Source organism: Pleurodeles waltl, chromosome 3_1 (assembly GCF_031143425.1).
Source record: "Pleurodeles waltl isolate 20211129_DDA chromosome 3_1, aPleWal1.hap1.20221129, whole genome shotgun sequence".
NCBI lineage: Eukaryota > Metazoa > Chordata > Amphibia > Caudata > Salamandridae > Pleurodeles > Pleurodeles waltl.
Window position 1 is genome coordinate 1,803,204,861 of NC_090440.1, and position 288,358 is coordinate 1,803,493,218.

A 288,358-nucleotide genomic window follows, 5' to 3' on the forward strand; every position below is an offset into this window, starting at 1 on the left:
CCTACTGCTCGACCACACTACCACAAAAATAGAGCATTAGTATTATCTATTTTTACCACTATTTTACCTCTAAGGGGAACCCTTGGACTCTGTGCATGCTATTCCTTACTTTGAAATAGCACATACAGAGCCAACTTCCTACATTGGTGGATCAGCGGTGGGGTACAAGACTTTGCATTTGCTGGACTACTCAGCCAATACCTGATCACACGACAAATTCCAAAATTGTCATTAGAAATTGATTTTTGCAATTTGAAAAGTTTTCTAAATTCTTAAAAGACCTGCTAGGGCCTTGTGTTAGATCCTGTTTAGCATTTCTTTTAGAGTTTAAAAGTTTGTAAAAGTTTGAATTAGATTCTAGAACCAGTTGTAGATTCTTAAAAAGTATTCCAACTTTTAGAAGCAAAATGTCTAGCACAGATGTGACTGTGGTGGAACTCGACACCACACCTTACCTCCATCTTAAGATGAGGGAGCTAAGGTCACTCTGTAAAATAAAGAAAATAACAATGGGCCCCAAACCTACCAAAATACAGCTCCAGGAGCTTTTGGCAGAGTTTGAAAAGGCCAACCCCTCTGAGGGTGGCAACTCAGAGGAAGAGGATAGTGACTTGGAGGAAAATTCCCCCCTACCAGTCCTATCTAGGGAGAACAGGGTCTCTCAAACCCTGACTCCAAAAATAATAGTCAGAGATGCTGGTTCCCTCACAGGAGAGACCAACACCTCTGAAATCACTGAGGATAACTCCAGTGAAGAGGACATCCAGTTAGCCAGGATGGCCAAAAGATTGGCTTTGGAAAGACAGATCCTAGCCATAGAGAGGGAAAGACAAGAGATGGGCCTAGGACCCATCAATGGTGGCAGCAACATAAATAGGGTCAGAGATTCTCCTGACATGTTGAAAATCCCTAAAGGGATTGTAACTAAATATGAAGATGGTGATGACATCACCAAATGGTTCACAGCTTTTGAGAGGGCTTGTGTAACCAGAAAAGTGAACAGATCTCACTGGGGTGCTCTCCTTTGGGAAATGTTCACAGGAAAGTGTAGGGATAGACTCCTCACACTCTCTGGAAAAGATGCAGAATCTTATGACCTCATGAAGGGTACCCTGATTGAGGGCTTTGGATTCTCCACTGAGGAGTATAGGATTAGATTCAGGGGGGCTCAAAAATCCTCGAGCCAGACCTGGGTTGACTTTGTAGACTACTCAGTAAAAACACTAGATGGTTGGATTCAAGGCAGTGGTGTAAGTAATTATGATGGGCTGTACAATTTATTTGTGAAAGAACACCTGTTAAGTAATTGTTTCAATGATAAACTGCATCAGCATCTGGTAGACCTCGGACCAATTTCTCCCCAAGAATTGGGAAAGAAGGCGGACCATTGGGTCAAGACTAGGGTGTCCAAAACTTCCACAGGGGGTGACCAAAAGAAAGGGGTCACAAAACCTCCCCAGGGGAAAGGTGGTGAGACAGCCAAAAATAAAAATAGTCAAGAGTCTTCTAAAGGCCCCCAAAAACCTGCACAGGAGGGTGGGCCCAGAGCCTCTTCACAAAACAATCCTGGGTACAAGGGTAAAAACTTTGATCCCAAAAAGGCCTGGTGTCGAAACTGTAGTCAGTCTGGACACCAAACTGGAGACAAGGCCTGTCCCAAGAAAAGTTCCACTCCAAACTCCAATCCAGGTAACACTGGAATGGCTAGTCTCCAAGTGGGATCAACAGTGTGCCCAGAGCAAATCAGGGTCCACACTGAAGCTACTCTAGTCTCTGAGGGTGGGGTGGATTTAGCCACACTAGCTGCCTGGCCCCCTAACATGCAAAAATACAGGCAGCAGCTCTTTATTAATGGGACAAGTGTAGAGGGCCTGAGGGATACAGGTGCCAGTGTCACCATGGTGACAGAGAAACTGGTTTCCCCTGGCCAATACCTGACTGGAAAAACTTATACAGTCACCAATGCTGACAATCAAACTAAAGCACATCCCATGGCAATGGTAACTTTAGAATGGGGAGGGGTCAATGGCCTGAAACAGGTGGTGGTCTCCTCAAACATCCCAGTAGACTGTCTGCTTGGAAATGACCTGGAGTCCTCAGCATGGGCTGAGGTAGAGCTAAAAACCCATGCAGCCATGCTGGGTATCCCTGAACTGGTGTGTGTAAAAACAAGAGCACAATGCAAGGCACAGGGTGAAAAAGTAGAGCTGGAGTCTGGAAAAATGGCCCAGCCTACCAAGAGAAAAGGAAAGTCAGTTGGGAAACCAACTGCAACACAGTCAGAAAAAGAGAACCTCTCTTCTCAGGAAGAAGTTCTGCCCTCTGAGGGAACTGAGCCTTTGGAACTTGAACCTTATCAGGTTGAGCTCTTAGGCCCAGGGGGACCCTCAAGGGAGGAGCTGTGTAAGGGACAAGAAACCTGTCCCTCTCTTGAAGGCCTTAGGCAGCAAGCTGCTGAAGAGTCCAAGGGCAAGAAAAATGGAACACATAGGGTCTATTGGGAAGATGGACTCCTGTACACTGAGGCCAGACACCCCAAACCTGGTGCCACTAGGAGAGTGGTAGTGCCTCAGTCGTTCAGAGAGTTTATTCTGACCTTAGCCCATGATATTCCCCTTGCTGGGCATTTGGGACAAACCAAGACGTGGGAGAGGTTAGTCAACCACTTCTACTGGCCCAATATGTCCCAGAAGGTTAAGGAGTTTTGCCTCTCCTGCCCCACCTGTCAATCCAGTGGTAAGACAGGTGGGCACCCAAAGGCCCCCCTCATTCCACTTCCAGTGGTGGGGGTCCCCTTTGAAAGAGTGGGTGTGGACATAGTTGGTCCACTGGAACCTCCCACAGCCTCAGGAAACATGTACATCCTAGTAGTAGTGGATCATGCTACTAGGTATCCTGAAGCTATTCCCCTTAGGTCGACTACTGCCCCTGCAGTAGCCAAGGCCCTCATTGGTATCTTTACCAGAGTGGGTTTCCCTAAGGAGGTGGTGTCTGACAGAGGTACCAACTTCATGTCAGCATACCTAAAACACATGTGGAATGAGTGTGGAGTGACTTACAAATTCACTACACCATACCATCCACAAACTAATGGCTTAGTTGAGAGATTCAACAAGACATTAAAAGGCATGATCATGGGGCTCCCAGAAAAACTCAAAAGGAGATAGGATGTCCTCTTGCCATGTCTGCTTTTTGCTTACAGAGAGGTGCCACAGAAGGGAGTAGGATTCTCACCCTTTGAACTTCTGTTTGGCCACCCTGTAAGGGGACCACTTGCTCTTGTTAAAGAAGGCTGGGAGAGACCTCTTCATGAGCCTAAACAAGACATAGTGGACTATGTACTTGGCCTTCGCTCTAGAATGGCAGAGTACATGGAAAAGGCAACCAAAAACCTTGAGGCCAGCCAACAGCTCCAGAAGTTTTGGTATGACCAAAAGGCTGCACTGGTTGAGTTCCAAACAGGGCAGAAAGTCTGGGTTCTGGAGCCTGTGGCTCCCAGGGCACTCCAGGACAAATGGAGTGGCCCTTACCCAGTGCTAGAAAGGAAGAGTCAGGTCACCTACCTGGTGGACCTGGGCACAAGCAGGAGCCCCAAGAGGGTGATCCATGTGAACCGCCTTAAGCTCTTCCATGACAGGGCTGATGTAAATCTGTTGATGGTAACAGATGAGGATCAGGAGGCAGAGAGTGAACCTCTCCCTGATCTTCTGTCATCAGACCCAAAAGATGGCTCAGTGGATGGAGTGATCTACTCAGACACCCTCTCTGGCCAACAGCAAGCTGATTGTAGGAGAGTCCTACAACAGTTTCCTGAACTCTTCTCCTTAACCCCTGGTCAGACACACCTGTGTACCCATGATGTGGACACAGGAGACAGCATGCCTGTCAAAAACAAAATCTTTAGACAATCTGACCATGTTAAGGAAAGCATCAAGGTGGAAGTCCACAAGATGCTGGAATTGGGAGTAATTGAGCGCTCTGACAGCCCCTGGGCTAGCCCAGTGGTCTTAGTCCCCAAACCTCACACCAAAGATGGAAAGAAAGAGATGAGGTTTTGTGTGGACTACAGAGGGCTCAATTCTGTCACCAAGACAGATGCTCATCCAATTCCTAGAGCTGATGAGCTCATAGATAAATTAGGTGCTGCCAAATTCTTAAGTACCTTTGACTTGACAGCAGGGTACTGGCAAATAAAAATGGCACCTGGAGCAAAAGAGAAAACAGCATTCTCCACACCTGATGGGCATTATCAGTTTACTGTTATGCCCTTTGGTTTAAAGAATGCCCCTGCCACCTTCCAAAGGTTGGTGAATCAAGTCCTTGCTGGCTTGGAGTCCTTTAGCACAGCTTATCTTGATGATATTGCTGTCTTTAGCTCCACCTGGCAGGATCACCTGGTCCACCTGAAGAAGGTTTTGAAGGCTCTGCAATCTGCAGGCCTCTCTATCAAGGCATCCAAATGCCAGATAGGGCAGGGAACTGTGGTTTACTTGGGACACCTTGTAGGTGGAGGCCAAGTTCAGCCACTCCAACCCAAGATCCAGACTATTCTGGACTGGGTAGCTCCAAAAACCCAGACTCAAGTCAGGGCATTCCTTGGCTTGACTGGGTATTACAGGAGGTTTGTGAAGGGATATGGATCCATTGTGACAGCCCTCACTGAACTCACCTCCAAGAAAATGCCCAAGAAAGTGAACTGGACTGTGGAATGCCAACAGGCCTTTGACACCCTGAAACAAGCAATGTGCTCAGCACCAGTTCTAAAAGCTCCAGATTATTCTAAGCAGTTCATTGTGCAGACTGATGCCTCTGAACATGGGATAGGGGCAGTTTTGTCCCAAACAAATGATGATGGCCTTGACCAGCCTGTTGCTTTCATTAGCAGGAGGTTACTCCCCAGGGAGCAGCGTTGGAGTGCCATTGAGAGGGAGGCCTTTGCTGTGGTTTGGTCCCTGAAGAAGCTGAGACCATACCTCTTTGGGACTCACTTCCTAGTTCAAACTGACCACAGACCTCTCAAATGGCTGATGCAAATGAAAGGTGAAAATCCTAAACTGTTGAGGTGGTTCATCTCCCTACAGGGAATGGACTTTATAGTGGAACACAGACCTGGGACTGCCCATGCCAATGCAGATGGCCTTTCCAGGTTCTTCCACTTAGAAAATGAAGACTCTCTTGGGAAAGGTTGGTCTCATCCTCTTTCGTTTGGGGGGGGGTTGTGTAAGGAAATGCCTCCTTGGCATGGTTGCCCCCTGACTTTTTGCCTTTGCTGATGCTATGTTTACAATTGAAAGTGTGCTGAGGCCTGCTAACCAGGCCCCAGCACCAGTGTTCTTTCCCTAACCTGTACTTTTGTATCCACAATTGGCAGACCCTGGCATCCAGATAAGTCCCTTGTAACTGGTACTTCTAGTACCAAGGGCCCTGATGCCAAGGAAGGTCTCTAAGGGCTGCAGCATGTCTTATGCCACCCTGGAGACCTCTCACTCAGCACAGACACACTGCTTGCCAGCTTGTGTGTGCTAGTGAGAACAAAACGAGTAAGTCGACATGGCACTCCCCTCAGGGTGCCATGCCAGCCTCTCACTGCCTATGCAAGTATAGGTCAGTCACCCCTCTAGCAGGCCTTACAGCCCTAAGGCAGGGTGCACTATACCATAGGTGAGGGTACCAGTGCATGAGCACTGTGCCCCTACAGTGTCTAAACAAAACCTTAGACATTGTAAGTGCAGGGTAGCCATAAGAGTATATGGTCTGGGAGTCTGTTTTGCACGAACTCCACAGCACCATAATGGCTACACTGAAAACTGGGAAGTTTGGTATCAAACTTCTCAGCACAATAAATGCACACTGATGCCAGTGTACATTTTATTGCAAAATACACCCCAGAGGGCACCTTAGAGGTGCCCCCTGAAACTTAACCGACTGTCTGTGTAGGCTGACTAGTTCCAGCAGCCTGCCACACTAGAGACATGTTGCTGACCCCATGGGGAGAGTGCCTTTGTCACTCTGAGGCCAGTAACAAAGCCTGCACTGGGTGGAGATGCTAACACCTCCCCCAGGCAGGAGCTGTAACACCTGGCGGTGAGCCTCAAAGGCTCACCCCTTTGTCACAGCCCAGCAGGGCACTCCAGCTTAGTGGAGTTGCCCGCCCCCTCCGGCCACGGCCCCCACTTTTGGCGGCAAGGCTGGAGGGAACAAAGAAAGCAACAAGGAGGAGTCACCTGCCAGTCAGGACAGCCCCTAAGGTGTCCTGAGCTGAAGTGACTCTAACTTTTAGAAATCCTCCATCTTGCAGATGGAGGATTCCCCCAATAGGGTTAGGATTGTGACCCCCTCCCCTTGGGAGGAGGCACAAAGAGGGTGTACCCACCCTCAGGGCTAGTAGCCATTGGCTACTAACCCCCCAGACCTAAACACGCCCTTAAATTTAGTATTTAAGGGCTACCCTGAACCCTAGAAAATGAGATTCCTGCAAACTACAAGAAGAAGGACTGCCTAGCTGAAAACCCCTGCAGAGGAAGACCAGAAGACGACAACTGCCTTGGCTCCAGAAACTCACCGGCCTGTCTCCTGCCTTCCAAAGAACTCTGCTCCAGCGACGCCTTCCAAGGGACCAGCGACCTCTGAATCCTCTGAGGACTGCCCTGCTTCGAAAAAGACAAGAAACTCCCGAGGACAGCGGACCTGCTCCAAAAAGACTGCAACTTTGTTTCAAGGAGCAGCTTTAAAGACCCTGCAATCTCCCCGCAAGAAGCGTGAGACTTGCAACACTGCACCCGGCGACCCCGACTCGGCTGGTGGAGAACCAACACCTCAGGGAGGACCCCCGGACTACTCTCCGACTGTGAGTACCAAAACCTGTCCCCCCTGAACCCCCACAGCGCCGCCTGCAGAGGGAATCCCGAGGCTTCCCCTGACCGCGACTCTCTGAAACCTAAGTCCCGACGCCTGGAAAAGACCCTGCACCCGCAGCCCCCAGGACCTGAAGGACCGGACTTTCACTGTAGGAGTGACCCCCAGGAGTCCCTCTCCCTTGCCCAAGTGGAGGTTTCCCTGAGGAAGCCCCCCCTTACCTGCCTGCAGCGCTGAAGAGATCCGTTGATCTCTCATAGACTAACATTGCAAACCCGACGCTTGTTTCTACACTGCACCCGGCCGCCCCCGCGCTGCTGAGGGTGAAATTTCTGTGTGGGCTTGTGTCCCCCCCGGTGCCCTACAAAACCCCCCTGGTCTGCCCTCCGAAGACGCGGGTACTTACCTGCAAGCAGACCGGAAAGGGGGCACCCCCTTCTCTCCATTCTAGCCTATGCGTTTTGGGCACCACTTTGAACTCTGCACCTGACCGGCCCTGAGCTGCTGGTGTGGTGACTTTGGGGTTGCTCTGAACCCCCAACGGTGGGCTACCTTGGACCAAGAACTGAACCCTGTAAGTGTCTTACTTACCTGGTAAAACTAACAAAAACTTACCTCCCCCAGGAACTGTGAAAATTGCACTGTGTCCACTTTTAAAGTACCTATTTGTCAATAACTTGAAAAGTATACATGCAATTGAAATGATTCAAAGTTCCTTATGTACTTACCTGCAATACCTTTCAAACAAGATATTACATGTTAAATTTGAACCTGTGGTTCTTAAAATAAACTAAGAAAAGATATTTTTCTATAACAAAACCTATTGGCTGGATTTGTCTCTGAGTGTGTGTACCTCATTTATTGTCTATGTGTATGTACAACAAATGCTTAACACTACTCCTTGGATAAGCCTACTGCTCGACCACACTACCACAAAAATAGAGCATTAGTATTATCTATTTTTACCACTATTTTACCTCTAAGGGGAACCCTTGGACTCTGTGCATGCTATTCCTTACTTTGAAATAGCACATACAGAGCCAACTTCCTACAGCATACTAGACCACCCTTATAATTCCCTGGTATATGGTACCTAGGTACCCAGGGTATTGGGGCTCCAGGAGATCCATATGGGTTGCATCATTTATTTTGCTACCCATAGGGAGCTCAGACAAACCTTTACACAGGACTGCCATTGAAGCCTAAGTTCAATAACGCACACATTTTTTTCAGAGCCAATTTCATTGCACTTAAGTAACTTATAAGTCACCTATATGTCTAACCTTCACTTGCTGAAGGTTAGGTGCAAAGTTACTAAGTGTGAGGGCACCCTTGCACTAGCAGAGGTGCCCCCAAATAGTTCACGGCTATATCCCCGGACTTTTTGATTGCGGGGACACCATTACACGCGTGCACTAGATATAGGTCAATACCTATATGTAGCTTCACCATGGTAACTCTGAATATGGCCATGTAACAGGTCTAAGATCATGGAATTGTCCCCCTCCTCCAAATCTGGTATTGGGGAGCCAATTCCATGCATCCTACGGGCTCCACTATGGACCAAAACCAGCTCTCTATGGTTTTCTCTGCAGCTACAGCTGCTGCCACCCCACAGACAGGGTTCTGCCCTACTGGGGTCTAGGAAGCCCGTCCCAGGAAGGCAGAACAAGGCATTTCCTCTGAGAGCAGGGTGTTACACCCTCTCTCTTTGGAAATAGGTGTTGAAGGCTGGGGAGGGGTAGCCTCTCCCAGCCTCTGGAAATGCTTTGAAGGGCACAGATGGTGTCCTCCTTGCATAAGCCAGTCTACACCAGTTTAGGGAACCCCCAGTCCCTTCTCTGGCACGAAACTGGACAAAGGAAAGGGGAGTGACCACTCCCCTGTCCATCACAACCCCAGGGGTGGTGCCCAGAGCTCCTCCAGTGTGTCTCAGACCTCTGCCATCTTGTTTCCAGAAGTACAAGGGCACTCTGGAGGCCTCTGAGTGGCCAGTGCCAGCAGGTGACATCAGAGACCCCTCCTGATAGATGCATACCTGACTAGGTAGCCCATCCTCCTCTGAAGGCTATTTAGGGTCTCTCCAGAGGGCTTTTCCTCAGATTACGACTTGCAAAAATTCATCAGGGTTCCTCTGCACTTCTCTCTTCAAGTTCTGCCAAGGATCGACCGCTGACTGCTCCAGGACACCTGCAAAACTGCAACAAAGTAGCCAGAAGACTACCAGCGGCATTTTAGCACCTAATCCTTATGGCTTTCTCGACTGTTTCCTGGTGGTGCATGCTCTGGGGGCTGCCTGTCTTCACCCTGCACTGGAAGTCATGAAGAAATCTCACCGTGAGTCGACAGAATCTTCCCTCTGCTCCAGCAGGCACCAAATTTCAGCGTCACTGGTACCCTGGGTCTCCTCTCATCCTGACGAGCATGGCCCCTGCAACACAGGTGGTGGACTCAAGTGACCCAGAATGTCCAGTGGCCCAACTGTCCGAATTTGGAGGAGGTAAGTCCTTGCCTCCCCTCCCTAGACAGTGATACTGTGCTCTGCGTGATCTGCAGCTACAAGGGCTTCTGTGCACATTTCCCCAAAATCCTGCATGCACAGCCAAGCCTAGGTCCCAGCACTCCATCCTGCGATGCTTAGCTCCCTAAGTTGACCTCCGGTGTCGTGGGACCTCTCTTTGCAGTGTTGAGATAACCACTGTGTTCAGTCGTCTTGAACCCGTGTTGAAGGACTTCTGCGGGTGCTTCCTTCCTGTGCATGGGCTCTCTACATTTCTGAGGCCCCTTTTGTCTCATCTCCCAACATCCTGGTCCCTCTGGGCCCGGGTAGAACCCTTTTTCTCCAACCATGACTCTTGAAGCTAGCAAGGCCTGTTCGCAGTATTTTGCCAAGGAAACAACTCTGCATCCTCCAGCCAGCCGTGGGACATCTTCTGCACAAAGAAGAACTTCCTACCTCCTGTCGTTGTTGCAAATCCTGCATCTTCTTCCAACTGGAGGCAGCCATTTTGCACCTTCATCCGGGGTTTAGTGGGCTCCTGCCCCCCCCCCCCCCCGGAAACTTTAGCGACTCTTAGACTTAGTCCCTTTCCTTTGCAGGTCTTCAGGTCCAGAAATCCGTTTTCTGTGCTTTGCAGTCCGTTGTGGTCCTTGAAAAATCCTTTATCGCAACTTTAGTGTGTTTCTTTCCATGGTTTGGGGTGGGGTCTCCTTTACACTCTTAGGGCCACATGTACGTTCGTTTGGTTTTGCGACTCGCAAATTGCGAGTCAGAGTGACTCGCAATTTACGAGCCACAAAACCTTATGCACAACAGTGTCCATGACACTGTTAGTAATTCGCAAGTGCCCTCCTCATGAATATTCATGAGGTGGGTCGCAATTTGCAACCCCCTTGAGAATGGCGGCCCTCACAGGGATGGTGGCCTGCTGTGGACAGCAGACCACCATGTCTGTGACTGCTTTTCAATAAAGCAGTTTTTTTTTGTAATGCAGCCCGTTTTCCATAAAGGAAAACGAGATGCATTACAAAAACAAAACATGAAATGTTTTTGTTTCATTTTTTGAGAGCAAGCAGCGGTCCTTCCGACCACTGCCTGCTCTCCTGCTCTGAAAAAAAAATTCAGTGACATTCACAACGGGGAAGGGGTCCCATGGGGACCCCTTCCCTTTTGCGAATGGGTTAGCACCCATTTGAAATCGTGCTAACTACGATTGTTTTGCGACCACGTTCGCGGTCACAAAACAATCCTACATTGCACTGCGAGTCGCAATTAGGAAGGGAACACCCCTTCCTAATTGCGAGACGCCCACCCCGTTTTGCGATTCGGTAACTAGGTTACTGAATCGCAAAACGGGGTTTGTGCATCGCGATGTGCTTTTTGCACGTCGGAAACAGCCAAATTTGCTGTTTGCAACGTGCAAAAATGTTAGTACATGTGGTCCTTAGTGTTTTCTTACACTCTCAGCGACCCTCTACACACTACACTAGCCTACGGGTTCATTTGTGGTTCGCATTCCACTATCTTAGTATATGGTTTGTTTTACCCCTAGGCCTATTGCATCCTATTGTGTTTTACAGTGTTTGCACTATTTCCTGACTGTTTTACTTACCTGATTTGGTTAGTTGTGTATATTTTGTGAATGTTACTTACCTCCTAAGGAAGCATATCCTCTGAGATATTTTTGGCGCATTGTCACTAAAATAAAGTACCTTTATTTTTTAGTAACTATGAGTATTGTCTTTCTTATGATATAGTACCTATATGATATAAGTGGTATTGCATGAGCTATGCATGTATCCTAGTTCAGCCTTGGCTGCTCTGCTATCGCTATCTCTATCAGCCTAATCTGCTGGAACACTACTGCACTCTACAAATAAGGGATAACTGGACCTGGCACAAGTTGTAAGTACCATTGGTACCCACTGCAAGCCAGGCCAGCCTCCTACATAGGTGGTGCAGCTGTGGGATAAGTACTTGTAACTGCTTTACCACTTTGTCATTGGTGCTTTTCTCAAGAAATTCGTATTCTAAATACTTAAAAATATACACAAGTAAACTTACCAGTCTTACTTTCACTCTATAAAGTTTCTAAAAATGAATTTTCTTTAAAAGTTTTAAAAACGTTTTCTCTTACCCCTACCCTCTTCCTTTTTATCATGTCTGTGGTAGAGGCCACTCCTAAAGTTGTGAAGAAAACTTATGACAAACTTAAAAGTTTGAGGTGTCTCTGTATAGAAAGAAGTTTTGGGATTGGTAAGAACCCTACTAAGGATCTTCTTCTTAACCTTCTCCTTGAAAGTGACCAGAGTCAGACTGGTCAAACCCAGGATCAGGAGGTAGAAGAGGGTGTACCCAGATAGATTCAGGGGAGGGTCCTGAGAACTCTGGGGAGGGTACTTCCAAAGACCTTTCACTCAACAGGCCATCTAGTGAAGCTGGTAGTGGTAGGGGGTCACACAGCAGTAGGGCACCTTTCACTCCTAAAACCTAGGTCACTAGGGTTCAGGTAGTTAGAGAAAGGTCCACTTCTGCACATTCTCACATTACCTCTGTATCAGAGACTTCCCAAACCCCCCACCCTCAGGACAACACCCTAGACAGGGAACCCAGAAATCTGAGGTTGGAAGAGGCCAGACTGAGGCTAAGGCAGCAACAGTTTGCCTTAGACAGTGAATCCCTAGATGTAGAGAGCGAAAGACAGAATTTGCGGTTAGTTCCCCATGGTGGCAGCAACAGCGGTAATCTTGATAGTCATCCTGTTAGAGAAACAGATTCAAGAAACCTGCACAGGATTGTCCCCCCTTACAAGGAGGGGGATGACATAAACAAGTGGTTTTCTGCACTTGAGAGGGCCTGTATGGTACAGATGGTCCCTCAAAGGCAGTGGGCTGATATATTGTGGCTATTTTTCACTGGCAAAGGTAGGGACAGACTCCTTATTGTCAGGGAGAGTGATGCCAAAAATTACAGAGTTTTCAAAGATGCACTCTTAGATGGATTTGGCTTAACCACTAAACAATACAGGATAAAGTTCAGAGATACCAGAAAAGAGTCATCTCAAGACTGGACAGATTTTGTAGACTGTTCAGTGAAGGCCTTGAAGGAATGGTTACATGGCAGTAAGGTGACTTACTATGAAAGCCTGTATAATCAAATTTTGAGAGAGCATATCTTGAATAATTGTGTATCAGACTTGTTGCATCAGTACTTGGTAGACTCATATCTGACCTCTCCCCAAGAATTGGGAAAGAAGGCAGACACTTGCTGAAGGCAAGGTGCAAAGTTACTAAGTGTGAGGGCACCCTTGCACTAGCAAAGGTGCCCCCACATAGTTCAGGGCCATTTCCCCAGACTTTGTGATTGCGGGGACACCAATACACGCGTGCACTACATATAGGTCAATACCTATATGTAGCTTAACAATGGTAACTCCGAATATGGCCATGTAACATGTCTAAGATAATGGAATTGTCCCCCCATTCCAAATCCGGTATTGGGGAGCCAATTCCATGCATCCAGGGGGCTCCACTATGGACCCCAGTACTGTCAAACCAGCTCTCTGGGGTTTTCTCTGCAGCTACAGCTACTGCCAACCCACAGACAGGGTTCTGCCCTCCTGGGGTCTAGGCAGCCCAGTCCTAGGAAGGCAGAACAAAGCATTTCCTCTGAGAGAAGAGTGTTACACCCTCTCTCTTTGGAAATATTTGTTAAAGGCTGGGGGGTAGGCTCTGGAAATGCTTTGAAGGGTGTAGATAGTGCCCTCCTTGCATAAGCCAGTCTACACGGGTTTAGGGAACCCCCAGTCCCTGCTCTGGCATGAAACTGGACAAAGGAAAGGGGAGTGACCACTCCCCTGTCCATCACCACCCCAAGGGTGGTGCCCAGAGCTCCTCCAGTGTGTCTCGGACCTCTGCCGTCTTGTTTCTAGAGGTGTGGGGGCACTCTGGAGGCCTCTGAGTGGCCAGTGCCAGCAGGTGATGTCAGAGAACCCTCCTGATAGGTGCATACCTGACTAGATAGCCAATCTTCCCCTGAGGGCTATTTAGGGTCTCTCCAGTGGGCTTTTCCTCAGATTACGCCTTGCAAAAATTCATCAGGGTTCCTCTGCACTTCTCTCTTCGACTTCTGCCAAGGATCGACCGCTGACTGCTCCAGGACGCCTGCAAAACTGCAACAAAGTAGACAGAAGACTACCAGCGACATTGTAGCGCCTAATCCTGCTGGCTTTCTCGACTGTTTCCTAGTGGTGCATGCTCTGGGGGCTGCCTGCATTCACCCTGCACTGGAAGCCACAAAGAAATCTCCAGTGGGTCGACGGAATCTTCCCCCTGCTCCAGCAGAAACCAAAATTCAAGGTCCCCTCTAATCCTGATGAGCTTGGCCCCTGGAACACAGGTGGTAGACTCAAGTGACCGAGACTGTCCAGTAATCCAATTGTCCAAATTTGGAGGAGGTAAGTCCTTGCCTCCCCTCCCCAGACAGTAATCATGTGCACTGCATGATCTGCAGCTAAAAGGGCTTCTGTGCACATTTCTAAGAAATCCAGCATGCACAGCTGAGCCTAGGTCCCCTGCACTCCGTCCTGCGATGCTCAGCTCCCTCAGTTGACCTCCGTTGTCGTGGGACCTCACTTTGCACTGTTGAGACCACTGCCATGTTCAGTCTTCTTAAACCCATTTTAAAGGACTTATGCTGGTGCTTCCTTCCTGTGTGTGGGCTCTCTTCTTTGCTGAGGGGCCCCTTTGTCTCCTCTCCCAAGTGGCGACATCCTGGTCCTTTCTGCGCGCAGGCAGCATCCTTTTTCTCCAACCATGACTCTTGCAGCTAGCAAGGCTTTTTTGCAGTATTTTGCCAAGGAACCATCTCTGCATCCTCCAGCCAGCCGTGGGACATCCTCTGCACAAAGAAGAACTTCCTACCTCCTTTCGTTGTTACAAAACCTGCAGCTTCTTTCAAATCGAGGTAGCCGTTTTGCACCTTTATCCGGGGTTTAGTGGGCTCCTGCCCCCCCCGGACACTTTAGCGACTCTTGAACTTGGTCCCCTTCCTTTGCAGGTCTTCAGGTCCAGGAATCCATCTTCAGTGCTTTGCAGTCTGTTGTGGTCCTTGCAAAATCCTTTATCACAACTTCAGTGTGCTTCTGGGGAAATAGTAGTACTGTACTCCTACTTTCCAGGGTCTTGAGGTGGGGTCTCCTTTTTACCCTTAGTGTTTTCTTACACTCCCAGTGACCCTCTACACACTACACTAGCCTAGGGGTCCAATCGTGGTTCGCATTCCACTTTCTTAGTATATGGTTTGTGTTGCCCCTCTGTCCTTTGCATCCTATTGTGTTTTACAGTGTTTGCACTATTTTCTCACTGTTTTACTTACCTGATTTGGTTAATTGTGTATGTTTTGTGTATGTTACTTGCCTTCTAAGGGAGAATAGTAGATATTTATGCACATTGTCACTAAAATAAAGTACCTTTATTTTTAGTAACTATGAGTATTGTCTATCTTATGATATAGTACCTATATGATACAAGTGGTATTGCCTGAGCTTTGCATGTCTCCTAGTTCACCCCTGGCTGCTCTGCTATAGCTACCTCTATCAGCCTAAGGTGCTAGAACACTACTACACTCTACTAATAAGGGATAACTGGACCTGCCACAAGGTGTAAGTATCATTGGTACCCACTACAAGCCAGGCCAGCCTCCTTCAAGCGTGTGGTGAAATGTTTACCGCGGTGCAGGCTGTGCGTCGTTTCTGGCAAGCTGTGAGTCGAATTTCGCCATACAAGGAGTCCTTGTTGTAGAGATGAAGCCTTTTTGGTCCTGAGACTTCATGGGACAGGAGGCAAGCTCCATCCAAGCCCTTGGAGAGCACTTCTTCACCACAGCCAGGGAGCAGCAAGGCAGCAGGGCAACATCAAGGCAGAAGTCCTTCACAGAAAGCAGACAGGTGAGTCCTTTGAGCATCCAGGCAGTTCTTCTTGGCAGCATGCAGGTTCTGGTTCAAATTTCTTCTCCAGGAAGTGTCCGAAAGGTAGAGTGTCTACCTCAGAAGTGTCTGAGTTGGTAGGGGCAGAGGCCCTGTTTCAATACACAAATGTGACTTTGAAGTGGGGGAGACTTGAAAGAGTAGCTTATAAGTGCACAAGGTCCCCTTTCAGTTCCATCATGTATGCCAGGGTCCCAGTAGAGGATGTGGCAGTCCTTTGTGTGAAGGCAGGCTACTGTCCTTTGACATGCAAGTGTCATGCCCTCCGCCCTCCCAGCCCAGGAAGACCCATTCAAAATGCAGATGTATGCAAATGAGGCTGAGTATCCTGTGTTTGGGGTGTGTCTGAGTGAATGCACAATGAGCTGTCAAATAAACCCAGCCAGACATGGATTGTAAGGCACAGAAAGATGTTTGTGCAGAGAAATGCTCACTTTCTAAAAGTGGCATTTCTAAAATAGTAATATTAAATCCAACTTCACCAGTCAGCAGGATTTTGTATTACCATTCTGGCCATACTAAATATGACCTTTCTACTCCTTTCAGATCAGCAGCTACCACTTAAACAATGTATGAGTGCAGGCCCAATGTTAGCCTATGAAGGTAGCAGGCCTCATAGTAGTGTAAAAATGAAATTAGGAGTTTTACACTACCACAACTTGTAAACTACACAGGTACATGTCCTGCCTTTTGCCTACACAGCACCCTGCCCTATGGGTTACCTATGGCATACCTTAGGGGTGTCTTATATGTAGAAGAAGGGGAGTTTTAGGCTTGGCTAGTACTTTTAAATGCCAAGTTGAATTGCCAGTAAAACTGCACACACAGGCCTTGCAATGGCAGGCCTGAGACAAGGCTAAGGGGCTACTTAAGTGGGTGGCACAGTCAGTGCTGGAGGCCCACTATTAACATTTAATCTACTGGCCCTGGGCACATATAGTGCACTCTTCTAGGGACTTATAAGTAAATTGAATAGCCCAATTGGGCATGATCCAATGTTACCATGTTTAAAGGGAGAGAGCATATAAACTTTAGCACTGGTTAGCAGTGGTAAAGTGCGCAGAGTCTTAAAACCAAAAAATGGGATGTGTCCACGTTGTGTTTTGGGGCATTTCCTGTCGCGGGCGCTAGGCTTACCCACACAAATGAGGTCAGAAAAAGAGAAGGAGGAAGGCAAAAGGTTTGGGAGTGACACTGCAGAAAGATCATTTCCAACACAGGTGAAAGTGAGGTAACTCCGCCGATGTTGGGCATCGGAGCAGAAGGGGGTCTTGCACTGCCATTCAATTACTCAGTTGATAATATGGGGCTCTATGGAGTACAGTGACCAATGGGGATCTGTGCTGGCAGTGACGGTGCACACCGCAGCAGACTTGACTGCCATTTTCTCTCTGAGTCCTCCATTGTTTCCTGACCTTCAACAGGAGAACACCTACACTGCGTGTGCTGCTGTGACCTGTGTCTTTAACCTACCATGGCCCATGTGGCCCGGGAAAGGGTCCCTGCCTTCACTTCAGAGGAGCTGGAGCAATTGGTGGATGGGTCCAACCCCAGTATGGACTGCTATATGGGCCTCCAGAGCAACAGGTGAGTACACCTTGGGCACAATGCATGTGTGAAGGATGCATGGAGATGTGTGTGCAAGCGTCGTGTCATCGGGGAGGATGTCTGTGGTGGTGCACATGGTGTGCACCGGCCGATGTATGTGCCAATGGTGACGGGAACGGGATTGGTGGGCCATATGTGTGACAGGCTGGATTGTATGTGGTAATGGTGTCCTCCTGTCTGTATTACCTCTTCAGGTCAGCACCCATCAGAAGAACGCATTAGGGTGTGCCATTGCCAAGGGCTTGCGGACCCTGGGGACTATGGCAGGTGGAACACCCACTGTTGGAAACAGTGGGAGGACCTGAGACACTGGGCACAGAGGACTGCGAAGGCCCTGCTGGGGATGACCTCCAATGAGGAAGGGGTGCCTGTCGGATCCTGACCCCCCCTTGAGGGAATCACAGCAGTCACAAGGGGGTGAGTACAGTGGGCATTATTACAATAATTGGCAGGTGGCATGGGATCTGGGTGGTGGATGCGAGTTAGTGGGTGCCCCTAAGGCCAGGCCAGACATTGCAGCGTGATCCAGCTCAAGGGTAATGGGTATATGGAAAATGCAGGTAACCCAGCTTGTTAGCATTCCTTGTCAGTCAGGGCTTTGTGGGTACCAGGAGGGGTGCAGTTAGCTGTGTGTGGCCCTCATCTTACTGGGGCATCTAGCCAAATCACTGGCAGTGCAATGCATAGTGCTCAAGCCTGATCCCTGTGTGTGACTGTGCTGTGAATGCCAACTGTGGTGTTGATGCAGTGATTGACCCAGTGTTTCATTTTTCTCTCTCCTCCACTATTTTCTTCTGTCATCCTGTCCATTTGTGCATTAGCATCATCCGGTGGAGGAGCAGGGGCACTGGCGACAGAGGGAGCTGCTTCCCACAGAACCCAGGAGGGAGAGTCCTCCGACGCTGAGGGAACCAGTGGGTCAGAGGGCGAGGGGAGCACCACGGCGGAGACAGGAGGTGACAAAACAGACTCAGATACCCCCTCTATTTCTGGAGAGCATTCACAGTGGATTGGCGGCCCAACAGAGATGGATTCTAGCTCTGGCCTCCTCTTTGATGGCAGCCGTTGTCCCTGTTCCTACCATCCCCCCAACTACTACTTCCCAGTCCCCTCAATCCCAACCCATCCCATGCATGCATACAGACAAGGCAACACCCAAGAGTGGCACAGTCAAACACAGGCACCACACTTCATCCCACAAGCACTCTCGCAAAAAACAGACAGTTGCAGACACAACCACATCCACTGCCTTCACTGCCTCACCCTCTTCCTCCTCTTCCACCTCCCTCACAATCTCGTCCACACTCACACCTTCATGCACTGCATCAACATCCACCACCAGCATCAACATACCAAGCAGCACACACACCTCACTAGCAGACACCTCCACAACATCCATGCACGCATCCCCTGCGTCCTCTCCCACCCTGTCTGTCCCCTCCTCCTAAAGGACACAAACGCAAGCACTCACACATCCAACAGTCATCCTTTTTACATCATCACACTGCCCATGCACCTGCACCCAAATCCGGCAGACACACACCTCCTACAACCACTCCCTCAACCTGTACTGGTGGCAAGTCATTGAAGAATACCACTCCCCCAGTCGAGAAGGTTAAGGATCCCACACCTCCTGCCATGAAGGGGAAGGAGCCTGCACCTCCTGCCATGAAGAGGAAGAAGCCGTCGACTCCTGCCCGGAAGACGAAGGAACATGCACAACCTGCCATAAAGGGGAAGAAGCCCTCAACCGCTGCCAGGAATGGAAAGGATCCAACGCCTCCTGCCTTGAAGGGGAAGAAACCGTTGACTCCAGCAGAGGCTGTGAGGGTGGCACCACTACCATTGATCACGGGGCCCCCACCGCCAGCTGAGGAAGTGCATCCCTCACCTCCATCAGAGGCTGCCGGGGAGGCACCTTCTCCTGCCACCACTGTTCAGCCCTCATCTCCAGCAGAAGCTGCCCAGAAGGCACCTCCATCTCCTACCTCAGTTCGGCCCTCACCTCCAGCAGAGGCTGCCCAGGAGGCACCTTCACCTGCTGACACTGTGTAACCCTCACCTCCAGATGACACAGTGCAGCCATCACCACCAGTGTAAGCCATGTAGGCCACCATCCAGGGACTGCTGTACAAGGGCCCCCCTCCAGGAGCAGTGGACATGTTCCACACCTCAGAGATCATGACCTTGCACTCCCAGGACAGATAAATGGGCATGGAGCCCCCTCCAGAACCAGTGGGAAAGTCACCCACTCCAGAGACTGTGGCCTTGCACTCCCCAGGAGAGAGTAATGGGCATTGAGCCCTCCCCCAGAACCAGTGGGAAAGTCACCCACCTGAGAGACTGTGGTCTTTTTCTCCCCAGCACAGAGTAATGGGCATGGAGCATCCTCCAGAACCAGTGGGCTTGTTCCCATATTCGGCTGAGGTGCCCCCCACCTCCATCCCCCTGAGGTGCCTGCCCACTTGCAAACTGATGCTACTGCAGAGTTCTATTCAGATGAAGTCAGGGTCCGAGTTGGGTCTTGGACTGTGCCCTGTGGCCATGTGGGCCCTTAGTACATTGGACTGGGCATTGGCCCTTTGTGTACATTTGGACATATCTGTTTCTCGTACAATTGTTTTATTTGGTAGCTGTTTATATCAATACATTCTCATTACTGCATTCTTGTTGTCCTTGCATTATTCTGCTGTGTATAGTGTGCCATTGTTTTTCGCCTGCAGCTGGTTGTGTGTATGGTGTGTGTACTCACCATCATCGTCTTCGTCAGTGTTGGTGTTACAGATGGAGCATGACGTAGATGAGCATCAGGAAGACTTGCAGTTCCGGTTCCATGGCGGCGTTGTTCTTCCCTGTGTCTCCAATGGTGAGTCTTTGCTCTTCTGTGCAGTGTTTCCGCCAGGCTTTTGATGGCGTTGGTACCGCCCCGAAATCCTGGCGGATTGCAGGGTCAAAATATGGTGGGCTGTACTTTGTCTTCCGCCTGGCTGTTGTTGGCTACCGCCCTGGTCAGTATTGTTAACACCCTGGCCGTTGGTGTGGTACATTGGCTGTCTATGGTAGTTTTCTCTGCCATGGACATAATTTGACAGTATTACCGCCAGTTTATCACTCACCGTGAGGGTCATAATAAGGGCAATAGTTTTATATTTGTTTAATGCAACCCTTTAAAATTCCAAATTATGATTGATACTTTGTTTAATTTTTTTTATGGAACAAAACATCTCATAGAATTGCTTTAATAAAACTGAACATTTCTAAGATTGAGGGTGGAGTTAGGTTTCTTGATTTATAAGTTCTACTACTCTTCTTTTGTTATGAGACAAGCATGTGTGTTGCCTGGTCGGTGTGATGATTTTCTATTCCCTGACTTCTCTGTTAAGGAATTTGTTCACATGTTTAATTGACACCTTCTTCAAAAAAGTCATATATTAAACTATACTACTGCATTAATCACTTTTTTCAGATAAATAAGCTTTTATTTTTTTCCTATTTTCTAGAGTAACAAATTCTTTAAAATGTTTAAGAAATAATTTTTTGGGAAAAATAGGAAAGAAACTGGCATTTCTTCGGTGTGTTATACATGGAATTTGACATTTAATATATCGTTAAAAAAAATTGTATATATTTACCTATTGCCTGATGTGTTTTTGACAGATTTTTTATTACGAGCATCCCTTTCTGATTATTCATCTGAGTCAGTATTACACTTTCTTTTCTATTATAATTTCTGCAAACCTTCAGAATTTATTTTGAAGTGACTAGGGCTGTTAGGAGTTACCAGACTCTACCTCAACCAAATTTGCTAAATAGGAATAAATGTTCATTAGAGTTGTTATGGGAACAAGATCTTCAAATTGAGCTTCATTCACAGACTTGGAAAACGATTTGGCGTCAGGTCTTTAAAACTCAATCTCTCCTATTCACTTTCACTAGATTATGTTTTGCTCTAGTATTTATTTTGACGTTTGATAACACAGTCCCAAATATTGTTGGTCCTGTAAAAGCGTAGAAGGTACTAAGCTTTACATATAATTTCTTTGTCAATCTGCTAATGCATTTTGAAAAGAAATATGATCAAAATATTCCAACATCTTTCATACTGATATAAGGTGTTCCTTTGAAAATATTTGTTTAGGTTCCTTATCAGCCTATAACTGTGTTTCCTATGAAATTGCAGAAAACACAACCAGAAGGATGTATGAATGTAAGTCCCTCCCTTTGCAATCACTCACCCATTAAATGTGAGTGCATTACATGGAAGTTCTATATCCTTTCAAGGAAAAACGAGCAAACGGTCAGGGGAATCCAGAAGGGGAGTGACTATGAGATGTAGGTTTTCAGGTCCTGTCTTCTGGAGGGTAGCCAACCCAGTCTCCACAATATTATAGTTTTCTAATTGGTCTTTTTGAGCCAATGATTCTATGGACCTCAAATTCTACATGATCATCGACAATTAATGGTGGTGGAGGGGGTTTAAGGTCAGAAGCAGGATGGAAAGGCTTCAAAAGGGAGGTGTGAAACAGATGATATATCATAAATTCTTTAGACAGGTCTAGTTTCCTGGCTACTGGGTTAATGAGATTGGAGATTGCTTAAGGGTCAATGTAACAAGGCTGCAATTTACATGGCCCAATTAATAGTAAAGTTCTTTGTAAACCACACCCGGTCTCCAATAGCATATAATAGAGCTGGACATCATTGTCAATCTGCCTGTGCTTTCATCTGCAATTCTGAGTTTGCTACAGTCCAGAGTTTTCCAATACTTTCATATTATGTGTTTACTGTTGGAATAGTTGTTAGTTCTAGAGGAACTAACTTTTAAGTGAAATTCAAATGAAAAGTAAGGAGAGACTTTAGTCATTAAATAGGTGTTGTTGTTTTATACAAACTCTGCTAGAGGTAAAGCCTGCACCCAATCAGTGGTACATGTGCTTGACAAACAGCATAGGTGCTGCTGTAGTGTTTGAATGGTGTGTTCTGTTCAACCATCGGTTTGGGGATGATAAGCAGAGGATAAACAGTAATTTATCTCGAAAGCAGAAAACAAATGCCTGGTCAGAACTTGGACGTGAACTGCACACTGTGGTCTGAAAAAAGCACAGTACATAACCCATGTAGACAAATGATATGGTTAATGAAGACTTCAGCTAGTTCTTTTGCAGTGGTCAACTATTTTAGTGAAATAAAAAGAGCCATCTGTGCCAACAGGTCTACAACCACTAAAATAGCGGTCAGACCATACACTTAAGGCATATCAGTAATGAAATCCATACTGATAAAGAGTCAGGTGGTAGGTGGAATGTTTAGCGTCTGTAATAGGCTGTTGTGTGAGGAATGTGAAGTCTTTTGACAGGCACAGATGGAACATGTTTGAACAAAGGATTGTACATCCATTGCTGCGCCTTGTCAACAAACCCAGCTGATATGCATCTGTTTTTTCCTTTTCTTTGTCTGGATGGCATAATAAAGGAGCAGAATGCCACCAGTGTAACACCTTTTGTTTCAATTGAGGGGTAGTTTTCCTGTATGATAATGGAACATATATTTTATGCTGTTAATGGAATCTGGGGTTCAAGGTCTAAATAAGTAACCCAGAGAAAGGTGTGGTTTATCAACCCTGCTATTGCGTTGTCCAATAATCTTTCCTGTGTGATGATAAAAGTCTGCGTCTATGTCTTTGGTGGGAACATGTTCCCTATATCAAGACAAGAAAGGGTATCCGACTTCCCCTGTTTTACCCAAGTCGATAGATGATTACAAAATCGTGTTCACTAAAAATAAAATAAAAGAACCCATCTCATCGGACGAGGAGTAAGTGCACGAGCAGATTTAAAAGACTGTAAGTCCAAAGTACCAAATCAATATAATTTGAGTACATGGTAATAGTATGCCCTGAACCCAAAAGGTAATGCCTCCTTTCCTGAAATGCCAGCTTAAGAGTTAATGATTCCTGCCCAGCAATGGTGGCAGTACTTTTTTGTAATGGAAAGAAATTGGATGCATTTTACCTGATGACACATTTGTTTGGGACAAGACCCTACCAACATCATTTTGGGAAGCATCAGCCTTGAAAAAGTAGGATTGTGAAGGGCCAGCCTGTTTCAAAATGGGTCTGTTGGAAAGTGCTCTTTGAGAAACAAAAAGGCATTCTCCACATCTTTAGACCAGTCAATGTGTGTTCCTTTGCATAATAATTGTCGATAAAAAATTGCAAAACCAAGAAATAATAGCACTTGTTTAAGAGAAATAGGCTGGGCTACTACAGAATAACCTCAATTTTCTTGGTATCCACATGAATACAAGATGGAAAGAGAATGAATACAAGAGAATCCACTTGTGTACTATGAAAAACTCTTCTGTCTAATTTGGTAAACAAGTGATGCTTTCGTAGACATTGCAATACTTGTTGAACAGGGATTACATGTTGTTCTTCAGATTGGTAAAAGATCAAGAAATCATTGATGTACACAATGACAAACAAATCCAAATATTCCTTCAATATGTCATTAATAAAAAATTTGAAGGCCGGCAGAATATTAATAATCCAAAAGGTATTACGCAATATTCAAACCAACCATACTTGGTACAAAAGGCAGTCTTCAATTCAACTCCTTTTTGAATCTGGATTAAGAGATAGGCTCCTCTAAGATCCAGTTTAGAATATACAGTGGAATTCTTCACCTGATCAAGTAGTGTTGAAATGAGTGGTAATGGATACCTATTCTTCGCAGTGGCCTTGTTCAGAATTCTGTAATTGACACTGCCCCACAATTTTCCATTCTTTTAAGGACAAAAAACGGGGGAATTGAAGAGAATGAATGATGGATGAACCTACAGGCTAATTATTCAGCAATATATTCCCTCAAATGCTGTCTGTTTGTTTTGGTTAGAGCACACATAGGACTAGTAAGCAATTCTGTTCCCAGAAGTAAATCTATCCTACAATCAAAGCTATGATGAAGAGGTACTATTGTAGCTTTAGCTTTATCAAAAACACCACTGAATTTAAAGTATTGGACAGGAAAAACCAAACTTTCTGTTGCAGCAGAAATGGCACAAAAAAGCATAGTTTTTCACTCTGCTGCTTTTTTATATCAATGCAATAGACAAAAACTTGAGTCTAGGGTCACAGTACACGAAAGCCAATCAATATGAGGATTATGTTGTTGGAACGAGGGAACCCCAATAGTGGCCCCAAATATAGGCTTGTCAATTAAATCAAAACAAATGGTTTTTGACTTACCATTATCACAAATCCTAATTATATCATTAGAATGGTACGTAATGTGTTTGGAGGAAAGCTTGGATCCATCTACTGCTCTAACAGTCTCAAGGTGTTTCTTTGTGAGGAAGACACACCCATTATCCTGGCCAGTGTTAGGTCCAAAAAAATACCTATAGCTTAGGATCCAATAAAATTGGCAAGCTTTTTCATTGTTGATTAGCGATCACTAGTATAACGTTAATAGTGAAGTGTTTGTGAATGTGTCCCTTTGCATTAGTTAAGCAATGTAAGATCACATTGAATGGAACACTCTGAAGGTCAATCCCTTTTCCCTCCAAGAATTTTATTTTTCTGGCAGAAAACTATGGGGGTCATTCCAACCCTGGCGGTCGGTGATAAAGCAGCGGCCAACCCGCCAACAGGCAGGCGGTCAAAAAAATGGAATTCTGACCCTGGCGGGAACCGCCAACACAGCCAGCCACTTTAACACTTCGACCGCCACGGCGGAACACACAAACAGCACGGCGGTCACCGGCAACAGGCAGGCGGCAGACAATGTACCGCCCACCCTATCACAACTCACCAATCCGCCACCTTTTCCGGGGCGGGAGCCCCGCTGATAAAAACACGGCGGAAACAGACTACGAACGGGAAAACGCTCACCTCTACACACTCCACGAGGAAGGAGGACAGCATGGAACCCGAATTAAACATCCTACCAGCTATTGTCTACCTGCTCATCTACCACGAGTACGAACGCCGGCGCATTCGACAACGGTGAGTACTGCACCCACGACACAGGGGAGGGGGGAGGAGGAAAGCTCACGGGCACACACATACGCCATACACCCATTCCCCCACCCCAAATACCTACACCCCAATGCAGAGCAACAAGTCAGAGTGACACCCCCCAAACCCACCGGAATAATGCAAAGACACAAGTAAAATGATCTATCAAATATATGTATAAATAGCTCCTTTGAAGTTATGGGAAATATGCAATATGAAAGATACAAAATAAGGAATGAACATAGTTAAAAATATAAACATAGGCAATAAGTCCTGCCCATTCTGTCAAAGTTCCATAGTCCGTGGGCCAATGTGCACAAACACATGGGCAAAGCCCACACAGGAGACCAGATACCATTGGAGAGAACACTGCTGGGGCATCAGATGATAAAACTACAGGCACCTCAGGGGGAAGGAGGGGGGCACCTCAGCCACATGAGTCCACGACGCCAGATCCACGAGGGGCCTCCATGCCCACTGTCCCATCCTGGGGAGTGCAAAGCCACAGTCTCACAAGTCTCTACAGTGGGTGGCTTGCCCACTGTGCCATCCTGGGGAGTGCAAAGCGACAGTCTCTCAAGTCTCTACAGTGTGTGGCTTGCCCACTGTTCCATCCTGGGAAGTGCCAAGCCACAGTCCATCAGATGGATTACTGACTCCACTGTTAATGGAGGAGGCATGGTGCCCAGAGTGCTTCCTGAAGCCCTGCTCGACACAGAACCGGCACTGTCAATGGGCCAGCGGTGCTTGAGACGGCGTTGCCCAGTGCAGCGGTGCTTGACAGGAAGGGCCCAGCGGAGCGGTGCTTGACAGGAAGGGCCCAGCGGAGCGGTGCTTGAGATGAAGGGCCCAGCGGTGCGGGCCTTGACAGGAAGGGCCCAGCGGTGCGGGCCTTGACAGGAAGGGCCCAGCGGAGCAGTGCTTGACAGGAAGGGCCCAGCGGAGCGGTGCTTGAGATGGCGGTGCCCAGCGGAGAGGTGCTTGAGACGACGGTGCCCAGCGGAGCGGTGCTTGACAGGAAGGGCCCAGCAGAGCGGTGCTTGAGATGAAGGGCCCAGCGGAGCGGGCCTTGACAGGAAGGGCCCAGCGGAGCGGTGCTTGAGATGAAGGGCCCAGCGGAGCAGGCCTTGACAGGAAGGGCCCAGCGGAGCGGTGCTTGACAGGAAGGGCCCAGCTGAGCGGTGCTTGAGATGAAGGGCCCAGCGGAGCGGTGCTTGACAGGAAGGGCCCAGCGGAGCGGGCCTTGACAGGAAGGGCCCAGCAGAGCGATGGTTGAGATGAAGGGCCTAGCGGAGCGGTGCTTGACAGGAAGGGCCCAACGGAGCGGTGCTTGACAGGAAGGGCCCAGCGGAGCGGGCCTTGACAGGAAGGGCCCAGCGGAGCGGTGCTTGACAGGAAGGGCCCAGCGGAGCGGGCCTTGACAGGAAGGGCCCAGCAGAGCGATGGTTGAGATGAAGGGCCTAGCGGAGCGGTGCTTGACAGGAAGGGCCCAACGGAGCGGTGCTTGACAGGAAGGGCCCAGCGGAGCGGGCCTTGACAGGAAGGGCCCAGCGGAGCGGTGCTTGACAGGAAGGGCCCAGCGGAGCGGTGCCTGACAGGAAGGGCCCAGCGGAGCGGTGCTTGAGATGAAGGGCCCAGCGGAGCGGGCCTTGACAGGAAGGGCCCAGAGGAGCGGTGCTTGACAGGAAGGGCCCAGCGGAGCGGTGCTTGAGACAGCAGTGCCCAGCGGAGCGGTGCTTGACAGGAAGGGCCCAGCGGAGCGGTGCTTGAGATGAAGGGCCCAGCGGAGCGGTGCTTGACAGGAAGGTCCCAGCGGAGCGGTGCTTGAGATGGCGGTGCCCAGCGGAGAGGTGCTTGAGACGACGGTGCCCAGCGGAGCGGTGCTTGACAGGAAGGGCCCAGCAGAGCGGTGCTTGAGATGAAGGGCCCAGCGGAGCGGGCCTTGACAGGAAGGGCCCAGCGGAGCGGTGCTTGAGATGAAGGGCCCAGCGGAGCAGGCCTTGACAGGAAGGTCCCAGCGGAGCGGTGCTTGACAGGAAGGGCCCAGCGGAGCGGTGCTTGAGATGAAGGGCCCAGCGGAGAGGTGCTTGACAGGAAGGGCCCAGCGGAGCGGGCCTTGACAGGAAGGGCCCAGCGGAGCGGTGGTTGAGATGAAGGGCCCAGCGGAGCGGTGCTTGACAGGAAGGGCCCAGCGGAACGGTGCTTGACAGGAAGGGCCCAGCGGAGCGGTGCCTGACAGGAAGGGCCCAGCGGAGCGGTGCTTGAGATGAAGGGCCCAGCGGAGCGGGCCTTGACAGGAAGGGCCCAGTGGAGCGGTGCTTGACAGGAAGGGCCCAGCGGAGCGGTGCTTGAGACAGCAGTGCCCAGCGGATCGGTGCTTGAGACGGCGTTGCCCAGCGGAGCGGTGCTTGACAGGAAGGGCCCAGCGGAGCGGTGCTTGAGATGAAGGGCCCAGTGGAGCGGGCCTTGACAGGAAGGTCCCAGCGGAGCAGTGCTTGACAGGAAGGGCCCAGCAGAGCGGTGCTTGACAGGAAGGGCCCAGCGGAGCGGTGCTTGAGATGAAGGGCCCAGCGGAGCGGTGCTTGACAGGAAGGGCCCAGCGGAGCGGGCCTTGACAGGAAGGGCCCAGCGGAGCGGTACTTGAGATGAAGGGCCCAGGGGAGCGGTGCATGACAGGAAGGGCCCAGCGGAGCGGTGCTTGACAGGAAGGTCCCAGCGGAGCGGGCCTTGACAGGAAGGGTCCAGCGGAGCGGTGCTTGACAAGAAGTTCCCAACGGAGCGGTGCTTAACAGGAAGGGCCCAGCGGAGCGGTGCTTGACAGGAAGGGCCCAGTGGAGCGGTGCTTGAGACGGCGTTGCCCAGCGCAGCGGTGCTTGAGACGGCGGTGCCCAGCGGAGCGGTGCTTGAGACGGCGTTGCCCAGCGGAACGGTGCTTGACAGGAAGGGCCCAGTGGAGCGGGCCTTGACAGGAAGGGCCCAGCAGAGCGGTGCTTGAGATGAAGGGCCCAGCGGAGCGGTTCATGTCACGGCAGGCCCCTGTTCAGCGGTGCTTCTCACAGCGGGGCCCTGTTCAGCGGTTCTTCTCACGGCGGGGTCCTGTTCAGCTGTGCTTCTCACGGTGGGGCCCTGTTCAGCGGTTCTTGTCACGGCGGGCCCCTGTCCAGCGGTGCTTCTCATGGCGGGGCCCTGTTCAGCGGTTCTTGTCACGGCGGGCCCCTGTCCAGCGGTGCTTCTCACGGCGGGGTCCTGTTCAGCGGTTCTTGTCATGGCAGGGCCCTGCTCAGCGGTGCTTCTCACGGCGGGGCCCTGTTCTGCGGTGCTTCTCCTGTGTTTCTAGGGAGCCAGACCTGGCCAAGACTTCTCGCTCAGTCGCCATCCGACCTTGCGGTCGCGGGGCCCTCCTGTGATGGAGTCCTGGGCCCGTGGGTGTCGTCCGTCACAACCGGAATGGGGCTGGTGGGGCCCTCCTGGGCAGCTCGCCTGCTGCCTGACTTCTCCGCCCTGCTGCCCTTGTCCTCCTTCGCTGAAGCTCTGTGGCCCTTGCCTCCCTTTGATGATGTGGCAGGTGACGGGGCAAGGCTACTGTCCTTGGTGGCAGCCGTCTCAGGCTTGACGCGCCGGCCCTTAGTTTTTTTTGTCCTCTTCCCAGGGGGTGGGCTGGCTGTCCCCTTGCTGCTGGCCGATGTTCCTGCCCTAGGAGCTGGTGGACTCCAATAGCCCTGCACTATGGTCATAGTAGATGCAGGGCTGGTGGTGGCTGAGGTGCTTTTTTGACTCTTACCACATGGAGGGGGTGGGTCAGTGATTGGAACGAGCTCAAGGTTGGAAAGGAAAAGCACTTGGGAAGGACAGGGACGGGTAGGTGTAGTGGGTATGGGAGTGGAGGAAGAGGATGTGGTTGTAGGAGAGTCAAGTGTGCTGTCTTTGGGTGCAGGTGCTTGTGACGGAGGCTGTCGTGAGGTGGATGGCTGTTGGGTGGGTGGCTGCCTGCGTTTGTGTGGTTTGGAAGAGGGGGTGACAGACACACTGGGAGAGGACACAGGGGACGTGTAAATGGCAGTGGGGGTGGTGACTGCATGTGTGCGGACTGTAATGGAGGGTGTGCTGGTGATGGAAGTACTGGCTGATGGTGGTGTGCATGCAGGTGTGAGTGGAGACGTCACAGGGAGGGAGGAGGGAGATGAGGAGGTGGGGGACACAGAGGTGGTAGTGACTGTTGGCATGTCTGCATCTGGATGTTGCTTGGGTGAATGCTTGTGGGATCTGTGGTGCTTATGTCTGGATGAGCTGCCCTTGGGTGTAGAGGTGTGTGCAGGCTGGTCTGATGGTGTGGATGGGATAGGCAAAGGAACAGGAGACTGGGACTGGGTGGAGGGAGTCAGAAGAGGGAGGCTGAAGACAGGGACAATGGCTGCCGTCAGTGCTGAGGCCAGAGCGTTGAACGATCGCTGATGGGCAGCCTGACCCGAATGAATGCCCTCCAGGTATGCATTGCTCCGATGCACCTCCCTTTCCACACCCTGGATGGCATTCAAAAGGGTAGACTGCCCAACAATGAGCGTCCGCAGGAGGTCAATGACCTCCTCACTGAGGGCAGCAGGGGTAACTGGGGAAGGGCCTGAGGTGCCTGGGGCGAAGGAGATGCCCGCCTTCCTGGCTGAGCGGGCACGGGCGAACGTTGAGGGGCTGCTTGGAGGGCGGGGCTGGTGCGCTGGGTGGCGGCTGTACCTGTTGTGGCGGTGGGCACGGATGTTGCCGCCACCGCAAGGGAGCTCCCTTCCGAGGACGTGTCGGTGTCGCTGACGTCTCCACGGGTCCCCGTTGTGGAGCTCCACTCGCCCTCCGTCTCACTGGTGTACTTGGAGTCTGTTGCATGGCCCTCCGGGGCCATGTGAGATGCAGCTCCCTCGTGCGCCGATGCCACTTCTCCTCCGCCTGATGATGCTATTGCACACATGAACAGGAAGACAAAGAAAATGGGGGGGAGAAATGAAAACAGGTTGAGTGCATGGATTGGCAACACCGTTGTCGGAGAGGAGGGACACAGAAGCCCCCTGCACTAGGCCGCGCAATCGGGGTACACTACTCAGTTATTGTGACTAGTCCTACAGGTCTATGGACGACAAATACACACATGGGTGAGGCCGGACCATGGATAGCTGTACTTGGCACCCTACAGAGGTGGCGGCACAGGGCCATGGCTAACAGAGGGGCCTAGCCTACAGAATGCGCCCTGGCCTAGAGATAGCCACAGCCCTCCTCCCCCACCCAGACACCTTCACAGCGCGCAAAGATAGCATAATGTGATGATCCCCACCCCCTTGTGTCTGCTGTGATGTCCTCATGCGCCCATCCAAATCGGGGTAGGCCACCGCCAGGATCCGGGACATCAGGGGGGTCAATTGGCGGCTGGCACCCCTCCTACGTTGGGAGGCCATCCCCAGCAGAGACTCGGCGGTCTTTCTGGTCCCGCGGTGGATGTCCTCCCACCTCTTTCGGCAGTGGGTGCCCCGTCTGTTGTGGACCCCCAGGGCCCGGACGTCCTTGGCGATGGCACGCCAAATGTCGATCTTCTGATGGGCGCTGACCTATGTGACATGTACAGGGTGGTAAAGGAAATCTCATCACTTTTCTGCCTGGTCAATGTGAGTGGCCCCCCCCTCCCCAACCTTGCCATGTGGCACATGCTTTCATCTTTCGTGTGTTGCATTCCTCATTCGCTCCCCTCCCCACCATCTTACATACACCCCACTCAACACAGGCATAGCCCATTCAACGTGCACCCTGTGTACTAACCTGTTGGTCTGGAGGACCGTAGAGTAGCGCATACTGGGGGAGTACCCCATCAACAAGTTTCTCCAAATCTTCAGAAGTGAAGGCAGGGGCCCTTTCCCCAGTCGCAGCAGCCATTGTATCTCCCAGACCGTGGTCACAGCAGCACTTGCAGTATCGGTCCTCTCCTGTGGATGATCAGGTCTCGAGTGATTAATCAGATAGAAAATGGCGGTCACGCCCGCGGCGGTGCGTACCGCCGCGGTGCGTACCGCGACCGCAGGCGCACATCCTCATTGGCTACTGAAACCCATAGGGTGCAATGTTAACCAATGCGGCTTAGCACCGCGGTCTTCGACCGCCTACCGCCACGGTGTGCCACGCCAGCGCATTGACCTCTTATCCCACTGTCACACTTCACAGGTCAGGCAGCCGCCATTTCAAGGGCCCACATGGCTGAATTTCTACTGCGTCACACAGGCCTAGGCCTTGCATTGCCACTTATACAAGCCTTTCAATGCATAGCGATTCGTGTACTGTGCAAGCTGTGTGAACGAACCTGTGGGTTGCTTGACTCTGTGCTCCATGTTGTCCTTCCTAGGCACCGTCCGCTGGGACTTTGCGAGGAAAAGGATGAATCCTCCCGTGTACCGACCGCTGGTGGACCTGTCGACAATGGAAGAACGACATATCATACTTACATACAGGCTTGACAGAGCAACTATACATGAACTATGTGCCCAGCTGGAGCCAGACCTGATGTCCCCCATCCGCCAACCCACAGGGATTCCCCCTCTGGTGCAGGTTCTGTCAGTACTCCATTTTTTGGCAAGTGGGTCTTTTCAGACAACAGTGGCCATATCATCTGGGATGTCTCAGCCTATGTTTTCTAAGGTTTTGTCCAGAGTGTTGTCTGCCCTGATGAAATACATGCGGAGCTACATTATTTTCCCTGAGGTGGGCGATTTGGCTACAGTGAAGGGTGATTTCTATGCCCTTGGACATATCCCCAACATCATTGGTGCCATTGATGGGACCCATGTGGCTTTGGTTCCCCCCAAAGAAAGTGAGCAGGTGTACAGAAACAGAAAAAGTTATCATTCGATGAATGTCCAGGTGGTCTGCTTGGCTGACCAGTACATCTCCCATGTAAATGCCAAGTTCCCTGGGTCAGTGCATGACGCGCATGTCATGCGAAATAGCAGCATCCCTTATGTGATGGAACAGCTACAGAGACACCGTGTGTGGCTAATTGGTGACTCTGGTTACCCCAACCTGTCGTGGCTACTGACCCCAGTGAGGAATCCCCGGACCAGGGCAGAGGAACGGTACAATGAGGCCCATGGGCGAACTGTTAGGATCATAGAAAGGACCTTCGGGGTCCTGAAGGCCAGGTTTAGGTGCCTGCATATGACAGGGGGATCCCTCATGTACTCACCAAAGAAGGTGTGCCATATCATCGTGGCCTGCTGTATGCTTCACAATCTTGCTTTGCGACGCCAGGTGCCATTTCTGCAGGAGGATGGTCCAGATGGTGGTGTTGTAGCAGCTGTGGAGCCTGTGGAGAGTGAAGAGGAGGAAGACGACGGGGACGACACGGACAACAGGGATACAGTCATACAACAATATTTTCAGTAGCACACAGGTAAGAATCACCCCCGCCATTTTACATTTACTTAAGGCCTCATGCGTCTCCACTGTCTGTGTTTCCCCCAGTTCCTGTTAACTGATTTGTGACTTTCCCTTCCCTTTTCAGAGCTGTATGACCCACTGCATGACTTCTGCTTTGTTTGCCCATGGACTAAAGCTTATTGAAATTGGTATGTTGTCATCGCAAAGTAACTTGACATTATTGCACCGTTATGTGTAATACCTTTGTTGAATACAAGCAGACTCCTGTTATTTTAAGTGCAATAAGTGATTTATTTTAAGTGCTATATATAGGTACATGATTGTAAAACGGTGATGGGTGGGGGTGGAGTAATGTCCATGGCAGAGTCCAGTTCTCAGTCGCACAGGTGCATTGTCCATATGCCTGTGGAAGGATGGAGCAGGGGCAGTTAAAGGTTGGACAGGGTGACAATGTGGGACAGTGGGATGACATCAGGGGATATCTTAGGCTGGCGGGGGTCTTGCAATCCTACTCTGTCTTCTTGTGAGATCTCAGGTTCCGCTTGCGGGGTGGTTCTTCTTCTGCAGGAGGTGGGGTTCTGGTGGCCTGTTGCTGTGTGGGGGCCTCCTGTCCACTAGCGCCGGCAGAGGTGGTAGGCTGTTCCTGGCCTGGGCTAGTGACAAGGGGGTGGTGACTATCTGGTTAAGGGCCACGACGATGGTCCCCATTGCGGAACCAATGTTCCTCAGTTCCTCTCTGAACCCCATGTACCGTTCCTCCTGCAGTGCCTGGATCTCCTGGAACCTGGCCAGTACCGTCGCCATCGTCTCCTGGGAGTGGTGATAAGCTCCCATGATGGAGGAGAGGGCCTCTTGGAGAGTCGGTTCCCTGGGCCTGTCCCCCCCCTGTCGCACAGCAGCCCTCCCAGTTCCCCTGTGTTCCTGGGCCTCTGTCCCCTGGACGGTGTGCCCACTACCACTGCCCCCAGGTCCCTGTTGTTGTTGGGGTGGTGGGTCAACCTGGGTGCCCTGTAGTGGTGGACACACTGCTGATCGACGTGTCCTGGAGACAGAGGCATGGGCCGCTGGGTGGGAGCTGTGCTGGTGTTCCCAGAGGGGGTTGGGTCTGGTGTAGCCTGTGTCTGTCTGTGGGGAACCGACTGTCCAGAGGTCCCCGATGGGCCGGGCTGGTCATCTGGGTCCAGGGAGACAGAGCTGCTGTCATCGCTGGGGCCTCTTCTGGGGGTGGGATGGACATCTCTGGACCCTCCGTGGCGGTGTGGTGGCGTTCGGGTCCTGCAGGGGTATAAAGGTATGGTTATTGCTTCTGTGTGTGGCATTTCGTGTGATGGGTGGGTGTCCGTGTACCCAAGTGTAGGCATTCCCTTGTGGGGGCTTTTGTGAGGGTGGCTTGTGGGGGTGATGTGGGGGTGCAGTGGGCATGCTTTGGTGATGGGTGTCCATGCTTTGTGGTCGCATGCAGGGCTTGGTGTTGGGATGGGTGGGTTGTGATGGTGAGCCATTTGCAAGGAGTTGGTGTGAGGGGGGTGGGGGTGAGGGTGGGGGTATGATTTGGCATGCAGGTGGGGTAGGGGTGGGAAGCAGTAGTGAAGATTTGACTTACCAGAGTCCATTCCTCCGCCTACTCCTGCGAGGCCCTCAGGATGCAGGATGTGCAAGACTTCCTCCTCCCATGCTGTAAATTCTGGTGGAGTAGGTGGGGGTCCGCCGCCAGTCTTCTGCACTGCAATGTTGTGCCTTGATACCATGGAACGCACCTTCCCCCGTAGGTCGTTCCAGCGCTTCCTTATGTCATCCCGATTGCGTGGATGCTATCCCACCGCGTTGACCCTGTCCACTATCCTTTGCCATAGCTCCATCTTCCTGGCAATTGTGTTGTGCTGCACCTGTGCCCCGAAGAGCTGGGGCTCTACACGGACTATTTCCTCCACCATGACCCTGAGTTCTGCGTCAGTGAACCTGGGGTGTCTTTGGGGTGCCATGGGGTGGTGTGGATGAGGTGTGGGGTGGCGTTTGTGGTGATGAGTGTGGTGCGTGTGGTGGTGTGTGGTGTTTGGTGCGTGGAAGTAGTCTGGGTGATGGTGTTGTGTGCCTCCGTGTTGTGGGATTGTCTATTCTGGGTTCTCTCTCTAGCCTTCGTCAATAATTTTGGGTCGTAGGGGTTTGTGGGTGATGTGGGTGTGTGTTTTATATTGTGTTGGGTGTGTGGGAGTGGTGTTAGTATGTGTATCAGGTGTGTGTGTTTCAAATTGACCAATGTGGCTGAGTTTTCTATGTGTGTGTGTATTTTTACCGCGGCGGTGTGTACCGCCAATGGAATACCGAGTTTGAAAGAGCGCCGCGTGGATTTGTGGGTCGTAATGGTATGGGCGTATTTCTGTTAGCGTGACGGTGGAGGTTTGGTTACCGCCATTTTTTCGCTGACCTTTGGTGTGGCGGATTTTTGTGGATGTTGGGTTTTTGGCGGTTTGCAAGTTGCGGGTCAGAATGACCGTGGCGGTTTACCGCGGCGGTGTTCTGGCGGTCTTCTGACTGGCGGTAAGCGCCTTTTACTGCCGAGGTCAGAATGATCCCCTATGTGTGCCCCAAAGGATTGACAAAGCTACCAACTTCATATGGCTTTTAGGCTTCATAGGTCAATCCTTGGAGTAATGAACCCCCTTTCCCACACTACAAATATACATTTTCGTGGCCTCTTCTCTCTTTTCCATCATAGGACAGGAGACCATTGTCATCCTTAATCTGCATGGGTTACCTAGTATCTGGAGTACTTTTTTGTTGGTTTTCCATACTTTACACCAAAAAAAGAGGCAGAAGTTTTCTAGCCTTCTTGACTTCCTTTCTCTCAATCCGTGGTCGAGTCTGACTACCAAATCAATATAATTTGAGAAAGGACATTTTCAAGATCATCATGTAACCCTTCACAAAACAGAGATGTTCTCTTTTTCTCAGGCCAATGGGTTATTGTAACTAATCTATTAAAGTTAGTTACACAAGACAAAAGGTTGCTTGAACCCTGTTTCAAATTACGCAACTCAGTGTCACTTGCCAGCATGAAGTCGTGTTTAGCAAATAAACCGTACATTTTCTCCTCAAGCAATAGAAAGTTATATTATCACTTTCAACCAGAGGAACAGCCCAAAAGGCTGCATTGCCTACTAAATAAGAGATGATGAATGCTACTGTTATAGCATCATCAGGGAAGGAAGTGCGGAGCAAAACACTGTAAGTACCACTGATTCATAAAGACACTGTACTTTTGAACTATCACCATTGAAATGTCCAAAGACTACTAATAGCACTTGACTAGGAGTCATCACAGTGAGATTAACTGGCTGTGTTCCTGCTGTACTGGAAGTAGATGTTACCCGGGGCCAACAGATGTCCCAATTGAATGTGTGAAGTTTGCATTTTGGGAATCGTTCCCGGGGTCCTTTCCCCAAAGATCCCCCTTAGGTTTAAACCATGATAACTCTACCTTCAAGTATTGAACCACATTTTTTCATAGTGGCCAGGGCTCTAGCTAATTCTGCCATTGTTGGGGTAGGGGAGATTTCAGGTGAGTCTCCAAAAGGATCTGCATCTCTGCATTCACTTGCGCGCATTAAGGTGTGTTTATCAAATAAACAGTGCATTTCCTCTTTAAACAATGGAAAGTAACAGAAAATAGGATCATCACTTTCAACCAAAGGAACAGCCCAAGATGCTGTATTGCTTACTAAATAAGAGAAGATGAAGGCTGCTTTTTCAGCATCATGAGGGAAGGAAGTGGATTAGCAAAAACTGTAAATGGCACTAATTCAAAAAAGACATTGTACTTTTGAAGTATCACCATTAACGTTTTCAGGAACTACTAATGTCACTGGAGTCATAACAGTGAGATTGACTGGCTGTGATCCTGCTGTACTGGAAGCAGATGTTACCCCAAAAGGGGCTAACAAATATCCCAGTTGAATAAATGAAGTTTGCATTTTGGGAATCATTCCTGGGGCCTTTTCTTGAGGATCCCCCTTAGGTTTAAACCATGCAAACTCTGCCTTCAGGTGTTGATTCTCAGTTTTTAAAGATTGAACCACATTTTTAATAGCGGTCAAGGCTCTAGCTAATTCTTCCATGGTGGGGGTAGGGGAGACATCAGCAGAGTCTCCAAAAGGAATTGCATCTCTGGGCTCTCTAGGCTGAATTTAACCTTGTTGATCCATCTTCGCCCTGGCAGATATACATTTTGTGGGTTTGGCTTTCTGTCAAATGTACACTCACCTTCCACCTGGAATATGTAAGAGCAAAGATATCCCTCCCAATATCTCCTAGGAACAACCCCTTGCACTGAAGAAGTAGGTGTCGGTAGATTATCCCCAAGGGTAACAGGGAGTAGGTAAAAGGAGAAGGAAGGTATTGGAAAAGGCCCTTTTTACAGGGTCACCATCAAAATTTTGCCTTCCTCCTCTTACTTTTCTGGCATTGTTTTCATTGGCTGTAAGACTCTGTGCTCTTTACCAGTGCTAATATGCATGTGGTCTCTACTAACATATGGTAACATTGGTGTATCCACATTTGGCATATTTAAATTACTTGTAAGTCTCTATAAAATGCATCATATGTGTCCAGGGCCTGTAAACTAAATGCTACTATTGGGCCTGCAGCACTGATCATGCCACCCACTACAGAAGCCTTTCAAACATGACTCAGGCCTGTCAATATATAGCCTGTCCATGCAGTTTTAAACTGCCATTTTGACCCGGCAAGTGTGCCCACTTGCCAGGCCCAACCCTTCCTTTTTGTTACATATAAGTACCCCTAAAGTAGGCCCTAGTTAGTACCAATGGCAGGGTACAATGTATTTAAAAATGTGGACATGAACTTATAAGTTCAACATGTCCTGGTAGTGAAAAACTATAAAATTAGTTTTTCCTTACTGCAAGTCCTATCTCTCCCATAGGTTGACATTGGGGTTACCTTGGGGTAACCTCTAATTAGGAAAATATAGAAAGTTGGAGTTTGGTGTCTGTCAATTCACAATTTAAAAATCACAACTTATGGTGAAGTCAGATTTTAAATTGTAAGTTTGAAAATGTAACTTTTAAAAAGTTGGCATTTTCTTACTTTAACCATTCTGTGTGGCTATGAATACACACTTGTGTTGGTGACAGCTGGGCTTTGTGCATTCCCTCTAGACAGTCACACACAATAGGAGCTTAGGTGTGGCTTAATGGTTCTTGATTTGCCATTAACTGGCTAGATGGGGCAGAGCTTAGCAGTGTCTCACTTACACCTGAATAGGGTTGTGCCTCTCCCCCACACAAAGGGCTGCATAACCCCCTTGTTACAGGGCTGCAGCATTGAGCTGCTACCAGGAAGGAGCCGCGGCTGTGAACGTGCCACCTCCCCAGTCCCCCAGGGGGACAACATAAAGGCCATGACTCTGAAGTCCAAAGCAGTGTTGGTATCAACGGGAGAGACACTGGAGAGATGAAAGATGAAGCAGGAGAGGAACACAATGCAACAATGTGACTGGAGGCCACCGGCGGCAGAGAAGACATCGGGAAGCCTGTGATGACACCTGAGAATAGAAGGACCAGAGCGAAGGGATGAACGCATAGGGAAAAGAGATGCAAAGTGTCCTGGAGCGAGAGAGGCGGATGAACAGCTCACGCTACCAGCCACATTCCAGGGGGGATGTGGCTGAGCAAGGTACGTTCCTTATTTAGGAGAGGTCATTATCGAAAAAAGACACATGCCTGCTGTGAGAGTGGGGAAGGGGAGGAGAAGGATACCCATTGGGGCCACAGAGAAAGGGGACACAATACTACACTGCACCCAAGAGGTATTGAGACATGGGGAGCACAGTGAGACTGATATTGTGCACTGGGAATCACTCATCACCATCCCTCGTCCCTCACAGGCACTGTACCTCGACCCCTACCCTAAAGGATTAAACACTTATCTGATCCCTTCTTGTACTGTTTTGTCCGAAATACAAGGGCATCCCAAAGACCACTAGCCACTCCACCTGGAAAACAGAAGACTAAATAGTGTAAGAAAAATTGAACCTTTAGGTGAACAATGAGACAAAAGCAATTGTAATTGATAAAGTAACATCTAAAGAGGAAAATAGTGTTCAATAAAGACGAGTGTGAACCCTAAAACAATACGCGTCAAGTTATGTCTTAATGAAGAGAAGCCCTATAGCCAGACGGCCATCCACAGTGGTGTCAGAAGTGGAATAGAACTATATGAAATAGACCATGGAAAACCTAATTACCTTGAATGATGTTGTGAGCCAGTTGTCAGAAGGGCAAAGGCATTTACTACTGGTTATGGAGGAGCAGGTCAGTACCTCGCAGAGGGAGAGAGAACAATTGCAAGAAGCATTGAAGTCACAATCCACACTGATTGCCAACAACCAACTAGTACACGAGACGGTAATTCAAAAATTGACAGAGACTATTGCTAGCTCCAAGACCCATCCAAATGGACCCAGTTCCGTACCAAATGTGTGAAGACCTGGACTCTTTTTTTGTTAATGTTGAGAAAGTGGCCACTTCTGCCACATGGCCATAGGAAGGTGGGTTCAGTACATACCCCTCTTACTGACCGGAGAGTTGCAGACAGCTTATTAAGCCTCTAATCCAGGAGGAGATCCACTCTATGCTTAGATAAGGAATGCATTTCTAGAAAGGCTTGGGTTTGATAGGGAACATTACTTTTTCAAATTTAGAAAAGACAAATGGATGTCCCATGTAAATCCCAGAGCCCTGTTCTACAAAATACAGGATATTGATTTGAAATGGTTAAAACCCAATTACTTTACTAAGGGAGAAGTAGTCAACCAGATATTGTTAGAGCAGTTCTTAGAAGCACTTCTGGGGGCTACCAGAATGTAGATCATACGAGAACCGTCTCAAAAGCCATTGGCTTGGCTTGTGCTTATCATCACTCGAAAGAGTCTCAACGGGGTTACCCCTTGAGGGTCACCCTTATCCCTACCAAGTGTAAAATCCAGTATAAGGACAAAATCCACAACTAGAAGCTTTTTATACCCTCAAAAATGTCCCCGACCTTCAGGGAGAGAGCTGGGACAAATTACCCGGTTTTACAACTGAACAGAGTGGTGCCACATAGCTCAGAATTGTCCTCAAACACTACAAACTCACAAACCTATGGAAGAGGGTCTTTCAAAAGGGAGGGTCTGTTGTACATCTGACTATTGGTCTCATTATGCTATAAAGATGCAAATAAATACTAAGTGGGATAAGGCACTAGTGGACTCAGGGTCTACACATTCTGTCATAAATGCTGATTTGGTTTCCCCGGAACACTGGAGGGAGGGCGAAAAAGCAGCCATAACCTGCGTGCATGGAAGTCACAATCCACACTGATTGCCAACAACCAACTAGTACACGAGACGGTAATTCAAAAATTGACAGAGACTATTGCTAGCTCCAAGACCCATCCAAATGGACCCAGTTCCGTACCAAATGTGTGAAGACCTGGACTCTTTTTTTGTTAATGTTGAGAAAGTGGCCACTTCTGCCACCTGGCCATAGGAAGGTGGGTTCAGTACATACCCCTCTTACTGACCGGAGAGTTGCAGACAGCTTATTAAGCCTCTAATCCAGGAGGAGATCCACTCTATGCTTAGATGAGGAATGCATTTCTAGAAAGGCTTGGGTTTGATAGGGAACATTACCTTTTCAAATTTAGAAAAGACAAATGGATGTCCCATGTAAATCCCAGAGCCCTGTTCTACAAAATACAGGATATTGATTTGAAATGGTTAAAACCCAATTACTTTACTAAGGGAGAAGTAGTCAACCAGATATTGTTAGAGCAGTTCTTAGAAGCACTTCCGGGGGCTACCAGAATGTAGATCATACGAGAACCGTCTCAAAAGCCATTGGCTTGGCTTGTGCTTATCATCACTCGAAAGAGTCTCAACGGGGTTACCCCTTGAGGGTCACCCTTATCCCTACCAAGTGTAAAATCCAGTATAAGGACAAAATCCACAACTAGAAGCTTTTTATACCCTCAAAAATGTCCCCGACCTTCAGGGAGAGAGCTGGGACAAATTACCCGGTTTTACAACTGAACAGAGTGGTGCCACATAGCTCAGAATTGTCCTCAAACACTACAAACTAACAAACCTATGGAAGAGGGTCTTTCAAAAGGGAGGGTCTGTTGTACATCTGACTATTGGTCTCATTATGCTACAAAGATGCAAATAAATACTAAGGCCCATATTTATACTTTTTTACGCTAAACTGCGCTAACGCAGTTTAGCGTCAAAAAATTTAGCGCCGTCTAACGCCATTCCGAAGCGCCATGCGGGCGCCGTATTTATGGAATGGCGTTAGCCGGCGCAAGCAGACCGGCGCTGCCTGGTGTGCGTGGAAAAAAACCACGTAGACCAGGCAGCGCCGGCGTAGGGGGAAAATGGCGCTAGGGCGTCTTAAAATGGCGCAAGTCGGGTTGACGCTAAAAAATCGTCTTAACCCGATTTGTGCCATTTTTTCGACGCCCAGACGCCATTTAAATGACTCCTGTCTTAGTAAAGACAGGAGTCATGCCCCCTTGCCCAATGGCCATGCCCAGGGGATTTCTGTCCCCTGGGCATGGTCATTGGGCATAGTGGCATGTAGGGGGGCACAAATAAGGCCCCCCTATGCCACCCAAAAAAAATTGAAAAATATAAAAATTTATACTTACGTGAACTTACCTGAATGTCCCTGGGGTGGGTCCCTCCATCCTTGGGTGTCCTCCTGGGGTGGGCAGGGGTGGCAGGGGGGGTCCCTGGGGGCAGGGGAGGGCACCTGTGGGCACATTTTGAGCCCACAGGCCCCTTAACGCCTACCCTGACCCAGGCGTTAAAAAGTGGCGCAAATGCGGGGTTTTTTGACCCGCCACCTCCCGGGCGTGATTTTTGCCCGGGAGTATAAATACGACACATTTGCGTCGCCGTCATTTTTTTAGATGGGAACGCCTTCCTTGCATCTCATTAACGCAAGGAAGGCGTTCACGCTAAAAAATGACGCTCTTTGCCCATACTTTGGCGCTAGACGCGTCTAACGCCAAAGTATAAATATGGCGTTAGTTTTGCGCCGAATTTGCGTCGAAAAAAACGACGCTAATTCGGCGCAAATGGAGTATAAATACGGGCCTAAGTGGGGTAAGGCACTAGTAGACTCAGGGTCTATACATTCTGTCATAAATGCTGATTTGGTTTCCCCGGAACACTGGAGGGAGGGCGAAAAAGCAGCCATAACCTGCGTGCATGGAGAAACCAGGGAATATCCTGTTGCTCAATGGGAAATTGATTGTAGGGGATATAAAGAACTCCTAAGGGAAGGTGGCATTCCTCACCTCATGGAAGACTTTGACCTGTGTATTGACTATTCTGATTTTTCCTTACTACTACAAAAGCTGTCTTCATCAGAAGATACTCAAGCATGGCTGTTAAAATCTTCTTTCCAGGCTGAAAAAGTTGCAGGAGATAAGCCAAAACTAAAGCTGGGTTGCTGAGAAAAAAAAGAGAAAAAGAAAACACAGATCCCCACGATAAATCAAGCTAATGTTTTTTTTCTCTCTCTCCCATAGCAACCCTTGACGAGGAAAACCCTGGAAATTGTAGAGCATGTCAGAGGGAAGACCCACAATTTAAGCATGCATGGGCCCAGGTCATTTCCAACCCTCCCAACAAGGTAGGAGTCTTCTTCGCTGTACAGCAGGGACTACTGTATAGAAATGCCAAAGCACAGGATACGTACGCACCAAAGTGGTGGTCCCCGGTCCTTACCGGACTCAGATCCTGCACTTGGCTCACAGTCAGACAGGAGTGGGACATTATGGCAGGGAAAAGACTGAAGAGTACTTCCTGGTCCATTTTTATTGGCCAGGGGTGTATTCTGACGTACGGAAATATTGTGCCTCTTGTACCCGGTGTCAATTGGCTAAACCCCATACACTCCCTAAAGCACCATTACAACCTATTCCTAAAATAAATGTACCCTTTTCACAAATAGGCATGGATTTAGCTGGACCCTTGGTAACCTCCTCAAAAGGGTACCAGTACATCTTGGTACTTGTTGACTATGCCACACGGTACCCCAAGGCAATTCCCCTAAAAAGCATGACTACTAGAACGGTGGCTCACGCTATGATTAAGTTCTTTTCGAGGGTTGGGTTCCATAAGGAACTGCTAACAGACCAAGGCACTCCATTTATGTCTAAACTCATGGTACAGATCTGCCACCTACTGAATATAAAACACCTATACACTTCAGTCTACCATCCACTGATCAATGGTTTGGTAGAGAGATACAATAGAACCATCAAAACCCTATTGAAAAATACCATTTTGGATGCTGGGCAGGATTGGGATAGAACCCCCCCCCTGGTCCTCTGTGCTTTACACACTTATGTACAATCCTTGACTGGCCGTAGTCCTTTTGAATTAGTATTCGGTAGACAACAGAGAACACTGCTGGACATGAAAGTGGAACAGTGTGAGGAAGAAGTGGAAGAGGGGAATGATCTACTAGAATATACCCATAACTTGAAGGACAAGCTACTCACCCTGTAGGGAGAGGTCCACAAACACATGACAAAAAGTCAAGACCAACAAAAATGTTGCTATGATCGAAACAGAAAGTTAAGAATCTCACTGGTAGGCAGTAAAGTACTTATACTCCCTCCCACATCCGACAACAAACTCCTAACCAGGTGGTAAGATCCCTATACTGTCGCTGAACAGATCACTTCTGTCACTTGTAGGATATGAATTTCACATACACAAAGAGATGGACAAATATTCCATATCAATCTATTGAAAGATAGGAAAGAGACAGAAAGAACCTCTGCTGAGGCACAACCCATCTTGTTTATCACAAATACAAAGCCCCTGGACATTCAGTTAACCCATCCCTACCAGTGAGGAAGAGTTAGAAAGCAAACCCTCTATAGTGCAGAACTGGACAGAAAATCAATGCAACCAGATTACAGGTTTACTGGAGCAAAACCAAGATGTATTTTCTCTTATACAGTAATGGACTTTCCTCATTCAACATGCCATTCATGCAGAACCAGGCAAGGTCATTAGGCTACAACCGTAAAGGATACCTGAACCTTGCCGGGTGTCAATAGAATGAGAAGTAAACAAAATGCTAGAAGTGAATACTCTTGAGTCTTTCAAAAGTCCATGGTGTTCACCCATAGTACTGGTACAGTCTAATGCGTCTGTTAGGTTTTGCATAGACCTTGGTCATCTCAATTCTATTTCTAAATTCAGTGCATATTCTATGCCCCGTGTGGATAAGCTTAAAGAACTACTCAGAACAGCACAATATCGCATTACATCATGTTGTAACTTAATAGCGATTAGATTAAGCATTACCAGAAGACATCTTGTATTTAGCAACTATTGTGAACATTTTGCGGAAACCATTTTGTATTCATGGCAGCCATTTTCTCTGCCACATGCTGCCATGTGCTCACCATGTGATCTGTCCTACCTTTCTGTTAAGTACTCTTGAAAATCTGCCTAGTGACAAGTTATATTTAGCATCTCCCACTTTCGCACATGCCCAGTAAGATCTGCAGCTGTTAGTAATCAGTAACAGATAGTAATGTTTCAACTAGTCCTTGAAACTGTTAGCCCCTCCTACCTGTCGACTGTGCATTTCCACATGACCTTACATGTATGCAAGTCTTGCTTCTATAATTGTACCACCTCCTTTTAGCCCCTGCGTGGGTATAAAAGGACCATGCTCTCTCAGTTCAGTGTGCTACTTCAAACATTACCGAAGGGTGCTGTTTGAACTGTAGTACCACCTCATGAGGTTTAATAAACTTTTGTCTTTTATTTCAGTTTCTGTGCCAACTTCTTCCTATGTGGTCTGAGGACTTTGTGCAGAGAAGGGTGAACCCCTTGCACTAGGAGGCCTTGCTGAGGCTTACTTCAACAATCAGACCTCATGAAAGGACACTGGCAGATACCACTGTCAGAGAAATATAGGGAAAATGGCTTTCTCCATTCCTTCTGGTATGTATCAGTTGAAGCCACTTAAACCAGAGGGCCCCTGACCCACTACAGTGACCCCTCTGGGGATAAAATCAATAAACATACAATGGGCTACCCTGTTTAAATCAAAACAAGCATTAGATAAATATCATTTTATATTGAATTGGGTTAAATACCTCTCGAGCCTGGATGTTTATCTTACAGTATCTTCTTAATTGAAACATCCAAAATATTAATTTGTTTTTATATTTAAAAATCATTTCTTCCTATACATTATAGCAAAATCATACTCCATAACAAGAAACAAAAGCAAGCCCCCCCCCACATAAAAACCACCACAAATATACCTCAACATACCACCATTTATACCTCATTCAAACCCAGGCATCCACATGCAATTAACATCAAAAACCTTCCTTGAATTCAAGGTTAAAAATCAAATATATATCCAAATATAACAACCACTATGATATAATCAGTTCATAAATTTTCCCTTAAATCCTATATATGGGTCATGGATTTCAATCTACTGCTCTCCTAGTAGTCTTTAATCATATACAGAAAAATCAGGTATCATTAGTTTAATAGTCCATTACGTCCTATGGATAATTATTAGACATGAGACTAAATATCAACCCGATAAAGCATGATTTCATCCAAGCAGATTGGATACGTCAATGCGTGTTTCAGTGTCTCTCCTTCCAAGGGAACCTCCTTCCTCAATGCACATCCTATTCCAAACCTTCATGGGGGGACAATTCTTTAAATGACTTGTAAATATAACGCTCTTCATGATCTGATCAATAGGTCTGAGATATCTTTCTTAGTAATCTAAAACAAAAACAAAAACATATATGTGGAGGGCTCGTGAGGACCATTGATAAAGGGTAACTTTTTCCTAATAAATCACAGGATCATAGGTGCAGCAGATTCCCACACCTCGAGATATTCATGCACCACCGTGTGTTTGTGGAGTAGATGTCACTGCAAACGAAGTGAATGACAGAATAGCCCATGCCCATAATAATCAGGTGGTGAATTATACATCCTTCTTAAACTTCATCACCCTTATAGTCACTGCTAGCCAGATACGATCTATAATTAGCATGTTAACCTCTTTTGAGCTCTCATTTCTACAAAGAAGCTATAGTTGAAAGGTTTAAGTGGCACAATAGCAAACTGCAGTAAACCAATTCTTAAACCGCTGACTTCACCACCACACTCTTTGTTCACATCTCTGGGTAAAGCATATATATGCAGAAAATAGTGGGTCTGTAAATAATAGCATGATAGAATTAAAGTTCGAAGGAAGCATAAACATAATAAAAAAATGAAACATAGATCAGATGGATACATTTTATGATGGGCCAGACTACATAGTCATAATATTATAGCATTAACTCAGAAATGGTGAATGATGAAATTAAACTTCCAAAGATGCATAAACAGAGTGACGATGTACGACATAACTCAAATGGATAGATGAACAACACGCAAGACTACATTGTCTACATATGTTTTGATTAACACAGGGTGCCCCATTATTGTATGCATATTGACTATATCAGTTCAAGGTAATGCCTTTCGGGCCACATGGTGCACCAGCAACCTTCCAAAAGCTAATGGATTTCCTCTTACAGAAACACAAATGTCATGCAGCTGCATACCTTGATGATATGGTGATTTTCCATCCTTCTTGGGATCCCATTTAGACCACCCAAGGAAGGTTCTAGCTTCCTTCAGGGAAGCCAGATTGACAGCCAACCCTGAAAAATGCCAAGAAACTCCATCCAATATTTAGGGTATAACATTACAAATGGTACCGTAAGACCGGAAGTAGAGAAGTTAAGACCTATACTGGATCTCCCCTGTCCCACCAAGAAAGGAGATCCGATCCTTTTTGGGACTGATTGGATACTATAGATGTTTCATCCCACAGCTTGCAGACATGGATGCCCCTCTTACCAATTTATTGAAGACTACATGCTCCAACAAGATACCAATCCTAACTCCACAGGAACAGGAGAGTTTTGATTATCATAAAACAATCCTGTATACTTATCCTGTTCTGAAATTACTGGTCCTCTCACAACCTGACGAGTACAACCATCCACACCCAGTGGTGTATACTAGCCGTAAACTGCTACCTTGTGAAGCACGACACCCCACTATTCAGAAGGAATGTTAGTGCATCAAATGGGCAATTGAGGTCCTTCAGTATTGCTCACTGGGCCAGACCTTTACTCAACTGATTGATCATGCCATCTCTAACATGACTTTCATGTAATAGGGACACTAATTCCAGGATCTTACGACAGTTTTTGGCTCTTCAGCCTTTCTCTTTTCAGATCCTGCACATCCCTGGGGAACGGCAAACCAGAGCTGACTTTCTGTCTTGCATGCCTATTTCCTCATGGCCCAACCTGCCATGCCTGGATGGGGAGCAGTGATACAGGTCTGCCGCAGTGAGCCGCTGTCAGGAAGGAGCCTTGGCCGCAAATGGGCCGCCACCCCGATCCACCAGGGGGACAACAAAAAGGCAGTCACCGGCTAAACAAAGCAGTGTTGGTATCGATGGGAGAGACACCGGAGAGAAAGAGGATGGAGCAGGACAGGAGCAAAGTGCGATGACGTGACTGGAGGCCACCGGTGGTGGGGAAGACATTGTGAAGCCTGCAACTATTCTGGAGAAGAGAAAGAACGGTGCGAAGGGAGGAACACGTAGGAAGAAGAGAGGTAAAAAGTCCTGGAGCCAGAGAGATGGACAAACAGCTCATTCTACCAGCCACGTTCCAGGAGAGACATGGCTCAACAAGGTACGGTCCTTATTTGGGAGAGGTTGTTAAGGGAAAAGACACAGGTGTGCTTTGAGAGTGGGGAGGGGGAAGAGAATAAGAATATAACACTGCACCCAAGAGGTATTGAGACATGGGGAGCACAATGAGACTAGACCATGTAAGGAAGATAGGACCTTGAGACAAACCACAAGACAAAAGCAACTGTGGATAAAGTAACCTCTAAAGAGGAAAATAGTGTTCAGTAAAGATGAGTGTGAACCCTAAAACGTTACAAGTTATTTCTTAATGAAGAGAACCTCATAGCCACATAGCCGTCCCCATCCCAGTAGAGTGTCTGGGGCCAGGGAAGGAAAGGCAGGAACCTTGTGATCCTCAAATGTCTCTCTGACATCTCCCCCACTTGAAAGGCTCATTTGGGTATAAGTGATGGACCCCTAAACCCCAACAAATCAGAATTCTACTAGATTCAAGGATATTCTTCCAGGAAGAAGGACTGCTGTGCTGCTAGAAGGGACTGCCACTCTGCAGCTGCATTGCTGTGTCCTATGCTGTAGGACAGTCTGTTACTTTGTTACTTGCTTTGCTGTGTTGGCCTGTTGCATGATGCTTCTTGCCTAGAATGAGAAGGACTGGACCTATTCTCTACATCCTTGAACTCAAGATTCTGTAAGGGCATATTGGGTTGCCCAATACTCTCCACAGTCTCAGGAACATCAAAGACTACAGGCAACTCTCCTAGTGCTGCTGGACTAAGTATTGGGCTCTGCAGCTAATTTCTGCAAAAACAGATGCATTGTGCCCTCAACACTGAAGCTTTGCTCCATCAAAGGTATTATTTCAGAAGACCTTGCATGGGTCCTGTTGCTGCCCTACCTTCAATCGCGGTCACCCTGAAGTTTGGGTTTGTACTGGTCCCTTGTGATCTCAAATAAACTTTTGACCGCTAGTGGCTTCTAACCCTTTCACATTTATTTCCTTAAAAATTCATATCTCAACTTTCACGCATTGGACTTTTTATCTTGATTCACTTCTAAACTAATGTATTTCACTGTATCACTGTGATTACCCTTTAAACTAATACTTTACACATTGCCTCTTAAGTTAAACCTGACTGTTCTGTGCCAAGCTACTAAAGGTTAAGCACAGGTTAATGTAGGGTGTATATCTGATTTAACCTGACTAGGATTGTGGTCCCTACTTGGACAGGGAGCATATCACTGTCAAGTAGAGACCCAGTTTCGAACAGAAGACAGAAACTCCTGCACTGACACCTCAGTTGTCCAGCATCTCAGTCTGAAGACCCAGTCTCCCTGTCACTGTGGATGCTGTGAAATTATAGAAAACACAATCAGTATCCTGATTGAAATGCATGGATCATGATGTATGAGTTTAAGTCTCGTCCCTCTTTTCAATCTCTCTTCCATTAAATGAGAATGTATTAACTGGAAGTCCTTTATCTATATAAAGGTTTGAATCACCATTTTGTAGTGTCCATTATTAATTGTCTTTAATAGGTTGAGCAGTTTGTGCAGTAAAGTTTCTTGGGTCAAATGCTCAGTGCACTGACCTAATTGATGATAATTTTGTTGTTTTCTGTCAGAAATGGGGTCTTTGGTTGGCAGTCACATTACCCCCTGTCTAAGCAAGGAGCATCACTCTAGTCAGGGCAAGTCACACACAATCCAAATTATCCTGTGCCCACCCTCTGGTAGCTTGGCACTGAGCAGTTAGGCTTAACTTAGAAGCAATGTGTAAAGTATTTGTGCAATAAATCATGCAATAACACGGTATAATCACCACAAAAATACACCACACGGGTTTTGAGAAATACACGTTGAAGTATCACTTTAGAAAATGATAAAAAGAGTCTTAAGTTCTTAAAGGCAATAAGTCTCTCTTGCAAGCAAAAAGTACCTGGTTTGCGTCTAAATTATCCACAAGGGACCGCAGAGGAGGAGATGTGTGGAAAACGGGGAGGTGTGTGTCAGTTTCTCTGGGTGCATACAGACAAGGCGCTGATATTTTTCACGCAGCCATGGCCTGGCGTCAATTTCCAGTGCTCTGACTTGGATCCTTTCTGGTGCGCTGACTTGGATCCTTTACTGGTTGCAGGGTATTTGGAGGCCCCGGGGATGATGCTGAGAAATCCTGGGCATGCAGGACGAAGTCACAGGAGCTGCATCGATCCCGTGGGCGATGCAGGGAAATTTCTGGTGCACGGCAGGTGCTGTGTCGATTCTTCTCGCAGCAAGTCAGGCTGTGTCATTCCAACTCGGCTATGCGTAGATCCAATAGGCCGTGTGTCGAAGTTCCAGTCATAACGCTGGTGCTGCGTCGATCTCCACTCAGGGAGCTGGACTGCATTGTTCCGGTTCGACATGCATTGATTTTATCACTGCGATGCAGGCTGTGTGTCATTTCTGGCAGGCTGTGCATCAAAATTTCACCACACAAGGAGTTCTTTGCAGAGATGAAGTCTTTTTGGCACTGAGACTTTAGAAAACAGGTGCCAAGCTCAATCCAAGCCCTTGGAGAGCACTTTTGAGCAGAGTCAGATGGCAGCAAGGCAGCAGGGCAATAGCAGGGCAACAGTCCTTTGCAGAAAAGCAGTCAGGTGAGTCCTTTGGGCATCCAGGCAGGTCTTATTGACAGCTCGGAGGTTCAGTTCCAGAAGTTTCTTCATCAGTGTTCTCTTGTCCAGAAGTGTCTGCTTTGGTAGGGTCAGAGGCCCTGTTTAAAAACCGAAATGTGCTGTTGAAGTGGTGGAGACTTCAAAGAGTGGCTTAGAAGTGCACCAGGTCTCCTTTCAGTTTCATCCTGTCTGCCAGTGTCTGAGTAGGGGGTTTGGCAGTCCATTGTGTGAGGGCAGGCCACTATTCTTTCAAATGTAAGTGGCAGGTCATTCCCCCTCCCAGCCCAGGAAGACCCATTCAGTATGCACATGTGTGCAGGTGTGACTGAGCATCCTGTGTTTTGGGTTATCTGAGTGAAAAGCAAAAGGGAGCTGTCAAGTAACCTAGCCAGCCGTGGATTGTAAGGCACAGAAGGATTTATTGCAGAGAAATGCTCACTTTCTAAAAGGGACATTTCTAAAATAGTAATATTAAATCCAACTTCACCAGTCAGCAGGATTTTGTATTACCATATGACGTCCTTTCAGATCAGAATCTACCACTCAAACAGGAGGGCAGCCCTAATGTTAGCCTATGAACGGAGCAGGCCTCACACCAGTCTAAAATGAGTTTAGGAGTTCTACACTACCAGGGCATATAAACTACACAGGTATATGTCCTGCCTTTTAACTACATAGCACCCTGCCCCATGAGATACCTAGGGCCTACCTTAGGTGTGACGTATATGTAGAAAAAGGGGAGTTTAAGGCTTGCCAAGTACTATTAAAAAAGCCAAGCCGAAGTGGCAGTGAAACTGCACACACAGGCCTTGCAATGGCAGGCCTGAGGCATGGTTAAGGGGCTGTTTATGTGAGTGGCACAATCATGCTGCAGGTTCACCAGTAGCATTTAATCTTCAGGCCCTGGGCACATGTAGTGCACTTTACTGGGGACTTACAAGTAGATTAAATAAGCCAATTGGGTATGAAGCAATCTCACCAGGTTTTAAGAGAGAGAGCATATGCCCTTTAGCACAGGTTAGCAGTGATAAAGTGTGCAGAGTCCTAAAACCAGCAAAAACAGTGTCCAAAAAGTACAGGGAGGCAGGCAAAAAGTTAGGGGTGACCACTCTGAGGCTGTCAGGTCTAACATTTTCCCTTTGTTGTAGATGCTGCCCAAGATCCAAAGGAACAGTGCTGGGGATAAGAAGATCAGAGTAAAGTAGAGCAAGAAGAGGAGGCAACCAGGCACTGCAAAACGTGAGGAACTCCAGATATATATTGGTTTGTAGAGAGTCATTATATGCAAGGGACATATTCAGCCAAGAGCTAGGAAACATGAGGGACTCCAGGAGGGAGCTGACACCTGTAGGGATCACAAGCATAAAGATCTGGGCTTAACACAGGTAGGTACCTTTAGTTATGTAGAGCAATTCTAAAATGACAAGGATGCTGTGAGTAGGGCCAACAGAGTAAGGAGTGGACTGTAAAATATGCAAATAAGTGTAGAAAACAAGATGCGTAGAGTGGAGCCAGCATGAGAAGGGTGGCGCTTCCAAAAGATGCAGGTAAGTCAAGGAAAACAGATGATTAGGCAAGAAAATGGCATATAGAGAATTGCTGACAGCAAGATGATTAGTCAAGCACGGCTTCTAACTTGCACACTGCTTTTGAATCTGCTACATCCGAGATGGATGCTGGCTCACACGACTATGCGATCTCTTGAAACTCACATGTGAACTCAGGACTCAAGTAGTCCTTCTCACATGCTTGTGCCATGGCCTACATACAACACATGTGTAGGTTGGGCAAGTTCTAACAGAACCATAATGAGGCGCCATATAGTGCAGTGCTCCTATTTCCTCAAAGCCTTGGCCAAGGTAGTGGCCACTAAAACAGGAACCTTTGCTGAAAGGATCATGTTTAACACACCCCCACCATGCGTTTGAAAGTGCCAAGCCCAAGATTCTTGAAGCCTAATAGATCATGCCATGATGGATCCATTGAGTGAATCTTAGAACATGAAATTAGAGAATTGCCAAGAAGATGTGGTACTGTCTGAAACTACCTGGAGTGCTAGACCATGAAGGTGGAAGCCTAGGGATTCTGCACCATGATCATTCCAGTCATCCAAGAAGTTCTAACAATAATTACGACTGCCCACTGGGTACCCAGAAAGAAACTGGCCGTAGTAAATAGGAATTATTGTAAAAGAAATCCAGGAAAGTGAAGAGATCGTAAGGCAGATGATCTATTGACTTGGCCAAAGCATAGGCAACAAAAGATTTCTAGTATTTCACATAACTGTGTATGGTTGATGTGTTCCTGGAATGTTGAAAGGCCAGAACCACGTTTACCAACAGCCTCTGATGCTCTAGTCCTAGCTTTTAGCAGAAAAACCATCACTTTAATTATCCAGAGGGACAAACATAGAAGATGCTGCCCAAAATGGGATTAAGTCATTGACAAAAAATACTCTGTGACCCAGTTCAGGATGCTCTGAAGACTATCATGGATGAGGATGCTTGGTCAGCTACTATGAAGTTCCAGGTGACTGCTTACTTTGGTAATGCCCCCCACTTAATCTTTGACATAGTTCTTCTGTACAGCCAAAACTCCATCTTTCTCTGCCCTCTCAAATATTAGGTAGGAAAAGCTTCTGTTGTTTATAACTGACATTCTCCTTATATCTCAGAACTGTTTTATTCTGAATTACTTCTTTTAAAAAAATATGTATGTATGTATGTGTACTCTAAACCTAACCAAACGGCAACAGTGTGTTATATAGGGTCAAAACTTAAACTCAACAAGTAATTATAGAGGTAGCTGAATTCTGGGAGCAGAGGTATCCTGTTCATGCATTGGGGTGTATTGTTCTTTAACCCCTTGCATGTGTAGGACAAGTCTGACCTGTCCATGCACACAGTGGATGTGTGTGCAGCATGGCTCCGAGCTGCCCTGGAACACGAGGCAAGAAATCACTCTGGTGCTGGCACTAGAGAGATTTTCTCAAACTGAAAATAGCCTCAGGAGCCAGGAAAGAGTTTCCCAAACTTCTGAGGCTATTTTGATTAACGTCATTGAAATGCTGATCATCATGCATGGCGTGCGGAAGTAATTTCAATGAAAATGAAAGTGAAATTTGCCAATTTGCTCCCCTCACTTTCACTGCATCAGTGCTCAGGAGGCTATCTCAGCCCTCTGAGCACAGATTCAGAAGGGAAAGGTATGACTGGAAATGGGGGATGGTCCCTTTTCAGTGGTACCATTTCGTAGTGGATCCCTGCTTGGGGAATGCCACAGGAAAACGATTCCGCAAGCAGGAATGCACAAAGTAGACATCAGGGAGGGGGAAAAGCCTCTTGGGCAAGGGTGTGTGCTCCCTTCCACAAAATTTAAAGTATATAGCCTTTCTGCCCCCCCAGGGGTAGATGGGAGAAATTACCCCCATCTGTCTGCCCTGGAGGCAGAAATCTCACTCAACACTACAGCTTATTTTTCTTTCTTTTTTATTTGTAGTTGTGGTGTAGTGGTGGTGGTTGCCAGTATGGGCATGGCCATGCCCCTACCCACTCAAAAATTAGAAAACTGCTTTATTGTCCCCTCAGGGGCATACGAGGCAAACACTTCCACCTGTTCCCCCTGGAAGCTGAAAGCCCCATAGAAACCGGGGAATATGTTTTATTTTTTATTTCAACCCAATGTACTTTCCTGAAAGATCCTAAACATTGGTTGTGGCAGTTTTCTGTAAATCAGCAGGGAGAACTTTTACTGAAAAAACTGGAAAGAAACTAATCAACGGAGCTTCCACATTCTCTAGCTCATCAAAACTGACTAAAGGAAAATTTCTGGTCATCACTAGCTCATTATTAACAGTAAGTATTGGGTCTTCCTCATCATCACTGTTTGTCTGAATTGTAATGCTCTTGTCTGAACAAGTAATTGAGCATCTTGTTTTGCACAACAAATCCCTTCCCAATAAGGACCCAGGACTTGAATCACAGACCACAAATTTGTGCAAACCTCTGAAATTGCCAATTTTAATCAAAACAGGTTCTGTACCTGGGTTCGACAAATATTGATTTGCAACTCCCACAATCTGGACTGTGATCCCTGATAAAGGTAGATCTGGAACTTCTGCAGATCTCACTGTTGAACGTGTACCTCTTGTGTCAACCAGAAATGAGACTTTGTGATCATTCACCTTTCCTTTAACATAAGGACCTTTCTGATCTACTTCTAACAAAGCATTCATCCTCATCCAAGCTCTCAGACACCCAAACATCATTTATACAGACTCCGCAATACCTCATGGCAAAGGATGCAATTGAGAGTGTGAAACCATTGATAGGAGAATTTGTGGAGAGAGGAATTTTAAAAGAAGTGTTGAGCAGCCCGTGTAATTCACCAATAATAGGTCTGCAAAATCCCTGTGGAAATATTCGACTTGTACAAGATTTGACAAAAATAAATGACTTAGTGGTTGTTCATGTGTTGCCCAATAGTGCCAAATCCAACTGTGATTATGCTTGAGATCCCATGTGATGCTGAATGGTTCACTGCAGTGGAATTATGTCAGGCATTCTTTGCAATGCCTCTTCATGAGGACAGCAGATATATCTGTTGTATTAAGTTCCTAGGCAGGGTCTACTGTTGGTGTAGAATTCACAACAGATTTCAGAGTCACTATCAAGTTTCAACCAGATCTTAAAGAATTATTTAGAGTCTTTGGTGATGCCTTATTATTCAATATTGGTGCAATACATTGACGTTCTGCTGATTGCTTCCAGAAAAAGAGAAGGGTGTAAATATGATGTGATTGCATTGTTGAACTTTCTGGGAGATAATGGTCATAAAGTGTCCCCGGCTAAATTGCAATACTGTCAAAAAGAAGTGAAATACTTGGGTCATTTGATTGAGAAAGGAACTAGGAAATTCTCCAGAGAGATGGTTGCAACTATTTTGCAAATGCCAGTACCAGTTACTCAGAAAGATGTGAGAATGTTTTTTTCAGGAATGGTGTGCTACTGCCACCGATGGATCCCACATTTTTCAGTTCTCTCAAAACATTTACAGAAGCTGACACATAAGGATGTTTCTGATCTTTTGGTACTGGATGAAGCCTGTATGAAAGCAATTTCTGATCTGAAAGAGAGTTTGTGTCAAGCTCCAGCTTTGGGTATGCCTGATTACACAAAACCCTTTCTGTTTTTTGTCATCAACGAGATGCATGTTCCTTGTTTGTCTAGACTCAAACCCATTGTGGTGTGAATCACCACTAGCCACTAGGGATCCGGTCGCAGCAGCCTTACCAGGTTGTTTGCGATCCTTTGCAGCAGCTAAACAAAGCCTCGCTCAGAGTGAAAGTTTGTTGATGGGCCATCCCCTTACCATAATGGTTCCTCATTCAATTGAAATTTTGCTTTCTCAGTCTAAAACCCAGTATCTGACAAACTCTAGGCTGACTAGATATGAGACCTCCATCCTAGGATCTCTTAACGTAACAATTAAGAGATGTACAGTGCTTAACTAAGCAACTTTTCTCCCAAATGAAAATGCTAATATTGATAAAATGGATGACACTGAACATGACAGCCTGGAAATTACAGAATTGTGCACAAAATACAGAACCGATATAAGAGATACTTGTCTTGAAGAGAATGACCAAATTATCTTTGTTGATGGTTTCTGCCTGAGAGATAATGATGGCACATTGAGAGCAGGATGCACAGTATGTACCATCACTAGTATAATGGAAGCTTCATGACTTTGAGGAGTGTTTTCTTCACAAGTGGTAGAATTAGTGGCTCTTACTAGAGCATTCCACATTTCAACTCAAATGAAAGTTGCAATTTACAAAGACAATCAATATGGATTTGGCATTTTGCAAAACTTTGGCCAATTTTGGTCACAGAGAGGTTTTCTGACCTCTTCTGGCTCACCAATAAGAAATAATAAAAGAATAAATGAGTTGTGCAAGCGTTTCAAATGCCTGAAAAGATTGCTGTGGTGAAATGTAGTGCACATCAGAGATCACAGGATTACGTGTCAAGGGGTAATGCATATGCAGATCAAGTTGCAAAATTTAGTGCCTTGAATGACATATCTTTCAGAGAAAAATGGGAATTGTTGCCTGAAAATGATGAGATTTATACAAATTATACAATACCCATTATTAACACTCTTCAATATAATGCTTCAAAGGATGAGCTCAGGAACTGGTTAAAAATGAAATGTGTCCAAAGGGACGATGATGTTTGGGTCATGGGAGAAAGGAAGGTAGTACTGGCCAACAGTCTACTGACTCTGATGGCCAGTTATTATCATGGTCAGGCACATGTGGGGAGAGATGCCATGGTCAGGACAGCGAATTTGGTTCAATCTAAAATTTAGATAGGTTGCCGAAGCAATTTACCACAGGTGCATTATCTGCCAGCAGATGAATGTGGGCAAAGGAACAGTGGTCAATATGGGAAATATTGGCATGGCTGGAGGACCATTCAGCAGGATGCAAATGGATTTCATTGAGATGCTTACATGTGCTGGTTTGAAATATGTGTTGGTGATCGTATTACTGCTTAGGGAATTAATTGCACGTTTCGGTTTCCCGGTCTCTTTAGAATTAGAAGGGGAAGCCACTTCAACAATGAAGTGATTACGTTGCTATGTTCAGCCTTAAATATTGAGCAGAAACTTAATTGTAGTTACCACCCAGAAGCCTCAGGACTTGTAGAACAGCTGAATGGTACTTTGAAATCAAGATTGGCAAAAATGTGTGCAACCACAAATCTGAAATGGCCAGATGCTTTACCGTTGGTTCTAATATCGATGAGAAGCATTCCAGATAAGAAAACAAGATTTTTGCCCAATGAAATCCTCATGGGAAGGGCCATTGAGATTGCCAAATACACCTAAAAATGCTCTTGTGAACATTACAGATGATATGGTATTGGGCTACTGCAAAGGTCTAGCTGATGTGGTTCACTCTTTCTCCCATCAGGTGGAAGCTACCACACTACACCATCCCAAGATTAAAGACACAACCTGAAAGCAGGTGACTGGGTTGTGATTCAAAAACATGTGAGAAAATTGTGTTTGGATCCTCAGTGGAAAGGTCCATAACAGGTGGTATTAATCACTATCATGGCTGTGAAGTGTGCTGGACTTACGAACTGGATTCACGCAAGCAACACTCAAAAGGTGAACAATCCAACAGAACAAGAAGAGGAACTGTTGAGACTACCAGCACCTAAATGTTTTCCAGGGCAAGGAAGAAGAAGAAGCAAGCTGGAGACAGTGCCCGAGCATCCTCCAGTCGACTTGCCCACTCCTGTGATGGATGAAGTGGAAGGTATCCTGGAAGATGAGGATGAGGCATCTTCAAATGGGACAGTAAGAGAGAGAAACTGTCCTGGACCTGGGAGAACCTGTTCAGACTGAACCTGTTCAGAGGAGGGTGCACTCAGAAGCAATTGGTCTTGGAGACCAGACTGAACAAGCGACTGTCCCTGGGAGAAAGGGTGTTGAGGCAGATCTAAGCCAAAATGGTTTGACTCCTCCTAAACCTGTTGCAGGAATGTCAATGGAGAAGAATTTGTGTCCAATTCTGAAAAGAACATTTACAAGAAAACCTCTGAAAGGCGACAACTGGCCAGAGACAAAATGAAAGAAAAAGAAGATAAATCTGGTGTCAGCAATTCAGGAAGAAGTCGATACCACCAGAAGAGAAGATCTGAGTAATGGTGATTCAAGTGATGGTCAAAGATTGAAAAGGAAGAGAGTTGCCAATCAAAGATTCTCCGGTCCTGAGTGGGCATATGCAACTACCAACGAGTGACAAGAAGGTATTTTGGATTTTTTTTTTAACCAAGACATTCCAGGTCCATATTTGGGCACATGAAAAAAGTCAATGGAAACATCATTTGGAAAATCGTGCATTTGAAAATAAAAGAAAGAGATTCTGTTGAACTTTATCTAAAAAGACTCTGATAACATGATTTGACAAGCTGCTACCCGATTTTTGACAAGCTTCTAAACCTTTGACAACTTACCTGATTTTTGACAAAGAAAGGTCCTGAAAGTGTGAATGAAGCTGTCAATATTTTCTTGAGAAAAAAATAAAAAAATAAGGAGGGATAGAAGATTGAAGATTTTGAAGATTAATTTTGAAGATTATTTGTTGTCTTTTTGTTTTTTTTGAAGTTTTTGATTTTTGCTGCATAGCCATATTCTTGTATTTGCTTTTACTTTTTGATTCTTTACACGGTATAATTAACATTAATAATTATCTTTAATGTAATCATACTTATGGTTTAATATATTAAGCGGGTCATTCCGACCCTGGCGGTCGGTGGCCGCCAGGGCCACCGACCACGGGAGCACCGCCAACAGGCTGGCGGTGCTCCTACGAGCATTCTGACCGCGGCGGTTTAGCCGCGGTCAGACGCGGAAAGCCAGCGGTCTCCCGCTGACTTTCCGCCGCTCGTAGGAATCCTCCATGGCTGCGGAGCGCGCTCCGCAGCCATGGAGGATTCCGACTCCCCCTCCCGCCATCCAGTTCCTGGCGGTTCTCCCGCCGGGAACTGGATGGCGGGAGGGGGAGTCGCGGGGCCCCTGGGGGCCCCTGCCGTGCCCATGCCTATGGCATGGGCACGGCAGGGGCCCCCGTAAGAGGGCCCCTAAAAGTATTTCAGTGTCTGCAAAGCAGACACTGAAATACGCGACGGGTGCAACTGCACCCGTCGCACCTTCCCACTCCGCCGGCTCTATTACGAGCCGGCGTCATCGTGGGAAGGGAGTTTTCCCCTGGGCTGGCGGGCGGTCTTGCGAAGACCGCCCGCCAGCCCAGGGGAAAACTCGGAATACCCTCCGCGGTCTTTCGACCGCGGAGCGGTATTTCGGAGGGGGGAAGTCTGGCGGGCGGCCTCCGCCGCCCGTCAGACTCAGAATTAGGGCCTAAATGTTTTAACATTGAAATTAACGTGAACCACATAATGTGCCTACTTGATTAGCCACCACCATATGTAAGGCCCGTATATGCCCTTTCATAAATAATGTATTATTGCTGTGCTGAGAGTCCTGTTTGTTTAGAAAGCATTTCTCTGTCAAATTAATGGCTGAATAACATGAGTTTTTTATTGTGTAACTGCTGGGCCTCAAGCGGAGCAAAGCCACAGCGAGAAGTTATATTCTTTTCTGAGTTTACATTGCCTGTTCTTTTTTGAACTAATGATCTATTGGTTTAGTGAATCTTATAGTCCAAATTCTAAACCATCCCCCTTTCCGTGCCCCCTGTCCTGATGCTGATGCTGCTGACCCCCTGATGAAGCTGTGCTCTTTGCTGTTTCCTTAAGGATAGGTACTATGAAAACACTGTGCATTATTATTTGTCTTTTGTTTTTCAGGTACCAACTGCTGCTGTTTTGATAGCGCCATAGCTAGATGTTTTCTAAGTTAGTGTTACTAAAATGTTTGCATGAAGCCCAACATGCCAATGTTAATCTGAAGTTAGTGAGGTGTTACCTAATCACCCATGACTCAATGCTATTCTGTTGCTGAACAATTTTATGCCATTTCTCTTGCTCAGATATTGTTGTTATTACTTTGTGTGTTCTCTGTTAAAATCATTGTGATTGTAGCTCTGTATAAAATTGATATTCTTTAGGTGATTTGGACAACCTGTGTTATTCCTTTACATGTACCATGTGGCTTTGACTCTAAATTTTGTGACCTTAACATTGTTTATATAGGGAATAAGCATTTTAATTGATAATCGAACGGTGTGGTTATTCATGACCATATAGGTCATGGTGCATTCTTTTCTGACTCACTAATGTATTGTGTTTGATATTGTTGTGTTAAGTCTTAAATATTAACAGTATATATCTAAAGGAAAATAAAAGGTTAATTGACCTTAGAGATGTGTCCGCTTTCTAGTTATCATACCTATAGGTAAACCAAGGTGCGCTCTCACACTAGCATGGGCCTGGCCATGCCCCAACCCCTCAAAAATGAGGAAACCGTCTTTCTGCTCCCATGTGGAATAAAGAATTTCATTCCAATGGCAAGCAAGGGTATAGTTTGTGAGTTGATTTAACAAACAGCTGCACTTTTTGGGCTGCCACCTAGAAAAGCCTGTCAGACCCAGACAGTTCTGAAAACTAGATATCTCAGGAAGACCAGGTGGTGTGCTTCACATGCATCCTACCCCATTTCTATACCCACAATGCCCTGCAACATCAAATGTTGACTAAATAGACACATTGTGCCTCACATTTCTGCGATGGAAATGTCTGGAATCCCATCCAGAATTGCCCCATTTGTGCCAATGAAAATGTGCCACTTGTTTGGTTGGGCATCGTCCTGTGACAGAAACTGATCAAACCAATGTCAATAGGAGTCCCATGGCTAGGGCTCCCATTGCCAATTGTTTGATCCGTTCCTGTCACTGGCACTAAGCCCAGCCACACAAGAGTCACAGCATTTTTGTCAGCACAAATGGGGAAATTCAAGGTGGAAGGAATTTGTGGATTCCTGCAGATTCTAATTTCCATCACAGAAATATAGGGTAAATGCATGATTTCAAGCAGAATTTGAGGCCTGTAGGCCAATATGGTTTCAAAACTCCTCATGGGACCAATCCAAGTCACCTCATCCTGGACTCCCCCTGGTGTCTAAATGTAAAAAAAATTAAAATGCCCAGGGTTACGAGGTTTTCCCAGGTGCCAGATGAGCTAGGGCCCAGAAACCACAGCTAACCACTTTGCAAAAAACAGGTCAGTTTTGAGTGGAAAAATGAATGTAATGTATCCAATTAGAATTTTTGGCTTATTTTTGTCTTGCAGGCACTAGGCATACCCACACACAAGACTTAGGGGAAAACTGAGTGAAAGGAACTAGATAGACATGTGGAGTTTGGAGTCTCTGAGCTCACAATTTAAAAATATATCTTTTATATTTTAAGATTGTGTGTTTGAAAATGCCACCTTTATAAAGTGAGCATTTTCTTGCTTAAACCATTCTGTGACTCTGCCTGTTTCTGGATTCCCTGTCTGGGTCAGGTTGACAGTTGGCAAATTTGCACCTCTCTCTAGACAGTGACACAAAGGGAGCTGGGGTGTAACCTTCATATCCTGATGAGCCATCTGTGTTAGGAGGCAGGGGAGGAGTGGTCACTCACACCTGAAAGGGCTGTGCCTGCCCTCACACAATGCAGTCTCCAACTCCAGGCAGGATTTCACAAGAGAGACTTTTCTATGAAGTAAGCCTACTTCAAAGGGCAAAATGGGTATAAGAAGGGCACCCAAAACCACAGACTTTAGATCACTTCTGGAAATCAAGAGTTACCTCTGCCTGGAGAAGAGATGAAGAGCTGAGGAGAAGTGCTGCCCTGCCTGTGACTGTGCTTTGTGGAGCTATCCTGCAGTTGCTGCTCGTGCCTTGTGAAAGGGGACAAAGACTGGACTTTGTTGTGTATTCCTGCTTGTGAAGAAATCTCCAAGGGCTTGTCCTCAGCTTGCCTCCTGTTGTTGAGTTGTTGAAGTCTCATGACCATCACAGACTTCCCCTGCCAGCACCCAGGCTCTCTGCTGAGACTCCTGCCCTGACAAGTGGTGACCTATCCCGTTCCTGACAGGTGAAGCTGTCAGACCAAGATTGAAAATCCACGCACAGACCACTGTGTGGGGAAATTTCCGATGCAAACTCTAAGACACGACCAAAGAAACGACCCGCCACCGGCTCTGCGGCTGAAATTGATGCACCGCCTGCAGTGCAGCTGGAAGATCGACGCACCCGGCTGGAGAAACGACAACCGCATCACTAACGGAGGTTGGTAATATCGCAACCCACACAGCGCAGTTTTGCTAAAGCTGTGCGGCAGGATATGCAACGCAATTCTTGCTGGGTGTGGAAAATGATGCAACGCCTGTCCAGACCCGAGTGTTGCTCGGATCGATGCATGGCTCTACAGCGGAGAGGAAAAACAACATCCGCTGACCAGACCAGAGAAGGTGAAACAACGCGCGATCTAGCTTGCGAGTGAGAAATCAACGCACTGCTTACCTTTTTCGATGCACACTCACTGATTCTACCCTGGTACTTTTCAATGCTAACAATTAATCATTAATAACTTGACTTGTGTATTTTGGATTTTTGTCCTTTTGGTCTTGTTTTGTTTAGATAAATATTTCCTATTTTTCTAAACCTGTGTTGTGTCATTTTGTAGTGTTTTCATTTAATTACTGTGCGTGTTGGTACAAATACTTTACACCTAAACTCTGGAGTTAAGCATGCCTGCTTGTGCCAAGCTACCAAGGGGGTGAGCGGGGTTAACTGGGGGTGATTCTCCTTTACCCTGACTAGGGTGAGGGTCTTTGCTTGGTCGAGGGTAACCTGACTGCCAACCAAAGACCCCATGTCTAACACAAGGGATTATGTGCAAAACAACATGGGGAGAGTCATGCAAGTCACTCCATTCTGTATTTCCATCGAAGCTGAGCTAGGGCCCAAAAAACACAGCTACCCCCTTTGAAAGCAACAGGTCATTTTTTTCCTGGAGAAATTTGATGTATTAATGGTATGTTTTGGATTGTTTCCTGTCGCGGGCTCTAAGCTTACCCACACAAATGAGGCACAATTTTTTATCTAGAGACTTAGGGGAACACAAAATAGTAGAACAAGTGTTATTACCAATTATATTTGTCTGCATTTGTACCTTACAAATGTAAGAAAATGTGTAATGAATACATTTTTAGAAATATTATCTAATTCACATACTGGTATGGTATCCCACAAATGCAGAGATCTGCAAATAATCATTATTTCTAAACTCCATATCTTGTGCCCATTTCAGAAATATATAGGTCTGTATGATAACTGAGTTTTATTCACATGCCCCTTTCACCGCCAGTGCATCACTTTTTATATCAGGAAAAGTGACGCACCGCTGGTAGAAGGGGCTTGTAATTAAGCCTTCTATTTTTCTCTATTACCATATGAGTTGCTCTGTGCCAGGTACACAATTAAAAACCATTGCAAGGTGCAGCTGTGGTACTGGCTCTGGGTACCTCAAGTTTTTGTAAACCCCATAAACCCTGTATATCCACACAACCAGAAGGATCTTGCAGCCATTACGGTGAGAAATTACAAATGAAAACATTGTCAGAAATGCTCATTTATTCCTACTAATTTTCAATATTTTATGTTTCAAAACTTCGTTTCTGTGGTAAAATCTTAAAGGATCTACAAACATGACTCCTTGCTGAATACTGAATGCTGTCTAGTTTTTCAGAAATGTATTGCTTTCTAGAATCCACCATGGGTTTCACACCTGTTTCCAGTACAAACTGAAAGGAGGTTGAAAGCAGAAAAATAGGAGAAATTGGCTTTTTCGCAGTAAAATGCCAAAACTGCGTTAAAAAACATGGTTTTCTGAATCAAGTCTGACTGATCCTGTAAGCTGGGCAGATAGTGAGTTTAGCACCATAAACCTTTCATTGATGTCCTTTGCAGGGAAACACAGACACTTTCTTCTGCAGCACATTTTTCCCATTTCCCCTTCAAAAATCACATTTAGCTATATTTTGCCCAATTGTTCAGTCCCCTCCATGGGACTGCATATCTGTTAAATTCCTAGGATTTTAGAGTAAAAGGATACAAATTTGGCACGGACAAAAGGTTATGGAGGCTTAAACCCAAACTACTCCAAACAGCCAACAAAAGCTTAGCACTGTCGAAGGCCAAGCAGCAAAGGGGATAAAGAGGTGCTTCTTTGACTCGTTCCTAATTTGTGCAGTCTTGGGATGGTCCTGATGAATATGTATGTTGTCACAGATCTACAGTGCATAGGTGAAAAAGGCCTACTGCTTATTTGTTTGCATTTTTAAACTTGCTAGTGTCCAGTCTGATTGTGACCTTGCAGCTGATGTGTCAAGAGGCATCAGAGATTAAGTGGGTGCTGGTTGTGATGTTTTGTAAATGATGCAACTGATTTTAAAGGTATAGCAGGCCAACAAAGGAAGCAAATGCAGTCCCGTCAGGATGTGGGTGATATAATTAAATTACCTCAAGCTGTGGATGACCTGTGCAGAAGCATATAGGATGCCCTTGAGTAGGGCCCAATGTGGAGTTTGGAAGGCTGTAACAGGAGCTGTTTGACTTTTTTTTACAAGGAAGAGTTGGTACCAAGTTATCATTGTTTTTCTAGAAATGTATCCCTTGAGGGTGAAGTTGGCTTGCCGGGTGAATCCAAGTGACTTGGTATTTGGTGTTAGTTGGGGTTTGAAGACATCAGGTTTATGTCACTGAGCACAATGTGTACCTATTCTTACTTGTTGGATAAAAGGAAATCTGTCTTATTGGGTTTGAGCTTCAGGTAGATACTGAACATCCTTGTTTGGATAAGATGCTGGCAGTGTTTGAGGTATTGAATGTCTGAGCAGAGGACACTTTCAATTAGAGTTGTTTACCCACAGCATATTAGACAATTTTGATAAAAGCCCTAAAGCGCTTCTACAGAAGTTGCAGATGATGGGGGATAATATGAAACCATGAGGAGCTCCACAGTTGATGGGAATTTTTGATGTTCTAGAGGTGCTCATGTGACAAACTAGTTTTGGTTGGAAAGGGAGGATGAGAACTAGTGAAGGATATAACTAGCTAATCCTTTCAATACTCTAGCAAGTGAAAGTGTGAGGGTTGATTGTGTTGAAGGTAGCTGAGAGGACCAACAATATTTGGAGACTGGTATCATCTTCAACAATAGTCAGGTAGTCATCATTTATGATGTGTAAGTAGCGGTCTCCAGAATGTAGCTTGATCTGAAACCAGGTTGGTAGTCATGCAGGAGATGGTTTACATTAATGTGCTGATCGTTGACTGCCTGCTTTTTCAATGATCTTGCCAACAAATGGTAGGTAAGTGATGATCCACTAGTTGTCAAGGCCATCACGGTCTGGTGCAGATTGTAGCTTCATTCCAATACCTATGATTTCAGATTACTACCTGCATCTGCACCATATTGTTCCCATTACACAGCCTCATATCATGTCAAGTATAGTGCTTTCATTTTCTCTGCTGACATATGCCATTACACTTGCTCCTTTTTTGAAGCATAAACAATCATTGGTTGGCAACTTTAAAACAAGAACAGGATAATCTGCCTAAAAGCAAGCAGCATTTACCCTTCTGTCTGGGATTGCTAATTAAAAGTTGCAAGAACACAAACCTTCAGAAAGCAATCCAATTGCTATGTTGTCATGCATTTTCTTTGTACCTGTCTTCTTTGAAAGGAGCAACATTTTTACTGTAGGTTTCTCGAGGATGCATGATGTTTACTAATAGCATTCATGATGTGGCAGGTTACTGTCTACAACTAAAAAGATGCCCATTTCTGGATGATGGTCTTGAGGCTGTTCCCTGGAAACGCTGTGTACTAATTTCATGCTGCTGAGAGCAACCACTTTGCTGAACATCAACAAGCACATATAAAGATATCTAAGCTATGACCTGAAAACATCCTTGTACTTGGACGGAGGGTTTGAAAGGTCTGAACGGAGAATCTCTGCCTTCCAACTGTGCAACTCCAGAGACCTAAAAGTTAAATCATAATTCCCAATCGTATGCTCTGTGTTGTAATATATTTTTCTTGTACACCCACATAGTGCACACGTTAACTCCATGCATTCCCTGCCCTAAATGTGTAACAAAATGTGAATGTTGTAGATTTTGAAGAGGTTGATAGATTGAGGATTCCCAAATTTCATAGTCAAACTAGGACTGAATGGTAGGGGAGTTACCTAGTTGTAAATCATGGTCATTTTAACTTCACAGAGAGTGCAATATACATGCTGTTGGTCTGCTTCTTATGACAGACAGCAATACCTGTGGCAGTGAATGGCACTTTGACAAAGGCCTTAGACACAGAGTCATAGGCAAAATATTGTCTGGTTCTTTACGTTGATTTTGTAGAATGGTGTAATCCTTTGACAGAGTTTCACTGGGGCACAATGGAATTTGAAAGGGGCATAGGCATTTTTTTATTTGTTTTCATTTTTAGTGATTGTTTAGTATTGATTTATACATATCCTAAAAATATATATCACAGAAAATAACAAAGGTTACGAGGATGTTACAGTTAGGCAACAGAATTAAATTCACTTAAAAAACTAAAGGTTACAGGGACATTATAGTTCTGAATTTACTTGCACAAAACCAGATTAATCAGATGTTTTAGTTACAATTATCTCAAGTAACTATAACTCGTGACCTAAGGTAACTAATTCTCGTGCCCCCGTCATGCACAGTTTTTTTTTCAATAATATGATTTCTAATGTTTCACTGATATTTTATTGACATTAGAAAAGTTGTTATGAGTGCTGTAATATCTGGAATAATTAGCAGTGCATAGCAAAGGCGCAAGTTATTGTTATCTTAGGCCGCGAGTTATGGTTACTTGAAATAACTCTAACTATAGCTGCTGGATTTCTCTGGTTTTGTGTGATTAAATTCAGAACCTAACTATAATGTCTCTGTAACCTTCATTTTTTTAAAGTAAATTTCTATGGGGGTTATTCTAACTTTGGAGGAGTGTTAATCCATCCCAAAAGTGTCGGTAAAGTGACGGATATACCACCAGCCGTATTACGAGTTCCATAGGATATAATGGACTCGTAATACGGCTGGTGGTAAATCCGTCACTTTTCCGTCACTTTTGGGACGGATTAACACCTCCTCCAAAGTTAGAATAACCCCCTATGTTTTCATAAAAAATTCTATAGCCTTCTGTTGCCTAACTATAGCATCACTGTAACCTTTGTTTTTTTCATTGAATTTCAATTTCTTTTAACGTAAAGTTATTTTCATTAGTATATGTTAATCTAACCACTGCCGGGCATGGGGTTGGTGGACCGCCCTGGCCTATAGCCAGGCTCTCCAGCCAACCTCCATTTACCCACTCAACCCTGTGCTGCACACAGTATTTGGCTGTGCACACTGGGGGGTGGTCGCAGAGCCTGGCCACCCCAGTCCCTGCGGAAAACTCTCCTAACCTTCAGCTGTGCGTGGTGTGGCATGGGTTGGCCACCCCCAGTCCCTGTGGACAACCCCCTCACCACCTAAACCCTATGCACAGCGTTTGCCCTTGTTTTGGTGAGAGCTGTTCACAGTGCCTCTCTCTCTGGGTGTGAGAGTAAGTGTGGGAGGGTCTATGTGGGTGTGAGAATGGGTTTAAGAGGGAGCACTTTTTACTGGTTAGTTAGTAAGTGTTACCTTATTGGGCATTGGATGAGTGGCCCCCTGGCTTCTCTCAGCCCTGGGACCCCATCCCCCAGGCCATGGAATTCATTAAATGGAGGAGGGGGCATATGGCCCCTCCTCCTGTGCTGATTTTGGCCCCAGGGACTACATCCCCAGGACCAGCCTTGTAAATATTGTTTTGGGGGAGGGGACTGCGTGTCCGCCCCTCGCTGGGACGAATTTGGCCCTAGAGATGCAATCCCCCTGCATGCAATGAGAATTATGCCCCGGGGAGGTGGCGGTCCCCGGGAATGCAGTAAGCGATAAGAGTGTGCCCCCTTCTTTTATTTTAACATGCTCCCTGGACAGGGCCCAACCAGGGGTTTCATTAAAACAACCATGACAGACCTTTCTTGTTTCTTTAACATTTTAACAACAGATTCATGAGCCCATTGTAAATCTGCGGTAACATTTTTATAAAAAAAATGCTTTTTTGTCCTGGAGGGGTCCCTTTGGGACCCCAGCACCAGAGCTAGGGGGTCAGGTGTCCCTACCCTGGCCCCTTTTCAGATTTTGTATCTTTTTTTTCTGGGACTCAGCTGAAGTCAAGTCCTAAGATGGCTACCAATCAGATGGCAGTACGAGATCAGGATGGTTCACAAAACCTTTGCATCCCTATATATACAAATTTGTTTTTTCTTTAATTTCTAAACAACTACTGAACAGACTTATACCAAAAAACAAAAGGAAACTTTCTGGACCAAGAGCTACCTTTCTACCAAATTTACTGTAAACCCGTTTAGTGGTTCGGCCGCAGTTGCTTTTCAAAATCCCATTGGAAAATGATTGGGGAAAAAGTGTTCTGGGTCCCCTCTTTTTCTCAGCCCCCGTTTGATGGATCACCACAAAACTTTCCAGACGCAGCTGAAGCGAGTGTCATATTTTTTGTGAAAAATGTTACGAGGATTCGTCACCCAGTGACAATAATATACTGATATAGACAAGTAAAAGACTGCTTTTCCATTAAAACTAGGTTTTTAGCTATAACTACGTAGTGGCCACTGCCACAAACATGCATATATATATAATTATTTATACATATATATATATACAATTTTATATATATATATATATGTATATGTATAGCTATCTAATGACGTACATGTATATAAATATGTATATATAAATATATATATTTATATATATATATATATATATATATATATATATATATATATATCTATATATATATATAGTACCATAATAAAAAAAGGCAGTGAAATTTGCCAGGCATAGTTCAGCTCAACACCATTGACTGCTTATGACCTCACATATTACATCACTCATTGACATATTTAATTACATCATTGCTAACATCCCTGATGGTGGTAAACTCACAGGACTGCAAACCTGTATTTTTTTAAAATGTTTTGTTTTTCGGCCCTGAAGGGCTAGAGGGTTCAGTGCATCTCTACCCTGTCCCTTCTATGCTTCTTATGACATTTTCAGAGCAGGGTACCAAGTCCGAGAGTCCTGCAATGCTAGCTGCAACTTGCTGAGTGCTCACTCCAAATAAAGCACCTTCAGCTAATCAGAGGTCTTGAATATTTGAATTTCAACCTGACTGTCAATATAGCTATGCTCTTGGAACCTTAATTTCTTGAAAACTACTCACTAGATTTACATACAATAAATTACAGATTGCATGCTTTCTGGGTAAAGATCTAGCTTTCTACGACATGTGATTTAATTCCATTCAGTAGTTTTGGCTGTAATGTTGTCTAAAATTCACTATGGAAATTGCATGGAGAAAAAATGTTTAGGGACCACCTCCTTTTTCTCAGTCTCTGTTTGATGGATTATCCTGAAACTTTCCAGGATAGAGCTGAAGTGGATGTTTTTTTTAAAGAAACAAAACATGATCTTCAAATGAAAACTTTAACCTATCTATAACTACTCAGTGTTGGCAGCCACTGTGTATTCAAAGAATTCTAGGTCCCACTCACACAACCTTGGAACTGATTTTTACTAATTCTAATGTATTGTATTGTGAGTTACCTCTTTCTCATATCATAAAACTTTATGTCGGCATCCAGTGCCATAAAAGTCACATAGCACCACGATAAATAATAAATTAAAGTTCATAAAATAAATTTGGCTAAAATAATTTAAAAAACTAATAATGCACAAAATGCAGTACAATAAAAGAGGAATATGGCACAACACAATTCCGAGGTACAGTATTGGGGCAGAAGTATACATGTAAGACTGCAGGGACATAGAGCTAGGCAGTCTTAGTCAATTTCTTTCTAATGTGCCACAGTCCTCTGAGAAATTTGGCAACTGCAATGGCAATGGGCAGACTGGAGTCTGATTTTGAGATTCTCGTGGCTGCAGCGTAATCTCGGGTCACAAGCCGTTTGCAGGTTGGCGTGAGCCATTTCCTTTGTATGGGAGTGTGGGATGGGCATGCAAAGAGGACATGGGCAGTTGACTCCTGGTGCAGGTTGCAGAAGGGGCATAACGTGTTGCTAAGGGCCTTATTCGGACATCTGCTGGTAAAGGTTTTGAGAGGGAGGGGACCAAATCTGAATTGCATGTAGAGCTTCCTATCGGTCCAATCTGGAATGCTGTCCAGGTAAGGTTCTAGCAACCAGCTAGACTTGAAGTCCAGAAACTCACTAGTTAGTTGCCCTAATGAGAGTGAGCAAGATATAGGTGGTCATTATAAACATGGCGGTAAACACTGCACCGCCAGCGGTGGCGGTAACTACCACCAACAAGCTGGCGGTCTGGTCCGCCAAATAATGAAGCACATGAAAAACAAGTAGCGGTCCATCCACACACTACCATCTTTGTAGTCCCGAAGAGGACGGAGGAGGCCGCCCACAGGCCGCCCACCAAATAATGAAACACCAGACCACCAGCAGTTCAGGGACGGGAACCACCACCAGACAAAGCATGGCGGAAACGAACAATATAAAAGGAAACACTCACTGGAGGCACACGGAAAACGCTGACGCATGCATGGAGCGAGAGTTGGAAATAATGCCAGTGCTACTCCTTGCCATATTCCTCCAGGACCATGACCAATGAAGACGGTAAGTTCTGCAGCCTAGTACATATGGGAAGAAAGGGCACAGTTTCACAATGCAACGCACTCCCAAATCCTCCCCATCCCAAGCCATACATACCAAAACAAGATGTACTTACCAGACACAAGGCAACAAAGACCTGCACCAAAGGTACACACATGTGCACACCACACCCCCAGAGTGAAACACTGAACAACGTCACTATATTGTGCTAACAGCACTACTGGGCACTGAAATTTTATTAGAATGAAAAAAACAGTATTGTCCTAATAAGGCCATTGGCCAGTCGATTTGAAAGTCCCTGAAGGGCCAATAGAGGCCAAACTTGACTCCTACGTGTGCAAAGGGTACTCCACTTGAAAGGAGCATCAGTGGGCAGCCAGGCACCTCAGGGAACAGGGGTTTGGGGTGGCGGGTGTGGGGACTTAGGTCTGGAAGGGGAGGTTGACACACTGGGGGAAGTGGACATTGTTGTGTGTGAGTTTGTATGTTGGGTGTGTTCATGCCTCTGGTGGGAAGTGTGGTGCTTGTGTTTTTCAGTGTGCTTCTTGTGTGTTGATCTGTTTCCATGGCTGTCTGTATGTGTGCTTGGGATGGGTTAAGGGAGTGGGGTGATGGAAGGGATAGAGGTGGTGGGAGGGGGAACGGAAAGACCAGGGACACTGGCTGCAATCAAAGAGGAGGCCAGAGCCTGAAAAGATCTCTGTAGGCCAGACATGGTACAGTGAATGCCTTCCAGGTATGCATTGCATTGCTGCTTCTGGGATGTTAGCCCATGGATGGCATTCACAATGGTTCTCAGGAGGTCAATAGCTTCCTCCGATAGGGCAGCAGGGCTGATCGGGTCAGGGGATGAGGTGCCTGGGGTGAAGGAGACACAACTGGGAGGGCAGTGACGGTATGGGGGTGGCGGAAGATGGCAAAGAATGGGTGGACCCGGTAGGGTCCACCACCACCAGGGAGCTGACATCGGAGGAGGTATTAGAGTCTCTACCTCCATTGGTAGTTGCCTCCCCTGTGGTACTCCTCTCGCCCTCCAACCCACTGGTCCCCTTTGCGTGAGACATATGATTTGAGTGCATAGGTGTATTTATTCAAGGGAAAAATATACATAAGTGTTGGGACAGTGAAAGGGAGTGGGCACATGGTGAAAATAGATACTCAGCTGTTGGTAGCACTTGGTTTGGGTCCATGTGGCCATTTGAAGATGGTGTGGTGGCAGTGGCATGTCAATAGGTAGCTCAGTGGCACACAAGGGAGACAGTTCAGGGCAGAGTCACTTCCTGGTGCTGGTCTTGGTCTTGGCTGGTGTTTCAGTGGCATATCTGGGTCTGAGAGCACATTTGCGAAGGTGCGGCTGGCGTGCAGCGTTAGGGGTGCTGGATTCCTGTGTGTCCTCTGGCAGTGCCACCACTCCAGTAGTTGCTGCTGATGTAAGAGGCAGGGCAGTGACTTGCTAGTGGTCGGGGCTTGCAGGTGGGTGGGGGACTCAGGCTGGCTGTGGTGCTGGTGCTACAGCACCCCTGAAATGGAGGCCATGGTGACATTGAGCTGTTTACATTGCTCCATGGCCTCCTTTTGGTGTGCTATCTGAAGCCTATGATTCTGCTCCAGAGTGGCCAGGATCCGGCCCATCCTGTCCTGGGTATGGTGATATCCTCCCAGGACCTCAGATATCACCTCCTGGGCTGCAGCATCCATCCTTTGGCCACCCCCCTGGGCCACTGATGGCCTCCCACTGGCCCTAGCCCCCTGTGCCTGTGTCCCCTGCACAGGTCTGGAAATCCTACTTGCAGCAGGCCCTTCATCATCCTGCCTGTTGGTGGGTGGAGACTCTGGCCTCTGTACATGTGGGCCACCAGTCGGTGACCAGGAGACACTGGTGTGGGGTCATTTGGCCAGAGCTGATGATGGTGGCTAGGTTGTAGGGGTGTCAGTGGTATCCTGGGTGGGGCTTCTGGAGGGTGGCAGTCCAGGAATGTTTGGTGGACCAGGGAGTTCCTCTATTTCCAGACATCCCTCTGCATTCTCCTAAGTGGGGCCTCTGTCTTCAGGTGGAGGGCTGACACGCATTGATGTCTCCATCCGGGTGGCATGGATGGTGATGCCTGTGTGTAGGGGAATAGACAGGTGGGTGTCAGGTACTTTATCAGCAATTGCTGCACTGCTCTGCACTATTTGATGGTTAAATTCCCCTGTCGTGGCATGCAAGGTCCCTTTGTGTACTTTTAGTTGCATTTTATGGGGTGGGTGGAGGTGCATTGTGGGTGCTGCAGTGACACTGGGATTCCATGCAGGGTTAGGTTACTGTGCACAGGGGGCTGGATGGAGATCTCTTTGTGGGATTGTGGGCATGCAGGGAGCTTGCATGTGGGTGTTGTGGACTGGGTAGGGGATGGGCCCCTGGTGGTAGTGAGACGGATAGGGTGATACATGCATTACAGGTGGGGTGACTGATAAGGTATTGTAGTTGACTTACCCAAGTCCAGTCCTCCAGTCAGTCCGGTGAGGCCCTCCGGGTGCAGGATAGCCAGGACCTTCTCCTTCCAGTCGGTGTATTCAGGGGAAGTAACCTTTGACCCTGCTTCCGCAGGGAGGTCGCTCTCCGCTCCGCCTCCGCGCCACCTCCTTTCCCGATTCCTTCACTCTATTTCCCCGCTGCAGCGTCACCTGCGGCCCCTCCCCTCTCCCCCCTCGTTCTCACCGATCCTTTAGCCAGTTTCCCACCGCTGCATCACCCACGGCCCTTCCCTCCTCCCCCCTCGTTCTCACCGCTCCTTTAGCCAGTTTCCTGCTGCTGCGTCCCCTGCGTCCCCTCCCCTTCCCCCCTCGTTCTCACCGCTCCTTTAGCCAGTTTTCCGCCGCTGCCTCCCCTGCGGACCCTCCCCCCAGCTCTCCCATTGGACAGGCCCTCCCGCCTCCCAGCTGCCACTCCCACTCTCCCATCCTCTTATGGCAGCCGCGCCTAGTGCCACCCCCCCTGGTCCGCGAGACCCCTGCACCTCCAGACGCCGCTACACGGCCGACCAACTCAACGCTCTCAACCCCGGCCGCACCACAGCATGCTCCCAGTCCTCACCAAGGAACACCAACGGACCCTTTGCATGCCGCACCTGCAGATTCACCTGCGACAGAACAACGAAACCGACATAAACCGAAACTAACCACCTCCACTGCATACGCCTCAACACACGCTCTGCACGCAAGCTTGCCATCTAGCTCTGGGACCTGCTCGACTCCACCGCCCCAGACGTAACCTTCCTGACCGAAACCTGGTGGAACGACTCCTCGGCGCCCGACATCGCAATAGCCATCCTGGACGGCTACAAGATCATCCGTAGGGACCGCATAAACAGAATCGGAGGAGGCATAGCCATCGCCCACAAATCCTCCCTCAAAGTCGACACCCACACCAACGACTCGCTCAAGACCGCCAAACACCTACACTTCTGCATCCACACCGACCCCAACACCACTCAGAGGAACGCTCATCTACAGACCCCCGGACCATGAGCACCATTCAGCGAATCCCTCGCCGACCTCACCAGCACCCACGCACTCACCTCAACGGATTACATCCTCCTCAGGGACCTAAATTTCCACCTGGAGAACAACAACGACACCAACTCCACTTCTCTGATTGCCAACCTCGCCAACCACGGCCTCAGACAACTCGTCAACACACCAACCCACATCGCCCGCTATACGCTTGATCCCATCTTCTCCTCAAGTGCCCACGTCACCTTCAACCATACCACTGTACTCCACTGGACCGACCACCACTGCATCCACTTCACCTACAAAAATCATGCGGAGCACCATCGCACCCAACAACCACCCCGCCGATGCTGGAGCAAAGTTACGGAAGACCAGCTCACCAACGCCCTCGTCCAGAACCCACTCCCCGACTCCACCGACCCAGACATCGCCACCAACAACCTCACCCTGTGGATCAATGACTGCGCCAACACCCTCGCGCCACTCAAAAAACCCACCGGCAACCAAACCAGAAGAAAAGCCACATGGTTCACCGACGAGCTCCTAAATTCCAAACGCGACTGTCGGACGCTTAAAAAGGAATGGCTTCTCAAAAGCACACCTAACAGCCTCACAGCCCACAAGGACGCCACCCGCAAGCACCACCAACTCATCAGACAAGCCAAACGATCCCACTTCAAAGACTTCCTGGACAACAACGCACACAACAGCAAAGAGCTCTTCAGCATCGTGAAAGAACTCTGCAACCCCAGCGCCAACATCAACGACATCCATCCATCCGAAGAACTCTGCAACGCACTGTCCACCTTCTTCCACCGGAAGATCATCGACATCCACAACAGTTCTGACGCCACTCCCACGCCAGACCCCACCCCCGAACACTCCACCTGTACAAACCACCTGACCTCCTGGACCAACGTGAACGACACAGAGACACGCAAGATCATGAACTCCATCCACTCAGGATCTCTGTCAGACCCCTGGCCCCACCCCGTATACAACAAAGCCAACTCAACCATCGCCCCCCAACTACGGAAGGTCATCAACATCTCCTTCGACATTCCCAGAAAAATGGAAACACGCCGAAATCCGCGCCCTCCTCAAGAAGCCCAAAGCAGACCCCAACGACCTCAAGAACTTCCGACCCATCTCCCTGCTCCCCTACCCAGCAAAGGTGATGGAAAAAATCGTCAACACACAACTAACCAGCCACCTCAAAGACAACAGCATCCTAGACCCCTCCCAGTCCGGCTTCAGACGAAACCACAACACCGAAACCGCCCTTCTCGCCGCCACAGATGACATCAGACGCCAAATGGACAATGGCAAAACATCAGCCCTCATCCTCCTGGACCTATCTGCTGCCTTCGACACAGTCTGCCACCGCAGCCTGGAATCACGCCTCCACAAAACCGGAATTCAGGAAAAGCCCTCGACTTGATCGTCTCATTCCTCTCCGGCAGACCCCAGAGAGTCCGCCTCCCCCCTTCCGCTCCGAAGCCACCGACATCATCTGCTGCGTCCCCAAGGGCTCATCCCTCAGCCCAACGCTGTTCAACATCTACATGGCCCCCCTCGCACAAGTGGCCCGACAACACAACCTCAACATTCTCACCTACGCCGATGACACCCAGCTCATTCTCTCACTCACCAAAGACCCGCGCACTGCCAAAACCAACCTCCACGAGGGAATGAAATCCATCGCCAAATGGATGAGAAACAGCTGTCTGAAACTGAACTCGGACAAGACGGAGGTCCTCATCCTCGGATCCACCCCCTCCGCCTGGGACGACTCCTGGTGGCCCACCGCACTAGGAACCCCACCGACACTGACCGACCACGCTCGCAACCTGGGCGTCATCCTCGACTCCTCCCTCACCTTGACTAAACAGGTCAACGCAGTTTCCTCCTCCTGCTACAACAAACTCCGCATGCTCCGCAGAATCTACAAATGGATCCCGACAGAAACAAGAAGAACAGTGACACAGGCCCTCGTCAATAGCAAGCTGGACTATGGCAACGCACTCTACACAGGCATCCCAGCAAAAGACCTACTTCGCCTCCAATGCATCCAAAACGCCTCCGCCCGACTGATCCTCAACGTACCCAGCCACAGCCACATCTCCCACCACCTGAGAAACCTTCACTGTCTCCCCGTGGACAAAAGGATCACTTTCAAGCTTCTTACCCACACTCACAAAGCGCTCCACAACACCGGACCAGCCTACCTAAACAACAGACTCAGCTTCTACACCCCCACCCGTCATCTCCGCTCTTCTGGCCTCGCCCTCGCCGTCATCCCCCGCATCCAAAGAAAGACCTCCGGCAGCAGATCCTTCTCATACCTCGCTGCCAAAACCTGGAACACCCTCCCCACCAATCTCCGACAGACTCAAGACCTACTCACCTTCAGAAGACTCCTCAAGACCTGGCTCTTCGACCAGTAACTCCTGCTCCCCCCCCAGCGCCTTGACACACTCACGGGTACGTAGTGCGCTTTATAAATCCATTGATTGATTGATTGATTGATTGGGACCACCACCAGTCTTCTGTACGCGATGTTGTGCCTGGATGCCATTGACTGAACCTTCCTGCGCAGGTCGTTCCATCTCTTCCAGATGTCATCCCCTGTGTGTGTATGGTTTCCCACTGCGTTGACCTTCTTGACAATCTGCTGCCAAAGCTCCATCTTCCTGGCCACGGGTGTCTGGTGCACCTGTGCCCCGAATAGTTGTGGCTCGACCATGAGTATTTCGTCCACCATGGTCCTTAGCTCCCTGTCTGTGAAGGGGGGATGCTTAGGGGGTGCATGGTGTGTGTTGTAGGTGTATTAGTGAGAGTGCTGTTGTGTGGTTGTGTGGGTGGCTTATGATGATGTTTGGGGTATGTATGTGCTTTGGTAGTGTATTTGTGTGTGTGACTTGTGTGATGTTGGGTTCAGTGTATGCGTGTTGTGTTGTCAATATCAGTCGTGCTATTGGCGATGCAATGTGGGGAGTGTATGTGAGTGTTTTATAGTGTTGTGGATGTGTGTCAGGTGTGTGGGATTCAGACTTGCCAATGTGTGCATTTGTTGTTGGTGGGTCCCATTACTGGCCTTGGTGTTCCGTACCGCCTATGGTCATTCGGCATTCACTATCCGCCAAGCTGATATGTGCATCATTATTTGGTGGGCGGAGGATTTGTCTGCATGGCAGTGGCTGGGTGGGGTGTACTGCCTTTCCGCCGTCGTATGCCCTGGCGGTGGGTGGAGGTTGCAGGATGTTTGGAGGTTTAACTTTTTGGCATCATTATTCGGCGGTGTGCAGTCCACCACCACTGGCGTTCTTCTGTTCACTGTCGCCCTGGCGGATGACTGTGATTACCGCCAAATTCATACTGATGGCCATAGACTGGGTTACCCACTCCCAGTAGCAGGGCTTCACTCTTTTTTTGGTCGGTGGTGGCCCTGTGTGTGAAGAGTTCCATGAGTCTCCCATCCCAATGGAAATCAATGCTGACTTACCTGAATGGATCCACCAGATCTTATTGGAGGTATCTAAAGAACAAACTTCCCTAAATGCGGTGGTATAGAAGGAAAGTTTGGGAGTTGCCATGATTCTCCTCCAAAATAACAGTGGTATAGGGCGACTATGGCAGCTAGTGGTTTATTGGCCACATCCAAGTGCAAAGGAAGAAGCAGGGTACTCGGGGCAGGAAGGTGAGCTTTCTCATGAACATATCCTCAATACGGGTGAGCTCTTTTACATCCTCAAAGCCCCAGAGTGTGGCCCCGTAAAGTACTGCACTAACAAACTTCACATTATAAATCCGGAGAGCAGCAGCTATTGATGCATGGTGCTCCCTTAGAAGGATGCCCACTAGCTGGCTGCATTTTAATGATGTGGAAGTGATATGGGCTGTCAAGAACATTGAATCTGATAGTTTGATCCCCAGGTATTTGAAGTTGTTAATTAGTTCTAATTTAGATCTACCTAGGGAAATGTTCCCCGTATATATCCTGTGAGGGTTAATGACCATGAACTTGGTTTTAGAGGTGTTTATTTCTGAGCCTCTCTTGGAGCAGAAATCATCAAATCGATTCAGCAAGGATTGGAGGCCCATCAGGGTTTTGGATAGTATCATGGTGTCATCTGCTAACGAAAGTGTAGAGATCTTTTCATTGTCTAAGGCTGGCGCATCAGAGGGCTGAAAGATGAGGTGTTCGATGACCTGATTGAAATAAAGGAAGAAGAGATTTGGAGCTAGTACACAGCCCTGCCAAACGCCCTTGACTACTTTGATCGGATCAGTGAGATCGCCCTGGTTCCCCTCAATGTATTTTTGCATAGTTCGCCTGGTGTAGTCGAATTGTTGTGGTCAGGAGTCCTGGGGGCGTACCCATCTCATTGAGGACCTCCCAGGGTTTACCTCTAGGGACCAGATTGAATGCAGCTTTAAGGTCTATGAAGGCTATGTAGAGACTCCCCTTCCCTATCACAACAAACTTCCAATATTAAAGCAGACACCTGAACACCTGATCTATGGTGCTTGTTTTGGACCCGAAGCTAGCCCGCAATGGCGATAGGATGCCATTCTCAGAAATTCAATCTTGGATTTTTGATAGTAGGGCATGACAAAATACCTTTTGCACTGTATTGATAAGGCTTGTGGGCCTATAGTTGGTGGGTAGGGACCTATCGCCTTTCTTGTAAATGGGTATTACCACGGCACCTCTCCAGAAATCAGAAATGGGGGATCCCCTAACAATTGCATTGGATCAGAGAAGGATGTACTCAGCCCATTTGTCGGTGTTATGAAGAAAAATGTCACCAGGAATGCCATCGGGGCCAGAGACGTTCAGTCAAACTATGTTGTTTCCTTCATCTCGGACATCTCCAAGTTGAACAAACCATCCCCGTGGGTGGTATTCGGCTTAGGTGGAAGTAAAGGGACAGAGATGGATGCGAATTGGCTTTCGACATTATAGAGAGAGTTGACATGTTGAAACCAGTCTTGGGGCAGGATATTATTGCCAGTTGCAGGGATTCCCTTTTGGTTTCTTTAGCTTACCATAAGCCAAATCGATCTGGAATCCCTGTGTTCACATGCAACCTTCAAGAGTCTCCATCTTTCCTCTTCTCAGTCCTTCCTGGCCTTGTTCTGCATCTGCTTGTACAGGTTCCGCAGAGTCCTACCTCGGACGACATCCATTGTTTGATTGCAATGGTTAGCTTTGTTCGTACCATCCAGCAGTCTCGATTGCACTAGTTACCTCCCTCTTGGGGAGGAGCACTACCGGTGTTGTGGGCAGCTGGCAAAGGTAATAGCTGTTCCAATCTTTTCAAAAACTCGATATGTACATCAATTAGAGAGGAACAGTTTCCCACATCTTCTGCCATCGCGGATATCAATGCTACGCAATGTGTCAGGTTTAAATCGATGGAAGAGAGAATGTAGTCTCGCAGGATCACCTTGCTCTATCTAGGTCACCGTCTGCTGTTCTCAGCCTGGACCACCTCAGCTACTTTGGCAGTGGTTGTTTCATTGGGCGTCCTACCCCAATGTGGCTCTAAACTAAGACAGAGTTTAATGTGGTCACTGTCCATGTGGGTCTGGACTACCATATCATCTACCAAGTGCCCATCAATATATAGTCGATGCAGCTCTTCCCCTGTGTGCCAGTGAACGTGTTGGCCGCACGCTTATCAGATTTGGGGGCATATTTATACTCTGTTTGCGCCGGAATTGCGTCGTTTTTTTTAACGCAATTCCGACGCAAAACTAACTCCATATTTATACTTTGGCGTTAGACGCGTCTAGCGCCAAAGTCCATGGAGTTTGCGTCATTTTTTAGCGTGGACACCTACTTTGCGTTAATGATATGCAAGGTAGGCGTTCCCATCTAAAAAATTTACTCCGAGGCATGTGCGCTGTATTAACACTCCCGGGCAAAATTCACGCCCGGGAGTGGGCGGGTCAAAAAAAATGACGTCCGGCCGCTTTTGCGCTGTTTTTTAGCACCTGGTCAGGGCAGGCGTTAAGGGACCTGTGGGCTCGGAAGGAGCCCAGAGGTGCCCTCCCAAGCCCCCAGGGACACCCCCTGCCACCCTTGCCCACCCCAGGAGGACACCCAAGGCTGGAGGGACCCATCCCAGGGACATTAAGGTAAGTTCAGGTAATTTTTTTTTGTAATTGTTTTGTGGCATAGGGGGGCCTGATTTGTGCCCCCCTACATGCCACTATGCCCAATGACCATGCCCAGGGGACATAAGTCCCCTGGGCATGGCCATTGGGCAAGGGGGCATGACTCCTGTCTTTGCTAAGACAGGAGTCATATCAATGGGGGTTGGGAGTCGAAAAAAATGGCGCAAATCGGGTTGAGGCGAAAAATTTGCCTCAGCCTGACTTGCCCCATTTTTTGGCGCCCACGCTCCATATCCCCCTACGCCGGCGCTGCCTGGTGTACGTCATTTTTTTCACGCACACCAGGCAGCGCCGGCGGCTAACGCCGGCTAACGTCATTGAATAAATTCGGCGCCCGCATGGCGCTTCAGAATGGCGTTAGCCGGCGCTAATTTTTTTGACGCAAAACTGCGTTAGTGCAGTTTTGCGTCAAAAAGTATAAATATGGCCCCTGGTTCTTCCATTTACAGCCCTCAGGCCTTGGCAGAGGGTCAAAGGCATTTAGTTGCAGGGTGGCCAAGTGCCACTTCTTGATAGGGGGAAGCTCCAGACTAGGTATGTGCCATATGTTATCTTCTTCCCTGAAATCACCCACTTGATGCAGAATGAGGGGTTCAAAGGTGGTATTGAACTCCCCTACTACAATGAGGTTATGTTTGGAGGGTCTTTCACACAAGTGGGTCTCTAGAGACTGCAAGGTGATGGAGTGGTAGGGTCCCTTTGGCCCCTTGTCATAGATGTTGAAAATATCAGTGACAGTGGACCCTGTTCCCTTGAGACTGATACCAAGAATGTCAGGGCAGTCGGTGGGTATCAGATTTACTATGCACTATAGTACGATTTTCACCCATATTAGGAGGCCCCCCATAGACTGTCCGCCTTGCTGGGAACGGCGGGCATGTGGTAAGCTGCATAGTCAGGTTTGTGGGCAGGTTCGATTAGCCAGGTCTCCTGAAAGATACATATGTCATAGTGGTCAATAAAGGTGAGGCAAAGGGAGTTTGAATTTGATACCTGCCACATTCCAGGAGACAATCTTTACTTTCCAACTAGTGGTCATGGAGTTAGATGATTGGAGAGGGTTTACCTGGATATCAAGGGTTGCTGGTGCAACGACATTGAGGGAAGCGGTGGGGACCATCCTATTTCTCTGGTTGGGGATGTCTGCTCGGTGGCTGATGGTGCGGGGACAATTATTAGAGTTTATGCTGCTATCAGGTCTAGCGTAGGCAGCCTGCGTCTCGGGCTCTGTTGGTCATTCTATCTTGGAACAGACAGTGGCATGATCTAAAGCCACTTGGGAGGGTGGCACACAAAATGGGGTGGGTGACTCGAGTTTGAACTGTATAGTGGACCCGTCAGGGGGGGTTAGTTCTTTCGTCTAGGGCTACTAAGGCATAGGCTAGCTGCCCATTTTCTAGAAGAAGCTCGATGTATTCAGACGGTGAGATCAGAGACCTGTGCCGTCTGCCCCTAAGAATATTTTTCCTAATTACTGAGAGACATCCTCTACTGTTTTTAATCCAGTGGGTGACTTTGTTAATCAAGGAGTCTTCCCCTGCCCTCCCCCCTAAGAATTAAATCTAGGCATGTTGGTCATAAAGATTTTCTGAGGAGGGAGAGTGGTAGTCTTTGGAACATGTGTACTGCCAAAATGACAACCCTCCCCTAATGTGAGAGGTGTGAAGTTGAAACTTTTGTTCTGGGGGTTGAAGGAAGGAGATTCAATTTGCACACCTGCTGGTGTAGGGGGACCCAATATACGAGCTCCGACCGAAGTCCTAGAGATGGTGTCCTCAAGTGGTAAACCTGGGTGGCCTCCATGATGTTTTGTATGATGGGGCATGGTGGAAACTGATGGTGCTAGAGCGACGATGTTGGTCAGAACTGGGGTGGCAGCGCTTTCCCTGGCTATTCTCCCTCTCTCTTCCATAAGATGCCCCACTGTAACCACAAGGTTCCCTATCATTCAATTAAGGGCTGCTATTTCTGACCTAAGTGTTTGCATACAAACCATTATTTGGGGAGGGAGAGGATGACTGGTTATTTGCGAAACCATCTGCACTAGCCTGGGCAGGTGGAGCTGCGTGATCCTGAGTTGTGGGTGGGTCCGAGGGACATGATAGCGGAAGAAAGTGATTGGTATAGGGGATGGGCGAGGAAGATAAATTGCTGAGTCATGAAGGGAGCCAGAGCTAGGAACTGAGTCTGCAGGATTATGGAGCGCTGTGCTGGTCTTAGTCCTATTCTGAACCCTTGCTTTGTTAAACATATTAGATATGCTTTCCTGCTTGCTGGTCAGTGGCTGGATTGCAGGATACGGTTTGGGACTCAATGGTTGGTCTGCACTGGATGGTTGGCTAATATTTCCCAGCAATAAGCTAGGAGGTCATCAATGCGGTCAAGTACTTTGTAGCAGCCCCAATTTCTGGAGTTTTTCTTGTGCTTTTTCCCCCAACCCCATCCCCGCCCTCAGTCGCTTTTCGTTTACCCATTTCTGTGGCGATGTATTGGGATGGGACACGGGGCCTGGGAGGGTATTTGGTGGAGGACCAGAGGGGGGACAAAACTATTTGGGGTGGCTGAAAAAGAGAGCCAGACTCAGGGGGGGGGGGGGGTGGCCCTGCCCAGCCTCAGTTGGTCACGGACAGGCACAGATGGGTCTGCCCTTGGCACGTGGTTTGCTCGGGCGTGGCATGCACGCGTTCCATGCTGCGGTATCCCCCCTCATGCTTTATAGTGCTTGTTGGATCTAGCAAGTGGAAGCAGGTGATGCGCAAGATAACTACCTCTTGGAGCCACAAAGCACTCTGGGATATGTAGTCCCTCTGGTCTTGGTTAGTGCATCCCACGCTGTGGTATGCTCCTCACGCTTTATAGCGCTTGTTGTATGTGGCAAGTGGGAGCAGGTGATGCACAAGATAGCCGCCTCCTGGGGCCACATAGCAGTCTGGGATATGTAGTCCCTCTGGTCCCGCAATGCATTATGTCCCCTCACACTTTACAGTGCTCGTTGGATTTGGCAAGTGGGAGCAGGTGCCACAAAGTGTCTGGGATATGTAGCTCCTCGATCCCAGTTAGCGCGTACCTCTTTCTCTTACTTGGACTGACCATACCTTGATATATTTCCAGATTTCTAATCTGCAGAAGCCTGATCAGAGAAAATCTGGCACCAAAGGTGTCACAAGACATTGTCATAGCATCTCTCTGAACTCCTTTTGTGCAGTTTTTTTATTTTCCCATAGCAAGACCAATACTTCACACAGACCTTTTTCACCATGGTATACCACAGAGCCTAAAGTAGAAAAACAAGCCTGTAAGAAGCTATAGAGGCACAAGTGTCGGACTCATGTTCTGGATGATAAAGTTGCTTTTAAGGATGCACTCTCTTTAGATCACTGGAATATCAAAGAGGTGCATAAAAAGTACATTGGTATGCAAATTGATGAGGTGGGTAATTCTTCTAAAGAGTTGTTTAAAACTCTCAAGAATTTTATCCATCCTGCTGCTGCACCCAGCCACTTTAGGCCACGCAGGAATTATGGGATTGCTTTGCAGATTACTTCAAGGATAAGATCAAGCTAATTTATTAAAACTTCATCCGTCAGCCACGCCAGCCCATTGCTGAGTTAATATGTAGTTCCTCTTTTAATTCCAGTGTCTACATCCTGGAAAGGTTTCACACTTTTACACTGGAACAAATACAGCATATGTACCGAAAAGAGACAAAACAGGTCCCCAATGGACCTTTGTCTGCCCAGAACTGAAGCTCTATTGGCTAGCAATATTGTCCTGGTGATAACATCACTATTCAATCTATCTATTGAGACAGGGAGAAATTCCTTAGCCTGGAAATTGGCACAGACTCTACCTATCTAAAAGTAGACCAATGTGGATCCATTGATTCTCTCGAACAATAGAGCCATCTATTACTTCCTCTTCTGGGTAAGCTGCTGGATGGTCTATAATTAAAAACAATTGAATGATTATCATGAAGTAAATAAGATCTTGGATCCTTCTTAATCTGGTTTCAGAGCTGAGCTCAGCACAGAATACATCTTGGTTGCCTTGACTGACATCATCAGGTGCTCGCTGGATGTAGACATCCCAGCCGCGCTTGCGCTCCTAGACCTATCCGGAGTTTTTAATACTATGCCACATGACAAGTTACTTCAAAGATTAAATTAGATTAGACTTTCTTGGCTTTCTTTGGCTTGGTTCCAGGATTTCCTGAAAGACAAATTGCAGGTCGTCTTTCTGGGTGCTTTCAAATCCAGGCCTAGATTGATCGATAAAGGCGTACCTCAAGGTTCATGTTTGAGCCCTATGTTATTTAACATTTATGTGGCATCCCCGGCCAAAGTCATCAAAACATTTGGGTGTGATTGCCTCTTGTAAGTGGACAACACACAGTTGGTCGTCTCCTTCGATAAGGATATTGACAAAGTGCAAGATCCCTTCTCTGGTGGAATGAAATATATTGCTGGATGGATGTCAGTTAACTTTCTTCAGCTAAATCCAGGGAAAACAGAGATCATTCTGTTCAGGAAAGCCCAACAACTGTGGACTCCAGATTTGTGGCTGATGGCGATAGCAAGGCCCATGCTCCTAGCAAGCTACTGAAAAACCTTGGAGTTATGGTAGATCAGGAACTCACAGTGCAACAACAGGTCCTATCTGTTGCAGGTACTTGTTTTTACATGTTACATTTATTGAAAAAAGCTCTTCCATTCTTTCCTTTTACAGCCAGAAAGACTCTGGTACAGCCTCTTACTGTGAGCCGATTGGAGAATGCAATACTTGCCTTTGGTAATGAGTCAATAATGTCCAAACTACAGGATGTGCAAAACATGGCTACACAGCTGATCCGTAATCAGCGCCCTAGGACAACCTCCATTCCTCTTTACATTGGCTGCTGGTAAACAAAAAAATAGAACTTAAAATATGCTACTTAACTCACAAAGCCCTTAAGTGAAAAGGTCCTAGGTACCTCAGTCAGATGTCATCTTCCCACTAAGAATTAGCGTACCACTGACTAAGTGCTACTGGCTGTTCCCTGCATACGTCGACCTAGATGTGGTGGAAGAGCCTTTTCCTACTTGGCTCCCACTGTTTGTAACAAACTGACATTCTCTGTCCATACCTGCCCTGACTACAGCAAATTAAAGGAACTACTAAAAATGGCCCTGTTCTAGTGTTTGCCGCTCAGCTACTTCAGATTGACTTGTTACTGAGATACCCTGGTTGGGATGATTCAAGCCTATATATATATATATATATATATATATATATATATATATATAGATAGATGTATATATATTATCTAGTGGTGGTTCTCACTAGAAAGTTATAGTTAAGACCATGTTTCCATTTTTTTCCTTGACTATACCTTTGGCACCGTTTGACGAATCTTCATGACATTTTCCAAAAGAAATAGTTGTGCGCGGTGATCTGTCAAGTTGGGGCCGAGAAAAAGGGGGGTCAATAAAGTTGCATTTCCCATGTTAAATCTCATAGGAACATGACTACAGCCCAAACCACTGATTTGAATTACACCAAATTTGGTAGAAAGCTAGCTTTCAGTACTCAGATTGTGCTTTCGATTTTTGGTGTAAATCCAGTCAGCAGGTTTTGAGAAATTAAAGGGAAAATAAATGTGTATATCTCGGGCCAGGGATCTTCCCTGACAACTTCACGAATAATGACAAGCTCATGCATGGAAATGCAGAGCTCTGATTGACTGCCAACACTTCAACCAGGAATGGTTGGCTGCCATCTTTGGACTCAGCTTCAAATAAAGGCAGTGCACAGCTTGGGTTTGGGTGGATAGTGGGAGTTGGCCGCAACATCTGGCTGCAGGCCAGGCCCTGTGGCCAACCCCTGCTGTGCATTGCCAAAGGCTGTGTGCAGCATGGAGTTGGCTTGTTATAGGGGTTGGCTGTAGGAGCTGGTCGCATGTGTGGCAACAGTTGGGTTAACGTATAGTAATGAAAATTAGTTTACTTTAAAAAAACATGGAAATTCACTGAAAAACCCAAAGGATATACGGACGTTATAATTAGGAAAGAGAATAAAAAAAACATAGAAATTCACTTAAAAAAACAAAGGTTACAGGGACGTTATAGTTACATTCTGAATTTACTCGTACAAAACCATAAAAATTCAGCAGTTCTAGTTTGTTATCCCAAGTAACTATACCTCAAGCCCTATGGTAATGATAACTCATGCCCTCATCATGCACTGTTAATTACCCCACAAATTATGGCACTCATGATATCTTTGATAACATCATTGATAATATCAATGTAATATTTGCAATAATAGTTACCATAGGGCATTAGGGCCTCAAGGCCTCCCCCACGATCCCTGACCATTTTTTTAATTTTATTTTATTATATGACCTTTATGGCCTATCTGGCTCCGTGGGTGGAACCTCAAGGCCTCAACCACAGTCCCATTGCTCCAGCAAGCAGGCAGCTGCTTGTAACAGCTGCTTGTAACACCAGCTTCCTGGTCATATGAGCAATGCTTTGATCTCTGTTCCCTGCACGCATACCTGTGTGCAGGGAACAGAGATGAAACCTCTGGGTTCTGACATCAGGACCTGTTTTACAGGTCCCACTGTCAGAAAGCAGGGAACAGAGATGAAACCTGTATTGCATGTATAAACATTCTTTGTGCCATAGTATTTTAGTTTGGAGGAGACCCATATTTGGTACAATCCTTACTTTGTTAGCATGCTTTCCAATTTTTACAACAAAAAAACCCTCCCATTTTCTGTGTTCTTTTTCTACTTTGAGTTTGGGACATTACCAAACTGTTACTCAATTTGTCACTTAACAACCTACTTCTGCGGAAGGTGATTTGTGGTGTATTGTGTATAGCTTTATATATATATGGTCATCTGTCTTCAGGATACCCCAGTATTTGGTAAATATTTGGCGTATCCGAGAAGCCTGCCATGAAAAATCAGTAATAAATCTGATTTTTTGTTCACTTTCCAAGGGTTTTTTAGGGTAGAGTAACGAGGACCTTTCTACAGTGTCTATTCTATTACTCCCTGTTGCACAATATTATGATTGTATCCTCTTTCCTCAAATCTTTCAAACATAATTTCTTTTTCATGATCATAATCCCCCCTAGTGCTACAAATTCTTCTACTCCTCAAGACCTCACCATATGGGATACTATTGATCAATTTTGACGGATGTGCACTTGTCGCGTGCAGTAAACTATTACCTGCAGTTTGTTTTCAATGTAATCTAGTGTTGATCTTATTCTCAATATATACTTCTACATCCAAAAATTCAATTCTTTGTGTACTCATCATGCCCGTGAATTTCAGGTTCAGCGGATTATCATTCAACTCTCTAATAAAGATCTCAACTGAAATTGTATCTTCTCTCCAAATGTCAAGACCCTTCAAACCTGTCATGCCGTAACCATGAGAAGTGCAAAGAAAGCAATCAGGATGCAGGTGAAGAATTATCTCCGGTGGAGACAGCGTCGTCCTAGTTGGAGGAAGATTTGCCAAGTTGTGTTGCATCTTTTACAAGGAAGAGGTATGGAGCAGGAATTCAAGATGGTCCATGCTTAAGCGGACAGTTAAGTTGCAGTTCTAGTGTTGCATTTAGTTTAGTTGCTAGTAAACACACGCGCTGCTTGAGCATCGCACTTCAACTGTGATCTGACAGCAGTCAGGTGTTCTGAGAGAGAGAGCGCCTCTGTGAGAAAAAAGTTCTTGAGGAGAATTCAGCTTGGCAGGATTTGGACAGAGAAAACAAACATCGCAGTGATTCATGGATTAAGAAAAAGAAAGAACAAATTCGGAGATGAAAGAACTGAAAGTCTCATTGAGAATATGTGGTAAGAGATATTTGACAATTCAAGAGATTCTAGAGAATTCAACAACCATTTAAATAACATTGGTTATAATAAACATTAGCAGAAAGTAAAGCATCTCTACATCCAGTAAGTACAGCTCAAACTAGTTTATTCAAAGACAGTTAACTAGAAAGTCATTCTGCTTCATATGCAGCCTGCCTAAGAAGTAACTATATATATATATATATATATATATATATATATATATATATATATAAAGGCAACCTTTTGAGTACAGCAAAAATACGAGTAGAGACAAATACTCAAGAATACCATCAAGGTTGAGAAGTGGACTATTCATCTAATTGAGTGTAAGACTTTAATAGAAAATTAATATTATTACAACCACGCACATTAAGACAACAGAGAGAGGCAAAGTTACCAGAGAGCAAAGGGTGAGTGTTTTGTTACATTGGTTGCTGGAGAAAGTTTAATAGCATATAAGAATGTGTCGCTATTAATTGTGACTATAATCTTTCAGGTGCTGTTCCCCAGTTAACCAGATTTCAGGCGGCAGTCTGAGTTTAGATGATACATAGTCTCTGAGGCACTCTTTCTAAATCCCATTCGCCTTTCTTCTTCCAGGGTGCTCAATACGGTGATTCCATTAATTGCGAGTAGTATGGATTGAGATTGAGGATCAATCTTCTGCTCCTGAGGAAATCAAATCAAGGAATCTGATACCAAATGATAAAAATGTCATCTATGTACCATGCCCACAGAACGACATGATCTTCAAAAGCTGGGACACTGGTGGACACCTGCTCCCCCCACCAGCCCACAAAAAGATTTGCGTAGCTGGGGGCAAAGCACGTGCCCATCGCCGTCCCTTGCTTCTGTCTATAGATTGTGTTGTCAAATAAGAAAAAAAATATTAGTAAGACAAAACCAAATCATGTCTAACAGCATTTCTGTGTGTAAGAGCAATGACAAAGATCTTGTCCTTAAAAAAATGTCTGATTGCCTTGATACCTAGCTCATGGTGTATACAAATATAGAGACTGGACACATCCAAAGTTATCATAAGGAAATTCTTTTCCCATATTATTCTATCCATCAATGTAATAAAGTTGATGGTATCCTTTAGCTATGCTAGTAGGGCCATTACAAAAGGTCTTAAGGAAAAATCTACGAATCTTGAGGTATTTTCTGTCAAAGAACCTATCGCAGAAACTATGGGTCTGCCTGGGGGGTTGTTAGCATCTTTGTGAAGATTAGACAATAGGTACATCACAGGCGTTCTCGGATGTTTACATTTCAAAAAGCAATATTCTTCCCATTCGAGGAGGTGTCAATGTCGATTTTGGTATAAAATGGCTTTCCTCACTCATTGCTATATCAACACCACAATCGGCCAAATTTAAGACAGCATTCTCATGTGCTAAATAGGAGTCATCCAACAGGGCCAGGTAATGTAATGTTTCTATCTCATCAATATACAAATTGCTATGTGTCGGTACCTTTCCCTTAGGAAGACCCATAGAGATCTGGGTATCAAACCACTTTTTTAGTTTTTGTTTTCGCATAAACAGAAAAAGATCAATTCTAGTCTGTGTATAATTCATTGCTGTTCCTGGGCAAAAAGTTAAGCCCAGTGATAGCAATTCAGTTTCATCCTTCGAAAGAGGATGATCTGAGAGATTTACTACATTCATAGGGTTGATTGTTTACCCCTTGTTCTTGTTCCCACATGTGAGTCTACGATTATGTGCTCTGTTCTTGGCCTGTTTTTTCCTCTAGCTTCTCCGAGATCACCTCGGCCTCTGCCATTCTGTTGATTTTTTTCTCCATATTTCTCTGTTCTGCCTCAGTTTAAAAGTTGGTACTGCCTTAAAAAATGCATCTTTTGTCCAGTATCCATTTGTGTTCTTTCAGTTAAAACATTCCTCAATAAGTCTGATGTGTAACTGTCTGATGTATCACTGTCTTCCTTTTCTTGTTCAACTTGCTTTTCTTTATTATTACTCAATGTTGCCCCCTTCTTTGTTTTCTCATACATGTGGTCATATTTCCTATGAAATGTTAAAAATCTTCCAGTTTGAGTCTTTTAGATAATGTAAATATTTCCTTTGTTTCTTAGTTGTGGTCTCATTTTCCATTTTTGCTAATCGTTCTTGCATAGCATTGTGAAAACTTTCCAAATCCTCTTTTGACATCAGTTCCTACACTTCTAACTTCTAATAGATTTTATCTATTTTGTCCAATAACTTTATGCCATGTTTCTAGCTATTCTAACAATTCGGGCAGCAAGTGAGAACCTCCTTTGTTGACAGTACTATGTTGTACATCCGTAGTGGTACCAAAAAATAATGTTCTCAATGTTTCTTTCCTCCTTGCTTCTTTATTAGAAGCCATTGTACAAATATCTCCTCTGAAACTGAAGGAAATTCTGAATCCCTGCTGCTGTATTTATAAATGTATTACGTAGCTACTCCACTTTCTGTCACCTCATGAGTGAGCACAAATATTGTTGTTACAGGTACACCTATCTAGCTCTGGATGTACCGTTTAAAATCAGTGCATCCAGATGGACTGAATATCACTGACAATACCACTTGATTTCTGCATATTTGAAGAGTTCTCAGGACTGCATTGATTCCGCATTCCAACTGGAATCTTCACTCATGATGTGACTCATTGCTTCCTTGGGGATCCAGGTTTTTGCCCTGGCTGGCTGTTGTTTTCTTGTGATCCTTCATCTTCTAACATATATATATAACTCCACTTACTGTTTATACTTACAGTTTTACTCTAAAATAAGGGTAAAGTGGAGTTATACTGGGGTAATGTAATAAGATAATAAGATTAGAACTTAAGTTAATAAAAGTGTTGAGATTCACTAAACAAGCAGTACCATTTTAAAAAACATATAACTGGATAATTTCAACCCTTATATGTAACTGACATAACTTGTACTGCCATAGATTTCAGATGTCGTCAGTAATGTAATATGTAGGTTGTAAGCAGTGCATCACAGCCCTGCAAAATAAACATATGTCAGTTGCATAAGCTTATCCTGCAGAATGTCATGCTTTACTCCAGATTTTTTTAACTACCTTAATCATTGCTCTACTGTGGGAAACTGGTCCTACATTTTGAATATCTCCCCTTTAAAATGGTATGATTCCCTACTGAACCCACACAATAACGATATGTATGAAATATAGCATCAGACAAACACGATATGAAAACAGAAGGCATGCTATGACACGTGGCACCGTTTTGCCATGGATCATGGTGGTAACTTCATCTGTCTCTGCAGGGTAAATGCGGCGGTGGGTGCTTCTTCAGTTCTGGGCACTTGAGAGCCAATGTCTGTAAAAAGAGTTCGAGGGTCATGTAAAGTGCTGAGAATATGACAATAATGTCCCTACCACAGAATTATTGATGCCGTAGTACACTTTATTGCACCTTCTTTTCGTTTGTTTGTGATTAAAACATGCACGTGTATTATCCTGGCTTTAGGGAAACACAAGGTTGTTTTACGTCCACGTTAGCTTACTATAAATACACCAAGACTTTATTTGTACATATTTTCTGATTGCACATATCCTGAGCTGTAAAGTAGATACCTGTGAAAGTGGATACACATGACAATGAATTATATATTGCCTTCGCCTTGACTGTACACCAGACTCCAACCTCTAAATAACAATAAACCCACAGATGTACAGTTCTGTTACCGAAAACAAAACTGCATCTCATAAAGGAGACACCGTTTTTTAGCAGATATATATTTTATGACATCTTCTAAATTTTTAGAGAGCAATACTTTCTTATATATGGAGCTATGTTGTCTAAAATTGTAGCTTTTTTTCGTCCTGCTGTATTTTGTCTGCCTTCTTGCTGATGTGTGTCTTTGAGTAGCTGATATTTCACATTAATATATTCAAAATGCACCTGCTTTCTAAACAATACCTTGATTTAGCTCTGAAAAAATAGTTGCCAGATATCGTTTACTGTCATGTTATGTATGTCATACATGATTTCCAAATGGTTTTAATGCACCTTTTAAATATATTAATTTAAATAAGACCTTTCTGTCAGTCTTTTAATACGTTTATTTTTAATGAGTTCATTACCTGCTTCAAGCAGTAGTAAAAAAACAATTTAATAAACTAGAGGGAACGAGTTAGGAGGAGAGGTGATGTTCGTGTCTGTTTTAATTATTTCCAGAAAACCCATAAGCATGTTCAGAGAGCAATTGACAGCATTCCAAAGTCCACTGGAGTGGTTTTCCACCAAGCATCTACTAAAAAACAAAGTGATCCTAATAATGCATTTGTTATCCGATATATAATTTACTTCATGAATGATCTTCAATGAAATCTACAGAAACTGGGCAAAAACTAGAAAAAAACCATCTCACCAATAATTGTTATCTTAGAGTAGGTATTAAGGGGGTGATTCTAACCCTGGCGGTCGGTGTTAAAGCGGCGGCCAACCCGCCAACAGGCTGGCGGTCAAAAAAATGGAATTCTGACCCTGGCGGGAACCGCCAACACAGACAGCCACTTTAACACTCCGACCGCCACGGCGGTAAAAACAAACAGCGCGGCGGTCACCGCCAACAGCCAGGCGGCAGACAATGTACCGCCCACACTATCACAACTCACCAATCCGCCACCTTTTCCGGGGCGGGAGCACCGCCGATAAAAACACGGCGGAAACAGACTACGAACGGGAAAACGCACACCACTACGCACTCCAGGAGGAAGGAGGACAGCATGGAACCCGAATTAAACATCCTACCTCCTCTCGTCTACCTTCTAATCTACCACGAGTACGAAGTCCGGCGCAGACGACAACAGTGAGTACTGCACCTACGACACACGGGAGGGTGGAGGACGAAAGGTTACGGCCACACACATATGCGACCCCCCCCCAACTATGTACACACCAATGCAGAGCAACAAGTCACAGTGACACCACCCAAACACCCCTGAAAAATGCTATGACATAATCAAATTTGGAATAAATATTTATGTACCAAAAAGCTCCTGAAAATTATCGTACAACCATGAAAGATATTTACAAGAAAACAAATGATATACACATCAGTGTATAACTGAAGTAACAAGTCCTGCACATCCTACGAATTCATCATGTCCGTGGGCCAAAGTTTTGAGAAACAAGGGCAAAGCCCACACAGGAGACTTGAGTCCTTTGGAGAGAACACTGCAGGGGCATCAGATGTAAAAACTACAGGCACCTCAGGGGGAAGGGAAGGGGGGGGCACCACAGCCACATGAGTCCACGACGCCAGATCCACGAGGAGCCACCATGCCCACTGTACCAAGCCACAGTCTCTCAATGTCTCTACAGTGGGTGGGCTGCCCACTGTACCATCCTGGGGAGTGCCAAGCCACAGTCTCTCAATGTCTCTACAGTGGGTGGGCTGCCCACTGTACCATCCTGGGGAGTGCCAAGCCACAGTCTCTCAATGTCTCTACAGTGGGTGGGCTGCCCACTGTACCATCCTGGGGAGTGCAAAGCCACAGTCTCTCAATGTCTCTACAGTGGGTGGGCTGCCCACTGTACCATCCTGGGGAGTGCAAAGCCACAGTCCATCAGGTGGATGACAGTCTCCACTGGTCAAGGAGGAGGCATGGAGGGCACAGTGAACCATAAACAGTGCTTGAGACGGCGGTGCCCAGCGGAGCGGTGCTTGAGAAGAAGGGCCCAGCGGAGCGGTGCTTGAGAAGAAGGGCCCAGCGGAGTGGTGCTTGAGAAGAAGGGCCCAGCGGAGCGGTGCTTGAGATGAAGGGCCCAGCGGAGCGGTGCTTGAGATGGCGGTGCCCAGCGGAGCAGTGCTTGAGAAGAAGGGCCCAGCGGAGCGGTGCTTGAGAAGAAGGGCCCAGCGCAGCGGTGCTTGAGATGAAGGGCCCAGCGGAGCGGTGCTTGAGATGGCGGTGCCCAGCGGAGCGGTGCTTGAGAAGAAGGGCCCAGCGGAGCGGTGCTTGAGAAGAAGGGCCCAGCGGAGCGGTGCTTGAGATGAAGGGCCCAGCGGAGCGGTGCGTGAGAAGAAGGGCCCAGCGGAGAGGTGCTTGAGAAGAAGGGCCCAGCGGAGCGGTGCTTGAGAAGAAGGGCCCAGCGGAGCGGTGCTTGAGATGAAGGGCCCAGCGGAGCGGTGCTTGAGATGGCGGTGCCCAGCGGAGCGGTGCTTGAGAAGAAGGGCCCAGCGGAGCGGTGCTTGAGAAGAAGGGCCCAGCGGAGCTGTGCTTGAGATGAAGGGCCCAGCGCAGCGGTGCTTGAGAAGAAGGGCCCAGCGGAGCGGTGCTTGAGATGGCGGTGCCCAGCGGAGCGGTGCTTGAGAAGAAGGGCCCAGCGGAGCGGTGCTTGAGAAGAAGGGCCCAGCGGAGCGGTGCTTGAGAAGAAGGGCCCAGCGGAGTGGTGCTTGAGATGAAGGGCCCAGCGGAGCGGTGCTTGAGAAGAAGGGCCCAGCGGAGCGGTCCTTTTGATGGCGGGGCCCTCTTCAGCGGTGCTCTTCTGCACGGCGGGCCCTGTTCAGCGGTGCTCTTCTGCACGGCGGGCCCTCTTCAGCGGTGCCTATCTTCAAGGCGGGGCCCTGTTCAGCGGTGCTCTTCTGCACGGCGGGCCCTCTTCAGCGGTGCCTATCTTCACGGCGGGGCCCTCTTCAGCGGTGCTCTTCTGCACCGCGGGCCCTGTTCAGCGGTGCTCTTCTGCACGGCGGGCCCTGTTCAGCGGTGCTCTTCTGCACGGCGGGGACCTCTTCAGCGGTGCTCTTCTGCACGGCGGGCCCTGTTCAGCGGTGCTCTTCTGCACGGCGGGCCCTCTTCAGCGGTGCCTATCTTCACGGCGGGGCCCTCTTCAGCGGTGCTCTTCTGCACGGCGTGCCCTCTTCAGCGGTGCCTATCTTCACGGCGGGGCCCTGTTCAGCGGTGCTCTACTGCACGGCAGGCCCTCTTCAGCGGTGCCTATCTTCACGGCGGGGCCCTGTTTAGCGGTGCTCTACTGCACGGCGGGGCCCTCTTCAGCGGTGCTCTTCTGCACCGCGGGCCCTGTTCAGCGGTGCTCTTCTGCACCGCGGGCCCTGTTCAGCGGTGCTCTTCTGCACGGCAGGCCCTCTTCAGCGGTGCTCTACTGCACGGCTGGGCCCTCTTCAGCGGTGCTCTTCTGCACCGCGGGCCCTGTTCAGCGGTGCTCTTCTGCACGGCAGGCCCTCTTCAGCGGTGCTCTTCTGCACCGCGGGCCCTCTTCAGCGGTGCTCATCCAGCAGGTCAAGGGAGCCAGACCTGTGCTGAACTCCCTGCTCAGTCGCCCTCGGACCGTGACGTTTCTGGACCCTTCGGGGACGGACTCCTGGCCTCTTTAGTGTCCTCCTTCCCAGCTGGGATGTGACATGTGGGGTCCACCTTCTCCGCGCTCCTGCTTCCCTTCCGCTCCTTTGATGGGGCTCTCGGGCCCTTGCCTCCCCTAGATGGTGTGGCTGGTGAAGTGGCCGCACATTGCTCCTTGGGGGCAGCCCTGTCAGTCCTCGCACGGCGGCCCTTGTTTTTGCGGGTCCTCTTGCCGGGGGGGGGGGCTGGACGTGTCCTTGCTGCTGATCGATGTGTCACTGCTGGCAAAGGGTGGACTCCAGAACCCATGCACAACAGTGACACTCGAAGCTGGGCTGGTGGTGGCTGCGGTGCTCTTGGGACTCTTTGCAGATGGAGGGGGGAGCTCATCGGAGGGAAAGAGGTTAAGATTAGCCAGGAAAAGCTTTTTAGGTCCAAGGTAAAGGGTAGGAGAAGTGGTGATGGGAGTGGAGGGAGAGGATGTGGTTGTAGGAGAGTCAGGTGTGCTGTCATTGGGTGAAGGTGCTGGTGCTGTAGGCTGACATGAGGTGGATGGCTGTTGGGTGGGTGTCTGCCTGCGTTTGTGTGTCTTGGAAGTGTGGGTGACAGACACAGTGGGAGAGGACACAGGGGACGTGTAAATGGCAGTGGGGGTGGTGACTGCACGAGTGTGGACTGTACTGGAGGGTGAGGTGGTGATGGAAGCACTGGCTGATGTTGGGGTGCATGCAGGTGTGAGTGTAGACGTCACAGGGAGGGAGGAGGGAGACGAGGAGGAGGGGGACACAGAGGTGGTTGTGACTGCTGGAATGTCTGCATCTGTGTGTTGCTTGGGTGAGTGTTTGTGGGATCTGTGGTGCTTGTGTCTGGATGAGCTGCTCTTGGGTGTTGAGGTGTGTGCAGGCTGGTCTGATGTTGTGGATGGGATAGGCTGAGGAACAGGAGACAGAGACAGGCTGGAGGCAGTAAGAAGAGGGAGGCTGGAAACAGGGACAATGGCTGCCGTCAGTGCTGAGGCCAGAGCAGTGAACGCTCGTTGATGGGCAGCCTGACCCGAATGAATGCCCTCCAGGTACGCATTGCTCTGTTGCACCTCCCTTTGCACACCCTGGATGGCATTCAAAAGGGTCGTCTGCCCAACAATGAGCGTCCTCTCCAGGTCAATGAGCTCCTCACTGAGGGCAGCAGGGGAAACAGGGGCAGGGGCTGAGGTGCCTGGGGCGAAGGAGACGTGCGCCTTCCTGGGCGAGCGGGCACGGAGCGTAGGCTGAGGGGCTGCTGGGAGGGCGGTGCTGGTGCGCTGGGTGGCGGCTGTACCTGTAGAGGCGGGGGGCCCGGATGTTGCCGCCACCGCTAGGGAGCTCCCATCCGAGGACGTGTCTGAGTCGCTGGTGTCACCACCGGTCCCCGTTGTGGTGCTCCCCTCGCCCTCCGGATCACTGGTGACCTCGGTGTCTGTTCCTGGGCCCACCGGGGCCTTGTGTCCTGCAGCTCCCTCGTGCTCCGATGCCAAATCTCCTCCGCCTGATGATGCTAATGCACACATGCACAAGAAGATGAAGAGAAAGGGTGGGGGGAGAAAAAAGAAGACCAGGTTGAGTGCATGCAATGTCAACACCGTTGGCGGAGAGGACAGACACAGGAGCCTCATGCACTAAGCCGCGCATTCGGGGTACACTACTCAGTACTACTGACTAGGACAACAGGCCAAGAGACGTCAAACGCGCACATGGGTGATGCTGGACCATCAATGGCTGTACTTGTCACCCTACAGAGGTGGGGGCCGGGGGCACAGGGCCATGCCTAAGGGAGAGGACTACACTACAGAAAGCGCCCTGGCCTAATGTCACCCACAGCCCTCCTCCCCCACCCAGACACCTCCACTGCGCAGAAAGATAGGAGAATGTGCTGATACTCACCCCCTTGTGTCTGCTGTGATGTCTTAAAGCGCCCATCCAATTCAGGGTAGGCCACCGCCAGGATCCGGGACATCAGGGGGGTCATGGTGCGACTGGCACCCCTCCTAGGTTGGGAGGCCATCCCCAGCAGTGTTTCTGCGGTCTTCCTTGTTCTGCGGCGGATGTCCTCCCACCTCTTGCGGCAGTGGGTGCCCCGTCTGTTGTGGACCCCCAAGTTCCGGACTTCCTTGGCGATGGCACGCCAAATCTCGATCTTCTGATGGGCGCTGACCTATTTGACATGTACAGGGTGGAAAGGAGGAAATCATCAATGACCTGCATGTTAGATGTGATTGGCCCCCCCCACCAACTTTGCCATATGGCACATGCTCTCATCTGTCGTGCGTTGCACTCCTCATTCGCCCCCCACCCCACCAACTTACATCCACCCCAATCCACACAGGCATAGCCCATTCCATGTGCACCCGGTGTACTCACTTGTTGGTCTGGAGGACCGTAGAGTAGCGCATACTGGGGGGGGACCCCATCCACGAGCTTCTCCAACTCTTCAGACGTGAAGGCAGGGGCCCTTTCCCCAGTCGCAGCAGCCATTGTCACTTCCAGACCGAGGTCACAGCAGCACTTGCAGTATAGGTCCTCTCCTGTGGATGATCAGGTCTCGAGTGATCAATCAGCTAGGAAATGGCGGTCACGCCCGCGGCGGTGCGTACCGCGGCGGTGCGTACCGCGACCGCTGGCGCACATCGTCATTGGCTCCTGAAACCCATAGGGTTCAATGTTAACCAATGCGGCTTTGCGCCGCGGTCTTCGACCGCCTACCGCCACGGTGTGCCCCGCCAGCGCATTGACCTCACATCCCATTGTCCCACTTCACAGGTCAGGCTGCCGCCATTTCAAGGGCCTACATGGCTTAATTTTGACTGCGACACACAGGCCTAGGCCTTGCATTACCACACATACCATTCTTTAACTGTGCAAGCTGTCTGTACGTACCTGTGGTTTGCCTGACTCTGTGCTCCATGTTGTCCTTCCTAGGCACCGTCCGCTGGGACTTGCGAGGAGAAGGACGAATCCTCGCGTGTAACGACCGCTGGTGGACCTGTCGACAATGGAAGAACGCCATATAATACTTCGATACAGACTTGACCGTGCCACTATCCATGAACTGTGTGCCCAGCTGGAGCCAGCCCTGATGTCCCCCATCCGCCAACCCACAGGGATTCCCCCTCTGGTGCAGGTTTTGTCAGTCCTCCATTTTTTGGCAAGTGGGTCATTCCAGACAACAGTGGCCATGTCATCTGGAATGTCTCAGCCTATGTTTTGAAAGATTTTGAGCAGAGTGTTGTCTGCCCTGATGAAACTCATGCGGAGCTACATCATTTTCCCAGAGGAGGGTGACTTGCCTACAGTGAAGGGTGATTTCTATGCCCTTGGACATATCCCCAACATCATTGGTGCCATTGATGGGACCCATTTGGCTTTGGTACCCCCAAAAGACGATGAGCAAGTGTACAGAAACAGAAAAAGTTATCATTCGATGAATGTCCAGGTGGTCTGTTTGGCTGACCAGTACATCTCCCATGTAAATGCCAAGTTCCCAGGGTCAGTGCATGACGCGTATGTTATGCGAAATAGCAGCATCCCCTATGTGATGGAGCAGCTACAGAGACAACGTGTGTGGCTAATTGGTGACTCTGGTTACCCCAACCTGCCCTGGCTACTGACCCCAGTGAGGAATCCCCGGACCAGGGCAGAGGAACGGTACAATGAGGCCCATTGGCGAACTAGGAGGATCATCGAAAGGACCTTTGGCCTCCTGAAGGCCAGGTTTAGGTGCCTGCATATGACAGGGGGATCCCTGATGTACTCACCAAAGAAGGTGTGCCATATCATCGTGGCCTGCTGTATGCTTCACAATCTGGCATTGCGACGTCAGGTTCCTTTCCTGCAGGAGGATGGTGCAGATGGTGGTGTTGAAGCAGCTGTGGAGCCTGCGGAGAGTGAAGAGGAGGAAGACTCAGAGGACGACACAGACAACAGGGACAGAGTAATAGAACAGTATTTTCAGTAGCACACAGGTAATAATCTCCCATGCCATTTTACATTTCCTAAAAGCCTCCTGCATCTCAACTTTGTCGATTGCCCCCCAGAACTATAAACATGATGTTTGATTTTCCCTTCCCTTTTCTGTGCTGTATGAGCCACTGCGTGACCTCGGCTTGGTTGGCCCATGGACTAATGCTAAGTTACCTCTGTATGTGTAATTCACAATGTTAAAAATACGTAATTGATATGTAATGTGTCATACATTTGTAAATAAGACAGGCTGAGTCCTGATTGATTTCAGTGCAATGTGTGATTTATTATTAGTGCATAGATATTGGTACATGATAGTGAAACAGTGATGGGTGGGGGTGGAGTAATGTCCATGGCAGAGTCCAGTTCTCAGTCTCACAGGTGCATTGTCCATATGCCTGTGGCAGGATGGAGCAGGGGCAGTTCAAGGTTTGACAGGGTGGCAATGTTGAACAGTGGGAGGACTTCAGGGGGTATGTGATGCTGGCGGGGGTCTTGACATCCTACTCTGTCGTTTTTTTTTATCTCAGGCTCCTTTTGCGGGGTGGTTGTTGTTCAGCAGGAGGTGGGGTTCTGGTGGGCTGTCGTTGTGGTGGGGCCTCCTGTCCACTAGCGCCGGCGGAGGTGGTAGGCTGTTCCTGTTCCTGGCTAGTGACAGGGGCCCTGTGTGATGCCACATGGTCCCGAAACGTGTCCTCTATACGGTTCAGGGCCTGGACTATGCTCCCCATAGCGGTTGAGATGTTGGTGAGTTGGTCGCTGAACCCCATGTAGCGTTGCTCCTGCTGTGCCTGGATCTCCTGGAACCTGGCCAGTACCGTCGCCATCGTCTCTTGTGAGTGGTGGTAGGCTGCCATGATGGTGGTGAGGGCCTCTTGGAGAGTGGGTTCCCTGGGCCTCTCCTCCCCCCCTGTCGCACAGCAGCCCTCCGAGTTGCCCTGTTTCCCTGGGCCTCTGTCCCCTGGACGGTGTGCCCACTCCCACTGCCCCCAGGTCCCTGTTGTTGATGGGTTGGTGGGTTACCCTGGGGGCCCTGTAGTGGTAGACACACCGCTGCTTGACCTGTCCTAGAGACAGAGGCATGGGCCCGCTGGGTGGGAGCTGTGCTGTTGTTCCCAGAGGGGGTTGGGTCTGCAGTGGCCTGTGTCTGGGTGAGGGGAACCGACTGCCCAGAGGTCCCCGATGGTCCGGGCTGGTCATCAGGGTCCAGGTCGACAGAGCTGCTGTCATCACTAGGGGCCTGTTCCGGGGGTGGGATGGACATTTCTGGTCCCTCCTGACCGGTGTGTTGTCGTTCGGGTCCTGCATGGGGTAAGAGGGTATGGTTATTGTTTCTGTGTGTGCATTAGCTTGCGTTTTATGGGTGCCCTTGTCCCCCAGTGCTGGCATTCCTTTGGGGGAGGTGTTGTGAGGGTGTTTTGTGTGGGGGGGATGGGTATGTGCAGTGGTCATGCTTAGGTGATGGGTGTCCATAGTTTGGGGATGGCATGCAGGGGTTGGTGTTGGGTGGGTTGTACTGGAGAGACATTCTCAGGGAGGATGTGTGCTGGGGGGTTGGGGGTGAGGGTGGGGGTTAGCATGCTGGGGGGGGGTGAAGTGGTTGGCCTTGTACTTACCAGAGTCCATTCCTCCGTGTACTCCAGCGAGGCCATCAGGATGCAGGATGTTTAGTACCTCTTGCTCCCATGCTGTGAATTCGGGTGGAGTGGGTGGGGGTCCCCCGCCAGTCTTCTGCACTGAGATGTTGTGTCGCGAGACCATCGATCGCACCTTCCCCCGTAGGTCGTTCCATCGTTTGCGGATGTCGTCCCTATTTCTGGGATGCTGTCCCACCGCGTTGACCCTGTCCACGATCCGCTGCCAGAGCTCCGCCTTCCTTGCTATGGTGGTGTGCTGAACCTGTGAGCCGAAGAGCTGGGGTTCCACTCTTATGATTTCCTCCACCATGACCCGGAGTTCTTGGTCCGAAAAGCGTGGGTGCCTTTGTGGTGCCATGGGGTGGTGTGTATGAGGTGTGGGGTGGTGTATGTGATGATGTGTGTGTTGGTGTGTGGTGCTTTGTGCTTCTATGTGGTGTGTGTGATGTTGTGTTGTGCCTCTGTGTGTCTGGCTATCTATTCTCTGATGTGTCTCTCTCTCCTTCGTCTCTGGTTTTTGTTGGTAGGAGTTTGTGGGTGATGTGGGTGTGTGTTTTATATGGTATTGGATGTGTGGGAGTGGTGTGTGTATGTGTTTCAGGTGTGTGCCTTTCAAATTGTCCAATGTGGTAGGGGTTTGTAAAGGTGTGTTTATTTTGACCGCGGCGGTGTGTACCGCCAATGGAATACCGCGGTTGAATGACCGCCGCGTGGATTTGCGGGTCATAATGGGATGGGCGTATTTCTGTTGGCGTGGCGGTGGAGGTTTGGTCTTCTCCAGTTTACCGCTGGCCGCTGATGTGGCGGACTGCAGTGGAGGGTGGATTTTTGGAGGTTTTGCAGTTGTGGGTCAGAATGTCCGTGGCGGCTGACCGTGGCCGCGGCGATATTGTGGCGGCCTTCTGACCGGCGGTAAGCGGCTTTTACCGCCGAGGTCAGAATGACCCCCTAAGTACGGATACTTAACTCACAAAGCTTTGAATTTCTACTCCGACCATTGCAAATCAGATTAACCATTTTATGGGCGGTTTACCGTGTTACTTTCTTACTGTGTGCATGTTTTAAAGATCAAGTACTCATTGTATTCCTTTGTTGCGCACTGTAATAAATGCAACAAACAATTACTGGCTACACACACACATGCACACACATATGTATGTATGTATATTTTTATAGATATATATAGAGAGAAAGAGAAATATACAAACATATATATATATATATATGTATATATATATATATATATATATATATATATATATATATATATATATATATATATATATATATATATATATATATATATATAATTAAAATATCACCATTAAGTCTACAGACTGATATGTAGGCAGTATGCACAGATTTTTTGTTTTTGAAAATGTTATACTATTGAATAAATCCAGGTGTCTAATTTTACTGCTATTTTCTATGATTACTTTTGGTTGGTGTTTGTCATATAGGGTACTCAGTTGCAATGGCGATGAAATACCGCCTCCAATAAACTCTGGGTGCACCACCAAGTTAGGGCTGGATGGACCGGTAGTGTGTTGACAATGGACCATACTCCTGATTTGTTGCTGAAGTACTTCACTGATGGCCTGGCAAGGTACAGACCATTGGTGGTAATCCCTCCAAACTTCCCTACTATTTAGAGAGGGGTGCATAGCTTTTTTTTCTTACTGTCAGTCACCACTGGGAATACCCTGGCAGTGAAGGACAGGCAGAATCTCCCATGGTGTGGAAGCCATTAGGTTTACAGTCTCTAAAGCAAACTCCCAGTTTGGGAACAATGTAAAACTTTTACAAGTTTGGTGGAAGTGTCTGTCACCAATGTCTCTTTGTTTAAGTGTTTTTTGTTCCTTTAAGAATTTTTCAATTAAGCAGATTGACAGTGTTAGCCAAGCTCAACATCTTCCTCTCACTCCAGTTTGTTTTGTTTACCAATTGACAGTCCTAGGTGAATTCATTTGTGCAAACTCAGATCTGCCAAAATTGTGATTTAATACCAAGTTGACAGAGCATACCTGTGAGTGTAAGCAACCAATGTGGCTTTTGATTAAAGCAAATCTTGCTCAGAGCTAGCCTGGTTAAACTGTATCAACTAAAGATAATATGTGTTAGACTTGTTATCCGTGGCGTAGTCTCCCCTAACTTTGTGCCTCTGTTTCCCAGGTTGTTGACGTGTGCTGGACTTTTTTACTCTGGGCACTTTACCACTGCTATCCAGTGCTAAAGTGCAAGTGTTCCTATATAAAATGTGTATGTAATTGGATTTCCATGATTGGCATATTTGATTTACTGGTAGGTCCCTAGTACAGTGCACTAGAGGTGCCCAGGGCCTGTAAATCAAATGCTATTAGTGGGCTTGCAGCACTGGTTGTGCCACCCACAATAGTAGCTCTGTAAACATGCCTCAGACCTGCCCCTGCAGTGTTTGTGTGTGTTGTTTTAAACTGCCAATTCGACTTGGCAAGTGTACCCACTTACCAGGCCTAAACCTTCCCTTTTCTTACATGTAAGACACCCCTAAGGTAGGCCCAAGGTAGCGCCCTGGGCAGGGTGCAGTATATGCTTAAGGTAGGACATATACTAATATTTTTTATATGTCCTTACAATGAAATACTGCCAAATTCGATTTTCACTGTAGCAAGGCCTATCCCTCTCATAGTTTAACATGGAGGCTGCCTTTAAATATGATTAAAACGTAGATTCCCTTTGGGAGCGGATAGACATGTGGAGTTTGGGGTCTCTGAGCTCACAATTTAAAAATACATCTTTCAGTAAAGTTGATTTTAAGATTGTGTGTTTGAAAATGCCACTTTTAGAAAGTGAGCATTTTCTTGTTTAAACCATTCTGTGACTCTGGCCCTCATTATGATATTGGTGGCAAATGCTGCCTACCGCCATGGCGATGGGTGCCAGCATACTGTCGCCGTGGCTACCGACCGTCCATGTCATTATGCCCGTAGATGGGATTCTGCCAGAAAACTGTTGGAATTCCCTGTACAGTCATGGCGGCGGACAGCAGTAAGTTGGTGCTGCTGCCAGCAGCAGCGCCACACCAGCAAAACACCGCCTACCGTGTCATGGTCCATGATACAGCCTGCAGTGTTTTGCTGGCAGACGCTGCTGCTGGCAGCAGCGCCGCGTCCCGTCTCCTGCCAGGTGTTGTGTGCGTGTGTGGGGGTGTGTGTAAATGCGTGCATGCATGTGTAATGCGTGTGTGCATAAGTGGGTGTGAGTGTACATGCATTTTGTGTCCTGTGCTTGCGTATGTGCCTAGATGTATGTTTGTGAGTGTTTCTGTGAGTGTGTATGAATGTAGAAATGCGTGGGTGAATGTGTGTATGCATGTGTGGGTATGGCTGTGCGTGTATGTGTGTAAATGTGCAGTCTCCAGCCCGGCAGTAGTTACCACTGTGACGGCCGGTGTGATACATTGACGGTTTGGCTTTGGCCAAACCACCAATGTCATAATAGTGGAGGTAGGTACCACCAGTCTGTTGGCGGTAATACTTCCACGATCCCGCTGACTGCCGGGTCGCAATGACCCCCTCTGCCTGTTTGTGGATTCCCTGTCTGGGTCAGTTTGACAGTTGGGCTGCTTGCACCTCTCTCTAGACAGTGACACAAAGGGAGCTGGGGTGTAGCCTGCATATCCTTATGAGCCATCTGTGCTATGATGGAGAGGAGGAGTGGTCACTCACACCTGAAAGGGCTGTGCCTGCCCTCACACAATGCAGTCTCCAACCCCCTGGTGTGTGTCTGGGGCCTGGCCGGGGCAAGGCAGGATTTCACAAACAAGAGAGACTTTCCTTTGAAGTAAGTCTACTTCAAAGGCCAAAATGGGCATAAGAAGAGCACCCAAAACCACAGACTTTAGATCACTTCTGGACATCAAGAGGAACCTTTGCCTGGATAAGAGCTGAAGAGCTGAGGAGAAGTGCTGCCCTGCCTGCGACTGTTCTTTGTGAAGCTATCCTGCAGTTGCTGCTTTTGCCTGGTGAAAGGGGACAAAGACTGGGCTTTGTTGTGCTTTCCTGCTTGGAAGAAATCTCTAAGGGCTTGTCCTGAGCTTACCTTCTGTTTTTTGAAGTCTCAGGGCCATCAAAGATTTCCCCTGCCAGCACCTGGACTCTCTGCTGAAACTCCTGCCCTGCCAAGTGGTGCCCTAACCAGGTCCTGGGGCCTTGACAGGTGAAGCTGGCCGACCAAGATTGAAAATCTACGCACAGACTGCCATGCAGGGAAATTTCCAACACAACCTCTGAGAGGCAGCAGAAGAAACAATGCGCCACCGGCTTCGCAGCTGAAATTGATGCTCCGCCTACAGCACGGCTGGAAGATCAACGCACACGGCTGGAGAATCGACACTCAACACCACTAACGGAGTCTGGTAACATCGCAACCTACACAGAGCAGTCTTGCTAATACCGTGCGGCAGGCTTTTTTGACGCAAACCTTGCTATCCACAGAAAAATTATGCAACGCCTGCCCGGATCCGAGAGCTTGCTCTGATCAACGTATCACTTTCCTGTGGAGTGGAAAAACAACACACGCCGACCCGACCGGAGAAGGAGAAATGACACACGATCTCGCTTGCGGGTGAGAAATCGATGCATTGCTAACCTTTTGCAACGTACACTTACCTGTGTGTGTTATTTTGACTCTACCCAGGTACTTTTCAGCGCTAGCAGTTTTTTTTACTGTTTATTGCTTTTAACATTAATAACTTGACTGTATGTTGGATTTTTGTCATTTTGGTCTTGTTTTGTTTAGATAAATATTTCCTATTTTTCTAAACCTGTTTTGTGTCATTTTATACTGCTTTCACAGAGTTACTGTGTGTTGGTACAAATAATTTATACCTAGACTCTTAAGTTAAGCCTGCCTGCTTGTGCCAAGCTACCAAGGGGGTGAGCATGTTTACTGAGGGTGATTCTCCTTTACGCAGACTAGAGTGAGGGTCCTTGCATGGACAGGGGGGTAACCTGACTGCCAACCAAAGACCCCATTTCTAACAATATGAAAGACAGATGATTAGATTAAGTTAGATTTTATTTGTATTTATAGGATTCTGGCACCCTTCCAGAGCAAATGCTAAAGATAATCGTGTCAGTCTATGAGGTTAAGTTGCAAATTTGGTGGTTGTCCTGCAAGTGAGTATGATACACAGCTTGAGCTACGAAACATAAGTCCAGCAAATGTTGGGGAAAATGCCTGCATTGGGGGTAGGGTAATTTACCTATCTAACTCCAATCTAGCAGACATTGAGGAAATTGAATACATTGGTGGGGTGTTAGATTTACTATTCTAACTCCAATCCATCAAACAGTGGTTAGCAGGGTACAATACAAGCCTAACTAAAGTCTAACAAATATTGGGAAAGAGCACATAAGCATATTTTTGATGAGCATTTATTCACAATTCTAAATCCTGCATTCAATGAATGTGAGATTTAGTATTTTAAGGCCAGTCTCATTAACAATGTAGAGAGCTTATATTGGGCCTACAGGGGGATTTAGAGGTCAGATTTACTACATCCAAAAATATAAGCACCCACAAAAATATTTAAGACATTAAAATAAAACAGTTGAATAACCTAGAACCATTAATGTATGATTTGATAAAGAAACAAACATATATTTAAAAAAAAATGTAAACTTAATGTTAAACAATCTATTTAAACATTTATAAATAATAAATATTCCTCAAACCTGCACATAAAACCTACAAATCAAAAAACAGTTTACATTTTTGTACATCTATATTTTAATAAGAAATAAATTGATATACTTTTACAAAAAAAAAAAACAATTCCCCAAATATAAACCAAAGTCCATTACAATGTCCTTACATTTCTATAAAAATATAGTAATGAACATTTTCAAATGTAATGTTATCTAAGCATACAATTATTTTAAAATTGCACTATTCCACCAAATAAATGCATCAATTAACATCAATTTGTGTATATAATGTAGGAAAAATACCCATTCGATCCCTTAATAAAGGGAGTCTGAAACAAAAATGTAATATATAGTTAAAAATATCTTGATAATATTAGATAGCAATTGAAAAGCTATAATTATTACTGTTTTAATCAGCTAACACAAGTTAATATATACTTTAAAACACACCACCCACTCACCAAAATCCCATCAACCAGACTACCAAAAAGAGAATGCTTCATATAAAAAAAATAATATGAAAAAAAAAATACTTCCTTAAATGTTTATAACAATTATTCAATTAACAATAATTGATATAATGAAAACATTACCCACCCAGCTGCCTAATACAACATGAAAAACGTTCCATAGAATGTTTTTTAAAAAGTCTAAATTAAATTTACAATATCATTTATATTAAAATGAAACATAAAACAATACAATACCAAAATAAAAAATAAATCTCTGTATTATAGTAAAACAGTAAAAAATAGTACGCTTACCTTCAATATTTTTTAGTCTACAATATTTTGGAACTATAATATTTTGAACATTTTATGGTCAAACAACATTGGTGATATTCATATTTAATACCAAATAATATATAATAATGTTTTTGTGGATTATCAATGGCCTTAGCAGCATTAAACAGCATTAATGTTCACTAATTTCAACTTCCAGTTCACACCATGTTCTATGTTTTGGGCCAGAAAACCTAAAGGTATGAAAAAGGCATTCCAACATTGTGCCCTTGCATTGTAACAATGTTATGAAATGAGTGAACACTGTCTAAGAATGAGCTAAGCTCATTACAGAGAACATACTTAGACCTTTATGTGTAAAAATATTGTAGCCACGGATTAATAATAAAAATCCTGTATATCATTATAGCATCCTTATCATTGGCAGTTAATGGAGTTGCATATGACCAGCAACTTAATAAATTTGACGTAAGCCAAGAGACTATTTATATTGTTTCATGTTATGGGGTGTTCAGGTTCGATTTCAAAAGTTTAGGCATGAAAATATAATTATATTTAAAATTTATGAAACGTAAGCATGTCTTGAAGGGTCAGAAGGACACAACAGTGAAGGCAACTAAGTCCAAGGCAGATGTAAGGCAAAAAGAGACATATTAAGTGTTGTAGGCCTTTCAAAGGCCTAAAATAGATTGTAGAACTACCTGATATTGAACTTATTTTGTCAGATGAATAGTTTATTAAAACCCTAACATAAATGAGCTCAGATAACAGGACCAGCGTTGAAAATAACACCAAAAAGGAAGCCACAATATCATATTATTCCTTGAGATTAATGTGGAGAACATAAGAGGGTGGATTTTGAAAACTGAGCAAGAACGGAGAAAACACAGAAGTAATGGCATCTTCTTCAAAAGAAATTAGATGTAGATAATAAGCTAGACAGAAATTGAAGAATCTTAAAATTGTATCTTAGATTGGTCTTATTCTTTATGGTTCTGAGAAGGAAAAGAAAGAAAGAAAGATATGAAAGTGTGTGTGAAAACAGTAAACAAGTCCTTTTTTTAATCATAGAACTGGAGATCCCCACTTTCAATTTGTTCTCTAAGCAGAAAATGAGAATTGTTTACGTTTGTTTTGAAAGTATTTATGTAGAGGTGTAGGTATTCCAATTGGCTCACCATTCTTGCTTCACTATATTTGTCGAGGGCAGTTTCTTATTCAAAATAGATGTGACACAGTATGACAGGTGAAGAACAATCTGGCAGATAAGAGACTAATCTAAAGCCAAAGGGGCTACATCTAATAATTTTTCCGGGAATACCTAATGTAATACACATTAATAAAATGCATACATTCCCTTCTGCTAGTAAAACAAACATACTCCAGGTCAAGTTGACAGGTAACCATTTTGAGATTGCCATTTTATTTTTAGGATTCATGATTGGAAGGAATGTGAAGAGGTCTTATTAGAGCAGAGAGATTACATTTCTCCTAGGAATTTGAGAGAAGAAAAGGAGAATAAGAGAAGGGTAAGTAATCAGTCTCTATATACAACATCAGTGAAATATTCTATAAATCACATTTTTTTAGTGCAGTCTTAATAACAATAGAAGGTATTAAAATGCATAGATTAAATGTGTAAATGTACGTTGCTGGATACATTATTGTTGGTATAGTTTTGGTATGCAATGTGAATGGATTAAGCAGTCTTAAATGAAACAATTTTTTTAGCCCCATCAAGGACCTGGATAATTACTTCATATACTTATTTGAAACTTATTTGAAGAGATCCCCTTGCATATGTTTAACCATGGCAAGCGCATCACGTATCACAGGCCTCTGTTAATGTTTCATGGTCTTGTTGGCATACTGAAAGTAGTTTTTCAATATCTTTATTGGTTTTTACAATGAAAGATGTGACATAAACCTGCACTCAGCTCAGTAATTCACATTTCAGTACATAACCACTTAGCCACATAATCTCTCTTGCAGACCCAGTGTTTGAATGTGAGCACTCCTTCATTTTTCTTGTAGGGCGCTTGTTTCAAGTTTGCCTCTGTGTGCTGCTCACTACTTTCATATCGCCTCTCTTAGTTCATGTTTTGCCCCTTTACTAATCCATAAAGTCCCATCTTAAGGGTCACGTTGAGCTAGTCTAACCCTTGTATGTTCCCTGTACTTGAATACCCGCTCACACTTCTCATTCCTCCTTACGTTCCATGCTCAAGGTCATCTTAAGCAGCTCCAACCATGTTGCAGCTAAAGTGGCTTAATATTTGAGGGATCTTACACCTCCTGAAGCATTGCCCTAGCTCTTCCAGGTCCTCAGTCAGTTTGCAGACTCGTCTACTATGGTTCATGTGTCTCTCTTCAGCTACAGTCCATTGTGCTACTTCCCTTGTCCAAGCATTTATTTGGTGCATTTGTAGCTGGAGCCAACAATTAGCTGTCCACCCTTTTTCTAGCATTACTCCCATCTCAACAAATCCACAGCCTTTTTGTTTTGTTTTTAGCTAGCGCTTCCAACAAACAATGATGAATATGCTGTGTGGGCACTGCTACTGTCACCCTGTGGAATTTTTTGACACTCTATATGACACATAATATTTCAATTGTGGACACATCATTATATATTTTTATATCGTCTACTAGTGCGTCTAGGGCACTCAGGTGTCTTAGGTGGGTAGATTTTACAGAACCTCTGTGCTATTAGCTGTGTCCTTGTGGATATAATCAAGTTGTGTTAGCGGAAATCTGGTATTATATGATGCTTTTGTTACACTCCTGATTACAGCCTCTCAGTTTCTGTTGGTGATTGGACTATTGCAGTCACCTGCCATGCTCTATCTATCTATCTACCTATCTATCTATCTATCTATCTATCTATCTATCTATCTATCTATCTATCTATCTATCTATCTATCTATCCTTTTTTAATGTAAAACTAACTCAATTAATTTAACATTAATTACTATGGAAAATTATACAATTCTATCCTTTCATTGTTTTATACAAGAGTGTGTTGCAATACCAGTGGTTGACCAATGTAATGTGTTGAGTACAAAACAAGTACAGTCTTATCCATTGGATGTTGCAGCTACTAAACATCTGTTTTAACTGCACTTCCCCCACGATTTGCCATAATGTGCTTGTCATCAGTTTTGAATTAGCTTTTGTTGAGGGTCATCTTTATCTGGCTTTTCATTATAAAATCCATGTCTTTCACCTAAAGCAACATTACATTGACATTAGGGATTAAGGGCACATGTACAAAGCTCATTTGTTGTCGCAAACCATGTGCGACAAGAAAAGAGCATTTGACGATACACAAACCCAATTTTGCGATTCTGTAATCTCTTTACTGAATCACAAATAGGGTTTGCGAGTCAAATTGCGAGTCGCTGTGTAGTGTATGATTGTTTTGTGACCTTGAATGTGGTCACAAAACATTCGCAGAATAGCACCAGTTTCAATTTCCATGGGACCCCCTTGCCCTTTGTGAATGGTAGCAAGAATATTTTTTCAGAGGAGGCAGTGGTCCCAAGGAGCACTGCCTGCTCTGAAAAAATTAAAAGAAAACTTTTTTTTTTTTTTTTTTTAATGTTTTCTTTAAGAAAAACGGGTTGCATTTCAAACAAAAACTGCTTTATTTAAAAAGAGTCACAGACATGGTGGTCCGCTGTCCCCAACAGGCCACCATCCCTGTGAGTGTGGCCATTCCCAATGGGGTTACAAACTGCAACCTACCACATGAATATTTTTGAGGTAGGTCATTTGCAACCCCATTGGGAATTGCAAACAGGGTCATTGACACCGATGTACATCAGGTTTTGTGACTCGTAAATTGTGAGTTGCAAAACCTGACATTTATACATATGACCCTAACTCTCTACACACTGTTTAGAGGAAGCATCTTTCATCTACATTGAGGAAATATGTATTTACTACACACATCTCTTTTCCATGATACATACATTAGAGTAATAACTAGACCACCTTTAGGACCGTCTTCACCTCCCCCTTCAAGAAATATGATGGTCAGCAGCACTCCTCTGTATATGTTGAGCAAGTCAAAACATATAGTTGTCCTCTCAATTTTTTGTGTACCATTAGTGTCTCATCACCAAAGAAATGTGTTTCCTGTGGCAGTGGCATATTCACAATAGAAGAGTGGACTAAATAGGCTATATTTATGACCCGGTTTGTTTTGCGTTTGCACTGCGCAATGTGGTAAACGTGTGACGCAAACTTCAAGTGAGATTTATTAGGCAATGTGATGCCGCCTTGCGTGGCCCTGAGTGACTTATAAATCCTGAGTAATGCAACACAGCTGAAATTGCATCACTGCATTAGGCTGCACCAGGAAAGCACTTCAATGGGTGTTGCATGGGTGTTCCCATGCAAAATCCCTGGGTTTTGACACAATTCCAGATTTACCAGAATTGGGAGACCCGGGAATGTGGCAAAAAAACTATGCCTCCCCAGGTGAGGGATACGACGGGGAAATATCTTTATTTTTCCTTGTTTTGTCTTCTTTCTATGTGCGCTGCATTCTGCAGGCAATATAGAAAGAAGAAAAAAGCCTCTCAGGATTGGTTTTGTGCAGGATGGTGCCCCTTCATGCACAAAAACAATACTGCATGCAACGCAGACACCCTTGCACCGTTGTGCAAGGGTGCTTGGATTGGTGCTAGGCAGCCCATTGTGTTTCAGCGCAGGTGCTGTATTGTCTTGAAAATTGTGTGTTCCTCCCATTTTCCTGTGATGTAAGGCAGCATGGTGACTTGCTACGCTGCACTATGCCACAATTTAAAAAATATTCCTCTCTATCTTTTTGTAAAACCATTCCGTCCTCTTACATTCCAAGTTATGATCTTTCATTTAATATTCACGTTATCATAATCAACTATACACACACCTTCCACTCTCATATTTGCACATCAGTGCTTCACTCTTGGTATTTATTAAGCCCAGTGATGCTGCATCCCTCTTGTCACACTTTGCCTGCCCTGCATTCTGACTGTGTGCAACACAACAAACTTTCAACAAACTTCACCACTCCATCTTGCACTTCTCGTACCCCTCCAAGTGGCTTCCCTGTTAAGCAATGCATTTCCTTAGCTGGTAACACCTTCTACTCAACACCGGAAATGCTGTTGTTTTTGTCTGTTCCTTCTCTCAGCCTTACCCTTTCTCCAGTATTTTGTAATGTTGTGTAATCATTGCCCCATTTCCTTTGGTCACTGTCAACTTTCCTCTGTGAAGTGCAGTGTTAGCAAACCATGCATGTATCTTAATTTGTTGTCTTATCTCATACTTCTATTCACCAACCACTTCTTTTGGAATTTCTGACTCCTCTGTGGCTGTGGAGCTAAATGGAGTACTGCACTGCTCTGTTACATCTCCAGTGACCTTTACAGCATTGCACTGTGTTGTAAATAATGAGGCACTGCCTTCAACTGCTGTGTAGATGAACCTTTAGTCGACCACCCACACAGTGACTTTATCCCTTGCCAATCTAATGCCAACTGACATCAGGGATAGGAACACAAACATTCTACCCTGTCTTTGTAACACACAGCAACATAGAATCTTATTATAAAGTTTCTGCTTATGACACATCCTAGGTCTTCACATATAGATTACAAAACATCAGAATATTGAGTTGCAAGTAACATTCACACTGACTAGAATACAAACAGAATAAAAAGTAGTAAGGTTATCAAAATTCATCCTTGCATGACGTGTTTTAAACAAGTGTAGATGTAGGAAACATTGACAATGAAGAATATGAATACAACTGAAGGTTACCACAGAACCCTCAACTGTGCTACTAGAATGTTTAGCTTAGTCTGATTCTCTTCTATAATTCTTCAGATATGAGGGTGGTCTTCTTTCTCTCCTCACTTTCTAGTCTCCTCTCTCATTCTTATCTCCTGGTACACTTACATCCACCACACTTCTTGTTAGTTCACTAATGGGATTGGTTTCTAACCAGCTACCTGCCAGTTCACCTGTATCACTTCCAGCCAACAAGAATCTGTTACAACCTGCCTCCACCCTCACCCCAGTCTCAGTATCCTCACAATTTCCTCCTCTCTGAAATAATACTACCCTGCACTTGTTCCATTTGGTCCCATCCATCAATACCACATACAAGTCACTCACTTGCTGAACTTTACATGTACCATATAATTTGAACCATTCTCTTCCCGCTCATCCATCTTTAACTTTCACCCAGCCCCCAACACAAATGCCTGAAAGTCTGCACTCCTTTCATAAACATGACTTCAACCTATTTAGAATGCACATCAACACCATGGCAAACCTACTATTTACACCCACTCCTGACAAAGGCCCAATAACGTCCACACAATGGGTATGCCACACCTCCTCTGGGTCTTGAATGCTTCCCATCTCTGATTTTGTTCCTACTTTCAACTTTTTCTCACTCTCTTTGCATCCTGTACATTTCTCCACCCATTGATTAGTTTGTGTGTCACCACCAGGCAAGGAAACATTTTCTTTTACTCTTCTTTGAATTAATTTTTAGCCTAGATGTCCTTCATGTGCCAATTGTATAATTTTCCTTCTTAAATTCTCTGGCAGTACACATCTGTCCCCTCAAATCATTAATCACCTATCACTGATTGGCAGCTCCTTCAATATTTTTGTGTATGGCCTCATAAATAAGGCAACCTCACTTTCTCTCCTTTCACATTCTGCAGTGATTTTACTCATGCTTTGCAGAACAGTATCTTCCGCCATCACTTGTACTCACTTAATTTTTATAAAAACACACAGACAGTGGTGTACCACATCCTCTAACCATACTAAAGACCCTACCTTTTCTTTGTTAATGACTGCCTCTTTATCAGCCACCTTCTGGTCCACAGGCAGCAGTGAAAGGGTGTCCGCACGGGTATTTTGCCACACTGGTATGTGTTCTACATGAAACAAGAAATCTTGCAAACAAGCCGCCAACCTGGCTTATTTCTCAGATCCCTTGCCAGCACCTCCAGAAGATACATCTTTGATTGACAGTTTGGGATCAGTCCTTAATCCAAATTGTATTCCATAAGAATGTTCTAAAATACTCTGAGGACCAAGTAGTCCCCTAAAAAATCAACTAATTCTTCTCAGGCTCTGTCAGAGAGCACAAGGCAAAGACCAAAGTATTTTTAATACCTTTGTGTAATTGAGACAAGACCGCACCCAACCCAGATGCACTGGCACCTACAGTGAGGACAGTAGGCAACTTGCTATCAAAGAGTACTAAAATTCCTGCAGCCCATACTTCTTGTTTTATAACGTTTATAAAGTTATAACTTTGGAGATGGAGCCAAATTTATGGCTTCCAATTGATTTTTCTTTGGTTTCACCCCCTCACCTGTTATTGTTTGGACCAAGTATTCAATAAATGCTTAAGAATGTGAGACCTACATCCAATAGTTGCCTCAGCACCTTCTTTGAACACCCACAACATCCCCACCCCTGTCAGGAACCCGACTTAGCTGAATCCAGGGCTCTTACGGCAGGAGATGGGACGTGGCGCTGCTACCGCCAGCAGCGCCCGCCAGCAGAACACTGCCAGGCTGTATTATATTTCATAATACGGCTGGCGGCAGTCTACTGGCTTAGCGCTGCTGGTGGTAGCAGCGCCTCCTTAACGCCATCCACCAGCATGGCCAAAGCGGGATTTCCATCTTGGGTAAATCCGGCTGTTGTCATAATTACCGGACGGCTGTTAGCCGCGGTGAGGGTCTTTTGGTTGTAGGCAGTACTTACCGCCACTGTCATTATGAGGGCCATAGTGTTTTTGCACATTCCCAATGCTCATGTTAATATATTATTAAAAAGACAGGGAACAGTTTTTTCTATTCTTTATCTCACTGTGGCTATGAGATCTGCTTGCTTATTTGATCTTTTACAAAGCTTTGTACCAGAGAAACTAAAAGATATAACATAGCAGCTTCCATATGTTCACTAACAGTAATAGAAGTATTGTTTTTATCCTGTGTCGCTAATGTAGGATTCAATTGAATAAGGGCCCTCCTTGCTCCATAAGCCTGAAAGTAAAAAAAGCTGCAAATGATCCCTTCAGTGAGGTAGATTTAGCAGTCCAATTGGTTGCTGGGTAAAGATGTTAAGATGAAGCATTAATTTGAGGCCTTCTTGCGGAGTTGTTGGTGGGCATTATTGTACTCTGTAAAGAAACACATTCAGGTGAAAGCCAGCTGAATATAAGATAGTTCAGGAATTAAACTAATGTGATAGGTATTTTTGATTAATGTAATCAATGTTTGGTTTTGTCTAATTTCCTTCTTTACTAGTTGCTGATTTGTTAATGTTTATAATGGCATTTCTAGTTCACATTATTTGTATGTGAACAGTATACAGTCTAATCTTGATAATTTATAGAATAAATACCATTAGTTATGTGTCTACTAATTCTGAAGTTTTTAGTGTTTCTTTGTGATATTATCTACACGGGTTTCATGACAGCTTTGTCTGACTCCTACCTCCTTACTTCCTATGTGTATTACAGGGTGGGACAGGGAGAGATGCCTGATCCTTTTGCTCTCCTTTGAAAAAGTAATAATTTGCTTTTGGAGTTCAGGAAACCTACTGAGTTTAATCCCAAAAAGCAAAGGAGAGATGACAATTTGAGGCATTGCAATCACTAGAGAGAGTATGATCATTAGGCAAGTGTCAGGATCCTTTGATATTGGCATTATGTGACACTATTTGAAAAACATTTGTGAGCCTGCTTCCATCACAAACACTAATTTGGAACCCCTGCAACACTTCAATTTTCATTCACAGACTTCACAAATAAACTAAGACTTCAGATCCGCTGCAAATGCCATTCCACAATTTACATACTAACTCCAAATGCATTATAACAGTTGTTTAAGTTACACAAGTCTGCGAGCTGGAGAGGAGCCTTTTGGTTAGGCCTTGGAGTAAAATTTGCACTGCTCCTGGACTCCTGGAATTTTCGGATTTCAGACACTCTGCGCTATGTGGCATAAAACTGAGTTACCAAATTTCACCATTCAGCATGAAACTGAATTATTTCTTTCATTAGCGCATGCAAGATTTGTTTTTGCAGCTTACTCATGAGTGCCACAATAGTCTCAGGCCCCTTGCAAGCACTCTCAAGATTTCACACCTGCTTGTGCGTCTTCCAGTTAAGATGGCACCATTACAGGGCCACTCACGAGTGCCTGTGACAATAGGTGCACCTTTTCGAGCTGATGCTCTACTGAAGAAGCAGCTAGATCTACTTGAAAATACATTTTTGAATGGACTTTCTACTCCAACAGGTCATTCAAGTTGTTTGTTTAGTGCAAGAAGCATTTTTTTACTTTGTTTCCAACACAAAGAAAATTCCCCAGAGACTCCAACTTCCTGTTCTTGTTCAGCTTTCAGTGCTTTGCCCATTACCTGGTCAGTTTTCACTTGGATTTCGAGGTGGAAAGATCACTCTCTTTATCTGCTAGATATACACCTTTGGATTTAAGGACTTTGTTTTTGTGATTTCACATAAGTAATTTCAAAAACTTTTGTATAAAGGTGTTGTTTGTTTGATAGGGCATGCACCTGTACTTCTTTGGACTACTGTTTCATTTTTTAGCTTCATTGTGGTGGGTGGCCTGGAGTTTGAGTGGGGCCTAGTTTTTTTGTATTTAATTTTTCACTTTTGTAAAGGACAAATGTTGCACAGTTCAGTACATTTTCTCCACGTTCTTTATAATGCCATATTAATTTATTTTACTATGTGGCCTAGACTTCCTACGAGCCGCCCATCCAGATGCCCAGTACTAGTCATCAATGATTGAAAGACATGTTTTTGTGGTATATGTTTTTTAAGACATTATATAGGGCAAGAACGGCATTGGATTAAATTACAAATGGTGGCTATTGTTTGTTTTTCATATTTTTGCCTGCAAAAAGTGTAGATGTGGGATAGTATTTGATGCCATATTAGCTGTGTGTTGTTGTTAAATTTTTATAGCTCAGTTAATTTTTGTGTTTGGCATTGCTGGATTAATGGTAGTGTTTTCTTCAGTGTTATCATGCCTTCTTGATCTGGCCAGTGTGTGTTTGAGTGTGTTTGACTTTGACCACCCTTTGTCTTCGTTCTCCATGCCATGTGGCCAGGGGGCATTTTGTGTCGTCTGTATCCATAGGCCTGAAAGTGTTCTTTGTTCTCATGCTTCCTTGCTCATTGTGGTTTTTTGACCTTGTGGCTGGTGGGTATTTTGTGCAGGCTGTAAGTGTGCTTTTTGCCATATTGTTGGAAAATGGATTATTGGTAAGGGCAGGTGAGTACCTACACTTAGCAATAGGCCACTGACCCCCACTAGGTCTCAATAAGTTAACCCCAGCTCAACCCTTGGTAGCTTGGCAATGAGCGACAAGGCTTAACTTAGGAGACAAAGTGTAAAGCATTCAAGTATCATAAAACAGTAATTAAATAAAACACAAGAAACAGTTAAAAAATCTAAAACGAATTTATAAATATTTCTAGCTTTAAAATGACACCAAAAGAAATAAAATTGGATAAAGGGAACCAGAGATATGAATTCTTTTAAAATGAACACTCTTTAGCACTTAGAAACGAATAGCGCCAATCTGGTCATGTGGTCGCACATCGTCCAGGGCAAAGTCAAATTTTAAGGCCAGCCGCAATGGAGCCCTGCTTGGCTACAGCCCACGGGAGGCCTCAGTCAAAAGTTTACCTTTGGACTTAGGGGGCCACATGTACGAAATTCAGGTTTTGCGACTCACAATTTGCGAGTCGCAAAACCTGATGTACAGTAGTTTCAATGACACTGTTTGCGATTCCCGATGGGGTAGCAAATGACCTACCTCATGAATATTCATGAGGTAGGTTGCAATTTGCGACCCCATTGGGAATGGCCGCTCTCACAGGGATGGGGACCCGCTGGAGACAGCAGACCACCATGTCTGCGACTGCTTTTAAATAAAGCAGTTTTTTAAAAAAAATGCAGACCATTTTCCTTAAAGGAAAAAGAGATGCATTTCAAATAAAAAAAATAAAAGGTTTTCTCTTCATTTTTTCAGAACAGGCAGTGGTCTGCTCCGAAAAAATATTTCCACTGCTATTCACAAAGAGGAAGGGGTCCCATGAGGACCCCTTAATGTTTATGAATTAGTTAGCACCAGTTTGAAACTGATGCTAACTGCGATTGTTTAGCAACCGCATTCTCGGTCACAAAACAATCATACATGGGACTGCGACTCACAATTAGAAAGGGAACACTCCTTAATAATTGCAACTCACAAACCCTTTTTGCGATTGGGTAAATAGATGACCAAATCGCAAAAATGGGTCTATACATCCCAAATAGCATTTTTCGGGTTGCAAACGTCCCGATTCACTATTTGCGACTTAAACAATGCTTCGTACATCTGGCCCTTAGTCGTTTTCTTGAAGATTTCCTTCAGCGAGACCAAGTCGCCAGTCCAGTCTGACCTCCTGCAACTCTTCCTCAGATATGCAGTGCGGGAGCCCTCGGTGGAGATTTCTATGTTTGGAGTTAGATGATTATTCAAGATGAAAATCCTTCTACCATGGCAAACCTGAATCTTGATCTTACCTCCTTGGAACCCTCTTTGGATACACTGCCTGGGAGGTCCCGGTCAACTTTCTACATTTGGACTTAGTCCCTTTTTCAGAGATTTTTGTCACTGGGATGAACCTGCAAGTCATGCCGGGTCGCGGTTGAGGCAAGCCGGCTAGAGTTGCTGTGGCGGATCTGTCCCTTTATGGAGCTTTTTTCCAAAAGTTCTCCTAACTTATCCAAACTTCTGGATCTTCTAGCAGATGTTCTTTTAAGGTTCTTTTAAAGTCCACAACTCACCCCAAGGTTCCAGAAGCTCTGAGATGCTTCTTGAGAGTGCAGAAAACAACTCCCAGAATCCACCTGGCACAAAGTCCAAATTGGCCACTGGACAGTGGTCAGCTGGTCCGTTTCTTCAGGAGTTGGTGCAGGGGACTCTGGTTAGCAAATTTTCACCCGCAGCACACAAGGAGTCCCTCCTTGAACCAGTTGAAGCCAGGCAATGTCCTTCTTGCAGTGAAGCCCAAGTGTGCAGCTCATGCAGTCCTTCAGAGTGCAGTGTCTAAGTGAAGGGCAGGGTCCAGCAGGGAAGTCCTTCTTCTCCTGTAGTTCTTAGGTGTGGGTGCAAGTCTGCCAGTTCTTTTCCTTGCTCCTGGGTGAAAAACAGAGGGGTCTTGGTTCTCCAATCAGGTGCAGAGTCCTTCCCCCTGGGATGACCACTTCCTGGTAGGTTACATCTGGCTGAGCCCACCCAATGGTGTGGTTAAAAATCTTATACACACCCCTCTCCTGGCCTCTCATAATCTAATCAAGGGGGCGCCTAATTGTCTGGGTTTGTAGGATGTGAGGGAGGTGCTGGGTTGCTCCAAATGTCCTTCCTTGCCTTTGAAGATTAATTTGGCAGCTTCTTCATCCGCTGAGGAAAGTTTTCCTCCCCGTGGCACATCTCTTTGTGTTCAGCCCAGGCTACTTCACACCTAATCAAGGCAGCCTGGCCAGGATGCCAGAGGCTGGCCAATCAGAACAGAGCACTACAAGGCTGAAGGTGGAAACTTTTTAGAGTTTAAATCTCATTGCCTGAACAAGTTATAATAAATCCAACAATGTTAAGTCATGGCATTTAGTATAACAATTAATTTGATACTGAACTTGAGGTATCTGACAATTAAGGGGACTCTATACATTTAAAAAAGTCTCCCCATGCTAGCCTATGGGGGCCATTCACTACAACGAGGGAAAAGCGAATTTGGCTGTTTTACCTCACCAGGGTTTATAAAACTATTTTATATGGTCCCTGCATATAGTTACATGGCACCCAACCCTAGGGCACATAGGGCACACCTTAGGGTTCATTTATATGCAAAGGTAAGGTAGTTTAAGACTTTGGAAGTATTTTTAATTCCAAAATCAAATGTGCATGTAACTTTAGTTTAAAATCAGTCAGCAAGACAGGCCTGCTTTTAAAATAACACTGGGCACTTCATCAGTGAACCGATGGGTGCACTACCTATGCTGGGGTCCATAAACCTACATGCCGTACCATATACTAGGGACTTAAAAAAAGGTTAATATTGCCAATTAAGACTGACAGGCCTGCTTTTAAAATAACACTGGGCACTTCATCAGTGAACCGATGGGTGCACTACCTATGCTGGGGTCCATAAACCTACGTGCCGTACCATATATTAGGGAGTTAAAAAAAGGTTAATATTGCCAATTATATTAAGCCTAATTTGCATATCCACTTTACACAGAGCACTGGCCTTCGGACTGGTAAGCAGTACCCAGGGCACAACCACGAGTCCGTAACCACCAGTATCTGTCCAAAAAGTTTGGTGGTGACCAGGGCAAAAAGAAGGACTTTTCTACACACCTGCATGTGTGTTCTTTGTTCTCAATGCCTACTTGCTTGATGTTGTTTGACTATGTGGCCAGTGGCCATTTTGTGCAGCCAGCTTGTGTGTTCTTGCTGTAGGCCTGCATGTATTCCTTGTTCTCCATGCCTCCTTGGTCACTGTTGTTGTTTGACCATGTGTACGGACGTCATTCTGCATACTCAGCCAGTGGTCATTTTCCCGTAGGCTTGCATGTGTACTTTGTTCTTTAGGCCTCCTTGCTTGCTGTTGTTGTTAGACCATGTGGCCAACCGCCAGTTTGTGCAGTCAGCCAGTGTGCTTTTTCCATGGGCGTGCATGTGTTCTTTGTTCTCCATGCCTCCTTTCTCACTGTTGTTGTTTTACCATTTCTCCGGAGGCCATTTTGGGTACTCAGCCAGTGTGCTTTTGCCATAGGCTTGCATGTGTTCTTTGTTCTTTAGGCCTCCTTGCTTGCTGTTGTTATTTGACCATGTTGCCGAAGGCCATTCTGTATACTCAGCCAGTGTGTTTTTTTCATAGTCTTACATGTGTCTTTGTCCCCCATGCCTCCTTGCTTGATTTTGGTGTTTGACCATGTGGTCAACCAGCAGTTGTGCAGTCATCGAGTGTGATTTTGGCATAGGCTTGCATGTATACTTTGTTCTTCATGCCTCCATGCTTGCTGTTGTTGTTTGACCATGTGCCTTTGTTCTTCATGCCTCCTTCCTCACTGTTGCTGCTGGCCATGGTGTGAATCCAGCCAGTGTGGTTTTGCCAGCCAGTGTGCTTTTGCCATAGGCTTGTATGTGTTCTTTGTTCCCCCTTTCTACTTGCTCGCTGTTGTTGTTTGACATTGTGGCTGCCGGCCACTTTGTCCAGACAGCCAAATTGCTTTTGCCACAGGCTTGCATGGATGTGATAGCAATTTCATAACATACTTGAGGATCATTGTAGAATATGTATATTATGAATATTATTATGATGAACAATGCTTCAAAGTACATGCTTTCTATTGCGTTTTTCCTCTGTACCTCCTTGCCACATAATAGGTTTCCCATACGCCCATAATATTATCAGCAACTCATTGTTTCTTTCCCATTTTTTTGTATTTTAATGTTCTTTATTTTAATGTATTATTTTAGTTTTGTATTTTTTTTAATTTTTAATTATTTTATTTTTATTTCAATTGATTATTTTTTTTTATTTTTTTTTCTGCTTTCTTTTTGCATTTTGCCTTGATCAATCCACCTTTTGCGCACAGCCACAAAACAGCATTCACTCTTTTAGTTATAATCCCATTTCCTCATGGACAACCTACCTGCCATAAAATAGGGGCACTCTAGGCAGAGGAGCATCATTCTTTATTTTTTTATGATTATGATTATTTCATTTCCCTCTGTACTACCTTCCCTTCCATAGGTGCACACTAACCTTCATTTTTTAAAGGATTATTCCATGTACTCGTGCTCCTCCCTGACTTCTAGAAGATGCACATAATGCAAATATGTGTTTCTATATATTGTGTTATCCTGAATGGAAATGAAATTTTATGGTATGGTGGTGTGATTGACTTTATAATGACTGATACATCGTTATAAATTGTTAACTAAGTAATCAACCACACTAAATTATATTGCCTTTGTCTGTACTAATTCAAACTGCAACAATGCCACAATTTACTACAAGTTTAACTTGTTTGACCACTTTTAGGTGCGCAAGATATGAAGAGACATCACACACAGTACTGCCAAACAGAAGGCCTGTACAAAAAACATGTGACATTAGTTCTCCAAACTCTTCTGCTTGTGCAGCTTAGTGCCACTGCCAACTGCCAGCTTTAAGATGGCCCCAAAGAAAGATGCTTCCAAAAAAGTGACCAGTGAGAAGAAGCAGCTTTCCTCTACTGGTGTGCCAACCTCAACCTTTTTCAGGAGACGTGTGCCTACCACAGTGACCTCTGGTGAGGAACCTAGGAGTAGCACTCTAGTGTGAACAGCACAACACCAACTTAAGCCTGAGCCCATGTGTGTCAGTGAGGCAGCCACTGCAATCATGGTGATACAGACGAGCAGTGACATCGAACTATATTTGTCCCTTTCACAAAGTAGTAACCAAATGTTTCAGGAAAAAGAGCACTCCAGCTCCCCAGCAAATAAAAGAAAGGGTACCCTACCGTCTTCTCCAAGCACCCCTTCTAATGACGATGATGTGGACCTGGAGTGGACCCCAACTGTGTCCAGGAGACACAAGGCAAGGCAAGGGAAAGGAAAAGTTCCTGAACACCTTAGAATTATGGAAGGAAATGATGAGGAGGATGAGCCAGTCATTATTATGGAAGCTTGCACAGAAGAGTCCAACATTACTTCTCCGATTCATTCTGCTCCAAGGGATGTGGCACAGGAACCTACAGCAATCCCTACTTCAGTAGAAGTATGCACTCTAGAGAGGCAATCAACAACAGACCCACCTACCTCCAGTTCCTCTTCAGACATTTGCACTGGCCCTCTAAAAAAATACTCCTCCCAGTTTAGGACTTTTTTACGCTTAGCAAGCAGTAGAAGAACATTGGAATATGCTCCATATGCCAGACTAGTGTTTGTTGAGGTAAATCTGGTTCATACCATGGTACTGGAGGCCAAACAACCCATGTGAAAAAACATCATGCAATCCGGAGGGAGAGACACCTTAAGAATTGCCACATGTACTGAAAGTGAGGAGAACCAGGAAACATAAGCCTCAATTAAGGTGTGAAGTCCTGATGAAGAAGAATGGTGACATTTTTATGCAAAGCAGTCCTGTCTCCAGCAGTGCATCAGCATCACCTGCCTCAGCGACCTCAGTATGGCTTAAGACTCAGAGTCAGATGGAGAGACCATGGCATACATTGACTGCCCCAAAATGCACATTGAGTCTACCACATCCTGCTTCTCATAAATCACCTGTGTTAGTGGCCCCAGAAAAGAAGAAAATCCAGGCTACAAAACAGACATGTTTAGGCTGGAGGGGCCTTACAACCGCAACAACCCAACAGCACATTTGTACAATGGGAAACTGGCAAATGTTTTTAGCTTTGAACCCCCTCCCATTTTCATATGTGGAAGAAGTACAATTGTTAAAATTTGTAGCGGCCATCTGCCCAAAATGGAAGGTTTCAAGTCGGACCTATTTTGCCAGAATTGTTGTTCCAGTGCTGCATCATGATGTACTATAATTGGTTGGACCAGCTTTGCACCAAATTGCTGTTCACACTATCCACCTGGGGACAGACATGTAGACCAGTTGTCAGGTGACTGATCACATGCGTATCACTGCACACTGGATCTCTTTTGTGGGGGTAAAGCAGCAGATATCTACAGGTCCTGGCCTTGAAGAATGTTTTTAAAATGTTCGACAACATGCAAAAGTAGCTATGTTCGCCATGGAGAAATCACATACAGCTGCGAACATCTTGGATTTAACAGCAAGGTGTCTGAATAGCTGCTACCCAGAAATTTATTTGTTGCCACAGACAATGGCAGTGATATATTCAAGGCTATGGCAGAAAGTGGCTGTTTCAGGGCACTGTGTTTGGCACTCCTCCCAGTTTAGGACTTTTTTACGCTTAGCAAGCAGTAGAAGAACATTGCAATATGCTCCATGTGCCAGACGAGTGTTTGTCGAGGTAAATCTGGTTCATACCATGGTGCTGGAGGCCAAACAACCTATGTGAAAAACATCATGCAATCCAGTGGGAGAGACAGCTTCAAAATTGCCACGTGTGATGAAAGTGAGGAGAGCCAGGAAACATAAGCCTCAATTAATGTGCAAAGTCCTGATGAAGAAGAAGGTGACATTTTTATGCAAAGCAGTCCTGTCCCCAGCAGTGCATCAGCATCACCTGCTTCAGCGACCTCAGAATGGCACAACACTCAGAGACAGATAGAGACACCATGGCATATATTGACTGCCCCAAAATGCACATTGAGTCTACCACCTCCTACTTCTCAAAAATCACCTGTGTTAGTGGCCCCAGAAATGAAGAAAATCCAGGCTACAATTCAGACATGTTTAGGCTGGAGGGGCCTTACAAACGCAACAACCCAACAGCACATTTGTACAATGGGAAACTGGCAAATGTTTTTAGCTTTGAACCCCCTCCCATTTTCATTTGTGGAAGAAGGACAATTGTTAGAATTTGTAGCGGCCATCTGCCCAAAATGGAAGGTTTCAAGGCGGACCTATTTTGCCAGAGTTGTTGTTCCAGTGCTGTATCATGATGTACTATAATTGGTTGGACCAGCTTTGCACCAAATTGCTGTTCACACTATCAACCTGGGGACAGACATGTAGACCAGTTGTCAGATGACTGATCACATGCGTATCACTGCACACTGGATCTCTTTTGTGGGGGTAAAGCAGCAGATATCTACAGGTCTTGGCCTTGAAGAATGTTTTAAAAATGTTCGACAGCATGCAAAAGTAGCTATGTTCGCCATGGAGAAATCACATACAGCTGCGAACATCTTGGATTTAACAGCAAGGTGCCTGAATAGCTGCTACCCAGAAATTAATTTGTTGCCACAGACAATGGCAGTGATATATTCAAGGCTATGGCAGAAAGTGGCTGTTTCAGGGCACTGTGTTTGGCACATTGCATAAACCTGGTTGTAAAGAAGTTACTCAGAAGAGAAGACATAGCAAGCAACAGACTGACTAATTGCAGAAAAATCTGCACTCATTTCAGCCATTCTTTTAAAGCCCAGATGCAGTTGTGGATTATTCAGGGTGCTAGTAGAGTACCAGTTAAAGCCGTCATAGAGAGGTGGTACCAACACATTGTAACTGAACCTATTACATGTTGCAACATCTGTTTTAGCAATACAGACAGAACAATGACTGTGTCATTCAAAGATGAGGGGATGCAATTGGGAAAGCTTTGGCCATGTGTGCAGACAAATCGGGTCTAGTAAAATGCCTGACACAGATGTTACACCCTTTTGAGGTTTCCACATGGAAGGTTAGCAAAGAGGACAGTACGATGGGCCTAGCTATCCCATTGTTGCATCTACTACAGGACCAGATAAAGAAGGTGTCTTAAAGGTTCACAGTCGCAGGTGTGACAGAAAACCTAAAAGCGCATGGCTTGGCTGAGAGCTTAATCCTTTGCTTGGCTTATAATGCAAGGCTGAAAAATTATATCATGTTTCCCACAGAGTACATCAGCTCCACAGTACTTGATCCACAGTACAAAAAAATACACAAGGTGGATTGCCGAGCAAGCAGGAGTCCTGGAAGAGGAACGGCTGGAAATTAGTCCCGCTCCAAAGTTCTGGGGTGCTGCCTTCAAATTCCAGAGAGGGCAGCCTTGTCTCACAGCAGCCAACACCAGCAGCAAGAGCACCGGCAACAACGGGAACAGATGAATTGGACCCAACCTCTTCATTGGCTTGGTTTCAAGGGGCAGGTCATAAGTCAAGTGCAGAAGCGAAAGCAAAAGAGGTCGAGCAAGTGGCAGCACCAATTACCTTTCAGAGGATGTTCCAGGTCTATCTGGAGGACCCAAAAGAGGTCTGTGTGGATCAAAACCCATTGGTGTATTGGTATTGGAAGATGCACCAATGGTCAGAACTCAGCAGGGTGGCAATAAAGTATCTGGTTTGTCTTGTAGCCCGTGTGTCTGCTGAGGGTGTGTTCAGTGCAGCTAGCACAGTTGTCAAAGTGAGACAGACCAGTCTGTTGCCTTAAAATATTAAGAGATTAAACATGATCAAAATGACCCAACATTTCTTACCACACAATTACACCATTCCTTAAACAGCACAGGAGCCGAAGGATGATTGGTCAGAATTAAGTGTGTAAGGTAACCAACTTCTAGACGAACCACTTGAATTTGAGGATGAAATCTAGAACAATAGAACTTTGTAATCATTAATTGTTGAACTTCTGTCACTGCACCCCCAAAAAAGAAAAATATCTAGTGGAATATAATGTCTGTGTTTATTTTATTCTGCCCCACCATTTTTTAGTGACATGTATGGCTGGATTGGAGTTGGACCAGTGTGCAGTGAAGAAGCCTCCAAAATTCCTTCAGGACATTGGAGACAATGCCTATTTCCCATTGATTTAGAAGCCATCCAATGTCTAATTCTAATATGTTGCTTGCATCAAAGAGGAGATACAATTGTGTACCTACCACTGTGCTTGGATTGGAAGAGGTAACTGCAAATATTGCCCCAATGAGTGATAATATATTTGTTAGTGATTAATTGATGCTTTATGTGGTGGCAGATAGTGAGGGGGGTGTTCAACAAGTTAATAAACTTGATTTCAATTAATTTCAATGTTTGTTCCCTGATAGGTGATAATTTTTTCTGAAGATGATAGGCCCTTTCAAACTTAGCAAAAATGTACTGGTGGGGTACACACCTTTTTTTCTGGTTGTTCACAAACCAGACCAGTCACTTTAGTGAGAAAAAAAACAAATCTAAGTAAAATACTGCAATTCTGTTTCTCTACTTGTTCTTGAACAGCAGCGCACCACTGGTCTATCTTGCTTTAATCAGGACTGGGCCGGAGCTACTCGGAGTCAGGAGAATGATAGAAGAACTTTGGGTGTTACTACCTCAACAGCTCGAATAAAGAAGTATCGACTTCAAAGGAAGACCATGATAATAAGGGCACAAAGGCCTAGTAATCAACTATATGGAATGGAGAGAGGTGCACTGATTTGGGAAATGTTGCTGAGTGTTTATGCTGCACTGCTGGCAAACAAGAAGCTTGTTTTTTTTGTTCTGCCTCTGAGTCGCTTTGGTATACTCCTCATTAAGCTTACATCCCTTCTGTCCTTATCCTTGACTCTGCAATACAATTTCTGTTTTACAATCCACAGGCCTTCTCCTCTCCTGCATGAACAAAATGAGAAAGCTGAGCTCAACACTCCTGCTTACCTATTGGACCTGTCCAGCCAGGTATCCAACAGTGACAGAGAGAATGCAGATGCACCACCCAATTTGGCAATACCGTATCCTTTTACTTTTAACAGTCATATTTTTTTGAACTTAATGTGTTCATCTCACTCCTTGTAATTTCATTTTTTCAAACCTAGATGGCAGAACACTTAGACATCTAATAACTTGGGTCTCTGGGCCAATGGGATCATTTGCAATGCATTTAACTGAACTGTCATACTCATTCCTTCCTTTCCTTCTACAACAGATTGAATATGATGCGTTGCTCATGGCCCTGATGAAGATTGTTCTTGTGTTCTGTTTGCCTTTGTCATACCTTTCCACAAATCCTCCTTCCCATTCACCCATCAAATTCCTAACCCTATTCCCCCAGGCTGTGTCAATTATTGAGGTGTGACTTAATTTTCATCACACTTGGTAGAGCAGATGTTGTTAAATGTGACACCAAGTCATTGCAGGATTTTCTATTACCAGAGCAACAGGGTGTTTTTTTCTTGTAAAGGATTTCCTAAAAAAGTAAACCACAGAGACACATTGTGTGGAAAAATAAAAATAACTCTGATTAATGAGTAAAGCATCACCCACTATGGAGTACAAGTATTCTATTCTTGTTGTGCTAAATGAATCGAGGTTTGCTAGCTAGCGCATCAGATACAAATTTGCTACTCCTTACAGTCTGCATTTGCAATAGACAATTAATTATCTTTGATTTCACTGGCCCTACTCTTCTTCAAATGTCTTTCAGTTCTTACCTGACTCCAAAGAGGCAAATGAATAATATATGTTGCACATATCATGTATAACATGCAGATAATGAATATCCTGTCTACCATAAGTAGGTGGCGGGACAAATAATGCACTGCAGTACAGGGAAAGAAACAGGAGAATTAGATTTTATTGGACAGGTTCATCACAGAGTATCCCATCCTCAAAACACAAAATCACAGACTTATTCCCACGTTACTTCCTGGCCTTGTACTCAAACACAAATTATTTCAAATGCATTTGCTTGGCAGTAAGGGAAGGAAACTTGACTTAGGCTTCTGCAGGGTAAGATACAGCAAAAAGGCTGAGTGGGTATGGTAGAGGTTTTGCTATAGAATAGTGAGGCATCACTGATCATAATGTGGCTAAGCTTAGGCTTAGTCAGTCACTATAGTTGAAACTGAAAGTTGCTGAATGTCAAAAGGGAAACATTTGAACAGGTGTAAATGCATTATGGAAACCATGTGATCCACTTGTTCCATGTGGCATATACCAAAAATGTTTTTTTCAATGTTTTGGGTAGGCTGGGGCAGAACATAGGAACAAATAAAGCAGTGCAGTACTAGGGGGTGACTAAGTGCACACTGGGATTAAAGTGAAAAACAGCTGGTTTTCGTTTTGGATTGTAATGATTTGGAAGCTTTATAAATGATGCATTAACAGAAGCAGACAAACATTGTGCAGCCACCACTGCCAGGCCAAATTGAACCAGGCTACAGTTAGGTGTGTTCATGGTCCGTGGGTCACAATATGACATGGGCAGTGAGGTCATGAATGACGATGGGTGGGATCTGCCTTAACACATATAGTAGGTATACTAGTAATTGTCAGTAATCAAGCAATGTGACTTACCACCATTCATCCCTGCTGCCACAGAGACTCCGCCTTCAACTGCTGCGTTATTTGGTGCACTGGTGCAGGCCCCGGAATTGGTCATCTGTGCGGCTAGAACAAACATTAGACATTTTAGATGCCAAATATACCTTTCCTTTTTTTCTTAGCAATATACAATTGCAAAACATGACTACAGTTCGGTTTGCAGTATCTTCTCTTCCATCTGAAGTGTCACTCTGGTCATTTTGCTGGTTGATTATGCTAGAAAACCAGTAGTCAAGCCATCAAGAACTTCTCATAATGGAAGGGCAGAGATAAGATGATGACTGTGAGTCATTTGAAGAGCAATGAAGGGGTAGAATAAATTGATCAATGAAGGACATATGGTTTTGTTTGGCTAATGCAATAGGACCATCCTCATACAACTTTCCTGCCATGCTGCACTGACATCCAAACTGCTAGGATACTGATGAATGCATACAACATCACATTTGGGGGGTCAACATAACCATGGCCACTCTCTCATTTGAGCATGAACAAGAAATAGAAATCCTTCTCAACAAAGAAGAATAGAATAGCAGGCTTAGGTCTGCAAACTCTGCAATCTTCACACTAGAGTATCTAATGTATTATCTTAGTCCCAAGGTACCAGTACACAGGGTATAAGTTAGGTGAGAGGGAAAGCTTAATAACCAGGCAGAAGCAAGCTACAGATTACTACATACAGGAAGAAAGCAGCTACAGAATGAAGAAATATAGAAAAAATGATAACGCAGATGATGTAAGAAATAAAAAAGATAACTAAAATAGATTAGTGGTACAGGTAATCTCCTAGAAAATATTTCGACAGTCAAAAGCAAATGCAGAAACATATTGACATTGTGCTTTTCTAAATCAGATCAACTACTTTTTCGAGTTGACCTATTCCTAGTTTCTGAAACCTTACCTAAGCCCTATTCCAAATTTTGTAAACTACTGAGCTACTAATACATTGCAACTAATAATCTCTGTCTTGCATGCCCCTGTGATGGGACAACTCAGTCAGCTTCCCTTTTCATTGCATAGATGTATACTAGACATCACTGGGAGATTGCTTGGGACTGTACGAGCTACATAAAAAGAAACTCACAGAGAACACTAACTCACTGCTTGTACCACAGCATTTATATCTTAGTGACAGGACAGAGGAGGCTGCCTGACTTCTTAAGTATTCAGCCTGAGTGAGAACCTGCAGTGACAAGCAGAACTAGGTAGCACTGAGCACTTGGCTCAATTAAATTGGATCACATAATGTTCGTAAGATTACATGAACTTACCTTGCCTTTGGGTATGAGAAGCATGCCATTTGAGAAGAAAATAGTGTAGTGTATTATAGGATGCGACAAATAATTAGTAATTAGTACTTACCAAGGCCCGCAGCCTGGACGCCCAGCAGATCGAGAAGGTTCTGCTCTCAGTCAAGTATGTCAGCCCAGCACTGCATCAGCTGCTGTTGGGTGTGCTGAACTCCACCACACTCTCCCTCATAGGCAGCGGTCACAGTGCATTAAAAAAGTATAGCAACTATGATGCTGCATGCAATTGTTGCAGGGTCAGTGACCGTAGGGGAGGGTCAATGTGGGGCTAAAAAAAACAAAATATTCTGTAGTTTTTTTTGGTCTTTCACTTTCAGGCAGCTACATATAAAATAGTGCACAGCCTAAGTAATAAATAAAAAAGTTAAGTTAATCAGTGGCAAATGCACTGCATTATGAAATCTCTATTAGGTAATATATTGGAGAGGTCTGGTTGTATCCAGACAGCCAGAGGTATAAATCTTGGTTGGTGCAGTGGAGAATAGTGAGACATGTGTTATTAGTGCTACAAAGTCCCAGCCAGTAACAGAAAGCACTGTGACTAATTTCATTGCACACAGTGTAACATAGATTGCTGCAAAATGCACAAAAATGTTTAAGATAACATGGTGCTTCCTAAATAGAGATTTTAGTAACATCCGGGCTGAATATAATGCATTTTTGTTTATATTGCTGTTATTTAAAAGCAAGCACTTCACAGCTCCACTTGTAACTCCCTTTTACAACCATGCAAAAAAGAGTAAATGATTCTCATCACAAAGTTTCAAGTGATTCCATCAACTGAAACTAGATCAGACACTATTTCCACTCCGGGATATCAGTCTGCCCACTCATTTCTCCCTGGAACTTCAGTGCACTCCTTCAGTCAGAGAGCTAGAGGAGGGGGAATTTGACTGCTTTCCCCTGCCCTCTGTGGCTCCTAGCTTACACATGTTCTGATGTACAGGCACCGTCTGTGGCTGTGAGCTCAAAGGAGGGATTCAGAATTCATACTCCAGCTGCCATTACTGGGAGCTCCTGCTTTCTTCTCTAGTTTTCGACAATACTGAACCTGAACTGAATTCCTGAGAGGAGTCATGGTTACTGCTGCTGCAGTGGCAGTGTCCTGCATTCTAGTGGCTGCCCTTTGCTGCATTACCCTTTATGTGTTTTTTTGTTTTCACAGCCTCACCTTTCTTTCCGAATATAATTTTTATTCTCTCATCCTGATTTATGCATTTAACTGTTGTACTTTTGAGCATTAATCTGCTGAGTTTACCTCAGTTCATTTTGCTTTCCTGTTTATTGTCCTGACCCTATTCTAAATGACTGTGTTAATTCATGTACTAGCATTTTATTACATGTCCCAGTGCCTGCTGAGTAAAATTTTGAATTACCTTTTCTAAATCCTTGTTCCTGTTTCACTGTACTAATGGGCCATTACTTGTCCTGGTGCCCATTGAGTACATCCTGCACTTGATCCCAATATTCTTGTTCTGGATATATGAAACCTTCTTCATTTTCTACTTGTCTCCTTTCTGTCTTCTACTCTAGTCATTCTTTCCCCTCAGTTTTTCTGTTCCATTTCAAAACGAGCCCACTCTCTGTCACAGTTTATATTTGGTACAGTGTGACCTTTGGCTTGGTCTCCTTTCTGACCAGGTAAGGGAAAAATTAGTGCCGCTGTGCTCAGGTCCTTTGGAGTCATAGCTGTCTCATTGTTGCTGTCAACACTGGACTGACTTGCACTGTCTAAATAGTCTCTATAACAGCAGGCCCATCTATGACTTCACTGTATGACTGTTGTTAAAAGGAATCTGCTGATGTCAAAGGCAGCTACTAAGAGACCACTTGTCATATAGATGTATCTCCCTTACTTTGATCGAACCTTGGGCTTGTCTGTATCCTGTCTCTCTCCTAGACCTTGCTTACTCTGTATCCTATAGCTCTGTGATCATGGTCCTACTTTGAAGAGCTTGATACTTACCTTTGCCTCCCATCTTGCTAAGTAGTATCTCTGGAATCACCCATCCCAGCCTTTGCTCCCTGAAAGCAAGCTTTTTTCAGCAATGATTGGAAGGGCATATTTATAGGAGACTTGTGCCAGCCTTTCTTCATGTACTGTAACACAAGGCTGACTCAAGCAGTAAGGTATATTTAAAAATGGGTGCATCCGTCAAAATGCATTGTTTTTAAAGGTTTTCATGGGGCAAAAGCTGCACTGAGTCCAACTGTGTCGAGCATTATTTAATATATGCAATGTAGGTGGGAAAATCTAATCCAGCAGTACCACTGTGGTATTTGTGAGTTTAGCACTGCATCACGCTTCGGAGAGTATCACATCTCAAAGCTCGAAATTCACCACAATTGCTGTGCATCAGGAAACCAGACATAGAAAATGATGCAGTGGCTGTAGCATAAAATCTTCATCATCACAGAGCAGTTTGACAAGCTAAACTATGCCATGGAGGTCATCATACTGCAACTAAGAGTAGCTACGAGGCCACCACCACCGCTTAGTCAGGGAAGAAGGAAGGAAGAAGTTTTACCCCAACGCATATTCCTTATTGATCTCATAGAGGAGGTCACACAGCTTTACAGGTTGAAGAGGGAGTCCAACATGGAATTGCTGGAGAAAATAGGGCCAAGTCTCCAGACAGCAACTACGAGGACCCATTCAATTTCAGCATGTCAAATTGATGTGTGTGCTACACATCTTGGCCTCTAGATCATTCCAAACTACATCTACAAGATTGACAGGCATATCATAGGGAGAATTTTCTGCCTTTCACCTATCTGTGTTGGATGCCATATTTAAACTGACCCCACATTACCTACTCTTCCTCAAAACTGATCAAAAACAATATTGCAGGATCCCACCATATGCTTGATGCCATTTGCGATCCCTGCAGCCACTGCACACCTACATAGAATTTGGAAACATAATTATTCAAAAAATGTCCAGGAAATAGTGGACCATCAGACACCCTTCGTAACCATTCTGGCTAATGTTAGAAATTAGGTCTCCAGTTGGGATGGGTATGTACCCTTGTCAAATAGGGATCACAATCCTAGTCAGGGTAAGTCACAACACAATCCACATTATTCTGTGCCACCCCTCCGGTAGCTTGGCACCGAGCAGTCAGGCTTAACTTAGGAGGAAATGTGTAAAGTATGTGTGCAATAAATCATATGGTAACACAGTGAAAACACCAAAAATTATACCGAACAGATTTAGAAAAATAGATCATAAAATGAGGTAAAAACAACAAATAATCTATAAGCACAAGTTGAAATGTCACTTTTAAAAGGTTTAAAAGAGCCTCAATCCTTAGAAATGAACAGTTGTATCTTTGTTACACACAGTACCTGGTATGTGTCAAAAATAACAACGCACAGAAACTGCAGAGGAGGAGCTGCCTGAAAAAATAGGGTGTTGCGTCAAATTTCCCAACACGGCACAGACAATTCATTGTTTCTTTCCACGCTGCAATGAGTTTGCGTAATTTTTTGGTGCGCAGTTTTGGTTCCTCACTGCAGAACGGGGATATTTTGATGCCCAGGGGCGATGCAGGGAAAATCCTTGATGCGCTGAAAGAAGGCTTCGGGCGCTGCATCGATCTGGTAGGCAATGTGTCGAATTTTCTTTTGCAAGGCAGACAATGCATCAATTTCAATTTTCCAGTTTGGAAATCAGGGCTGTGTCATTTTTGTGAGCTGTGTGGTGATTTCTTTGTCAGAATGCAGGCTTCATATCTATTTCAGCAGGTGTTGCATCAATTTTCGATACACCAGGAATTTCCTGAAGAGATGAAGGGCCTGATTCAGACCCTGGCGGCCGGTGACCGCCAGGGTCACCGGCCACGGGGGCACCGCCGACAGACCGGCGGTGCTCCAAAGGGCATTCTGACCGCGGCGGTTCTGCCGCGTCCAGAAAGGGTAAACCGGCGGTCTCCCGCCGGTTTACCGCTGCCCTTGGAATCCCCCATAGCGGCGCAGCTTGCTGCGCCACCATGGGGGATTCTGACACCCCCTACCGCCATCCTGTTCCTGGCGGTTCGCCCGCCAGGAACAGGATGGCGGTAGGGGGTGCCGCGGGGCCCCTGGGGGCCACTGCCGTGCCCATGCCAATGGCATGGGCACGGCAGGGGCCCACGTAAGATGGCCCCACTGTGTATTTCAGTGTCTGCCTAGCAGACACTGAAATACGCGACGGGTGCAAACTGCACCCGTCGCACATGCCCACTCCGCCGGCTCCATTCGGAGCCGGCTTCCTCGTGGGGGGGGGTTTCCCGCTGGGCTGGCGGGCGGCCTTCTGGCGGTCGCCCGCCAGCCCAGCGGGAAAGCCAGAATGGCCTCCGCGGTCTTTCGACCACGGAGCGGCCATATGGCGGTTCCCTTCAGGCGGGCGGCGACCGCCGCCCGCCGGGGTCAAAATGACCCCCGAAGTCTTTTTGGCCTCGAGACTTCAGAAAACAGGAGGCAAGCTCCATCCAAGCCCATGGATAGCAATTTTGGGGAAGGCAGAGTCCTTCTCAGCAAAGTCAGTGGCTAGCAGGGCAGCAGTCCTTCTCAGCACAGCAGTCCAGGTGAGTCCTTTTGGCAGCCAGGCAGCTTCTCTTAGCTGAGTGCAGGTGTAGGTCCAGAAGTGTCTGGTTTGGTGGGGTCAGAGACCCAGTTCATATCCCCAAAAATGCCTTTGAATTGGGGGAGACTTCAAAGAGTGGTTTTGAAGTGTACTAGTTCCCCTTTCAGTTCAGCCCTGTCTGCCAGGGTCCCAGTAGAGAGTTTAGCAGTCTATTGTGTGAAGGCGAGCCACTGGTCTTTGAAATGTAAGTGTCAGGCCCTCTACCCTTCCAGCCCAGGAAGACCCATTCAATATGCCGATGAGTGTAGGTGTGACTGAGTGTCCTGTGTTTGTGGTTATCTGGGTGAAATGCACAAGGGAGCTGTCAACCAGCACAGACCAGATGTTGATTGGAGACAGACTGTAAGGCACAGACAGTTTTACATGTAGAGAAATTCTCACTTTCTAAAAGTGGCATTTCTAAAGTAGCAATATAAAAACCAACCTCACCAGTAAGCAGGGTTTTCCATTACCCTTCTTGCCATACCAAATATGACCCGTTTACCCTTTCAGATCAGAATCTACCACGCAAAAATATATGAGGGCAGACCTAATGCTACTCTCTGAAAGGAGCAGGCCTCAAAGTAGTGGAAAACGATTTTAGGAGTTTTTCACTACCAGGGCATATAAAACACATGTGTGCATGTCCTTTCTTTTAACTACATAGCACCCTGCCCTATCATTTACCCAGCGCCTACCTCAGGGATGACTTATATGTAGAAGAAAGGGAGTTGAAGCTTGGCAAGTACTTTTAAATGCCAAGTCGAATTGACAGCGAAAATGCACACAGAGGCCTTGCAATGGCAGGCCTGAGACATGGTTAAGGGGCTACTTATGTTGGTGGCTCAATCAGTGCAGCAGGCCCACTAGTAGCATTTAATTTACAAGCCCTGGGCACATGTAGTGCACTTTAGTGGGGACTTACAATTAAATTAAATATGCCAATTGAGTATGAGCCAATATTACCATATTTTTAGGGAGAAGACACCTGCACTTTAGCACTGGCTAGCAGTGGTAAATTGTCCAGAGTCATGAGGTCATTAAAATAAGAGGAGGAAGGCAAAAAGTTTGAGGTGACCCTTCAGAGAGGCTATTTTCCAACAGCTAATAACTTAGAAGTTCCCATGATGCCTACATTTCCCACCACTGTCTCATCAATGAGCGGTTTGAGAATGGAAGTTATGGGAATAGCTCACTCATTGGTATGGAAAACATAATTGCAAATACTTTGCCTATTTTGAAAAGAATGTCTGAATACCCATGTCTGTGTCTGGCTCATGTGTGATGTGCACCTAGTGGAAGTATGTCACTCAAACATGTAACCAATGATGCCCCAATGTGAGATTAGCTCACAGGTTCAAAATATGAAGGTTGAAAAAATGCATAGAGCTAGATGTTGTGACCTGACAGACTTTCTGAGCAGGCAAAATCTATAGTAATATAGTTGCATTGACAGCACATGACCAACCATGTGCCCCTGAACTACTGTTTTGAAGCTAACATTAAAGGGATAGTCTAAAAAATGTGTGCAATGTGTGTGTGAGCAATGATGTATGAAGGTGGGAATATATTTAAATCTCTTCATTTAAAACATCTGTAGGTAAAATCTTCACATCCAAAGTATTTGTTTCACACATGACAGTATATATGTTGGCTGATTATTTCCTTGGACCACAAAATTGAGAAGGACCATCAAATATCAATGTCATGCACCGAAAGTGTTGGATCAAAAAATGTAACAAATATGTACACTAGATATGTAAATCACACTAAAACAGCAAACGGCAGGTATACACCAGCTATTACAGCATTCAAAGTCATATGATGCACTTTCATAATAGGGAACATTGACATTTTTCATCAATGTAATAGATGATTACATAAATGCTATAACTTGCCCACATTTGCTGCATCTCACTTAATTAAAGACATTTTTACATATTGTTTACTCAGTCCAATACAGAAGCCATACACTGGGAAAAACCTAGGTCACGTTTGATGATGGAAAGGTATCACTGTGTAATTACCACAAACAAATCTACGTACTTATGTTAAAAAAATGCTGTCAGAATCAAGGCCTATAAGGATGGATTCATCCCCATTGAAATTTCACATACATGCATTTTCTGACATAAACTTCGCTGTACAAGTCTGTTGGAACACGTAGGCGTTTCAAACATTATTAGGTGATATAAAGAGAAGGGCCATAATTTCTGTTCCTATGTTACAGTTTAAGTTCATCTAGACAACTGCCATGGTGATAAGTATACCTAAAGGATGATTACTCTAAAATGAATGAGCCATGTCCAATGTCAAACAATAGAAACTGGACATGCAAATTAATAACTATCGCGTATCATGTATGCAACAACGCACATCATAAAAGAAAATATGTCAAATATATTTGTGCGTGCCAAAGTTACTGTTACTATTCCAAACAATAGATATCACTATGGCTACAAGAGACTCTTGTCTAAAGTTGAAAACATTGTACATACATAGGGCCAGACGTAAATACTTACTTTCCATTTCCTAAATAGTAATGCAAAATGGTATGTAAAAACTATAATAGCGATGTAAGATTTGCTTTTAGGAAATCACTATTTAGGTAATACCTAACAATTCGGGCCTAATGGCCCATAGGAACAAATGGTTTAGCATTTCCTAATTTGAGTTTTCCTAATAGGAAATCGCAAATTAGAAAATGCTAAAGCAAGGGTGACGATCAGCTTAAGACTCCCCCTTGCCGCACCCTAAAAAAGTGGTGCATATGTAAAGCACATACATGCCCTAGAGGCATGTGTGCACTTTATTGTACTTTAAAAAACATTTTTGGGTGTTTTTTCTTATTACACATGGTTACCATCGACTTGAAGTCATTGGTAATTGCATTTCCTGAATGCTGATTTTGCATTTAGTAAATGCTTTGTACATGTGCCAAGAAATTGCAAATAGGAAATCCCTATTTGAGATTCCCTAAAGGCCTTTGTACATAGGGAAAGATTGTTTTACATTTCTTAAAGGGCTGAAATTGTGATTCAGCCCATTAAGAAATGCAAAAGGACTTTGAAAATCTGGCCCTTAGTCCCTAATTTAAAGTTAGTAGATACAAAAAGACAGATTTGCTTATCTTGACACTCTTCTGTCTAAACATGGCACCTCACATGTTGATATTTTGTATCACTTACATGCTGTACAATTGATAAAAATATTGTAAAATTTAGAACAAGCATGTGTAAAACAATGTTCAACGATAACTAAAGTAAATCAGTGTCTAAAGTTAATTGTGTTTCATAATGCCTGCATACAAATGATACATCATCGGTAATGATGTTGGATGCACAAACTATACAAGGCTAGATTTAGAGTTTGGCGGACTGGATTACTCCATCAAAAATGTGATGGATATCCTGTCCACCTTATTAAGATTTCATTATATTCCATGGACTTCATAATACAGAGGACAGTATATCTGTCATGTTTGTGATGGGGTAAACCGTCTGCTAAACTCCTAAGTCAGGCCCACAATTATTGATTTGTGGTGTCTTTTTTCAGGTGATTACTGATATGGTGTGCAGCTTTGGCTGATGATCCCATTCAATAATCCACAAACAGATGGGTAGAAGTACAACCCAACTCTGTCCTAAGCCCGCAGTGTTGATAAATGCATATTAGGGTTCCCCCTTTAGGTGCCTCAACCAATCAGTAGGCAGACTCCTCTTTTCAAAATGTCAAGGTGTGCAAAAAACATTCGTTTGTGCCATTTGGTACAATATATGTGTAAGGACCAATCTCCCATGACATTACATAGGGGTAATCCTACATGAAAATGATGAGGCAGACGAGTCTGAGGGCAAGATTGTTCACACAATGGACAATGGCAGGTCGGCAGAGACAGGACCAAATTGTTTAAATTTGTTTTGCACAGTAAAATGGAAATTACATCTGTAATGACTGAAACTATTACATTTTCTCATCCAATATTTTTTTTTTTAACTCTTTGACTGTGTGGTGTATGTGTGAATGTCAATGTACCTATGTAGTCAGTCACACCTTGTCAAATAGATGTAGTCCTCAACATGTATAAACTTTGTTTTGTTTACCTTTGATAAACAGATGGGCATATGTCCAACTCAGAACAAATCAACACAGTAAATTAAATGTATTGCTGTGTTTTGTACACCAAAGTGTGTTAATATTTGCACTCAGTGTATGATGGATAACACATCTTCCAATAAGTTAGTCCATGAGACAACCTTCACAATAATGTTTCTTCAAATATGAGCTAGCATGCAGAGCGGCAGCACTTTGCTGGTACATATTTCCAATAGATATAATCACAGAGCATGGGAGACATCTGTCATGACAAAGGTCTAGTTTTAGGTGTAGATGTCAAAATATAATTTGGAAACATTGCATTCTTGCACGTCTCGGAATCCACAAAACAGCACAGATGTTACACCTTTACTGGGCTGATTGATGTAATTACTACATCTAGCCACACTTCATGCAATACATATCTTCCATGCTTTGCACAGCAATGCGAGTAGCTTCAAAGACCCATAACAAAACAGAACATAAGAAACTGCTGAAGTAGAAGTCTCTAGCATTCTTCAGAATAGTTAGAAAAGGGAGATGTTTGCCAGCTATCACATCACTTCTGGAAGTGGGAGATGGGTAATATGTGATGCAACTATGTTAAAATGCAAGCACACATGGTTTTTGGCCCACACAATTTCAAAATATATGGTGTAATGTTGGTCTTGGATAGGATATTGTAAGAATTGTGTACCCCTGGCCTGAGTACCCAACTCTATAGTGGTCTGGATCACTAATGCTGGTATATTACTGTACTGTAACATGGAACATGCATGTGTGCCCTAACAGAGGCATGTGTCATGTACTTCTGTCTGGTTGGACCATAAGAGCCACCCAAAGACCTACTATCATAGTTGATGTAAACTACTGCCTTTGCCAGTAGTAAAACAGAGCAAATGTGGAATTTGCAGCATACAGTGTAGTGATCAGTAGTATTGAACATGAGCATTAAACCCTGTGTCACTGTAATGAGGCCAGTGAGGCATACTGGCTCACTCACCTCTTCTAAAGCTATGCTGAAGTGTGTTTCAATTACACTTTTCCAACATCAGGTTGACCTGGAAGTGTGTGTGATAACATTGTGTGCAGAATGTGTGTGCCTGTGCAAGACATAGACAACACATAGGATGAAATGAATAATCATGTGAAGATGGCCAATGTGTTTGTGCAGGTAATGTGTGTTCCAAGTGACACACTCTACTACAGTACAAACGGACTGTAGTACAGAAAAGTGTGCACAAACTGAGTGTGTGTGCTGCATGTCAGTATGCCCGTATTAGCATGATACATATGGATTGCAATAGTGGTTACTGAATGTGCTGTGATTGTACACTGACTGCTGATATGCCTGCAATGCTATATAACATGGAGCATCTTGGGTCCGTGTGTGAATCAGTTCATGACTTCTTGGGAATAACATGAGGATCAGAGGAATACCACCAGATAGAGTTTGATAGTCCAGCAAAGCTGCAAGCTGGATGGGACTAACATTTGGGTATGGGAGAGTCAGCCTGTCTCTGTGCTACGTGTATGTTCAATCAGTGATACTCCACAAGGAAGGGGCTTGGGCACATATCAGGATTCAGGACCAGAGAGATTGGGCTGAACTGTGAACCTTAAGGAGCTTGGGATCAATCTTTACATGCACATTTGACTCTGGGTGACATCAAGGTGTGTACCCAGATAACTTATATAGATTAAGATGTGGGAGCAATCAGCAATTGAGCCCTGCCTTGCTGCCCTTCTGCCTGCTGTACCTCTGGCTTGGAGATAATAACTACAGATGCATCCCTGAAACCCAGAGTGACTCCAAGGGAAATCTGGCTGGCCTCCTGTTCTGAATTCTCTGGGACAACAAAGATTTAGAACCAGCCTGTCTTGTCACCTGGACTCTGCCATCTGTGAGTCTGCCCTGCCAAGTGCTTCCACTCCAGTCCTGGACCCATGGAAACAGTCAAATAATATTACCTCTGGCAGAATCCATATCTCTTCAGTAGAACCAACACTTTGCCCCTGTTGCACAGGTCAGAACTGGTGGCTCAGCCCTGTTGCATGGATCAGAACCTGCACATCAGTTCTGTTACATGGATCAGAACTGGCACATTGACTCTGTTGCATGGGTCGAAATCAGTGCATTGCCGTCATTGTGTGAATCCTAAAGTAGCTGCAGATGCGCAATTGCACAATGCACCACACAATGTACATTTGTGTAGCAATGCACAAGTAAAATTGTTACAAATGTTGAAAATATGTTGTTTACACCAAGGTAATGAAGCAAAGGGTGTGGCAGCCGCCATAGTAGGAAGAGTGAAAATTGCTTTCATTTTCTGTGAGTGTCTGTTGTTTACAGCTGGTTGTTGTTGCAATGGAGACAGATTTATAGTGTACTTTCTGTGTGTTTGTGTTGTATTTTGTAATTGTATTTGTCTTTGTATTGTCAGGTGTTTGTCCATTTTGGGTATTTGTTAATTTAGGGTTAGTTTGTTGGATAAAGGGTATTATTTGTTATTTTAGGGTGTTAAGGTGTATAGAGTCATGCCTGGGAAGGATGGGGGCGACTCCTCTGACCCCCTGGTCAGTGTCTGCTCGTTCTCCTCTATGCATCACTACCTGGTGCTGCTGCCTATGCCGCATTTCAAACTGAGAGCCTGTCTGACTGTCAGTTCGAGGCCCACCTCCACCTGCAATCTCCCACCTGCACCTCATACCTGGTGGCCTACTAGCCATCTGTATGTAAGAATCTTGCTATATCTTTTTACTTCTGCTTATTTTTCTGTCATTTTTATTTTTTCTTTTCTTTCTGTCTTTTCTCTTGTAGTCTGTCCTTCAGCCTTTCACTCTCCCTGCCATTCCTGCACCTCTGCAGCCTCCTCCTCCCTCCTCCCTCCATGCAAATTGTTTTCCTGACCTCCCACATTCCAGCTGAACAGATCCCCTGCCTCCCTCCCCTTCTTAATGGTGGCCACTGAACACTGAAAAGTAACTCCTCTGAACACCTGGTCAGCGTCTGCTTGCTCTCCTCTGCACAGCTTCATCTGTTGCTGCTGCCTCTGCCACATTTTGAACTGAGAGCATACCTGACTCTCAGTTTGAGGCCCACTTTCACCTGCAGGCTTCAACCTTCTTCTTCTGACCTGCCATTGCTACAATGCTGAGACCCTCCATTTGCTGAACAAAGGACGACCTGCCGCCTGCCACCATGCATCACTTAGAGACACCCATGGACCTTTCTCATGCCTCCACTGCCACAGCACCCTCACCCTACACCAAGCACAGGACTTTCCCACTGCTGAGCCATCGAACACCAACCCGGAGCATCTCAGCTGCATCCTCCTCAACATTCGCTCCCTCCCCAAACACACCAGGGAACTCTTGAACCTACTGGACTCCATTCGTGCCAACATCGCCTTTCTCACTGAAACTTGGACAAACCCAGCATCTGTACTGGACCTTGCCATAGCCATTGCCATCCCCAGTGACTACAAACTGCTCTGCAAAGATCGGCCTTCTTGCAGAGGTGGCAGCCTGGCACCTGTACATAAATCCTCTCTCTGCTTGACAACCAGTGCAGAACACTACCCCTCATGGAGCACCTCCGTTTCCAGATTCACCCCACACCCAAGATAACTTTCCGTGGCACCCTCATCTACGGGCCACCTGGACCCATACAGCCTTCAGCGACCCCATGGCTGACATCATTTCTCCATAGGCTCCTGCCTCCTCGAAACTACTTCCTACTTAGAAACCTCAACTACCACCTTGACAGCGGCAATGATACCAACACCGCTTCCCTGTTTGACAACCTCACCACAATAGGACTAAAGAAACTGGTCAAGTCACCAACACATATTACTGGACACATACTCCACTAGCAACAACATCACCATTGACACCACCTCAACACGTCACTGGACTGACCACCACAGCATCCATTTCACCATCAACTCACTGACCATGCACCTCTTCACACTATGAGCCCCAAGCAGAAAATAGAACCGGTTCACCGAGGAACAGCTCTCCAACACCCTCAGCAAGTCTCCCCCACCCCCACCAGAAATGCTAACATCTCAGCACAGAACATCCATCAATGGATCTCCCAATGTGCCAACACCCTAGCATCTCTCATAAGAATTCAGCTAAACACCACCTCAAGAAGGCCAGCTCATTCCCCCCCCCCACACTTCCGGACTCCAGGTGCACCTGCAGTTGGCTTGGGAAATGATGGAGGAACAGCAAGTCTCTAGAACACTTCAGGTACTTTAAAGCTGCCACCAAATCCCACCACCATCTCCCACCAAAGATGCCCTGCTGGTCCAGATCAGCGGCACTGCTCACAAGACCGAGGAGCTCTTCACCGTGGTCTAAGAGTTTAATAACCCCAATCAGAAACGGCAAGCACTCCTCCATCTCGAGACCTCTGCCACGGGCTAGCCAACTTCTTCCACCAGAAAATCAAAGACAAATATGACAGCTTCAAATCCCAAGACCCTATGAGCCCTCCAAAACCCCCCTAGTTCTGACCCATCGAACCACCACAGACTCTGCACCACTGTACCACCCTCACCACAGACGAGACCCACACCATCATGAGCAGCATTCACTCTGGAGCCCCTACAGACCCCTGTCTTCATCACATTTTCAACAAGGCCAACATATCCATCTCACCCGAGCTCTCACACACCCTCAACTGTTCCATAGAGACAGACACCTTCTCTGGGGACTCGAAGAATACAGAGACCTGACTACTCTTGAAGAAAACCACGTCAGACTTTCTGGACCTCAAGAATTACCACCCCCTCTCTCTGCTACCTTTCCCAGCCAAGGTAATCAAAAAGGCCATTAATCCATCAGCTCTGTAAGCACATTGAGGACAACAACATCCTGGACATCTCCTAATCAGGCTTCAGGAGCAATCACAGCATGGAGACCACCTACCTCACCTCCACAGATGACATCTGCTTGCTTGTCCACTGGGACCATACAGCAGCCCTCATCCTACTGGACCTATCAGCCACATTTGACTCGGTCTCACACCTCACCGTATACTCCAGGCTCCACAAAGCTAGCATCTGTGGAAAGGCCCTACAATGGATACGCTCCTTCCTGTCTGGCAGAACATAGATTCAGACTCCAGACTTACCTGTCAGAACTTACAGAGAAGAGCTGTGGAGTTCTACAGGACCCCACCCTGAGCCCCACATTCTTCAACATGGCTCTTCTTGCATCTATCATAAGGGACTACGGGTCTCCTACACCATCGACACCCAGCTGATCATCTCACTGACAGAAAATGCCAAGAAGAATTTCCACAGCAGGATGGAAGCCATTGCTGCCTGCATGAAGGACAGCTGCCTCAAGCTCAACTCTGACAAGACTGAGATCCTCATTCTGGGACCATCTACATCACCCTGGAATGATTCCTGGTGGCCATCGACTCTCAGCACCCCCACCCAAAAACCATACACACAACCTCAGCTTCATTCTGGACTCATTGCTCAGCATGATTCACCGAGTCAACTCAGTCCCATCATCCTGCTTTCAGACACTCTGACTTCTCTGGAAGATCTACAAATGGATCCTAAAGGACTGGTGCAAAACCGTAACCCATGGCCTGGTTACCAGCAGACTTGACTATGGCAACCCCCTCTGCCGGTACATATCTCCAATCACCTAAGACACCTCCACGGGCTTCTTATTGAAAAAATAATAAACTTCAGGCTCCTCGTCCATGCTTACAAGGCCCACCATGACCTATGACCCACCTACCTCAACCATCCCATCGCCTTCTACTCCCCCACCAGACCTCTCCGCTCTGCTTAACAAGCACCAGCCACCGTATCACACACATTGTAGACCTCAGCTCAGCCTTGCTGTGCTGCGTTACATCTTGTGAAATGTACCCCAAAATGTAGCTGCTATGTGTGTATGCCTTGTGAAACACAGGGCAAGAGAGAGTGACACCAAGTGGCACAAGTGAGCAGCACACCTGCCATACAATCTGTCTTGCAATATAGGGAGCAAATACTGGGGCCCAGTAATGACAACATGAATTTACAAAAGTGATGTCCACTATTTACCAAGTTGATTGCATTTGCATGTCAATGTAATGGGATACATGATGTTTTGCTGTTTCAGATCAGATGACGCTGACACTGAATGCTATACCAGACATACTGCCCCTATTGCTACATCCACATCACATATCACCATCTATACTGCACACGGTATAAGGTTGTCTGTGTGGGAAGGCTACTATGAATGCACCAAGTGACTTACTTATCATCAGTGAGCACAGCTTACTCAGGGTGCTGTGCTGACTCAAAGTGAAAAGGCAGGAATGCATTGTCTTTAAACTTTATGGTGCATTCCGTTTATTCCCATTGCAAGACAAATTTAGTTTTCCTATTGCCAATGGTTTCACCCTTGTGTCATGCTGCAAGGGGGCCTGAAATGATGCTTGCCAGCAGTGCTTAAAACATCTCATGCCTGAAGCATGCTTTGGGCATCTGATGTTAGATATCTGTTACCTTTAACCTCCGGCCAGGTCAGCCCTGCAAGGTGGCTAGCTGCATTCAATGGTATTACAATGTAGACATATGTGTTAAGGGTTTTGCAATGTGGAAATACACTTGGATGTCATGCTTTTTTTTAACTGTTGTAGTAGCACTATTTACAACATATTGGCGGTCATTCTGACCCTGGCGGTCAAAGACCGCCAGGGCGGAGGACCGCGGGAGCACCGCCGACAGGCCGGCGGTGCTCCAATGGGGATTCCGACCGCGGCGGTAAAGCCGCGGTCGGACCGGCACCACTGACGGGCTCCCGCCAGTGTACCGCCGCCCCATTGAATCCTCCAAGGCCGAGGGGATTCCGACCCCCCCTACCGCCATCCAGATCCCGGCGGTCCGACCGCCGGGATCCGGATGGCGGTAGGGGGGGTCGCGGGGCCCCTGGGGGCCCCTGCAGTGCCCATGCCACTGGCATGGGCATTGCAGGGGCCCCCGTAATAGGGCCCCTAAATGTATTTCACTGTCTGCTGTGCAGACAGTGAAATACGCGACGGGTGCAACTGCACCCGTCGCACAGCTTCCACTCCGCCGGCTCGATTCCGAGCCGGCTTCATCGTGGAAGCCTCTTTCCCGCTGGGCTGGCGGGCGGCCTGAAGGCGACCGCCCGCCAGCCCAGCGGGAAAGTCAGAATTACCGCCGCGGTCTTTCAACCGCGGAACGGTAACCTGACGGCGGGACTTTGGCGGGCGGCCTCCGCCGCCCGCCAAGGTCAGAATGAGGGCCATTGTCTAAATCATTGTCTTGTAGGTGGACATGTGCCTTTCACATGCAAAGAAATGGACAGCTTTCAGAATCCTAATGCAACAAGTAAGTGTAACTAATAAATGGTTGTAGCTCTGTGACGTCTGTGTGTGATCCATGATTGTTCTAACAGTGTGGTGTGTATGGAGAGGTATTCATCACCTGCAAATAAATGACAACCACTGGGTCAATACAACAAAACATGTTCACAGAATCATTTCGAATTAAGCCTCCCTTAGAGAAGTCCATGTCATACCTATATGAAATAGAGTGACAGCGGACCAATTACACTGATGCCCTGGAGGCTGCAGGGATGTACAGCTGCTACTCTATTGATCCATGATGTTGTATGAATCATTACCTCTCTGCCCAACTGTTGCACATTGGGAGTGTAGCTGTCCACATGACAGGGTTCTGGTTCCATGGCTTAACCGCTGTAAAATGGATGTCAGCCTTCAAATCTAAGTGAAATGTGAAGTAGTTTTTTAGAAGAGTGTTCAGATTTAAAGGGTATTAAACCCATGCTGCTGTAGTGGGCCTCAACAAATGAATACAGTCCTATTTGCATGCATATGGGGGAGCTGGACAAACGCACTAGGATTCACATGAATTGGCATTTAATGCCAACCTCAGGCCCTTTATAGCCCCTATGTGCAATTTATGTGAAGTATTTATACAAAGCAATGTGTGAAGTCTAGTTGCAGCACTGTATAAACATTACGAGGCAGAAATGCACAGTGTTAGCAGGATATGGTGCATTACAGTGCTTACCTACTGATGGGATGATTTTGCCTGGCTAGCACCAACACAGGCACCCTTGCATCATGGTGCAATGGGTCCTGCATTTCACACACACCATTGTTCTTGTACAGTGGAATACTCCTACATGCATACACACACACTCATGAGATGCATTCACCATTTTATTTGTGTACTGATTAATGCAGGCCAGGGAGAATGAGTGTACAGGAAAGTTAAAATCTAAAGTTTCGCCTGGTTTTGGTGCACCAGTTTACCAGATGCTTTATGTCAGCATTCAGTTTTTTTGATTGATTATAATTTGGTGAAGTCTTCAAAATTAAAGTCTTGCCGGAGTGAGCTACCCACCCTCCATCTATGGAGTTGTTACCTGATGCAGAGTAAAGTCGGCAATGTGTGCTGTCTTGTGCAACTCCAGATGAATTGTGAATGGAGAATCACAGAAGCTGGACAAGCTTGCCTTTGCACATTTAAAGTATGTTTTGGACCAACTTTCCATGATGCAAGACTAACACCAACAATGAACATATCTGGACCATGTTGACAATTTCCCATTGAAACATCACCATGAGTGTGAATCACTGTTATGAGTGACATGCTTGTTATCATATCGTAAATGCATTTTTATATTGTACACCCACACTAAACTCACGTGGGTTAATTTGATATTTTTTATTCAGGGATGTCTTTGTACTTAAGGTATATCATCATGTGCATTTGCAACTTGAGGTAGTATGTGTTTTCTTTTACTCCCTACATAACATGACAGCAGACATGGAAAAGACCTTTGAGGTCAGACAGTACTGCTATAGACACATCTGTCACATTGCCAAAGCCTATAGGAAGATGGGTCGAATTTATGAATCGGCCAAGATGAGTTGTATTTGGAAGAGAGGAAGCAGGTTGGCACCTCATAAAATACTGGTGCCAACTCATTCACATGGTGGCAGCCAGAAACATATCAGCCACAAGCCACGGCAGGACCCTCAACTGGTTCACACCTGTCACCAACACAGCAAAGGAGGCCTATTGGTGCAGGACTCTCCAAATTTAGCCTATATGTGGTTCAACAATTGTGTAGACTTGACCTGAGGATGGCTCGCATCGAACAGGAGCAGGCAAGCTTTGTGGAGATTTGTTGACTTGCCACGAGGCCCTTGAATGGATTGACACCTGAATATGACTCTCTCCCTATGAGCAGTCCCTTTCCAGTCTTGGTTTTCTTTTTATTGTTATTGTTAGTAGGTATACTGTTGGTTAATATTTAGTGTAGTTGTAGGTTTAGTGTAGATAAGTTTTAGATTTCTTAATATTTGCAGATCCTAGGTTTTAAGGGTGTTCTTATTATGGTACATTTGTTAGTTGTTAGGGTATAAATGTTTTGTGCAGCATTTCTAGTTCAGTTGAGCTCTATCGTTAAATTTTCAAAAGCGATGTTGGTGTTTATTTTTCCAATATGTTTGTAGACCTTTGATGAATACCATACAGAACTCAATATGTTTTAGTAAAATATAGATGTATTTTCTTGTAGAGGTGCCTATCCTCAGATCACATCATGTGAGCAGATTTGGCCTCATAAAGCTGCAGAAACACATAGGTAAAAACATTAAGGTATTGGCTGTAGTTACAAATATCTTAACATATGGTTAAACAGGTTTACATGAGGATTGTGACATCAATTAGGAGGACTTACAGTGAATGTTTGGGTCCAAGGGACAGAATTAACTACTTCACAAAAGGTTTTGTCCTGGGTTCAAAAGAGGGAAGCCTGATGTCCTGTACAGGACAGTTTGGAAAATAGGCAAGGGGCAGCCACAAATGCTCATCAGGACATTTTCTTGGAAAGATGGGGAAATCAACATCTTCCTCCTCTGATGGATGTTCTGCCTCCCTTGGACGTTGTGGATGTTTTGAATGGAAGGCAGTTGAGCAAGATTATTAGACTCAGACAAATGCACATCAGAGGCAGACATTAAGACTCCCAAGTTCCCAACAACATTTGTGAGTGTCAGTAAGGCAGCATGGTAGTCATGGCAAGGGTTTGCTGGTTTGCCAACAAAGCAATGACATTGCTATTGAGAGCACTCATTGCTAAGAAGGAGTCTCCTTGGCCTCCGGGGACTGGATGGAGGTATTAATGGCTACCTGCTGCCTGACAACTGCACTGTTGCCAGATGTAGAAGGCTAGTGTTGTTGTTCTTTCTGCATCATGACACTAGTGATGTCAGCTAGGGACTCCTCAATACCATGGAGCCAAGTGTAGCTGTCTGTGACACCCTTTCACACACCCTTATTAGGGCTAAGACACCCACAAACTCCCTCAAGAGTGGCCGCTATGGTCTTCATTCCCAACCGGACCTGCTCGGCTGTTATGTCATCAGTTGATTGTCCATGTTCAGTGTGCGCAGGGTCATCAGTAGACCCAACAATGGTGTCTTCATTTGCTATTTAGAAGATGTGTCAAAAAATTCCAGGAGCTGTTGTAAGGTGTCATCATTGTTTAGGGGTGGGATGGTGTCCTCCACAGATTGATTGTGACATAAGTAATTTGTGGTGCACTACAACAGTATTTTTCTGCTCCCTCAAAAACACACTGATATGTGGAACATATGTTTCTACAAGTGTATATGTGCATGCCATGGCCAAGGGTATGCCCAGACGAGGATCCCTTGCTCGCTGTGCCACTGGATTCAAGCTAGCCTGGCTGATGAGGAGTGATACCCCGAAACCAGTCCCAGAATGCTTGTTTCTAGTCCAAAGTGGACTTGGCTTAGCAGTTTGGGCTGGATTGTTCACATGGGGAGAAGGCTGAAGACTGATTAGCATTTTGCTGGATCCAAACTGGGGTGGCATGGTGAACAAAATTACAATGGATTAAAAAAAAAGATTTGAAAAGTTTCAGCACTCCGTGCATCATCTTTTTATGTTTGCTATGTTCGCAATAATGCTTCATTTACCATGTCAATACACTGTTCACACAAACGTTGTATTCACTAGGGGCCTATTTGTGTGGTTTCCAAATAAGACAACAAATATTGCAAGATTGCTGCCCTGCCCTGGTTGAAGATGTTGGTGTAAGTATGGGCCACCAAATACATGTTTGTGCTGTCTACCTGCACTGCTGCAATTTTTGGTTCATGGCACAACTGCAGAGACCATTGCACCATGTATTATGGGTGCATGCATTTGCTAGAGTCATGTGTTTGTAGCCACCACTGTCCAAGGCACGTCAAATATAGATACAACTCACACTATCTGCAATCTGTCTTTCACGCAGCACTTCATATAAATTGTGCATTATTGATCACAAGGGTTCATCTTTCACATATATACACAACCTCCAGCACATCAGGTCAGCTGTGTGAAATATGGATTTTTGCTAGAAACTGTATACCTTGCTCTTTGAGTAATAGAGCATGCACCTCCTCAGCCCCTGGAAACCCTTAAGTGACACAATGATCCTACAGGAAGACAAAGTGATAATCTTAACTTTGCAGTACACTTACGCCTACATGGACCAAATACAAAGAGCAAACAAAATTGCGTGAAGGAAAAAGGGGCCTGTATTGGCCAAGGCATATCTGTCCATGATTGTCGTGCTGCTCAAGTAAAGGTTTTAACTTAGTATTCTGAAATTTGCATTCCTGTTTTGTGAAGGGATAAATGATACTACAAGTCCCAGGATCGGAATGTAATACCTTGACTGGACTAAAACATTGCACATGGACCTGCGCAACTTGCCAGGGCTGAAGTGTGCTGGGAAACTTGTTACTGCCCAAGGAAAGGACAGTGATATGAAGGATGACTTGACATATGGGGCATTCCTGCTGTTTCACACAGTTCAGCACTGCAAAATATGTTGCTGGATTACTCTGCATGACAGTTTCGTAATACATAGTCTCTTGTTTTCACTCACCCTATAGCTCTTCTTGGTCCTCCTTCTCATCACGGTCCTGCCCTTCCACTCCAGCTACCAACTCATTTGGAATGAGGGATGCCATCTGCTCCTCCAAATGATCCAACTCTTCCTGGACATCAGGTCCTGCTCCAGACCTCATGACTGCTTTAAGATTCCTGGCCAGTTTTTCCTTGGTCCCATGTCTGTAGGTGTGACACCTCTTCTTGCACTCCAGGATGGTCCTCTTTGTTTGTGATACACAGTTGATTTTGTCCACTGTGGATTGCCCAATTACCTCCTTTCTCCCTAACACCAGTTTTGAAGTGACAAAGAGAAGATGTTCATTTTTTGTCACTTCAGTTATTAAAATCTAGTTCTCCTCCTCATTGAAATTCACCTTTCTCTTCCCCTTGGGTGAGGCCAAGTCTTCAGTGTTGGGGTTGTTATCTGAATGCTCCTGAGCCTCCTTACGCGCTTCTCAGCAGTTTTGGAGTGCTGCTGTGTTGGATGCATCATTTTTTCAAGTGCTTCAGCGATGCAAAGCAGTCCTGTGTGATGCAATACTGATTTGCGGCATGTAAAGGTGCTTTATGACATGCAAAACAGCTCAGTGTGAAGTAGGGAGTACTTGTGTTGTGCCACTTTGCACCATTCCTGCCACCATTGCATCAGAATTCCCAATGCCTCTTTGGTCATTTCCCCCTGGTGCAAGATCCAACTAATGTGGCATATCTATGGGGCAAGGAAATGCTGCAACACAGCGCAGAATTTTCTGACACAACGCTGCTGCAACACAGTGTTGGGTCAGAACTCATAAATGTGTCCCTGAATATGAGTTTTAGAAAAGAACATGAGTTTAATATTGAATATTCTACTCCAGGCAATAAGGGAGGATGGCTAGACATAGAAGTCACAGATGAAATCTTGTAGGTAGTTTATGTGCCAAAAAATAGAATTAACATAGTTGCACAAACTTCTTTTATTATCAGGGAATTACATTTTCACTGTTGAAACGAAGGCTGGACAGGTGGCTAGTTTGGAGTGTAAGAAGGTGGGTTATTGGCTACGGAGGATGAGAGTCCTTCATAAGTAATAAATCCAACATCTTGGAAGATCCAACACGAAAACTGCATTCAACCACTGGTTGCTATGGTGCCAATCAGACAGGCTTAATTTAGGAAAAAGTGTTAAAAGCACTAAGCAGTATTAAAACAAATAAAAGCACAACCCAATATAAATCTACCAAACAACTTTTAAATGTAGAAAAGTTGTAGTAATAAAAATGAAACAAAAACAAATACAATCCATTTGTGGAAACTGGAGATATGAGTTTTAAAAAATGTAAGACAGAATTGCCAAGACAAAGTTAAGCGCCAGTCAGAAGTCATTATTGATGGTAGACTGGGACGAGGAGTGACTGTCAGGCCAATTGCAATGGTGCAAATGTAGAATATATCAAGCATGCTTTCCAATCAAAGTTTTTACCTTCTGAAGTTGGGCCTGATTTAGAGGTTTATGACGGATATCCAGACCACCTAATTGCAGGTGTTTTACGATGTAATTCCCTTATATTAAGTTGGACAGGGATATCCACATGGTTGTGACGGAGTAAACCTTTCACCAATCTATAAATGAGGCTCCACTCCTTTTTATGGGAATCAAAATCCTCTAGCAGGATAATGTTGAAGCCTATGGCTGGGAAACTACTCTCAAAGTCAGAAAAAAATTAAAAAACATCCCAGTGAAGATGATGGGTTTGAAGGGAAAATCCAAGTTTTACTCTGCTGAAGTCCTCTTTTTTAGGTCGATTTGTTTGTCTTACCGGATCAAATTTTACGTGCGATATATTTTTTTATAGAGCTCCAATGAAGTTCTTTTAAAATCAGATGCCTTTCCTGGAAATTCCTAAACTCCCAACTTTTTAGATTTTCTGGAGCAGTTCCCCTTAGTCTCTGCTTAGGCTCCCAGGACCTCAGGGACAGCGTTTTGAGGCCGGGACTCATTCCAGAAGAGGTCACCTTCAGGGTTCAGTCCAGAAACAGCTGTTATTGGTCAGCATCTCACACCTGGAAAATATCTCTTGTGATTTGCTGTGTCCCTCTAGCCATACAGTGAGACAGACAACTGATTCTGGGAGTTCATTTTTCAATCCTGGATACAAATGGAAACAGGCCAATGCCTTCAGGTCTCCACACAGGCCATAGATAGCAGGTCCAGTCCTCTTCTATTAACTCACAAATCCTGATGTGTTCTGATGAGCTGTGGTGAGGTTCAGCCTTTGTAGGATTTTCTTACTAGTGGGTGGGAGTGCTTCCTGAACATACCCTAGCCAATGAGAGAAAACCTTACAAGAGCAAATCTTGAAACCTTTGTAGTCCATCCTGTTTGTCTTTCTTCAAACTATCCCACAGTGCATAATTCCTGGTCAAATCCAATATAGCAGAAAAAACCTTCTGCCTTTTGAAGTGACTGGTGTCTCAGCAAGGGATGAGTCTAGAGAAATAACAAATCCCCTCCTCACCACAACCAAATGGTTCTGTGAACATCTTCCCCTACCACAGGTCTGGTGCCATGCTGGCTCAAAGACTTCCCTTCAGAAGATCTCCCTTCACACTTTACTATTATGTACAGGCCTTACCAAACTTTTAGTAGTAAGAGCACATGCACTGGAGATTGGACAGCAATTATCCTCCCTTTAAAAAAGCATTTGCAATGCAATGGGTCTCAAGTTTGCTCGAGTTTGAGCTTTTAGCATTTGTAAATCCCTAACTGGGATTTTCTACTCAGATAAATTGAAAATGTAAAGTTAAACAGTTGACCTAAGCAAGTCAATTTAATGTTCCACGGTCGCCATGAGTGTGAGCATGAAGGAGAAACAGAAAACAAAAATAAGTTATCCATATAACAGGGTCAATGTCGAAGGCGGTGACAAAACTGCCCCAAGGTCGGACAAACGTAAAGCAATTAACAATGTAATCAGAAGGCATTTTGAAAGGCAAGCCCATGAACGAGTGATAGTGATGGGCGTGAGGTAGGCATGGTTAAAAGCCCACATGATATCCACAATTCAGGAAAGCAGCGCTTGCACGCTGCTATGCTTGACCTACAAAAACAGCAGTGTTAGCTTACATAAATGTGGGTGACCAAGCAAAAAGAGGTACTTTCTCATAGATAGGTAGACATTTGTGAATGATTTTTAATTAGAGATATCTGGAGGTTCCTGTAGAAGATTGAGTCTAAATTTGACTCAGAAAAAGATCTACAATTCTCCAAATATAATTTCACACAATAGTGAGGTACTGAAATCTATAGTTAGGTATCATGCAAGTCTGTCTTATAATTTAATTATTGACATAGCAGGTAATCTTGATATTGCAATCATATATCACATTTTTTACAAGGAAAGGTACATTATGATGGAACACTGTGCTAGACCCTGCTTGGGGGTTGAGTGGATCTGACAAGGGGGTACTAAGGCCCAACCATGAAGGTTAAGATCTTTAGAGACTGGTATCCTTGGGTTTGTCCTTCTGTGGCTCTGAAAATTGGGGTCATGTACAGCCATTTTCACACTTGGCTTAGAGGGTAGCATGTACAAACCGGTACACATTTTTCATGGAGGCACAGGCTTATAAGTTATCAGTCAACCAAAAGACGCAATAACTTCAATGTCCAGCTTGTCTTTTTAAGAAAAGGAAGTGCACAAAACAGTTCAATCCAGTATATGGGACATTGACCTTGGTCAGCATTCTCCATTGTAGCACTACACCTGCTTATCCCCCACATTCTAGCTCTCACCTGCATGATGCTTGATGAGCTTCTTCCCTATGCAATAAAGGAAGAAGCATGAATCAGGCATGGGTCCAGATACTGGTGCCCTACAAATTAAATGCACAATCAGCAAATGCATTTTACATTTCCTTAACCATTATGCTATATTGGGTAGAAGGTTAGCTTATGGGTCTCCTGCACATGTCTACTGTAGATCCACCAGGTAAGTTTACTCCAACGCAATTACCTCAACAGTTGCAGCTCTGACAGGCACAACACTTTCACCGCAGCAATTATATAATTGGGCCAATTTGATCCTTAACATAGTTTCTGCCCAGCTATGTGTTGTGTTCATACAGGACTGTAGTGGTTCCCTCTGGAACCTTTCAAGAGACCAAAGGACCTTCTGCAGCATGAGTATCTCCTGGTTTCACTCTCCTAAAGTCAGCTTTCTCTGGATGTCACTTTGACCAGGGACATGCTTTTCTTTTTGCGGGGGACAGTCTCTCCACCAGCTGTGTCACAAAGACTCCTTACCTCTCTCAGGAGTCAGGAAGGCTTTGAGGCACTAAGCAGGACCTCATCTCCTCCAGCAAAAAGTGAAGACTTCAGGTGATCCCCCTCATCTTTGGGAGGCTGTCTGTCAGGCAGACCCACCTCAGCCCCTTATCAGTCCTATATATAATCATACAGGGTATTTATATCTAGTACATACAAATATTTATGAAAAGATATCTTCATCTTTCTTTGGGAGCTTTGTTTGAACTGTGTACTGCAAACATGTTCCTAGAAGACCACATAGTCTCAGATCCAGGATTATTCTGCATATTTCTTACCTCAGGAACAGCATAATATAGACCAAGAGCGACCTTCTCAAAGTACCATAGCTGAGTGAAAACAAGTCTTATATTGAGCAAAGGTATGCAGATTATAGACAGCCTCAGAACTTCAGATGGTCACTGTGGTGCTAAGAAGGATTAACTAGTGCCTAGAATGGAGACGTTAATTACGAAAGACTAGTTTCATCATTTAATGCTTTAATTTAACTAATGTCATCAGTAATCTTGAATATTTTTTTATAATATATTGTTTAATAACCTGTCTTATTGTCACTGTTTTATTTTTTATACTTACAACTATGTATGTAATCTGCACTATATTAGGGCATTCATTTATAATAAAGCCTTTAAAATATTTATTTTGGATTTCCTGTGTGTGTCCATCCATAGGGAAAGAAGTTCAGAACTCAATAAATAAATAAATAATCATGTAGTCTCACAAGCCTAATTATTGCTCTGTTCTAACCATCCTCAATTAATGTGCAGGAGGTTTGATGTTTGCATTCTGCTGGTACCCTGGCTTGGCTCTGGCTAAGTCTACACTTTACCAGAGGGTATAGGGGGCTCTAACGCTGGATCTTATTTGCTGCTATGTTGCAAGAGCATGTAAGAGCCAATATGAAATTCAGGATACCACATACACACAAAGTTGGGCACTCAGATTAGTGTGATTCCAGGACCAAAATAAAAGTTAGGATACCAACTATGCACACTGTTTTGCAGTTATGTAAAGGGGACATGCCCATAAGCCATGCAGGTGACATTCCTGTTCCAACACCTAAAAGAGACACATACAGTGAGGAGATCGTAGCATATATTAGTTATTACTAAACACACGAACTGTGCTTTTGATTATAGAATGTGATGCATTGAAGACATACTTTAGGGATTGCACAGTGGCACTTAGTGCCTGAATACAGGTTTAGCGGTCAGAAACTCCGACCATAAGACCCGTGGTGAGGAGACTGCTGTAGAGGTAGTGGTGTCCCCACTGGCCCTAGTACAACTTTTCCACTGGGCTGACGGACAGGAACCAAGATTCCCACCCATCAGCCCAGTGGGGAAGCTGTGACAGTATTGTTCCTGGCTCATAATTGATCCAGCAATGCTGCCACACGTAGGGTGCACCAGCACCCTCGAAATGCATGCTGTCTGCACAGCAGGCAGTGCACATTTCAAGGGTGCTGGGTAGGGAGACCCAGCAGGTCGGGATCACTGACACTTTAGTTTTTTAACTTACATAATCAAAATAAAAAAGTGAAGTGATACGAGAACTTGAGGAAGCAGAGAAGTGTGTGGTACTTAGAAAATAAAGCCTTACAAAATATAAGAGATGTTCTTTGCCCCCTTGAACAATCACAGGATCCTCCCGAACAAGGAAGCAATTGGAGTTACATAAGAAATACATTTTAATGCTAGTGTATTATTTTTTTTAAGTAACAGTTACTCTACTCCATGAAAATATAAACAAACTTGCATCATTCAATGTATTGAATCTAAATTGAAAAATTTGAAAATTTGCTAACCAACTATGGTGATGCAAAGCTTTTGGCTCTGTCGTCAAGTTATACCCTCTGTAAGGAAAATTAGCTTTCTGGAAACATGATTTAACACTTCTATTGTACTTATATAGCAACATATTTTATGTCCCCACATATTTTAAATAAAATCCACCTCAGGGTTTTTTTTTTTTCCCAGTTACTCCTAGAAAAAAATGTAATGTTACCATCCCACAAAATAATTAGCTCAAACTAAATGTATCTTCTGATGTTAAATACATACATAAACTCTCATTAGTCTTTCTTACTGATCACACTTATTTAGTTCTGGCACTTGACTTCACATTCAACACCATTATCATTTGGAGCAGCTGAGCGTCTAATACTTAAGCATTTCCAGCTTTGCTGTACCTAAGTTAGGCCCTCATTACAACGCCGCCCACCAAAGTTGGACCGCCGAGAGGCCGCCTGTGCGGCTGCAATCCCACCAGCAGCAATACGACATTACAAACAGAGTTTACGTCCACCGGCCCAGCGGGGATGTCGGCCATAACATTGGAGCCGGCTCCTAATGGAGCCGGCGGTGTTGCGGCCAGGCGACAGGTGTAGCTGCACCCGTCACGCTTTTCACTGTCTGCTGTTCAGGCAGTGAAAAGCAGGGTGGGGCTGTGCCTGGGGGCCCATGCACTGCCCATGTCAAGTGACTCCCCTTCCCGTCAGCCTTTCCATGGAGGTCTCTACCGCTATGGTCAGGCTGGCGGGAAGGGGAGTCGTAATCCCCTGGGCCTGGCGGATTAAAACTGCCAGGACAATCATGGCAGGAAACCGCCGGTCCTGGGGGTGTGACCGTGGCGCTACCACCGCGGTCATAATACAGCAGATTGTACCGCCAGCCTGTTGGCGATGAAATTGCCAAAACAACCCTGGCGGTCTTTGACCGCCAGGGTTGTAATGAGGCCATAGTCCTGAAAAACTGTATTCCAATTGGTTTGTCCATTCTTAATGAATTGTTACCAGTTTGCTTTTGTTTATGTGCAAACTAGCCTCTTTTACAAGATTTAACATAGGTATGCATTCATAAGTGTACACTTATGCCCTCGTTACAATTTGGTGTAACAGAATTACTCCAAGGTGAGATATTTATCACACATGTCAAATACCTCCTATTTTGAGTTTTCAAATTGAAAATGAGGCATAACAAACTGAATTGTGCATGTTTTTTCCTTTTTTAAGGGGCCTTTTTGCCTGCTATATTTTAATAGTTTCAACCTGGTGGAATTTATTAGAGGAAGCCTAATTCTGATCCCTTTGCAAGGTTCTGTGTGCACAGGCATTAGAATTTCACCCTTAACTTGTAATGATGTCCTACGTCCTTTATTACAAAGTAGGGGCTAAGTTCTGATCCCTGTGCAAACTCTTGTTAATTTTCACATAACATGCAATTCCGATCCCTGTGTAAACTCCTGTTTGCAAAGGCATCCAAGTTTAGCCCCTAAATGGAAATGAGGGCATAAGGCTGTGATTACAAGGTAATGACTCATGGACTGGATATCCGTCGTGTTTGTGATGGAGCAACCTTATCCGCTAAACTCTAAATCCGGACCTAAATTCCCTATTCCATCCAACTTCTAAAGATGACCTTTTTAAAATACTTTACTTTATGTTTTCTGTCATCACCTGTAGTCATCAACTATGGTAACAAAATTAGACTTGAGCAGGAAAAACCTTTTTAGATGATCCTCTCTGAGTTACTGCAATTAGTAAAGCCATAGCTAAGAAGAATGATGGGAAAACAGCCACTCCACATGAGAAGCCCAGGGAAGATATATAAGGTGTCTGCTGGTCTGTTACTTCCACTTTTTGGAACGCTCTTCAACATAGATTTCCAAGAAAATTGAGCACCAAAATCATACAAGCAGTATATTGTTATGGGAATTAACAAGTTAGGTAAAGGTCTATTCATTCATGACTCCAACAATATAATCTACTTATTTCTCAGGCAAACTGTATACAAATTATACTTTGAGGTAATGTTGGTTTAGCTGAGCAAAGTGGTTAGGACTCTAGCACATCTTTACTAACACAATACCTTTAATATTGACATCACTAACTCACAAGCAAGCTGATAGTATTTCATACTATCAAAGTTGCCACTCTGGAGGGATTACTTTTACCTGTTTGCATGGGGGATGGTGACTATACATTTGACAATAAAGTGACTTTTCTGAGTGGTGGCAATTAATTTCAACCTCACCAAGACATTCAGGGGATCTTAATGCATTAAATCAGCAAGTGATTGAATGGTAGTTGAAGAATATGTGACTATCTTTTAGAGAATTTCAAGATTTAAGGTTGTGCTTACAACTCCCTATATTATTATTTGCATCCAAAAATGTAAACAATGGATAAGATGTTAAGATCTGGCCATCAAGTTGCCACTGAGGTGAGCAATAGTTTCTATGATTCAGAAGAAGATGAGTTAAGTTGACAGAGACAGTGATGCTTAATTAAACCTACAGATCAGCAGCTACCACTCAAACAATGTAGGAGGGCAGCCCCAATGTTAGCATATGAAAGGAGCAGGCCTCAAAGCAGTGTAAACACAAATTTAGGTATTTTACACCACCAGGTGAGGTAAACTACACTACATGTCTGTCCTATGGGTTACTTAGAGCATACCTTAGGGGTGTCTTATTTGTAGAAAAAGGGGAGTTTTTTAGGCTTGGCAAGTACTTTTAAATACCAAGTCCTATTGGCAGTGAAACTGCACACACAGGCCTTGCAATGGCAGACCTGAGACAAGGTTAAGGAGCTACTTAAGTGGGTGCCACAACCAGTGCTGCAGGCCCACTAGTAACATTTAATCTACAGGCCCTGGGCACATATTGTGCCCTCTACTAGGGACTTATGAGTAAATTATGCACTTTAGCACTGATTAGCAGTGGGAAAGTGCGCAAAGTCCTAAAGCCAGCAAAAATGAGGTCAGAAAAAGAGAAGGAGGAAGGCAAAAAGTCTGGGGATGACCCTGCAGAAAGGCCACTTCCAACACTTTGTATTTCCACAATGGGCACAGGATAAGGTGTTTAGAAGCAGTGGTTATTTGCACATCTCTGAAATCCAGGGTGCCCATGCTAGCATGTGAATAACAGGACATTTCTCAAATAGACGTCTTTTTTACACACTGTCTTACATTTAGAAGGAAAAAATGTAGAGAAAGACAAGGGGCAATAACACTTGTTCTGCTATTCTGTGTTTCCACAAGGCTCCCCGATAAAAATGGTACCTCACTTGTGTGGGTAGGCCTAATGCCCGCAATAGGAAACGCAACATGGACACATCACATTTTTACATTGAAATGTGACGTGTTTTTTGGAAAGTGCCTAGCTGTGGATTTGGCCTCTACCTCAGTCGGGCACCTAGGGAAACTTACCAAACTTGTGCATGTTTGAAAATTAGGGCCCATATTTATTCTTTTTTTCCGCCGCATTTGCGTAATTTTTTGACGCAAAAGCGGCGCAAACTTGCAAAATACAATTGTATTTTGTACGTTTGTGCCGTTTTTGTGTCAAAAACCGGCACAAATGCGGCGCTAAAAAAGTATAAATAAAGGCCAGATACCTAGGGAAATTCAGGATGGGGTGACTTGTGGGGCTCTCACTAGGTTCTGTTACCCAGAATGCTTTGCAAAGTTCAAAATTTGGCAAAATAAGACTTTTCCCTCAGATTTCGGTGCTGCAAAGTTCTGGAATCTGCAAAGAGCCACAAACGTCCTTCCACTCAGCATTCCTCCAGTCTCCTGATAAAAATGGTACCTCACATCTGTGGGTAGGCCTAGTGTCCGCGACAGGAAATGCCCCAAAACACAACATGGACAAATAACATTTTCCCCAAAAACATAACTGGTTTTTGCAAAGTGCCTAGCTGTGGCCTTTGGCCTCTAGCTCAGCCAGCACCTAGGGAAACCTAGCAAACCTATGAATTTTTTTCAACTAGATATCTAAGGGAATTTAGAATGGGGTGACTTGTGGGGCTCTCACTGGGTTCCGTTACCCAGAATCGTTTGCAAACCTCAAAATTTGGCAAAATAAAGATTTTTTCCTCACAATTCGGTGATGGAAAGTTCTGGAATCTGTGAAGAGCCACAAATTTCCTTCAACCCAGCATTCCTCCAAGTCTCCCAATAAAAATGGTACCTCACTTGTGAGGGTAGGCCTAGTGCCTGCCACAGGAATAGATCACACAACGGTCAATGTTTGTCCTTACATGCGTGCAACTGTTGACCCTGGGGTAATCCATTCCTGACCAAGGCACTAGGTACAGGCACTCAAGTGGGGTAGCATTTTTATCAGGACAGCTGGGGAAACACTGGGTGGTAGGAATTGTGTGGATTCCAGCATATTTCTGTAGTTTGTGTGATAGAAATGCAAGACAAAATTGAGTTTTTATTCAACATTTCACCTTTGCGGGTGTTCTGGGTAAGAAAGTTTGGGGAATCCACACAAGTCACACCTCTGTGGACTCCCCCAGATGCTAGTTTCCAGAAATGTCTGGAATTTGTAGTTTTTCCTATATGGCCGCCGAGCCCAGGACCAAAAACACAGGTGCCTGCCTTTCAAAACCAGGTTGTTTTGTGATAGATAATTTTGATGTCTCCATAATACGATTTGGGTGGTGGAATTCGGGGCTGAACTAAATTGGGGAGCTACCAAGAGAGCACTCTCTCTGTGCCTGCCACCGCATGCACCTGCTCTTTGGGTTGGGCTAACCCGCTATTGACCCACTGCACAGACTGTGCTCACGAAGGGACAGCAGGACTGTTCTCTTCACCTCCCTCATAATCAGTGGATGAAGAGTTATTGAATTGAACTCTGACGACTGAAAAATCACTCCTAGAGTCTGCGCCATTGTCTTATCCCTCAGATGTTGTCTCAGTATCTTCTGTCTCAGTCTCTGATCCTGCGTCAGAGCTGTAATCTTTACCCCGAGTGAGGGCTTGAGCAGCAGTCATCCAACAAGATGCCATCTTTGCTACTGGATAAACTGTCACTCTAAAACACTAACCTACGTAGACAGTCATAAAATTGCTGGTGGGTGTGTGTGTGTGTGTGATACATGCAACAGTAAAGGTCACCTTACCTTTGTTTCTTCCCTGAATCAGCACATTCTTTCAAGACATTAAAAAAAAAACACACTATTACTTCACCTTGTCACATACCAATCGTCAGAGTCTTTAGCGCCTCTAGCACCCAGTCCAACAATCATTATTGGTGCATCCACACTCCTCGGTTTCCCTCACTACCACCCAACAAAAGATCCCTTCATCTCTCTATAGCCCCCCCACACATACATTTCATTTGTAGAATAGCTCAGGTGATGGCTGACTATGCTGATCTACTCAGCTACTTACATCAAATACAGATTTGATCTTTGCAGTAGGCATATGAACCTTCTGTGCTACTTTATGGCATCAAAACTGCCACTACAGAAAAGTCAGATCCTTTTGTAGCAGAAACATAATCACAAGACTTACTTGACTTTTTTATTGCTGCCTAAATCTACAGTTGAAATGCGTCAGTTGAACTATGTGCATTGCTTTGAAGACACAAGCTACAACTGCAAAAGAACTGGTGGTGAATATATATATATATACGGGATCACTTTTATATGTGGGTTTAGTTTTCCTAGGGGCTGATCACACCCCCCAGGGAAACCACACACACATTGACAAAAGTGATTGCTATATCGCTCTCTCTCTCTCTCTCTCTCCCTCTCTCTATATATATACCCCCCCCCCCCCAGGGTAAACCTACCTTTTAAAAAAAAAAAATATGTCCCCCGGGGGTAGGGTTCTGGCCCATTTTCCAAAGGGGCTGACCCCCCCAAGTGAAGTCCCTGGTGTCTAGTGGGGAAACCAGTTCAGGAAGGCATCCTTCGAAAGGGGAGAATCTCCCCTTTCAAACAAGGCCTTCCCGAACGTCGGGGAGGCTGTTTGGGCCTGTTTTCCCCACTGGAGCAGGAAGAGGTCACAAGGCTGCTTCCTGCTCCGGTGGAGAAAACAAATAGTGACATCAGCATGTGGTGGGTGGGGGGTCAGAGGGAGACACGGAATATCTTTTGTGTCTCCCAGGATTTTTTAACCCCCTCCCTGGTGTCGCCCACTGGTCGTGACCCGCACCAGGGAGGTAGTGTGGGCGTTGGCCAGTGGCCGACACCTGCACTGAAGTGGTTAAGCATAATTTCAAATCTTACTACCTTCCTCACTTGTAACATTTTTTTTTTTGTTAATTCCTATGTTTTTAATATGGAATTAACACCAAGGAAAATAGGTCTACAGCCAACACCCCACCGTGGCCAGCACCCGGCCTCTCACAGGTGGTCAAGTCCCCATTAATGGGCAACCAGTCACAGACCCCAGCTCCATATTCTTACCTTTTTTAAATGTGTTTTCAAACACATCCAACATGATAATGCTGGTGCCAGTGGCTGATTTCAAGACTATTCAGAAAATTCTCAAAATCCAATATTAATGACGGAACTGCTGCAGTGACACACTCTTCAAGGCAAACAACACAATGCATTTCAGCGTACCATTGAAAGGTGCCTATCACTCATGAAAACAGAGAATCAGTGATTATGTACGTACAGGATTTACTTTTACAACACCTGCATCATGATCAATATAAATGTCATAACTATGATTAATAAATAATTATATCATCTTAAATACTCAAATAATTACCAAATCATTATTTGTCCTCTCATAAATTTAATCTAAATCCATGATTCAGTTGCATCATAGTTCATGTATTAGTGATTATGCTGTAGGAGAGGAAACTGCTATCTACTTGATAGTAATAGAGAGGCAAACACAGGAAGTTTTCAAGTAATTTCACGAAAGATTGTATTAGACAATACAACCAAGATAATGGTCAGATAAAAATGATCATATAATCACACGAGCATGCCACTTAAGGACACCCACACAATGATCCAATAAGATTTCAATATATATTAATATGCTCTGTTTGTGTGTGAGTGCGTATCTACAGGTCCACAAGAGTAAAGAACAATGTGTGTTCTGCATTGGTAGAGGTAGAGATATATATGTCAAGGTGCCCCCAAGGTGAAATATTAACCAGATTGCAATGTATGTTCAGCAATGGTTCAGGTGCCGTAATATAGCTATAATGTTCGGCCTGGTGATATTACTGGACAGGAAAGTAATAACAATATCCAAGTGATACCAGGGTGAAGGTTGACACTGTTTGAACCCAATGGGGCATGGTCAGTTCCAGGAATATTTTCAAAAGGTTACTGGCTTTGGAAAACAGGTTAAATACTGAAAATGAGTTACGTTACTCTCTTTAGTGGTACCAGACATGCTGACTGCTTGACCTAGGGAGGAAATCATGAGTAATTAATTTGGTACTGTATTTGCTGTTCCTTTTTTGGGGCAACATAAGGACATTCGATGAGGATTATAGATGATACTTGGTGTGTTCAATTCCCATAACGGATACCCTTACCTACTTGGATAGTGACAGTTGGTTTGCTTAGGAAGTCAATGGTGAGTTATAGTGGGAACGTGAAGTAGTTTAGAATAACGCAATGCATTGACATCTGCTTTTGGTAGGTTGTTTTTCTCAATAGAGGTAATTTTCTCTATTGAAGTTATGGGTGAAATGAATAGTATTGAGGTGCTGGCTGTTTAGTAGGGACATGAATCAGTAACACTATTAGTACGGGAAAACACAGTCCAAGATAGTTCTGCTTTTGTGGGATGATTACGAACCCACACTGTTCAGAAGTCACTACTCACATCTTTCAAAATAGAAGTTGTGTGCAATGTGAGTAGACATTAGATTCTAGTATTACTGGTGACTTTGTATGAAAAAAGGGGCTCTGAATGTTATTTAGTGATGCAGTCAGCAGGGGAGTTTCATAGTCCATCATGGAAGAGCCTGACTACACTCTGTTATAGAGAGGCAGACTCAAGATGCACTGACTGATTAAGTGGGAGAATTGGCCTTTATAAATTATATTTGCTACAAATGGTCATAATGCTTCTGGTTTGATGCCAGATCTTAGAGCTCTGCTAATCTCCATAGATAAATATTTTAGATCATACAAGAAATTCATGTTGCTAGTTTGATGAGCTGACATTGGAGGTTAGATATGTTTTTAAAGAGAAACAGATGATTAATTTTATTGACTTGCTTGTGATTAGAGGTTTGCATTTTGGGTATTACGGGGGGAATGAGAGTTGCGTCTTGCAAACTTAGGAGACATACTTAGGACTGGGGACTTTGATTTGGATATGACAAACACTGCTGCTCACCTCTCGTGCTGAGGTTTCGTTGCTCTATATAGAGAGGACACTACAAAATAGTGCTGCAATTTCATGTTAGTCAGAAATTAACTATGATAAAATGACTAGAGGTGATCCCTGGATTGGAGAGGCACAGAAGAGTTTTGATGAAGAGTATTTCACATTTAAGGTACACAGTATATAAGGCATATCAAGTGGGATAGTCTAAACAAACATGGTTCTGCTAGTGGGATGAATGGTGAATAATATTTAGAAGAATTTTAAGGCAAATTGTGTTATGTATTTGCAATCTAAGTTAAATGCTTAGTTATAATGTTGAATAGACTGCGGGTTTAATGTCTTAACATGATATTAGCACTTGCTTGGTTAAAGATTGATTTGTTTTAGCAGACATGCATTATATTTAGGTTACAAGTATGTTAAATGAATGTAACAGATGAGGAATTCAGTCCTCATGCAGTATTTGATAGCAGTTATACATGCTTATGTATATATATTTTTTTCTAACATGAATGTTATTGGACATGTGTTATTAAGAAGATTGTTGCTGTTAATATACTACTGATGACAATAGCCATTGTCTATGTAGATTGGGGCTGTATTAATGTAGCAGAATGGTTGATTAACTTATAAAACATCCTGTCTTTTTAGGCTTAAATGCAGCCTGTGATGTATCAATAATAAGCAAATACTATGATTGTTCCTCTCTCTTGTAATTTAATATCGCTATGATCACTGTTAATGTACTTGTGAAGAGGCACATATTGAAATAGCACAGTAGTGATGTTGAGGGTAATGTCAATGATTATTCACAATACAGTGTGGTTGTCCACGATGTTGGCATTTGAAAAGCAATTACTTGATATTGTGATTGTTTAAAATATTTTTTAATGTATTTTTTCAGCCCTAGTGAAGGTGTTTGCTATAAAACATAAAAAATTTAAAAATAAATATTGATCTTATTTTATAATCATTCATGTTTGAGCTTATTTGACAGAGTACAGGTAAATGATGATGTCACCATAGCATCATTGACATTTCTGACCTCAATGGTTTGAATTATGAAAAAAGGATCAAGAACTCTTTAAAATTCTGAGTGTGTTTCTTTGTTTTATCTTTATGACTGCTAGACATCTCACCCTTGGTATGGATTCCCCTATTTTTTTACCCTCTGACCTCCTGAATTTCTGACCTTGTTTTGCTGGCGTTAGGACTTTAGGCACTTTACCACTGCTGACCAGTGCTAAAGTGCATTTACTCTTTCCCTAAAACATGACAACATTGGCTTATCCAGAGTTGTCATATCGAATTTCCTATAAGTCCTCAGTAAACTGCAATATCTGTGTCCAAGGCCTACATATTAAATGCTGCAAATGGGCTTGTGGCACTGATTGTGCCACACAGAGCAGTGGCCCTTCACAAACATGACTCAGGCCTGCCACTACAAAGTCTGTGTGTGCAGTTTTAAACTGCAATGCCGACCTGACAAGTTAACCCCATGCCAGGCCCCAAGCTCTCCATTTTAAAACATATGTCACCCCGAAGGTTGGATCTGGACAGTGCCAAGGACAGGGTACAGTGTATTTAAAAAGGTGGACATGTACTTTTTAGTATTACACATTCAGGTAGTGAAAAACTCCTATATTTATTATTCACTATTGCAAGTCCTAACCCCCTATAGGTTAACATTGGGATTATCTTATTCCATTTTATAAGTGTTAATTCCAATTGGTGAGAGATGGTGTCTTTTGAATGACAATTTAAAATCACAATTTATGGTGAAGACAGATTTTAAATTGCAATTCCAACAATGTCACTTTTAGAAAGTTGGCAGTTTCTTACTTCAAGGTATCTGATGTCTTATGCTTATCTCTGAATACATGTCTGGGTGGGAGGCCACTGGGCTTTTTTCCATTACCTCCAGACTGTCGTACACAATGGGAGCTTAGGTATGACTAAGTGGCCATCTGCATGTTGATGGGCCATCCTGAGGAGAATGGAAAGGGGGAGCTGACACACCTGAATGGGCTGTGCCTTAGCCCACACAAAGGGCCATATTTATACTTTTTGACGCAAAACTGCGCTAACGCAGTTTAGCGTCAAAAAATTTAGCGCCGTCTAATGCCATTCTGAAGCGCCATGCGGGCGCCGTATTTATTGAATGGCGTTAGCCGGCGCTACCAGACCGGCGCTGCCTGGTGTGCGTGGAAAAAAACCACGTACACCAGACAGCGCCGGCGTAGGGGGAAAATGGCGTATGGGCGTCTTAAAATGGGGCAAGTCAGGTTGCGTCGAAAAAATCGTCTTAACCCGACTTGCGCCATTTTTTAACGACGCCCATCCCCCATCAACATGACTCCTATCATTGTAAAGATAGGAGTCATGCCCCCTTGCCCAATGGCCATGCCCAGGGGACTTCTGTCCCCTGGGCATGGTCATTGGGCATAGTGGCATGTAGGGGGGCACAAATCAGGCCCCCCTATGCCACAAAAAAAAAAATATATATATACTTACCTGAACTTACCTTAATGTCCATGGGATGGGTCCCTCCGTCCTTGGGTGTCCTCCTGGGGTGGGCAAGGGTGGCAGGGGGGGTCCCTGGGGGCAGGGGAGGGCACTCTGGGCTCATTTTGAGCCCACTTGTCCCTTAACGCCATGCCTGACCCAGGCGTTAAAAAGCGGCGCAAATGCGCCGTTTTTGGCCACGCCCACTCCCGGGCGTCATTTTTGCCCGGGAGTATAAATACCACGTAAAGGCCTGGGAGTCATTTTTTAAGACGGGAACGCCTCCCTTGCATATCATTAACGCAAGGAAGGGGTTCACGCTAAAAAATGACGCACACTCCGGGCACTTTGGCGCCCGAAGCGTCTAACGCCATAGTATAAATATGGCGTTAGTTGGCGTTAGTTTAGCGTCGAATTTGCGTCAAAAAAAACTACGCAAATTCGGCGCAACCAGAGTATAAATACGGCCCAAAGTGCTTCATAACACCCAGTAGTATGTCTGGAGCCAGGGCACATAGGGCAGAGATTTGTGCACTTCAAATGCATCTCTTTCTAGTCTCCCCAACTTCAATGGCACAGCTGAGTAAAGTACTGGATCTCAGACACCACTGACTCAGAACACTTCTGGACCTGAGGACATTTTATCGGGAAGAAGGACTACTGTGCTGCTGAAAGGACTGCCACTCTGCTGGACCCTGTCAGACTTTGCTGGACTCCTGCTTTGCTTTTCCTGCCCTGCTGCCTGCTTCCGTCCTTCCCTGGGAAGGAAAAGGACTGGCCCTACATCTCTACATCCCCAGAACCAAAGTGACTCTCAGGGCTTTCTGGCTTGCCTCCTCTACTGTAATCTCAGGGATGTCAAAGACTTCCAACAACCCTCCTGCATTTTCTGGACTCTGTCTTTGGTGAGTCCTGCCCTGCCAAGTGGTGCCGTTCCAGTCCTGAGTTTTGGAAGGGAGTTGTTAGCTGTCTCATACCACAATCCATGCATCGCTGTGGTTGCACTAGTCTGAACTGACACATCCCCTTCGATGCTGCTGCAGAAGACATTGTGGCCCTCATTCTGACCTTGGCGGGCGGCGGAGGCCGCCCGCCAAAGTCCCGCCGTCAGGTTACCGTTCCGCGGTCGAAAGACCGCGGCGGTAATTCTGACTTTCCCGCTGGGCTGGCGGGCGGTCGCCTTCAGACCGCCAGCCAGCCCAGCGGGAAAGAGGCTTCCACGAGGAAGCCGGCTCGGAATCGAGCCGGCGGAGTGGAAGCTGTGCGACGGGTGCAGTTGCACCCATCGCGTATTTCACTGTCTGCGCAGCAGACAGTGAAATACTTGTAGGGGCCCTCTTACGGGGGCCCCTGCAATGCCCATGCCAGTGGCATGGGCACTGCAGGGGCCCCCAGGGGCCCCGCGACCCCCCCTACCGCCATCCGGATCTCGGCGGTCCGACCGCCGGGATCTGGATGGCAGTAGGGGGGGTCGGAATCCCCGCGGCGGTGCAGCAAGCTGCGCCGCCGCGGAGGATTCAATGGGGCCGCGGTACACTGGCGGGACCCCGCCAGTGGTGCCGGTCCGACCGCTGCTTTACCGCCGCGGTCGGAATCCCCATTGGAGCACCGCCGGCCTGTCGGCGGTGCTCCCGCGGTCCTCCGCCCTGGCGGTCAAAGACCGCCAGGGTCAGAATGACCACCTGTATCTCCTGCTGCGCCATGTGACGGCCCATCGCCTGCATCTAACGGGTTAAACATTAACGGATATCCAAGTGCGTGGCTCAGAATGACACCGCCTACCCTGCTAGGATTGATGATGATGCATCAACACCACAGCTCTTTGCATTGCTACTCACAATGCTCGACAACTTTAACACTACCCGGAACCAAGGCACTGATTTCAGCTGGACAAGATTGGTCCCTGTTTCTGAGCCACGCTCCCTTCCTGGGAAGTATGGTTGGCTTGACTTTTCAGATAAAACTCAATTGGACATGGTCACATTGGGAATGTTTTTAAAAGGTAAATTATCTGCTATGCAGAGGGACTACATGATCCATGATGTAAGCATAGAGTTCAAATATGAGGTGAAGATGTACCTCACTAATATGTTAATGTACCTCTGCAGTCCCAAACAAGCCAGGATCAGTATATGTCCCAGTCAATGATGGACAGTGTTGAAGAAAAGATTTGACTGTGCCCCTGAAAAGCATGTTCATGGTCCTGATCAAGATGGTGTTTTGGGGAAAATAAACAATAAAATATACCTAATCATTGACGTGGTGATACCGATATTGGGCATTCTGAGCAGGGAGGGCACAGATAAGTGGCTCAGAATCAGAATAAGAACCAAAGAATGAACAACATACTTAATGTGCCAGTGGCTGCTATGATTTGGCATCTGAAAATTAGCAAAAGACATCGGATACTGATGTTGAATATGAGTAAATGACATATTTGTATTTTTATTGACACAATATTAAGCAGACACAGTACAGTATCAGTTGAAAATGTACGTATACACAATATTTAAGTGGACAGGGTTTTTCACCCACAGAGCAGAGTCATCTATACCTTTACTGCCTGACTAAACAGTTTGTTGACAACTTCAGTGTGTCTTTTGATGTACCAACTGAGGCAAGAGGCACTCTGAACCTGGAAAGTAAAAGCCCATCCCTCCACCACCCAGAAAACTCTTTGGACCCAAAGATGTAGAGGTGGCGTCCAGGGAGGAAGGGTATGGAATAGCAAATGTACAAGTATATTGATGCAGTGCTGGGAGCTAAGTTAGTGTGTAGTAGTGTGGGGGTGCAAATGCAGGCAGGGGTCCAGTAGCACCAGCCAGGCAGGGAGCCAGGGAGAGCATGAGGGGGTGATGGTCAAGGGCATTACTGGTGAGCCTCAGGGGACTGGTTGTCATTTTTGGCTGGGGTACCAGGTCCTTGAGAAGCAGATCTCAGTGGTCCGCTATGGGGACTTTTCAGAGGCCTTGGTACTCTTGTGCCATTTGGACACTGGACACCTGACTGGCCAGCGCAAGATAGGAGGGGAGACGTGGATTTCCACTGTATCACTATGGCCCTTTTCGTCAAGAGGAGTGCCAAGTCCATAGAACAAGTCATGGCCTTCCCTCTCCTGGGCGGGTATATGGTCCCAACAGGCAGTGTTGAGTGGTAGCCAGTCACTCTCTGTCACTGGGTCCAGTGACATTTGCAAGTACTGCATCCCAAACATTTCTCTAGAGTCTGCAGGACCAGAACATGTAGATCACATCTGCTGGCTCTGTGTTACATCCAGAGCATTCATCTGGGATTGCTAGATAAAAGTTATGCAGCGAGTGGGGTGGTTAAGTAAGACATGTGGAGGGTATTCTAGGGTATGCCATTGCTTTGAGCCAGTAAGTGTCATGGAATTCCCCTTATCAGAGAGGCATCCCATCTGGAATGCAGGTGTTTGTGCGCAGTCAGTGGGTTCAGAGTGAAGACTCAGTAGATCCATGTCAGAAGACATCTTCCATGGTTCAACCAATGTAATGTGTGAAGAGGTAGATGTTGCGGAGGCTCTGGACTGCACACACTCCAGTGTCATCGTAATGTTGCCCGGAAGCCTATCCACAAGCACTATTGAGTTGAGCACAGGAGCACGGGGAAAAGGTTCCCTCGTCAACTAACCCTGGAGGAGGACCAGTGTAAGGAGGCCCCCAATACACCCTCTATCTGGAGTTTTCCACTCCATGAGGCGGTAGAACACAGTGTCCTTACTGTTTGTGAATAATGAGGTGATTCTATCATGGATGGTGGATTTGAAGGCTCGGAGCTCCAGCCATTGGGGTTTCAGCTTCCATTTGGAGATAGGACTGGGTACTCTACCACAGAGTATATCTATATATAGAAAATAATGATTGGAGGAGGTCTTACTAAGTGTGTCGCATTTACAGTGTATGGTCAGAGCAGGTTATGTTACAGAGGTGGGAATATAGGTGGTAGAACAGGGAGAAGAATGCATACCCTCTGTTGTGAGGGTGGTGTATCCAACATGTATCAATGAGAGAACAGTGATTTAGCTATTCGGACAGCGCTGTGGTGATGCGGCTGACGGGGATGCATTGGGGTGTGTCCGGTTAAAGGCAGCGTGGAAGAAACAGTTAATGTCCCCACAAGAAATCATCTAAAGTCTTGTCAGGCCGCACTGGTGCTGGTCATGATTTGGGGAATATAGTTTTCCCAGGACTAGCAGCTGACTGTCTAGGTGCCCTTGAATTACAACGAGTCTATGACTTGCAGGGGACACGCCGTTGTACCCGGATAGCCACACTTTTGGAGTAGGATGTTACTTTGTGTAGTAGTGTTGGCGATGTCAGCAGTGATAAAGTAATTCCCCTTCTGTCCGATCGAGGTGAGTCTCCCAAAGGAAGACTATGTCCTCTCCTGCATGTTGTATTTTAGAGTGCAGATTATATTTTTTGTTTGCTGTACCCAGTCCTCTACCTTTCCAAGTCAGGTGTCTGGAAGTCTCAGACTGGGTTTGTATAAACATGGCTCTTTGTGGTATGTCTGCTCAACAGGAGTAGGTGGGAGGCCCAGGGAGTTTCCAATAGTGAAATTGTAAAAATGAAATAACCCTAAATTTAACGGTACATAGCCAACAGGCCAACTGTCTAAACAAGGTGTGAGAAAAAAGTCAGATGAATGCCAAATGGTCATTGTCTGTGGATGTAGGCAAGACTAACAGAGATGTACTCAATGAAAGGTGGTAGAAGAGGGAAGAGTAGGAGAAGGAAGGAGTCGCTGACGCGGGAGAAGTGTCAGTTGGTTAGCATTAGGAGTTAGACAGTGCCCAGACTAGGATCCTGAGGATAGGTGTTAGACTATTCATCCTTGACGTGGTCTCCCTTAACTTTTTGTCTCAGTTTCCCCAGGTTGTTGATGTGTGCTTGACTCTAATTTTGCTGTTTTTGTTACTCTGGGCACTTTACCACTGCTGACCAGTGCCAAAGTGCAAGTGCTCCTTTACAGAATGTGTATGTAATTGGCTTATCCATGATTGACATATATGATTTACTTGTAAGTCCCTAGTAAAGTGCAATATAGGCCTATAAATCAAATGCTACAAGTGGGCCTGCAGCACTGGTTGAGCCACCCACATAAGTAGCTCTGTAATCATGTCTCATACCTGCCACTGCAGTGTCTGTGGGTGCAGTTTTAACTGTAAATTTGACTTGACAAGTGTACCCACTTGCCGGCCTAAACCTTCCCTTTTCTTACATGTACGACACCCCTAAGGTAGGCCCTAGGTAGCCCCAAGGGCAGGGTGCAGTGTAAGGTCTGTCCCTCTCATAAGTTAAAATGGGGGCTACCTTTAAATATGATTAAAACTGTAGATTCCATTTGGGAGTGAATGGACATGTGGAATTTGGGGTCTCTGAGCTCACAATTTAAAAATACATCTGTTAGTAAAGTAGATTTTAAGATTGTGTGTTTGGAAATGCCACTTTTAGAAAGTGAGCATTTTCTTGCTGAAACCATTTATGTGACTCTGCCTGTTTGTGGATTCTCAGCCTGGTTCAGTTTGACATTTGGGCTGGTTGCACCTCTCACTAGACACCTGAAAATCGACACCCTGGGCTGGAGAAACGACGTGCAGTGTCGCTGATGGAGGCTGGTGAGATCGCAACCCGCCCTGCGTGGTTTTCAGATCATCGTGAGGCTGGATTTCTGACGCAAACACCGCTGAGCATGTAAAAACGACACACAGCCTGCCCGGAACTGAGAGTGCTTACCGGATTGACGCATCGCTCTCCTGGGGAGAGAAGAAACGTCACACGCCGACCCGACCAAAGGATAAATGGCACAAGGTCTCGCTTGTGAGTGAAATCGACACATCGCAAGCCCTTTTTGACGCACACTCAGCCCTGCGGGGTTATTTTTTGATGCACACAAGGTAAATTTTTCACGCTAACAGTGTTAGTGTGTGTTTAAAATTACATGAAGACTCTTTTTGCATTTTTAGTGATAACTTGGCTCGCGTAGTGTAGATTTTTGTCGTTTTGGTCTTGTTTTGTTTAGATAAATATTTTCTATTTTTCTAAACCTGCGTTGTGTCAAATTAGGACTGAGCATTGCTCCTCTGAGACCTGTTTGGATTGGGGCACCATTGCCATCTAGCATTCCATATGGTATTTCTGACCCCCCTGGTGGAGGGCCACATGCCTGACAGGCGGCCGAGGGGTTGGATTGGCCTTGATGAAGTTCCAGCCATGCCCACACCTCTACCAGGGTTTTAAAGAAGTGGGAGCGGCTGTCCACCACCACTCACAGTCATGAAGGAAAAGAGGAGGGCATACTTGAGACCGAGGTCGTGCAGCTCCTGTGTCAACTCTTGGTAGGATGGTCTGGATTTTTTGACTGCCAGGGTATAATCCAGAAATAGCATCACTCTCGAGGAGTCCACCAATGTGGGCTCTATTGCTCTGGCCTGGAGGACAATATAATGCCAATCTCTGTAGTGAGGATTCTGGTGACCATTGGGTGGGGACAGGGGGCCACCAGGATGGGACCCTGTAAACGTGCTCCACTGCAAACATTGGTGACAGGTATGCCTGGTCAACAAGTTCCCAGAGCCAAGATTCAGCACAGGTTGTGGCTACTGGCCTTCTGCACCTTCAGAGAGCCCTACTAACCTAATGTCATTGTGGTGGGGCTGTCCTTCAGTGTCTTCAGCATGATGTTCAAGGAGCTGGACTCAGTCAGACAAGCTGAGTCAAGTGATCATCCAGTTTAGGAGCAATGTCTTGTAAGTCAGAGGTGTGTTGGTGGACCCTTTCGCACAGGTTCCTTAGGTCCTCACTGAGGACTCCTAGGTCAAGGGCCAGGGTGTCAGTTTTATGCTCCAATATGGAGCATGAGTCACAGATTTCTGCAAGTATCAGAACCAGCTTATCAAGCGCAGACCTGTCGGAGGAGATGGTCAGTGCAGAGTCTGGCGGGAGCCCTGCAGTGGCATTATCTCCTCAATGGCTGTGCAGTGGGGCACCCTTGCACCTGAGGGCTTGGTCTGCCCCATCAGGAATGATGAGGTGTAGGTGCCAGCCTCTGACTCCATAGCATCTGTACCCCCCACTTGGGGGCTGCCTCAAACATGTCTGCAAGACTCCATGCATCCCAACAGCAGGGCTCGCATGAGAAGTCTTGGGGTGCAGTGTTGTGCACTGTTGATTGTGGCTGGTGTCCTGGCCTGAAGGGGTGACTGCAGTTTCCTCGCCTCTCTAGGCCTCCAAAGACAGACCATGCCTCCCAGGACTCCCACGCAGGGGCACTTGTTCATGGGGCCCTGGGTGTCATGTGCTGAGGTGTTCTGCTGGGGACAGCCCATCAGACTATCTCAGAGCAGTTGTAGCCACAGGAGAGTGCCCTATGTGGGCCACAGAGCATATAATCCTGGTCCAGCAGAGGAGCTCCTCTAATAAGCAGCTGCTATCTTATATGGCTCACCATGCCCGAGTAAATGACAGATGTCAATTCTAATCAAATTAATCATCAAAAGTGATCAAATGCAGAGAAGCATAAAACATTAAAGATCTCATCTACTGTGCACAGCAAGTTATTTTTCCTTATAAGGAACCCAGGTTCAAAATGAGGTGAGGTTACAGAAGCCGCAGTTTCTTTTCCCTGCCATCATCTTGGTTCTTTTTTGACTCTCTCAGTGTCAGAAGAAAACGTAAATCACATTTACCTTGCTTGTTTTCAGAAAAACGTCTTCCTTCTGAGTAGGTGGCATCACAGTTTCTTATTGCTCAAAAATGGTGCACATTCCTTTTACACAATGAACAAATGTTAATGTTCACATATTACAATGTTCACAGGAACTCAAAAACATATACACAGTAATATGATGTACAGGTGTTCAATTTTGGAGTGTAATTAGTTTTTCCAATTGACAATATATATGTAGTGCGGTTAACACTGTTTTTACAGGCTTTGTATGATCCACATTTGAAAAAACTCTGACATTTTTGTAGCCATGATGAGTCCTTTAATGTTTGGAAATGGCTGTGTACTACTATGTCGTTAAAGGCTCCAGGTTTTCTGAATGTGATGGGAGCTTGAGTAGACAAATGTTAAAAGCAGTTATAGTTAGGTACAGTAATTGTTACTATGGTCTCGGCTTATAGTAAAAAAAAACACAGAAAAGCAAGTGTTTAAATGACGGTATAGCAAAGTGTTGAACTCACATAAGAGCAAACTTTTAAAAACTGAAAAAACTTAAATTCATTAGTTATAGTTTACTGAACTGATAATAACTTGTGCTTCTCTCATGCAATATCACATCACTCATTACAAGTTAAGTAAGATAATTGACAACATCACTGTTGACATCTCAAATTACATGGCTGATGACATCACAGATAATACCATAGTCAAATACAGTACAGAGTAACTGAGTGCACATGTATGGAGCCATAGAACGGAAAAAGTGTAAACTTTGAAGATAAAAATTGTTGTTCTTGTTGAAAGTTTATGGTGCACAACTTACAAATCACTGAAGTTTGGGTTGCATGTATTATTCCAGGTTAAACAACAAAAAGGGTGAACACTACTGGTTGCAGAGGTTTATTTCAAAGCAGATTATGGCTGAGTGAAGCCAAAGCATTTGTTCACAATACATTATCCACCAGTGAATATCTAAGCATGTCCCTGTGTTAAAGAAATGTAATACAGAGCTGTAGACAAATTTGATTTGATGCAGAGAGGACATTTCTAAGGTGTGGGTGTTTCATTTCAGAATTGTTTGAAAGATTTAAGGCATTACAGATTACTGAATAAAGTGGAATATAGGGGTGTCCAATTAGAGGTGGCTTATCTCACACTGCTGTTCTTAAGCATGACTCTAACTTTGCATGGCATTGTGCCTATCTCAGGGATGTGTATTGTATATTTTATCGTATTAAAGTGGATTGTCATTGGGGCCTCGCAGAATCTTTTCAGTGAGGACTACATACCTGTCAACCTCAGTACTTCAAATTGCTGGTTATGTGAAGTTGTTGCTCAAATGTTAATTTACCTGGAAAAACACAATACAAGAGGTGTTTGGCAAAATAGAAACAGTTGGATTAATTAAACACTACGACTGGGAGAACAGTTACAGTCATGGGGTCTGAGGACTGCCTCAAAGCACAATTGATCAGAGCAGTGTTTTATACATTTCTGTGGGGACCATAAACTTTTTTTTTAGGTAAATGTGGGTCATTGTCTTGGGGCAGTAAAAAAAGTCCCTGATAAAAAACACTGGTGGGCCTCAACCTTGCATGGACACAATGAGGACCAGTGGGTAAAGTGTCCAGATTTCCAGCCTGAGGGGCGTGTGATTGTTGTGAATTACTGTGCATGCTCAGTTGTGATTGGCTGACTGTTACTAACTTCATAGAGCATCTGACTATAGTGTTTCGGGACACGTGCACCCTTCTGGCCATGTGTGCTTTATTGGGGCAAATCTCCTGGGACTTTTGTGGTGTTGCAGCTCCTATGTGTGGGATTGATCTGAGTTTCCTGTTTGCATGTTTGTCTGCTGGCTCTGTGTCACCCCACCTGTGACTTGTCAATCAGTAACTTCAGGCCTAGGTCCCAGAGCCTGCCTGACCACAAATTTCTGAGTCGGGTTGATGGATATTTCATGATGGGTGAATTCTATTATAGTGATGTAATTTAGGCCCAGATTTATGCTTTTTGCCGCAAAACTGCACTAATACAGTTTTGTGGCAAAACGTTTAGCGCCAGGTCCGGACATCTAACAACATCAGTCAGGCCCCTTATTTATTAAATGGTACGAGCTGGCACTAAACTTGGGCTAGCGTCTTAGTCCGAAAATGATGCTAGCCTGGTTACAGGCAAAAGAAATGCCTCTACACAGACTAGTGCCATTTCCTGGCACACAACCACCAGAAACATGAATCCTGTCTTAGGAAAGACAGGAGTCATGCTCACCTCCCCAATGGCCAGCACAGGGGACAAGTGTCCCCTGGGCATGGCCATTGCACCCTGTGCCATGCAGGGGGGCCCAAGTTCAGGCCCTCAATGGCAAAAAAATACTTACCCAGACTCACCTGGGATGGGGTCCCCCATCCTCCAGCGTCCCTCTGGTGAGGGTGGGAGTGTTACTGGGGCTTGGGGAGGGCACCTATTGACCTATTCCATGGTGTTTAACCATGGAAATGGGTCTACAGGTCCCCTAACGCCTGGCCTGACCCAGGCATTAAATAATGGTGCAAAGCAAGCATTGCACCATTATTTGGCCCCTCCTCCCATCCGTGCTTCATTTTAGAACAGGGGGATAAATATGAGGCTATGGGGATAGCACAATATTTTAGATGGGAACGCCTACCATTCATCTCATTGATGCAAAGTAGATGCATGCATCCAAAAAATGGGGGAAACTCCTATATTTGGACATTAGACATGTCTAATGTCAAAATAGAAATATGGAGTTAGGTTTGCACCATATTTGCGTAAAAAAATGATGAAAATTTGATGCAAACATAGTATAAATGTGCCCCTAAGTTTTTATACATGTACTTGTCATTGTGCACATAGACCTCTGGTTTGTTCAATTTTTTACATTCCCCCTCTAGGTGAATTTTCAACTACACTATCTAACCTGTACTTCATGGCCATCACATTATTGGGGGCATGTTGTTCTTCAGTTTTGACTATTACTGTTTCCTTAGTTACTTGTATCCTATCAAGTTTGACGACTGCATTATTATAGCAGGAAACACCCACTTGCAGAAAACCACACATAAACAATAATAATATGAAAATGGGCATCAATGACTCGCACAGACCGGTCACCCACTTGGGGAGCCAGGGACACAGTTGTGAACCACTCCTGCTCAGAGGCACCTCCCTCCCCACACATGTCTCTTTGTAAATTTTACAATGCTTTGATGGCAAGAGTCAGAGTCCCGTTGTCTATGTTATTGCACCGATCTTGGTACACCGCCCTCCATCCATTGTGGTCATTAAATCTAACACATATCAATGTTGCATCACCATGAAGCGGATAGCTCTCAATTTTTCCTTGATCAAATTAAGGCTGAGCTCAGTGCTGTTCATTATCTTTAGCATTTCCCACCTGATTATTTGTAAACAGCGTTTACGTTTTTTTTTTGTTGAGAAAGTGTGTGATAGTTAATGGACACATTGATTTTTATCGGTTGTTGGGCTTTCCCCCTCTCTGTGACTGACTATGTTTAAACCGGTAAAGCATTGGGTGATTTCAGTTGTTAACTAGCACTCTGTAGGCATCACCAGCACTCCTGTGTCCTATCCCTTCTTTTGTGTGTGCATGGTGGTAGCAACAGTGCAGACAGTGTCTTTCAACCTAGATGTGCCCCTCTAACCCCAGAATGTGACATGCAACATGACCCTCCCTAGGGGTGCCAGGTGTCTTGACTACGGCCTTTTCCTAGATACGTCTTTTGAACTAGCTTTGCGCTTCTTTTCAGTTACCTTTGGGCGTTTCTCTAGATCTTCACATTATCTGTTATCTCAAATGTCGTGAACAGGAGGGGGTATCAGCATTGTTCTGCAGCCCCCATGTGCTTCTGATATTGTGGTGTCTATGACTGGGATTATTGTTTCCTCCAGATGGTGTGTGTAAGGTCTTGTGTGTTGGCTGATTTCGTGGTCTGATATTGGGGTGAGCAAATATCAGCGTTCTATTCTCACTCAGAGCTGTGATGGACAATTTCAGACTCCCGACCTCGGGACCCCCCATCTCCCTCAGACCACATCTTTCCCAGGATATTTGGCCCTGCGGTCCATGGCTGTAGCCATGTACTTCCAGCCAGGAATATGCTTCTTTCCTTCATTTTGGGGGGTTATGACCCAGCACGCGGGCTTGGGTTACTTGGACAACTTTGAACGTAAGGAGGAGGCAAAATATTGTTGCAAGAAGAATCCAATGCAAGGCCAAGAACTCGCCAACGTTTGTCCTAATAATGGCAATGGACTAGGCTTGTTGTTCTGGTGAATGCCCTCTACTGACTCAGTGCGATGCGGTGCTTTGCAATCTCAGATTTCTTGCATGTGCTGTGTATGTTATGGGGTCTTCACTACCTCAAGTGTTTTGGAAACTTGGCTCCCACCACTGGAGGACAGCCTTTTTTAGAACTAAAAGGGAGTCTCCATTTGGTTGGAGGCTACTATCTTTCTAGGGGTGCTGTTGGGACCAAACACCGTAATGGTATTTCGGTCCCAGACTGGGTGCCGAAGAATGGGACTTTCTCACCTGATGATAGTAACCCCTCACTATTAACTTGTGCCTGAGGAACCTGGGTGACTGTTTTTAAGCACTGGCATGGGAGCCATCCTGCCCCCCCCTGTCAGACTGACAGCCCCATGGGTTGTGGCTGGCCAACTCACCATGGGGGATTAGCAGCAGATTGGGGCCTAGGCTCACACAGGCACCCCGAATGGTGGACTCTAGAAGGGATATCCACTCAAGAAAACATGTACAGCAGCCCTGAGCTTCCCAAGCACATGAAAAGGCTTGAATCCCTAATGTTGTCTTGTTAATCCTTGTTTTGAGTTTTTATACAGCAAATTTTGAGGTCTGCCTGAAGTGCGTGCTTCGCATTGGTAGCTTTAACTTACCGCATATGAGGGCTCTGTACTTGTGTGAAGGCATTACTTCCCCAAACCGTTATCCCTCCCTGCCATGGTTGTGGCCCTGGTCATTGTTGGGCTGAGCTCTCTGTCTGTAGTTGCTGTTACCAAGTGCTTGTCTAACTACTTGTCCCCTGTTGTGGTGGTGCTGCGGTGGACTGCTTTCCTGTGGCTGTGTGTAAGGTGCATTTGGGTTTGCTTGGGCTTGTTTATGTGGATGAGGATTTTGCAGGGTCTGGCCCAGGCTCATCGAGCTCTGTCCATCTGTAGCCGCCATCTGTCAGCCATGCGGCCCATTCTGTGGCAATAGTCACATTCTCTAAGGTCTTGCTGCGGCCAGACTTCTTTGTATCTGCTATTACATCTAAATTGAAACCGTCTGGGGCCTGAGGTGGAACTGGCTTCAGAACTGGTGCCATTTGCATGCTCGCAGCCAATGCTGTCCCCTTGGAGGCAGTCTTTTTCAACTTGTATTGGACTAACTTAGCAGTGTTTCTCTGGGCTTTTGCCTGTCTTTCCCTGTCCTTTTCTAGTTTCTTTTTGTGATGGTGTAATATGTGAGTTTGTATCTCCTACCAGGATTTGGTGTCCAGTCCCACTACGCTGTCCAATCCACTTTGTATTTTAATGAGCAGCCCCTTTTTGAAATCATTGTAAAAGAATCCGACCGGGGCAGTATCAGTCCATGGCCATCCTGTCTCTTGTCCCCATCATTTCCTCGTCCTATCCAGATAGTAGGTTTGGATCTCCTGTGGTTTTGCAATTTCTGCAATTAACCCTCCTATATCTGGGCAGTTATTTCCCTCAGTGTCATCTATATTTGATGCCTGTACAAATTGAATGTGGCCCTGTCATGCTCGGTGTTTTTCAGCACGAATGCTGGGATACAACCTCAGGTGAAAACCGTGTAAGTCTGCTCACAGACGAGACTGCTTAGCAGATTTTTACATCACCTATAGCTATGTTTATTCCTATTGTGTTCTTCACAATTCATGAGATCCATTTCCCCTCCCCATCCAACAATGGTGGTGATTTGGTCCTTAGCTCTCCTTTATCCATCTGAGCTCATGGCACATAGATGGTCCCTGATGTCCTTCTCTAGTAGAGGGTACATTTTGCCTTTGGGTAGGTCTACTGGTTTCTCCATAACATAGCATCACCATCTTCTTAGAGAATCTCTCACCCTCCGTGCCAGATGCAGTCTTCTGCAACAGCCATGTCCTCTGGTTCAAGGGATCCCCCTCAGGCCAGGGTTTTTCATAACGGTCTCTTCCCTTGGTCCATCTCGCTAGCAGGTTACAAAATGACCACACAAAAATCTTGCCTTCCTCTAGGCCCACTACAGCTCTTGGGGTCAGTTTGTCTGCCCTGCATGTTTGGGAGGAGCTCCCCTTACGCACACTCAAAAGTGCCATCTTGGTTCTCCTGCATCTAAATTGAGTTTTCACCAGGCTACCTTGGTCTCTTATTTCCTGTTCAGCCCCTCTCCTCCATTTGGTATTGGGGCCAATCTCCTGGGACCATTGTGGTGTTACTGTGCCTATCTGTGGAATTGATCTGAGTTTCCTGTGTGAACATTTGCCTATCAGCTATGTGTTACGCCACCTCTGACCTGTCAGTCAGTAACCTTAGGCCTAGGTCTAAGAGCATGCCTGAACGTGTATTTCTGAGTCAGAGATGATGGAGAGTTCATTATGGGTTAATTTGATAATAGTGATACAATTTAGTTTTTGTACATGAACGTATCATTGTGCACATCAACATATGCTTTTTCAATATTAACAAAGTCTTTAAGGGGATATTTCATTAAAATGAATTGAAAATTGGCCACGGATGTAGCATGCTGACTCACTTCAAGTCCATACACCTTATAGGACAAAGTCACAATGATTGGGTGACGTCATCAGTCAAGTCATCAATTATGTCATTTAGCATGTTGTATGCTGTAATATGTGAGGCTATAAGCAGTGCATGGAGGGGACACATGTTACAGTTAGCTCAATAAACAATAACAGTTGAATTTCAGTTTTTGGGGGTTTTTAAACGTTAGTATTTACCTATCATTTTAACGTTTGTTTTTCAATTAATTCTAGGGTTTTATTTTTAAGATAGGATAAGATCTTATTACCATATCTAACTAGAATGTGACTGTTAGACCTGGCATCTTTGGCATGGTTTTCCCTCTAACATTTTAGCGGACTTCATTTTTACTGGCATTAGGACTCTGCACACTCTACCACTACTAACCAGGGCTGAAGAGCATGTGCTCGGTCCTTAAAACATGGTCAGATTGGCGTCTATCCAATTGAAATATTTTATTTACTTTTAAGTTTCTAATAAAGTTGAACTGCCAGAGCCCGCAAATTAAATGCTACTAGTCGGCCTGAGTGTGTTACAGACTTAAGTAACACTTTAAACATGGTTCAGTCTTGCCAAAATAGCCTGTGTGCACTACTTTAAACTGCCAATTGACCTGGCTAAATAAACATTTGGCCAAAGGTCAGGGTGCAATGAATTTAAAAAGTTGAACATGTACTTTTAAGGTTTACATGTTCTGGGAGAGAAAAACTACAATCTTTGTTCACTACTGCAAGGCCTACTTCTCCCATTGGATACCATTTGAGTTATCTTATTATATTTAACAAGCTGTAATTCTTAGATAGGAACAGGTAACCTGCACATGTTTGGTGTCTTTGGAAATGTAGTGAAAACTCCAAACTCCTGGTAAACCCACATTTTAATTCACAATTTCAAAAATGCCACTTTTGGAAAGTTGGCATTTTCCCCCCATAGGCAATTTTAGCTGGTTTAAGAGAAGGGGAGATCGTATTACCATATATAGCTGTGCTATTGCTTTTATTTTCACTGAATTTATTTTTATTTCAGTCATATTCAGCCAATTCACACACTGAGCAGATCTTTTAGCATTGCTCACTGGGGAGTTGGAACACACAGCTACCCACTCAACTTGAAGTTGAAAGGAGGCCACCTAGTTTGCCCGTAGGCAACTTGGAACCCAGGTATGCTGAGGCGTAAGCTGATGGGCAGTAAGTGGGGAGGACAGAAGGAAGATTTCAATTGTGAGGGGGTCTTCCATTATTCTCCTGTCACAGTCTCCTCCATTGGATGCATAACAATATTGTCAACTTTAAGTTTGATTTCTTTAGTGTGACAATAATGAAACTTATGGAGGTAGCAGAGGGACAATATCATTTGTAGTTTTCACTAGTTTGTATGAAAGGGAATTACTTTTAGGAATGAGGTAAAAGGGGGAAATTGTGGCAGTTAGTAAATTCCTATAACCTGCAGTTAATTCTTTTGTGGATAGCACTGCAAATATTGAGTGTCATCATTTTGTGTTCATTTTCAGGAACACCGAAGAAGAGAAGGCCCTGAAGAGGGAAGTCAGTGTCCTCTGCTGCTCCCACCACTTTGCACTGAGCTGTGGCCTGAAGTAGTTACTAGTGACAGAGGTATATTTAAGCATTCCATCTGTCACTTTTTTTGTATACTTCAGTGGAACACCCTAAGTGTAACAGGTATGCTCAGATATGGCAATTTGGGCTGAATTATTCCTTTTGGACCATGGTCAAGACACATTTGAATATGACTGGGTTCAAATTAAGCAGCCATGGTGTGAAACATAACGATAGACGGATTGGAATGTGCACTGGGTAGTTAAAAGTGGCTAAAATTAATTCAAGCATTTCATCCATCACTTTTTTGCATACTTATGTACCGCCACACAGGGAGGCATTCTCTCAGGTATTGACATGTTATATATAATTATTTATCTACTAGTTTTACATTTCAACTAAATGCCTACCCTATAGAAATGCAATGTGGTCTTCTGTCAAATTTTACTGTCATGTTTTTATGGTTTTTGCCTAACCTTTTCCTAACGTTCTCTTTATCCTATTTTTTAGGCTTTTCCCTTCTCTCTCCCAATTTTCTTACTGAGGCATCATCAACTTCGCTCTTATCACTCTTATATTTTTCCTCTTCATTCTCTTCTCCTTCCTTTAATCATTGTTTCCCTGATCCTTGCCTAGTCTTCTTCCCATTATCAACACTTTTATAGCATTCCATTTTTGAGAATTTGATTTTTGAAATATAGAAGCATACCCTTTCAGAGTGATTTATTGGCTAGCAATAAATTCCAGGTTTTTTTTATTTGGCAAAACACTGCAGTTGGTAGTGACATTACTAAAGAAATGCCATGTTTTCTAAAGCTTGCCAAGACTAATTCTGGGGAGGAAGGCTGTGGGGAAAATTGCGCATGTGGAATAGGAGTTGCAAGTGACTGGTTTGAAGAGCGGTAAATCAAGGTCCCACTCCTTGCACTAAAGCAACTGCTGCATTTGCTGCTTTTTGTTAAAATATTCTTTTACTTCCTTGCTTTTTCTCAAGCCTGATCCCCATTTGTGCTTAATGTATCCCCATTCCTATGTTTGTGTTCCTGCACTAAGCCATATAAATAAAAAAAAGAAGAAAAGGTAGATTCTTACTATCCTCGCTGCGTGTCCACTGCCCACCTATACCATACTTAACACTTTCAATCCCATTCCTGACACTTTCCCCAAATTCTCCCTTTAACTCTTCCTAAGTTTTGTCCTCTTTGACATTTCTTCCATGGGTATCTTTGCTATCTTCCATTAACCATCCAACCTGATCACCGCCTAACCTAAACATAGCCCAACTACTAGCCTGAAATGTCAATGTTACCAAACATTGACTTGCTTCCTAACCCAGCAATATTATTTTGTTGTACCGGTAATAAAGTAGGGGTGTGATGTATGCAATGGAAATCAGGGTGATACTAAGGAGATCAAAAAGAAAATGATTATTACTATGTGCTAATAGTTGTCTAAAATCATGCTGCTGTGACAGGCTATTTCTAATAATGTTGTATGATATAGTAAAATAATTTGTGCAGCATATGCATTTTCAATGGCAAGAAATATAACTTTACAGTCTTGTCATTTATTACACATGTTACTTAAGTGTTGGTGAAAGGATGTCTCGCCCCATTACTCAATTTATTGCAACTTTGATATTTTTATTTTATTTGAACACAAATAATTGTTTTTGATTATGCAGGTGCTTGTGTAGACTAATTAATACAGCATTATGTGAATACTGTGTAATGATTGATCGGTCACCTTTGATACCATCCCTCATTCTATTTTACTCCAATGATTTGCTGATTCTGGTGTCACTGACAGAGTTTAGAAGTGGTTTGCTTCCTTCCTTCAGGACTGTAGGCAAAATGGTACGCTAACCAACTATCTGTTCTCTTCTTAATCCATTCCCACATGGATACATCAGCTTTCCACACTCATCAATCTATATGTTGCACATCCGGTAAGGCATATAGACTACATTGCTCCAGGTTCTAAGAATATGCTGATGACACACTCATCCTTAACTTAAGGGCATATTTACAAGCCACTAGAGCCACCAGAGCATCACTTCTTGTGACACTCGGGTCGTGCTGTGCCCTGCGCCATATTTATAAGGCAGTGTTCATCCACTTTTTGTGACTTACCGCTACCTTGTAAATATTGGCTCTTGAATGCAGTTTTCTGTGGGAAAGGGGCGTGCAATGGGTGTTGCAGTGTGTGTACCCATGCAACACCCATTGCTTTTTGACACTGCCCCAGACATATAAGGAAACGTAAATGTGAGACAGCGCCAAAAACTAATGCCACCCCAGGGATGGCATTAGCATGGTGCAATGAGGAGAAATACTTTTATTTCTCCTTGTTTTTGCTTTTTCTATGTGTGATGCATTCTGCAGCAGACATAGAAAGAGCAAAAAGCCATTAATGATTGTTTATGTGCAGGAAGGTGTCCTTTCCTGCACATACAAAATCAGTAAATGAAGGAAATGTTTTACTTCTATGTGTGCTGCAGAATGTAGCACACATAGGAGTAACAAATCCCATTATTAATTGTTATGTGCATGAATGAACACCTTCCTGCACATAAAAAAATAATTTCCTGCAACACAGGCACCCTTGCACTCTGGTGCAAGGGTGCCTGCAATGGTGCTAGACAGCCAAATTTAGAACCAGCACTAGGGGAAGCACAGGGGTGCACTGTATTTTTGTAAATACAGTGCATCCCTGCATTTCTGAAACAACGTAGTGCTGCCCTGCTAATTTTGGCACAGCGTCACACTGCACCACTTTCTTGTAAAAATGCCACTCAGATCGAAGCACTGAGGAAGTAGTGTAAAAAATTCCCATCGTGACTTAAGGACATGGCAGTCTGCATGGACCAAATTCCACTGGTACAACCCCATTCTATGAACAAACAAATGGTGGAGGAAAACTCTTGGACTCTTTCCATCTCCTCACACCAACTTTGGCCTTGTTTTTTACTCTAAGCTCTCCTTTGACAAACACATCAAGACTCTTACTACCACCCATGTCTGTTTACTATGTATTAGCAAGAAAGTCCTTTGATTCCTTCCTTCTTACTCTAGGATAAGTATGATGCAAGCCTTTATAATTCTGAGACTCAACTACTTTAAAACTTTGCTTGTTTGAGTTCTAAAATATCTACCAGATAGACTGCAAGTAGTACAACATGCAGCAGCCCATATAGTATTAAAATTGGATAGAATCTCGTCCATCTCTTCACATCTGTATCCTCTTTCCTGGCTAACTTTTACTAAAAGAAGCCACTTTAACGACTATGACTTTGCCATAAAGCTATTTCCACTACTCTGCTAGGAACCAGTGTGTCTTTGTTTTTACCTGGTATTTTCCTTCACACACTTTGACTTCCAATTCACAATGTCAGTTAGAGAATTCCATACTTTAAAATGTCAGGACTGAATGTCAATCTCTGTTGGTTATTATGTTTAACCCCTTCGCTGCCAGGGCTTTCACCCTTTTGTGCTGAGTCTTTTTTTGGCTATGTGGGGCAGTTTGCGCGTAGGCCCTCATAACTTTTTCTACACATAAGCTACCCATGCCAAATTTGTGTCCTTTTTTTCCAATATTCTAGGGATTCTAGAGGTACCCAGACTTTGTGGGTTCCCCTGAAGGAGAGCAAGAAATTAGCCAAAATACAGCAAAAAGTTTTTTTTTTTTTTAAATGGGAAAAAAGTGCTGCAGAAGAAGGCTCGTGGATGTTTCCCTGAAAATGACATCAACAAATGGTTTGCAGTGGTAAAATCACCATCTTCCCAGCTTTCAGGAACAGGCAGACTTGAATTAGAAAACTGCATTTTTCAACACAATTTAGACATTTTACTGGGACATACCCCATTTTTACTATTTTTTGTGCTTTCAGCCTCCTTCCAGGTAGTGACAGTAATGGGTGAGAAACCAATGCTGGATCCCAGAAAGCTAAACATTTCTAAAAAACTTAGACACAATTCTGAATTCAGCAAGGGGCCATTTGTGTAGATCCTACAAGTGTTTCCTACAGAAAATAACAGCTGAAATAAAAGAATATTGAAATTGAGGTAAAAAACTGCCACTTTTCTCCACGTTTTACTCTGTAACTTTTTCCTGCGATGTCAGATTTTTGAAAGCAATATACCATTACATCAGCTGGACTCCTCTGGTAGCGGGGATATATAGGGCTTGTAGGTTAATCAAGAACCCTAGGTACCCAGAGCCAATGAGCTCACCTTGCAATGGGTTTTCATTCAATACCGGGTATACAGCAATTCATTTGCTGAAATATAAAAAGTGAAATATAGGTATCAAGAAACCCTTTGTATTTCCAAAATGGACACAGGATAAGGTGTTGGGAAGCAGTGGTTATTTGCACATCTCTGAATTCCGGGGTGCCCATACTAGCATGTGAATTACAGGACATTTCTCACATATTAGGCTAAATAAAATGTGACCCCTCCCCCACCCCCCTGGGAGCGACCCTTGCCCAAGGGGTCGCTCCCCTTCCGTGAATTCGCCATTAAAAAAAATCCCTGGTGTCTAGTGGACTGGCCTCATAGAAATAGACCGATCTGCCCCCAAGGGGGGCAGAAATGGCCTTTATATAATTTGCCTCCTAGGGGAGCGACCCTTGCCTAAGGGGTTGCTCCCCACCTCTGAAAAAAAAAGAAAAAAAAAGATCCCTGGCACCTAGTGGTTTCTGCCCCCTGGGGGCAGATCGGCCTAATAACAATAACAAATAAATTTGCCCCCACCCCCGGGGAGCGACCCTTGCCTAAGGGGTCACTCCCCTTTCATGAATTCACCATAAAAAAAAAACTTCCTGGTGTCTAGTGGTTTCTGCCCCCCTTGAGGGCAGAATGGTCTACATATAATTTGCCCCCTAGGGGAGCGACCCTTGCCTAAGGGGACACTACCCACCTCTGAAAAAAAAAAAAAAAGATCCCTGGCACCTAGTGGTTTCTGCCCTCGCGGGGCAGATCGGCCTAATAACAATAGGCTGATCTGCCCCCAGAGGGGGCAGAAAAGGCCTTGAAAAAAATTGCCTCCCTGGGAGCGACACTTGCCCAAGGGGTCACCTTATGCCAGTTTCTCTTGAAAAATGAATTCCTGGTGCCTAGTGGGCATTTCAGAAGCCGGATCGAAATGCTCTAAGAGACTTAGAAGGGAAGGAAATTTCTTTCCTTCCCTTTGAAGCCTCTCAGGCCCCCATCACATGATCGGATGAGAAATGCAAAGTATTTCTATTCGATAGTGCTGGAAGCTCCCTATTAGCTCAGTGCCGAGGACATCCCCATTACTTCCCTGGCACAGAAGGGGTTAAAGCATGGATCCCTATGCCTTTTTCTGTTCGGGCTCAATGGAATCTTAGCAGATTCTGGAAACAAGCAAAAACTAATTTATTTTCTATTACAACATAATAGTTTGTTGAGTCAGTCGTCCCTTTTATTTAGTCTTTAGCCCGCCAGACTAGGACATTTCTTTCTGAGCTAATTTTGTGTTCCATTTCTAACAATTGAGGGCCTGCTTTAGAGATTGGTAGACAGGTTACTCCATTACAAACGTGGCGGATATCCTGTCTGCCGCACTATGAACTCAATAAGCTGTAACTGGATCATAATACAGCAGATGGGATATCCGTTACGTTTGTAACTGAGTAGTCCCTTCCACCAAACTCTAAATCCGTCCCTCAGTCATAGTGACAGAGAATCACAAAAAATGCAAATGGCCTTAGAAAACCTTCCCTGCAGTGTAGCTGACTAACTATACAAGTGTGCTTACAATAGGCTCTCCAATTCATGTTATTTGCTTCCTTCATTACAACAAAGTCCTTATGTTACAATCTCTGAGCTTCTCTGGGACCACAAAGTTGGAGGGGTGGAGGCAGTAGATACCTGCTTGACTGAGGCTGCAAAAATGGTGACACATTATAGGCTAATGATTCTGGATGATGGAGAGGAGAGGAAAAAGCAATCTGTTCAACTTTCAATGCCCAGTTGGTGGAATGTAGGGCTGTCATGCCACACAGCAGCCACCCCCCATTATCCATTCAGCCATTGAAGTCCTCATTTGAAACGCCCTCAAAAACACTCATGAATTAAAGGATGATTGGGGGAAAAATAATGTCTGGAACAATTGGAGCGGTATCAACAGAGAAAGGATAAGGTCTGTTGTGGGTAGTGTGAGTTGGAACAGTTAGAGAATGGATAGGTTCGACCTAACATAGGGCCTCATTATGACCCTGGCGGTAGGGAACCGCCAGGGCCAACGGGGGCGGGAGCACCGCCGACAGGCCGGCGGTGCTCCCTTGGGCATTCTGACTGCGGCGCTTTGGCCGCGGTCAGAACGGGAAAACCGGCGGTCTCCCGCCGGTTTTCCACTGCCCGTAAGAATCCTCCAAGGCGGCGCAGCTCGCTGCGCCGCCGAGGGGATTCTGACAATCCCTACCGCCATCCTGTTCCTGGCGGCTCGCCCGCCAGGAACAGGATGGCGGTAGGGATTGTCGTGGGGCCCCTGGGGGCCCCTGCAGTGCCCATGCCAATGGCATGGGCACTGCAGGGGCCCCCGTAAGAGGGCCCCGCTAGTATTTCACTGTCTGCGTAGCAGACAGTGAAATACGCGACGGGTGCAGTAGCACCCGTCGCACCTTCCCACTCCGCCGGCTCGATTACGAGCCGGCATCCTCGTGGGAAGGGAGTTTTTCCCTGGGCTGGCGGGCGGTCTTTTGGAGACCGCCCGCCAGCCCAGGGAAAAACTCATAATACCCTCCGCGGTCTTCTGACCGCGGAGCGGTATTATGGAGGGCGGCATCCTGGCGGGCGGCCTCCGCCGCCCGCCAGGGTCATAATGAGGCCCATAGTGTTTTCGGTTTTTCAAGGATTTAGAGAGAAGAGTTGACCTGTTTCAGGTGATGTGGGTTGGAACAACAGGGAAAGGTGCATATTAGTTTTGTGTTGCTTTTGTGGGTTTTAAGGGATATAGGGAGAGAGGTATGTCTGTTATAGGTGGAGCTTTTGGTTTATTTTTTCTATAAATAAATACATGTTTTCCTATGTGTAGAGAATATAAATTATTATTATGGAAATTGTGAGAAATTATTTTGCTAGTTAAGTGGGGTGAAAGTCCACTTTAAATAACAAACACAATCCTCATCACGGTAAACAACTAAAACCACTAAATAAAACAGGGCTTAACCCCAAAGCAGTTATGACTCAGAGCAGAGAGGCTTAAAGTAGAGGAAATATATAGAGTCATTATGCAGTACCAGAACAGTAATAAAGTCAAAAACACAACACAAGAAAAATCTCAAACAAATTGGAGAGCTGAAAAAATGATTTTTTAAAGGTTTATATAAAAATAGGGCCAAAAAATAAGCACCAACCTCTGTCAACTGATTGTGGTAGAATGAGAACAAGGTGTGATTTAATTTTAGATGGAACACAATGGAACAGGGGTCAGATATAGGGACTAGACTCTGCCTCAATCAATCAATGAATCAATCAGTTTTTATAAAGCACAACTACTCACCCGTTAGAGTCTCAAGGTGCTGGTGGTTGGACTGGGCCTCATTCGAAGAGCCATGTTTTCAGGTTCTTCCCGAAGATGGTGAGTGATGGGCTTTGTTTGAGGTGCGTGGGCTGGTTGTTCCAGGTCTTAGCTGTGAGGTATGCAAAAGATCTTCCTCTGGTGTTGGCCACAGGACTTTCACCTGTGACTCAAAAATGGAACCTCAAAGTATTCAGTGGGGCAAAGCAGCAGAGTGTTGCTGAAAAGGGCTCCAGGAGGATTTGATCGCCATTGAACAAAGTCTCTGTGAAGCCACTGATTTTAAGTGGGAAAGTTCAGAGAGGGAGAAATTAGAATGTTGCATCCACGAATGGTCCCTTGTCAGTTAGCAATTATTTTTATGGTGTCAGTAGTCAAGATTTTTTTTTTCTCAGTCACTTTTTTGGAGCTCAGAATCCTCCAGTGAGAGGAGGCTGTAGGCAAAGAAGGGCTCCTTGGGGCCAAATACAATTTCTGGAAGGATTCACTGCAAAGAATTGGCCATTGCGAAAAACTCAAAGAAGAGTAAACTTGCATTTTCAGCCCAGCAGCAATGCATCTTGGTCAGAGCATCTTACCAGGTTTGTCCTGGTCTTTCAGAAATCTTTGAAGCCAAAAGATTTTCTTAAGTCTCAGGTCTTCAGGGGTGGTCGAAGAAGTACAGCCAGGCATAGCCAATGGTTATCAGGAACAGCACTCTGGAGTCAGGGCTTATTCCATCAGAGGCCAGCATGTTCCAGGGCAGGTCCAATTGAAGCTGATCAGTTAGAAAATAATATAAAAGGACTTGTGAAGCTTGTTGTGTCCATGTAGCTTGAACAGGAGGTCAGCCTTATGACCCACGGAGCTCACTTCTTTGTCCTGGGTACAAGAGAGCAGGTCCAATCATTCACGGTTTCTGAGAGCAAGTCAGTCCTCCCTTCTTCTGCTCTTTCTCAGAGCAGTAGTGTGCTAGGAGGATCCTGCAATTATTTTCTCATTTATTCATTCATGTAATTATTAATTTGCTTATTTACTTATGCCTGGCATCAACTTGTGGGTGGGTGTGACTCCTGGCTCATCCGTAATCTATGGGGTAAACTTTAGTTCCCAGTGGTTACCTTATCCATATTTGCAGCATTTTCTATGTGCCCTATAGCAAGCAATCCCAGACTGCTGCTCGCTGGCAAAATCTAAGATGGTGAAGCCCTTTTCCCTTGTGTGGAGCCTGTGTGTCTTCTGCAGAGGTATGGCAAGAGAATGAGTAGCCCCTCCTCTGTGCTCACTTCAAAGCAGTTCTAGGGGCAGCTCCTCTCTACTGGGATTGGTGCTTGACTGACTAAGAGAACAAAGAAGGGGCCTATGTAAGTGCCATTTAATACTTGCCTGTGGCAGGGGTGCTGCTTTCAACACAGAGTTTTTATGTAACTTGACTGAATTCCATGGAGTCTAATTCCTGGAGTTACACCCACCCCTCATTTCTCAATGCATTAATGGCACTAAACCTACAAGCCCTTTAGAATATATAGGGAAGTTAAGTAGGCCAAGTAGCACTATATATATTCACCATGTTAAAAGAGGGAGCACAGGAATTTTACTACTGGTTAACAGGAATAAAACCAGCAAAAAAAGATAGGGCAAAAATCTGGGGGCACACCAAGCCAAAGATGGTAATTTCCTACATGGGTCCCCCTCATCAGAAGATGGAGTGAACTATCCATTCGATGGGAGTTTTTATTGCTAATGTGGAAAAAATTGCAGACCATCAGCATTGGCGTGGGTCGATAAACCACCTCAAAAGTATATGATTTTCACCCCGCATTTGCATTAGCTACCTGAGAGGCCTGTGGTCTGCCTAAATCCAGAAATTAATCCTAAACTGGCATGGTCTTATTTTGCCAGTGCCCAGATGACTGCAAATGATCCCCTCTCTACTGCACTCCTCCATTTCTCCCTGGAAGTAGTCTCCTGCAGGAAAAGGATGTAGGTTGGTCCAGGTCATCAGTATTCAGCTTTGAGAGAATGTCCACAATTCTTTTCTTGGAGGCATTTGTCTGCACCCAAATTGTCTGATGAAGTTAGGTGCCCTACGTAATGGTACTGTGCACATGGCCTTCTATGGGATGCCAATTGCCTTCTGACAGACCTCTGTCCAGATCACAATACCGGGATGCTTTTCAATCAATCAATCAATCAGGGTACCCCCAAAAGGGGATCCAGGCACTTGCAGGTCCTAGAGAAAAATGTGAAAATGAAGAAAAAGAACGGAGAAGGCACACAAACGTGGTGAAAAAAGCAAGGAGAAAACAGTGGATATGAGGGAAAAGCAAGTAGAAGGCACACAAGAAACAGGGCGAAAGCAGTTAGAAAGCAGATAGAACAAGAGAAAGGGGAAGGCACATCAGAAATGGGAGAAAAGGAAAGAGAAAGCAGTGAAAACAAGGGAAAAGCAAAAAGAAGACACACCAACATTGAGGATAAAGCAGTGAAACTGAGAGAAAAGCAAGGAGAAAATACTCAAAAAAGAGGGAAAAAGGAAGCAGAGAGTAGTGAGAATAAGTAACACACAAAGAGAAGCACACAAAAATGGAGGAAAAAAGCAGGAAGAACTGTGAAAATGAGGAAAATGCAAGGAGAGGGCATGCAAAAAATGGCGGGAAAACAAGGCAAAAGTAGTGAAAATCAGGGCAAAGTAAGGGGAAGACACCCAGAAAACAGGGGAAAACAATGAGAAGACAGGAGTAGGAGTGATGCATCAGCACAGGGAGAGCTGGGTTTGGGACCCAAAAGACAGCTCAGTCAGTGCGGGCAACAATGGTCCATACCCTTTCACAAACATCCTTTAATAAACAATAAGGCCCATATATGCTCTTACTTGGATCTATTTATAGGGCCTCCTAGACCAGGATGGATTGAATTTTTGGCTGGAGAGGCTTCACATCTCATCTGCTACCTTGGTGGACCAAGAACACAACAGCCCCCATCCCTATCTGGTACTTACTGGTCTTGAGCAACCTCTATCCCTGCTACTGCAGGCAGGTCGCTCCCCGCTCCGCCTTCTGCACCACCTCCACTCTGCATTTTCTGCTCACTCTATTCCCCACCGCTGCGTCCCCTGCGGCCCCTCCCGCCTCCCCCCTCCTTCTCACCGCTTCCTTTCCAGTTTTCCTGCCGCCGCATCCCCTGCAGCCCCACCCCCCAGCCCTCTCATTCGTCAGGCCCTCCCACCTCCCAGCTGCCACTCCCACCCTCCCCTCCTCTTATGGTAGCCGCGGCACGGTGACAGAGAGCAACCTTTGACCCTGCTACTGCAGGCAGGTCGCTCCCCGCTCCGCCTTCCACGCCACCTCCACTCTGCATTTTCTGCTCACTCTTTTCCCCGCCGCTGCTTCCCCTGCGGCTCCGCCCGCCTCCACCCTCCTTCTCACCGCTTCCTTTCCTGTTTTCCCGCCGCTGTGTCCCCTGCGTCCCCTGCGTCCCCTCCCACCTCCCACCTCCTTCTCACTGCTTCCTTTCCTGTTTTCCCGCCGATGCGTCCCCTGCGGCCCCACCCCCCTAGCCCTCTCAATCGACAGGCCCTCCCGCCTCCCAGCTGCCACTCCCACCCTCCCTTCCTCTTATGGCAGCCGCGGCGCGGTGACATGGAGCAACCTTTGACCCTGCTACTGCAGGCAGGTTGCTCTCCGCTCTGCCTTCCGTGCCACCTCCACTCCACATTTTCTGCTCACTCTTTTCCCCGCCTCTGCATCCCCTGCGGCCCCTCCCGGCTCCCCCCTCCTTCTCACTGCTTCCTTTCCTGTTTTTCCTCCACTGCGGCCTCTCCCACCTCCCCCCTCCTTTTCACCACTTCCTTTCCTGTTTTCCCGCCGCTGCGTCCCCTGCAGCCCCACCCCCCAGCCCTCTCATTCGACAGGCCCTCCCGCCTCCCAGCTGCCACTCCCACCCTCCCCTTCTCTTATGGCAGCCGTGGCGCAGTCGCGCAACGGACGCGCCGAAGGCGCGCCAAAAGCAAGACCGTCTGCACCCGTCCGCGTCTGGACCGCGCCCAGCGCCAGAACCTCTGGCCCTAGCAACAGCCACTCCGCCAGCATTGCCTATGATGCCAACACCCTCCGCGCACTCAACACCAGCCGAGACACCACCTGCTTCCAGGCCTCTCCAAAGAGAACGCACGGACCCTTCTCCTGCCACAACTGTAGCTTCACCTGCAACAGAACCCACATACCTCCCAGGAGCAAGACCAACCACCTCCGTTGTATACTCCTCAACACCCGCTCAGCACGCAAGCACACCAACGAAGTCTGGGACCTGCTCGACTCCACCTCCCCGGACGTGGCCTTTCTAACCGAAACTTCGTGGAACGACTCCTCAGCACCCGACATCGCCATAGCCATCCCAAACGGATACAAAGTCGCTCGCCGAGACTGCACCAACAGAACCGGAGGAGGCATAGCCATCGTCCACAAAGCCAACCTCAAAGTCAAAACCACCCTGGACGACTCCTTCAACACCGCCGAACTCCTTCACTTCCAAGTCCGCACGGACCCCAACACCACGCTCAGAGGAACACTTATCTATAGACCCCCAGGTCCCAGGGCACCTTTCAGCAAAGCCATCGCCGACCTGGCCAGCAACCACGCACTCGCCTCAACGGACTACATCCTCCTCAGGGACCTGAACTTCCACTTCGAAAACAACAATGACACCAACTCCACCACCCTCATCGAAAACCTCGCCAACCTTGACTTCACCCAGCTCGTCAACACACCCACCCACACAGCCGGTCACATCTTCTCCACAAGCAACCACGTCACCTTCAACCATACCACCGAACTCTACTGGACTGACCACCACTGCGTCCACTTCACCTTCAAGAAGCAGACAGAACACCACGTCATCGAACAACCGCCCCGCCGACCATAGGGTAAAGTCACCGAACTTCAACTAACCAATGCCCTAGCCCAGAAACCGCCCGTCAACCCCACTGACCCTGACATCTACTATGGATCACCTACTGCGCCGACCGCCTTGCTCCACTCAGAAAACCCTCCAACAACCACATCAACAAAAAAGCCACCTGGTTCACCGACGACCTCCAAGCCTCCAAACGCCACTGCCGAAAACTCAAGCAAAGATGGCTACTCGAACGCACTCCAGACAACCACACGGCACTCAAGGATGCCACACGAAAACACCACCAACTCATCAGGCTAGCAAAAAGATCCTCCTTCAAGACCTGCTTAGAAAACAACGCCCACGACTGCAAAGAACTCTTCAGCATCGTAAAAGAACTCTCCAGCCCAAACACCACCGTCAACTACATCACCCCCTCCCAAGAACTATCATCCTTGGGCACACCCCCTCCGCCTGGGACAACTCATGGTGGCCAACCACACTGGGTCCCCCCGACTCCCACAGACAACGCACGAAACCTCAGCTTCACCCTCGACTCCTCGCTCTCCATGTCAAAGCATGTCAACGCCATCTCCTCCTCCTGCTACAACACCCTCCGCATGCTCAGCAGAGTTTACAAATGGATCCCAACAGAAACAAGAAAAACAGTAACCCAGGCCCTCGTCAGCAGCAGACTCAACTACGGCAACGCCCTCTACTCCGGTATCTCATCCAAACTCCTACAACGCCTCCAACGCATCCAAAACGCCTCCGCCCGGCTCATCCTCAACATCACTCGCCACTGCCACATCACCCCCCACCTAAGAGAACTGCACTGGCTCCCCGTCAACAAGAGGATCACCTTCAAGCTCCTCACCCACGTACACAAGGCACTCCACAACACCGGACCAACATACCTGAAAAACAGACTCAGCTTCTACACCCTAACCCGGCAGCTCTGCTCCACCAACCTCGCCTTCACCTCCATCCCCGCATATGGTGCAAATCTTCCGGCGGGAGATCATTCTCGTACCTCGCCACCAAGACCTGGAACACCCTCCCGTCGGATCTATGACAGACCCAGGACCTTCTTTCCTCCAGAAAACTCCTCAAGATTTGGCTCTTCGAGCAGTAGCAGCACCCTCCCCCCCAGCGCCTTGAAACCCTCACAGGTATGTAGCGCGCTTTACAAATTGATTGATTGATTGATTGATTGTCTTGCCTTCTGCAGAGCCTGTAGCACTTCTTTCAGGTGGATAATGTGGTCTTCGCCAATTGGTACTAAAAATGGCAATGTTTTCTAGCTAGGTAGTACTGATTTCCTCAAATCCAGCCATAACTTGGTTGACCAACATTTGGAAGATGGCAGTGCTATTCTTTAACCCAAAGAGCATTACCCTGAATTGGAACTATATCTCAGGGGTGAAAAATGCTGATCTCTCCTTTGATCCCTCAGTTAATGGCACTCTTCCAGTACCCAGACATCAAGTAAAAGGTAATGGGGAACTCGGCAGCCTTTAACTGATCAATGAGCTTCTCAGCTCTGAGTATCGAATGTGCATCAGTCTTGGTAACTGAATTGAGTGCCAGTAGTCTACACAGAATTGTAGTTTTGGGGTGGCGTCCAGTGGTATGTAGGTTGACATTTCCTTATATTTCATTATATTACATGCTACAAACGCAGAAATTTGCTGTGAAGTGATCAGTGCTGAAACACACAGCCAGGCAGGTTACCACATGTGTAAGTTTTTTTTTTTTTATTAAACAAAGCTCAATGTGCATTGTATACATTGGACTTCACAGGATTTCTTAGAGTGCCATAATTCTTCTTAGCATCACTTAACATCATGTTAAATACAAATTGCATAAGAATGTTCAGACCTCTTCCCACTGTTTGCTGCTCCTACCTTATCCCACCTCCATCCCCCATTGGGCTCTTCACCTCTTCTCACTCACCATATTCTCTAAACCATAACCATCACAACCATATTTTCTCGTATTTCCTGGGACAGCCCGACTGTGATAGACCACCTTCTCGGCCCCTTGGCACCAATCCAAATCCCTCTGCTACTCAAGAACCCCAGGTGCCTAAACCACCCCCCAGCATCTCGCTATGTTTCATTTTGCCACTCCCGCTGTCACATTAAACCAGATTTTCACATGCTTAGTCCATGGTACTTCCCCGGGGATATGCAGCAGGGCCCATCTAGGTTCTAGTGGAAGTTGTATAGTCGTCACTTGTGACATCATTTGTATAATCCTCCACCAAAACTCCTGTATCTGAGGACACTCCCATAGAATATGAAAAAAGGATTCAGTCATACCACAGCCCCTAACACAAAGATCATTGGCACACCCCCCAAGTTATGGAAGAGTGTCCCTGAGTACTACGCCCTGTGAAGGACTCTCAGCTGTGTCAACCTGAATTGCGCCCTTATAGCAATCTCCCTGGGGCTCTGAATTGCCTCTGCCCCACCGTCATCCTCAATCAGACCTATTTTCCCTTCTCATACTGCTCAAAGGTGCTGTAGAATATCGGGTAAGGTATTAAGTAATTTTGCATAAATGAATGAGATGGCTTTACTTGACATTGGGTCCAGTAATAATCTATCTTCCAACTGCATCGACTCTGGGAGCTGCTCTCCCTCTGGTACATGACTTCTCCTCAGGGTATGTTTCAGTTGCATGTATTGGAACTATTCAGAACTAACTAATTCATATTCTCTCGCCAGATCTGTAAAGGGCACCATCCTCCCCCTCTCCAGACATCTCCCAGATACTCAATTCCAATTAGCCTCCACTGCTTAAACATTGTCAACCCTCCCACCTCATGCAGCGCAGTGCTGTTCCATAGGGGTGTTCCATTGGTTAGCTTGTTTTCCCAGCCAGAAGCCTTCTAGCCTCTCTCCAAACTCTGATCACTGTCTGAGTATGTTGCGGTTTCTGCTCCCTCCCCAACCCATAAAGGAGAGACAGGTACCCTCCACTCCCCATAGCCTCTCTATCCACCCGATATGCCGGGTCAACCAATTGGTTGATAATACTTAAGTGAGCTGCCCAATAATATAAGCGTATATCTGGTATAGCCAATCCTCCTTCGTATACTCCATGCTGGAGCTCAGGCAAGGAAATACAGGTATACCCACCATCCCATAGGAGCCGACAAAGCTCTCCATTTATTTGCCTGAACAATACCGGTGGCACTAGATAAGGAGCAATTTGCAGGATGTATAGTAGGCGCGGGATGGTCATCTCTTAAAGAGGACCGCCTGGCCAATCAGAGACACTGTGTAACAACCAATGAGGCAGGTACCCCCTAACCCTTTTGACCAGGGTAGTTATTGTAAACAGAATAATGGTCAATCCAAGGGGGAAGTAACCTAGACTTCTGCGGTGATCTAATGACTAAAATAATTCTAAGTGTACAAACAATGTAACATCAATAGAAATGTATTTCATTGTATATTTCTTTAAACATGTTATTCTAGACACAAGGTTATATTTGTCTAAAGAGGTGCTCCTATTAAAACAGTGAAAGTGATAAAAATGTGCAGAGAAGTGAAGGTGATATATACAATATGTACAATGGGTGGTTTTAGGAATATTATGGACTTCTAGTGGCTCCGTCAGTCCAGGAAGCCCTGAAGTCACATAAGATTTCTTTACAGTTCTGTATTCCACACTCAAAGGTATGTCAACATTTCGACCCAATTGCAGATCAAATCAAAGGTGGGTCATCATCAGGACTGGGAAAATTCAATTCGGTAGCACCTAAGATCCAGTGTAGAAATATGATCTGGTGGTCTGGGACATGTGTTATGTAGTTCACTGTATCCCGAGGACGTGGTCTGGGAGTCAAATAATGATCCAGTGGTCAGTGTTGTGTCTTCCAGGTCATAAATGCACAGATAGCCATTCATAAAGGAAAACCAGGGCTCACAATATTGGTCAGAATTAATCAGAGGATTGCATTCTAAGGGCCAGGGAGAGTCATCAGGGAACTCCCGGCATCAAACGATGGATCGTGTATTACTTCGGTACAAATATACAATGCAATACATTTCTATTGATGTTACATTGTTTGTACACTTAGAATTATTTTAGTCATTAGATCACCGCAGAAGTCTAGGTTACTTCCCCCTTCGATTGACCATTAATCTATTTACAATCAGAGACACTGGCATTTTCTGCCAATGCTCCACATCTGTACGTAGGCTTTCCAGCTGGTGGTATATATTTTCCCACAAGAAAGCATCAACTGATATGGTAACGTATATACTCAAGTACTTGAAGCCCTGGCAAACTATCTGGGCTTTACTCCTCGCTGGAAGGGAAGGGTCCTTCCTCGCCAGGGGAAAGATCATGGACTTTTCCGAATTAATTTAATTCCCTGAATAAGAACCAAAATTCTGGAAAATATGTAGTAATTTATCTATCGTGGTGCGTGGTCTGGTTATATACATCAGGATGTCGTCCGCATAGAGTGAAATACGCTCCTCCCATCCTCCCTCACTCCCTATGCCTGTCACCAAGGGGTCATGCCAAACCCAAGTTGCCACCGGCTCCAGCACTAAAGCGAAGAGCAGTGGGAAGAGGGGGCAACTCTGCCTCGTACCCCTCCGTAGTGAAAAGGGACAGGAGAGTATGCTGTCTACCCACATCTGTGCCAGTGGGGCCCAATAGAGGAGCCTAATCCATGCACAAAAGGAGGCTCCAAACCCCATCCTGGACAGGACTGCAAAGAGATATGACCATTCAATACTATCAAATGCCTTACGGGCATCGAGGGACAGAAGGACCACGTCCTCATGGTCCAATGGCTCTGTCATATGCAGGACTCCATACATTCTCCTCAGATTAAGCCTGGTGCCTCTATGTGGGGTGGGTGGACCAGGGATGTTATGACCTTATGTAGCCTGTTAGCTATGACTTTTGCAAGCACTTTAACCTCTACATTCAAAAGTGATATGGGCTTATATGAACTACAAGACTCTGGGCTTTTGCCCGGTTTCAGAAGCACCACTATTGTTGCCAGGCGCTGGTACTCTGGGAGAGTCCCCTCCCTCCTGCTCTCCTGAAACATTGCCGCCATATTTTCTGCTACTTCTGTTACCATGCTTTTATACAGTTCTATGGGTAGACCTTTGGGCCCAGTTGGCTTCCCCCCTTGAAGGGCCCTAATTGCATCTCCGACCTCCTCCACTGTCAGATCAAGTTCTAATTCCCCCATGGCGCTCTCAGGAAGTGGGACATCATTTAACAAGTCAGCACACTCTTCCTCTGTGTATGCGGACTGAGACACATAGAGGCGTTCATAGTATGTCGACAAGACCCCAGCCATGGCCGCCCCGGCTACATGACTTCTCCCCTCATGATCTCTTAATGTCTTCACAAAACTTCTCTCTCTATCCCTCTGTTGAAGCCAGGCTATAAGTTTATTTGCCTTGTCTCCTGCATCATAGAGGCGATGCTGCAAAGCTAGCGTATATGCCATTGCTGTATTTTCAGTCAAATCTCGCAACTCTTGTTGCTTCACTTGGATTCGATGACTCTGCTCGATACTAGGTCTTCCCCCTTCCAAAACCTCTGCTTCCAAGGCTGCTAATTCTTTTTCCAGCATGGTACATCGTAAATTATTTTCTTTTTTCATACCCCAATAAATGCTTGTGTGTGACCCCAAAGGACAACGTTGAATGCTTCCCAAAGATTGCTCTGCGCCTCCATCATTCCTACATTCTCCTTGAGATACTGTGCTGCCCTTTCCTTCATCGTATCCCTAAAGGACCAGTCTTTAAAATGCCATGAATCTATCTTATGGGGTAGGTGCTACCCAGGTCCCGTGCCAGTCAATCGAACCATGATTGGGGAGTGGTCCGATATGCCTTGTGGGAGATGATCCACCTCACTAAACTGTGTTACCTGTGTAGATTGGGTAAAGATGTCATTGAGTCAGGAATAGCTATTACGTGCATGTGAAAAGTATGTGTATTGTCTATATCTTGGATATTATTCCCGCCACAAGTCTACCACACCTATTGCATCTGTAAAAAAATGTAATGGTCCTTCGACAGGCCCCCCACTACTGCTGGTTAGTTGGTCCCATTGTGGGTCCATTGCATCATTTATGTTCTCTCCCATCACCAATATTCCCATAGGTAATGCCAGCAACATTTCACCTCGTTCCTTAAAGGTTTCCGCATGCAATTTTGGTGGGACGTACACCGAGCGTAGGTTGATCGTTCATCCTCCAAATGTTCCCGATTGTGCTACAAACCTCCACAGCGGACTCGTCCAGGTCTCCCCAGGGATGTAAGGGGCTGTCGATTTTACCAATATCCTTACCCCTCTTGAGCTGGCAGTGAAACCAGTGTGCCTGCAAGGAGTATATCATCCTGTCAAGTGCCTTGTACCTGTTACCCTTCAGATGGGTTTCTTGAAGTAGGACAATTCAGGTGAATGTCTGGGAAGGTATTGGAGGACTATTGTGCACTTGATATTATTCCCAAGGCCATTTACATTCTATGTCATTATTTTTAGCTCTGCATTGTATTTAGACATATTCATTTAGTTATCACTAATGAAATGTATGGTCGCCACCCCAACCTGCCCGTCCATACCCCTTACTTGTATTTGTCCCCTACCTCCTGTGTCATCAACTACCTGCATTGTGAGCTTGTGAACAACTTCCCAGCTTCCGAAGCCAACTTTCCCTTCCCCACCACCCCTCTCCTTGCTACCCTGCATAGTAGGCATAAGATAGCCCACCCCCCCAACTCACAGAGTGCCTGTTGCCCCTTGTGTAACATCTAACTAAAGTAGGGTTGACTGGCTTTGCCAATCAAGTTAACACACTTCCAGAAATACTTCAACCCCCTTCTTTTACACATAACAGTTAACAGTGCACATCCGGCATGATTGTACAGCAGTCAAAATGAAGGTAATGCTTAAGAGCATTCTCTTTCTCACCAAATTCCCATGTCCGTGCCCCTTTACCATCCTTTAAACTCAGTATATTGGCAGTGTTTTTCCCTCTGCCTTTCAGTCAAGGCAGTGTTCCATTGTAGAAGCTCCCTGATTTATGAGGCCATCTGTACGTGAATGCCTCCAAGCTGGCCTGTGTCCCCTCCTGGGTCAGCCCCGCCTCCAACAGCTGCCCCGGGGGTCCACTGTCTTCAACTGCTACTCTGTTACTTTGGTGCCCCTTGGGGGCTCTCCTTCCAGTGGTACGCCAACCTTCCATCCACTCCCAGGCCTCAGCCGGTGAATTGAAGAACCAGGATCTGTCCTCAGACACGACCCTCAACCGGGTGCAACCTCTTTTTGACTTCATCAAAGCTCCGGTGTTTCCGTTGCACCTGAAGCGTGAAATCTGGGAAGAAATGAATTGTTGCATTCTTATATTTAATGTCATCAAATAGGCTTGAAGGATAGCATCTCTGTCTCTATAATAGAACATCCTTACAATGATAGTTCTCTGTGTTGTCCCCTGTTTTGGTGGTGGCTCGGCGCTCTGTGCGCCCACTCGATGGAAAAGAGCTTCGATAACCGCTAAGGGCGGAGGGTATTAATGATTAGTGCTTCCACAAATAGGTCAACGCTTGGCCCCTCTGCTTCTTCCGTGACCACCCGAAGTTTATTCCTCTGCGCTCGACCTTGTTGATCTCCCAGTCATTCCGTCATTATCTCCTGCGTCGTGTCAGACATCAGACCTGCTCCTCCAACTTTTTGGAAGTTGACTGCAGTAAGTCAATATAGGTTTCTGCCAAGGTGACCTTTTCGGACATCTTTTGAAAATCAGCGAACAACAGGGACACATCCACTGTGACAGTGTCCAGTTTGGGCTCTAAGGTGGTCTTTAGATCTTGGATTGCCATCATTATAACCCCCAGTGATGGCTCCGTCCACCACGAGTCTTCCTGCGGTCCCACCACCTGCTCCCCAGCATCTTGGATGTAGCATATTTGTCCATTTTATTTGACTGGATCACTCCCCCTCCCTTTGGTTTCATCGCAGCTTTAACGGACACTGCTGCTCCAGGTGATTGGGCACTCGATTTCACCTTGTCTCTACCTTGCCACTTTATTCCAGGTGGCACCCTCTTGTGCCCCCTCAGACAATCCAGCACCTTCCTCTAAGCGCCTCAATGCTGCTCCTCTTGTCCCTTATGTCAGTAGTGGGAAAAGGGGATATTTTTTAGCCGTGGGCCTGGGCCTCAGTCTCATTTCCGAAAGCCGCCCTCTTGCCTTCTTTGCAGTCTCTCCCTGCCATATTGCCAAACTCCTAGGCCTCCTCCTATCAGGCCTCCGTCAACTTCTTCCTCGCAGGCTGCTTCAAGTGCACTCTCAGGGCCTGTGCGATATTCCAAGTAATCTGTTTTACACTAGCCTGGGGGGGGGGGGGCGACCGGATCAGTCTCACACTCCCTGGTCGGCTCGCGACCCTCTGCAGTCAATCTCTCAGCCACCGCTTCGCCTCCTCCCGGGTCCCAGTTCTTCATGCCTCTCGTTGGTCCTCTCTACCCCGATTTGGGGTTCCTCGGCAAGGCCGCTTACAGACGAACGGTCCCGGCCCGATGCCACACCCTCATTCCCGGCCTCTTGCTTCCACCCCAGGTGGTCAAATCAGCTTCCCTCCTTCTCCACCCGGTCCTCTGCCAGCGCGGCCCACTCTCGGCTCTCGAGCCCAATTTTGTTTCCCATTGGGCTATCGCCTAGGGATCACGGCGGTTCCACTCCACTCCATCTTTCGCCTTTGGAGTGACTCCGGGGGGGGCCACTGCTCGCTTCTTTTGTTCTGCGCTTCCCCTCTCCTTGCAGGGGGGAGTGCATGCCCAATGTGCTTGGACAAATGTCAGATTGGGAAATTATTCTTTAGTTGAAGGAGCCCTTTCAGTGTGCCACCATCTTGCTGCGCACTAAGCCACGCCCCCACATGTGTATATTTGCAAAGTAAGAGTGTGGGTAGATTGTGAGACAGAGAGGAGAAGAGTGAGTGAACTGCAGAAAGCAAGTGAGTAAGCTTAGAACGACAGAAAGAGTGTGAAACTACTGGTATGAGTTGTGGGGATTGAGTGGTGATAGCAAAGACTGGATTTGTGAGAAAAGGAGAAAGCAAATATTACCAGTCCATTAAGCTAGTGAAGGTAAAAGGTAATGTGACTGTATTGGTTTATGGAAAGGAATGGAGTTTTAGAAGTTTGTGTAAGGTTGCTTGAAGATGTGAGAGATGCAGATGGTGAATAAGTAGGTGCCCTTTGAAAAGTAAAGGAAAAGACTAATGCTTCTGTGATGTGAAGTAATGTCAGTTATGTCAGCAATGATAGTAATGTTAGTAATGTACGTTGGGTAGACACAATAAGCTTTGTAGATGTTTCAATAATTTCCTGCAATTCTTTAATGTTTGCACAAGGGTAAAGATGTGTAGAAATGAATCTTACGATTACATAATATGATGATGTGTGGAATGTTGGGGAGAAGGAGAATCTGGTGGGTGGCAGTTGGAAAAGAGATGGGAGCTGGCTGTCGGTTGCTGACCTGTGAAGAAATACATTGGATTTTTTTAACTATATTGGGGTGGATTACTACAGATCCCTGTGGCTGATTTTCTGTTAAAGTGTGGAAGAGGACTACTTTCTCCACTTGAACCATCTTGTTCCTTGTTTGACCAGAGGTCTAGAAGGGGTCCCCTCTCTTTCTCCTCACCTTCATCTGTCACCATGAGCATAGTGATCTTGGACACCTCAAAGTGTGGCTTTAACCGGTTGACATACAGTAACCTTGTGTGGTTCTATGGGGTATGGAGGTCCAGGAGGCATTTGACCATCAATCACACTTTCTGGCCAGGTTGGTATTTGACCAAAGTAGTATTTTGGTTCTACCATTTCTTAATCACATCATGGCATGCAGAACCCTATCTTAGCTCTAAAGTGTAACATGTAATCAAAAACATATTTTGGGGGTCTCCGGGAAGCGTTCTACTACCTCTCCTTCACAAGACTGAGAGGTCCTCTACAGGGTGTCCAAACAGTAACTAAATGAAGCTGAAGCCATCTCCCTTCTCTGGTGCTTCCTGGTAAGAAACCTATAGGGCTATACCTCACAGATGGAAGTTGCATATAATAATTCAAGCATGCCACCCATCACCTTGGTATTGTTGTAGTTTACAATTTAAGTGTGACTGGTATGCCCAGAAGTGAGTATCAAGCACTATGAGCAGTAGAACTGAAGTTATGCCATGTAAGCAAAGAAAATGCATAATGATATGGTATCCTGCTTAGTCCCAGGGGCTCAGACGCGCCCATCATCATGCCCTTTAGGGACTTGTTGAATTTCTAAACAAGCTCATTGACATGGGGATGGTATGGTCTGAAGAATCCACACTCATCCAACATGACTTTCACGTATGCTGACATGAAGATTAGATGATACCTCCTTGAGAACTCCCACGTGGGTAAATAATTCTACACCACCACGGATGCAGTCACTCTTTTCAGTGGTGTAGCCGTGGTTTACTGGGTAGCATAGTCCATCATCACAAGGATAAACCTGTTCCCTGAGGTTGTCTTGGTATCTAGATGACAAACAATATCCAAACCTACTTTCTCAAAGGGTGTTCCTAACTGAGGGAAATTCTAGAGGGGAGCCATGTGACTCCCACCTGACTTACCACTGGCCTGGCAAATCACACAGGACCTACAGTATGCATTTGACTTGGTCCTTATCTGGGGCCAGTTAAACTAGGTCATAAGCTGTTTAAAAGTTTTGGCCTGCCTTAGATGTCCTGCGGAGAGAATGTCATGAGCTAGCTCCAGTAAACGGCCCAGTAGCACTGGGGAAGTCTGGTTGACCCAGGCTAATGGGATTGAAGCTTATTATACAGGAAGCCATTCTCCCAATACCTGAGATGTTCATCATAATTGCTTCCATTTTTTTAGACCTTAGTTTGCCACATGAGACCCTTGAGAATGGCTCTCAAGAGTAAGGCACTCCCTCTGTATCTTCCAGAACTCTGCCTGGGATGGTTTTCCTGCAGCTCCTCCTGGACAGATACATCCATCCCTGTTAGTAATGTACCCTACTCCTTAGGGTTGGACTCCTCTCAAACTGTGGACCTTTTCAGGGCTTGTTTCTTACACCCTGCACATCCTTTCATCTTGGCAGGAATCTGGTTCACTGTTCCAGGCTCAAAGTTATTCTGGCTAACGTATGGGTTGCCATGGACCTTGTGGTCATGAGTACCCACTTGGGAACTCTCAAAATTTCAACAGTGAGCTCTGACTCACTCTGAACAGTTTGGTCCATCTTGTTCCCCAGCAGAAATCTATAGACATAGCTGCACTCACAGCTACCTTCAAAAAGCCAAAGATGACAACCCACTCCAGGACAACAATAGCCACAGGCTAGTTGCTGACCTGGTTGCCACATGTCACTATTTGGCATATTACACTATGGATAACGTGCTCTGCAGACACCAGATGACACATGGCAGTTGTTATACTATGCCAGTTGTCTCACAGAGCCTGCACCCTCTGCCCATTGATGGAAAGCAACTGCCTTTACATTTTCGTGTCATCAGGCATTTGCCCACCCTGTATCATCTCTTTGTCAGCCAGAAAGACAAGGGTTATCTTTTCACATTTCCAAATGCTAGCTGGAGCAAGCTCCACCCTTAGCATTAGACTACCATGGGTAGTCTCATTGGTAGGCTTATTTTTGGGAAACATGGTATCTCCCATTGTGTGCTTGTACTGGAGACAATCATAGCCCCTGGACTGGTATGGCCCTAAGGGCTACTTTCCACTATAACCTCCCCTCCTGTCATTTGGAGAGTAACAGGACTCCCAATTCTTAGGAACTCTCTGGGATGTGAGGGGGGCTTTAGATAACTCCCTTGTGCGTTATTTGCCTCCCCTTTTCTTTTGCTGGTGGGGACTCAATCCATCTTTTCTTGAGGCAATCCCAGGTACCTTCTTTGAAACTTTGTTGCTGAGCCAGCGGTCATCTTTGTCACGATTTCTTGCACAGTGAGCCTGGTGTCTATCAGGTGCTGGTGTCACTGTATAAAATATTTACTTAAAGTATGCTCCCTCATAATTACATTGTATATCCCATGATGAAAGACATAGTTTATGTCCTTCACCCAGTCATCCGGTGCCCTACTAGATGAATCCAAAAAGCCTATCCACTACTGGTGTAACTGCTTCTGGTCATCCCTGGACCTCGGGCAATACTTCTCAAAGGTCAATCAAAACTTACAGATACGGACTTCATTCATGTGGGCATACTGCATCTAGTCAGCTTATTTTAGGGCCAATTAGGTATCACTTTCTTCAATGGCCATGTGCTACAACACACTACACCAGTCCTTGTTTGGAACTATATGCATACGTGGGCCACTTTAAATGCTACAAAACACTTATTTATGCCACTCCCCACCACATAGCTAGGTACCAGGCCTTGGTGTATGTGAACACATTTACATCTACTAGGTACTTTATTGTCAATGCCACCATTTTCACTGAACTCAGAAGTCCTCCTCTCAGAGGCTCTCAAGCCCATCTTGAGCTGGTTCCTCTCATGGGCCACCAAGGCCCTCTTCTTCTCCAAGGCCAGTGTAAATTTATTTTCTTCCAATGCCATAGTTTCTGCTGTATTTTTCTCTTCAGCAGCCAAAGCCATTTTTGTCCCTTCCAAGTTTAGATAACCATCTAAAATTTCAAGGCCTTCTGTGCCTGTCTATCTTCCAGCTCCAATAGGGAGAAACTGTGGGCTGATACACAACTATCTACCCTGGACAATGCATATGAGGCTGCTCCTGTGGTTACATAATTCTCTGGCACTAGAGCTTCCTCCACCTTATACCACTGTCCCTATCTTACCTCATCCTTATGCTCCTATGAGGTAGACTGTAACAGCCTGACTTCCTCCCAGGTTATGAGCACAATTTGGTAGTCCAGTTTCTTAGACTGCTTGCTCAGCCTTATCCTTTGTTCCTTGCACATCGTAATAAAATCTGCCTTCCTAAGGCTTTCCTGAAATTCCTTTTTCTGAAATTTCACATAATTACCTGACAGCAGAAGCACAAGTTTCTATGTTTATCACAACTCTATTGATATCACCTGAGAGCACCCATTCTCCCATCACTCATTAGTATTAATACCTGTTTACTGACTTATCCTCTGCACCTTTTCAGCAACCACCCCTTAAGTACAAATACTGCTCATAACAAGCAATGGAATAAAAGGGATGTTTTTAGAAAATGTAAAGCCTGAAGTTCTGTCCAACCCGTGCCCAACCACTCCCTTCTTTCACTGCATTACTATAAACAACCCCTTCCACTTCTAGTCCCCAGGGGTAGGACTCAAAGAGTCCTCTTCTTTGTTGTGGAAGTAAGCAACATTGTTCCACCTTCCACATGTTGTTGTTGAGACTTTATTTCCTCCAAAAAGAAACAGACCTGTCGAACAAGAAACTACGAAGTTACAAAAGAACTAAGAGATGCTGTCAATCAAAGTATCAAAATGCTAATAAAGGTAACAAACTGAGTGTTCATCTTGAATGAAATGATCACCCAGACATGAAATACCAAGTTTACCTAAGCTAAGCCTGTCACATTCACTACATGAATCAAATGCAATATTCATCAATTCTATTTATGTATGCCTCTCTTTATTCCAATGGAAGTAATATCCATAAGCTTGGAAGAGCATCTTGACTTACAGTCATCACAGGAATGCAGGATGTGGCAGGGGTGGTAAGCATCTTGGGGGTCATTACGACCTCAGTGGTCTTTTCGCAAGACCGCCGAGGTACCGCCGTGCTGAAGACCACCAGTGGTGGCGGTCTTCCGCGCCGCTTATTATGACCGCTGGCAGCCCGCCGTCCTTTTTCGTATGGAAAGCCGCCAGCAGCCATACTGGCGGATGGTGGGAAAGTGGAGGTTGCTCAACCTCCACCGCCACGTCAACAGAACACCGCCCACTGAATCACGTCCCATGATTCGGTGTGGTGGTGTCCTGGTGACGGTGTTCTGGTGGCGGAGCTACCCCCATGGATCCCGTCCCCTCCCGGAGGATCAACGGACAAGGTAAGTTGATCGTCCGTTAGGGAAGGGGTTGAGGGGGTGTTGTGTGCGTGCATAGGGGTGTGCGTGTGGGAGTGTAGAGGGGGTGAGTGAGTGAGTGTATGCGTGTGGAGGGTGTTGTGTGTATGAGAAATGTGTGCGGGTCGGACGGTGTGCATGTCTGTGTGTATGTGTGCGGGTATGTGTGCATGTAGGGGTGTGTATATGTGCATGTTGGGGGGGTGTGCATGTAGGGGTGTGTATATGTGCATGTTCGGGGTGTGTGCGTGTAGGGGTGTGTATATGTGCATGTTCAGGGTGTGTGCGTGTAGGGGTGTGTATATGTGCATGTTCGGGGTCGGGGTGGGGAGGGGGGTTGTGCCACCTTTGGGGGGTGGCAGGGGATAGTGTAGGGGGAGGGTTCGTGGGTGGTAGCGGGGGTGGAGGAGACCCCTATCAGTGCCAGGGAAGAAATTCCCTGGCACTGATAGTGCCTACCGCCATGAATCTCATGGCGGTTCCCAACATCCCAAGATCCATGGCGGTATGCAGGGTCCTGATACCGTCTGCAGTCTAGTGACGACCGCCGGGCTGGAGACCACAATCTCCAGCCAAGCGGTCTTCACCGCCATGCAGTTCGGAATTGTGAAGTGGTGGATGACCGCGGCCGGCCTGTTTGCGGTCTTACCGCCGCTTTACCACCGACCGCCAGGGTCGTAATGAGGGCCCTTGTGTTTTCAGGAAATGGTCTAGAGATGTCTAATGCTGACTTAGATACCATTGATTGGTCACTGCGACGCCTGCAGTTGACTCTAAGGTTACATAAATTTTCTTTCATTGGCTCTGTTAACCACTCAGTCACCAGGCCAATTGGCCGCATCCTCTGTGATTGTTTATCTGTGCCATGGCCAGAAGTCCATTTAAGTTGAGTTACATTAGCTGCATTCTAAATCTAAAAGTAAAACTGGTGTGTTCTATGTTTTTTTTGTTTAATCAGGAATGTACAATTCATCCTCAAATTCAAAGATATCTTCAGAAGTATAATCAAATGCCACATTTGTGATGTCTGAGGAACTTCCCTCATACATGGGTGTGTCTTTTAGAGCCTTTTAAATTATGGATATGAAATGTTTATTCATTTTATTCATCATCAGGTTCTACATGTTTTGAGCTGAGAGGCTGTTTTTGAACATGATAATTGTTCCAACTACATTGAACATCTGCTCCAAAGATACACTACTACAGGACATACCATATAGTTTGTTACCAGCCTGCTGAGTTCTGACCTTTGTTCCTTCTTCCCACTCCAATAGGTCAATGTGTCTTGATCCAGGTAGACCTCTGTTGATTTATCCAAATAGTCCCATAGTATATTTTTGGAGTATCATTGTTGGTGACACTTGCTGGTTCTTCATTTTATGTGCACTTGAGTAAGTCCTGCTACAGCCATAAAGTAACCCAATGCAGATGTTGGTAGCGAAGATGTTGGCCCTGTAGGTTTAGTAATAGTAGATTATGTTACGACTGGAGGGTGTTACTGCTGTGGTGGCAAATTCTGCTCAATTACTGGCCAACACTATGCTTTCCAGGATTTGAAGGGAGCCCCTCAATTCTGCTATGGCCTCAAATTTGAAGTATTTCATTATCTAGGTCACTCACTGTCATGACAATCCAATTCGAATAAATTGAAACATCCATTGTTTGAACGGGAATTAAAGTGGCCAAGATCTTTTACTGTGGATCCAGTATTGTGCTACTCATTGATGAACCCAATATATTTTTGATCATTTCACACAAATGATCAACTGTTGACCAAAGCTGCTGCTGCTTTTTCAATGAAATTAGTAAATATTTGTTCTAACTTTTACAAATGTTTTGGCAGCAAGTGCAACAAGGGGATCGCTTGGCTCATGGTAATGTCTTCACTGCTGACTTTCTGTGTCAAAATCATGAAAGGCAATAGTATTTGGATCAGGCACTTCACTAGTCCCCTTTTTTATACCTCCATCATCATGGCTTTGGCAGTTTCATCCACTTTCTTTTGTAGAATGTAGCCATTAATAGAACTGTACTGCATGGCAGCATGTAGAAAGTGAAGTTCCAACATATTAGCACCTCCTGTATAAGGGCTTTTACAGGAACTCCACTAGTATTCTGAAAGATCCTCGTCTGTTTCCGGGCTTTGAAAGAATGTCACAAATGAGTGTAAATCTGGCAACAAGTAAGCAGTATGTTGTTTATTACTGCTTCTTCTTTTAGGAAATCCTGCACAATTACGTTGATGCAATCCATTGAACATAGGACTATGGGGTATCCTGCATCATCACTGGGTTGAAATAATTTGTAGATATTGGCAGCTGTATGCAATTTCTCATCAGCCAGGCTAGCTAGTGAGCAAGGGACCCATGTCTGGGCATACCCTGACCATTTAGGGTGACTTTAGCAACACAAAAGGATGATGGACGGAGTGCCAGGGTATGCCTAGATGTGGGTCCCTTGCTCTCTGTTCCACTTGATTCAAGCTAGCCTGGCTGATGAGGGCTGATACCCCAAAACCAGTGCCAGGATTCTGGTTTCCAGTCCAGGAAGGTCCTGCTAGACTGTTCCCATGGGGAGTAGGGTCAAAACTGCTTTGCATATGACTGGGTCCAATCTGAGGTGGCATGGTGAGCAAAAGAGCAATGGATTCAACCCAGGTCTGTGACTGGGGGTGAGTGTTTGAAAAGTTTCAATAGTTTGTCCATCATCATTTTGTGTTGCATGTATCTGACTTATCCTGCCTCGGAACGGGGTTCCTGCTTGGACAAGGTGCATACTTCTTTCAACCATAAACCCAATTTCTAACAAAAATAAAAATATAGAACAAAAAAGATGATGCCTGCCAACACAAACATTTGGGAAAAAACTGCACTGATCGTACTTGATGTTCCAAAAAAGTAAATATTCAAATTTTTATTTTTAAGGGTGATGCAATAGATATTGCCGTCAATGAAATAGCATATCTATAGGTCATGTGCCCCTAACATGTAAACTCTCCTGCTGTCCAATCAAGACAGGCACAACTTAAAATCAATCTAAAAAGAAAACACATAAAACTAGCATTCTGTACGTACAAACTCAACTTGGAAATCTCACTGCTAAATGAGATTGCTGCTCCACATCAGAAAAGAGCTGCACAATAATGTCTTTATGTAGCATACTATCTTCAACTTTATAAGAGCTCCCAAATCCTTATGAACCTGGGAACAAACTGTAAAGGGAGCTTCTGATGCCTCTATCCAACAGAAACTATTTGTTTCCCGTATTCTGAAATGATCCTGTATGCCCTCTATTATATATTATGGCCCTCATTACAACCCTGGCGGTCGGTGTTAAAGCGGTGGTAATACTGCAAACAGGCTGGCGGAAACAAAAATGGGATCACAACCGTGGCGTAAACTGCCAACATAGACAGCCACGTTAACACTCCGACTGCCACAGCAGTAGAAACAAACAGCGTGGCGGTCACCGCCAACAGACAGGCAGGAGACAAAGTGCCGCCCACCCTATTACAAGAGGCCTATCCGCCACCTTTTCCGGGGTGGAACCAACGCTATCAAAAGCACGGCAGAAACAGTACACAGAAGGGAAAACACTCACCTCTCGACACCCAACGAGGAACCAAGACGCCATGTAGCCCGAACTCCAGGTACTGCCCATGCTGGTTTACTCCCTCTTCTGTGAGGAGTACAAACGTCAGCGGCGGCGACCACGGTGAGTAGGGCGCCTACAAAACAGGGGAGGGGGGAGGAAACAGAGTGACACACACACGCAACACCCCCACCCTCACCACCACACACAACAACAGACACACAAATACATGCATCAACATTACATACACACACCCCCACCCCCTGAAAGAACACAAGGACAAAAGGAAATTATTGTAACCATTGTAATCAAGAAAAATCCAGTATTCAAAAGTCAAAATTTAGTATATACAAATATGTACACTAACTACACAAGTCCGGATAGTGTACCAATCATTGTCCGTGGAACACTGCACCCAAAATGCATGGGCGAGGCCAATACATGATACCTGACTGGAAACGGAGAGAACATTGCAGGGGCATCAGATCAAAAATATACAGGCACCTCAGGGGGAGGGGGGCACCTCAGCCTGATGAACGCACAATGCCACTGCTGCACGAGGTGGCGCCATGCCCATTGATGTATCCTAGGGAGTGCAAAGCCACAGTCTCTCAAGTCTCTCCAGTGGGTGGTTTGACCACTGCTTTATCCTGGGGAGTGCAAAGCCACAGTCTCTCAAGTCTCTCCAGTGGGTGGTTTGCCCACTGCTTTATCCTGGGGAGTGCAAAGCCACAGTCTCTCAATTCTCTCCAGTGGGTGGTTTGTCCACTGCTTTATCCTGGGGAGTGCAAAGCCACAGTCTCTCAAGTGGATGTGATTCTCCACTGGTTCTGGAGTGGGCCTGGTGGCAAGAGTGCTTCGTCCTGCCAAGGACTGAGGTAATGGATGTCAATCTCCACTGATTCTGGAAGGGGCCTGGTGCCCAGAGTGCTCCACATGCAGTGTGGCCGGTACAATTCCCTCACCTGGGTGTGCGTGCCACGAGATTTGCGAGGTTCAGGTAGCATGATACGCCATGGAGGCAGCAACATACCCCACACTGCTGCTGCTGCGCCTTCCACCTGCAGATGTAAACAGTGATGGAAGAAATGCCTCATGGAAGCTGCCCAGGGTCCAGGAACTCTCCTCCAGCCTCAGACGACTGACCACTGGGGATGGTAGCCATGTCAGCAGTGGTGCCACTGTCCGAGGATGCCGGGGGGCCGGTGGCAGTGCTTGCGGCGGTGTCTGTTACAGCGGTGCTTGAGGCGGTGCATGGGTCAGCACCTGCAGAGGGACACAGCAGGACGTTTCCTGCAGCCTCGGACGGCTGCCCACTGGGGAAGATGCTGGGGACTGTCACTGAGGCTGTAGACATGCCTGGGGCAGTGCAGGTGGTGGTGCTTGCGGCAGTATCTGTTGGGGCAGTGCTTGCGGCGGTGTCTGTTGCAGTGATGCTTGCGGCAGTGCATGGGTCAGCACCTGCAGAGGGACATAGCAGGACGTTTCCTGCAGCCTCGGATGGCTGCCCACTAAGGAGGATGCTGGGGACTGTTGCTGAGGCTGTCGACGTGCCGGGGGCGGTGCAGGTGGCGGTGCTTGCAGCGGTGTCTGTCGTGGCGGTGCTTGCAGCAGTGTCTTTTGCGGCAGTGCTTGTGGTGGTGCTTGAGGCGGTGCTTGCGGCGGTGCATGGGTCAGCACCTGCAGAGGGACACAGCAGGACGTTTCCTGCAGCCTTGGATGGCTGACCACTGGGGAAGATGCTGGGAACTGTCACTGAGGCTGTAGACGTGCCGGGGTGGTGCAGGTGACGGTGCAGGTGGCGGTTGTGGTGGCAGTTATGGTGGCGGGGCAGCTAGTGGTATTCGCCGCTGTACAGGTTGGCGTAGTCGTGGACAGAAAGTGTTACACTGGTCCCTCAGTCGGTGTCACCATGCCCTCTCCTGTCCTGCTCTTCAGCTTTTGGCCCTTCCCCAGCTTTGATGGGGCCGCAGTTGTCTTGCCACTATCCCCTTTGGTTTTTGCTGAGCAATGATGGCTGCTACTTTCGGCTTCTCCCTCCGGGATGTGGGCACCTCTTTCACCTTGGCAGGTGGCGGAATGTCCTTGCCCTTGCTACGTGGCACACTGGCAGCCCTGATGGGTGGCACACTCCATGACCCCGCAGTTGCTGGCACCACTGTGCCTGGGGATTTGGTGGCTGAGGTGCTGGGCTGGGACCTGGAAAGCCTGGCCTTAGGGGGAGAACGGGGGAGGTGTAGGGAAGAGGTCAATGTTAGCCAGGAAGAGTTTCTTAGACACACTTGGACAGGAAGATGGAGGGGGTTTGGGAGTGGAGGAAGAGGTAGTGGTTGTAGGAGGTGTACGTCTGCTGAATTTGGGTGAAGGTGCATGGGCCGGAGGCTGTTGTGAGGTGGATAGCTGTTGGGTGGGTGTGTCCCTGCATTTGTGTACTTTGGGAGGAGGGCTCACAGACACACCGGTAGAGGACACTAGGGATGTGTGCATGGTAGTGGGGGTAGTGAGTGCACGTGAGCGGTGTGTGGTGATGGGCGTGCTGGTGATGGAGGCAGTGGCTGAGGATGTAGTGCATGCAGGTGTGAGTAGAGATGATACTGGGAGGGAGGAGGGGGACACAGTGGAGGCTGTGGATGTTGCTGTGTCTGCATGGGGATGGTGCGTGTGTGATGTGTGGTGCTTATGTTTGTCATGTCCACTCTTGTGTTTTGATGAGTGTGCATGCTGGTCTGATGGTGTGCTTGGCATAGACTGAGGTACAGGGGATTGGGTCTGGGTGGAGGAAGTTGGAGGGGAGAGGCTGGACACAGGGACAATGGCTGCCATCAGTGCTGAGGCCAGAGACTGAAATGCTCTCTGTTGGGCTGCCTGCCCAGAATGAATGCCCTCCAGGTATGCATTTGTTTGTTGCAAATGCCTCTCAACACCCTGGATGGCATTCATAATGGTAGATTGCCCAACAGTGAGGGATCTCAGGAGATCAATAGCCTCCTCACTGAGGGCAGCAGGGCTGACTGGGGCAGGGCCTGAGGTGCCTGGGGCAAAGGAGATGCCCACCCTCCTGAGTGAGCGGGCACGGGACACACACTGAGGGGCTGCTGGGAGGGCAGTGCTGGTAGGGGGTGTGGCAGCTGTACCTGTTGATGCGGTGGGCACAGAGGTTCCTGCCACTGCAAGAGAGCTCCCATCAGAGGAGGAGTCACTGTCACTGCTGTCTGCTCCTGTCCCTGCCGTGGAGCTCCCCTCACCTGCTGTCCCACTGGTGGCTTCAGACTCAGTTGTTTCGCCCTCCAGCCCTCCAGGGCCAAGTGGGTTGCAGCTCCCTCCTGCTCCGGTGCCAATGCTCCTCCGCCTGATGATGCTATTGTACACAAGAACAGGGAGACCACAAAAAGGGGGGAAAAGACAGAAGAAAGAAATGTTCAGTGCATGCAACACCACTACCGTTGGCGGACACAACACACATGGAGCAGCCTTCTGACCTACGCCATGCACTAACAGTTCCTAGAAATTTCACCTGACCATGGGGTACGAGGCCTAACACCAATTGCTGCACACCTGGAAGTCACTGACTAGATGTAGATGGCTCTTACCACTGTTGGGGTGCCACATAGCCTGCCTCACAAGGGACCTTACCTATAAACTTCGCCCTGGCCTAGGGGAACCCACTGCCCACCTCCCCCACCCAGACACCTCCAATGCGTACAGAGTCAGCTGAATGAGAGTGCACTCTCCCCCTTGTGGCTGCTGTGATGCCCTCAAGCGCCCATCCAACTCCGGATATGCCACCGCCAGGATCTGGAATATCGGGGGGTCATGGTGCGACGGGCACCCTTCCCACGTTGGGAGGCCATCCCCAGCTGGGCCTCCACCGTCTTCTTGCTCCAGCAGTGCAGGTCCTCCAATCTTTTACGGCAGTGGGTGCTCCTTCCGTGCTAGACCCCGAGGGTCCAGACGTCGTTGGCGATGGAATGCCAAATACCCTTCTTCTGGTGGGCACTGACCCAGAGGAATGGTACAGGGGAAAATGGAAATTACTTATCTGTTCGGACCGTCATACTCATTGACCCCCCAGGTCCCACCCTTGCCCTGGCGCACATAAACTCCCCATCCGCACATGCAGGCCTCAGCCCCCCCATGTATCTTCCATCCACACCACTAAAATCAGGCATTTCCCATGCAGCATGCTCACAGTGTACTCACCTGTTTGTCTGGAGGACCGTACAGTTGCGTGTACTGGGGGAGGACCCCATCCACTAGTTTCTCCAACTCCTCCAAAGTGAAGGCAGGGGCCCTTTCCCCAGACACATGAGCCATTGTCGCTTCCAGACTGAGGTCACAGCAGCACTTGCAGTGTAGGTGATCTCCTGTTGAAGGTCAGGTATCAAGTGAGTGACCAGACAGAAAATGGCAGTCATGTCTGTGGCGGTGCATACCGTCAACGCCGGCGTACATCGTAATTGGCTCCTGGGACCCATAGGGCCCAATGTTAACCAATGCTGAATTGTGCCACGGTCTTCGACTGCCCACCGCGACGGTGTAGAATGCCAGCGCAGTTACCTCATATCCCCTTGTCCCACCTTACAGGTCAGACAGCCGCCATTTCAGGAGGCCACATGGGATGGATGTTAACTGTGTCACACCTATCCAAGTCGGGAATATAGACTTATACATTTCTGAAATTAAAACATTGTGATACCTCAGTGTTGGATGACTCTCTGCTCGCTATTCTCCTCAGTAGGGCACGTCCGCTGGGGCAGGTGATGAGATTGCGGCATCCTCCGGTGTACAGACCCCTGGTGGACGTGTCGACAATGGAAGAGAGACACATCCTGGTCACATACATACTTGATCGTGCACAATCCAGGAAATGTGTACCCAGTTGGAGCCGGACCTGATGTCAGCTATCCGCCATCCCACAGGAATCCCCCTCTAGTGCAGGTCCTGTCTGTACTCCATTTCCTGGCCAGTGGGTCTTTTTTTAAACAACAGTGGCCATGGCATCAGGGATGTCCCAGCCAATGTTCTCAAACGTGTTGTCCAGAGTGTTATCTGCCCTGCTGAAACACATGCGCAGCTACATCGTTTTCCCTCAGGTGGAGGATTTGCCCACAGTGAAAGGTGACTTCTATGCACTGGGACATATCCCCAACATCATTGGTGCCATTGATGGGGCACATGTGGCGCTTGTCCCCCACCGGCAGAAATGAATAGATGTACAGAAACCGGAAGAGCTACCATTCGATGAATGCGCAGATTGTGTGTTTGGCAGACCAGAACATCTCCCACGTGAATGCCAAGTATCCTGGCTCTGTGCATGACACTTAAATTTTGAGGAATAGCAGCATCCCTTATGTGATGGGTCAACTCCAGAGGCACCGTGTGTGGCTAATAGGTACGGTCAAGGTCCCAATATAGTTGACATAGGTGTGTGGGTATGGGGTTGTCCTTAAGGGTTAGTGTGTGTCTAACAGTTGTCCCTCAACATTTGCAGGTGACTCTGGTTATCCCAACCTGTCATGGCTACTGAGCCCAGTGAGGAATCCCAGGGCAAGGGCAGAGGAACGCTACAATGAGGCACATGGGCGAACTAGGAGGGTGATCGAGTGCACCTTCGACCTCCTGAAGGTCAGATTCTGGTGCCTCCATCTGACAGGTGGATCCCTCTACTACTCACTGAAGAAGGTGTGCCAGATAATCATAGCCTGCTGTATGCTGCACAACCTGGCTTTGCAACGCCAGGGGCCTTTTCTGCCGGAGGATGGGCCAGATGGTGGTCTTGTGGCAGCTGTGGAGCCTGTGGACAGTGAAGAAGAGGAGGGAGAAGAAGAGGATAGTGACAACCGAAACAACATCATCAGGCAATGCTTCCAGTGAGACACAGGTAAGAAGATGCCACGGCTTCCCACATCTCATTCTGTTGTTGGAACTAGCATAAGTGTGTCATTTTCATTTAGTGTATGGACCCTGACTTGTCACGTTGACTTTCCATTTCACAGATTTGGTTCCCACTTTGTGCCCTCTGCTATGTTTACTGCTGGCCTACAGCTGTGTTACATTGATATGTGAACAAGTAAATTGACATTGCTATATTCCATAATTGTTGCAATTACACATTTGTGAAAGCACAGACTGACTCCAGATTGTTTTGTGATTGAAGTGTGTTTATTCCTGTGCAAATAAGTGGAGGGGGTTGTAAAATAGGATGGGGTGATTTCGGTGGAATGTCCATTGCAGAGTCCAGTCTATTTGTTTCACAGGTGCCATTGTCCAAAAAGGCATTGGAAGAGGAGCAATGGCAGTTTAAGGATGGACAGGGTGACATAGTGGGACAGAAGAGTGACATTCAGGGGGGGTCTCATTTCCTGGCGGGGGTCTTGGCATTGTTCTCTATCTTGTTCCTGGATCTCAGGGACCATTGGCGGGGTGGCTCTCCATCTGCAGGGGGTGGGGTGCTGGTGTCCTGTTGTTCCTGTGGCGGTGCTTCCTGTCCACTAGCACCGGCGGAGATGGAGGGATGTTCATCGTCCAGGCTAGTGTCAGGGGCCCCTTGTTGTGCCACTGTGTCCCTCCTGGTGTTGGTGAGGTCTGCAAGCACCCCTGCAATGGTGACCAGGGTGGTGTTAATGGCCTTCAAATACTCTGTGATCCCAAGGTAGTGTTCCTCCTGCAGCCTCTGGGTCACCTGAACCTTGGCCAGTACAGTTGCCATTGTCTCCTGGGAATGATGGTAAGCTTCCATGATGTTGGAGAATGCCTCATGGAAGGCGGGTTCGCGGGGCCTGTCCTCCCCCTGTCGCAAAGCAGTCCTCCCAGTTTCCTTGTTATCGTGTGCCTCTGTCCCCTGAACCGTGTGCCCACTGCCCCTGCCACCAGGTCCCTGATTTTCTTGGGTTGGAGGGTTTGCCTGGGTTCCCTACAGTGGTGGACACACTGCTGATTGATGTGTCCTGGGGTCAGAGGGATGGGCCCGCTGAGTGGGTGCTGTGCTGGTGTTTCCTGAGGGGGGAGGCTCTGTGGTGGCTTGTGCCAGTGTCAGGGGAACCGACTGTCCCGAGGTCCCTGATGGGCCGGGCTGGTCATCTTGATCCAGTTGTGCAGAGCTGCTGAGATCACTGTGGGCCTCTTCTGTGGGGGGACTGGATATGTCTGGCACCTCCTGTCCGGTGACGTGGGGTAGGGGTCCTGTTGGGGTTTAAATGCATAGTTATTGTATCTGTGTGTGCCATTGTGTGCAATGGGTGGTTGACCCTGTACTCCAGTGCTTGCATTATTGGCTTGATCCTTGTGTGATTGGTGATTTTGGGGCATGAGTGAGTCTCTGTAGTGGACATGCTTGGGTGATGGGTGTCCATGCATTGGTGTTACAAGCAGGGCCTGGTTTTGGGATGTGTGGGTTGTTTTGGTGGGGTATCTGTGGGTTGTTGGGGTGATGGGTGTGAGGGTAAGGGTGGGAGTATGTGATGGCATGCAGGTAGGGTGGGGGGATATAGTAGTAAAGATTTGCCTTACCAGAGTCCAGTCCTCTTGGTACTCCTGCGAGGCCCTCAGGATGCAGTATAGCCAAGACTTGCTCCTCCCACGTTGTTAGTTGTGGCCCCCTCGTGGATTTGGCGTTGTGCACTCAATCGGCTGAGGTGCCCCCCCTTTCCCTTCCCCCTGAGGTGCCTGTTTTATTGCTATCTGATGCCCCTGCAGTGTTCTCTCCGTCATGGTCGGGGATTGAGTGTAGGCCTCGCCCATGCCGTGTGGGCCCAGTGTTCCACGGACTTCAATGGAGCACTTCCTGGACTACTATTCTTGGTGTAAATATTTGTTAATGGTGTATATATATTTTTGTGTCCTGGATTTTAATAGATTACATTGGTTACACTCATTCGCTTTTGTCTTTGAATTCTTCCGGGGAGTTTGGGGGTGTAACTTTATTGTATGATGCTGTATTAATGTGTGTTGTAGTGGGTGAGGGTGGGGGTGGGGGTGTTGCGTGTGTGTGTGTCCCTGTTTTTTCCCTCCTCCTCCCCTGTGTCGTAGGTGCAGTACTCACTGTTGTCTTCGCCGCCGGCGTTCATGCTCCTGGTAGAGGAGCAAGAAGATGAGGGCTGGCAGGATGTGGAGCTCGGGTTCCATGGCGTCCGGATTCCTCGTGGGGTGTGTAGAGGTGAGCGTTTTCCCTTCGTAGTCCTGTTTCCGCCGTGTTTTTGTCGGCGGTGAATCCACCCTGGAAAAGGTGGCGGATTGGTAGGTTGTGATAGTGTGGGCGGTACATTGTACTCCGCCTGTTTGGTGGCGGTGACCGCCAAGCTGTTTGTTTGTACCACCGTGGCGTTCGTAGTGTTAAAGTGGCTGTCTTTGTTGGCGGTTTCCGCCACAGTCGTAATTCCATTTTTTATACCGCCAGCCTGTTGGCGGTCGTACCGCCGCTTGAACACCGTCTGCCAGGGTTGTAATGACCACCTTAGTCTTGTGACCCATAATACAGTGTGCAGGCACCAAATGAAATGGTTGAGAAAGGAAAATGCCAACTTTTTAAAAGTGGCATTTTCAGAATTGTGATTAAAGAATTGACTTTACCACTAAAGAGTTTTTTAAATTACATTTTTTATATACCAAACTCGACATTCCTGCTTGCTTCCAATTGAGCGTTATCACTTATTAAACATAATAACGTAACCCAATGCTATCCTATGAGAAAGGATAATATTGTTTTCACTACAGGTAAAACTTAGCAGTACATTGTTGACATTTGTATTAAAAAGGATGGATTAGGCCTGGCAAGAGCTTAGCCCGGTCAAAAGCGCAGTTTAAAACTAGGGATGGGTGAAAAATGTCTCTCTTCTGGCAGAGTTTTGCCCACTACACGCTCCACTCCAAGTAGAAAATCTACTCAAGCAGCAGAAAGAAGCAGCGCCCTGTGGTATGCTTCATGGTGCCATTAGCACTTATTTTAGAGAGCAGAAGAAGCTCCTGGCACTAAAAATCAGCACGAGCAGTGTAGTGTGCCCGATTCCCCCCAATTGCAGAACTTCGTGGAATCTCACAGAGTTTTTCTGTAACTTAGGGGGAATTCTGTCGAGTTTCGCTCGGCAGGTTCCGTCCAGGCCTGATAAAACTGCACTCACAGGTTGGAATTGCGGAGCTGGGACATGTTTGACAGGCTACTTAAGCAGGTGGCACAATCAGGTTTGCAGGACCACTAGTACTATTTCAATTACATGTAGTACCACATTACTCGGGACTTTAAAGCAAATTATATGTGCCAATTGAGTGTAAGCAGAGGTTTTAGGGAGTGAGCACGCACATTTTAGCACTGGACAGCAGTGATAAAGTTCAAAGAGTCCTAAGGCCAACAGAAAATAGACCAGCAAAAATGATGAGGCATGTCTAACAGAATGTCTTATGCAGAAAAAAAAATATATTTATCAGGTAGTAGTCCATCTATCCAGCCTAGTGCTTACCAGAATAGGAGAGGATATTTCTTCAAGTGTTCTCGTTAACTTTCCATCATATTCCTAATTGCTAAAAAGGCAAACCACAACATGCTGGGTTAAATGACTTGGATTTATCTTTTTTGCAAATTAGTATGACCCTACTGCTCATTAGAGTGTCAATTTGGTTATCCTGATACGAGACCCTGAGCTGTTTACCTTGGTGGGTTTCTTTAATGGATATTTATTTAGGAAAGAGTACTGACTTTTTTAGCTCACATCTCTGCAAACTCAACAAGATATATTTTTTTTAATCACTGCCTGTAGGTTTTATCAATAAACAACACATCCACTAAATTCATAGATGACAGTGCACACAATAGTCTTGAATTAAGGTTTACAAGAATTTTGGAGAGCCACATTGTGCATGCGATACCTTTCGCATTCCAGTGTCGTGGCACTATAAGGGCTGCATTTCAATTCCAGCTTTTTTGCTACCTTCTATTTTACATGCAATGAGTTACTTGCGTCCCTTCGTGCTATTTTCAGGTATGTATTATTAGTATGTAACCAACACGTCATCAGCCCACTCTTCACTCGAGCTCAATTTCCCTGCTGTGACTATTGGTGTTGAGAAGTAGGGTTTCACCTTCTTACACATCGTGTTCTTTATATGTATTGGCATATTCTGATAAATAAATGTCAGATTTTACAAAACCGATGGCATAATTAGAAAAATCTCTAAACAAAAGACTACCTTCATCTCTAATAAATTTGAGTAGAAACTGACGAACTATGTGACAGGTCGTTAGTGCGTGAATCAATTCCTATATACATTAATACTAATTAATAATTACAGAAAAATAGTACGCCAGACGTGATTCCCGCTTTTAAGTCAAAATAATTCTTTAAATTATATTTAAAGTATGATTTGCTTCTGGAGCCTGAACATACAATTTAATAAGGCTGAATGCATGCTAGTTTAATATTATTTAGGTCTTACACCTCCAAAGTTGTATATATCTGCAGCGACACAATAGTTTGGCAGATGTCAGGAGGCACAGTGTGAAATGCACACTAGCTGATGTTTTGATCTGGCAGGAAGAGTGAGATCTCACTCAGTAGCGATTATTTAAGCTCTACATTTCAATAGATATGGAATATTGTGACTGTATTTGAAAAATATTCTTTATGTCACAAGATTTCGTAATATTGACGGGACAGAGAGCGGCATTGAACATAAGAAAATATGTAAATAACAAAGAAAGACAGATAGCAAGATGAAGGATGGCATTCAAATCAAGAAGAACACAACTCAGGCTTCTTCTGAGAGACTGCTTACAAGTGACCTGTGATGGTGCCCATAGTATAGGACACATAGGTGTTTGGAATTTATCAGATGGTATAATAATGGTTTACTGTGACATTTTAGGAAACCATATGCCGATTTTGGAGCTACTGTACAAAACTCTGCATGTCCCAGGAATTGTTTGGGTTTCTTCGCTTTGTTAAATTCTGACAGATTTGACTTGAATTATACGCCATTATGTTCACAGTCATACCCCATGTGTTGTATGTGTGTGTTTATTTCCCCATTCGAATATATCTGACATGGTTGTGGCAGAGTAGTTGAGGGCTCAGCCTGTGACTGTTGTGACCTACTGTTTTCTATCTGTGGTACATTTTTTCTGTAGTGGCACATTTCAGTTCAGCATCAAGATGTGTGGTTCAACACTACTTCAGTTTAGTTGGTCTGGGTAGTGGCATGCTACCAATGATACAGGTCCAGCCTGCTATTCCCCCAGTGCCTGGTCAATTCATTGTTCCATGCACCCAGGGGGCGCCCTGACTGCATGATGGAGTGGTAGCTGCCTCATGTGGATGTGTTGTCAATGTGAGGTGTGGTGGTGCTACTGGCACATGTCTGGGTACTATTGGGACAGTTGCAATGACTTGTGTGCTGTGAGATGCTGCACACATGCATTTGGGCAATGAGGCAATGCATTTGCATGGTGCTACTGCAAGGGACACCACTATGATGTAACCCCAGGAATGGTGTTGACTGACTACCTGGTCTAGGAGGTCTTGGTCGTGCTGGTGGTGTTGATATGACTATATGCAAGGGATGTTGTGATCACACAACCTGTGGCACAGTGATTATACTGCTGCATATGTACAGGCAGATATTTAGGCATGGTGTTCAACGTATGTCCAGGTTGTGTATGTTTCATGGTGCATGGCACTCCCAAGCCATAGGTACATGTGTAGTTTACGACAGCATGGTGCAACTTTCTTAATGTGCATTGTGTTCCTCTGCGCTCCTTTGACATGCATTGTGTGAGTCCTCTGTGCCCCCCCTTCTTCCACTTAACATTTTAGCATAGATTGCCTCCATGCAACTTACCTTGCATTTGAGGTGTTTCTTGGTAGTCTCCGGTGTCCTGCAATTCCTGTGACGATTTTCTCCTGGATGACTGCTGCAACCATGTCCTCCATCTCATCCAAGTCCGCTTGCGGTGCTGGACTCCCATCTCCCGTTTGCACTGCTGCCTAACTGTTCCTTGCCATTTTTCCTTTGTCCTTCACTTGCAATCATGTCAGTATTTCTTGCACTCAGTTACAGTTCTCCTGACCTGTGCCACACAGTTTATCTTAACCACTATCTGCTGCCAGATAGGCTCTCTCCTTCCAATTGGCAATTTTGAGGTGACAAAGAGTAGATTTTGGTCCTCAACTTTGGTACATAGGTGTGCACATTGTATTGTGTATAGGGACATGTTACCCACCCTTGTCTTCCCTTCTGTACAGTAGCAAATGATGATTCATGTGAGTATGTACTGCTCGGAGTACCCTGCTAGTTGTTTCTTGGCACCTACACATCCATACTCCCAATATACTGATGGTTAGTTGCCCTGGTCTTTGCCCTCTGTCCATTCAAATGCCCCTTGATCCATCTGTATGTGCAACATTGAGTGTGACAAGTTGAGTACATGCCTATTATTTCTGCAGTTTCCAATGAGTGTCAACTTATTCTGGGCCTATCATTTCAATCTGACAGTTCACATGCCACACTTACTCAGACCTGTTAGGAGGTGTCCCCATTGGTAAGTGAGGACTTAACATTGGCACCTGTGGTGTTTCATTAGAATGAACATCTTGCATGTACTAAACCATGGTACTATTACTATTCTCATAGTGAAAACCTTACTAATGATGTGAGAGCTTGGAATAATAGTACCATGTACATGTTCCCTGGATGGTAAATGACTACACAGCAATTTCCTAATCCAATGTGTTTTGGGCTTGCTACATAGTCCACAACATCTTAGCAATAGATACAATCTACACTGATATTGCCAACATCATGTGTACATTCTTAGGTTCTGCCATATATCAACATTGTGATGCAATTTCAACAAACTTAGACCCAGATTTATGGTGGCCTAGCACCATCTGAATGCCACATTAGCATCATTGTTTTACAAATTGGCACAATGCTTGAATTGTGTCACTTTATAACCACTTGCGCCACATTTTGCCTGCGCCAGGCATAATGTCTACAAGGGGGGTTCTTGCGCTCTGGCGTGTTAAAAAGAGGCTCCCATTGTGTTCAATGGGCCTCATGGTGCTTTGCAGGATGAGCATCAAAATTTGGGGCACGCCCACAGTAACACCCATTGCCCGCCCCTTCCATACAAAGTGTTGCGTTTGAAGGTGCTGTATTAACAAGGTGGCGTTAAGCCACAAAAAGTAGCTTAACGCCACCTTGTAAATATGGAGCAGGGCATAGCGCCACAGAGCGTCACAAAAAGAGGCACTCCGGTGGCACTAGGGGCTCTTAAATATACCCCTTAGTGGTTATTAGTTTTTGTACATTTTGAATATTTATGAGCATAACATTGGCGATAAGTTAAAGCAAAATCTGAATATCCTAGAATAAAAGCTTTGCAAACTCTGTTAGGACACTTGTCATTAGGAATATCTAAAGCTATTCATGAAAATGTATTTAAAAAAAATGATATATGCAAGATGGATGATTACTGTTGGCCACAAGGACAACTAAATCCTCTACTTTCAGGGCTGTCTATGACAATACACATTTATGTACCACCAGGACAGCCCTCTTGTCAATGCACCCATTGCAATTTCAGAAGATGAGCTGAGTCCTGTTCATTTCTTCCTTGCTAGTAACATGCCTGGTGGCCTCTGCTGTATCTCTGCTGTCCTGCCCTTATTTTGACAGTAAGCCATGCTCACAACTGCTTCACTAGCTGTTTGTCAGCTACAGCAGTATGATCTCTGCAACCCACAAGTGGTGCTAGTCACAAAGGTAGTGTACACTTGTTAGTAATTTACATGTGCAATTTACTCTGACACTTTGAGTAACTTTGCTACTTTGGATAGTTACAAAATCTTAGAATAAAGTTGCTCAAATGTGTAGACCTACATGTCTCCAACCCCTGCAAAAGCGGGGTGAAGGCAAATTTACTAGCAAGTTAGTACTTCTAAAAAGAATGAGAATTGAATCCACCACCACACATGGTAAATCATTGACACTGCAATACCCTTCCACTAAAAATATTTGGGGCAGTGACTTAAATAAAACCCCAGTAAAAATAATGTTAAATTAAATTAAATTATTTAAACAGTTTGAAAGATAAATAAATATCAAGTAATGCCAAAAATATCAAAATAAAACCAATGGGGGTGGAGAGCTGACCACCAAGTCAAGCCACCAGCAGTAAAATCCACAGTCCAAAAGGCAGTGAATTGAAAGCGCTCACTCAGGCAGCCAGGGTGAAAACTCTTTATTCACCATATCCATTTATTCACCACATGATGTGTTTTGGCCATCTCAGCAGCCTTGCTCACATAACCAACATGTGTGCACTACAGTGATTAAATCCCCAAAGTCACAGATCTCGAGGACGCCCCTACAGAAAGCACACAATAGCACTCTATCTGGTCCAACCCACATTTACTCCTAAGTAGCAAACCTTCTTATGTAGGTTCTCCCCGTAGAAAAGGCAGGAGAGGTGCACATGGAGATTTACACTCATATTATTGTGAATAACATCAGGGTCAGCCCACCATGAGGGCTCATTTTTAATGCCGGACACTCCTGGTCCACAGTGCACTTACGGTTGTATTATGTGTCCCTTTATTTCTGCATCTAAATTATATCTCAGGCAGGAAACGTGAGCTGTAAAAACACAGACAGCTGCTATGGGAAATGTGCTTTCAGCTGCCATTTACTACAAGTTGCTGCTTGTACATGCACTCATTCGCTTTCAGTCCATTAAAATGCATTAAGCTAAGCATCTGATGGACTTGCACAGTACATCTCCCTTTCTAATGTAGTAACCTAAAACTGAAACTTTACTAACTGGAATAATAGAGAAACAGAAAAGGTAATGGCAAAAACAGGCAGACTACCTGAGAACATGGAAAAGTAGGGGGCTATTTTAAAGGTTAGACAATGTGCTTACACAATCGGCCAATAAATAATAGCGTTCATAAAACCCATGCTACCTACAATTAGGTCTCTTAAGGTCAGTCCTACATATGAGGAGAGGTGTGGTCTCACTTCTAATTTAAAAATGTTCATAAGATGTTATGTGTCACAAATGATCTGATGGGGAATTACGAAAAATCTGGTTTGCCACTGAGAAATCCTTATACTCTCTAGATTTAAGTTTGGCTGTCGAGGTGTCATTTTTTCTATTGGCTACACTGAATCCCACTGGTGTAGGCAATCCCACTGGCCGGACACTGCATTTGCACGGTGCACCGTGAACTTACAGTGGGACAGTCAGGTGGATTGTTTTTGTACACTACACCAGCTCCCCAGGGCGATCATGGTGGAACACAAAAAGGATATCACCCAAAGAAAGCCTAAACCCTCCAAAGAGCTTGACCTAGAGGGCACAAAGAAGAAAAAATCCTCTGCATCGCTCTCCAAATTTGGAGCATCAGAGTCTCTCCTCACTGATCTTTCATGGGGGACCTCTTCAATAGACTCCACAATAATTGTATGGCCCTATGTGACGATGCCAGAAAAAAAATAGCAGAACTTAAACAGAATATGACAGACCTGGGACAGAGGACATAGACTCTGGTGGATGCTGGGAATAGCATATAAACCTGCATATATCATTATCAACAGAATTAAGATATCATGGCAGCAGCTAGGTACTTGGGTATAATCACATTTAAGAGGGTGAACATATCAAAACCGGTGCCTGCTCAAACACATAATCAGCAGGACAAGCATATTCATTATAATGGGGGCATTCCGTCTGCCTTAATTTTATTCGGATTAACAAAATTCACACCATCCATACTGTAATAGAATGAAGCATCCAGCATCCTAAGGCAATTTTTTGAACTCCCACAAACTAGTCGAGACAGTAGAGAGCCCCAACAGGAAATACGTACATTGGTCTTCAAGATTCACTAAGAAAAACATACACAGGCCTTCTTTGGAGGAGAGCCAGTGTGAGAGCAATGTAGTGATCACCTCTCTACAAAGAAGCAAAACAGGCCTAGAATTTGAACTTCTGCCAGGCGAACAGATACACAGATTACCAAATTACAATGCCACCTGACTTGTGAGGGGGAATAGAGGTACCTTGGACATGTTTTTTTCCGGCTTGAGATGGTTTTGGTCTCCACTGTATTATATATTTTTCAGAGTGAGGAAGGGATTTGACTTTGAACTTGAACGCCATAGGCTGTGTCTGTCCTATTATGTAAATTGCACAGGTTCTTGTTACTCCCAGTTCCGGAGATGTTCTCTGAGTTGTTACTTCTTTAATCTTGTAAAGATCCCCTTGCACTCAGTGTAAGCAATAAAGGCACCTTTAGGGTGTTGGGCCACCATCAGAAGTACATAAAATAAATCATCTTAAAAAATGGAACAGAGAGGAGCAGGGGGCAGTGAAAATGAGAGGCATGGGGTTGTAATGGAAGGGATGTTAATTAAAAAGCTCAGTGGATTATTGAGGATTAGAGAATGAACATATGATCTGAAGGATGAGTGAATAACAAGGAGCTCACATGGGGTGGGGGTATGAAAGTGGAAGCAGCACATAAATGGAAAGAAAGAGAGAGCAAGAAAATACATGCATTTCAATTGAGTGCTAAATCCAGGAAAATAGTAGGCTCCTGAATGCAGGCAGTAAAAATGTATAATTCATCCAATCAAAGGATGGTAAAGAAGGTTTACTCCAGGGGAAGGACAAACTCAAGAACAGGAAAGAAAGTCATCAAATAAAAACAGAGCAAATGAGATTGTCAAGAAAGGTAACCAATGATAAGCAATGCTGTGACTGAAAACCCACTGTAATCATTGGAATTGTACACAATAAGTTTGACCAAAACTTTTAGGCCTAAAAAAGGGCAGTACATGGATATGTGAAAGCCATGGTATGCTTGTCAAGAGTTTGGGGTGCAACAAGTAACAAGTAACCCCTTGCACTCAGTGTAAGCAATAAAGGCACCTTTAGGGTGTTGGGCCACCCTAAGAAGTTACATAAAATAAATCATCTTAAAAAATGGAACAGAGAGGAGCAGAGGGCAGTGAAAATGAGAGGCATGGGGTTGTAATGGAAGGGATGTTAATTAAAAAGCTCAGTGGATTATTGAGGATTAGAGAAGGAACATATGATCTGAAGGATGAGTGAATAACAAGGAGCTCACATGGGGTGGGGGTATGAAAGTGGAAGCAGCACATAAATGGAAAGAGAGAGAGAGAGCAAGAAAATACATGCATTTCAATTGAGTGCTAAATCCAGGAAAATAGTAGGTTCCTGAATGCAAGCAGTAAAAATGTATAATTCATCCAATCAAAGGATGGTAAAGAAGGTTTACTCCAGGGGGAGGACAAACTCAAGAACAGGAAAGAAAGCCATCAAATAAAAATGGAGCAAATGAGATTGTCAAGAAAGGTAACCAATGATAAGCAATGGTGTGACTGAAAACCCACTGTAATCATTGGAATTGTACACAATAATTTTGACCAAAACTTTTAGGCCTAAAAAAAGGGCAGTACATGGATCTGTGAAAGCCATGGTATGCTTGTCAAGCGTTTGGGGTGCAACAAGTAACCAGATGAGGAAAACATGGGTGACTGTATTGAGATTGTGTTTGTGGATCATTTTAAAGCCCAGTAAGAACATTGGGTGTGATCAGTATGTGCTTAATATGAGATGTGCAAAGTTACAAAAGCATAAAGAACAAAAAGGAGAATATTTAGGGTATCCACCAACTGAAATACAGGAGGATATGTTGAAGTAGAGGAGCTGTGAAATGAAAGAACTTTGTTCAAAGAGGAAACATGAATGGGTGGAGTGGTGGATGAGGTGTCGCAGGAATGCAGAGGGGTAAATACTAGGAAAGATACAATTGGCAAGTCTAAGTTATGAAGGTACATAAATGTATAAGTGGTAGGCTGTCATAGTGCAAGTTGAGATGATGGATCTGAAGGCACATGGAATAAAGAGCAAGTAGACTTAACTGAATGGATATCAAGAGTAAGTTAAAATGATAGTCAAACAAAGGTAGCAGAAGTTATAATGTAGGAATATATTTGAGGGATGCAGCTGAAGAGCGTTGAGGATGCTGTAGCCCATTTTCCAAGCAGAAGTTCACCGAATTAGAAAGTGAGAGGTCAATCGCATGCCAGATAGGGTAAGGGTCATTACATGGTTTTTTCCTTACCCTATGAAAGCTAATATGAAAATGCCAGTTGTCACACTGAAAGACTCAAGAATATAAACAATGAACAAGAGTAAAAACAAATAATGCCTTAATGTAGGAAAGTCTTCCTTTTTGCCCTGTTCACCCCCAAACATTCTGGACAGATACTGGTGGTTACTGTCTCTTGGCTCTGCCTTGTGTATTGCATACCAGTCCCAGGGCCAGTGCTCTATGTAAAGTGGATATGCAAATTAGGCTAATTATAATTGACAATATTAACCTATCTATACTTCCCCAGTATATGGTAGGGCATGTAGGTTTAGGGACCTCAGCATAGGTAGTGCACCCATAGGTTCACCGCTGAGGTGCCCAGTGTCATTTTAAAGTCAGGCCTGACTTGCTTAAAATAAAGTTACATGCAAATTCGACTTTGGAATTAAAAGTACTTCCAAAGTCTTAAACTACCTTATTTTTACATATAAGTCACCCCTAAAGTGTGCCCTATGTGCCCCTAGGGTTGGGTGCCATGCAACTATAAGCAGGGACTTTATAAAAATAGCTGTGTAAGCCCCGGTGAGGTAAAACAGCCAAATGTGTTTTCCCTCATTGTAGTGGAAGGCCTCCATAGGCTAGAATCGGGAGACTTTATTTCAATTTATAAAGCCCACTCAAGTGTCAGATACCTCAGGTTTGGTATCAAATTAATTGTTATAATAAATCCCACAACGTACAATTGTTGGATTCAATATAACTTGTTCAGGTAAAAAGTTTTAAACTCTATCTAAAAAGTTGCCAACTTTGCTCTGTAGTGCTTTGCTCTGATTGCCCAGCCTCTGGCAGCCTGAACAGGTATGAAGTAGTCTGGGCTGAACACAAAGAGATGTGCCTTGGGGAGGAGAACGTCCCTCAGCATATGTGGAAGCATGGAGGGGTGAGAGCTGCCAAAGTGGTCTTCAAAGGCAGGGAAGGACACTTGGAGCATCCCAGCACCTCCCTCACATCCTACAAACCCAGAAAATGATGTGCCCCCTAGATTCGATTAGGAGAGGGCAGGAGAGGGATTTCTAGCCACAACAGTGGGTGGGCTCAGTCAGATGTAACCTCCAAAATCCATTTTCGACCATGATGAAATTTTGAGGAATGTTTCTCCCATTATTGAATTTTGCCACACTATCCAGGAAGTGGTCATCACAGGGGGAAGGACCCTGCACCTGATTGGGGAACCAGGACCACCCTTTTTTTCACCCAGGGGCAAGGATAAAACTGGCAGACCTGCACCCACACGTCAGATCCCAACAAGGAAGAACTACAGGAGAAGAAGGACTGCCCTGCTGGACCCCTGGCCTACACCTGGACACTGCACTCTGGAGGACTGCACCAGCTGCACACTTGGGCTTCACCACAGGAAGGACTTTGCCTGGCTTCAACTGGTTCAAGGAGGGACTCCCTGTTTGCCAAAGGTGAAAAAATGTTAACCAGAGTCCCCTGCACCAAAGTGACCAGCTGATCACTGTCCAGTGGCCAATTTGGAGTTTGTGCCAGGTGCATTCTGGGAGTTGTAGTCCACACCCTCAAGGAGCATCTCAGAGCTTCTGGATTGTTGGGGTGAGCTGTGGACCTCAAAAAACCATAAAAGAACATCTGGAAGAAGATCCAGAGGTTTGGAGAACTTTTGGAAAAAACCTCCCTAAAGGGACCGACCCACCACGACAACTCTCGCCGGCTTGCCTTAACCGCGATCCGGCCTGATTTGCAGGTTCGTCCTGGTGAAGAAAATCTCAGAAAAAGTGACTATGTCAGAACGTAGAGAGTTGACAGAGACCTCCCAGGCAGTGTATCCGAAATGGGCTCCAAGGAGGTTGGATCAAGATTCAGGTTTGCCTAGGTTGAAGGATTTTCTTCTTGCAAAAAATGACAAAGTCCGAAGGAAAAAATCTCCACCGAGGGCCCCTGCAACGCGTATCAGATGGATGTTTTCTAGGAGGTCAGTTTGGACTGGCGACATGGTCCTGCTAAAGAAAATCTTCAAGAAAACGACTTAGGGGGTGATTCTCACCCTGGCGGGCGGCGGAGGCCGCCCGCCAGAGTTACCCCCTCCAAAATACCGCTCCGCAGTCGAAAGACCGCTGAGGGTATTTTGGGTTTTGCACTGGGCTGGCGGGCGACCGCCAAAAGGCCGCCCGCCAGCCCAGTGCAAAACACCTTCCCACGAGGACGCCGGCTCAGAATTGAGCCGGCGGAGTGGAAAGGTGCGACGGGTGCAGTGGCACCCGTCGCGTATTTCAGTGTCTGCAAAGCAGACACTGAAATACAAAGTGGGGCCCTCTTACGGGGGCCCCTGCAGTGCCCATGCCCCCAGGGGCCCCACGACAACCCATACCGCCATCCTGTTCCTGGCGGGCGAACCGCCAGGAACAGGATGGCGGTATGGGCTGTCAGAATCCCCATGGCGGCGCAGCGAGCTGCGCCGCCATGGAGGACTCTTAAGGGCAGCGGAAAACCCTGCCCTTAAGAGGCAAACTTAAGAGGCATTCTGACTTAAGAGTCAGAATGCCCTGCGGGGCACCGCCAGCCTGTTGGCGGTGCTCCCGCCAACCCTGGCCCCGGCGGTCCATGAACGCCGGGGTCAGAATGACCCCCTTAGTCTGGAGGTAAACTTTTGACCGAGGCCTCCCGCGGGATGTAGCTGAGCAGGGCTCCATCGCGGTTGGCTTTAAACTCTGACTTTGCCCCAATTGAGGTGCGACCAGACGACCTGATTGGCGCTACTTGTTTCTAAGAGCTAAAAAGCAGAACTTCTTTAAAAATTATATTTCCGGTTCCCTTTATCCGATTTTATTCAGTTTGGTGCCACTTTAAAGCTAAAAATATTTCCTATTTTTATAAATTGGCTTTGGATTTTTAAACTGTTTCCTGTGTTTTATTTAATTACTGTTTTGTTATATTTGAATGCTTTGCACTTTGTCTCCCACGTTAAGCCTTATCGCTCGCTGTCAAGCTACCAAGAGCTGAGCTAGGTTTAAATTATTGAGACCTAACTGGACCTAAGTGGAGGTTAGTGACCTAGGGCCAGATGTAGGAAGCCAATTGCCTAGTGCAAACTGCGAAAATCGCAGTTTGCGCCATGCAAACAGCCTTATGCGATGCTCATTCACAATTTGCGAGTCGGTACCGACTCGCAAATTGTGAATGCGACTCGCAAATAGGAAGGGGTGTTCCGTTCCTATTTGCGACTCGCATCGCAATGCAGAATTGCTTTGTGACAGCGAATGCGGTCGCAAAGCAATTTGCAGTTACCACCAGTGTCACACTGGTGGTAACTCATTCGCAAAAGGGAAGGGGTCCCCATGGGACCCCTTCTCCTTTGTGAATGGTGCCCAAAAGTTTTTTTTCAGAGCAGGCAGTGGTCCAATGGACCACTGGCTACTCTGAAAAAACGAAACCAAATGGTTTCGTTATTTTTTTTATTTTGCAACTCGTTTTCCTTTAACTCGTTTTCCTTTAATAAAATAAAAAAACACTTTATTTAAAAAGCAGTCACAGACATGGAGGTCTGCTGACTTCAGCAGGCCACCATCCCTGTGAGTGCAGGGACTCGCTATAGGGTCACAAAATGCGACCCACCTCATTAATATTTATGAGGTGGGTCTTTGCGACCCCATAGCGAGTCGCAGTCGGTGTCTGAGACACCGTACTGCATCCGATTTTGCAAATCGGAAATTGCGAGTCGCACTGACTCGCAATTTCAGATTCGCAAAATCGGACATTGCTACATCTGGCCCCTATTGCTAAGTGTAGGTACTTACCTGCCCTCACCAATAATCCATTTTCCAGCACTTAAACCTTAGAATTGATTGGATAATTTCAAATAGCACAAGTGATAGGCCACTTCCCTGTAGATTGTCCTGACTCTGTGTTGCATTCTATTTAATTAATTCACTCTTCTCCACCGTGTGGATTTCTTTAAGGCAACTTGGACATTTGTTGAAGACATTAGGTAAAGCACTAGTGCAAATATGTCAAGCATTAAAATGTCCACATGAGACATAGAGAAAAAGAAGCAATATTAAAACAGGCTGGCATATAAAATATTTATTTGGGTGTAGAAAATGTTTTTCTCTTGTTCATCAAATTGCACTTTTTTCCATTAGGCTGATTGCAGAAATGCACTTAATTGAAAGTGATAATTTCTAATAGGTTTAATTCAATTGTTTCTATCACATACGTTGTCAGTTATAAATTGTAATATGCAGCTTTTTTCAATGTTTCGTGTTTGGGTCCATGAAGAATTTCAAGGCTTTTTTAGCCGGAGTTCTATCTAAATCTACACAAGTACACAATTTCTAAAGATTTCCTATTTTTAAAACCCTAAAAAAAAGAACTCGTATGTAAAAAGTAGACGAACCTATTTTTCTCACTGTTTTGTGTGGTTTATTGTCTTTCATTTATATAATCAGTAATGCAACAGGATACCAAAACAGAACATTTCCTAATGAAAATTGAAAGATTATTCAGGGTTATGTATACGTTTTGAAATTATATTGTCTAAAAAAAATTTAAACTACGATGCACAGATTGTTTCTTTGGCATTTGGGAGATGTAAACAGAGAGGCATACAATACTGCTATGTGTTTAGTGCATAATGTTGAGATGAACAACTTGTTGTCTTTTCAAACTGGGTGTGCAGACAGGACCGGTGTGTTTTATTTGTCGAGACAACTGTAAGCAGTCAAGATTCGTAATTATAAGCTCGATATCCCATTACAATTAGAATATTTGTCAGACACGGTGTGAAGGCATGGTTTAAAAGACACAAAATAAGTCCAGGTTTAGAATCTTTGGCAGTTAACTAATCAATTATTTTAGTTAGAGTGTCTACTATCCTGCCCATTCAAGAAATGAAATCTATTAGATGAGTGCACTTTTAATTAGTGGACGGTGACAGACAGGGACTGAAGAGAAACGAAAATCAATTATTTGCTGCCAAATGTGATCATCCCAGAGTTTGAGTTTCGCACAGTGTTTCAAAGTACCGCTTTTTTCGTTATCCTTATTGAAAGCCTTACACTTTCTAAGGTAGAGGCGAACGATTTACGTTTCTTTCATGGTATCGACATGTCTGTTGTAAACATGCTTGAATTGGCGCTACTAAAGAGAATAATCTATTTCTGCCCTCTTGTTACATTCAGGCAGTGCTTTACTTGTAAAATAATGAGTGCCACCGCCCAGAAGTCCAAGACCAGCATTATGAAATGTCAGTGTGAGTGCTACCGCCCAGAAGTCCAAGACCAGCATTATGAAATGTCAGTGTGCCGAATACCACATCTGAGGTGTCCTGAATCAATAAATCAATCAGAATTTGTACAGTGCAGCACAATCACCCCTTAAGGATATCTGGGCGATGTGGGTGCCGTGTCTCAGTCGAAAAGCCATGTCTTGAGTCTCCTTCTGAAGTCTGAGGTTGTGAGGTGTGTGTGTGAGGGCGAGCGAAGTGGAGTGCAGATGTCTTGTGGGGAAGTGGAAGCTTAGTCAATGGTTGATCTAGGAAGGTCCCTGTTTGTGTAGAGCTTAGTACCCGACCGTGAGGATCTTGAACTGACATGTCTTCCTGATTGAAAGCCAGTGGAGGTTTCTGAGGTGAGGGGTGATGATGGTCCGCTTGGCGAGGTTCAGGATGAGTCTGACTGCAGTGTTCTGGAGTCTTTTGAGGAGCTGGGTGGAGATTCCGGCATGGACAGTGTGGAGTAGTCAAGGCGGCTGGTGACACAGGCATGCGTGATGGTCTTTCTGGTGTCGGTTGGGAATCATCTGAAGGTTTGACGGAGCATGCAGAGGATGTGGAAGCTGGAGGAGGCAACCGAGTTTGCTTGTCGTTTCATCTACAGTTGGCTGTTGAGGATGATGCAGAGGTTGCGTGCATGCTTTGATGAAACAGGTGTTTGTCTGAGTTCTGCTGGCCACCAGCCATGATCCTATGCTGAGGTGTTCTTCCCAAAGATCAGGACTTCAGTTTTGGTCATGGCGTTGCAGAAGTTGGTTTTAGAATTGTAGGGGGTTCCTTAGAAAGCATGAGGATAAATTGGGTGTCATCGGCATAGGAGATTATGTTGAGTCGTGGGATCTGTCGATGTCTGTGAGAGAGGTCATGTAGATGTTAAACAGGGTGGTGCTGAGGGAGGATCCTTGGGGTAAGCCACATCTGATGTTCTTGGGTGCGGAGGTGAAAGGATGAAGGTGGATGCTTTATGTGTGACCTGAGAGGAAAGAGGTGATCCACTTGAGGGCATTTTGCTGAATGCCGATGATGTGGAGGCTGTTGAGGAAAGTGTGGTTGGAGACTGTGTTGAATGCAGCAGAGAGGTTGAGAAGGATTAAGCCAGGCATTTCTCCTCGGTTGAGGAGGGTCTGATGTCATCAGTAGCAGCAATCAGTGACGTCTCCGTGCTGTGGTTCGCCTGAAACCCTGATTGTGAGGCATCGAGAAGGTGGTTTAGTTCAAAGTATTCAGTGAGCTGTTGGTTGATGGCTTTCTCCAGTACTTTGGTTGAGTAAAGGAGCATGGAGATCAGTATGTAATTTTTGAGGTTGCAGGAGTTAGCAGAAGGATTCTTTAGAATGGGTCTGATCCTGCGTGCTTCCATTCATCTGGGAAGATTGCCATGGAGATGTAGGTGTTGAGAATGCTGGTTAGTTATGTGCTGATAGGGTTGGTTCTGAGGTTGAAATGGACCAAAGGACCTTTTTCCTGCCACATCTGCAACTTCACCTGCAACAGAACAACGAAGCCAGCAACAACCAACACAAACCACCTGCATTGCATCCTCCTCAACACACGCTCCGCACGAAAGCACGCCATCGAACTCTGGGACCTGCTCGACAGCACCGCCCCAGACGTAGCCTTCCTGACCGAAACCTGGTGGAACGACTCCTCGGCACCTGACATCACCATCGCCATCCCTGACGGCTACAAGATCACCAGAAGAGATCGCACCAACGGAATCGGCGGAGGAATAGCCATCGCCCACAAAGCTACCCTCAAGATCCATTCCCACACGGACGACACCCTCAAAACAGCCGAACACCTCCACTTCCAGATTCACACGGACCCCAACACTACCCTCAGAGGAACCCTCATATACCGTCCTCCTGGACCAAGAGCCCTCTTCAGCGACACCGTCTCCGACCTCGCAGGCACCCACGCCCTCGCCTCTTCAGACTACATCCTCCTGGGAGACCTAAACTTCCACCTGGAGAACAACAATGACGTCAACACTGCATCACTGACCACCAACCTCTCCAACCTCGGACTCCGTCAACTGGTCAACACTCCCACCCACATCACCGGCCACACCCTTGACCCACTCTTCACTTCAAGCAACCACATCTCTTTCAGCCACACCTCCGAACTCCACTGGACCGACCATCACTGCGTCCATTTCTCCTTCAAGAAAAACACCGAACACCACCGCACCCCTCTTCCGCCTCACCGCCGCTGGGGAAAAGTCACCGAAGACCAAATCACCAACACCCTCGCCAAAAACCCACCACCCGACCCCACCGACCCGGACTCCGCCGCCATCAACCTCCAACAATGGATCCTCAACTGCGCCAACATCCTAGCCCCACTCAAGAGACCCACCGCCAACCAAGAAAAGAAAAAAACAGCCTGGTTCACAGACAAACTAACCACCTCCAAACGCACCTGCCAGAAACTCAAGAAAAAATGGATCCTCGAGCACACACCCGAGAACCTTGCTACCCTCAATGAAGCCAACCGAAAACACCACCAACTGATCCGACTCGCCAAGCGCTCCCACTTCACAGAACGCCTTAACAACAACGCTCACGACTGCAAGGAACTCTTCAGCATCGTGAAGGAACTCTCCAACCCCAACGCCAACGTCAACGACATCCCTCCATCCCAGAAACTCTGCGACGATCTCTCCACCTTCTTCTACCAGAAAATTGCAGCCATCCATGACAGCTTCAACACCTCACCTCCGCCAGACCCCACCCCCAACAACTCCTCCCACGCCGACCACATCACCACCTGGACCCAAGTACACGACGCCGAAACCCTAAAAACCATGAACTCCATCCACTCAGGATCTCCCTCTGACCCCTGCCCACATCACGTTTTCAACAAAGCCGACGACGCCCCCATACTCCGCAAGATCATCAACCTTTCCTTCAACACCGCTACCTTCCCGGACAGCTGGAAGCACGCAGAAATCCAACCTCTCCTCAAGAAACCTAAGGCTGACCTCAACGATCTCAAAAACGTCCGACCAATCTCCCTCCTCCCTTTTCCAGCGAAAGTCATCGAGAAGATCGTCAACACACAGCTCGCCCACTACCTAGAAGACAACTCCATCCTAGACCCCTCCCAATCCGGGTTCAGACGAAACCACAGCACAGAGACTGCACTCCTTGCCGCCACAGATGACATCAGACTACAAATGGACAACGGAGAAACCTCAGCCCTGATCCTCTTAGACCTATCAGCCGCCTTCAATTTAGTCTGCCACCGCACCCTACTAACCCGTCTACACGAAGCCAGCATCCAAAACAAAGCCCTCAACTGGATCTCCTCCTTTCTCTCCGGCAGAACCCAGAGGGTCCGACTCTCACCTTTCCACTCCAAAGCCACCAACCTCGTCTGCGGCGTCCCCCAAGGCTCCTCACTAAGCCCAACGCTATTCAACGTCTACATGGCCCCCCTCGCACAACTGGCCCACCAGCACAACCTCTGCATCATCTCCTACGCCGACGACACCCAGCTCGTCCTCTCCCTGACCAAAGATCCTCTCACCGCCAAAGCCAACCTTCACGAGGGACTGAAATCCATCGCCGAATGGATGAGCAACAGCCGCCTAAAACTTAACTCCAACAAGACGGAAGTCCTCATCCTCGGGCGCACCCCATCGGCCTGGAACGACTCGTGGTGGCCCACCGCCCTAGGCCCTCCACTCACCCCAGCCAACCACGCACGAAATCTAGGCTTCATCCTCGACTCCGCCCTCACCATGTCCAAACAGGTCAACGCAGTCTCATCCTCCTGTTTTAACACCCTCCGTATGCTCCGCAGGATCTTCAAGTGGATTCCAACAGGAACCAGAAAGATGGTAACCCAAGCCCTCGTCAGTAGCAGACTCGACTACGGCAACGCACTCTACACAGGCATCCCAACAAAAGACATCAAACGACTCCAATGCATCCAGAAAGCATTCCGCCCGCCTGATCCTCGACATACCCCGCCGATGTCACATCTCCCCTCACCTGAGGGACCTCCACTGACTCCCCGTGGACAAGAGGATCACCTTTAAACTCCTCACCCACGCACACAAGGCTCTACACGACACCGGACCCACCTACCTGAACACCAGACTCAACTTCTACGTTCCCTCACGTCAACTACGCTCTGCCAACCTTGCCCTCGCCATCATCCCCCGAATCCAGCGCAAGACCTCTGGCGGCAGATCCTTCTCCGCCAAGACCTAGAACGCACTCCCAACCTCACTACGCCAGACCCAGGACCTCCTCACCTTCAGGAGACTCCTCAAGACATGGCTCTTCGAACGATAGCAGCACCACTCCACCCCACTCCCCCCTAGCGCCTCGAAACCCTAACGGGTACATAGCGCGCTTTATAAATTATTGATTGATTGATTGATTGATTGAAATGGCAGTGGGGACAGGGGTCGGTGGGTGCTCCGGAGTGGTTGGACGACATGATGGCTAAGGTGGTCTGAGTGGTGATCAGGGATCAGGTGTTTTTGTGGCAGGTGTTTGCTGGTTGAGAGAGATTGACAAGGCGGAAAGTAGTGGGATGGGGGCTGAAGTTGTTGTAGATGGTGGTGATTTTACTGTGGAAGTAGTCTGAGAGGGTGTCGCAGAGTTCTTTGGACGGGTCGACAGTGGCCTCTGTGGCTGTAGGTTTGGAGAATGCCTTGATGATTTTGAAGAGTTCTATCATGTGGTTGGCTGCAGTGTCGATGCGGGCAGTGATTGCTACTGTGTTAGCTGCCTTGATGTGGTGGTGGTAGTTGCCGAGGGCTGCCATGTGAGCAGTTTTGTCGCAAGGGTCCTTGGTCATGCACCAGCACTTCTCGAGTTGGTGGCAGTTGCGTTTGGTGTTTCTCAGCTCAGAAGTGTACCATTCAGCTTGCTTGGAGGTGTTGTTTGTTTTTGCTGGTTTTAGCAGGGTGGCTCTGTCAGTGCATTCAGTGATCTTGGTGGTGAAGTTCGGTATAGCCTGGATGAGGTCTGCCATGGGCTCAGGTTGTGAGGTGCTTAGGACCTGTGTCCATAAGGTCTCAGTTACCTTGCCCCAGCTCTGGTAGGGGGTGCTTTGTTGCTTGGAGATGGTGTGGTTGGCATTGGAGATGGTAAATTGTACGATGCTGGGGTCAGTCCAGGTGAGTTCTGTGACATGGGTGAATTTGATTCTATTTCTGGAAGTGAAGATGGTTTCAAGGGTGTGTCCGGCTTTGCATCTGGGTTTGGTGACCAGTTGGGTAAGGCCCATGTTTCTGAGGTTCTCCAGGAAGGAGGTTGAGTTGGTGTCATTGGGGTCGTTGAGGTAGAAATTCAGATTGCGTTGCAGATTGTAGTGGAAGAAGTCAATGGCGAGAGGGACGATGAGGCTGGAGATAACATTGAAGAAGGCTGGTTGTGGTCCTGGGGGTCTGTAGATAAGCGTGCCTTGCAACGTGGTCTTAGCGTTGGTCTGTAGTCAGAAGCTGAGGTGTTTCATGAAAGGAATTGAGCCGTCGTTGGTGATGGTGCATTGGATGGTTTCCTTGAAGATGATGGCAATGACCCCACCATGTTTGTTGGTGTAGTATAGGTGTATCATCTTGTAGCTGTCAGCGGTGGCCGTGGCGATGTTGGGATTCGATGAAGGTGACGTCTGAACTGCAGGTGGTGATGGTATCCCTGATTTCTGTGGCGTGTTTCCAGACGGAACTAGCATTGAACAGGAGGCACTGGAGCAGTTCTAAGTTGTTCGTAGTCTTCTGCGTGGAGGTGCTGCGAGTGTCAGTGTGGGCAGGTGGGCCAGAGTCACAGGAGAAGCAGCAGTGTCAGCATGTAAAGGGTCCTTTTGTCGACTGTAAGGAGGCCATGAAGCGGCTGTTGTTCAGGGGTCTGAAATTCAGGGCCTGGAGCTCTTTGGTTGTGTAATGACAGAAGGTGGGAGGACCAGGGATCCTGGCACTTGGCAGGATTCAGGCACAGATGTGCGCAGAAGGGCTTGCCTTGGCACACCAGTGCACATGCTCATTGCATGGCAATGCTGGGGGCTCCATTATAAGTCCTTGGAGGTGGGAGGGGCTGCATGAGGTGGGAGGGTCGGAGCAGCAGTTGGGGGAAGTCGCATCAGCAGACTGAAGAGTTATTCAGGAGAGCTGGAAGAAGGGCAGGAGGGCTGAGGTGTGGCTGGGGAGACTCCATTAAAAGTCCTGGTAGGTGGGGGTTGGGAAGTTTGGAGTGGCAGTGGCAGGAAAGTGGCATCAGTAGATGCGAGATGTATGTGGGTGGAGCTGACAGAGAGGCAGGACCACTGAGGTGCATCTCAGGAGGTGTGACTAGCCTAAGAGGTCGGGCACTCTGCCCTCAGGCCTCTTTAATTCACTGCCATACGCTCCCAGACCCTTTATCTCACTCTTGCAGGTTCCTGCTTTCCTCCTCAGTGACTTTTTTTTTGTCTTTTTCTTCCTTCTGTCTTTTCCATATGTGTTTCTCCTCTCTTGGTCTGGGGAAAAGTGTCATGAGGAAAAATAAGGGCCATCCCCAAAAATGAGTAGTGGGGGCCCACACAGACTCAAGTTAAGCACTGCAATAAGGTAGCTTATCGTAATGATGTGCGAAGTTAAAAAGTGTGATGTGTTATATAAAATGTCAAAAGCTTACAGAAGTTCCCAGAGTTAACTTATAATAAAACAATTACCCACGTATAGGGTTTAATAGAAGAAAACTCACCTTTAGTGGAAAAATCCTCTCGCTAAAAATGTGGGGAAGCCTTAAAGAAAATATTTTTCATGAACATTTGTCCACAGCAAAGTTCTATAAAGAGCATAGATTACCAGGTGTGTAGTTACATGTACACTTCGTGAAATTTCCATTTTGCCCATCTCTATTGTCTGAATTAGGTCGTACTTCACAATTGAAAACATTCTGGTCCAATTTACTATCCAGTAAAAAGAACATTATCTAAAAAGCTAATTTAGAGTCCTGAAAAATTGAAAAAACAAATAATGGTACTGCGCAGTAATTGGTTGCTATAGATATCAACCATTGCCATAGACTTAGAGTTCTACAGATATCATTCAAATACAGAGAATGGTTATATAATGAATCTGTAAAGAGGAATAGTACTTTCTGAGCAGCATCAGCACCCACATTTCTGAAGTTTAAAATGCATTTTGCCCTTGGCCTAAAAATTTAGATGTATACTGCATTCTCTGTTTCTTAATTATCTTATTAGGAAATCACTCTTGCTTATATTTACCATTGCTAGATGAAGTCCCTTGAGGAGGTTGACATTGTGGTTAGTTATTTATTAGGTGTACTAAAGCACACATTGTTATCTTACAAAACCTTTGGGGTGCTGAGTGAAGGTTGAATGTTTGTGGACCAGGAGAATAGTTATTTATTTATAATAGTCACTATCATTCCAGCCTGAGAATCTTTCTTTTTTATGAATCTTAATGGAAGGATTCTAACCTAGATCAAATTTTTTCAATTTCAAACAAAATTCAAAGAAGAGTTAATTGAAATATTTTATTTCGTACCCTTAGCTACTCCTTCTGAATTGCCAAAAGACCTCTTTCCTTCCTTGATGTTGGACCTTCCCTTTTTATAAATGTAAGGTACCCCTAAGGTAGGCGCTAGGTAGCCCCTTCAGCAGGGTGCAGTGTATGTTGATATGGGGCATGTACCGATGTGTTTTACATGTCCTAACAGCAAAATACTGCCAAATTTGGTTGTCACTGTTGCAAGGCCTACCTCTCTCATAGGTTAACATGGGGGCTGCCTTTAAATAGTCTTAACGTGCAGGTTCCCTTTGTTAGTTTGAAAATGTCCCTTTTAGAAAGTAGGCATCCTCCTGATTAATCCAATCTGTGCCTGTTTGTGGATTCCCTGTCTGGGTCAGACTGACAGTTGGGCTGTTTGTGAATCCCCTGTGGACAGTGACACAAAGGGAGCTATGGTGTAGCCTGCTTATCCTTATGAACTACTTGGGCTAGAGTGGAGAGGTAGAGTGGTCACTAACACCTGAATGGGCTGTGCCTGCCCTCACACAATGCACTCTCCACCCCCTGGTGTCCGTCTGGGGCCTGGCCCGGGCAAGGCAGGAACCTGTAAACAACAGAGACTTTTCTTTGAAGTTGGGCAACTTCAAAAGCAGAAAGGGGAATAAGTATTGGACCCAAATTCCCAGACTTCAGATTTCTTTAAGATTTGCTTCTGGAACCAAGAGGAACCTCTGCCAAGGAGAAAAGCTGCAGAGCTGAAGAGAAGTCTTGCCCCTTCCTGTGACTTTGCTTTGTTGGACTATCCTTTGCTTGCTGCTTCTACCTGTTAAAGGGAACAAAGACTGGACTTTGTGATATATTCCTGCTTGAGAAGAATCTCCAAGGGCTTGGACTGAGCTTGTCCCCTGTTCTGAAGTGTCAGGGACATCAAAGATTTCCTCTGCCAGCACCTGGACTCTCTGTTGAGACTCCTACCTTGCAAAGTGATGCCAAATCCAGTCACTGGGCCCTTGAACGGAGAAGCTGGTGGAAAACCAAAAAAGACACTGACTGACACTGCTGCTGAATCCCGTGATGCCACCGGCAACTGAAGCTGTGGTCCTCGCTGGAGTGTGACAACCCTGCAGGCTCGATGCCTCTGCAGACTCGCTGAAGTATGCTCCTCCGTGGAAGACACAGCACCACATTGTGACCGCCGGAGACCCACTCTGCCAAAAGTGTGTGGATCCAATGCTTCGCACCGATGCCACCTCACCTTCACCACTGTGCAGCAAGGACCCGAAGCCTCTTCTTGATGCCTCCGCTCCTTCGCTCCGCAGCACCAAAACCGACGCCAGCTCGGATCCAGCAACGCCATGATCCCCAACTCCGTGCACCGACTTGTTTCCTTTTTTTCTCAAGGTACTGTACCTGAGGGTCTGTGTGACTGAGTGACTGGCGCCATTGGTGTCAGATTGTTGGGAACTACTACATCACGATGCCGTGATATCACCAATTGGAAGCATTTGTGTTTCTAAGCGCTATATTGAAGTTTAATCTTTTAAAAATTCATAACTTTGTTTGTGTATGTTGGATTGCTTTCATTTTAGTCTTGTTTGCTCAGATAAAAATGGACTGTTTTTCTAACCTGGTGTTGAGTAATTTCTGTAGGGTTTCCACTGCATTACTGTGTGTGTTGGTATAAATACTTTATACATTGTGTCTGGGTTAAGTCTTTCTGCTCATGCCAAGCTACCAAGGGGTTTAGCGAGGTTAAATGGGTGCATTTCTCCTTTTTCCTGACTAGAGTGAGGGTCCTTGCTTGGACAGGGGGTAACCTGACTGCCAACCAAAGACCCAATTTTTAACACTTGAATTTTAGGTATTAGATCAAACATCAGTTTTGTCTGCTACAAAAAATGGGAGCTGTTCTGATCTACAATTTTCAGACAACAGTCTGCCATATATCAGGATTTACATATCCTAAAAGATATGGGTTTTAAAGTGAATAACCATAATCCAATTAAAAAAGAATGATTCAACATTGCTACCAAATCTACAATAGGCAGGTAATTTCTCTATCGACAAATAGTTTGCCCCAAAGTAATTTTTAAAGGTCCCTATGGGATCTTCTAAATATTGACATACTTTCATGAAGGAAGATTCCACACAATCATTGTTGTACATGCATTAGTAATACTAAATAAAAATGCAAACTTCAATTACAGGTTGTGGTTGGATAAAACAGATCAAATATCTTTCAGATGTTTAAGAATCTACTAGCAAATTGTTAGTGTTCCTATGCATATTTACTTGTTTACATGCAGTGGTGTTGTTACAGTACACACTAAGGGGCATATTTATGATGCACCATCTTGTGCCACGTTAATGTCATCATTTTTTACATTAATTTGGCCTAACAAGTCCGAAATACCTCACAGTATTTACAGAGGGGCGCAATGCATACATTGAGCCAATCTATGAGATTTCCTTGCGCCATTTTTTATGGCACTTTTAACGCCTGCTCAAGAATAGGCATCAAAAGGGGGCTTCCATTCTTTTGAATGGGGTCCAATGTACTCTGCAATAGTAGCACCAATATTTTGGTGCTACTCTTGCAGAGTATATCAATAGCATCATGAGAAATTATGCGACTGGCGGTAGAGGGGTGCTAAGGGGCGCAGGGAAAGTGGTGCTGCACTCAGTGCAGCGCCACTTTCCATAAATCTGCCCCTAAGTTTAATACACTATTCTTGCTAAGGAAAAGAACGAGAGGAAAAGCCTTCTTCTTGCTGACTCAATTCGGAGATATTGGTGCCTGACCCATTGTATTTCACATTAAATTACACTGCAGTTTCCCAGAAAATGGTTGCACATCCAGCAATTCAAACTAAGGTTCTGCTTATCTCTAATTGGAACAGAAAGTTGTTTTTGGTTTCAGTCACATTATCAATTTTCCAAACTTGCTTCCTTCTAACACTCAGTTTTTGAAGCAAAACCTTGCACTTCCTCAGAGATTGATAGAGGCCAGTGACAAAAGAGGAACACAATGCAATACACCAGTTATGTAATTCATGATTGTAACCATTGTGATTTGAAATTGGTTTAAATTACTTTTGTTATGCATTCATTGTGTTCTTGCATATATCAGTATTTATACATTGCCAACCTTGTCAGGTTAGATTCTTCACCACATTGTTTGGTTATTAACACCTCAGGTGCCCGGAACAAGATGGTTACGTCCACTGCCGTGCTGCTCAGGCACCAGGGATAACCACCTTGTCCATGTATGGGCCCTCAGGAGAAGCGCTAGCGCTCCCCCAAGCGCCTGGCACCCCCCTCCCATTGGCAGGTATTGGGGCAAATCGGCCTATTTCTATTAGGCCGATCTGCCCGGGGGGGGGGGGGTAGGGGGCAGAAAACACTTAGGCACCAGGGATTGGTGTGTGTTTTGTTTGGGGGGGACAGCCCCTTGAGCAAGGGTCGCTCCCCATATAGCCACATTACTGTTGGCCATTTCTGCCCCCCCTTAGGGGTAGATCAGCCGATTTTTGTAAGGCCCATATGCCCCCAAAGAGGGCAGAAAGCCCACCAGAGACCAGGGAAGATTCTTTTTCAAAGAATGAGGGTGGTGGTATGGCCATACTCCTTCCCAAATAAATGGGGACAAACTTGTTCTGCCCACTGGTTTGTAGATGGGGCAATTACCCCTGTTCCACTCCCCGGGGGGGGGGGCAGAAAGCCTACTAGATGCAAGGGAATTAAAAAAAAAAATAGTGGAGTGGTGGCTACCAACCAATATTGGCATGGCAATGCCCCCACCCCAACTGAAGAAGGTAACAGTCTTTCCGCTCTCCCCTGACACACTAAAACATCTTATCCCACAACAAGCAGGAGCACTTTTGCATATTTTGGGTTTTGGTTTTAAATTTGGGCCATGAGAGCTTATCTAACTCTCAAAATCGTCCCACTTGGAAGGGCTGCATTTTTTGGACTTTGGGACGCTGCCATGTAAACAAATCTATGAAACTTAGACACATCAGAAAACTAAACATCTGGGTGAGTGCAGGGTGGTGTGCTTCACATGCACCCTGCACCACTTTCTTACCCACAGTGCCCTGCAATCCTCCAACTTTGCTGGAAATCACACATTTTTCACACACTTTTGTGATGGAACCTTCTGGAATCTATAGCAATCCACAAAATTCCTACCACTCAGCATTGTCACTTCTATACCGATAAAATTTCTGCTCCACTTGTCAGCTTAAAAACTTTTTTTGCAAACTGCCCTTTTGGACATGGTTTGTTTCCCCTCATTCTCAATATGTTTTTGGCTCTTCCCTGTCACAGACACTTGTCCCTCCTAAAAAAGTGAGGTGCAATTTTTATCAGGAGACTTGGGGAATGCTGGCTGGAAAGAAATGTGTGGCTCTTCTCAGATTTCAGAACTTTCTGTCACTAAAATGTGAGGAAAAAGTATTTTTTTGCCAAATTTTGAGGTTTGCAAAATATTCTGAGTAACAGAACCTGGTGAGAACCCCACAAGTCACCCAGTCTTAGATTCCCCTAGGTGTCTAGTTTTAAAAAATGCACAGGTGGCTGGCTGAGCTAGAGGCCAAAATTTACAGCTAGGCACTTTGCAAAAAACACAACAGATTTCATTGTAAAAATATGATATGTCCATGTTGTGTTTCCTGTTGCGGGCATTAGGCCTACCCATACAAGTAAGGTACCATTTTTATTGGGAGACGTGGGGGAACACAGAGTAGGAGAACAACTGTTATTGTCCCTTGTCTTTCTCTACATTTTTTCCTTCCAAATGTAAACAGTGTGCAAAAAAGACGTCTATTTGAGAAATACCCTGTAATTCACATGCTAGTATGGGACCCCCAGAATTTAGAGATGTGCAAATAACCACTGCTTCTCAGCACCGTATCTTGTGCCCAATTTGGAAATACAAAGGTTTCCTTGATACCTATTTTTTGCTCTTTATAATTCACTAAATGAATTGCTGTATACTCGGTATACAATGAAAACCCTTGCAAGGTGCAGCTCCTTTATTGACTCTGGGTACCTGGAGTTCTTGATGAACCTACAAGCCCTATGTATCCCCACAACCAGAATAGTCCAGCGGATGTAATGGTATATTGCTTTCAAAAATCTGACATCGCAGGAAAAAGTTACAGAGTAAAACATGGAGAAATGGCCGCTTTTTCATCTCAGTTTCAATATTTTGTTTTTTATTTCAGCTGTCATTTTCTGCAGGAAACCCTTGTACAATCCCTTGCTCAATTCAGAATTTTGTCTACTTTTTAGAAATGTTTAGCTGTCCAGGATCCAGCATTAGTTTCACACCCATTTCTGGCATAACTGAAAGGAGGCTAAAAACACAAAATGTAAAAATGGGGTATGTCCCATTAAAATGCCAAAATTGTGCTGAAAAGTGTGGTTTTCTGATTCAAGTCTGCCTGTTTCTGAAAGCTGGGAAGATGGTGATTTCAGCACTGCAAACTCTTTGTTGATGCCATTTTCTTGGAAAAAAACACAAGCCTTCTTCTGCAGCCCTTTTTTCCTATGTTTTTATGACATCTTTTCTGTATTTTGGCTAATTTCCTGGTCTCCTCAAGGGGAACACACAAGCTCTGGGTACTTCTAGAATCCCTAGGATGTTGATAAAAAAGGAGGCAAATTTGGCGTGGGTAGCTTATGTGGACAAAAAGTTATGAGCACCTAAGCACAAACTACCCCAAATAGCCAAAAAAAGGCCTGGCACCTGAGGGGGAAAAGGCCTGGCAGAGAAGGGGTTAAAGAGTCATTTGTTCAATACCTAGGATTACTACACCAACATATTGTTTAGCTGTTGCCCTGTAGTGAAATTTGTGTCACCTGAATTAGCTGTTTAGTGTTCACCAGTTGCAGACTACATTTTGTATTCAGTTTAGCTGCCTATTGACTTTATTGAAGCATTAGATACTGCCATGTTAAATCTGCTCGTACTTTTCCACATTGTAAACTGTGCTTGTTTTCGTGCTCTTTCCCACCAAAAGCTTTGGTTGATAAGGATATACTCAGACGGCAGGGAACCACCTTATTTTGATTTGACACCTTGGGATTGTGGCCAAACCCCAAAGCATACCTAAACTAGCCAGCATTTTTTAAGACTTCTTTTTGATGGCAGGGTTTTTTCCAGAAAGCCCCTTCTCCAGTTCTTCAAGATATAAAAAGACAGTGAGAGAGAGTGAGTGGCCTCAATCAGGATCCTAGACATCAGATGCCTGATATCTCTCCCGTGAAGGTGGAGATCTCTTTCTCGCTGTCGAATGGGGTAATCGTCTTGCTGGCATGAGAAAGATGTAGAGTTTGGCAGGCCCTACGGTGATGAATTTTTACTTCATTATTTGCTTTGCATTATAATATAATATAAATACATATATTTGCTGTGTACATTGCCGTGGAGAATCATTTGGTATATTTTCCTTTCATTGCTGTGACTATTTTTAAACATTGCTTTCAACATGCTAATCTCCTTTTAGGAACCTCATGGTGAAATAATAATAGATGTCTTCTTTGAACTGAGAGGTGCATTCAAGGGACTTATGTCAGCTCAGTCATTTGTTAAAGCAAAACATGCCCACAATTCAAATATCACAAACCAGCTGCAATTTAATTAAGTGAGAATGGCACATTTCAACCAGTATACCCTTCTAAGGGTGTTTAAGCAAGGTTTTCTAATTTAACAGAAGATAACTTGGTTTACAAATTCTCATTGTTTTAAAAGAATAGAAGGGGAATAGAAGATGGAGAAAGGAAAAAGGTTTTTACCATGGTCCTAACTAAGCCTACTTTTCTTTGTAAAATACGTGTATTTCAGAAACCCTAATCATGTCTTTAAAATTAGTAGATCCAATTTTAAACAAGCTATATCTCTTTTTTACCTAATACTTGTTCATGATTGCCGAATCGCATAGAAAGTTCCCCTCTAGCAATTACAAAGGAATTCATAGTTCACATTTTTCTATTATGTGTCTTTACAAAGCATTGAGCTGTAGCACACAACACATCTTCACTTTTAATGGCATTAACATATTTAGATGTTCTACGTCTCAAAATGAATACTGCTCTAATTACATATCTTTTTGCACTGGTATCATGTAACTGACCGTTAAGGTTTTAATGCAAGTTGGGAAATTTGTTCTTCAAAATACCATCATTTTGAAACTTTGGCATTCTATTGCTGGAAAACATTCACATTTTACAAAGATAAGTATTTCACAATATTTAGACAAGAGACAATCATCTTTTTTCAACTACAATTCACAAAACAGAACCAAAATACAATGCACAGTTATATAAACCATGCAACATGTTTATTAATTTTATTAAGTCCCTGAAATCTAATAATTTGTGTTAAAGACCCATTATTACAGTATTACTACACTATCATGCACATAGCAGATATTATAAAATTCCTTTCTTCTCAAGTTGTATGCTGTACCACATTGTTTGATTATCGAAGGGAAATGTCAAACATGCTTAAAACACATGATCAGAATTGCTTGGTTCTACAACTAACATACAAGTACAGTTTGATAAATACAATTTCCCTTTTGGTTCTCTTCAGAATATCACCATGATCTGGCAATTTATTACAGCCAATTGATGGACAGATCAATATAAGTATACCTAAAAATATTTAAAATAGTGTTTGCAGGTAAAACATCTGTAAAAATATGCTTAATGTTTTGTAAAATATTGGAGAGGTGTGCTTAAATATTATAAAATGGAATTTATAGTTTTATAGATATTTACAAAGTTTGGTCTTAACAATTTAAATGTATTTATGACTCCTTAATACTTTAAAACACATGAATAACATCTAGAACCGTTTATCTTTCACAAGTATTGCTAAACTTTCCACTCTGATAGACAGTGTTCAAACTACCAAAGCAACTTTCTTGAATTACAAAAAAATATTGATATATTTAAATATATGTTTACCTTTTTTGGAATTAATATCTATTAAGTATCAATCTAATTACAAAAAAAAATCCTAAGCAATAACTGAATATTTGCAAATATTAATTGCAATTTTAAAAAAGAATTTAGGGCCAAACGTACTAGATGTTTTTATGATCACAAACAGTCCAAATCACTATTTGCTACCACTACACATTTCTTACTATGTACAAAAGCCATTTTAGGAGTTTGTAATTTTTTATAGACTCCTCAAATCGCTTTGCAGCTCCATACCGAATAACTTTTTGGAAAGGGTGTGTCGTAGGCTTCCCTTTGATATACGAATTTGTTAGGAGGTGTCTAAATTATTTGTTACTGAAATCCAGTCTCAAAACATTGAAAAATTACTGTCTTCGGAATTGCGATGGTAAGGCCTAACCAAAGGGAAGTGGTCCCCTTCAGACTCCTTCCCCTTTGTAAATGTTAAAAAACATTTGCTAGGAATCAGAGGGGACCACAACCAACTCTCAAATACACTTTTCATATAAAGGAACCTTTTAATTTTACATGTAGCATCATTTCCATTAGGGAAAATAGGCTGCATTTTAAAAAGGTTACTTGAAAGGGATGATGGTCTGCTGACTTAGCAGGCCATGATCTTGTGATCCCCACTAATCAGAGTGAGTTGTAATTTTCAACTCATTCTCATTAATATTCATGAAGTAGGTCAGATTGCAAGCCATTAGGAAATATATCTGATTGTTAAACTCCTTACATGCCTCAAATTGTGGCCAGCTTTTTTATGACCAGTAATCAGTACATTAGACCATTGGAACTTTTTAGCTAAGAATGACAACAATTTAACACCCACATGTTTTGCTGTATTCACATTATGCAAACAGACTCAACAACATCTCCTACACTGACGACTCACAACTCATCCACTCACTGTCCGAAGATCCCTCCACCACAAAAGCTAACTTCCACAGATGCATGATGAACAACTGTCTCAAACTAAACACCTCATCTTTGGGAACAACATCTCGCTATGGACTGAGACATGGTGGCCTGCAGAACTCAGCACACCACCTGTCCCAACTGACCACACCTGCAACCTCAGCATTATCCTGGATGGCAAGCCATCCATGAAGACACAAGTCGACACAGTCCCATACGCCTGCTTCCACATTCTTCTCATGCTGTGCAAGATCTTCAGGTGGATCCCAGCAGACACCAGGCCCTCATTACAAGTAGACTGGACTACACACTCCACATAGCAATTAGAGGAAGCTTCCTGAAGAGACTCTAGACAATGCAGAACTCAGCAGCAAGACTCGTACTCTATCTCCCTAGAAGGGCCCACATCACACCTCATCCCAAAAAAATACATTGGCTCCCAGTTCAGAAGAGATGCCTGTTTAAGATGCTGACCCATGCCTGCAAGGCATTGCACAATGAAGGACCTGCATACATCTACAAACCCCTGACCTTCCACCAACCGACGAGACACCTACAATCAGCCTCCCTCTCCCTTGCAGACACCCCACTGATCTGTTGAGCTAATAGCGGAGGACATTCCTTCTCGTACCTGGCAGCCAAGGACTGGAACAACTTCCCCCTGCACCTCAGGACTGCACCGTCACTCTAGCAATTCAGAAGATAAATAAAGACCTGGATGGTTGAATGATCGTTCCTCCACGCAGCAACATATCGCTCCAGTGCCTTAAGACCTTTACTCATGATTTGCCGCATGCTATAAATGTTCAATTGATTGATTATATTTAATCAATGTTCCACCAGATTTTTCAGGAGCAAATGTTTTAGAAAGATCAAAAACATTAAATGTGGTTACATGTTCTAAATTTATGTGCTATATTTTACATTCAAATTATGAATATCACAGATATATGTTATTATCCACTCTTTTGAGAAAGATGGGGAAATATAAATATGCCATAAACTAAAAGTTCACATTTTGTTCTTACTGCTTATGCAATATGGCAGGCCAAATAATTACTTCCATTTGTGGCATGTATTAGGACTTTTCCACTTAGGGTGAGGCCATCCTACTACTGCCTATAGCTTTTTTCCATCATGAAATACTTTCCCTAAAGGACCCAGTTCCTATTCCTTGATGTTCTATTGTTAATCCAGGCAGATAATGTATTATCTGTGTCTTGTTTATTTTCATCTTTCTGAGCTGTGTGGAGAGATGTGTGTCTCCATCACATAGGTCCATGCTGCTGAGTTTAATATTATGAGTCCCTATGGCCACCTAGTGAAAGGGGTTGTACCACAATGACTGCCTGTGTTGCTGAAGTGGCACTTTATGGACTGTTATCACATTCTGTTATAGTGAGAGTACTACTCACACAAAATGTCCCGCTGAAGTGGGTGCATTTTAGTTCCATGTTGGTCTTCAATTTTCCTTCTGAAGGGGCTAGCAATATATTGTAAATGCCATGCTGTTTATAGATACAGGTTGATGGTTGCCTGAGCCTCCCACAAGCCTGTATGTTGGATTTTATATCTTGCTCAGTATGGAGGTTGATGTTTGCCCACTAATGTGCAGCTTGGATGTTTACAATTGTGAATCTAAACCATGAGAGGCAAAGAAACAGACAGTATAGGGAAGAATCCATATGTTCCAGTGGCTTTGCACTGAGAATGAATAAGAATATAGGCCCTTATTACAACCCTGGCGGCCGGTGTTAAAGCGGTGGTAAGGCAGCCAAAAGGCCGGCGGCAAAAAAAATGGAATCATGACCATGGCTGAAACCACCAACATAGACAGCCACTTTAATACTCCGACCGCCATGGCGGTACAAACAAACACTGTGGCGGTCACTGCCAACAGACAGGCGGAAGACAATCTACCGCCCACCCTATCACAAGATGCCAATCCGCCACCTTTTCCGGGGCGGAACCAATGCGAACAAAAACACGGCAGAATCAGGACTTGGAAGGGAAAACACTCACCTCTCCACACCCTACGAGGAACCAGGACACCATGGAGCCAGAACTCCAGGAACTCCCTGTGATGGTCTTCCTGCTCCTCTATCAGGAGCACCAAAGACGGCGGTGACGACCACGGTGAGTACTGCACCTACAATACAGGCGTGGGGAGGGAAAAGAGAGTGACACACACACGCAACACACAACACCACCACCCCCAATCTCACCCACAACAACATGCACACAAATACATGGCGCAACATTAGATATACACCCCCAACCCTCCCTGGAAGAACGCAAGGACAAAAGGAAATGAGTTGAACGACTGTAATCATGAAAAATCCAGTAGTCAAAACTCGAAATACAGTATATACAATTATGTACACCAACTACACAAGTCCGGATATTGCACCAATTATTGTCCGTGGACCACTCAGCCCAAAATGCATGGACGAAGCCACACATGATACCAGACTTCAAACGGAGAGAACACTGCAGGGACATCAGATCGAAATGAAACAGGCACCTCAGGGGGATGGGGAGGGGGGGCACCTCAGCCTGTTGAATGCACGACACCACTGCTCCATGAAGGGGCTCCATGCCCACTGCTTTATCCTGGGGAGTGCAAAGCCACAGTCTCTCAAGTCTCTCAAGTGGTTGGGTTGCCCACTGCTGTATCCTGGGGAGTGCAAAGACACAAAGACGCAGGGGGTCATTCTGACCTCGGCGGTAAAAGGCCCTTACCGCCGGTCAGAAGTCCGCCAATCTACCGCCGCGGTAAACCGCCACGGTCATTCTGACCACCAACTGTGAAACCGCCAAAAACCCGACATCCACGGAAGGCCGCCTCATCAGCGGGCAGCGATAAACTGGAGATGACCAAACCTCCACCGCCACGCCAACACAAACACGCCCATGCCATTCTGACCCACGAATCCACGCGGCGGTCTTTCAACCGCGGTATTCCATTGGCGGTACACACCGCCGCGCTCAAAATACACACACAGCTCCAAAACACAGCCACATTGGACAATTTGAAATACACACACCTGATACATATACACACAACACTCCCACACACCTTCGGCACACAGGTGCAGCACACCACTATAGCAAGGAAGGCTGAGCTATGGCAAAGGATCGTAGACAGGGTCAACGCTGTGGGACAGCATCCCAGAAATCGGGAAGATATCCGAAAGCGATGGAACGACCTACGGGGGAAGGTGCGCTCGATGGTGTCGCGACACAACATCGCTGTGCAGAAGACTGGCGGCGGACCCCCACCCACTCCACCCCAATTCACAGCATGGGAGCAAGAGGTAGTAAACATCCTGCATCCTGATGGCCTCGCTGGAGTACACAGAGGAATGGACTCTGGTAAGTCGAATCTCAACTACTTCACCCCCCCCAACCACCAGCATGCCAACCCACACCCCCACCCTCACCCCCAATCTCAAACCCCCAGCACACATCCTCCCTGCCAATGTCTCACTAGCACAACCCACCCTAAACAACACCAACCCCTAAATGCCAACACAAACCATAGACACCCATCACCAAAGCATGACCATTGCACATACCCATACACCCCCCCAACCACCCTCACAACACCTCCCACAAGGGAATGCCAGCACTGGGGGACAAGGGCACTCAAAATGCACGCCATGGCACACACAAAAACAATAACCACACTATTTTACCCCTGCAGGGCCCGAACGCCAACACACCGCCACGGAGGGTCCAGATTTGTCCATCCCACCCACAGAACTGGCACCCAGTGAGGACAGCAGCTCTGTCGACCTAGAACCTGATGACCAGCCCGGACCATCGGGGACCTCTGGACAGTGGGTTCCCCACACACAGACACAGGCCACAGCAGACCCAACCCCCTCTGGGAACACCAGCACAGCTCCCACCCAGCGGGCCCATGCCTCTGTCTCCAGGACAGGTCAATCAGCGGTGTGTCCGCCACTACAGGGCACCCAGGCTGACCCAACACCCCAACAACAACAGGGACCTGGGGGCAGTTGTAGTGGGCACACCGTCCAGGGGACAGAGGCCCGGGGAAACAGGGCAACTGGGAGGGCTGCTGTGCGACAGGGGGGGGAGGACAGGCCCAGGGAACCCACTCTCCAAGAGGCCCTCACCACCATCATGGGAGCATACCACCACTCCCAAGAGACAATGGCGACGGTACTGGCCAGGTTCACCGAGATCCAGGCACAGCAGGAGGAACGCTACATGGGGTTAAGCAATGAACTCCGGAACATCGGTACCGCTATGGGGACCATAGTCCAGGCCCTCAACCGGATAGAAACCACATTGCAGGACCATGTGGCACCACAAAGGGCCCCTGTCACTAGCCAGGACCAGGAACAGCCTACCACCTCCGCCGGCGCTAGTGGACAGGAGGCCCCACCAAAACGACAGGCCACCAGAACCCCACCTCCTGCTGAAGAACAGCCACCACGCAAGAGGAACCTGAGATCTCACAGGAAGACAGAGTAGGATGCCAAGACCCCCGCCAGCCTAAGATCCCCCCGGATGTCATTCCACTGTCCCACATCGTCATCCTGTCCAACCTTGAACTGCCCCTGCTCCATCCTTCCACAGGCATATGGACAATGCACCTGTGCGACCGAGAACTGGACTCTGCCATGGACATCACTCCACCCCCACCCATCACCGTTTTAATATCATGTACCAATATCTAGCACTAAAAATAAATCATTCATTGCACTGAAATCATTCAGGAGTCAGCCTGTATTATTTACAAATGTATAACACATTACTGATCAATAATGTTCAGTTAACTTTGTGATGAAAACATACCGATGTCAATAAGCATTAGTCCATGGGCTAACCAAGCAGAAGTCACGCAGTGGGTCATACAGCACTGAAAAGGGAAGGGAAAATTAAACATCAGTTTAAAAGAACTGGGGGGAAATACACAAAGTAAAGATGCAGGAGGCTTTCAGGAAATGTGAAATGGCGTGGGTGATTCCTACCTGTGTGCTACTGAAAATACTGTTGGATAACTGTGTCCCTGTTGTCTGTGTCGTCCCCGTCGTCTTCCTCCTCTTCACTCTCCACAGGCTCCACAGCTGCTACAACACCACCATCTGGACCATCCTCCTGCAGGAAAGGCACCTGACGTCGCAATGCCAGATTGTGAAGCATACAGCAGGCCACGATGATCTGGCACACCTTATTTGGTGAGTACATCAGGGATCCACATGTCATATGCAGGCACCTAAACCTGGCCTTCAGAAGGCCGAAGGTCCTTTCTATGATCCTCCTAGTTCGCCCATGGGCCTCATTGTACCGTTCCTCTGCCCTGGTCCGGGGATTCCTCACTGGGGTCAATAGCCAAGACAGGTTGGGGTAACCAGAGTCACCTATTAGCCACACACGGTGTCTCTGTAGCTGTTCCATCACATAAGGGATGCTGCTATTACGCATAACATACGCATCATGCACTGACCCAGGGAACTTGGCATTTACATGGGAGATGTACTGGTCTGCCAAACAGACCACCTGCACATTCATAGAATGGTAATTTTTCCTGTTTCTGTACACCTGCTCATCGTCTTTTGGGGGTACTAAGGCCACATGTGTCCCATCAATGGCACCAATGATGTTGGGGATATGTCCAAGGGCATAGAAATCACCCTTCACACTGGCCAAATCCTCCTCCTCAGGGAATACAATTTAGCTCCGCATGTATTTCGTCAGGGCAGACAACACTCTTGACAAAACCTTAGAAAACATAGGCTGAGACATCCCAGATGACATGGCCACTGTTGTTTGGAATGATCCACTTGCAAGGAAATGGAGTACTGACAGAACCTGCACCAAAGGGGGAATCCCTGTGGGTTGGCGGATGGGGGACATCAGGGCTGGCTCCAGCTGAGCACACAGTTCATGTATAGTGGCTCGGTCAAGTCGGTATCGTAGTATAATATGGCGTTCTTCCATTGTCGACAGGTCCACCAGCGGTCGGTACACACGAGGATTCATCCTTCTCCTCGCAAGTCCCAGCGGACGGTGCCTAGGAAGGACAACATGTAGTACAGAGTCAAGCAAATCACAGCTACGTTCACCACAGCTTGCATAGCACACGGTTATCTATGTATTGAAAGGCGTGTATGTGTGGCAATGCAAGGCCTAGGCCTGAGTGACGCAGTTGAAATTAAGTCATGTGGGCCCTTGAAATGGCGGCTGCCTGAACTGTGAAGTGGGACAATGGGATGTGAGGTCAATGCGCTGGCGTGGCACACCGTGGCGGTAGGCGGTCGAAGACCGCTGTACGAAGCCGCATTGGTTAACATTGAACCCTATGGGTTTCAGGAGCCAATGAGGATGTGCGCCGGCGGTCATGGTACGCACTGCCGCGGTACGCACCGCCGCGGGCGTGACCGCCATTTTCTACATGATTAATCACTCGAGACCTGATCTTCCACAGGAGAGGACCTATACTGCAAGTGCTGCTGTGACCTCGGTCTGGAAGTGACAATGGCTGCTGCGACTGGGGAAAGGGCCCCTGCCTTCACGTCTGAAGAGTTGGAGAAACTTGTGGATGGGGTCCTCCCCCAGTATGCGTTACTCTACGGTCCTCCAGACCAACAGGTAAGTACACTGGGTGCACATTGAATGGGCTATGCCTGTGTGGAGTGGGGTGGATGTAAGTTGGTGGGGTGGGGAGCGAATGAGGAGTGCAACGCACGACAGATGAGAGCATGTGCCACATGGCAAAGTTGGGGAGGGGGGGGCATTCACATCTAACATGCAGAAAAATGATGGAATTTCATTTCCCACCCTGTACATGTCAACTAGGTCAGCGCCCATCAGAAAGTCGACATTTGGCGTGCCATCGCCAAGGAAGTCCGGGCCCTGGGGGTCCACATCAGATGGGGCACCCACTGCCGCAAGAGGTGGGAGGACATCCGCCGCGGAACCAGGAAGACCGCCGAGTCACTGCTGGGGATGGCCTCCCAACCTAGGAGAGGTGCCAGTCGTACCCTGACCCCCCTGATGTCCCGGATCCTGGCGGTGGCCTACCCTGATTTGGATGGGCGCTTGAGGACATCACAGCAGACACAAGGGGGTGAGTATCAGCACATTCTGCTATCTTTATGCGCAGTGGAGGTGTCTGGGTGGGGGAGGAGGGTTGTGGGTGTCATTAGGCCGGGTCGCTTTCTGTAGTGTAGGCCTCTCCTTTAGGCATGGCCCTGTGCCCCCGCCCCCCACCTCTGTAGGGTGCCAAGTACAGCTATCCATGGTCCTGCATCACCCATGTGCGCGTTTGTTGTCCCTATACCTGTTGGCATAGTCAGAAGTACTGAGTAGTGTACCCCGATTGCGCGGCTTAGTGCATGAGGCTCCTGTGTCTGTCCTCTCCGCCAACGGTGTTGACAATGCATGCACTCAACCTGTTTTTATTTCTCCCCCCACCCTGTTTCTTTACCTTCTTGTGCATGTGTGCGTTAGCATCATCAGGCGGAGGAGATTTGGCATCGGAGCACGAGGGAGCTGCAAGTCACAAGGCCCCGGTGGGCCGTGGTACAGACACCGAGGGCACCAGTGATACGGAGGGCGAGGGGAGCACCACAACGGGGACCGGTGGTGACACCAGCGACACCGACACATCCTCGGATGGGAGCTCCCTAGCGGTGGCGGCAACATCCGGGCCCCCCTCCTCTACAGGTACAGCCGCCACCCAGCACACCAGCCCCGCCCTCCCAGCAGCCCCTCAGCCTACGCTCCGTGCCCGCTCGCCCAAGAAGGCAGGCATCTCCTTCGCCCCAGGCACCTCAGCCCCTGCCCCAGTTACCCCTGCTGCCCTCAGTGAGGAGGTCATTGACCTCCTCAAGACACTCATTGTTGGGCAGTCTACCCTTTTGAATGCCATCCAGGGGGTAGAAAGGGAGGTGCATCGGAGCAATGCCTACCTGGAGGGCATTCATTCGGGTCAGGCTGCCCATAAACAATCGTTCAATGCTCTGGCCTCAGCACTGACGGCAGCCATTGTCCCTGTTTCCAGCCTCCCTCTTCTAACTGCCTCCACCCTGTCTCTGTCTCCTGTTCCTCAGCCTATCCCATCCACACCATCAGACCAGCCTGCACACACCTCAACACCCAAGGTCAGCTCATCCAGACACAAGCACCACAGATCCCACAAACACTCACCCAAGCAACATCCAGATGCAGACATACCAACAGTCACTACCACCTCTGTGTCCCCCACCTCCTCATCTCCCTCCTCCCTCCCTGTGATGTCTACACTCACACCTGCATGCACACCACCATCAGCCAGTGCTTCCATCACCAGCACACCCTCCACTACAGTCCGCACACGTGCAGTCACCACCCCCACTGCCATTTACACGTCCCCTGTGTCCTCTCCCACTGTGTCTGTCACCCCCTCTTCCAAGACACACAAACGCAGGCAGCCACCCACTCAACAGCCATCCACTTCACGACAGCCTACGGCACAATCACCTGCACCCAAAGATAGCACACCTGACTCTCCTACAACCACATCCTCTTCCTCCCCTCCCATCACCACTACTCCCACCCTTTACCTTGGTCCTAAAAAAGTTTACCTCTCCAATCTTAACCTCTTTCCCTCCCCTGACCCACCCCCTCCATCTGCTAAGAGTCCCAAGAGCACCTCAGCCACCACCAGCCCAGCTTTGAGTGTCACTGTGGTGCATGGGTTCTGGAGTCCACCCTTTGGCAGCAGTGACACTTCTATCAGCAGCAAGGGGACAGCCAGCCCCCCACCAGGCAAGAGGACCCGGAAAGTCAAGGGCCGCCGTGAGAGGACTGACACAGCTGCCCCCAAGGACCAAAGTTCGGCCACTTCACCTGCCACAACATCCAGGGGAGGCAAGGGCCAGAGAGCCTCTTCTAAGGAGCGAAAGGGCAGCAGGGCGGAGAAGTCAGCCAGCAGGAGCGCGGAGCAGGAGGGCCCCACAAGCCCCATCCCGGCTGTAAGGGAGGACACCAAAGAGCCCAGGACTCCGTCACCGAAGGGTCCTGCAACTGCACAGTCGGAGGGCGACTGAGCAGGGAGTCCAGGCCAGGTCTGGCTCCCTTGAATTACTGGACAAGCACCGCTGAACAGGGCCCCGCCATGCAGAAGAGCACCGCTGAACAGGGCCCCACCGTGCAGAAGAGCACCGCTGAACAGGGCCCCGCCGTGCAGAAGAGCACCGCTGAACAGGGCCCCGCCGTGAAGATAAGCACCGCTGAACAGGGCCCCGCCGTGAAGATAGGCACCGCTGAACAGGGCCCCGCCGTGCAGGAGAGCACCGCTGAACATGGCCACGCCATCTCAAGCACCGCTCCGCTGGGCCCTTCCTGTCAAGCCCCGCTCCGCTGGGCCCTTCCTGTCAAGCCCCGCTCCGCTGGGCCCTTCCTGTCAAGCACCGCTCCGCTGGGCCCCGCCGTCAAGCACCGCTCCGCTGGGCCCCGCCGTCAAGCACCGGTCCGCTGGGCCCCGCCGTCTCAAGCACTGCTCCGCCGGGCCCCGCCGTCAAGCACCGCTCCGCTGGGCCCCGCCGTCTCAAGCCCCGCTCCGCTTGGCACTTCCTGTAAAGCCCGCTCCGCTGGGCCCTTCCTGTCAAGCACCGCTCCGCTGGGCCCCGCCGTCAAGCACCGCTCCGCTTGGGCCCAACCGGCAAGCACCGCTCCGCTGGGCCCCGCCGTCTCAAGCACCGCTCCGCTGGGCCCCGCCGTCAAGCGCCGCTCCGCTGGGCCCCGCCGTCTTAAGCACCGCTCCGCTGGGCCCCGCCGTCAAGCACCGCTCCGCTGGGCCCGCCGTCTCAAGCACCGCTCCGCTGGGCCCCGCCGTCTCAAGCACCGCTCCGCTGGCCCCGCCGTCTCAAGCACCGCTCCGCTGGGCCCCGCCGTCTCAAGCCCGCTCCGCTGGGCCCTTCCTGTCAAGCCCCGCTCCGAAGGGCCCTTCCTGTCAAGCACCGCTCCGCTGGGCCCCGCCTGTCAAGCACCGCTCCGCTGGGCCCCGCCGTCTCAAGCACCGCTCTGCTGGGCCCCGCCGTCTCAAGCACCGCTCCACTGGGCCCCGCCGTCTCAAGCACCGCTCCGCTGGGCCCTTCCTGTCAAGCCCCGCTCCGCTGGGCCCCGCCGTCTCAAGCACCGCTCCGCTGGGCCCTTCCTATCAAGCACCACTGGCACAATGACAGTGCCGGATCTGTGTCGAGCTACTGTTCACGGTTCACTGTGCCCACCATGCCTCCTCCTTGACCAGTGGAGACTGTTATCCACCTGATGGACTGTGGCTTTGCACTCCCCAGGATGGCACAGTGGGAAACCCACCCACTGTAGAGACATTGAGAGACTGTGGCTTTGCACTCCCCAGGATGGCACAGTGGGCAAGCCACCCACTGTAGAGACATTGAGAGACTGTGGCTTTCCACTCCCCAGGATGGCACAGTGGGCAAGCCACCCACTGTAGAGACATTGAGAGACTGTGGATTTGCACTCCCCAGGAAGGAACAATGGGCATGGTGGCCCCTTCGTGGATCTGGCGTTGTGGACTCATGTGGCTGTGGTGCCCCCCCCTTCCCTTCCCCCTGAGGTGCCTGTAGTTTTGTCATCAGATGCCCCTGCAGTGTTCTCTCCAAAGGACTCAGGTCTCCTGTGTGGGCTTTGCCCTTGTGTTGATACGCTTTGGCCCACGGACACTTAGAATGTCATTAAATGTGCAGGACTAATTGCCTCGGTTTCTCGATTGAAGAAAATATTAATTTTATTTTTTTGATATTTTTATTGCTATTTGACCATGACTTATCAGAGGCTATTTTTTACATAAATTTAGATTCACAATTTAATTATGTCTTTGCATTTTTCACAGGGGTTTGGGTGGTGTCACTGTGACTTGTTGCTCTGCATTGGTGTGTACATAGTTTGGGGGGGGTCGCATATGTGTGTGCAGTAACCTTTCCTCCTCCCCCCTCCCCTGTGTCGTAGGTGCAGTACTCACCGTTGTCGTCTGCGCCGGAGTTCGTACTCGTGGTAGATGAGCAGGTAGACGAGAGCAGGTAGGATGTTTAATTCGGTTTCCATGCTGTCCTCCGTCCTCGTGGAGTGCGTAGAGGTGAGCGTTTTCCCATTCGTAGTCTGTTTCCGCCGTGTTTTTATCGGCGGTGATCCCGCCCCGGAAACGGTGGCGGATTGGTGAGTTGTGATAGTGTGGGCGGTACATTGTCTGCCGCCTGTCTGTTGGCGGTGACCGCTGCGCTGTTTGTTTGTACCGCCGTGGCGGTCGGAGAGTTAATGTGGCGGTCTCTGTTGGCGGTTCCCGCCAGGGTCAAAATTCCATTTTTTGGACCGCCGGCCTGTTGGCGGGTTGGCCGCCGCTTTATCACCGACCGCCAGGGTTAGAATCACCCCCACAATCTCTCAAGTCTCTCCAGTGGGTGGTTTGCCCACTGCTTTATCCCGGGGAGTGCAAAGCCACAGTCCCTCAAGTCTCTCCAGTGGGTGGGTTGCCCACTGCTTTATCCTGGGGAGTGCAAAGCCACAGTCTCTCAGGTCTCTCCAGTGGGTGGGTTGCCCACCGCTGTATCCTGGGGAGTGCAAAGCCACAGTCTCTCAAGTGGATAACAGTCTCCACTGGTTCTGGAGGGGGCTTTGTGCCCAGAGTGCTTCATCCTGCCAAGGACTGAGGTAGTAGATGTATCTCTCCACTGGTTCTGGAGGGGGCTTTGTGCCCAGAGTGCTTCAACCTGCCAAGGACTGAGGTAGTGGATGTATCTCCAAACTGGTTTTGGAGGGGGCTTTGTGCCCACAGTGCTTCATCCTGCCAAGAACTGAGGTAGTGGATGCCTTTCTCCACTGAAAGTGGTGCATCATGGAAGCTGCCCAGGCTCCTGGAACTGACCACCAGCCTCGGACGACTGACCACTGGGGATGGCAGCCATGTCTGCGGTGGTGCACTGGCTCAGGATGTCGCGGGGCCGCTGGCAGTGCTTGCCGTGGGGTCAGTTGCGGTGGTGCTGGTGGCGGCCTCTGTGGCAGCAGTGCTAGTGGCGGCCTATGTGGCAGGGGTGCTGGCGGCGGCCTTGGTGGCAGCGGTGCTTGCGGCAGGCTCTGTGGCATCGGTGCTGGCGGCGGGCACTGTGGCGGCGGTGCTGGTGGCGGGTTCTGTGGCGGCAGTGCTGGTAGTGGGCTCAGTGACTTCAATGCTGGTGGCGGGCTCTGTGGTGGCGGTGCTGGTGGCGGGCTCTGTGGCGGCGGTGCTGGTGGCCGGCTCAGTGACTGTGGTGCTGGTTGCGAGCTATGTGACGGCGGGCTTAGTGACTGCGGTGCTGGTAGCGGCCTCAATGACAACTTTGCTGGTGGCGGTGCATGTGGCGGTCTTCTCCACCGTACAAGTTGCCGTTGACGTGGACAGAAGGTGTGACACTGGTCCCATTGTCGGTGTCACCATGCCCTCTCCTGACCTGCCCTTTATTTTCTGGCCTTCCGCCCCTTGGATGGTGGCGCAGCTGTCTTACCACTATCCGCTTACGTTGTCCCTGAGCCCTTGGTGGCAGGTGTTTTCTGCTTCTCCCTCTGGGATGTGGGAATTTTTTTTACTTTTACCGGTGGTGGAATGTACTTGCCCTCGCTCCGTGGCACAATGGCAGTCCTGTTGGTTGGCGCACTCCAATAGCCCGCAGTTGCTGGCACCACTGTGCCTGGTGATGTGGTGGCTGAGGTGCTGGGTTGGACCTGGAAAGCCTGGCCCTAGGGGATGGACGGGGGGGAGGTGTAGGGAAGAGGTCAATATTAGCCAGAAAATGTTTTTTAGACACACTGGGACGGGTAGATTGAGGGGGTTTGGGACTGGAGGAAGAGGTAGTGGTTCTAGGAGGTGTACGTTTGCTGAATATGGGTGAAGGTGCATGGGCTGGAGGCTGTTGTGAGGTGGATGGCTGTCGGGTGGGTGTGTGCCTGCGTTTGTGTACTTTGGGAGGAGGGCTCACAGACACACTGGGAGAGGACACTGGGGATGTGTAAATGGTAGTGGGGGTGGTGAGTGCACGTGAGCGGTGTGTGGTGATGGGAGTGCTGGTGATGGAGGTAGTGGCTGAAGATGTATTGCATGCAGGTGTGAGTGGAGATGAGACAGGGAGGGAAGAGGAGGACGTGGAGGAGGGGGACACATTGGAGGCAGTGGATGTTGGTATGTCTGCATGGGTATGAGGCTTGTGTGAGTGCCTGTGGAATGTGTGGTGCTTATGTTTGCTTGAGCCACCCTTGTGTGTTGAGGTGTGTGCATGCTGGTCTGATGGTGTGCTTGGGATAGGCTGAGGTACAGGGGATTGGGTCTAGGTGGAGGAAGTTTGAGGGGGGAGGCTGGACACAGGGACAATGGCTACCATCAATGCTGAGGCCAGAGCCTGAAATGCTCTCAGTTGGGCTGCCTGCCCCGAATGAATGCCCTCCAGGTATGCATTTGTTTGTTGAAAATGCCTCTCGACACCCTGGATGGCATTCACAATGGTAGATTGCCCAACAGTGAGGGATCTCAGGAGGTCAATAGCCTCCTCACTGAGGGCTGAAGGGCTGACTGGGGCAGGGCCTGAGGTGCCTGGGGTGAAGAAGATGCCCACCCTCCTGGGTGAGCGGCAACGGGACACACGCTGAGGGGCTGCTGGGAGGGCGGTGCTGGTAGGTGGGTGGCAGCTGTACCTGTTAATACGGGGGGCACAGAGGGGCCCGCCACCACAAGGGAGCTCCCATCAGAGGAGGAGTCGCTGTCGCTGCTGTCACCTCCTGTCCCCGCCGTGGAGCTCCCCTCGCCCTCCGTCCCACTGGTGGCTTCAGACTCTGTTGTCTCACCCTCCAGGGCCAAGTGGGATGCAGCTCCCTCCTGCTCCAGTGCCATTGCTCCTCCGCCTGTGATGCTAATGCACACAAGAACAGGGAGACCACAAAAAGTGGAGTGGGAAAAATGGAAGAAAGACATGTTCAGTGCATGCAATACCACTATCGTTGGCTGACACTACAGACACAGCAGCCCTCTGCACTACACCATTCACTTATAGTTCCTAGATTATTCACAGGGCCATGGGGTACAAGGCCTATGCCCGATCGCTGCACACATGGAAGTCACAGGAGCCTGACTAGGGGTAGATGGCTCTTACCACTGGTGGGGTTGGGGTGCCACATAGCCTGCCTCACAATGGGACCTTGCCTACAAAGCTCACCCTGGCCTAGGGTAAACCACTGCCCACCTCCCCAACCCAGACACTTTGTAATGTGCGCAGAGTCAGATGGATGTGATTGTACTCACCCCCTTGTGGCTGCTGTGATGCCCTCAAGTGCCCATCCAACTCCGGATACGCCACCGCCAGGATCCGGAACATCAGGGGGGTCATGGTGCGACAGGCAGCCCTCCCACTTTGGGAGGCCATCCCCAGCTGGGCCTCCACCGTCTTCTTGCTCCAGCAGCGAATGTCCTCCAATCTTTTCCAGCAGTGGGTGCTCCTTTTGTGGTGGACCCCCAGGGTCCGGACGTCCTTGGTGATGGCACGCCAAATATCCTTCTTCTGGTGGGCGCTGACCTAGAGGAATAGTACAGGGGAAAGGAAAAACTTTAACAGTCGGGACCGTCACAGTCATTGGCCTACGTTCCCACCCTTGCCCTGACGCACTTTACACTCACCGTCCGCTCATGCAGGGCTCAGTCCCCCCCCCATGTATCTTCCATCCACACCACTCCAAACAGGCATTGCCCATGCAGCATGCTCACAGTGTACTCATCTGTGTGTCTGGAGGACCGTAGAGTAGCGTGTACTGGGGGAGGACCCCATCCACTAACTTCTCCAACTCCTCCGAAGTGAAGGCAGGGGCCCTTTCCCCAGACACATGAGCCATTGTCTCTTCCAGAGGTCACAGCAGCATTTGCAGTGTAGGTCCTCTCCTGTTGAAGGTCAGGTATCAAGTTAGTGTACAGATAGAAAATGGCGGCCACGTCCACGGCGGTGTGTACCATCACTGCTGGCGTACATCGTCATTGGCTCCATAGGGTCCAATGTTAACCAATGCAGGATTGCGCCAGGGTCTTCGACCGCCTACCACAGCGGTGTACAACGCCAGCGCAGTTATCTCATATCCCCTTGTCGCACCTTACCCGTCAGGCAGCCGCCATTTCAGGGGGCCACATGGCATTAATAATAACTGCGGCACACCTATCTAGGCCTTGCATACACACAGTAACAGGCACATTGCGGATTAACAAATGTGTGCAAATTACATTTTGTAATACCTCAGTGTTGGCTGACTCTCTGATCGCTGTTCTCCTCCATAGGGCATGTCCGCTGGGGCAGGTGATGAGATGGCGGTATCCTCTGGTGTACAGACCGCTGGTGGACCTGTCGACAATGGAAGAGAGACACGTAATAGTCACCTACAGACTTGATCGTGCAACAATCCATGAACTGTGTGCCCAGTTGGAGCCAGACCTGATGTCAGCAATCCGCCATCCCACAGGGATACCCCCTCTAGTGCAAGCCTTTCAATACTCCATTTCCTGGCAAGTGGGTTTTTTCAGACTACAGTGGCCATTGCATCAGGCATGTCCCAGCCAATGTTCTCAAACGCGTTGTCCAGAGTGTTGTCTGCCCTGCTGAAACACATGCGCAGCTACATCATTTTCCCTCGGATGGAGGATTTGCCTACAGTGAAAGGTGAGTTCTATGCCCTGGGACACATCCCCAACATCATAGGTGCCATTTATGGGACACATGTGGTCTTGGTACCCCCCGCAGGAGTGAACAGGTGTACAGAATGTGCAGATGGTGTGTTTGGCAGACCAGTACATCTCCCATGTGAATGCCAAGTTTCCTGGCTCAGTGCATGATGCTTACATTCTTAGGAATAGCAGCATCCCTTATGTGATGGGGCAACTCCAGAGGCACCGTATGTGGCTAATAGGTGAGGACAAGGACCCTATACCCTATGAATAGTTGTCTGGGTCTGGGGTTGTCCCTATGGGTTAGTGTGTGTCTAACAGTTGTCCCTCGACATTTGCAGGTGACTCTGGGTACCCAAACCAGTCATGGCTACTGACCCCAGTGAGAAATCCCAGGACAAGGGCAGAGGAATGCTACAATGAGGCACATGGGTGAACTAGGAGGGTGATCGAACAGACCTCTGGTCTCCTGAACGCCAGGTTCCGGTGCCTCTATATGACAGGTAGTTCTCTCTACTGCTCACCAAAGAAGGTGTGCCAGATCATCGTAGCCTGCTGTATGCTGCACAACCTGGCTTTGCGACAATAGGTGCCTTTTCTGCAGGAGGATGGTCTAGACTGAGGTCTTGTGGCAGCTGTGGAGCCTGTGGACAGTGAAGAAGAGGATATCGACAACAGAAACAACGTTATCCAGCAATACTTCCAGTGAGACACTGGTAAGAAGATATCACTGCCTCACACATCTCATACAATTGTTTGACCTATCATAAGTCTGTCACTTTCACCCGGTGTATGGACCCTGACTTGTCACTTTGCCTTTCCATTTAACAGATGTGGGTCCCACTGTGTGACCTCTGCTATATTACCTCATGGACTAGAGCTGTGTTACATCGGTATGTTGACAATAAAATTGACAATGCTATATTCCAAAGTTATTGCAAATACACTTTTGTGAAAGCACAGACTGACTCCACATTGTTTTGTGATTCAAGGGTGTTTCTGTGCAAATAAGTGGAGGGGGTTGTAAAATGGGCAGGGGTGATGGTGGAGGAATGTCCATGGCAGAGTCCAGTCTATTTGTTTCACAGGTGCATTGTCCAAAGGGGATAGGAAGTGGAGCTAGGGCAGTTTAAGGATGGACAGGGTGACAAAGTGGGACAGAAGGATGACATTCAGGGGGGTCTCATTTCCTGGTGGGGGTCTTGGCATTGTTCTGTGTCTTGTTCCTGGATCTCAGGACCGTTTGCTGGGTGGTTCTCCGTCTGCAGGGGGTAGGGTGCTGGTGTTGTGGTTCTATGGCGGTGCCTCCTGTCCACTAGCGCCGGAGGAGGTAGTGGGCTGTTCATCATCCAGGCTACCGTCAGGGGCCCCTTGTTGTGCCACAGTGACCCTTCTGGTGTTGACAAGGTCCTTCAGCACCCCTACAGTGGTGACCAGGGTGGTGTTAATGGACTTGAGTTCCTCCCTGATCCCCAGATAGTGTTCCTCCTGCAGCCGCTGAGTTTCCTGAAAGTTGGCCAGTACCGTTGCCATCCTCTCCTGGAAATGATGGTACGCTCCCATGATGCTGGAGAGGGCCTCGTGGAGAGTGGGTTCCCTGGGCCTGTCCTCCCCCTGTCGCACAGCTGTCCTCCCAGTTCCCCTGTTTTCCTGTGCCTCTGTCCCCTGAACCGTGTGCCCATTGCCACTGCCCTCAGGTCCCTGATTTTCTTGGGGTGGTAGTTTTGCCTGGGTTCCCTGTAGTGGTGGACACACTGCTGCTTGACGTGTCCTGGGGACAGAGGGATGGGCCCGCTGGGTGGGTGCTGTTCTGGTGTTTCCTGAGGGGGGAGGCTCTGTGGTGGCATGTGCCAGTGTCAGGGGAAACAACTGTACCAAGGTCCCAGATGGGCTGGTCATCTTGATCAAGTTGGACATAGCTGCTGTCATCACTGTGGGCCTCTTCTGTGGGGGGGTGGACATGTCTGGAACCTCCTGTCCGGTGACATTGGGTAGGGGTACTGCAGGGGTGTAAAGGCATGATTAATGCATCTGTGTGCGCCATCGTGTGCAATGGGTGAGTGACCCTGTACTCCAGTGCTGGCATTCTTGTCTAGGACCTTGTGTGATAATTGGTTTGGGTTCTGTGTGGGTATCTGTTGTGGACATGCTTTGGTGATGGGTGTCCATGCTTTGGTGTTGCATGCAGGGCTTGGTGTTGGGATGGGTGGGTTGTGATAGTGGGACATTTGTGAGGTGTTGGGGTGATGGGGTGAGGGTGAGGGTGGGGGTATGTGACAGCATGCAGGTAGGGTGGGGGATGTAATAGTTAAGAGTTGACTTACCAGAGTCCATTCCTCCTGCTACTCCTGCGAGGACATCAGGATGCAGTATAGCCAAGACTTAGTCCTCCCATGTTGTTAGTTGTGGGGGAGGAGGTGGGGGTCCGCCGCCAGTCCACTGTACTGCAATCTGGTGTCTGGAGACCACGGAACGCACCTTCCCCCGTAGGTCATTCCACCTCTTCCTGATGTCATCCCGTGTTCTTGGATGCTGTCCCACTGCATTGACCCTGTCAACGATTCTGCACCATAGCTCCATCTTCCTAGCAATGGAGGTGTTCTGCAACTGTGATCCGAATAGCTTTGGCTCTACCCAGACGATTTCCTAAACCATGACCCTGAGCTCCTCCTCCGAGAATCTGGGGTGTCATTGAGGTGCCATGATGTGGTGTGGGTAATGTGTGAGGTGGTGTCAGTTGTGATGTGTGAGGGGATGTGTTTGTGTGTGTTGTTTGAGGTGCTTGGATGATGTGTGAGTGATGGTGTTGTGTGCCTGTGGATGCTAGTGTTGTTTCTGGTGGTGTCTCTCTCTGGCCGTCTTTCTCAATTTTGGTAGTAAGGGTTTGTGGGTGATGTAGGTGTGTGTTTTATATTGGATTGGGTGTGTGGGAGTGGTGTGTGTATGTGTATCAGGTGTGTGTATTTCGATTTGTCCAATGTGGTTGTGTTTTGTAAATGCGTGTGTATTTTGAGCGCGGCGGTGTGTACCGCCAATGGAATACCGTGGTTGAAAGACCACCGCGTGGATTCGTGGGTCATGATAGTGTGGGCGGATACCTGTTGGCGTGACGGTGTCGGTTTTGTTATCGCCAGTATATCACTGATCTTTGGTGTGGCGGACTTCTGTGAGTGTCTGGATTTTGGCAGATTCCAATCTGTGGGTCGTAATAGCTGTAGCGGAATTCCGCCGCCACAGCGATGTGTCGGCGGTCTTCTGCACAGTGGTACGCGGGATTTACCGCCAATGTTGTAATGAGGGCCATAATGTTGTAGGCAAAGGTATAAGGCCAGTACACTTACTTCAACTTCTCTTCCTTACTTTGCCACCTTCTCCTTTTTCACAAACTGCACATTCTCTTTATTCTTTTCTGCCTCATCACCTACATCTTTAGGGCCTGTCCTGGACTCCTCCCTCTGCCCTGCTTGATTCCCAGCGAGGGATACTATTTCTATATAACATGCTGAATACAATAAGATTGTGTCTTTGGTTGCTATGGCCCTGGCCAAAACAGATATAAAAAAAGTTCAGAATCTGCATTTAAAATGCAAATGAGAATCTCCTTAATGCAAGGGTGATGACAAACCAACTGAGGAAGCTGACTCGTTTATTCATATGTAGATGCTGGGGACAGTGTTACTTCAAAGATCGTGGGGTTTGATGATGCCAATCTTACAAATCACAAGAGGCAATGCTTTTACAGCTCTTTGAGGAAATGGATTATTATTTGTGGTGGGTGACTACCTCAAGGAATAATCACAACTCTTGTTAGGGTGAATGGCTACAGTCAGTAAATGAACCTGCTCTCAACCACCTATTAGCTATTGCAAAACGCAGCCAGTCTTAACTTAGGAGCAGTATGGCAAGTATTTATACAGTACCAAAACAGTAATAAAGCAAAAACACAAAACAAGAAAACCCAAAAACAAATTTAGAAACAGGGAATAGTTTAATAAATAAGATGACATCGAAACAGCAAAGATACAATAAGGAGAACCAGAAATATGAATGAGTAAATTCTAAATATGAAAATAGTGTTGAAAAGTATTAACCGTGTTTATCTGGTTGTGCTTGATAAGTACATATGTGCAATTAACGCTGACCATTATAGAGTGCTAGTTGGCTACAGGAACCAGGTTCACCCGGTCTGATGCTTTACCTTCATACTAAAGGCCTGATTTAGATATTAGCAGTAACAGTCCCACCATTGACTTTTTGGCAGAAAACCGATCTGCTGCCGTAATGGTCCGCCCACTGTATTTAGATGTTGGTGGTCCCATAGACAAAAGCCTGCATTCGGACCACTGTCTCCGCCAAGAAACACCATCCATGTCGCTGGTGAGATAGGGAAAAAGTGGACGCCGGCGTGACCCCAGCCACCCTTCCCGCCATTCACATTTGGATGTGCCTTACCACAAAGCAAAAATTGGCTGTCTGACCTTCATGTCTGAGTTGGTGAATTGGAGGAGGGAAAGGGTGATGCTCCCACCCTCACTGTTGCCACTGACCCACGGAGAAAACACAACCCCTCCATCGCTGGACTTGAAGGTAGGAACATCGCATTGCCAGGGTACATTGGGTGGGCACTTCACCAGAGGTAGGGACCACTACAGGCATACACATATCACAGTAATTTATTTGAATGACTGTGACATGCATATGTGGGATACACAATGATGTCACATAGGGATGGGAACACACTGGCACAACACACATATCACACATCTATACAACTGTCATTGTGGTGTGATTATTAATTGCAAAATGAATACTGGCACCACAATGATGGTGCACTCACACTGGATAACAGTCTCCATGTGTACACATTGCAGGAGGACCTGTATTGGTAAGTGTGTGCTATCTGTTGTGTATGTGAGTCAGTACATGTATGTGTGTGTGTGTGTGTGAGTGTGTGTGGATTGGCTGGTTGAAGTGGAGGGAGCTGAAGTGAGTGATGTAGTTGTATCTGTATGTGTGTCATTTGCAGGTGAGACCAATTTTGTTCTGTATGTTGCGTTTTCAAGTGACACCTTCAGGTGAATGTTGTTGTTTTTGTAGCAGATGTTGTTGAGATGTGTGTAGTTGTGTTGGTTATTATGGTTGTGTCGTGTGTGGGTGCAGTGTCAATGGTGTGTTTGTTGTGTCGTGGATTACGTCAATGTGTGTTTTGGCATGTACAGGTTGTGTTGTATTGGAATTGTAATGGATGATGTGTCCACTTGGTGAGTTCTGTAGTGTGTAGTGCAGGGGGGACACATATGGCTGAGGGATAGTCTGTGTGTCTCACTTACCTTTGTTCCATAGCCCCTGCCATTTTATCCCACCATCGTCTCCTTCCATCAGCAATTCATCGCCAGTACTCTGCTTGCAGAGCTGTAACATCTAAACAAGGCAGGTGGCAACTTGATGGTCTTCTCAGGTCAGCAGCCAATGCTGCTTGGTGGTAACACAGCCAAGATTTAAATCAGACCCTTAGTCTCTGGTCCCAGTGTCCTCTTCCTACAACCAAGATGGCAACACCTTTCATTCCCTGTGAAGATCTCCTGTGCCCACCCCAAAGTTATGGCCATAGAAATGATCTTCCCATCCTCTGTGGTCTCTCTAAATTAGTTTGAGGGGCAGCTCCCGATGGGTTTGGTGCATGCATGTCATGGTACAAAGGAATGGGGCAACTCTGGCATCAACTAACATTTGTTTATGACAGTAAAAGCCTTTGTGGAGATAATCAAATTCCTGTGCCTAACCCATAGGCTGTCCTGCCAAGAGGAAATAACATCTCCCTACCCACAAGGTCTTTTGTCCTTGGAGCAAATTTATACCTCATCAAGGGGGCTATTCAATTGTCAGGTGACAATTGGAGTTTATGCAAATAGGCTTCTAGTGGCTTTAGACAGAGAAAAGGTAACTTTTTATAAGTGCGTTTTCAAAATTTTAATTTGGATCATTCATACATATTTAAAACAAAATCCAAGAACAAACGTTGTAGGTGTTTCCTAGTAGGAACATTATCAAATTTAGGATTGCATCCATTGATTTACTCATGAAAAGCCAGCATTGCTACAGGGAAAATAGCGTTTGATTTTTTCCACTGTAATATTAAACTTTTATATCTCTTACTTTTAAATGCCATGAACCCAGTCTTATGATCAGTAAGGCAGACTTAGGGTTGACTTATTAATATTTAACCCCTTCGCTGCCAGGCCTTTTCCCCCTCCTGTGCCGAGCCTTTTTTTGGCTATTTGGAGCAGTTCGCGCTTAGGCCCTCATAACTTTTTGTTCACATAAGCTACCCACGCCAAATTTGCGTCCTTTTTTTCCAACATCCTATGGATTCTAGAGGTACCCAGACTTTGTGGGTTCCCCAGAAGGAGGCCAAGAAATTAGCCAAAAAACGGTGAAAATTTCATTTTTTTCAAAAAAATGGGAAAAATGGGCTGCAGAAGAAGGCTTGTGGTTTTTCCCCTGAAAAGGGCATCAACAAAGGGTTTGTGGTGCTAAAATCACCAGCTTCCCAGCTTTCAGGAACAGGCAGACTTGAATAAGAAAACCCAATTTTTCAACACAATTTTGGTATTTTACTGGGACATACCCCATTTTTATGATTTTTTGTGCTTTCAGCCTCCTTCCAGTCAGTGACAGAAATGGGCATGAAACCAACCCTGGATCCCAGAAGCCGCAACATTTCTGAAAAGTAGACAGAATTCTGAATTCAGCAAGGGGTAATTTGTATAGATCCTACAAGGGTTTCCTACAGAAAATAACAACTGAAAAAGAAAAATATTGAAATTGAGGTGAAAAAAACATCACGTTTTCTCTACGTTTTACTCTGTAACTTTTACCTGCAATGTCAGATTTTCGAAAGCTATATACCGTTACGTCTGCTGGACTCTTCTGGTTGTGGGGATATATAGGGCTTGTAGGTTCATCAAGAACTCTAGGTACCCAGAGCCAAAAAATGACCTGCACCCTGCAGTGGGTTTTCATTCTATGCCGGGTATACAGCAATTCATTTGCTGAAATATAAAGAGTAAAAAATAGCTATCAAGAAAACCTTTGTATTTCCAAAATGGGCACAAGGTAAGGTGTTGAGAAGCAGTAGTTATTTGCACATCTCTGAATTCCGGGGTGCACATACTAGCATGTGAATTACAGGGCATTTCTCAAATAGACGTCTTTTTTACACACTGTCTTACATTTGGAAGGGAAAAATGTAGAGAAAAACAATGGGCAATAACACTTGTTTTGCTATTCTATGTTCCCCCAAGTCTCCCGATAAAAATTATACCTCACTTGTGTGGGTAGGACTAGCGCCCGCAACAGGAAATGCCCCAAAACACAACGTGGACACATCACAGAAAACAGAGCTGTTTTTAGCAAAGTGCCTACCTGTAGGTTTTGGCCTCTAGCTCAGCCGCCACCTAGGGAAACCTACCAAACCTGCGCATTTCTGAAAACTAGAGACCCAGGGGAATCCAAGATGCGGTGACTTGTGTGGCTCGGACCAGGTTCTGTTACCCAGAATCGTTTGCAAACCTCAAAATTTGGCTAAAAAAACACATGTTCCTCACATTTCTGTGGCATAAAGTTCTGGATTCTGAGAGGAGCCACAAATTTCCTTCCACCCAGCTTTCCCCCATGTCTCCCGATAAACATGATACATCACTTGTGTGGGTAGGCCTAGCGCCCGCGACAGGAAACGCCCCAAAGCGCAACGTGGACACATCCAAATTTTTGAAGGAAAACAGAGGTGTTTTTTGCAAAGTGCCTACCTGTAGATTTTGGCCTGTAGCTCAGCCGCCACCTAGGGAAACCTACCAAACCTGTGCATTTCTGAAAACTAGAGACCTAGGGGAATCCAAGATGGGGTGACTTGTGTGGCTCGGACCAGGTTCGGTTGCCCAGAATCCTTTGCAAACCTCAAAATTTGGCTAAAAAAACACATGTTCCTCACATTTCTGTGGCAGAAAGTTGTGGAATCTGAAAGGAGCCACAAATTTCCTTCCACCCAGCGTTCCCCCATGTCTCCCGATAAAAATGATACCTCACTTGTGTGGGTAGGCCTAGCGTCCGTGACAGGAAACGCCCCAAAGCGCAACGTGGACACAGCCACATTTTTTAAGGAAAACAGAGGTGTTTTTTGCAAAGTGCCTACCTGTAGATTTTGGCCTGTAGCTCAGCCGCCACCTAGGGAAACCTACCAAACCTGTGAATTTCTGAAAACTAGAGACCTAGGGGAATCCAAGATGGGGTGACTTGTGTGGCTCGGACCAGGTTCTGTTACCCAGAATCCTTTGCAAACCTCAAAATTTGGCTAAAAAAACACATGTTCCTCACATTTCAGTGGCAGAAAGTTCTGGAATCTGAGAGGAGCCACAAATTTCCTTCCACCCAGCGTTCCCCCACGTCTCCCGATAAAAATGATACCTCACTTGTGTGGGTAGGCCTAGCGCCCGCGACAGGAAACGCCCCAAAGCGCAACGTGGACACATCCAAATTTTTGAAGGAAAACAGAGGTGTTTTTTGCAAAGTGCCTACCTGTAGATTTTGGCCTGTAGCTCAGCCGCCACCTATGGAAACCTACCAAACCTGTGCATTTCTGAAAACCTTGAGACCTAGGGGAATCCAAGATGGGGTGACTTGTGTTGCTGGGACCAGGTTCTGTTACCCAGAATCCATCGCAAACCTCAAAATTTGGCTAAAAAAACACATGTTCCTCACATTTCGGTGGCAGAAAGTTCTGGAATCTGAGAAGAGCCACAAATTTCCTTCCACCCAGCGTTCCCCCACGTCTCCCGATAAAAATGATACCTCACTTGTGTGGGTAGGCCTAGCTCCCGCGACAGGAAACGCCCCAAAGCGCAACGTGGACACAGCCAAATTTTTGAAGGAAAACAGAGGTGTTTTTTGCAAAGTGCCTACCTGTAGATTTTGGCCTGTAGCTCAGCCACCCCCTAGGGAAACCTACCAAACCTGTGCATTTCTGAAAACTAGAGACCTAGGGGAATCCAAGATGGGGCGACTTGTGTGGCTCGGACCAGGTTCTGTTACCCAGAATCCTTTGCAAACCTCAAAATTTGGCTAAAAAAACACATGTTCCTCACATTTCAGTGGCAGAAAGTTCTGGAATCTGAGAGGAGCCACAAATTTCCTTCCACCCAGCGTTCCCCCATGTCTCCCGATAAAAATGATACCTCACTTGTGTGGGTAGGCCTAGCGCCCGCGACAGGAAACGCCCCAAAGCGCAACGTGGACACATCCAAATTTTTGAAGGAAAACAAAGGTGTATTTTGCAAAGTGCCTACCTGTAGATTTTGGCCTGTAGCTCAGCTGCCACCTAGGGAAACCTACCAAACCTGTGCATTTCTGAAAACTAGAGACCTAGGGGAATCCAAGATGGGGTGACTTGTGTGGCTCGGACCAGGTTCTGTTACCCAGAATCCTTTGCAAACCTCAAAATTTGGCTAAAAAAACACATGTTCCTCACATTTCAGTGGCAGAAAGTTCTGGAATCTGAGAGGAGCCACAAATTTCCTTCCACCCAGCGTTCCCCTAAGTCTCTCCATAAAAATGGTACCTCACTTGTGTGGGTAGGCCTAGCGCCCACGAAAGGAAATGGCCCAAAACACAACGTGGACACAACATATTTTTTCACAGAAAACAGAGGTGTTTTTTGCAAAGTGCCTACCTGTGGATTTTGGCCTGTAGCTCAGCCGGCCCCGGGGGGGAGAAAAATGCCCTAAAATAAATTTGATCCCCCCAAACCCCCCCTGCCCAGGTGCGACCCTTGCCTACGGGGTCGCTACCCCTGCGTGACATTGGCGCCAAAAAACAAATCCCCGGTGCCTAGTGGTTTCTGCCCCCTTGGGGGCAGATTGACCTAAAATCGACCAATCTGGTCTAAACACAGTTTTCCCCCCAGGGGAGCGACCCTTGTCTGATGGGTCGCTCCCCATCTCTAAAAAAAAAAAAAAAAAAAAAAAAAAAAACACCCCAAAAAATTTGCCCTGTCGCCCCCAGGGGGGGCAGAAATGGCCTAAAATAAATTTGCTCCCTGAACCCCCCCCCCCGGGAGCGACCCTTGCCTACGGGGTCGCTCCCGCTGCGTGACATTGGCGCCAAAAAACAAATCCCCGGTGCCTAGTGGTTTCTGCCCCCTTGGGGCAGATTGACCCAAAATCGACCACTCTGCCCCCAAGGGGGGCAGAAATGGTCTAAAATAAATTTGCCCCCTGAACCCCCCGCCCCCCGGGAGCGACCCTTGCCTACGGGGTCGCTCCCCCTGCGTGACATTGGCGCCAAAAAACAAATCCCCGGTGCCTAGTGGTTTCTGCCCCCTTGGGGCAGATTGATCTAACATCGACCAATCTGCCCCCAAGGGGGGCAGAAATGGTCTAAACACAGTTTGACCCCCAGGGGAGCGACCCTTGTCTGATGGGTCGCTCCCCATCTCTAAATAAACAAACAAACCCAAAAAAAAAAAACACAAACAAAAAATTTGCCCTGGCAAAAAGAGGTTTCTGCCCCCCCTGGGGGCAGATCGGCCTAATAATAGGGGGGGCAGAAATGGCTTAAAATAAATTTGCCCCCCTCCCCCCCCCCGGGAGCGACCCTTGCCTACGGGGTCGCTACCCCTGCGTGACATTGGCACCAAAAAACAAATCCCCAGTGCCTAGTGGTTTCTGCCCCCTTGGGGCAGATTGACCTAAAATCGACCAATCTGCCCCCAAGGGGGGCAGAAATGGTCTAAACACAGTTTGCCCGCCAGGGGAGCGACCCTTGTCTGATGGGTCGCTCCCCATCTCTAAAAAAACAAACAACAAAAAAAAACACCCAAAAAAATGTTGCCCTGTCGCCTACAGGTTTCTGCCCCCCCTGGGGGCAGAAATGGCCTAAAATAAATTTGCCCCCCGAACCCCCACCTCCCCTCACCCCGGGAGCGACCCTTGCCTACGGGGTCGCTCCCCCTGCGTGACATTGGCGCCAAAAAACATATCCCCGGTGCCTAGTGGTTTCTGCCCCCTTGGGGCAGATTGACCTAAGATCGACCAATCTGCCCCCAAGGGGGGCAGAAATGGTCTAAAATAAATTTGCCCCCTGAACCTCCCCCCCCCCCGGGAGCGACCCTTGCCTACGGGGTCGCTCCCGCTGTGTGACATTGGCGCCAAAAAACAAATCCCCGGTTCCTAGTGGTTTCTGCCCCCTTGGGGCAGATTGACCTAAAATCGACCAATCTGCCCCCAAGGGGGGCAGAAATGGTATAAACACAGTTTGCCCCCCAGGGGAGCGACCCTCGTCTGATGGGTCGCTCCCCATCTCTAAAAAAACAAACAAACAAACAAAAAAACACAAAAAAAAAATTTGCCCTGGCAAAAAGAGGTTTCTGCCCCCCCTGGGGGCAGATCGGCCTAATAATAGGGGGGGCAGAAATGGCCTAAAATAAATTTGCCCCCTGAACTCCCCCCTCCCCCCCCGGGAGCGACCCTTGCCTACGGGGTCGCTACCCCTGAGTGACATTGGCGCCAAAAAACAAATCCCCGGTGCCTAGTGGTTTCTGCCCCCTTGGGGCAGATTGACCTAAAATCGACCAATCTGCCCCCAAGGGGGGCAGAAATGGTCTAAACACAGTTTGCCCCCAGGGGAACGACCCTTGTCTGATGGGTCGCTCCCCATCTCTAAAAAAACAAACAAAAAAAAAAAAAAAAAAAAAATTTGCCCTGTCGCCTACAGGTTTCTGCCCCCCCTGGGGCAGAAATGGCCTAAAATAAATTTGCCCCCCGAACCCCCTCCTCCCCTGCCCCGGGAGCGACCCTTGCCTATGGGGTCGCTCCCCCTGCGTGACATTGGCGCCAAAAAACATATCCCCGGTGCCTAGTGGTTTCTGCCCCCTTGGGGCAGATTGACCTAAAATCGACCAATCTTCCCCCAAGGGGGGCAGAAATGGTCTAAACACAGTTTGCCCCCCAGGGGAGCGACCCTTGCCTGATGGGTCGCTCCCCATCTCTAAAAAAAACCAAACCCAAAAAAAACAAACAAAAATAATTTGCCCTGTCGCCTACAGGTTTCTGCCCCCCCTGGGGGTAGATCGGCCTAATACCAATAGGCCGATCTGCCCCCAAAGAGGGCAGAGATGGCCTAAAATAATTTTTCCACTCCCCCCCCCGGGGAGCGACCCTTGACTACAAGGTCGCTCCCCTTGCGTGACTGCGCAAAAAAAATATCCCTGGTGTCTAGTGGTTTCTGCCCCCCTTGGGGGCAGATTGACCTAATATCGGCCGATCTGCCCCCAAAGCGGGCAGAAATGGCCTAAATACATTTTGCCCCTCCAGGGGAGCGACCCTTGTCCAAGGGGGTCGCTCCCCATCTGTAAAACAGAAAAACAAAAAAATCCCTGGTGCCTAGTGGTTTCTGCCCCCCTTGGGGGCAGATCAGTCGAATCAAAATAGGCTGATCTACCCCCCAGGGGGGCAGAAATGGCCTAAAATAATCCCCCCCCCCCAGGGAGCGACCCTTGCCTAAGGGGTCGCTCCCCTTGCGTGAAATTCATGCAAACAAAAAAAACTCCCTGGTGTCTAATGGTTTCTGCCCCCCTTGGGGGCAGATTGGCCTCATCAAAATAGGCCAATCTGCCCCCAAGGGGGGCAGAAATGGCCTAAATATATATTGCCCCGTAGGGGAGCGACCCTTGCCTAAGGGGTCGCTCCCCACCTAAAAAAAAAAGAAAACATAACAAAAAGAAAAAAAAAAAAAAAGGTCCCTGGTGCCTAGAGGTTTCTGCCCCCCCTGGGGGCAGATCGGCCTAATAAAGGCCTTCCTAAAAAAATGCCCCCCCTGGGAGCGACCCTTGCCCAAGGGGTACGTCCCTTTTTCCAATTTCATTGAAAAAAAAAAAAATCCCTGGTGTCTAGTGGGGTTTCAAAAGCCGGATTGCAAGCAATCCGGCTTTTGAAACCTGTGAGAGACTTCAAAGGGAAGGAAATACATTTCCTTCCCTTTGAAGCCTCTCGGGGCCTCCCCCATGGGATTGAAAGAGAAATGCAAAAGCATTTCTCTTTCAATCGCGCTGGAAGCTCTGCTTCCAGCGCAATGGGGGAGACCCTGTGACTAACCAGCGCGCTGATGTCACAGGGGGGGGGGTCGGGGGTGGGAGGGGAAGGGCTTCCCCTTCCATCCCTGACTTGGGGGGTTGGGGGGGAACCCCACAGAGGGAGCGCTAGCGCTCCCTCTGGGCTCTGTGCACAGGACGTAATGGCAGCACTGTGCCTCAGGACGTAACCATTACGTCCTGGGCATAGAAGGGGTTAAAGGAATGTTTTGGCCTGTAAAAAGGGGTTATTTTGAAAGGTCTAAAAATGATAGGCTTGCATTCATGTTTGCATTTTAAGCGGAGTGGGTGACCTAATTAGTTCTGCTCTCAGATAGTAATAGTTATTGCACAGGTCCTGGTTACACTTTGCTCTATATACTAGGGACTCAGAAGTAAGTTAAATATGCAAATGGGGCATGCTATTTTCATCATGTTTAAAGGGGAACACATAGAGAACAGAGTTTCACAGTCAGCAAAAACAGTCAGGCCAAAAATCTAGGGGTCCACTACAAAAACACAGGTCATATCTAACAAGCTCCATGTCCCCTTTCCAGCTCATGTTATTGCTTGATTCAGTATAAGATATAATGCTTTAGATAGGAAGCTTACAATAAAACTACTCGTTGTTATATTTGCAAGACGATGTATCCCACTCTGGGCTTTGTGAAATATTTCTCACCCATATTCAAAGTGAATTTATTACTGTCAACTGGTTGCACCTCAAGATGTCTTCTATACTCAGCCGGTCCCAGGATGCGTATTTCCAGTCCAGGGAGGACCTGACCCCGCAGTTTGGGCTGTACTGTTCCCATGAGGAACAGGGTCAAGACTCATTTGCATATGGCTCGGACCAAAGTGGGGTGGCATGGTGAGCAAAAGAACAATGGATTAAAAATTAAATGCATGTGGGAATGCATGCATTGTGACACTTTGAAAATATGGTGCAGCATTTTTGGCCATCTAATGCCACATTAGTGTAAAAAAATGAGCTAATTTGTCCTTAGTATGGCAGTAGGGGCTCTTAAATATGCCCCTTAATTTTCAAGTAGAAAATTTAATTCCTGAGACTGTCTCAGCTACTACTTACTTAGGGGTTAAAATCTGTGTAAAAGTAGACCACATTTTGCAATTGAACTATGAGCCCCTTTTACAGTCATCCATAGCCAAGATAGCAAGATTATGTGGGATCACAGAGATGATGATCTATCAATTCTTGCATCTAAGTTGAATCCGTGGCCATTAAACCAGAAGATATCTCTGATGCCCTAGATATAATCAACTGTTTGTTTTTTTCAGGCAGTCCTACGACTCAGCAGTATAAAACCATCTGAATGTTATGTAATACATCAGTATAATTTGTAAGTGAGAAACAGATAATGTCAATAATAAGTCTTGTTGCAAAAAGTGTGGTCTGCAAGCAGCAGATATTATGCATATGTTTGTTGGATGCCATTTCATGTATGTCTTTTGGTCTAGTGTAGTTCGGGTTCTCTACACTTGGGGCTTGATTTTCAGATTTCCAATATATTTTGCTGGCATATAAGTGACATTAGCCCATGTTACTCATGATGGCTTTTATTGTAATTATTACTGCCCCTCTCTGTATTGCAAGATCTTGGATTTTCCCCTCACCTCCCAAGGTCTATGAGGGATGGATCTGCTTACAGACATTTGTACTAGAGGCAGCTTTTCTGAGATTCAAAGGCATAAAGGGGTATACACATTGTAAGTATATTTGGCCACAATGTTTAATTGCTGATTCTAGACAGTATGTAGGTGGTCATTTGTGTTGTGTCTTTTTTAAAAATGTTATCTTATGTAATACATGTTTTGTCTTTGTACCACCTGCAGTGATCTTCTTGTACGGTACTATGGAATATCTTATTGTAATCATATTCAATTAATATTAAAAAAAAATAACAAATGGGATAGGCCCATCAGCATCAAAGAAGTGCCGGACAGAGAAGGCTGTGGGATGCAGGACCTGGGGCAAAGCCCAGATTGCCCAATTTAGGTGTCAGCAGTGAGGGGAAGGACATCAGTCACTTTCGGGTGGCTACTCTGTCCCACTAAACAAGGATGGCCCTGGTTACCGGAGAGGAGCTTAGACCCCAGGCTCTGTGTTTCCAAGGTATTTTCCGGGTGTGATCCTCAGCTATTGCACAATACACAAAGCACCAGTGCTTCTCAGTTTCCAGGCAGTTACACTCCACTAGTAAGCAGAGCTGTGCTGCCTGATATTAGCAGATGAGGCTAGGGAACCCCAAGCCCACTTCTAGGCAGCTGGATCTGGTTGCAGTGTTAGCTGTTTTTTTTTCCTTCCTAGACAATGCAGTTGAGCTTGGCCCAGAGCGATTTGATTTTTCCTGCGTGAGGAGTAAGCAGGAGGGCCTGGAACTGAAGTAGGGCTCTAGGAAGGATAGTCATTTTTTGAGCTGTTGCTCTCCCAAACAAGGAGAAGTGGTAACTGTGTCAAAGATTGTGGAGGCAATCTATACCCCAGGGTAGGTGATAGAAGAATCATCCCATTTTGGAAGGTAATGGTTGGCTAGCTGGTCCTGTAGGGAGAGCAATCAAAAGATTTAGAGGCTATTACTTTTGGTGATTGATGCTAAAGCCCGATTCTTACCGAAACTTTTTCAGCTCTTGGATGAAGGCAGTTGTGAGTGCAATAGGCCACTGAGTGTCATTAGGAAATCATCTGCATATAAGGTTATGGTGTGCATATCTCCCACAATCGCACTCCGGTAACACAGAGTCATCTAAGACTCTCTTTGCAATGGGTTCCATGTTTAGGACAAAAAACAGTGGGCAGCAGGCATCCCTGTTGCATCCCTCTGCATATAGAAAAAGGGTGAAACAGTACTCTATTGACAGATACTGCTGCCCGTGGATCATTGCAATTGCTTAGTGTCTATTTGCCTTAGATGGTCCTGAAGCCAAAGTGGGCCAGGTTTGTGTCCAGTTCAGGCAGTGCACTCTGTCAAACCCTTTTTTCTGTGTCAATAACCAGAAGCATGACCTCCCACAGTGACCATGCTGCCTTATCGACTAGATATAGGATCTTCCTAGTATTGTCATCACACTGTCAGTGGGGGATAAACCCGGCTTGGCCAGGGTTTATGAATTCCGAAGTTAGGTGATTGAGGTAGGTTGCTAAGATGCCAGTGAAGAGTTTGCTATCCATGTGTATAAGTGAGTTGTGGCAGTCTGAATTAAAGAGGTGTTTGTCCTTGCTGGTTTTGCAGTCACCAAGATCAAGGCCTTGAACATGGAGAGAATTATGGTACCAGTATGGAAAAATTATTTCAAGAGTCTGGTGAGGACTGGGGTAATAGCCTAACAGAAGGATTTATAAAAAAGAGGGTGGAGAAGCCGCCAGGTCTGCGAAAATTGAGAGGTCTTCCTTAATTTCGATGAGTGTATCTAGGGAGCCTAATGTCAGTTCATGTGTGGAGTGTGTGTGCCCAGAGATGTGCGTGGAAGTCTGCATTCCGTAGGTCCTTCACCTCATAAAGCAAGTTGCAAACGTCTCTGAAGGTTGACACTATAGAAGCGTCATCTGTGACCTCCAAACCGCCAGGTGTCAGGAGAGCACCAACCCTATCAATCATGCACTTGACTCAGAGTTTGCGGGCAAGATGTCTGCCACATTTATCTGACCCTACCTAAAATATATGTTGAATGTGAAGAATCATGTACACTGTCCTATCAAACTCAAAAGGTAACAACTCATAGGTGCTCCTGTTTGGTTATGCATTGCCTCTATTCTTGCATGTGCCCATCTAGTTCCCCCCATGTGTATCTACACATCTTGTTTTTACTTGCAGGGGTAGCAATAAGCTAAGATTCCCTCTTACAAACCCCTTGAGTGTCTCCTGCAGGGTGATCATTGGTTGCCATGAAATCAGAAATGGTTTGTCTGAGCTTGTGGACAGTGTTGTACTGGGAAAACAAGCTATCTTGCGTTCTCCACAGGCCACAGACTAGCTGTGGGCCCTCTACCTGCAAAGCAAGGGTAAAAGGGGTGTGAGCAGACAGGGAGCTGGGTTCAATATCAATCTTCCTAATCCTAGAGTCGAGAGGTGGTGTTGCCATGAAGTAATGAATGTGGGCATAGGCTTTGCATGCAGGAGAGTGTTATGTGTAGTCTCTGGTATTTGGGTGGATTGCACTACATATTTCTCTTTGCCTCACCTCCTCAATACACTCTCCTCCCAGGTGAGAGCCTTGGTCTGCCCATAGTGCTGTTCTGGTCTGTTGTGTTGTCATTAATCACGAAGTGGAGTTCTCCCCAATCAATATAGCTTGTTCAGGGGATTCTAGGGTCTCTAAAATCACCTGATTCAGTCATTGTTCTTGTTTTTCATTCAGGCACTGGAAGGATGCAATAGTGAGTGTAAGGCCCCTATTTGGTTGTGATACACTAGTAGCTTGCTTGCATTTTGCCTACCTTGTTCCCAACTGTCCTCCTGAAGGAGTGTGTGAGTAGAATGCCCACTCTTCCTTCCTTCATTGGGTTAGAGGAGAAGGTTTGATGCAGATAACAGCACAGCAGGGTTTTACCTGTGCCAGTTTCAGAGAAGTTGATGTGTCACCTTGAGGAGGCAAATGTCTCCCTGTTGCATTCTAAGAAGGACAGTACTGCCCTAGATTTGATGGGCTGTTGAGGCCTTGCACACTGAGGTAAGTTTCTTTAATTCAGCGGGAGCATGGGTGGATGCATGCTGACAGTGTCTCCTCATTGTGTGCTTGGGGGTGTGGCCAGGCCAGAGTAAGGGGCAGAGCAGTAATACAAATAAAAGGGGATGTGCCAGAGCCCTCAAGTGTCTTCCTATTGTAGAAAGAGGACTATCACTATATTGTATCCTAACAAAAAATAAAAGTAAAGAATAGGTTAGTCTAGTGAACACTGTTGACAATCAAGGTGGTCCCATGGTTAACTCCCACTCGAAGGGTGTAAAGGTCCACATTCAGTAATGTATTGTGGTACCTCTAGCTCCCCCACCACATTCCGATCCAATACAAGAAGCAGAACCTCAACAAATGCAGGGAGGATCCCAGAAATGGTGCTAGACTGAGCCCCACGCTTAGTTTTTATTTTGATGATCCAGGTCCCCTGTTAGGCTATCGAGCACTGTTTGTCTCTCAAGAGTCATGGTGTCAGGGTCTGGGCAGAGGATCTTAGGTGATGTTGTGACCCAATTCCATTGGTGTGGTCACCTCTCGTTGGTCTTACTCTTGGGAAGTCCTCAATGGTGATCCCCCCTTGATCTTGGCTGGAATGATCAGGAGTCAGTGTGCCTCTTCTATGGTTCTAATTTGATTGAGTGTGTCATCTTAGCAGAAAATGAGGAGGACGGGAGGCCTCAGGAATATGGGACCCTTTTAATTTTATAGGAACTTGGTGGCAGGTCAAAAGTCTCTTTAGTTCTGATTTGTCAGGACAGAAAATGCAATACTGTGGCCTCTGTATAGGGTTGGGTGATAATCTCTTACTTTGCGCAGGCTCAATCAATCATTCAAAGCATTTGTAAAGCACACTACTCACCCATTAGGGTCCCAAGGTGCTGAGTGGGGGCAGCTGC